This window comes from Schistocerca nitens, chromosome 3, assembly GCF_023898315.1.
Source record: "Schistocerca nitens isolate TAMUIC-IGC-003100 chromosome 3, iqSchNite1.1, whole genome shotgun sequence".
Classification (NCBI taxonomy): domain Eukaryota; kingdom Metazoa; phylum Arthropoda; class Insecta; order Orthoptera; family Acrididae; genus Schistocerca; species Schistocerca nitens.
The window spans coordinates 496,762,530-497,050,887 of record NC_064616.1 but is presented as its reverse complement, the minus strand read 5'-3'; positions in this window follow the sequence as shown (position 1 = coordinate 497,050,887).

The following is a 288,358-nucleotide window of genomic DNA, read 5'->3' as shown; positions in this document are numbered from 1 at the left end:
TTACAACTCAAAACTCTAAAAATCAAAACTGCGTTATGATTTGAAAAACATACGTTCTTTGCCCTATACGTACCCTTTGTATCAAAACTGAACTCAGCAACATAAAAATTATAATGAAAGTGAAAAGTATAATCCCAGTTTCTCTTAGCGTAATTTTAAGCAATATTTAAAAAAATAATTTACCCATGCTCTGGTATCGAAAGATGTGAGAAGAAATTCGCGGTTCCGAAATGGCAGAAAGAACTAAGAAGCCTAAAAACGTAACACCTAACCTCTTTGTTACATGCTTAACTTTATATAATTTTTCCGCCTGTCGTGTAATACGTCACAGCCGTACGACTAGACTCTGACTAGCTGTTTTCAGCGTTTTCTTCTGTTGAACTATTCTCGCACTGAAACTACAATAGATTCTGAAAAATGAACATATTACACTTCATACGTCCATCGGTACAATACGTGCTGGTTTAGTTTGGCGAGTAGATAACAAAAATTCGACAACGGTCCCTCTTTGCTTCAATGAGAGTCCGTGTATGACCAACGAGAGAAATGAGTTTTTTTACCACAATGGCTAGGCAGCCCTTAATTCTCCCCTTGTGTATGTCTTTTTTCATCTGAGGTCAGTTCAAGGAAACAGTTTATTTGTGGAAACAGGCGGTTAGGCAAGATTCTGTGAGCTACATTTTTTTTCTTTTAAATATTGCTTTCAGTCCCACCAACTTCGTTCTTGTAAGCAAATCTAACCTTTTGAAAATACAACAATTTTATATTGCTTGAAATAAATAAATACCTTTTAGGATTTTGAAGCTAATATAGATGTTAACGTCGTAACGGGCTCATTTAGGTACCATAAAATTAACGGTTTCGAATTTAATTAGTCATGAAACGCATAAGTTGCAGGAGGGGGGGGGGGGTAGTTTCGTGATTCGGGGGAGGGACCAAACAGCGAGGTCATCGGTCCCATCGGGTTAGTGAAGGGCGGGGAAGAAAGTCGGCTGTGCCCTTTCAAAGGAACTATCCCAGCCTTTACGTGAAGCGATTTAGAGAAATCACGGGAAACCTAAATCAGGTTGACCGGACGCAGGTTTAAACCGTCATCCTCCCGAATCCACTGTGCTAACCACTGCGCCACATCGCTCGGTAAGTGCAAGTTGACTCGCAACTAGGAACTCAGGAAAAGAACAGGTTTTAACCTAAAAGTCCGCGCTCTAATAATCAGGATACCTCATGCACTAATTTTTTATTTTTTTCCGCGTTTTCTTCGTTTCATATTCGCCAGTGTTGCGTTATCTCTGTTTAAGACAAGTCGACAACTTATTTTGTATCCGTCTGTAACAAAATCGCTTCAATCGTGCACCCACCTGTACATCAAGTGTTTTTGAGAACCTTTTATTATAATTCGACGAGATGGGCCCACATACTGAGTGTTTCCGTAAGAGTGCGCAAAAATGTAACAGGATATAGAGAATGCTCCACTGAACAATTTGGGGTAGGGAACCTGGGGTCGGAGAAGTCAGCTTAAAGAGATATGGAAGTAAACTTGTCTACCGCTTTGTCTAGCATTACTGCTTTCCAACTCATTTACAACTAACATGCGTACAAGTTTACACGTACTGTGCTGTTTATTTACATGTACATTCTTTATTTTCTGCAAGGAAACGAGGAGGGCAAACCTGATTATTAGGAAGTATTTCCTATGGGGATATCTAAAGTCACTTGTATATTAGACCCCACAGGATGCGGAGATTGAATTAGTTTCAGAATTGTCGCTACCTGTTGTGTGATTCGAAACACACCCGGGCTATTTGTCAGGGAGCGTTAAATCTTGCTCGTGAGGTTGATGGCCCTCAGTTTCAACACATTTTATAAGTTACAGTACAAATGGTACGTTCATTGTGCCAGTGATGATACTTGTAGTTAACTGTAACCAACGTAAATAAGAAAGTACACAGCACTGTGAATTTATTCCTATTTTCTCCTTCAACTGGTTTCTCTGACCCCAGGTTCCGTACCCCAAATCGTTCAGTGGAGCATCCTATATGCCCTGTCAAACTTTTGCCCGCTATATATATATATATATATATATATATATATATATATATATATATATATATGGATGAGACGTTGATGAGAGTATAGTAGGCATTCTTTAACACATTAACACATGCGCCACTAACTAATATAGTCCATTCGAAGGATCCACTTCATATATAGGCAACATACTTCCAGAACCTCTAACTGTTTGGATTTGCCTATGACTCTATGTAGTTACTTTCAGTCGTGGACTAGAGGAAAATTAAACCAGAAAAAAGTTGTCGACTTACTCGTTGAACATGTCTAGTAACGACATTTACAGATATATTCCGTAAGTCACTGTGCAGTGCATGGCGGAGAGCATATTAAGCCAGTCTTAAGGGATTTTGTCCTATTACGTTCGCGTGTCGAGCGAAGAAAAAATTTCCTTCTATGTATCTCTGTACACGACGTTATCTTACATCCCTGCTCACAGCACGAGTTGTACGGTGGTGACAGCACAGTTTCTGTACTGTCTTCTTCGAAAACCGGCTCTCTAAATATACCCGACTGGGTTATACGAGAGCGTCGACTTTCTTTCAAAGATTGTTGTTTACGTTCTTCTGATATCTGTTTCCCACTTTGTTAGTTACTATATATACCTGATCGTTTCATTTATGCTTTCACGTGTTCTCTATAAGGACTCCTAATTCAGAAATTGGTCACAATACCGTCTGGTGTGTGATTTCATTCGAAGATGCAACGCCACAAATATACGACTCTTCCGTTCTTCTTCTCTATTAGATATTTTGCCTGTTCTCCCGATTTCACACAATTTCTCACTAATACTTAAACGATGTGATATGATCCAGACGTTCACCAACATCAATCTTGTTATCTGTGAGTCCTGGGTCCTTCCTCTTTGTTATGGCTATTACAGTGCACTTGTCCACGTGTTATTCCGTAACACTAAATGAAAATTTTGTCCAAATGTTTCTGCACATCTTTACGATACATAAACGAGTTTCCAAAAGGCAATAGTATTGTTAGCGAAGAATCGAATGGTGTTGCTGAGTATCTGATGCATCATTCGTGAATACTAGTGGTCTTATCATTTGGGAACAATCGATACTCCTTTCGTTTCTGTCGACCATTCGCCGACCAGATTAACATAATAGGTTCTGGTACTCAAAACTTCACTAAACGAATAACATAGCTCAGAACAAAATTCAGTGTGGCCATATATTGATTATTAGTTGACAATGTGTCCGATACCTTCTGGACGGAACCAACCTTTTGACCTCCACATGCTGTATGCAGAATTTCGTGTGTAAATAATATCAGCTCACTGTCAAATTAATGGTGTTCCGTGAATCCGTGATGATTCACTGAGGGGACCTTCTCCTCTAAAAACGTCATAATTTTCAAGCTGAAAATTTTCTCTAGGACACTACAACAGACGATACTGGTCTGTCATTCTGTGTATCGGTTCTTTTACCCATTTTGTAAACGAGACTGACCTGTGCGCTTTTGCAGTCGCGCAGTATTACTTGCTGCGTAAGTGATTCTTCACAAATATGAACTGAGAGGAAGGCTAATTCCACTGCTTATTCAGCGTCAAATCTATTACGAATTCCGTCAGTTCCCGGTGCCATGTTCACTTTGATTAATCTTAATAGTTTTTCAATACCGGGACTTGTTAATTCAAAGTCTCATTTGTGAGTGTGTTCAGCTGTCAAACGTTGTTGCGATAGTATAAATGCAGCGTTTAATGTTTAGTATTTATTGCCGCTGTTTTCAATTTAAGGGTAACACCACTGTAACAGTCTTCAAGAAAGTTACCTTAACACTTCTATTTTGTACGCAGAAGGAAAGGTAATAGATAAATAATACTTGGGGGGTAATTATTGAGCGTACATTTAAATATATTACAAAAAATTTCGGAAAATATTACAAAATGGTGACAGTGCAGCAATTCTGCAAGGCATGTTGAATTTGAGGTAATCTGCGGCATGCACTATAACTGGTGCCAATTTCAATGTGGAAAAAGGAAAAAAATCTATGTAATCTACGTAAATGTAGCTAGTAAAGCACAGAGAGGATCTTAGAAATATTGATTTTTCTGTAATTGGCGAGCGTTTGAAAGAAGTCTTTCAATTTTCACCAAAAAAGGACAGTCGTTAGTCAACAAATATTGTTTAGTGAAACACTATTTCAAAGTTATGGTTAAGTTATCAAATAAACAGATTGAAAATTGTTGGCGTTCTACTGCGTGCCGTTTTGAAAAATCAAATTCTGAAAAAAGCTCATTGAAGTTTTGTAATGTTAAAGATATGAACGAATGAAAAAATTCTGCTTTTAGAAAACTCTCACCATTAATCTGCTACCCCGGACTGACCTATCGTAGTGTTGCGATTGAAATCATATCCACTTATTAATCTCAGAACGATTGAAATATCGGTCGTGGCAGTTCCATGAACGCACAATTCCGCTTAGCCCCACTCCAAGCAGGTGGATTGCTCGGACGATTCAACCGTTGATTTCATTTGCGTTCCGTATAAACTTCCTACTTGGTATAGCCGGCCGCGGTGGCCGAGTGGTTCTAGGCGCTACAATCTGAAATCGCGCGACCGCTACGGTCGCAGGTTCGAATCCTGCCTCGGGCATGGATGTGTGTGATGTCCTTAGGTTAGTTAGGTTCAAGTGGTTCAAATGGCTCTGAGCACTATACGACTTAAGATCTGAGGTCATCAGTCCCCTAGAACTCAGAACTACTTAAACCTAACTAACCTAAGGACATCACACACATCCATGCCCGAGACAAGATTCGAACCTCTGGCAGCAATACAGGCATGGCAACGACGGGGCATGCTGTGTATGATGTCATCAATCTAATGTTGACACAATAACGCCCGTTCATCCTGCAGAGTTGCTCGGAAGTCTAGGAGAGTGGTTGGTGGAAACTGACGTGATGCAACCGTCTACCCGTGCATCCCAGGCATGGTCTATGGGATTAAAATCGGGAGAGCGAGCAGGCCACGCCATGGGTGCAATATCCTCCGTTTCCAAGAAAACATCAACCACCCGTGCTCCATGAGGGCGACCATTATCGTCCATCAGTACAAAATCTGGGCCCACAGCATCTTGGAACAACCACACATGAGTTCCAAATATCTCGTCACGATGCCTAACAGCAGTTAAACATTGCCGATCCACCCGTACAATTTCGTGAAGTGGTGTTCGTGTGTTTAACGTAATGCCTGCCAACACTATTAGGGATCCTCCTCGATATCGGTCTCTTTCCACAGTGTTTGGGTCCCGAAATTGAGTTCCACGTTACCTCCAGATGCGACTCTGTCGAGAATCACTCTCCAGACCAAATCGGGACTCATCTGTGAAAGGAACATTGGCTCAGTATTCGACTGTCCAGGTGACATATTGACGATTCCACTCTAGGCGTTCCATTCTGTAAAGAGGTACACGTACAGTAGACCTCCGACAATAAAGGCCACTCTGCCGAAGCCTTCTGTATACCGTTTGCCTCGATACAACACGTCCAGTGGATTCTGCGGGGTCAGCTGCCAGTTGCCGTGCAGTGCTAAGACGAAACCGTCGTGCCCTTACATCCAAATAACGGTCCTCTCTTTATGATGTCGCAAATGGTCTGCCCCACCCTGGTTTTCGGGATACAGTTTAGGTTTTTATAAACTGTCGCCACATCCAAGAAACAACAGATAGATTCACATTAAGCCGTCGGAGCACATCAGTTTGGAGCTGTTCTGCTTCCATTCTTCCTGTGGCCCTCCACCGCAGGGGGTCTGGTAGGTGTCTTCTCTGTGCCATACTACACCGTCTGTGGCTGTGTTCCTTGCAATTGTGGATGAGGGACTACCCCGTTTGATAGGTGCCCTGATGTCATCGTTGGCGCGGTTGTCCGTTGACCGGACATCTGTTGACAGTTTGTATGATTGATTATATCGCGAATTAGACATAGAAAGGGGAGAGAACGGTTTGTTGCTTTACTTTTGGATACCATTGCACATGTCATGCTATTTACTCGGGCGATTTTCCTGCTTCGCTGACTCGAGTTCATACCACTCTGCCGTTAGAGGCCTCCAAACTGTAGCGTGTAACGCGGCAAATTATAACGTAACTATGTCGATGCCTGAGAAACAGCGTGCATTAATCGAATTTCTAACCACAGAAAACGTTCGTCCACACATGGACCACCCTCTCCTTCACTATGACAATGCTGGACCACACACGAACACTGCGACATCTGAAACAGTACGACGCCTTGGGTTCACTGTCATCGATCATCCTCCACTCAGCCCGTCTTTCCCCCCATCCGATTATTGTCTGTGTTCAAAACTCAAAGAACACTTCGCGGACTTCATTTTGATAGTGATGAAGCAGTGCACTCCAAGGTATCAACAAGCTGGTTTCTCGTTGGCACAAATGTGTTCGCCGCGAGGGGGGGAAATGTTAAGAAGTAAATATGTAGACGTAAAGAGTGAAGGGATAGAATGTTAATAAAGCTTTTTATATCAGAAGCTTTAAGACTTTTCACATTAAAAAGTAGGGCTCATTACCGTCCTGCACACCTTCGTAGATGGTTTCCCTAAATCGCTAAAGGAAAATGCCGAGGAATTTCCATTGACATTGCACTTGGCATATACATTTTCCTTGATGATCTTTGGAGACGTATACATCGGTGAGATCGGCAGGTCAATAGCAAAATGTATCCGGTCCCCATCAGTATCTGCGCGGTCAGCTTGGTGGATTGCCAAGCAAAGGAGACCGGGTTCGATTCCTGGCCGAGATGGAGATTTTCTCCACTCGGGGAGTGGATGTTGGGTTGTTCTTACGTTGTATCATCTTAATTGTCACTCCACTATTGAATGGCTGAATGCGCACGTCTCGAAAGCAAATAAATATTATAAAAAAGCGCGAACATGATCGCTACATTCGTCTAGGGCAGGTGTGGGCAAATAGCGGCCCGCTAAGGCAATCAGAATATTTATGACAATCTGTACCTTTTCTGAAATGCAAAGTTAACACATGAAATCATTTTAAAAGGTGCAACCCTCAAAGTGACCTCCTAGTCAAAACTATTGCCCACCCCTGGTCTAGGGCAACACAGTATCTGCAGTGGCCGAACACCGGCAAGACTGTGGCAAGGAAATAAAATTTAACGGAACCTTCTTGCCTGTCAAGCAGACAGGTTTGATAAAACGCAAGATCAGAGAAGCCATCGAAATACTAAAATACCCTAACAACATGAACAGAGAGGATGGATCCAGGCTTGCCCCGTCCTGGCTGCCAGCCCTCAGAGTCCAACAGGTCGCACCAACAACACTAGACGCGAGCGCCAGCGCTACTGGCGAGTATCCGCCCCCGCGCTGCCTGTGTCCAGCAGGAGGAAAACAGCAGCCCACTCCTCTTTCACCGATGATCACCAATCATAACACACAGCGCAAGAAGCAACAGGCAACAGCATATCTCCGTTCCCTCCACCTATTACAAGCAAGTTCCCGCTCCTTGCGCTTCAAGAAATCAATCGTAACAATGATATTTAAATACTGTGACGTAACGTCATACCCAATGAGCAGTATTGAAAAAATATAAGTCTCTCTGCACAGATAAAGCACACCAGTATACCCAGGAGGGGTGCACTACATCAGTGACCGAAACCTCGGTTTTTCCAGTACAGTTTTTACATTATGACGCGTTAGCATACTCAGAAAAGTTTTATGTCAAAGTCTGCTTTATTTAAATGGCTTTAAGAGTTTTCTCATTAAAAAATTCGGAGGTATGACCTTTCAGCACGCCCACGTAAATATAAAATGAGGTGTACGGTATTATTATATTGTTAGATGATGTGGTAATTGAATTTTCATATTCAAATTCCATTACGTAATAAACATTAATGGAATAATTTTTTCATCAGCAGCGCAAAAGAGGTACTTGGCGGTATAGCCTGTCATGTTTGCCTACGGGGAAGTGAGAGGATCTCCACAATTCCTTGTACACGCTATACTTATAACACAAGACTAGGGTAAAAATAAGAAAGCAGAGAGAAACGAGGCAGAAAGAAAACGTCGTGCATCAGCAACAATATTCTGCAATTATCGCGCTACAAAAACAGTTATTTGGAACCTATGTTCAGTAGCAAATTGTGAACTATATTTGTTTTATTCAGTATAGTAGTTTTATTTTTTATGTCTTCACATACTTAGAATATCTCTTAATTTTATTTTGTGATGAACTTAATTCCTCTGAAACAGCTCTGTGATTTTAAATTGTGTACAATGAATTTTCACATGCTAAACAAGTTGTCAGTGAGATCAATTGTTAGAAAAACTAATAGGCAATTGAATGAGGTGTTGATTAAAAAAATACTTCTGAGAACAGCGATTTAGAAGTCGAGGAAGAAATTGCGACGCAAAATAATGTAGTGCGAATAATCTCTACGTTTATATAACTGGAGTGGAAAATCACCTGCGCAAAACATGGTGGGCGGACACGTGCCGACCGTAGAGGTCAGAGGGGAAACGCGAAGCCACGAGAGTGGATTTTCGGGTGATCGATAAGTTCCTGCGCAGTTCGGTTGCTAAGCAACAGCGTCGGCCATGATGGTTGCCGTGGCAACGGGAGGCTGGGGAAGGGCGTGATGACGCACATCCCAAATACAATTGCGATTCTTGGAACTCTAGTCTGGAAATTTACCGCCGATCCCCAGTAAAACCCGCTGCTTCAAACAGTCGATATTTCATACTTACTTTTAAATAAATGTATCGCCACAATCTAATCTAAACTCTTAAAATTATTTTAGTCACTGCCAAATAAGTCGTGTCTTTGTTCGTCGTTCGAATTTTCTTTTGTGAGGAGATACCATAAGATTTAAATCGCTGATAACTACGAGACTAATAATGCGTAAATGCCCAATATACGTGTTCGTCACGCAATTTTTTATTTATTAATTTTTTTGACGTGACTTTGTCGTGGCAGTGTAGGCGCATGCGCGCAATTGTTATGAAATAGCTTTGAGTAAATGGGTGTAGAGTTAAAGGCGTATAATTAGGACGTTGATTGGACTGTTACTGTGAAGAGCTTGCGGAACACTACTTGACCCAAAGTGAGACAATAAAATTATTCGTCGGGACATAAATGAAAACCAGTATTAAATCGAAAATTACAAAATTATGAAAGAGTAAGTAAGTGCGGGCGGTGCTGCAGAAAGCTAAGACAGAGAAAAGCCTAAAAAATCTACTGCCGAGCGAATGCGTGAGCTATGGCAGCGTCGAAAAGAAAATGCAAATAATGTGGAAGCGATTTCGTAGCTAGCCTATCGGACATACAGCGGACAGCGACAGTCCAAACCTGGGATGTAATTATTCTGTAACTATTACATGTACTACTGTGTGTAACCACTGTATTAAAGAGATACATAACTAAATTACATACTAATACGGAATATTTGTTATGATTTTATTCCGAAATTTACACGAAAAACCCACGGCGCAGACCCGAACTGTGCACACAGAAATTTTTGTCTTTCAATTACTGTATGTTGCTGATCACTATTATTTATCAGAGTAGTAAATATTTCACTAATAACAGATCTGTCCGAGCTGCACACTCTTCATTTAGGTTTTAACGACTTCGTAATTTTATTAAGTTGGAGAATAGAATCTGTGATGAAACAGCTTGTATCGCATTAAATCTGAGCAAGAAAAAATAAAGAGTAGTCAATTTGTTATATATTCCGCTGTGAATGTAATAGGGTTGCTTTCTTCAGGTTACTGCAGAATTGTCAGATTATGTTTACACCAGTAATGTTTCCATTGCGTATGGTATCGCAACTAAGTTTATAAATCACGAAATATATTTATAACTTCGATGAATTCTAAAAGAAAAAGAGATGCGTGATATTTTTATTGCTGTAATCTGTCACTTCAGAATAAGAGATTTCTTGCGTAGTGGCAGATACAGATGAAAGGTTGGCAGAAACACTTTCCCAGAATTTGTTCAGTTTGGAGCCAATAAGCGAAGTCAGTAACTGTGGTAATTAATTCTTAATAAAACCTTGTAATCGCTGATTTGATTTCGGTATTATTCGTAAACGACTGCAATCGGATGCGAGGCGTCGCAGCTACACACTTCGGTAACAAAAACAACACGATTGAGTCTAAGCAGTCGGCGGGTAGACGTTACTGTAATGTTACAGCGAATAAGTGAGATATTTATCACTATAGAAGTACTGGATGATTTTTTCCTGTTGTTGAGCTAGATTTGTGTCTCTGAGTTGAAGAGCGGTGTTTTTCTGTTTAGTGTATTAAGTTTTCATCGCCAGTACAAAATCACCTCTGAAAGAAGCGTCAATAGTGTATTAGTTAAATGAACGTTTTAGGAAAAGAAGTTACATTTATAAAAACGAGTGGCAAGTGGTACTAATGTTTCACAGTAAGTACTTATCATAAACAATATCATTAGTAGCAGACGAAGACATTCAAAAATGTTAATTTCCAGAACAAAAGTGCCACTAAGAGTACAAAGACACAACAAAAATAACATATTATTTTAAACTGCGGCCAACTGCAGATAAATTTCCACATGTTGAATGAAATAATCCGCACTGGCTGTAAAATACTTTTTAATTAAAGATGATCTGTACAAATTAATACGGATTTTTTTACAGAGAAACCTTAACAATGGTCTGAAGAATAAAGGGATCCCGAAACGTAGTATTACATAGCAATACGTTTGTCTGTTTGTTTCGCTTTAGGGCGCAAAAAACCACTGGGGCCACACGCGCCCAAGTAAAAACTATAGAATACGAACACAGAGAGGAGTTGAACGACTATACGTCAGCCCCAATGGACAGAATAGAAGCCAGCTAAAGAAAAGCCCGTGGAAAAAGAGCTGAAAAAAACATACAGAAATGAAGGTTCGAAACTAAAAATTAAATGGCCTTCGCCATATCGCTTCGGCGGATAAAAAGTAATACGCGCTCGACAGCCCGCGCGTCATTCGCTAAAACTGCTGATAAATCAGGCGGCAAACCTAAGCTGGAAAGTAAATGGTTAAAAGTAGGGCAATCCAGGAGGAAGTGGCGGACAGTTAAAATTTGGACGCAATGTGTACAAAGTGATGGGGTAGCGCCACTTCGCAAATGACGATGGCTAAAACGGCAGTGCCCAATACGCAGCCGAGTTAAAATAATCTCCTCCGGCGGGAGGGCCGAGAAGTGGTCGTCCAAGGCGCTGGGAGCGGCTTAATAAGCCGAAGCTTATTTCCGTGAAGGGAGGACCATTGGCGATGCCAAAGGGACACCGCCTCCTAACAGACGGCAACGAAGAGGTCATCGGAGGGAATACAGATACTCGCGGGCTGAGGTACGAGGACTGCAGCCTTGGCAGCAGCACAGCAGCCTCGTTTCCTGGCAGACCGACGTGGCCAGGGACCCACAGAAACATGACACTGACTCCACCAAGAATGAGCAAGTGACAGTTTCCCTGGACCCGCTTCACTAATGGATGGGCGGTGTACAGCGCACGTAGACTTTGAAGGGCACTGAGTGTGTCTGAGCAGATGACACAATTGGAAAGGTTGTGTCGCCAGATGCACCAGATGCACTCCGTGGCCTGATACAAGGCGATGAGCTCGGCTGTAAATACTGAGCAGTGTGCCGGAAGCCCATATCGAAAGACACAGGTGCCAATGACGAAGGCACACTCGACCCCACAGTCAGTCCGAGAGCCATCAGTGTATACGAAGGTACTATCGCGAAGATCCATGCGAAGGTCTTGAAACTGGAGGCTGGAGAGTGTCCTTAGGAAGAGAATGAAGGCCAAGGTTAACATGGGCCGCTTCACGAAGCCAAGATGGTGAAGAGTTCACACCCACTGAGAGTATTGCAGGTAGTGTGAAGTGAAGCCGCCGCAGCAAGTGGCAAAAGCGGACTCCAGGAGGTAACATAGAAGAGGGACGAGCCTCATACTGACTATCAAAGGAATCATCAAGGAAGGAGGCATAGGAGGGGTGGCCACACATGGCAGACAAACGGCATGCATACCTGTTGAGGAGAAAGTTACGGCTGTACGACAGTGGTAGTTCAACGGCTTCAGCATTCAGACTTTCAAATGGGTGGTGGAAAAGGCGCCCGTATCTGAACAGATGCCATGATGGTAGCCGTGGACAAGCAAGGCAGCAAGCAGCTGTTGTGTTTGAGAATCAGAAACCATCTCCAAATGCAACATGCCCTTCCGTAAACGAGAGCAGGATTTCACAGGGCCAGCAATTGCATCAACACCTTTCTGAATAATAAATGGATTGACTGTGGTGATGGACTGACCGTCTTCAATACATGAGACCACAAGGAATCATGGTGCAGCAGGAAGGGTCTTTGAATCAATAGCCTAATTACGGTTACGTTTTGTAGACGTTGACTGGGAAGATGAGTGACTCACTGCGATGAAATCCCCCATGATTGCCAGCGTCTCAGATGACGTGCTCCTTCCAACTGGGGGCTCCCTTCACAAGGGGGCAAACCCGCCTTAGGCGATTGTTCACACCTCAGGTCACACCTCCAGAACATCTGACAGAGGGACCAATCGGCAATCTGGGAAGGCTGCAGCTCAGGCAGTCACCCCACCTTGGGCCTGGCCTGTACCAGGGGGTACGTGCGAACCATACCTGTCGGCCCTGGACTGGGTACTACGCGTTACCCAGTCACCTGTTACACGTCCGACGCGTGGGCCAGCCTTCAAGAGCGCACAGGGAGGAAGAAGAAGAAAAAAAAAGAGGATTCTCAAACGCCGAAGTGGGGGAACCAGAGGAGAAGGGAAACAAGGAAAGGAAAAGGGAGCCGAAATGAAAGGTGAGACTGTTCGTACGTCAGTGACAGATTGCAGAACATTCCCAATAATTCCACAGGTATGTTCCCCAAGGGAGGGGAAAAAGAATAGCAAGAGGATAGACAAGCAGCACGAAGGGAAAAATGCCGCAAAGGCTGGGGCCCGTGGTAGACAAGCACGAACCCGCCAAAGAGTGGCGAGCCACAGCAGTACCTGAAGAGTACACAGAGATTCTTTTTAACATGTCATCGCTGAGCCACTCCCCATCATTCACCTCAATTTGTAAACAAATTGCGCGCTAAAAGCGGTAGTCCGTAGTTAAAATAAAGAGGACAGAATGGAAGAATCTATAAAAAAAAAACCTGGATATGAACCAAACGAGCCAAACAAAGCTGTAGACTAGTAAAACACCTAATCGATTTCAGTGAATAAACCCAGTAAACGAGAAGAGCCTTACAGTGCCACGAGCAGGATGGTGGTTGAGCGTCAGCATTTAAGGCAGTATTGGTAGGGTTAGGAAAATCCTACCGCTTAAAACTAATACCGGTATTTTAGTTCCTAATAACCGGTGTTTTTGGTATTTGTTTGGCCTGGGTTATAACAGGCTTTTTTTTTTCAATTGTTACCGATAGCCGGGTAAAAATTACCATAGCAGCTGCGCTAAAATTATTTGTTTTTAAATAAAACCTTTTTAAAGAGCAAGTGAAGTTTATTCGTAAATTTTCCATTGCTTTGAAGTATTGGATTATTATAGATATTGGAAGAAACGATCAGCAGTGTTTTAGCAAAAATGCCTACGGTGAGAAACTAGCAATAAACAGATGACCTAAGACACGAGACAGCATCGCAGAGACAATAATGAACCTAGACAATGAAGAAAAGAACAGCAATAGATGGCGAAATATGTCGTTTTATTACAGTAAATCTAGATTTCAACTATTACATAGTCATATTAAGCGCTAAAAATTACCAAACTTGAGAATCAAAACGAGTATAAGATAGTTAACAAAGCTTCGTTAGTGCAGACATAAGCCCCACACAGATAATAGCATGTAGCAGGTGACATTAGTCGAAAGCGTCACGTACTAAACAAAATTGGTTGATGTAGGTCATGCAGGAGTCTAACGTGAACTGAAGCCATTTCTTAGATGGTTGAACAGGAAGAAAATGTGACGTCAGAGACGTGTGGTGCCGTCTATCGAGGCACTGATGAACAGCTAAATAATGGTGAAACTGTATGATCTTTTACAAAATTTTTAAAAATGTTCTGAACGAGAAAGCCACAACTAATGGTTGAACTATAGGAAACAGATTACATATTTGGAGCCACAAGTACACCCCATTCAAAAAAATGGTTCAAATGGCTCTGAGCACTATGGGACTCAACTGCTGTGGTCATCAGTCCCCTAGAACTTAGAACTACTTAGACCTAACTAACCTAAGGACATTACACACATCCATGCCCGAGGCAGGATTCGAACCTGCGACCGTAGCAGTCGCACGGACACCCCACTCACTAATAATAAGTACAGAGTAATATATAATGTATTTTTGCTTTATAAACTAATAGAAGAAGATCCATTTATAGTTCTGTATAACAGCGAAAAGTTCAATGTTAAAATAATCTACCAAAGTAACAAAAATATAAAGAAATGAAAATGGTACAATATAACACGTGTGCCCTCTCTGGGCATAAACTAAAATCATACAGATCGTAAAAACACTCTAGCGCCATCCCTGAGCTTAGAGGATAAACGTTATATTCAAACGCGTGCCCTCACTGGGCTAATGTAAGTCACCAAAAGCAAATAAAAATATGCAATTGATGTAGTAAATTAAAAGAGCATCCACAAAAGTTATAGTGTACCGGCTTTGAAACCCAAAAAACTCGCGTATACAATATATAATACCGATGGGCGCCATATTGCGGAAATAACCTATACGTCGGTACTGCATTGAGCAATGGGACAAATCTTGTTGGTGGTTATAAATCAACAATGCGACAATTTCAGTTAACGCTAGATATATTGCATAATGAGATATAGTAGTCCTTAAGTCAAGCCGGTACATCATACCTTTCATGGATGGTCTTTTACCTTACAATTCGACCTTCTATTTTTAATTGCTTCTGGGGACATAACGTTAAACGTGGTTATCTTAGTCCTTAGCTGGTATCGTGACTTACGTTAGCCCAATGAGGGCACACATTTGAATATAACTACGCCTTCACTTAATTCCAGTGGTTTGCAGTGGCTAGTTTCGTACCATTCGACACTGTAATGCTGATTTATTCCATATGTTTGTACTGTAAGCCCAGAGATGGCGCTACAGTATTTTTACGATCTGTACGACTTTAGTTTATGCCCAGAGAGGCACACTATGTTGTATTGTTTTATTTCCATTACTTTATATTTTAAGTACTTTGTTACATAATTTTAACACTGTACTTTTCATTGTCGTATGGAATTGTAAAAGCATCTTCTTCCATTTGTTATTCAAAAATACGTTACGTACTACACTGTGTTTACTGTTTTTGAGCTGGGTGTATGTATGGCTCCTCACATATGATTTGTTTCCTATGGTTTTATTGGTCAATAATTTTTTCTAAAACCTTAAAAATTATATAGGTTAACCATTACTGAACTATTCACCGGTGCCTCAATAGAGGGCACCACACGTCCATGACGTCTCATTTTCTTCCTGTTGAACCATGTAAGCAATGGGTTCAGTTCATATTAGACTCCTGTATGCTCTACATCTACCAATATTGATTATTATGTGACACATTGGACTAATGCCACCTGTTTATGTTTGCACTTACGATGTGTTGTTAAACATCTTATACTTATTCTTGATTCTCCTATTTTGTAATTTTTAGGTACTGAATATGACTATGTAATAGATGAAATCTAGATCTGCTGTAATAAAACGACAAATTTCGCCACAGATTGCTGTTCTTTTCTGCATTGTCTATATTCAACAATCGCTGCGCACAATGGGATCATATGGAATCCAATATAATTAATAATGTACCTGTTGTATGGCGTAGTCTGTAAGGTCTTGTACACACTGGTACACAAAGTCGGTCGAGTGTATCTAGACAATTTCTATAGACAATCGAGTGATTTTGTCTATAAACAACTGAGACACGCTTTTGTAACAAAATCACAGACCTTTTGAAACCCATTTGAAATGGGAGAAAAGACAAGAGACAGTTCTTACACAATGTTGCGCAACATTTCATAGTGTGGCCTCGATTTATCGTGATTGCGCCCATTTTTAGAGGATGGTAAATGTCGACTTCTTCTAAAATATTAAGGGTATTACATTTGCTTTCGAAGCATAGTACGTGCCCATTCTGTCAAATGTCGGTAATAAGGCGCCCAGTTTCGTGCAAATTCGCGCTTGGTGTAGATTTTGCGCTGGAATCGTTGATGTACTCTCTAAAGTGGGTTCCGAAGTTCCTTACCATTTGATCTACATATGTAGCATTATGGTCATCACAAGTGATACTTTATAACCCTGATGACTTAAGTCTTCTTGCACTCTCTCTGTGCCTAAATTTTTGATCATTATTCTCTGGGATGTAAAAAGCCGGAATTATATCTTTAGAAGTCTAATATTTGCCGATTATTCTGGAAATATTACCATAGAATGGTATCACATGGAATTTATTATCAGCAAATAACCTGCTACTTGCTAGGGTGAGGAGGGTCAAAGCTCCGGATGTCAGGGGGACATTAGCAGTAATACGCTTTGCATTCAACTCCTGTAATATATTTATGTTAATTTTACTAACAAAAGCCGGCGGGTGTGGCCGAGCGGTTCTAGGCGCTTCAGTCTGGAACCGCGCGACCGCTACGGTCGCAGGTTCGAATCCTGCCTCGGGCATGGATGTGTGTGATGTCCTTAGGTTAGTTCGGTTTGAGTTCTAAGTTCTAGGGGACTGATGACCTCAGATGTTAAGTCCCATAGTGCTCAGAGCCATTTGAACCATTTTTTACTAACAAAATTCTCTGATTCTGCTTTGAATGCGCAGACAGATCTGCGACACAAGGGTGTTTCAGCAAATTTGGATTATATAGAGTGTCTCCAAGATTAGCCTTTCATGTTTGTATTTGTGAAAGAGGGAAATTGTTACCAGTGGAGTTTTTTAATATTTTACGTTTTAGCCATGTACTTCCAATATTTTCATAAACTGTATTTGTGACAGATGGAATTTGTATTATCACCTAGGCTTTAATAATATTTTACATTTCAATTGTCCACTTTCAGTATTTTTATAAACTGGACTCAGTCTTTTCTATAATGTGTGACATCTTTTTAAGTAGTTTAGGACATATACAACCGCCTCCCACCCTTCACGCCTCCTATATCGATTGTTTTGTTTCCGTCAGCTCTGACGTCACCTGTAACCATATTTCGCATTGCAGAGCGGCCAGTACTACCTTGCCTGCTGCCGCTCAGCCACCATCCTCGTGGCTCCGTAAGGCTCTTCTCTTTTATTGGATTTATTCACTGAAATTGTTTAGGTGCATTACTAGCCTACAGCTTTGTTTGGCCCGTCTGGTTTTTATCCGTGTTTTATTTTTATAGGTTCTGCTTCATTTTAACTGCGGACTACCGCTTTTATCCCGCTATTTGTTTACAACTTGAGATGAATGATAGAAGTGGCTACAACAAGGTAAGTCTCTCGGCTCAAACAGGAATTCAGTGTTCCAATTGTACATTAGGATAGTGAAAGCATTCGATTGTGTTATTCTTATTTACCCCACTATTGGACTTTAAAAATGTACATGGGGTTCGTGAACAAAATACATGAAACCATATGCAGAATCAAAACAGGCATATTTGGAGCGAGCAATATCCGTAAAATCCTCAGAATCACATTCCTGAGCTGCAAAATCAAATGCCACTTGAAACACGTTCTTGAATTCAGCAACATGTGGGGAAGTATTGTACCCAGCCGCTTGCCAGGAATATTGAAGCATAGGCTTAAGCAAACAGTTGGTTATGAATGACAGACTGTAGTTGCATTATGAAAATTCTGTTTCCTAATATATTGTTGAGGTCATTGTAGAGTGTCCTTATAGTGTCTGTTATCCTTCTTACATACATTTTGTATTGACGGAAGTAATATACGTCCAAAGGCTGTACGTATTTTTTGTTTTTGGCGGAATGATAATGCATTCATTGTCCTTACTCGCGAATGACTGATTTACTGTTGTTGTAGCCGTGTGAGCACTCAGAGGATCCACGGTAGTAAACACGTCTGGTTAGTTGAGATATTGTCATTATCAATATTCGTGAAAAAGTTTTTTAATGTTATTTTGATATCTTCCCGCTTGCGCTATCCTCGAAATGTGTTTGATGGAATATTGCCTTTAATAGTCTTTTTACTGAAGACAGTTTTTCTGTCAGGCGCGCACACATTGACAGTCCAGCATCTATTGTATAACTGAGTTGTATTGTGTGCAGACTGCACGAAGACAACTGTTGATTTTTTTCCCTGTTTTAGATAGTGTCGCACCAGAAGTTAGTTCATAATTAAATCCATTTTGATTAGTCTTCCAAACTTTATCCCGAAACTTGAAGTTCTCTGGTTTACTTCTGCGACTGGCAAATACCTCTGGCGATTGTCTTGGTCTTCCTGTACATCTCTGTCATGACAGCAGTAATGTGTCTACGGCACATGCAGTGTTCTTTCTTGAGACTTGTTCTAAAATCCGCAAAACATTAAACTTTGTATGCCTAACTTCTCTTGCTTTTTGCATTGCTCAAAATTTCAGGTGCCAGTAATGGATATATTTTTCTTTAGTTCTTGTCATGTAAAATTGGAACAGAATGTGTTGTTTTATCTCCAGTTCTTTGATTGCCTTGTTTCCCGGAAATAGATGCTCATTACGTCTTTTTTTCACCACATAATCAAATATCTTTTTGTTGTTCTATGTGCTTTTTATAGATGGATGGATCTTCACTAACGAACTGTAGGTTGCAACTTTACGTGGATATGTATGATAATCATCATAAATACGTTCTTCCTAAAATCTTGTTAAAATACCAACAGTAGTTGATTCCTATTCTGGTGAAGGTTCGAAGTCACCAGAAATGTTAGGTTCTCTTTGATGAGTACGCTTTCCGCCACTACCAGCAACACTAAAATCTTGAACACTATTAATCGAGTTACCGTCTATAAAGTCGTTAACTTCATCCACAGTCCTACCCAATGGAACTTCACTGCGCAGTCAAGTGAATATTCATCTTTCTCAATAATCAGATTCACCAAAAACGTTTCGAAAATGCCATCATCTTGTCCTACAGTTTTCCGTTGATAACACCGTCTTAACTTGGATGCCACAATACTTAAACTGATCCAGGTATTAATGGTTTCTTCCATTTTTGCTCTATATATCTGACGATACTGGCAGACATATTCCAAACATGTCAACTCCTTGCTGAGATACACGATTGATTCTGTGTGTAAATATATTAATATAGTTTCCTGTTCGAGCCGGGAGTCTTCACTTGTAAGGCACTTATCTTTCGGCTATGACTTATTAAAAAGTATCTATGTGAGTACTTCTCAAAGTATATAATGTTATTTTTCTGTGTCCCTTTATTCTTCAGACCATTGCTACGGGTTCTTTGTAAAACAAATCCTTATTAATTTGTACAGAACACCTGAGGATTCGTCTTGAATCGACGTGAAACCAGTCGTGACTTTTAATGAAAGGTATTTTACAGTCAGTGTGGATCATTTAATTCAAAACGACAAAATGCTCTCTGTTATTAAACATTAATGTGAGTGATGTCAGAAAAAGTTGCTTTTAGAATACGATTATGCTTTTAATAGACTTTTTTTTTTTTTTTTTTTTTTTGCTTCACACAAAACTCTGAACTACAGAGAAGAAATACTTAACCTGTGAGAAGTTATTTAATAAGGTGAAATAACTCACAATGTATTTTGTTAGTTGATAAAATTTTTATATTCTTGTACTAGGTTTCAACAATGAAGCAGAAATTTAACGTCACATTTGCAACTAACATTTTATAAGAAAAGCGAAGAAGACGTTCAGTCAACAGGCAGAAAGTGAGCGTTAGGTTGCTTTACGGAGGTAAATTTGGCTGTCGCTAACACCAGCCACAACATGTAGCCCTAATCATGTCAACAAGAGTAAATAAAATGTTCTGGAGTTCCCGAAGGAACTGCTAAAGGTGTTTTGCTGTTACTTATCTAAATAAAAGATAGAGAAGACTATCTGGGGAGCCCTCTTAGATTGTTTCCAGATGATTCTATCGTTCACCGCTTAGTAACGTCATCTGATGATCAAAACCAATTGCAAAATTATTCAAACACAATTTCTGTATTGTAAGAAAAGTGGCAATTGATTCCAAATAATAAAAAGTGTGTGGTCATTCACATGAGCATTAAAATCAATCCGTTAAACTTGAGTTACACGATAAGTTTCACAAATCTAAAGGCTGTCAGTTCCACTAAGTACCTCGGGGTTACAGTTACGATGGCCACATAGATAATGTTGAGAGGAAGACGAACCACAGATTGCTTTTTACTGGTAGAACACTTAGAAGATTCATCAGATCTTCTAAAGAATCTACTTATACTACGCTTGTAAGTCCTCTTCTGGACTACTGCCTCGCGGTAAGGGATCCGTACTAGATGGGACTAACGGAGGACATCGAAAACGTTTTCATTATCGCGAAATATGGGAGAGAATATCATGGATCTGATCAGCGAGTTGGCGTGGCAATCATAAAAACAAGGCGTTTTTTCTTGCGGCTAGATTTTTTCACGCCTACATAGGAAGTAACTATGATCGTAATAAGAGAAATCAGAGCTCGCAAGAAAAGAGTTAAGTGTTAGTTTTTCCCACGCGCTGTTCGAAAGTGAAACGCTAGAGAAGTAGACTGAACGTGGTTTAATTATTTCTCTGCCAGACATTTGAAGATTAGTCATGTAGATGTATTGCACGGCAAGTCGAACTGATGATGCCGCAATAGCAGGAACTAAGTTGGTCACGTGATAAGGTACAGTCTCACTCCGATTAAAATAGTGAAGGCTGCTACATTGCAATGCAAGTATGGAAAGTGAGCGCAGGAAATGTATTCACGGGCAGGCGCGACGTCTTACCGTTACGTGATTTAGCTTGCCGACTATGAGAAAGGGAAAAGAATTATTGTGCCGGCGGAGAAGGCGACGGTATGTGCAGCCAAAACTATTAGTTGAGTAAGAGGATATTCTGCAAATTACGGAAGGAGGGGCAGGATGCCGAGCAGAGTACAATTCTAGTTTCTACGATAAAGAAGGAAAAAAACCATGCTACGTATACCAGTGACGATATGGATAAGTGTACGCGTATTATCGGACAGCAATTTCTACGCTATTACGAACAATATACAGAAATACAAACTTTGGGAAAACTACACAATTCTTGTCGCACAGAGCTGAATTTCAAGTCTAGCAAGGAAATTATTAGAAAAATGGTCCTGTCTGTGGAATTTAGTTTTAAAGTGCCAAAATAAACGCGTTATGTGCGAAAGACAGGAGGTGGTTACAAAAAGGGCATTCTACGTTAGGTTTTTTACAGAAGAATGAAGCATCATAATCAAAGGGGCCAGTGATGTAGGTAGATGAAACATAGATTCTCACACTTCACATCGCAAATAAATGCGGGGAAAGTAACAGTGTGCAAGGTGTATTTTGGAATGAAAGTGTCGGTCAGTTTTTGGTGCATGCGAGGAGGGGGGGGGGGGGGGTTACATGGGTTTATCAGTGAGTGTTCACTTCTCATATGACTCAAAAACCTAAACGTTGGACTATTATTCGGAAATGGACCAAGAAGTCTTTTTTCTTTATTTATTTGAGGAGAATCACATTTTGCTTTCCTTTAAAGAAAAATATATACAAATGCTGAAATATTTTCTATATTAACAAATCTCATTGGCGACAACTGTATTATCCTTTGTAGCAGGCTGGTATGTATATTATTATTCTATACAGTGGCGTAGTGTGGATCTCTGCCATTCGGTGGGAGCTTTAAAGTTGCCGGCCCCCTTTCTTCGCAATTACGAAACAAATAATGGAGACTTTTGACAACGCATGGCAATACTTGGTTAATACTTACAATCAGAAGATAGGGACGTCACAAATTATTTTAACTGTATAATATATTCAGGAGTAAATAATTTGCTACGTCTTGACCTATGGCGCATGGGCTTTCATAGAAATAAATTATGCTGTTCTGTTTAAGCTTTGGGAGTAGTTATACGTATACTAAGTCATCCAATAATTCCCTGTAAGTAGGACCTCAGTATGCATTTCCACTGTCCACTACACTTGGTGGTTCCAGCGTGTGTGCACAGGCATGGTCCCGCTCGTTGGCTTAGTGCTAGCTGATGGGATGAATTAAGATAACCTAGAATAGGGGTTCTCAAACTTTTTCCATCTTGCCTCCCTTCTGAAACATAATTTATTTTAACACCTCCAATCTTGCTTTCCTTCCTCAGCACTTATCATACTTGGTGCAAAAACGACCAAAAATTTCTATTTACTTGTAATTATTGCAACTAAGTTACAACATCAAGGGCAATATTAATACTACTACTACTACTACTACTACTACTACTACTAATAATAATAATAATAATAATAATAGTTATTGTTAGAACCAACAATTGTTATTATTATTAGAGGATGTCGTTCGAGTACGTCAGAGGTAAATTATTTTTTTTTTCAAATTATCATAGATTTGTGTTATTCAAAGGTGGTGCAAGATGATAAATACAGCTAGTTTATAAGTAACCACAGCTGTGAGCACAATTACTGGAACTGAACATACATCTGTTCTTCACTATTTTTATTTTTTTACAAATTGGTTCTCAAATTTGTCAGTTAAATATTGTTTCCATCTGCAACGCTTTTAATTCACTTACACAGGTTTAACATCTGAAAGATCACGACGTGCAAATAACAATATTCAAAATTTAAACACCAATTTAAAAATTGCTTTATTCAAACTGATCGTCCAGGAAAGGAAATAAGAGTAAATATGCATAGGTTCGATAGTCGGAACATTTTTGACATTTGCAAATTTAGTGTGCTGTGTGTGCAGCTTCATAAAAAGCAAGTAGTCCAGTCTTAGTTGGGTCTTTGAAACAGCAACTCGCAGATGCCCTTCCAGCTGCAGTCGAGAGCGATGTTTCGTCTTGATGAATGCCAGTGTGTGGTGTGAAGGGAAAAACACGTCTGCTGCCCTTCTTGTAATGATATTCGTTCTGAGTTTGCACCCAAAAGTTTTCAAGAGATTTCGCCTTGTATTCATTTGAAGTGTTCTATCGCTTGAGAGTTTTATTAATTCCTCCTGTTCTACTATTGTCAAATTTCTGTTGTGATCGTACCGAACGTTTTGTGAATGCTGTCATACTCAGGTGAAATTTTGGGAATTTACTCTCGAATTGTTGACGAAGGTTTTCTAAATGTATTACGTCAACCCTGTTACTTTTTTAATGATTTCGTGATACCTTCAGCTGCCATTCTCTTTATTTCATGTACGTTTGTACAATTTCGGCCTTAGGGCACTTTCAAATATCTAAAATAGGAGCATTATACATTGGATACATTAGTGACAGTTGTGATTTTGACATAGGAACAAGTCATATCTCTAGGTAAACTAGGAGCATTATAACGTACTTTATGGATGATTCTTTAGAAGTATATTATGCCTTGTACGTCCTTGCTCCAATGACTACACGTAGCAACCATAAAATAAATTAGAAAGGTTTTTCGCTATTTTAGGAGCACATTACTTTCGAGCAGTTGTTGCAAAGTTCTTATGTATAAAGTCCATGATTTCACCAAATTTGCAGCACTGTCTCCACCGTTCAGCACTTTATTGACTTCCAGTTGTAGCACTTTAGAAGTCAACGCCATCTTGTTCATCATGCAGTGTGTGAATTTTACAGAAGGAGAAACAGTACACACTCTTGTCCTGAATCCCTTTTTAGTTCCAGTGAATGCTGCCACACCATCGGTACAATTTGTTCGTAACAGATGGTTGTCAACAAAAAAGGAGTTCTCATGAAAGAAAATATCTTCACCTGCGGTGCTCTCTTCCAGAAATTTACAAAATAGAAATCCCTCGTGCATTTCATTGTCATAACAGTAGCGTACAAGAACAAGAAGCTGGAAACATTTCCGGTGTCAGTACTGTCATAAAGCTGTAGAGCTGAAGACGAGGTAGCAATTTATTTTTCATGGCAATGACTGCTGCATCAATACAACGAGCCACGATATCAAGTGATAGTCGTATAGATTTCACATTATCGCCAAACCTTTATCCTTGAATGATTTTGCACATTTTGACGGCTGCGGGAGGACATAACTTCTCACTAATAATGTATGGTGATTTTCTGAGGAATGTGTCATTTCCTTTTAGTTGCTGCTCATGACGCTTAAAAAATTCGAAGAGTTTACCTACAATCTCCAAACAAAGAACTTATTGTCATCGTTCTTCCATATTCAAAAGGATGCTGCTAAAGCCTAATGTCAGATAATCACCTTGATATTTACACACTTTGTTTTTCCTTTTACAACTAACATTGCTGATAAGAGCAGATGAAGGTGAGCAAGAAAAATGTACTTTGATTCGAATCTTCTTCCTTCGTTATAACTGCATAGTTTCGAAGGACAAGACACATTCGGCGAATCACTACCATGAGATATCTTGTTACCATTGCGAATCAGACGCTTATCTATTGGAAGGACGGAACTTTTATCACTTTGTTTTAAATCCGGTTAACTACTTCTACTGAACAACACTAAAATTAAACTTCTAGCTAATTCACAACCTTTGAGGTGACTCCCGAAGCCTGCCTAAAATCGTATGGACAAATTGCTGTGATTAATAACCAATTCTTAAAAGTCAGTGTTGCAAAGATGCGGCGGTCACAGTGTAAAGCAGCTTATTGTTATTATTAGTTGTTAAATGGTTGGATAAGTGGATAACCCAGTAGGTGATTTGCGGCAGAGGTGATTTTTGTCGCCTTTCCTGCTGACACGATCTGCTGGTCAGTTCTTGTGAAATAAGACAGAAAATTAACAATGAGCCAGCTTCCTAACTTAGTGTATGGATATAAGTATCTAACGTTAGCAGTATTTGTTCACTGGGTAGTTTTCTTATATTATATGAAATATAAATAGTTCATTGAAAGCTGGCAGCTCCCTCTGTTACTCTCGGCTCCCCCCAGTCTGAGGACGACTGCTATAGAGCACAAAAAGTGTGTGTGTGTGTGGGGGGGGGGGGGGGGGAGGGCGTTACGTTACTACTGTACAGGATGGCGGGTATGGGCAGGCGGTGGGCGTTATGGAATAATAGAGTAATTTTTAGAGAAAGGCCATTTATTGGCTAAAGCATGTTGAACGGGGCTACATAGGCCTAGGGAGGTGAGGGTGAGCCAGAGCTTATAATTTGGCGAACATTGTTCGCAAAGCTACCGAAATTGGTCGTCTGCCAAAACTAAGTCCACAGTGCCGTAGCACCGGGAGAAGCGGGAGATGTTCAGTGCTACAGGGCGCGCATCCGACTCGCGGGTGAGCAAGAATACAAGAGCGCGGGCCCGGCGACGGGCGGCCGGGTATATTCGACGCACCACGCGGCTTCCTCCACCCTGATTGGTCAGGGCCGAGCAAACCGTGCGGGCGGCATGGAACTTTCCAGAGCGTTGCCTGCTAAGCGACGCCTGGGGCGGCGTTACCTCGTAAGCACATGAGAGAGGCGCGTGATCAAGGTGCCCTTCCTCGGTGCTGACTTCCTGTTACTAGACCGTGGAACGAAAGAATTTACAGGCAGCTAACACTGCCGGCTGTGGCTTGGCCGTAATGGAAAAATGAAGTTACCGTTTGGAGGCTCATATAATAAAGTAAAATCCCTTATTGTCTGGCTCATCCTTTACACTACTAAACCAGTGTCACCAAACAATGTTTGCCATGATGGTACTCAAAAATGGTTCAAATGGCTCTGAGCACTATGGTACTTAAAATCTGAGGTCATCAGTCCCCTAGAACTTAGAACTACTTAAAACTAACTAACCTAAGGACATCATACACATCCATGCCCGAGGCAGGATTCGAACCTGCGACCATAGCGATCGCGCGGTTCCAGACGGGAGCGCCTAGAACCGCTTGACCACACCGGGCGGCTTGATAGTACTCAAGGGCAAGTGATGTTAAAGTGCCCAGCTGGTGGGAACCGCGAAGAGATACTAACTGCAATCATAAATTTTACGAGGATTTAGTAATGAGGTTAAACCAGGCTTTGTTCGATTCAGGAGAATTTCACCAATCACAAGAGCTTACTTTGACGTGTAAACTTTTAGAAACGTTAGAATGAAAATAATAGTAGCGGGTAGTCATGTCAGTAAGCAAAACAAAGGAGGAAAGTGTTAGTAACAGGGAGAAAAGTATTAGCAGCAGAGTAGAATGAGAATGCTTACACTGGAGCGGAAGGTAGTCAATGTGTTAACACAGCACTTGTTGGCTGAAGCATTTAATATAAAATGACTGTCCTCCAGACCAAAGATTTAGACGGCCTAACAAGAAACCTATTGCATAATCTAAAGCTCAGGCGGACATCCTGCGGGTTATGGGGAAGAAATGGTAGACTTTTTTTTATTTTGCAGTCCTGATTTTCGAGGGTGAATGATTACGTATTAACTTAAGCATGGCGTTATATTTTGGTGGCAGCCATGTTAGGCTATAGAGGTAATAATTAGTCGAAGAAGGCTTTGGATTGAGATTACCTTATCTATAGCTAGGGCTAAAATCAGTGTCATGGTAGTTATGACGGAATATCCTTCTCCAGCTATCTAAAGCGAATTTTTAAATAGTTTATTTCTCAAACCGTCGATAAAAATGAAATTCACGTTTCCTTTAGCGAGCGTGATGTAGTTAACAGTAGGATTATTTTGCGTAACGAAATAGTGCGATTCACCTCCCCTGAAGCACAGGAACGAAGGCGAGGCGAAAACAGAACGTCACAACTTAACTACCTTTCGGGTTCGTTCACCTCTATGTCCCAGATATCTTGTCAAACAGAGAACAATGAAATCAAATGAAGTTGTATTATTAACATAAAGATTGTGAATATTGTATGTATAAGTACCTAACCCAGTTGCTTTATTATTTGTAAAGTTCTTGAGCTTTCTAGAAACAATTTAATGTGATCGCAAACACCTCCAGCAATATTCCCACACGCGAGCAACTTAACAAGCAATTTCAACCAGTATTTCCAACGTCACTGTGTCTTTAAGTACTACCATGGAAATGAACTGTGTTTAGGAGCAGTGGCATTGATCTGTGTATGTGGGCTAGTACTTGGAAAAAAAATAATAAATGGAAAGAAATTTATTAAACTTGTTTTTGAACACTTTTACGGGGAACTTTAGGCTATCTTAAAAAATACATTACATTTTACATTGACACAAAGTGTGTTGTGAACATTTTTCCAGTGTATATTTCGCAAACACTTTTTAAAGTCTGGAAATTTGCTACTCCTTCTTGTAACAAAATTGAGTTCATAACTGATACGCTCTCAGTCAAAATTCCCTCAAAATATTTTGCTTTTTACACCAAATTTGGACCAAAGAATTAATATTGCGTCGCCTGACTTCGAGCTGATTGATGTATTCAGACGTACGAAGTGTTTCCAGAGATCAACAAAAAATATAACAGGAGCTTGAACATAGATTTAACAGACTGCAACATTATAATCACACCTTGTACTTTCCTGGCAAATGTAAGTGTATTTGTTTTCTCCCGTATAGAAAGGACACGTGACACTAGCATGTAAGAACTCACTTTGTAAATCTTAGGACGTATTCACAAATTAACCTTAAACACAGTAATCACTCAAAAAAATATTCAGAATCAGCAAGAAGTCTCGAAGTTCACGAAAGCACTAACTTACCTTATACTGACTGCAAAATGCATGCGAAGAATTATAAATCAAAAAATCTGTGATTCATTGTCGCTATTTCAAATTGGTTCCAAATGAAATGTCTTTCTTGAATTAAAATTTTATTCTGCACGTTTTTTGCAACGCAAACTCTCTAATACAATTGACTGTTTCAATTTGAACCTCTTATTCGATTGCCAAACTAGTTACATTTGTTAATCTCAACGTAGACGTAGTAGATCTTAAATAATTTTAATCAGTTTCAATTTAGAGAAGCGTCTCTCCCAGCTAGCATTACTTACGGCAACTATGAGGAATATCATTAGCCTTATAACTATACTACATAACCCTTCTTCAAATTTGGACTCAAAGTAAACTTTAGTAAACCAAAATTCTTTTTTACAATCTGTTGTAATAACGAAAGCGCGTAGAAACGCGTGGTCAAGCTTAAACTCTGCTGTCAGTCTGTTGAGAAGCTTGGTCGAGGTTTCATTTCTCATCATGAATGCCCATTATTATTGCAGGCCTTGAGGCTCCCAAATTCTGGAGGTGTTGGAACCTTTCTCCAATTTCAGCATTTTCTATGTCTAATGAAGGAAACATTTTTCGTTTCAAATTGTCTTCGTACTACAAGCTGCCATATCCAATTCCATCACCACAGGTGTGCCCCCTCCTAATTCGTCTTGGAGGTTCAGTATAAATGCCAAGTCCTTCACACAAATTTTTAGTATAACTTAAAGCCACATCTAAGAAATTCAATCGCTTCTCTTCCAACGCCTTCTGCAAGGCGCTTATTTTTCAGCACATTTATCTACGTGAATTGCTTCCATAATTATTCCCGTGTTGAAATCGGCCGGTCCTACACGGTGATAAAACGCCTAATACGTGTCTCTGAAGATGCGTTAGAGTAGTTTTACACACTTACTTCGGCAACGGGAGGCCGCGGTGAGGGGCACCCGTGACCCAATATTATTGTCATAGCAGGTATCCCAATGTGATGCAGTCGGAGATCTCACTACTCGACGCAGTTACCTCATCATTAGCAAAATTTATCTGTGGACGCGGATCAGATCAGATCTCAAGTTCTAAATTCATACTACTAAACTGAAAAGAGGCATCGCTTCTATTCTCCACGTAACTCTCAATAAGCACCCTAGAATTTTATGGGAAAGCTTAGCGTTGATTTAGCTTCAGGAATCTTGGGAACACAGTCAAAAAGGAAGAATAAAATAGTCCACAGATCACAGGAAATTTAACACCTCAGTTCCCACGTAATACTACTTTAACATGCCTAAAATTGTCATCGCAATCACACAGCACGCAAGACTTGTTGATTAATTTCGATAGTATAGTAGTTTCTCAAGATAGTCATTTGATGTCCGTAGGGATTGGTCGAGATATGCTTCTGGTACGGAAATACTGCAAGAACTCCATGAACATAGATAAGCTAAAAGTTAACTTCGCTAATAGTTAATTCGTTACTAAAAAAGCTAACTTCGTTAAATGTTAAAGATTTACTTCGCAGATTTATCGGAATTTAAAGTCAAACGTTAATCTTTAACTAGAAATAGTAAACTTTTTTGTGGATGTTGTGAAATGAGAAAGTGAATAAAAAATATCACCGTTGCTTAAATGAGAATGTTTTGGTAGGGAGAGTTTAGATAGGACGTCGAAGACAAATAAAAAACAGTTCAATCATTTAGTTCTATAACTATTTAGTTATCAATGTTAACTCATGGAGAGTCAAGGTATAGCAAAATCAGATAGTGCATAAATTAAGATGCGTATTTCCCTTCACGAACATCAACAAGTAAAAGTATTCATTCGAGAGCGAGGCTCGATTAGGAGACAAAATGTTTTTGCTCACAGGAAAAAGTCGTTCGGCTGCAGCACTCGAGGGCATAAACCTTAGTATTTACCAGCTTTTCAAACGACTTCGATTCGACGATATGTATAGGAATCACGTTCTTAACAAAAAAAAGTTTACTATGCAATGGTCCACACCAGCTTCAGCACACAAATACTGCATTGCCAAAAGACTCTCCACTGCTTCTCTGTTGTATTGTTGTAACTGGATTACTGCTGCTGACTCCGCTGTCGACATCTGAATGCCCAAGATTGATTTTTCTTTTTGACTTTCAGCGACCGGACCCTGTCTTCACTGTTTAATCAAACTGTACATACCGCTATCCATGTGCTGTTTCAAATTGTTAAGGCTCAAAGAGGGAACCCTACTTGTTGATATTTTAGGAAAGTGTAGTTTGACGTGGAAAAATATTTATTCTCTCGATCTGGATGCAAAATTAATATCATCATTTGAATGCGACCACGGATTTTCAGCAGTTGTGGAGCTAGACTCCGATATGACCCGAACTTGTCAGATCACGGTTTCTGCGGGCGGCATGAAATCATTTTTGTCATAAATAGCAGGCTCCTAACTAACGATTAACAGACTCAAAGGAAGTTAACAAAAGTTAAAAAGCCCGTCATTTTTTTTAATTGGCATAAAAGTTAATCCATTACTCGAAATGTTAACTTAGTGAGTGATCGATTAACGGATTAACGGTCTTGTGTCCAGCTATGTCGATGAAAAATGCTCGTGTCAGTAGTTACGCCAGCAGTTTCCTGAAATGATATGCTAGGGGAGAGTACAACACTTTCGACGTTCTCCTCTAACAGAAGTTTAATATATAACTCTTATGCTACTTTGGTATCATAGCATTCATTCTGTGTGCTGCAGTCTTTTTCCGAAATTACGAAAATTACTCCGGAAAAGTGAGGTTCTTTCAAATGGAATAATTACAAGGTGCGAGATGGTCATATACGTAGAAACAAAAATATTGTATTCAAATTTAACCCATCATCTAGGAAGAGAAGAGAAGAGAAGAGAAGAGAAGAGAAGAGAAGAGAAGAGAAGGATGACAGAGAATGAAAAAGCAAGACACAAAAAATTCAAATGTGTGTGAAATCTTAAGGGACTTAACTGCTAAGGTCATCAGTCCCTAAGCTTACACACAACTTAACCTGCCCGATGGAGGCCTCGAACCTCCACCGGGACCAGCGGCACAGTCCATGACTGCAGCGCCCTAGACCGCTCGGCTAATCCCGCGCGGCAGCAAGAGACAAATGAAAAAAACAGCACGCAGAGAAAAGACCGGTTCGTCGTACTCCAAAGATGGTGAAATGAAAGATGTATTCTGTGTGCCAATAATATCGAATTGAAGTCAAACTAACAAGTGTTGTCAAACAGTAACAAGCTAAAAACATTTCGAAGTAGCAGTTATTGGCAACTAACACAAATTTCCATTTTCCAGACAGAGAAAATTGTTGAGAAATTTTAAAAAGCCAATTCTGTTGCAAATATGAGTTTCAAGGTAGAAGACCTTGTTGCGTTGAGACGTAGAAAATGTTACATGACTGACGTGTTGCTTAACGGCGCACACGTTCTGAGTTTTGAAACTACACACAATTTTACTCGTCATAAAACTCTGTAATTGGAGCATTAGCAGTATCCTCCAAATAGCTCAAATATATTGCAAAGCACTTACATGTGTAGAACTCGTAATACTCGTATTTACAAAGGCTGCACTAAACAACCTCATGTCTCATACAACAAAAACAATAGAGAAGACCAGAAAATGTTTATGCTGGTCTCTAGTGCGCTTTCATTAATGTAATTCTAAAAGTGGCCACTAGATTGAAACACCGACCAAGAAACATTGTATGTTCCTAGAGACATTATCTTCCAGGTTCATCTCTCTCCCTTGGTACTAATGTTTAAGTTATCTAAAGATAGTCGGAAAACTACAGGATGACAATGGTATAGAACTGAGGCCTCGTTTATCTTTAGAAAATAAAAATCAGCTTAAGGTGCTAGTAATTTCTTAATTTATTCCACGACCGGTTTCAGAGCTTAAAGCTTTATCTTTAGGTGCCACCAAATAATTATAAGATAGTTATGGGATTATTTTGTAGCACCTGAATTGGTTCATTATGCTGCGAAACCTGTCTTGGAATAAGGTAAGAAATTACTGGCAATTGAAGCGGATTTTTATTCTATAAATATTTTTCTCAGCTGGGGATATTCACTTCCTCAAATATTTTGGACTTGATTTTCCTTGCCCAGTTGGTCAAGGCGAGAGGGGTGACACACACCTAAGCTATAACGTAGTACCAAAGCGAAGATAGTTGACTCGGGCCCTCCAATAATTTTTTCCTGTAATGACATAATTCCGTTGCATAGTGACTAGATCGGGAATACGAGTTACCAAAGGTCTATAACGAATGAAACAAATATTCGACGATACGTATTTGGCGTTGGTTCTCCGTACAATGCTGATTTCAACAAGGGAATAGTTATGTAGGTAATTATTTAGATATGATCTCGAAACGTTTAATTTTTCCCTGAACTCTATATCATAAAAATCCGTTACCTTACCAAACGAAGCGTGTGCACGAGTCACGCTGTAGGGCGCATTTTGATATTTTGTAGAATCGCTTGGAGTCAGGTATACGACAGTCTGCAGCGCCTGCTGTAATAGTTGGCCCGTTTACCGTCCGAGGGCAGCACTAAACAGCAAGGAGGCTCGCGCAGTTTTCGCGCCTCTGCACGAATAATGCTGTATGTTACGAGAATGGTGGAATGTAGTAACGTAACGCAAAAAATGCCATATAGCATTATTCGTGCACTCGCTTCAATTTTGGATTTTTTCATGTTATTCCAGGGTAATCTTAATTGTTGGGTCTCTAGTTTCAATGTTGTCATTCTGGTTTTCCCTATTCATTTGACCCCATATTTCTGCATTTAAGGTCACTTGCTAGTGTATCTGCTTGAAAAAATAGAATTTTTTCCATCTTAAATAAATATTTAGAGTTTTGTGAACAACATGGTGGTTAAATGAATCGATTCGGACATCGGGCACATCTTTAAAAATAAATTTATATATATGTCGGTATGCGGCAACGACCATGTTTCCGCTGCGGTCGGATGTCAAATGGCGTCATTATTATTTACGTTGACCTAGAAGCGTGAGACGCGGAAAGGAACAAGGTTTCACAGTACAATTGAAGGAAAGTAACGGAAAAGTGTTTAATTTGTAATTACATAAGACGAAAATACAGCTTTTCTCTGAGTTCCTTTAATCCGTATTTCGGTTTGTATTTCCGTCTCTGAGAGCGTTTTTCCCCGGCAAGGCAAGCGTGTATCAATTGAAATTGATATCACGTACTAAGGTCGGTGGTCGCTTCGCGGTGTCAAAGTTTGATGCTTGTAAGTGAAGGCAGCGAGGAGTTAGGGTATTTCATGCGTTCGCGATAAGTCTAATGTATGCGATTCTCTCACTGTCACTTGTTTGGACTTGTCTCGTTATAACGGGACAGCTAGCAAGCAGAGTCGCATGCAGAGTTGCTTACTAAGCAAACACGGAAGCCGTGAAACGAAAAATTCCTCACGTAAATGGGATCTTGGGGCAACTAAAGAGACCAGAATAGCACAGAGGAGCAAGAAAAGAGAGAGAGAAGATGCGGAGCACACAAACCAAGAATATAATGCAACTGGAGGGTTTTAAGAACAACAGAGGTGAGTAACAGATGAAGTGCACTTTTAAACTGAATTTCCCAAGAATCAAATTTTCTGACGTTTATTTGAATTATTTGACCTAGAGGTCTGAAATTTTTTGTGATATTTCAGGCTTTTGTGATATTTCAGGCTACATATATATAAATTTATTTTTAAAGATGTGCCCGATGTCCGAATCGATTCATTTAACCACCATGTTGTTCACCATGTTGGAGAAAAGTAGATACAGACACCAGCTTACTATCACCAGGAGGAAAAATATACCCTTATTAATTGTAAAAAATTACCTTAATTTTGATTGTCTAATTTAAGTATTTATAGTGTAAAAACTATTGATTGAAATCATTTGATTGTAGTCTGCTTTTTAGATAACAATGTCATAAATGTGTGCACAAAGTTTTAAGCATCTAGGAAAAGTTTGACTTCAAGACTGGCAGGAAAAATTTTAAAAATTACTGACCGACATAAATGTATATATAATAAAGTTTATATCGAAGCTATTCTGATTATTCTTATACCAAAATTTTCACCCTCAAAACACTTTGATTGTCCTTAAATATCTTTGCATTCAGTGTTCACATTATGTTGTTAGACCCTCATAAACCTTATGAAAATTATTTCTGTTTTTACAGCCGTTCAGTGGCAAGTTACCTTAAGCAAGAGCCGAAGAACAATAGTATTAGGGAAGCTATCTTGAGGGCGTAATTAAGCCTTTACAATAGCCTCGAAGATGAAATTGCTGTTATTTTTGTCCACCGAGTCCGTTTTGGGCGGAAGTAACGTAGTATTTAACGTAGCTCTCTGTTCTAAAAATTACACTCCAATAATTCGTACATGAGTATTCTAATAGCCTAGACTCTAAAGGCATCGTTAGTGTGAAACAACTATGAAATAAACAAAGGCAAAACGCGCTAACTGCAAAGAGCGGCATAGAAATTCCATCCCACGCTCATGAAGAAAAACCTACTCCTTTTAGCTTTTTTTTCTTTTCTTTTTTCTCTCGAAAGCTATCTTAAAATCGAACAACTTATTCATGAGACTCTTTTCGCTTTCACTGACGAAGTGTCAATAGCAGTTATACTGTAACAGTGTAACAGTTACGAGTAGGTGATACTTTTCATCCCTTTGGTTTTAAAGACTGAATAACGCTTTGCTTATGAAACACGTAGGCCCTGCTCGATACATTACTGTCAGCGGTTTTTGTTCCTTGCTCCACATTCTCATGACACCTGTTTCTCCTTTCACGTTATCAGAAGCTGGAACCGACCTTGGACTGGTCACTGGTTTCGTTTTCTTGAATGCTACTTGAGTCCCTTTTTTCGGTGGCTGTGTAAGATTTCCTAACACAGTTTCTTTTTGTGATCTGAAACAGTATGTTATTCGCAGCTTAAGAAATTTCTTTGTGAATGTTTGTATTTTGTATTCAGTGTTATGTTGGTTTTTCATTTGTGCCATGATGTGATGTCAGTGACAGCAGTGTTAAGGAAAACAACTTTTAAGTGTATAATATTGGAGGTAGTGTTATTTTCTCTTAATTTTAATTGCTCTGATGATCAAGTTGTAGTCGGTGAATGTGAATATTATTTCTAAAAATGATTTAGACCTGATGTCGCCAAAATTTTTTATCTTATAGACCACGTGACAATTTTTATCAAACTTCAAAATATTTTTGACAGTTAATACAGTGCTACTCACTTTGATAGCTTTAAATGTAGAAGTGTGGAGTAAAACACTTAAAAGTTATTGCTTTAAACGCCATGAAAAGCAAATCTAGTAAAATTAATATATAAATGCTTACAATGGGAGAGGCCTGGAGTTGTATTAGCAAATCCTCAATAATTAGCTTGAATTAAGTTAGTGTTGTAACACTTATTTTTGACGTATTTTGTATCTGTATCGATATTTCTATGTCAATTTGTAGTGTTGCTTACGTAGAATGTTGTATCTGTTATGGAAATTCTTTGACTTTGTATACATAATAGCTAACATTTGAACGATGTTGTTTAAGTTATGCTTGTGAATTTAAATAACTACTGAAATGATTGTTATATAATGTACGGTAAATGACTTGGTCCATAGTTAGGGAACGTAGTGTTGAATGTAAAAAATTTGGGGAAGCCCCGCAATTGCGCAAGTAGCCTGGCGGAGTGGAAAAGGTATGGTTGGCGTGCAAGTGGCAACTCGTCCTTTGTGCCGGGTAAGGAGTCTGGGCTAGCAGTAGCGGATCACTGTGGCTCATATTCCTGGAGTTGTGAGGCCAGAAGAGCCTAAGGGCAGTATTCATGGGCCTCGGACGCTACATTTGGTGATACCATTATCGTGGCATGGTTTGTGGCCCTGTAAACATAATTCTGACACCAAGACGATATGTAACATGACGAAACCAACAGTATTACTATGACTGCATCGCCACTAGGTTAATAACCACTGCAAATTACGCCACCAGTACCACCAGCCTTCCACTAAATTGTTTTTATTTGGCACTCTGTAAATGGCCCAGGTATTTGTGAAATTTGGTTGATTTTATTATCATAATTGAGGTGTTGCTAAAAACTCCATCTTAACCTATGATTATCACAAATCACAAAACTGGACAGGAATCCTATCCTAGTGAATTTAATTCCAAGTGTCCTAATTTATTATGAGAAAGTGGTCGAGCTTGAATTTAATTTTGTGTTGTCATTTGTACAGCCAATTATACTTCTGAGTGGGTCAAAAGACCTATCAAAGCACATTTATATTTAAAGAGTTATGGTTTGTTGTGCTTTACTTAATGATTAATGATAAAAATACTTACCATTTCTCGTACATACTGCTGTGGTTTTGTTAATGAGCATCGTTCTTCAAACCATGAAACTTTAAGGGTCCCCATGTACTAGACTAGTTAGTTAATGAAGCAATGCAAAGGCTCCTTCAGAGCCAGTGTAGTTAGATTTGCATTCTGTTTAGCTCCGTCAAACCGAATGTAAGAACGAACTATTTACTGTGTTATCTATTCTAATGCAAGCTGCTTAATGCACAGGCATAGAGACCCTGTACTAAGCAATGAAGTTATAGAGTATGATCATTAGCAGACCCCCCTGATTTGCATTGAGTCAAATGGCTCTAAGCACTATGGGACTTAACATCTGGGGTCATCAGTCCCCTAGACATAGAACTACGTAAACCTAACTAACCTAAGGACGTCACATACATCCATGCCCAATGCAGGATTCGAACCTGCGACCGTAGCAGCCGCGTGGTTCCGAACTAAAGCGCCTAGATTCGCTCGGCCACCGAGGCCGGCTACATTCAGAGTCATTTCAAGCTTTTCACTGTTCAGTTTTGCTACTAGTTTCATGTGTCGGTAATTGGTTTTATAAACTGTTACACCTAAGTCATTTAAGGTACGTGTTGTTGAGATGCATATGTTACAGTTTACTATCTCACTGGCCTTCTGTTTGTTAGAAGCAAGGTTAGGTTACTGTGTTGTAATATGAACAGATATAAGGAAAGAGTTTAGTGTGTGTGTGTGTGTGTGTGTGTGTGTGTGTGTGTCTCAAGGAAGGTTAGGTTAGCCTTAGCACTGCCTTCTGCTTTATCATTTTGCTTGACGCCAGAATGCCTAATTAGGCTGGCGACCGGTTTTAATATGTAATGTTACAACTTGTTTTTGTGCTGGGGGAACGTCTGTTACTACCCACCTGTTTACTGTTGTTTATACTCTGCTGGAGTGTTCCGAATCCTAGGTCGAGTGCCCTGTTTTCATTAGGTTATCTCACTGTCACAACTACTTAAAAATTCCTCGCAGAGATATAACGATAGCATCGATTGCCGTTTTAAGGTGGTCAGTGGTACCGTTAAAGGTTTAGCCTTAAATCTCCTCAGTCAGTGATTTCTAATACGATTCCTTTTTTATAAGAACGTTTGCAACCGTGCCAAAACACCCTTCCACGAAATACGAAGATGGATAAGCCATCAAAAACTTTCTCGCGGTAGTTAGTAATCCGGAATAAGGAACAGGTATAGCTATCTGAAGCCAGAATTGCTGACATCCCTCTCAAATCTGCTCCTTTGTTAATGCTTATTCCGATCATCTCCTCTTGTAATAAGACATCCGTTTCTTCCATATCACTGTATGAATTGATAATCCACTGTGGTATTTCCATAGCCAAGGAACTGGAAAACTTCGTGTCGTCCACTGTTTAATTCTGGCAAGAAAAGCTGAAATGATGGACTTTCTCTTTCCATATTTAGACCGTCACCTTAAAACTGTAAGTTAACATCATTAAATTTAGTAAACAAATAACCAATATCTGGTTTATTCTTGATTAATTGGATATTTAGCATCCAATAAATCTAATAAAATCACACAAAGTGAGAAAAACCTTGTCAGGTATAAGCCTTTTGACAGCCAACATACTTCTGTGTACCTGCAAAGGAGCAATCGATCGAAGTCCTCTTCATTTTCTTTACATAACTGTGTAAATGACCTACAATGCAATACATTGCTTCGAATTTTGTTTACCTCTTTAATGACAGACTGAAGAGTTTGAGCAATCTATCACTCATTTAGTAACTAAATGTTGACGAGTGACAGTGTATTGCAAACACCCCAGGAACATTTTGTTTTAAATAGCTTAAAAATCCACGGTAGCACACAAATATGGCAGATGCTCCATATTTAGTACAGAAGTCTCTTTTTCTGTGAAATAATCTTTGAAAACATAAAATATTGATTCACATCTAGTTTCCGATACCACCGTTTTTCGAGTAGAGCAGTTTTTCATGGATTTCTTAGTCCATTAAAAAACGAAAGGACGTAAAATCGGCTCATCCATTTTTGTGAAGTAACTGATCGTTTCCAGATAATTACACGGAATTCTTTGTTTCCTAACGAATTTCATCAATTTGTCTTGGAACAGTGTAGCAGGTCTGTATAGAAGTTTTAAATCTCTTCAGTACTTGGCAAAATTAAGTGGTCCACGACAGTAAGCGGTTTTCCAGATTTTGCTGTAAGTAGCGAGATATTGTAAGATCACCACAAACCACCATCATTTCTTTGTGACGTGGAAACAAACATACTGTCCACCGTGGATCTCTTTTGAAGTTATTCTTTAGGTATTTGAAAATATTTCATATATTTTATCAGGGTGACACCTTCTCAGATGATACTACAGCTTCGACAGTTTCAAGCACTCATTGCTTAACACTTTTTGTATAAAAGACACATAGATTATCATTTGCCCAACAATGATGGAATGTTGGCAAACTTCAAATGATCATCACTCTACTGTATACATTTCTTTATCTGTGGCCAAAAATTAAGCTATTTAGGTAAATATGATAAGACGTAACTATCATAATCAACCCTCTCAACTTCGTCATGATCGGTGAGTGTCTATGCAATCGAATGAACTACAAAAAAGATGTTGAGAAAATAATTTACTCACTTTTTCCAGGAACTCCCGAATATGATATTGATTCACTTTAACTTGAATGACACTTGACTAGAATCGTTTCACAAAGAGATGACCTAGCGTTGTCTAGTTTTGAATCGATCCTCTCAGGTTTTGTGTATGGTCGCAGCCAACCTCACCAATGTAACTCAGAACCTTGCATATCAAGCCGTTGCAAACTGGTTGTTCTGTCCCGTTGTGTTGTCGAAAATCAGTGTTTCTTCATAAATGTCGAAGCGTTCGTGGCCCTTAATAGAAGAGCCAGAGTTTCCAGTCCTTAGAAAAGGGCAATGGATACTTTATGAAGTAGAGCTAGACGAATAATTAATAATGGCGCTGAATGTAGCGATCAGGAGAGAAAATGATTTCTTACACCCTCTCTCTTAGTCGATGAGACGAACGGTGACGTGCACAGGACCAAACTACAGATCTGTGAGTATGATTCATAATTTTGGTTCAATCTTTCCTAAAGGAAATCAACTCTTGTGGATCCCCATTTACATCTGATCTACGCCTAACTTACTTTTTCGCTGTCATTGATCTCTTGCAGGGTGGAGTCGACCCCTTGCGGTCGATATATACCACTCTGGGAATCACTGGTTTAGACTCCAATCGTACTTACAGAAATTCGAATAAAGCTCATTGGCGTATACTTGTGTATTTTGGATCCCAGTCAACACGTTGGCAGACAGCACCACTACGTCTCTGAAGCACGAGCTTCCCAAATGCAAGACATCTCAAAACACACATCAACTGTGCAAAATTATTCTTCCTGTTCGTAGTCTAATGGAGAAATGACAACACTGTAAAAGAAGTTTGGCAACTACGTGACCATAAACTTATTTCCTGGAGTGGTTCAGAATTATCCTACTAAATTCTCTAGATATTTTGTCATTTCAAATAAATAATCTATGTGGTTCACACTTAAAGTGTAATATTTGGTTATCATAATTATAATTTGGTTCTAGGGAATGTGTTACACACAGAATCTACGACTAATCTCACCTTTTATATTGCATATTATCTGTTTAATCAATTGCTATGGCAGTGATTGTGTACTGACAGTAGCACTGGCTTGTGAGCTATTAGAAAAGTTGTCCACTTAGGGAAATGTAAGATGCATTACCTCTTGTTTCCAATCTTGCTGGAAACATCAGCAACAATGTGTCACATTTTTATCTTATACACAGATTCTTCCGTTACTTCTTGGTAGAAGAATTCCATATTTTTAGGAAGATTCTTGTTAGTTTCTTTCTTTGTTTCCAGTTATACGTGATTATCGTTCATCGTTGGAGTAAATGTGATGTACGATAATTAAATTTGAGAACAAAGACCTACATAGCTCAATTAACTATTTTTTGTAAAATAATTATAATCTTCCTAGTGTAAGAGCTTTATAAACATAGACCTTATATATAAGGTCTTTGCCCGAACTGCTCAAAAGTAACAACGCACATGACGTAATATGTCATTAAATAGTCGTCAACAAAGTAAATTATACTCATCCTACTATATCTTGTTCCTATGTTAAACTAATAATTGATATTAATGCATCCAATGTGAAATGTTTCCGTTTTAGATACTTGTACATCAAAGAAAGAGAATATCAGTTGAAGGTATCACGAAATCATTTTAAAAATTTATCGCAGCTGCAGAACACTATCACAATGAAGATTATAGAATAGCGGTAAAAAAAAGCCTTTTTTGCCATTATCAACATGCGAGTTTGCCCTACGTTCTTTGGGATATGTAGCACTTCCTTGTATTTGAGATGTTCTAAAAATTCTGCTGCTGAATAGAAGCAAGGATATGCTAAGAATGACCTACGATTTTAGTGAAAGTGAGAATGATGAATTAATTTTTATTTTATATGGAAGATTATTGTAAATTTGTATCGCGCTATTTGTAATGACTTTTTCTTAAGCTGATGTCCTTACTGCGTGGACTATGTACCTCTTTTTTAGCCTAACATCATGTTCATGGATATTTAAATTTTTATCCATGTATTCTACAGACAGAAAAATATGGTTAGCATATGGACGAGGGAGGAAATGTGCGTTTTAATAGTACTAAAGTAGTAATTTTATGCTCGTCCATTGTCGTAAAGAAACTTTGTCATTCGTGAGCCAGATACGGCTGACACCTGCCGATGGAGGGCGCTGCGGTATTAAATCTTGAGGAGGAAGACGATCCTCTTAATGTACCAGCTCATTTGTAAGCATGCACCAGCCTCGATGGAAACCGCGTTTGGCGAGCCTCACGGTGTGAATCTCATCTCGTGAAAGGACAGATTAAGCGCACCTCGTTGTTCAGTGTCATCTGCATAGCGTCATTTCGTCGAGGTAGCACTATAAAGAAACGACTACTACGGAAAAGAAGCCTATCGCTAAAGTAGTTCACGTCTCAGCAGTAGTTCTGATTCTTGGCGATTTCTGCCGACTGAAAACTGGAAAGAGACGCGATGTTGGAGGGAGCATCCAAAATGAGAGGGGGGCAATACGTGATTTACTTGCCCCTCCAGCCAGTAAATTTATAGCTACCAAGTTTCGGTTATTAAATTCTGCTATGTAAAGAAAAAATATTTTCAGAATAAGCCTTCTGAGGCTGATTAATCATATTAGGGCAATTGTTAGTATTTGTCTACAGACAGCTGTGCTCCATTTATCGAAACTGAAGTGTCGTGTATTCTGTGCCACTGTTCGACTGCACTGCTCAATCATCTGGTGTGGTAAGACCACTGATAATAGACCTTTCTTATGTACCAAGTATTTTGTTGTTATTCTAGCGCATATGAATCTCTGATGTACGCAAATGCATCAAAATTTAAAGGTTCTCTGTTAATCACTGTCCCAAAGGTTTAACACATTTAGTTCTTTTAAATCTCACTGCACAGCGGGTTTCACTGTACTGCCAGCCACGTCCATAAAAACCACTGAACAGTTGCTAACATAAACGATTAGATATACAGGGTGTTCGGAAATTCCCGTTACAGGCTTCGAGTACATGTAGACGGGAGTGAGTACATAACATTTTGAACAGGAACCCATGCCTGGAAACGTACAGTTTCCACTCTACGACGGTTTCAGTTCATATGTGTAACGCGTCCACGTCTGTTGGGGAAAGAGAAAAGTCTCGAAGTTGCTAGTCCTAGAATGCAATAGGGTAGACAGAATGACGTGTACTACGTCACACGGCCACCTGACGTCACTTAATGTCTGCCATGCAAAGCTTATTTACGAGACTCCTGTAGACAGATGAAGATCTGTTGGCACGAGTTCTGGCAGCTTCATTAGGAACTGGAGAGACAAGAGGAGGGATGGAGAATGTGTGCCAGAAGATGCTCTGTACGTACAATGTCTGTAACAGCGTTGGTGGTCGCCATATCGAGCTGCAGTTGTGATGCATCAGTACTGTTATGTACGTATAGATGCTAGGGTCTTCTTTCTTTGGAATAATGTGAACAAGTAGTGTTGAAGATTAAAAACAAACAAATGTGCTTAATTGACAAATGGATGCTTCGTTATGTTTTTTTTCGAATTGTTACCTAATAACTGTACTGCGTCACGCCTAATTCATTTCTTCAAGCAGAAGTGGAAGAGTTATGCAAACACCTGAACTGAAACGTCGTAGGAGGGACATCAGTTCCTATTCAAAATATTATATATCACTCCTCCCTACAAATCCTAAAAGTTTGTAGCGGGAATTTTTTAACACCCTGTAGTTTTTTTGGCAAGTTTATGTAATTAGTAGTTCATTTACATGAATGATACACTTAATATTTTGTTTTGAAGTTTTTCATCAATATAGTACCCTATTATTTTTACTTTACATTAAACCTGCTTACTAAGTTATAAAATTGCTAAAACTGCGTAGAAATAATCGTAGATAAGTAGATTTGTGGTAGAGGAAAGGTGGGCAGCTTTGGGAGTTCTGTCAGAGATGCAGGATCACCTTCGTATGTCTCTGGTGTCAACAAACGTACGCTTTTTCATTGGTTTCGCCACCGGCTGCATTACTCAATCACCTGGTATCTTAAGACCACTAACAGTAGGTTCTGCTTTTGTATTAGGTACAACGAAATCACACTGATTCGGATTTATTGGGGCGAGTCCGAGCTCGAGTTACTGAATCTTCGATTTATAGGAGTGTTTTCTATAATAGTTACCTGAAGGTTATAATAGTTATCTATAATAGTTCGTGTTAACATACAGTGTTTGTAGTGCATAAACAAAAACCAGTGAACTATAATATGTGAGATACGGTAGAGTATATTTAATTTAACTGAAAAGCCTGTGTTAGATCCATCACACTGGCCGCCTGTGGCTGAGGCGCGGGGGCAGGAGATGAAGGGGATGGAGTAGCCATGGTTTACACAAATACGTTATATTAAAAAAATCAAGCAAAGCTTCCGAAAATAGAAATCTGATTATTTCTACAGCTCCCCTCCTGGAATTCATGGAAGAACACCACAACAATTTATCAAACAGTTGAACACAATCATACCTGAAACCTAAAACACAAGAGATGTAAGCAAAACCATGGGCGAAGTTGATTATCTTCGATCGATACTGAATTATCCTCCTCGCCACTGTCGAGTCTTGTACCATAGGAAGCATAGGAGGGTTTTGTTTGGTGGCCGGTATCCTCTCTACAACACAACTCCACATATGGATTAACATGGTTCTTTATTTACATGAACAGGAAGCTGCTTACCGATAACAGAGTCCATGTCTTGTGGTACAAGGTGTTAAATAATAGTCCCCATTGGCCTCACTGCTGGTGAAGTAAATGTCCTGCTATGAGATGAATGACAGGCCCCAAACTGGAGTGCGAGTTGGTAAGTCAGTGACTGAGCGACTGCGCTACTGACTGAGATTGGGGCCCCTCTGGTCAATGGTGGCGATCTAAATACTTCCGATCGAGAGGACATTGGCCGCATGTTGCTTACGAGTCTGTATTTGGCCTCTCTCCTGATAGGAGCGCCTACGGTCGATCTTCTTGCTAAGCCTTTGTTGACCGGTGTGCTGGCGACAGCTTAAACCAGCACACACAAAACCGTCCAGATGACAGAGTTGCATTTCGCCTGATTTGTATGCAACTCGCATAACGTAGCTGTCTTGACGGTCCCCTGCTCTCTTCTCTGTACAGTCGTTTGACTATACAAAATGGTTACTACAAGAAGCAACAAGAGATAGCGGCTCTGTATGGCTATCAATCCAGATGGAATTTAATAATGGACCTATCAGAAAATATGCTTTTAAAACCAGATTTGTTACAAGAAATGACATTTCAAAAAGAAACTTGAAATTATGTGACAAAAATTTTTCTGCTGGGCTGGGAGCCAGAAATCCAATCCAGCAGTTACTGTTCCTGCTAACTAACAACGAAAGTTATGAAATATTATTTTAAGCACAAGTGTGCAGACGTTTAATGACGTGGTATTTCGTCTCATATAATTGCATAGGCAAGAGGCTAGTGATATTTTCTCGCCGCGCGGGATTAGCCGAGCGGTTTAAGGCGCTGCAGTCATGGACTGTGCGGCTGGTCCCGGCGGAGGTTCGAGTCCTCCCTCGGGCATGTGTGTGTGTGTGTGTGTGTGTGTGTGTTTGCCCTTAGGATAATTTAGGTTAAGTAGTGTGTAAGCTTAGGGACTGATGACCTTAGCAGTTAAGTCCCATAAGATTTCACACACATTTGAACATTTTTGATATTTTCTCGTGCAGCGTTTATATGAAGATTATTGATTTTTATAATAAACGAAGGCCAAATTCATCTGAAAAAACTACTTTTGTGCATAACTTCACGGAGATTTCGGTTAGCGTGTTGTTAATATTCTTATCAGTTGTCATTTTTTACTAAATTGTTCTTGCCATGACTTAATGAATGTTGCATATTTGAAGGTTACAAGGATTGTACTTTATGCTCTAGAAAACGGAGCGTGAAATGAGAAGTACTCCAATATTTGTGATATTTTCTCTTAGGATTGAATAGATGGTTGTAGGCAGCGGAGGCAGCTGAAAAGATTTATGCACAAAGGAAATCACGCCAAAAATTGTTACTCATTTAAAGTAGAATCTCTTCGACCTCAGTTATTCGCAACATTGAAGAAAAGTGACGGGCTTTATTGAACGATCCTAACAAATGTGAGGAATTGCGACAATTTAACCTCCGTATGACATTTGCATTCAGTAGGCAATGTTGAGTGAAAGTGAAAGAAAGGAAGCCTAAGGGTGACATTCCGACAGTTATGAGTTCATTAGAGAAAAAGCAGAAGCTATAAAACGAAAAGCCGGGAATGAAATCAACTTTGCCCGTTCAGCGTTAAGATCCGAAAACTTCCCTTAACCGATTTGAGGAAATAGACGTAAATCAGGATGGTCAAACGGCGTTTTGAATCACTGTGCATTAACTTTATAAACGGAATAGTGGTTGGCTGTAACAGAGGACAGTGTGGGTCCTCAGAATGTTACGTTATACAATTAAGAGTTAAGAAGTGCATCCCAGAGATGTGCCCAACACAGTTGTGATCTATTCTCAACAGCTGAGGCGCCTTGTGGTTGCAACATACGAAAGCGATCAGGTGAACTGAATTAGTGTAGCTACCGTAAGATAATGCCCGTCTACCCTCTGGTGATTTTACAAGAGAAACTGCGCAGGAGTTTGACAGAAAAGCAGGCCAAATCGCACTACTACTTCTGATTTAACGCACTCAGCCGTTTAATTTTATCGCTCCTTATCGAACAACCATCAGGTACATTTCTTTATGTACGAAAATGCTCTTTAAACTTCGATTATCGACTTTTTTATTTCCAAACCAGTACCTCTCTACAGGCACCCCGAAAAATAATCTAACCATCGTCACACTACCTTAGTTAATGGAGGAGAGGGGAAGATATTGTCGATGATTAATGTATCTCTTACGTTTTATTTTTACCTTCCATAAACCGGCAAGAAACGCTATTAAAATGTGTCCTATTCTAATACAATTTAATTACAACTTACCAGAATACCCTTACGACTAAAATTCCTGTAACACGAGCCTGCCCGTACATCACACATTAACAAGATATTACGCACTTTTGACTTTCAGACGGTCTGTGCCTACTTGAAGTCCTGTGTCCTACCCAAGAAGCATTTCACGATTACCACAAAAATATATAAACCTGTGCAACTTTCCAGTCTTTGGGTACGGACCTTTCTTCGAGCGAACGATTAAGTATGGAGCTAATGCATCAGCGTACTCTGAAAGTACCCTAATTGGTATACAGTCTGGACCAGAAGACTTGCTTTTATTAAGTGATTCAAGTTGCTTCAATACTCCGAGGATATTTTCTTCTGCGTTACTCATGTTGGCAGCTGTTCTCGATTCGAATTCTAGAGTATTTACATCATCTTCTTTTGTGAAGGTGTTTCGGAAGGCTGTGTTTAGTAACTCTGCTTTGGCAGCACTGTCTTCGATAGTATCTCCATTGCTATCGCGCAGAGAAGGCATTGATTGTTTCTTGCCGCTAACGTACATCACATACGACCAGAATCTCTTTGGATTTTCTGCCAGGTTTCGAGACAAAGTTTCGGTGTGGAAACTGTTATAAGCATCTCGCATTGAAGTCGGCGCTAAATTTCGAGGTTCTGTAAAAGATCACCAATCTTGGAGATTCTGCGTCTATTTAAATTTGGCATGTTTGTTTCTTTGTTTCTGAAACAGTGTTCTAACCCGTTTTGTGTACCAAGAAGGATCAGCTCCGTAGTTTAATTTATTTGGTATAAATCTCTCAATTGCTGTCGATACTATTATTTTGAATTCAAGCCTCATCTGGTCTACACGTATATTATGAATTTGGAATGAGTGGAGATTGTCTCTCAGGAAGGCGTCGAGTGAATTTTTATCTCCTTTTTTGAATAGGTATATTTTTCGCTTATTTTTGGAAGTTTGTGGATTACTATATTCAATCTCTCTACGACAACCCTGTGTTCACTAATCCCTGTATCGGTTTTGATGCTCGTTATTAACTCAGGATTATTTGTTGCTAAGAGGTCAGGTGTGTTTTCACAACCTTTTACTATTCGCGCGGCTCTTGAAATTACTGCTCGAAATAATTTTCAGAGAATGTGTTTAGCTCAATTTCGGATATTTTATGCGTACCTCCGGAATTAAAAATGTATTTTCGCCAACATATAGAGGGTAAATTAAAGTCACAACAAACTATTATCGTATGAGTCGGGTACGTGTTTGAAATCAAACTCAAGTTTTCTTTGAACCTTTCAGCAACTGTATCATCAGAATTGGGAGGTCGGTAAAAGGATCCACTTATTATTTTATTCCGGTTGCCAACAATGACCTCGGCCCATACTAACTCACAGAAAGTATCTACTTCAATTTCGCGACAAGTTAAACTACTTCTAACAGCAACAAACACGCCACCGCCAACCGTGTTTAGCCTATCCTTTCGGAACACCGTTAGGTTCTTCGCAAAAATTTCGGCTGAGCTTATATCCGGCTTTAGCCAGCTTTCAGTGCCTATATCGATTTGAGCATCAGCGCTCTCTATTAGCGCTTGGAGCTCAAGTACTTTCCCAACACAGCTGCAACAATTTACAACTGTTATACCAATGGTTCCTGTATCTACGTTCTTCCTGTGTTCAGCCTGCACTCTTTGTGACTGAAGCCCTTTTTGTGTTTTCCCGAGTCCCTCTAACCTAAAAAACCGCCCAGTCCACGCCACACAGCCCCTGCTACCCGTGTAGCCGCCTCCTGCGTTTAGTGGACACCTGACCTATTCAGCGGAACCAGAAACCCAACCACCCTTTGGCGCAAGTCGACGAAGCTGCAGCCTACACGGCCGCAGAACCGTCTGAACCTCTGATTCAGACCCTCCACTCGGCTCTGTACCAGAGGTCCGCAATCGCTCCTGTCGACTATGCTGCAAATGGTCAGCATTGCTTTCATCTTTCAACTAAGACTGGCAGCCTTTACCACTTTTGTTAGCCGCTCGAAAGCAGAGAGAATCTCTTTTGATCCAAAGTGACACAAATAATTGGTAGCGACGTGAGCAACGACCTGTGCTCTTCATGGCATGTGGGAGGACTCTTTCCACATCTGCAGTGACTGCACCTGGTATGCACACGAAGTGCACATTGGTTTCCTTTCCCTTCTTGTCAGCCAGGTCCCTAAGGGGCCCCATAACGCGCCTAACGTTGGAGCTACCAACTACCAATAATCTCACCCTCTGTGATTGCCCGGATCTTGCAGGCTGAGTGGTTTCCTCTGAAACAGGACAGGTGATAGCATCTGGCTCATCCACAGTGTCAGCCACATACAGCTCCTGGAACCTGTTTGTCGGACAAACCGGGGAGGCCTTACGTGCGGCAGCCTGGGAAGTCTTTCGCCGCCCGCTTCGCCCCGCGGCGACCTCCCACTCGACGCGGGTAAGGGGTCAGCCTCAGTGCGAGCAGTAACTGGGTTGGCCTCCGGTGAGGACAGATCGGAGGACGCGACGTGCTGGACGTCCGTTGCATTCCCACGGCCGGCCCGCAACAGTGGTGCCAATCCACTGCAGCCTCAAGCTGTGTAAGCGAAGCCATCACAGCTTGAAGCTGAGAGCGAAGTGTCACCAACTCGGCTCGCAACCGCACACAACAATCGCAGTCCCTGTCCATATTAAAGACCGTGGAAAACTAAACTATGCAGATAGACGGACTATCGGCACGTGCTGCGCAACTCTACTGTAGACACTGACGAAAACGCAGGAACTGTTTCTAATAATACGAAGATATTGAAAAACCTAACTACCGAAGCTCCAGGTGATACTAAATAATTCGCTCCTGATTAGGAACTTTTAATATGTCACAAAATCGATTTACTTTCCGACGCGAACGAAAACGTGAGAACTGTATCTATTAGATATTAAATTTACACGCAGAAACTCAAGAAACTAAACTGGTTAGGAACTCGTAAATGTCACAAAAGCGGTTTCATTTCTGTTGCTGCGTCTGTCTTGGTCGGCTACTACTGCCTGACTCAAATACGTTTTCACTAATCGAATCTGCCATTCAGTCTGCAATTATCAAAATAACGAATAGTATCATCTACTAGTAGTCATTACGATTTAATCGTAGGTATTGCTTTGAAATGCGTCTGACAAATGACTGTGTTACCATGCAGTACACTTCAGACAGAGGGAACCCCAAATTCCAGTATGAGGCCCATAAAGATGACGGTGGAATGAAGTTACTGCGGAGCGCTTCGCTGTTGGTGATGTTTGAACTACAATTAGTTCCTGATTATTTCACACTAGCGAAGCCTCAAGGCTATCCAGAACTTCATATGAGAATTAACACACAATTGTTAAAACAGGCTGCTACGTTAAATAGTACTCTAATTGTGGTTGAATAGGATTCAAGCGGTGAGCCTAATTTTAATTTTATTTCATCTGTTGGTGGCTTGCAGAAGGAGTCAGAACTGCTCTGAAAATAGTGTTGCATGCTTTTTGAAAGTCTGAAAGACAATGTTGGATCGGCGTACAACCAGAACTGGAGTCAGACATGCGCGAAACCGTTTGTTTTATGGTATTATTTCTTTTCGCAACTTGTTGCTCACTACTGTAATTCGTTGCTTCCAGAATATTTTTCGGCACAAGCGACTTACCAAATGGAGCTCGCCCTCTCCCCCTCTCCACCCCTTTCCCTCGTACCTTCTCACCCGTATAAATTTTCGCTGCTGAAGGCGATGTGCACACTATGCAAATCTTGCATCTAGGAGCGAGGGGCACCGCAAGCGGCCGCTTCTAATGACGACACACCCCGTATTGAAATCCTACAGCTGTGACGCCCCTGGCACCCCTCTCAGCTTGGCGGCCCAAGCTTATGTCGCTTTGATGTAAAACCAGCTCTGTTAATTCCGTAGATAATTTGCATCACAAATATTATCGTCGGGTACACAGGTGAAATGATGGTCACTGCACATGTTCTGTGTGTTACAATTTAGTCCCCAGCACACACCACCATCCATTACCAACTCACGATTGCGTGATGCCTCAGGACGTATCATATCAAACGACCCTGTTTTTAGTCAAGTTGTAAAATAAATTTTTTTCTTCGCCTCTTCATTATCTGATCAACCCTTTTAATCTTCAGCAGTCTTCTGATGCACCACATTTCAAAAGCTTCTATTTGTTTCTTGTCTGAACTGTCCATAGCCCATGTTTCAGTTCCGTTCCAAGTTACGCTCCAGGTAAATACGTTCCGAAAAGACTTTCCAACATTTAAATTTCTCAGAAATGCTTTTCTTGCTATTTGCCCCTTGCCTTTATATCCACTCTACATCGACCACATTCACTTATTTTTCTGCCTAAGTGACAAAACTCCTCTATTACTTTTAGTGTCCCATTTCCTAGCCTGATTCCTTCAGTATCACCTGTTTCAGTTCAACAGCGTTTCATTATCGTTGTTCTAGTTTTTTTATGTTGATACCACATCACCACTTTTCATGACACAGTCCATTCCGTTTAGCTGCTCCTCTAAGTCTTTTGCCGCTACCAACAGAAGTACAATGTCATAGGCAAAACTAGTAATTTTTATTTTTTCTCTCCTAACTTCAGTTTCCTTCCAAAATTTCCCCTTGGAATTCTTGTCTGGTTGCTCAATGTACAGACAGAATAACGTCGGGTATAGACAACTCTCTCTCACTGTCTTCTCAACAAATGCTACCCTTCATGATCTTTTATAGAATTAGTAAATGTTTCGCTCCCTGTATTTTATCTCTGTTATGTTCAGAATTTCAGCTTCTCTTTCTGCTACCGTTGTCAAATAGTTTCTCCAATCGATGATTTGTAGAAACGTAAGTTTGCCATTCTTCAACCTGTCTTCTAAGATAAGGTCAGCATTGCCTCACGTGTTCCTACGTTTCTTGGGAATCCAAACTGACCATCATTGAGTCTTGCTTCCACAAGTTTTTTTCGATACTTCTGTATAATTCGTGTAAGTATTTTGCACCCATGACTGATAAGAGCGATCGTTCGGTAATAGTTTCATATCTCAGAAACTGCCACGTCTGTCATTCTTGACGTCAGAGGGTATTTTTCCTATGTCATATATTTTGCATACATGATAGAATAGTTTGTTATAGTATTTTCTACCGAGGATGTCAATAAATGAACGTCTTCTATTCCAAATGCCTTGTTTCGCCTGAAGTGATTCAATACTATGTCAATTCAGTTCAGTATCTCGTGTGTTGTCTAAAGATTTTGTTTCGATCACTAAACCTTCTGTCAGTATTAAGCCTTGCAGCTACAATTCTTAACCAAAGATATTTAGTCCCAACAGGAAGTTCAGATGAACGAACAACAGTGTAAATGATTTATTTACCAAACGTGATGGGACGACTGTTTAGTATGTGGGATTATGGGCTGTCGATGCAACTAACACATAGTGGTCAACTTGTTCCCATCAGAGATTAAGTATATGTTATAACGACAAAACAAACAGATACTGTTGAACTGTGTCCAGCAAAGGAGCTTTCCAGTTTGCATCACGCATAAGACAGAATAAAGTCATTACAGCCGCTACTGAAGAGAAGGCACACCCAAATAATTCCCCGTAACCTTAATTTGTAGTGGTTAGGCTACCGTCGGTGAATCTGAAAACTATTCATAACCACAGTTTAGCTTCGACCTCTAGTTACAGAAAACCAAATAAAATTCATGCCTATTCTGTGTCTTTCAAAAGCAAGTAGGAGACGATCAAGATACAGCTAAGCTGAAGTAACATTTTGACTGCCACTATCTAGAGACGTGAAAAATATATTTGGTAACACTGTGACCTTCGACTTAGCTTCTGGAGTGACAGAGTTATCATGCTATATTCACTTGATATTTTTCTGTCGTTTTGATTAAATATTCTGACTGGTTCTTACTTACGAGGTGAAGCAGAGTTAGAAAATTTACTTTTGAGTCCAGGAAGCTTATCCTAAACTAAAATTAAAGCCACTCTCATTTTTCACATCGCAAAATATCCATCGTTGCCATCATTGGGGCAAAGAGAAGAAGCCCTGGGGGACAATTGTCTACTAGCTCATGGGTAGTGCTCACCCTTTGAAGAGACGACTGTCGCTTTAAATCTCACTAGAGACAAAATTTTTCCTTCTTCTGCCACAAAGTTAACCTCAGGCAGATCAACAATCAGTAACGACATCTTTAGAAAACTACTCCCTCATAAGTTTTCTTTCTACCTTGATTCAGTACACTTCATATCTAAAAGTGAAAAACCTACAGATTTGTATCTTATTATTGCTGCCTTTTCTGCGTCGGCAGAGATAAATTTTAGTTTTTTGTGAAGAAACAACTGGAGTGATTTGAATGGGCCACTGATTAATTCGTTAACTGGATTTCGTTACGTTTCTGCCCACACTACTACATTTCCGTAACTTCGTGGTAGTTGCATAACGCTATTTCAGTGTGACCATGGAGTGCACATAGTCACAAACAGTTTTTTATGCCAAAAGCGCATAATATCTTGCAAATTAATGACAATTTGGGGGCGTTCGTGTTATGGGTACTTTGTTATATTCTAGAAGACTTCTGTTGTAAAGTTATCGTGGTAAGTTGCAATCCATTTGTGTTAGTGCAGTATATACTTTATATCGTCTTTCTTTCGTTGTTTTATTGAACACATGAGATAAATATAAGAATTAATCTAATCAACAGCAGTATACTTTTCACACTATCTAACATTATCGAATTTGCACTACTCATTCGCCTGAGCCACTTCTTTCACAGCTTTTTAAGTTGTTTTCTGGTCATTGAAAAGATATCCTTGCACTGTTTGCTGGGTCTTTCCAATCGTCTCGTAAAGGGTGTCTAAGGGATGCTGCGTTCCCGGAATGCTATACAACAATTCAAGCAAATAACATTAGTAGTTTTATTTCTATAAAGCAGATTAACAATGCTGAACTTTGGAGTTAAATCGGTGCCCCAAGTAACATGCCAACAGTAAGATTGTTCGCTACAGACAAAGTTCCTGCAAGTTGACACACGTCACTGATACTGCTCTGCGAATGCCGGTCTACAACTGCATCTATACCGTCCACTAATGTCCGCATACAAAGCGGCCGAGGCTGGCAGGGCCACGCTTATATTCACTTCTTGCAGAGGTCGCTCTTGTCGTGGTGCGGTCCTTGTCAGCGGGCTATTGCCTGACGTCGCCGCACCACCTTCTCTGGTCCTCCGTTCTTCATCTTCGTTCTGACGCTTGTGGTTACGCCACAAAACTGTTGGCTTTTCTGATTGGAAACTGTATGCTGTTCGCAGTTTAATGACAATTTTTGTGGATGTTCCTGATTTATATTCAGTGCTATGCTGCCTTTTCATTTGAGTTATTATATGTTAGAGGCGGTGCCAATGAAAACATTGTTAAGGAAAACTGCTTTAAGGGAATACCATTAAAAATGTTATTTACTCATAATGTTAAGTGTCAGATTGTCCTAAAAATGCATGTTTGCAATACGCATAAGACATAAAGAACGGAAATAGCTACAACAGCTACTGCAGAGCCATCCAAATAATTCCATCTGCTCTTTATTTATGATGTTCGATTTACAGTTGGTGAGTCTGGATACTATTCCTAATTATGCATTAGATCAAAATCCTAGTTTCAGAAATACGAATAAAACTCATTGGATTATCTTTAAATGCGAACATTTTAGGTTAGTCTTTACCATGACTGTTATTGACATTAAATGAAACAACAAGTTTACTGTTACCAGTCACCGTTTTATTTATTTCCACGACGCGTTTCAAAGGTTTAAACTTCCATCATCGGGTGGATTTACATTAGTTAGTACGACATTTGTGTGTCTGTTGTGCTAAGATTTTTTGGAGGTATTTGTTTACAAATATGACAGTATACATGTGATGTGCTACGACAGCTAAAGGCACCTGTGACCACTAGAGACAGTGCCACAAGTTCCTCCAAAAAATCGTAACGCAAGACACACACAAATGTCATACTAACTAATGTAAATCCATCCGATGATGGAGGTTTAAATCTTTGAAACGGGTCGTGGAAATAAATAAAACGGTTACTGGCAACAGTAAACTTGTTTCAATTAAAATCATGGGATTATGTTTCAGATATTTCGACTGATTGTCGACGCGGTAGCAGATAGCTCCTACGCTCCTTCGAAAGGCGAGATTCCCTAGTGCTAGTCACATCAGCACATCAGCTGAGCCATTTTAGTCTTACTGTCGCTGGTCTAAAGAGAATTGGCAACATTATAGAATATGTTTGGCAGCTAAGTGATGGTCGATTTACTTCCCAGTGTGGTTCATAGTTGTCATGCTAAATTCCCATGATACTTCGTTATCATTTCCGAAAAATAATGTGACATTCTCACTTAAGGTGTAACAATGGGATGTCAAATTTATTATTTCACTCCAAAATGGCCGAGCGGTTGTAGGCGCTATAGTCTGGAACCGCGCGACTGCTACGGTCCCAGGTTCGAATCCTGCCTCGGGCATGGATGTGTGTGATGTCCTTAGGATTCCACACAGAATCTACAACGAATCTCATATTTAACTTTACTAATTGTCTGTGTTAACGAAGAACACCTCAGTGAGAACACACTACCAGCACCATGTAACACGACAGCCTGTTGTAAAGGGAAGAGAGACTTTATTCAGTCACAAACACGCGACCGCGGATGTACAAGCGGCAGGTAAGGTTGGGTCATATTCGTGTTGAGAAGAACACGTGGAGGGCCAGTTTCACACTATGCTCCACAGATGGGGTTGTCTATGGACTGCCACTGGCCGCGAAGGTGACCTCGTGACCGGGAAACCCCTTCTGTTGGGGAGCAGAATAGCTGCCCGTTTCTCATGTCCGCTTATCGCGTCCAGAGCAAAATTACAGCTTACCCCAAAATTAATAAATACTGAACCATATGTGTCACTGAAGAGCCAGTAGGCTCATTTGAAGCGGAAAAGGTGGACGATTACGCATGTGAAGACGCGCCTTCGATATCCGCATTAGTTTATATGTTATTATAAGTTAAATGTTATAAATAATTCGTGAACTGCAGAAGCGAATATCTCGGCAAGGCATTCTCCGATTGCAACAAACGAGGTGTCTATGGATACATCTCGTAGAGCTGTATGAACTGTATGGGACTGTGATAGTGGATTTACTGAAATTATTGACATATTTAAATGAGAGGCTGAAAAGTGGATTTCGCACAGTTAAAAATAGCTGTTCCTATTAAGTAAATAAGGAAACATTAAAAGCTGCAGCAGTATTGTAAACTTTAGACACATAGCAAAGCCGCGTTGAGTGGCCGCCCGGTTAGAGGCGTCATGTCACGGACTGCACGGCCTCTGCCGCCAGAGGTTCGAGTCCTCCCTCAGGCATGGGTGTGTGTGTTGTTCTTAGTATAAGTTAGGTCAAGTAGTGTGTAAGTCTAGGGACCGCTGACCTCAGCAGTTTGGTCCCTTAGGAATTCACACACCCACTTATAGCAAATTATTTAAGGTGTAATTTAGATTGTTTGTTAGTATTTACTCATAAATGGTTCAGAAGGCTCTAAGCACTATGGGACTTAGCATCTGAGGTAATCAGTCCCCTAAACTTAGAACTACTTAAATCTAACTAACCTAAGGACATTGCACACATCCATGCCCGAGGCAGTATTCGAACCTGCGACCGTAGCAGCAGCGCGGTTCCGTACTGAAGCGCCTAGAACCGCTCGACCACAGCTGCCGGCTACTCATAAATCCGAAAACGGCAGAAAACCATAGAAATTAGTATTTATAAATAAACTATGGTAGATAAAAAAAACTGATAACACTCAATGTTTCTCGGAAAATTTCCCTGTGATTTGATGTACCATACGTGTGTGATTTATTCAGAGTTCCCACTTTTTCGGCATTTAATGAACTTGTTATTTTTCAGGTTGCGTGTGATACAAGCCGCACTTACAAGATTTCAGTGTTTAGCCATTGTGGAATTTATAGTTTGATATACTCGTACTGTGGAACTATTTTAAGAAACTCAGTCAAGCACTGAAATCAATTTATTGTGAATTATAACTTTCGATTTTTCTATATTCTTATTGGAAATAAACTCAAATTTGTGAAACTTTAAAAAATCGTGAGTGTGTACGCGATTTTTGCACAGCAAATCCTGCCTGCATTTACATTAAATACTTCTGCGGAACTTCGAGTACATTGGGACGAATGTGAGTTGGCGCCTTATAGACGAAACGTAGCCAAACTTGTAAGCCCAACCATATTTACGGGGGCCCATTGAAGTGTTTGTGCTGTCTAATGAGTGAGTAAATCTTTTCGTGCAGTAGCACTTGGAGGGTCCGAGCTGATAAGAACTTGCGAACAGTTTAGAACTTTGATTTTCGGCGAATTCATGAGAGAGATCGTATCTTATTGCGTCATCCACACCTCATGCACATTCCCACACAACCCGCACGGTCGCAACCGGTTCGCTTGCTAAATGTTAACGTGGTTGCTTTGCGCGTGCAACGCTGCACTAGCTCTGTGTTCTAACCTATCTAGCAATCAAAACATTGCCTGCCCTTTATTTCTTCTATAACCGTGCTATAAACTTCCTGGTCGAAAACCATTAAAAAATCTTAACTTCACCATCTTAAGTCTAATCGCAGTTTCGGTTTAAAACCCCGAAGATTTAAAGGTGAATAATTTAAGAAATTGTGACCTTGCATCCTTGTTAAATCTTATGTGTTCCTGCAAATGCCGATACACATCTTAATTTTTTTATTTTTAATACACAATTCAACTGAGTATGTGTGGAATTGAATAATTCGATTAATAGGTTCTTTTTGTGTCTACTGTCACGGCAAGGCTTATTTCGTGGTAATCCGCAAATCCTTCTTGGGTAGGACACAGGACTTCACGTAGGCACTGACCATGTGGGAGCCAAAGTACGTAATGTCTTGCTAATGAGTTATGTTTGGACAGGCTCGTGTTACAGGAACTATTCATTAATTTAATTCGTAAGGGTGTTCTGGTAAGTTATAATTAATTTGTATTGAAACAGAGCCGAGTGGTTCTAGGCTCTTCAGTCTGGAACCGCGCTGGTGCTGCGGTCGCAGGTTCGAATCCTGCCTCGGGCATGGATGTGTGTGATGCCCTTAGGTTATTTAGCTGTAAGTAGTTCTAAGTTCTAGAGGACTGATGACCTCAGAAGTTAAGTCCCATAGTGCTCAGAGCCATTTGAACCAATATCGTTTCTTGTTGGTTTATGGACGATAAAAGTAAAACATAAGAGATAAATCAATCATCAAAAATATATTCCCCTCTCCGCAATTAGCTAAAATAGTGTGACGATGGTCAGGCAGCTTTTGGGTTTCCTGCCTGTAGAGATGTACTGGTTTGGAGATAAAGATGTCGATAATCCAAGTTCAAAGGACATTTTCGTCCACAAAGAAATGTTCCTGATGGTTGATCGAAGGAGTGATGAAGTTAAACACTTGAGGGCGCTAAATCTGAAGTAGTATTGCGGTAGGGCCTGCTTTCACGCCAAACTCCTGCACAGTTTCTTTTGTGGAATCAGGAGAGAGTAAACGGGCATTCTCGCACAGTAGCAACACTAATTGCACTTTCCTCGGTCATTTTTCGTATGTTGGCACCACAAAGGCACCACAGCTGTTCAGAACAGAGAACAGCTGCGATGGGCAAATCTCTGGGATGCAGTTCTAAACATGTAACATCATTCTTGTGCCACTAGATGCATAACCTCACATTTTGAGGACTCTCACTGGACTATGCCTCTCCTTTTTTGTTAGGGACAACCATTATTTTGAGTTTATGATGGTTTTCCGTTATTATTATTATTATTATTATTATTTTGCAGTTTGTCTTTCTTTCCCTGTGTTAAGACCTCTTTTTCTCAGGAAAGCATAGTGGTATAAAGTTGAAATTTATGTCAAATAGTAATGTCAACGATCTTTGACGGTGTAAAAAGTTTGACTAAGTCAATGCAATCAGAAGATATGTCCATATGTCACATATTTTGATAATCGCAAACTCGGACATGGAATCCAATAAATGAAGGTGCTGGCTCGGCTCTGAGCACTATGGGACTTAACATCTGTGGTCATCAGTCCCCTAGAACTTAGAACTACTTAAACCTAACTAACCTAAGGACATCACACACATCCACGCCCTAGGCAGGATTCGAACCTGCGACCGTAGCAGTTGCGCGGTTCCGGACTGAGCGCCTTAACCGCGAGACCACCGCAAGGTGCTGGTGGTCTTGCAGACAGATAAGACGCAGGCACGAGACTCGGACGGATCACACGTTTCTCAGTCTTCCTTTCAAACGTATCTTAACCACCAAACAATATGAGCAGTCGCCAGAAACACCATGTGGTTCGGGTTCCACGTTAAACTCTAGGTTCCCTTCCTCCGGTGGGATATCAGGTGGCTTTCGCACACGAAAGTCGCTGAAGTGGCGTCAAGCTGAAAGACAAACGAGGGCATTGAGTCACACGAAATTATTATCATCATCACCTATACATAGTAATTAAGTTTTGACGAAATCCTCAGGCCAGGGGTCTCACTCATACTTGTCCAGTATTTTAAGTAAACTTTACCCTTCACATAATATGCCGCATGATAAAAGTAACAACTCCCTTACCTAAGTAACAGTATCAAACGAAACGCAATTTAGAAGCGTAAAGATTAGTGTTCTCGATACCAGGCCTTTGCGTTTGCACTGCGCGATATTTATGAATAGACCATAAGTACATCAGCACAGCATTTCAAGTGGAAAGCAACACTTCCTGCAGGAATTTAGGCACCCTACCGTGTTGCCAGTTCGTGCAGCTGAGTGTTATGTCACTTTATTTCCGTGATTACAAAAAAGTCAAAAGCACGCATTCGGTAGCCTAGGCAGCTAGTGAACATCGATGTGAACGAACAAGGAAATGAATGTTTTGAACAGGTTGTGATCAACCTCAAGGGAATCAGAGAGCTCTTCCAGTGTGGAGCATCCTCGTTTACGAAACAATCGCAAATGGCTCTGAGTACTATGGGACTTAACTTCTGAGGTCATCAGTCCCCTAGAACTTAGAACCACTTAAACCAAACCAACCTAAGGACATCACACACATCCATGCCCGAGGCAGGATTCGAACCTGCGACCGTAGCGGTCGCGCGGTTCCAGACTGTAGTGCGTAGAACCGCTCGGCCACCGCGGCCGGCCAGTCAAGTGTTTATTAAACATTTGAGTTAGGTACTGCCGTACTAGGCGTAGAAAATGGGGTGGTGCCCCGTCTTGTGTAAATCAGATCGGTTGTCTTTGTGCAGTTCTGCAGTTTTCCAACTGTGCAAATAGTTTATTGCACAGGAATTGATATCACCAATTACTATCAGCTGCACCTATTAATTTGGGCGGTAAGTTGTATTGCCCTACACTGAAGAGACCTTGATGGTTTTCTTGCGTGCAGATTTTCATCTGCCCATTCATGATTACTGTTGTAATTTGTTACCCCAGTCTGTCTCTACCAAGCCTCATTCGTAAATAAAATTAAAGCGGTGAACTGCGGGTCTTTAGAGCTCCATCACAGAATCCATTGACGGAAGGGTAATGTGGATGGTGATCTTTTGGTCTTAGAGCTTGTAAACGCTAAAAGTTATAGAGACAAATGCAGATTTAACCACCAAAGAGCATGGTTTATGTCTTCAGCAGCATTAATTATTCGCACACTTGTTGGGAATCATAATCTTCTCATAGCAACATTCGTTCCTCTGTATCCCAAGTACAAACTGTGCGAGATCTACCACGGTCCAGTGGCCCTGTTGCGAATGTTCCTGTGTCTGTAAGCCGTAGGATCAGCGTGCTGAAATGATGGAATAAGGCGCTGCAGATGTCGGATCAATGTCAGAAGGCTAGTTACATAACCAATAAGAAATGAGAAACTATCGTCAGTTGACGCAGCCACTATGACTGCTTCCAGAGTATGTGGCTCACATCTGAACAAATGTTGTTTCAGGGCATAAGTTCAAAAGACTTTTTTCTAGTTTTGGCCACTACTATCTTCGTTAAGATTAAGGAGCACTTCTTTTTAAGCGCTTTGAATAATGTAATAATATCATTGAGAGGGAACAGCTTGTTCCGTCTCATTATAATTAGCTTGTTCCGTCGTATTACACTGAATAATATAGATGTCTGAGATACGTTCATCATTTTTCCAAATTTAAGAAATGTTAGAACTCGAGTGAAGAAATGCACTACCTTATTATGGCTCTGATCACTATGGGACTTAACATCTGTGGTCATCAGTCCCCTAGAACTTAGAACTACTTAAACCTAACTAACCTAAGAACAGCACACACATCCATGCCCAAGGCAGGATTCGAACCTGCGTCCGTAGCGGTTACGCGGTTCCAGACGCACTACCTGATTATTTAATTCATAATTACATAAATGTACTTCCTTTCATTAATCCCTCTGCGTTGCCTTGGGTTAATTAACTTTGAGTTTGTATTAAGAGTAGTGGAAAGGCAGAGATGTGGTCACTATGTAGGTTGGTTAGTGCCAATATAAATTTGGGGTAAAGGCAGCGAAGATGCACCTGTTTGCCAGGGGTAGTTTAGGGTTGGCAACAGGTTCCCCTCCCCTCCATGGAGGAGGAGAACGACCGGTGAGGGCCGCCATAACAGGGACACTCTGAGGGAAGCTGTTGAACCGAACGGACGGAATCGAGGGCGATCTCCGTCTTTGCCGCCGAATTCTTTGCGGGATGAGGTATAACTTATTATTTTGTTATTAACCCGCTCTTTTTCAGGATGGAAGTAGTTACCATGTCGTTACGACCATTCATTTTTTTGAGAAATTTTCCTGTAAAATTAAAATTTTCAATTAGGGCTTCTTTTCCGGAGGTAAGCATGGGGGCTCACGTTATCCACTTGTAGTAATGCAATCAGTTAGTGCCTTCAACACACGAGAGCAACAAAAGTATCAAACATCATATAGCTCCACTTTTAGCAGTAGCGTTTTGCAATTTTAAATTTCTTACTGGTCTTTCTAAAGTATCATGAGACCTCCCCCCCCCCCCCCCCCCTGTTAGCTTAACACGCGGTCTTAGCTGCTGAGAAATTTAGACGATGATTCCGTGTGAAACCTGCGAGGATATGTGTGTGTTCTGTGTGAGTTACTTAAGGCTCTAAGCGTATGATGTAATTTTTTAGAAAATTCATAAATTTTGTGCACGGATCTTTTGGTTCATGACTACCCCCATTTGCAAGCAGCAACCTAGACGAGGCTCCACGTCCTAACTAACTGGTAAATAATAGGTTGTGCTTGTGAATAACTGTATAATGACTGAAAAAAAGAATGAACAGTGGTGTGAGTACAAAAAAAAATTAGTCGTTGGTGTCGATCACCCACGTGGTGTCGAATTGCACCGCCACCAAGCTACCAGTTCCTTCTTGAAAATAGTTATGGTGAGGATGCTTGCGTATGCCGTAAATTTTTAATTTGCGTTTGCCAAATTTTATAGGATGTTTTATTTTTAAAGAAACTGTTTTTTTGTGTATTCGAGAGATGTTTGTGTCTGCTTTGTCCCCCCCCCCCCCCCCGTTTTCCCGCCAAGAGTCTGCTAAAATTTTCACTGGCGGAACGGTGCGCAGAAGTAATGGAGAGAGTGACCATTGAGGAACCGAAGCGCGGTTCATTAATTCATAGCGATTGGGTCCAAGTAACAACATGGGGTGTGAATTTCAATCACTGTCAAGCTGACGAACTACAGAGGCAGCAACGAAGGTCCCTCCACTTTTCATAACGCCCCCATCGTGTGTACAGAACAATGTCAGTACTAAATTGAAGTCATGATAATCTGATGGGAATTAAAATTAACAAAGATAGAGAATATAGATCATATTAGTTACTTGCCCATTTGGTTGTTTGACCCCTCCCCCGCATTACCCATTGCGAAATCTTAATGTGATAATCACCTAATTAATCAAATACTAACTTCGGGTCGGTCCCCTTTCAATGAATCCTTCCGAGCATTGAACCAAGCGGGTAAGCAGCGGCACGCTCTAACATAGATTGGGAGAGAGAGAAGAAAGATGAAGAGAATATATAATTTCTAATTTTTTCGTCATGATTGATAGACGACATGTGATCTGATTGTGAACACGCACATCTTCCTAGGGACGGAGTATTACGAAACATATCTTTTTTACGCCGATAACGATGATTACACAATATGGACGGAGGGTAAATCGAAGAATATAAAATTTGTGTGGGGTTGCAGAAACGAGATTGGCGATAAACTTAACATCAAAACTAGGGACTACGAAGTAGCCTCAGAGAAGGAATTCTTGTAACTCGGTAGCAAAATTACGCATGACGAACGAAACAATAAGAATATACGAAGCAGACTAGCACGGGCAAAGAGGTCATTCCTTCCTAAAAGAAGTTTCCTAGTATCAAACATAGGCAGTAATTTGAGCAAGAAATTTTTGAGGTAGTACCTTTGGAGTGCAGCATTGTATGGACGTGGATCATGGACTAACAGAAAACCAGAAAAGAGTAGAATCTAAGATTTGAGATGCGGTGCTACAGAATGATGTTCAAAATTAATTGGACTTGTAGAGATAACATATAAAGCGGCGCTCTGTAGACATGCAAAGGAAAGGAGGGTAAGAAGCTTAAGAATAGACAGCCGTGAAGCATTCAGCGATTTCGAAAGTAACATTCTCTCTACCGACTTGACAGGAAATCTAAGCAATTTTGGTCTTAAAATAAATCAGTAAACAGATCGAACCCGTCTGTCCATACATTCAGTGACCATACTGGCAGTGAAACGGAAGACGACACGGAAAACGTTGAAATACAGAACGCCTTTTTCCAAAAGTGTTTCACAGAGGAAAATCGCCCTATAGTGTCTCTTTGAATCGACGCACAAACAACAAAATAACTAATATCGAAATAAGTAACGATTGGATACAAAAGAAACTGAAACTGCTCAGCAGAGGGATGGCCACTGGACCTGACGGGATACTAGTTCGATTCTACATAGAGCATGCGAAAGAACTTCCCCCTATTCTGGCAGCAGTGTGTCGTAGGGATCCGGAGAAGCGAAGTGTTCCTAATTATTGGAGAAAAGCGAATGTCACTCCCATTTTAAAAAGGGTAGTCGTACAGACACACAAAACTATAGGTCTAAATCTCTTACGTCTGTCAGTTGTATAATTCTGGAACATGTTTTATGCTCGCGTATTATGGCATTTCTGGAGGCTGAAAATCTCCTCTGAGGGAACCAACAAGGGTTCCGAAAAAGACGATCGTATGAAACCCAGCTCGAACTGTTCGTCCACGAGACCCAGAAAGCAGTAGATATAGAGGCCTAAGTAGATATCGCATTCATTGACTTTCGGAAGGCGTTCGATTCAGTTCCCGACTGCTGCCTATTAAAAAAGTACGAGCGTACGGAATATCAGACCAACTGTTTGGTTGGTTCAAATGGCTCTGAGCACTATGGGACTCAACTGCTGAGGTCATTAGTCCCCTAGAACTTAGAACTAGTTAAACCTAACTAACCTAAGGACATCACAAACATCCATGCCCGAGGCAGGATTCGAACCTGCGACCGTAGCGGTCTTGCGGTTCCAGACTGCAGCGCCTTTAACCGCACGGCCACTTCGGCCGGCCCACCAACTGTTTGATTGGACTCAAGATTTTCTAGCAAACGGACCACAGAATGTCCTACTGAACGGAGAGAAACTAGATAGATTTCCTAGCAAACAGAACAAAGCATGTCATTCTAAACGGAAAGGTGTCTTCAGACTTTGGCGTGCCCTAAGGAGTGTTATAGGATCATTACTATTCCCAATATAGATAAACGACCTAGTAGATAACGTTGGAAATTCCATAAGGCCATGATGCAATTGCATATAGAGAAGTCACGTCGGTAGAAAATTGTAGCGAAATGCAGGAAAACCCGCAGAGTATCGACGCTTGGTCCAGGGAGTGGCAATTGCCGGCCGCGGTGGTCTCGCGGTTCTAGGCGCGCAGTCCGGAACCGTGCGACTGCTACGGTCGCAGGTTCGAATCCTGCCTCGGGCATGGATGTGTGTGATGTCCTTAGGTTAGTTAGGTTTAAGTAGTTCTAAGTTCTAGGGGACTAATGACCACAGCAGTTGAGTCCCATAGTGCTCAGAGCCATTTTTGAGTGGCAATTGACCCTCATTGTAAACGTATGTAGCGTATTGTGAATACATAGACAAAAAAACCACGTATTGTATGATTACACAATTGCAGGACAAGCACAGGAAGCAGTTGCTTCCATAAAGATCTAGAAGTATGCGTATGCAACGGTATGAAATGGCTACAACCACACAAAATAAATCACGACTGACGCGGATGCCAGAGGATTCATTGGAAGAATGATCATCACGATGTGGTTTATAGCTAAAGTTTCGAATCGTACGTTCCTAGAAGAGCCAACAAATATATTGCTTCCTCCTACGTGTATCTCGCGAAAAAATCATGAAGAGAGATTAGAGTCCACACCAAGATATACCAGCAATCGTTTTTCCAGCGAACTATTTGCGACTGGTACAGGAAAGGGGGAAAGTGACAGTGGTAAAGGTAGTACTTTTCGCCACACATTGCAAGTTGGCTTGTGGAGTGTAGATGTAGGAAGGAGTATGTGGAAACACTTAGGAGGACGGTGTGATAGGACTGTGTTAAGACAACAGGAAATTGGTTACATTGTACTAGAGTAAGCTGTAGAAGGTAAAGAGTGTAAAGGAAGAAAGGCATTGGACTATATTCTACAAATATTATAGATGATTGGGTGTAAGAGCAACTCCGAGATGAAAGTGTTGGTAGAGCAGAGGAAGTCATGGCGAGCTGTCTCAAACTAATCAGAAGACTATGGAACAAATATGAAGGATGAGTTTCAGAGGCGTAATTATTCAGTCTAGAGTATAATTTTATGCGCTTAACTATTGTTCTTCTAGTCGTGTAAGAGATATGTGGAAAGAGTTAAGATCTGCTCTCTTCATCAGCAGCCTGATTTTTCACACAGGCTAGTATTGCCTGGGATTGGACTTGCTTCCACGTCACGGGGATTTCAGAGCTTTTCCAATAACGCCACGATATCTTTCATATTGGCTGCTTTCCCCAATACGGTCACGACTGTGGTGTTATTAGCTGTAGCAGGGGCTGATTGTGTGAGAATGTCCGAGAGCCAGAAGAGGCCTAAAGGGATAACAAACTTAGGTAGTTGCTGTGAAGTTGCGGAAATGGAAGCCGGTCGTAATCACCCGTGGAGGGAAGAAGGCAGAACCATCGGGACGTGGACGCGGAGTGTTACCGGAAGTTGCGAGTTTCGTGGACGGACTTCATCATTTTAGCGCAGTCGCAGGTGATTTTACGGCAATAGCTCTGCTGTAGCAAAAGCGGATCAAAAATCATGTCTACGGTGATTTAGTCCAAGCTGGTATTGCCATTCGGCGATAGTTTTGTATTACGCTGGGAAACTAATAGTTAGCTGAAGGAGGTTCTAGTCGATGAAACGGTCTTTCCGATGTTTATGAAGCGAAAATTAACACTTGGGTTTATGTGGCACCAGAACGTTCCATTTTGGTGGGTCTTTCTGACCTTCCACTTACTTGAACTTTTATCCCGGAACTTCTCTTCGCTGGGAATGCTGGGGATGGTGCACAGAGTCAGATGGAGGTTCTTCAGATATCGTCAGTATGATATGTTTACAGTTTAGTGATGGGAGATTGGGATTTTTCTGAGGGTAATAGGATTACTACACGGCGGTGATTTGTTCTGTAAGAGTTAAGGCTTTTTAACTTTTTTCTTTGGTTAGTGAGATTGGCAACCCAACTGTTTCACCAATACTGCATCACAGTGAGTTGAATTGGGTGCCCCTGAACAACAGTTTCTTATCCTATAGTGGCACAATTACATCGTGTCGCAAACACATCGAAGGCAGGTATCGCAGATAAACGTGCTTCCACGATATCCAGATGTTACCAAGAGGAGGAGGGAGGAGAGCATGCTCCACACACACACACACACACACACACACACACACACACACACACACAAACAATACTACTGCATGCTACGAAATTTATGGAGTAGAGACGTTAACTCTCATTTGCGTTTAAAGTTAATTCCATTATGTTAAATTATATACATCACTGGGCAGGTGATCAAAGATTTTTATGGCTGAACGTCTCACTCCTTTTTGTGCCACACTAAGGCTTAGTGATGGATTGATTCAAATGGCTCTGAGCACTATGGGACTTAACATCTGAGGTCATCAGTCCCCTAAAACTTAGAACTACTTAAACCTAACTAACCTAAGGACATCACAAACATCCATACCCGTGGCAGGATTCAAACCTGCGACCGTAGCAGTCGCGTGGTTCCGGACTGAAGCGCCTAGAACAGCTTGGCCACCGTGGCCGACTTAGTGATGGATAGTGTAAGTAATTTAATTTTCTAGTATTATATTTCCAATTGTTACTCTTATTGTACTCCTGTGATTGATAGTTGATGTTTATAAGTTCTTGTCCACTTTGCAACAGTATACGCAAAAAAAGAAAAAAAACAGCTTGTGGGTGCAGTAACAAAAAACAGCTTGTGGGTGCAGTAACAAAAAGCAGATTTAGGTCTGACAAATATAGCATCTACACCGAGAAAAGTAATTAATTTTTAGCAACACTGATGTGGGACCTGCCCCCTTAAAGGCATTTCACCTGTATGATCTGAACGGTGAAGTTACGGAAATAAATCACTCCTCAGAAGCCAGTGATGAATAATAGAGCTACGCAACGGAATTTAATAAAAACGTGATTTGTTATGGGACCCTGAACACTGTATCCCGAATGGATCACACTGAGCTTTTTACTACTCCTGTCTATGGGCATAGGATTCACTGACTGTGAAAGTAAAATAATTGAGTAAAATAGATTCAGAATTTATTTCGCAAATGGCATATTAAATCTTGCAAGGATTAAGCATTCATGACTAACATTTTCAATACAAACACCACATAGATGATCACATTACTGATAGTAACTAGTTGTTGGCAATGATCTGAGACGGACAGGGATGGCAATTTCGTTATGACGATACAATATCATTGTTATTAAATCGCGAAGTTATACGATAAGTAAGCAGTGATTGGCTAACATTTTCAATACAAACAGCACATAGATGATCACATTACTGATAGTAACTAGTTGTTGGCAATGATCTGAGACGGACAGGGATGGCAATTTCGTTATGACGATACAGTATCATTGTTATTAAATCGCGAAGTTATACGATAAGTAAGCAGTGATTGCGAGAGATGAGGTTGACAGTGAATGAAGACCCTTAAGAGTTCACCGCTTGCAGCCAAATTAATTGGTTATTGCACCTACCTATCCGTGGTGGTGGTGGTGGTGGTGGTGGTTAGTGTTTAACGTCCCGTCGACATACCTATCCGTGTCATGCTGTAGTTACAATGTACGAGTAATCTTAACTTAAGGACCTGTGGTCGGCGTCGAATAGCTGTGACGTAACTGGAGTGGAAGCATGCATCTCTCCAGGTTAGGCGTGCGCTCTTTTGAGTCAAACAGTGTCAGTCTCCAGGTCTGAAATCTGACCCCGAACGTTCCACTTCAATCTACTTCCCCGAATCCTAAGACCCAAATGTTTTACTCCAGTGCTAAAATCCTGAATGTCTAAAGAGCCCTCTCCTTTGTGCCTAAAATTTTCTAGACAATTTCCCGATTTACCACCAACACTGGGCAACGACATAAGTTTGTAATGTCTCTCATCCTTCCTTCAGCGGCCCATAAAATCTTCTCTCCCAATCCACTTCTTTACCACCCTTCTTTGTCTAAAAACTGGAGCTCAGGTCCTGCGTCTAAGGCCGTCTCCCAGTGAGAGACTGCGCTTTTTCTGCCGGCGTGATTTCGCCAACGTGGAAAAAGAAAAAGAGAAGAAAACGTTCTGCTCTCTCGGCGTTGGCTATGCGGGCCATCAGCAACGCAATAGTCACTGTGTTTTCTGGTACACTTTCTAAAGATATTATCCTGCGGTCAGAGTCTACGCTGTTGTATGCCGAGAATAGCGTTCCTCTGAAATCCCTCATACCACCGGCAAGTTGTTCCCATCCACTTGAGGAAGCTATACCTCCCGCGGCTTGAAATGGAAGGGAACAGTGGGGGGCTTGTATTTTTATCACTGCACCTGCATCGTGCAGGCGCTGGTGGTCTGCGGCACAGTGGCGGCCTGGCGACTGTCTCTCCACCCGCACAAAGCCTGTTCTCCTGCTGTTCCTCTGCCGTAATTTTATTGTACAGCTTCTGAAAGGACACTGCCGCCTGCCGCCAGGGAATGTCCTCTGAGGTGGCCCCTCACACCCTAGAGCTCATCGGCCCCGGACGGCAGAGTATCCGCCACTATGCATCGCGATATTGCATGCATAAATCCCAACAGAAAATAAAACGTACAGAGTTTTGGTATAGCCCCTGCAGCCACTTTCATATGCCTTCTTACGATTTTAATAAGGGAAGGACCTCAGACACGACCAACCAATTCGGTCCATTTTTGATATTTCCCTTGTGTATGAACAAAAATTAAGAACTGTAAGATATTTTGGCTCACTACTTCCCAGATTTGGAGAAAACTGCCTTTCAAATCAACTCAGAATTAATTGGGTCGATAGATAACTGCAAACAGGAATTTTCATCATTACCTATGTTGCCCGAAAACGCGTACTTTTCAAGAGATCAAGAAAAGAAACTTTTAAGATTGTCTCTTATATACGCGTGAAAATAAAGATGCTTCGAGGATGTCAAATTAAACACCTTTCAGCCCTCAAGTTTCCAACACTATTTTATTGGCAACCAGTTACTGCGCCATCCTCAGGCCCCTGACCGACGAGTAGGAAGAATCTGCCTCGGTCGTGATCAAAACATGGGCCATAAATACTGGTATTAGATGTTTGCTATAGTGGTCAGTTCAACCATCACCTGCCGGCAGAGACTAAACATGCTTCAGCGAAAGCGTCGCTAGCCGAATGACCAGGCCACCACCTGATTCATGAGCGGAGATTCCTTTTTCGATTCTTGCACGAACGATTTTTTTCAATAGGTTATAACAGATAATATTGGAGTCAACTGAATAACTAAAATTTCCATCCTAACAGTTTTGCAAACGCTCTTGTGCTTACTGTTACATATCCTCACAATTCTTGGAGCAACTAGGTGGGTGGTACTTGTCAGGCAATCATTAAGAGCAAGTATATTCCTTACATAAAGCACATCTAGTGAATGCAGTTTCCAAGCAACTACAACGTTCCTTTATAAGATTCGGTGGAAAACAGACTTGGTTAACATTTTAAAATACTTCGTTATCGAGAATTAGTTTTGATGAGTGTCCCATGCATACGATAACATCGCCCTAAAAACAGTGCTGAAAGCTGATCGTGAATAGTGCTATGGACTGTGATTGCGTCTCCACGGTTGTGTAATTCCCGCTTGGTTTGCTGAAGCCGGTGGCAATTCTGAGGCCTTGAAATAAAGTTTTTAACTTGGCGATAAAAACAAATATCACACGGCTGCCATGTGGATGTACAGTTTGGCGGTATTACTTTTACCCTACAAGTCGGTCGATCCTCCTCGTAAGTATGGTATCCTACATAATAATACTAACTTGTCCACGCCAGGAATCTAATACGGGACAAAACCAGTTATCAGCAACGTAAGGTTCAAAACATTCACAAGATATGTTCTGTAAATTGCATTTGACAATTTCCTGGATTTGGAGCACGTAACGTAAGAATTTTTTGACAAATCGCTTCATGTATGACTTCAGGACACACTTGCGGACGCGGTAATGGAATATTGTGCCTTGTACGAATGCGTGGTGCAATGTAAACTTCCGAGTGCAACAAGGATTCGTTTTTTTCCTTTAGCGACAACATGCGTCGAATATTCTTCCGATGCTCTCACCATGTGTGGTCGGTGTTGATCACATAACCACGATTAAACCAGTAATAGGTAATGCAGTCTGTGTGCTGAAAAGTGCTGTCAGTTTCTGAAGAGTCCGACATTTTGTGTTGTTCAAATGTGTGTGAAATCTTATAAGACTTAACTGCTAAGGTCATCAGTCCCTAAGCTTACACACTACTTAACCTAAATTACCCTAAGGACAAACACACACACCCATGCCCGAGGGAGGATTCGAACCTCCAATATTTTGTACCTCTCTGTGCGAAACGTATTTCGTGACGTGCCTTTGAAGAATTTTATACCCTGATTTGAAATTCTTCGCGCAAGATAAAGATGCAGCCAATGTAAAATTCTTGATAGTCGTAAACTGAAGCGCTGCATCTAGAGCCCACTGTTGGAGCATTCTCGTTGTTACATTCTCGTAACGGCGACGAGATTCGACAAATCAATCGAATGTCCATTAATTTATCTACTGGTATTTGTGGTATCTTGTCTCTTCCCCACAATGTCGAATCATCCTTCCTCACCAGGGCCGTTGTTGCTTCTTTCTTTTGCGAAATTTGCAGATTCCAATTTTGATGTTCCTTGGCCAGCGTTACCAATTCCACTTTAACTGCAAACGATAATGTTCCGTAATTCGCCCTTTAATTTCCGGTTCATAATTCTCATCCAGAACTGATGAAGCAGAGCCCTACTGCGACTTAAACGTTCCTGAGTTGTCACGAACGACTGCACTCTCACAAGTTTCGGTACATTCCATTTCACCAATTTCAGCTTCTTGATACAGTTCAACATTAACGAAAGCCATTTCGATCTGCAGCTTCAAAAATCGCTCGACGACAGCCGCTCCAATCAATTTGGAGCGTCGAGAAACTGAACTGCCTGCTGCGGGTAATATAGTGATGATGCCTCTGTCTTGTAATTCTTGCACAAAGCAAAACATAGCGTCAGTCACTTCCCACTTGTCTTCTTCTGTGACAGGCTCACAAACGCTCATTTCAGTGCTGCTCTAAGGCAGCTTGTCATCCATTGTTACAATTGTGCAACTACAGAATTATGTAACATGGGATTTGCTACAAATTACTTACTGTGCAAGGTGCATGACGTATATTACTTACGAAACATCACTGTATTATTTCACAAAGTATTTTACTCCGTGAGATGCAACAACCGTTCACAGCAAGTACGCTCTCTCACTCTGCGAAAGTTAACGACCCACAGTCAATGAGAAACAGGAAACAACGGCAACATACATAGGTTCCTGAATCTGCCTGCACTCTGTGGCGTGCCGCCGCGCGGAGTGGCTGCGCTGTTTGAGGTGCCGTGTCACGGATTGCGCAGCCTCTCCTGCCGAAGGTTCGAGTCCTTCCTCGGGCATAGGTGTGTGTGTTACTCTTAGGATAAGTTAGTTTAAGTAGTGTGTAAGTCTAGGGACCGATGACCTCAGCAGTTTGGTCCCTTCGGAATTCACACACATTTGAACATTTTGTGGCGTGCCTCGGCATAAATAAAGCGTCCCGTGGTCAGCTGCTGTGGTTCCTCGTGAAGAATTCACAGCAGTCCTTTTCGGACCGGTTTCATACAACAAGGCTAAAAGGTTACTTCTCCACTATTGAAACTTCTTCAGATAATTTATCCATCTATCCTGTTATTGTACCCTATTGATTTATTTAACTTACGAACTCCAACCAATCCTGAAACGGAGAAATTTAATATGAAAACAAAAGCAGTATGCGTGTAGGAATTGAACATGGAATCTATGTTCACTAACCAGGTATTTGTTCACTCGACTAATAGCACTTTCGCTGAACCATATTTACCTTTATGCGTGTATAAGCGACAGTCGTAAATGTTTCTTTTGATTTATCGGAAATATGTGTTTTCGGACAACATACATAGTGATGAAACATGCTGTGTTTACAAATATATATCAATCCAGTGAACTATGAGTCGATAATGTCTCATGAACTTGAAGGGCGGTTTTCTCAAAATCTGAGCCAAAATATCTTAGTCCCTATTTTTTGTATGTACACAAGCGACCTGTCAGATGAAACGTACTGACTGGCTGTCTGAGGTTGTTCCCTTGTGAATGCAATTGTTCCATTGTAAATGTCATTGGCGTACTACTCCATTCGATCTGTATCTACATAGATATGTGGCTAACCCTTGCGTCTCACCATCTCTCGCTACCTATATTATAATGTTTCAGTCGTTGCTGATGTATAAGCGTTAATTCCTTTCACAATATAGTCATATTCGGCAAGCCTACCAACTTCAATGCTATGCTCTATTTGCTTCATATAACTGGAATCATTAGACTCTGCGCTGATATTACCTGCACTCAGTTCCGTAGCTTCATGAACGTTCTGATGCGCTTAAATATCTTTAATTTAAACTTTCTAGCTGTCATGTGTCTCAAGATTTTTCACACACAGAGATTCTGAACTCGCTAACTGTAGTGTCCTCGCGAATACCTTTTCTCTATACGCTTCACTCGATGGCAATGGCCAGACCGGGGTCTGAAGCCTGCTACTGCTGAAATCGAATATATTTCCCTAATAACAGCGCTGTCTCGCTCATCAAGTTGCACAGAAACGAGAGATGCGAGTGGATAGCCACAAAAATAAGATACTTAGTTTTGTAAAGTTATAGGGTAGTGGTGGGATGCTTTTTGAAAGAATGCCCCCTGAATTTGCCTTACGCAACTTTTCGGAACCAGCACATGTCTTACTCTGAGTGTTCGGGGGGGATTTGAACTTAGTCCAGTGTCGCAACGACATCTCCAAAACGCACGAAATACACGCAGGACAAACTGTGCTAAGGAAAAGAGGGGTCGTATCTCAGTGACTGTTATAAAAAAAGGTATCAAATCACGTCATAAAGCTGCTCTATTACTTTAGCACCTCTATTTCACTTCTACGTTGTCCCACAGCTTGTGCATGTTAATGCTTTACTGAGGTCCTGTTACAACGTAATAAATAACCCTGGATTATAATTAAAAGAAATTAAGTAATAAACAACAGGGTTACCATTAGGTGTTAGTAACTAGAAAAGGAAGAAGCAAGTTCTGCTGCTCTTCGTGTGTACATGAGAGCTGCAGCCCAATCTTCCGGAACATATGTTATCAACTGGCGGAACTTAAAAGTTGTGATGATACTTTCGTCCCATGAGGCACAGTAAACATTCATCGACGTTTTAAGTAAATTTATTACCACGAAATGACGCAGTATAAATATTTTAGATATAATACTGTAAGTGAAAACGCAAATAGCAAACTACACAACCAAATATAGACCTAAATCCTAAATTATAAATTTTGGTTTCTAAATCGTGCTGAATATATATGTATCTTATGCTCAGCCTATCCCATAGAGCACATGGGGGCCATCCTTTCTCTGTCAGATCGTAGCCAATAGTGAATTTCTCCCAGGAGCTTTATAGTGTGCTGGCGGCCGCCTCGAACTTATCTGCTCGATTTTTAAGCGAGCCAAATTGCAAAAAAATGGTTCAAATGACTCTGAGCACTATGGGACTTAACATCTTAGGCCATCAGTCCCCTAGAACTTCGAACTACTTAAACCTAACTAACCTAAGGACATCACACACATCCACGCCCGAGGCAGAATTCGAACCTGCGACCGTAGCAGTCCCGAGGTTCCGGACTGCAGCGCCTAGAACCGCACGGCCACCGCGGCCGGCAGCCAAATTGCATTCGCCACATTCACAGCTACAAGTCAAGCCACCTTTCCTTGCTGGAAACACTGACTTGTTATGTAGTATTTAGAAAACATGTCTTTTTACTTTTTGAACTATTTCTTTAGAACGCACTCTGCTCTGATAATTCGCAATTTAGTGTCCGTTACTTCGTGCCATAATACCTTCCCACGGTTTCTCTGTTCATTCAGAATTCAAAGTCTCCCTCCTCTCGTGGATGGCGGAGGTGGAGAGGCGAGGGTGATGTCGCCCATCTTGCAACGGCTCCTTCGTGGGGGAAAAAAAGCCCGAATGTGTTCGCCACGGGGTGCATCTTTCCCCGGGCGGAGGGGCGTCAAGCCGACGCGAGGCCCCAGGCCAGCTTTATCCACCCAAACAAAAGCCCGAGATGCCAGTTTTATTGCAATCTGCGGCCAGCGTTACCTTAAAACCAGAGTGGAGAAGTGCACACCTTCAGCATGAAGCTTGTACTCGTGCCATATAATCAAATCTGCAAAACAGTGCCTACCTCTTACTTAGCGTAGATATAGATGGTGATGTAGTTGCAACATTTGCGTTTTTGACAATGACAAAGTTTAACATTGCTTCGAAGAGTGTCCGCTAGTGCTGCTCGCTGTCGTATGCGACAGCTTCAGTCTTCTGGGTTCTGTAGACGGGGCTATTCTCTAACCTGAAATTATGGGCCGGTTTCCTCTTAACCTTTAAGTGACAAAATTATTTGTTCATTATAACACTGTTATACATGTCGTTATTTACTCTTTGGGAATAGTAAACAATAAAACTGCTAAATTTATTATACATTTTTAAGTCCACCGTGAATTATGAGGTGTTAAACATTCGTACCAATAACTCACGAGTACAAAATCTGTTGGAGCGCAAAATCAGGTTTGATAAAATCTACATGAAATTAGCAATGTCGACCTGACCTCTGTTATCAAACATACGACCTCAGGAAGAAGACATGTCCCGAATGACCGTGGTTCATAACCAACTTTAGACTATTCATGTAAATCTAGATTTGATGAAGCCACTTCAGTATGTCACTTTAATGATATGCTTCTCCAGATACAGGAAAACAGTCGACGCTACCAGCTGCATCTGTACTAGGCATTTCACCCACTGGTCCACCTGACACTACGTTACCCAGGCAACAGTAGTGCTTAAAACTGTAAAGTGGTAGCTACATAATTTGCATAAGTGTCTCTACAAATTCAGAATCTTGTGCGTGCTCTTCAGTGGGCTCTTCCCAGCAGTTAATTGCACGATCAGCAGAACTTCATCTGCCACGGACCAATGTCACCTCCATGAAACCTTTCTTATAAATCCAAAATAAATCTTCACTAATGTCAGCATCATTCCTGTAACTATAATAATCAACCAAATATTACTGCATTCCAGTTCGTGCGTAAATTGTTTTCGAAGTGTTGCATATATTCAATAACAATCCTACATTTGCACTGTTAGAGATAATCTGAGAAACAATATTATCTGCAGTGTTAATGCTTCATTAGAAGAAGCGTTTCACAGCATATGACCAGTAAAATTGGATTTAACTGGGAGCTGAATTCACAACAATCTGTTTGCTTACTTGTATGGCGCGGAAGAAACTAGCTGTACATATGATTACAAACGACAACCGAATAGGTTTTATTCTTCATAACACATGAATGTTACTATGAATTGAACTTACGGTCGTTTATATCAGTAGAAATTAGAAGAGTAAATCCACATGTGACAAATGCTAGCTGAACACGAAACCAGCTCCGAAGGCGAGTGCCTCAAAGGCCATCAGTAAATATTCATACCATTACTCACTTGTTCGATGATACCTTCCTATCATGTCTATACTACTACATAAAGACAATTCGTTGTTTAACGTTGTTACCAAAAACCTCTAAATGTTCTTGCCTGATTTACTGCAAACTTCGACACAATACTCTAATAAATGTTTAGACGGACACTGGCTATATATATCTTTAATGTGTATGGTATAAAAATTATACAATACAAAATAAAAGGGAAAGGTAGTAGCTAAAACTCGATAAATTTTTAACCGATTCACTGCAAATTTTCACACGATACTGTAATAAACGGTGGGAAGAACATAGGGTACATATATATCTAAATATGTGTGGAATATAAATGTACATCTACCATACAAAGGACAAATGTTTTCTAAAGAATCTCGAAAAGTTCTTGACAAATGTACTTCAAATTTTCAGGCAGTACTGAAGTAATCGTTCGAAAAGACATAAGCTACCTCTTTTGTACATACGTGGTATATAAATATACAGGGTGTCTCATGTAACTCTGCCACCTCAAATATCTCTGGAACAACAATAGATATTCAAAAATGGTTTTCATCAGCATGAACGTACGGCAGGGGCTTACGAAACCAATTACTAACCGAAATTTTAACACGTATACAAATACCATTTTCAACACAAACTTCTGTATTTTTAAATGGACATCCCCTAATATTTCGTATGCAATCAATAGCATGAAAAATCACAAAAATAATGGCGTTGGTTGGATCGCAATACGCCAATTAAATCCCGAGATTGCGAAGCGAAGTTGACGCTTGAAATAAATGAAAAGCACAGCTAGCGCACGTCCTGAGACTCAAGCGCGCACCTCACGCTGCCTGTGTCAGGGGCTCACACAATGGGAAGGTACACACAATCTACAAAAATAAACAAGTAACAAGTCCAACGCAAAGTTACGTTTCTCAAATTGTAAACGTATGTTTATTCTGGCGGAATGACAACTAGGGCTACAATTAGATATAACACACTTTAATTCACTCTGCTAAACACATTTACTAGTGCCCTGTCGTCCACAGAAACTGTATTGTTGTGCATTACATCCAGCATAGAAAATACACCCACATGTTTACCAATCAAACTGTGTCACGTCAACATATGTTCGAAGTGCCCTCCGTTTTCTTCAATACACGTTTGCAAGTGGGTAACGAGAGAGTGTTGCACAGATTGTAGAGTTTCTACAGATATTGCAGCACACGCTGCAGTAATACATGTCGCACATCCTCTGTCGTTTGGTGTTCTCGATACATTCTGTCTCTCACTGCGCCCCAGGGAAACAAATCTAATGGCGTCAAGTCGGAGGACGGTGCTGGCCATCACGCAGTACCTCCCCGCGCCATACATCTATTTGGAAATGTCACATCTAGAACGTCTCTGGCATCTTTTGCATTGCGTGCGGGACATCCATCATGTTGAAACCACATTGACAGACGAATTTCCAATCCTAAGTCCGCCATGAGGAGAGCTAGTGTGTGTTGAAGAAATGATGCATATCGCTGTCCATTCAATGGACCACGGTAAAAATACGGTCCTGCAGTACAGTTAGCAATGATACCGCACCAAAAATAGACACTAAACTGTCGTTGATGTTCAACTTGGCGAATCCAGTGGGGATTTTGCATCGACCGTTAGTGCATGTTCCGCAGATTCATATTACCATGATTTGTTAATGAAGCCTCGTCCATAAAGAACGTATTGCTTAGGAATACTGAATTACCTTGCAACTTCTGAAGTGCAAAACGACAAATTGGAATGCGGGATTCAAAGTCATTCCCGTACAGTTCTTGGTTCAGTGAGATATGGAACGGATGAAACTGATGCCAATGCAAGAATCTGCACAGACTACTGTGGCTTATTCCTACACCTCGTGCAATTTCTCATACGCCCACCTGAGGAATGTGCGCCACAGCAGACAGAACAGCAATTTAGTTTCCATTGCCAGTCACTGGCGTTGTACATCGACGTTTTGTGGAAGCCCAGGTTCCTGTTTCCGTGAGTGTGTTGCAGATGTTGCCAATGGTTCGACGTGACAGACACCGCCGATCTGGGTAGCGTTCAGCATACAGTGTCACAGCTGCTGTTGCATTTCTGTAACATTCGCCATAAATTAAAATAGTATCTAGTTTTTCTTCATTACTGAAGGCCGGCACAACGACTAGATGACGCCAAATCTAACAAGCCACAAGAAAACAAGTTTTAATGTGGCAACGTTTGTGAATTAGTTACAGTATGAGAGCAGTTCAGCAGACCAGATTAGGAGACACTTGTACACTGAAGCTAGAGCATGTCGTGGTGATAATGGTATGTTTATGGCAGGATACAGGCGACAGTGCAGGCAGCCGCTGCTCTGAGCACAGTACTACATGCGATTCATTACGTCAGTAACTGTGACGCCGTTGCTATCCTTTACAAGCCACATATGTCAGAACCTATGAGGTTTAAAAACGTGAAACCAAGTGTGTTACTACTAATTGTACCTCTAGCTGTCATTTCGCAACAATAATCATTATGCGCAGGACATACATCTTTCTGATACCGCATTGTTTCACACATTATAAGAGGTGGAACGGTTCAAGTAAGGTACAGCTCAAGAAGGGGCTGAACTATCCCCCTTTAGGAGTGTCATCAATGAAATATGGGCCAATGATGTGTTGTCATACAATACCACATCATACATTAACACTCCGCTGACGTAGTACGTCAATCACATCACGATTGCCGGCAGCATGAAGTGCACGCTTGAGTCTCAGGACGTGCAGTAGTCCGGCGCTTCATTTGTTTCAAGCGTCAAATTCCCTTCGCAATTTCTCGGGATGTAATTTACGTATTGCGATGCAACCAACGCCATTATTTTTGTGATTTTTAATTATATTCATTGCATACGAAATAATAGGGGCGTCCATTTAAAAATACACAAGTTTATGTAGAAAATAATATTTGTTTACGTTTCATAATTTCGCATAGAATTTGATTTCCTCAGCCCCTGACCTGGTGAAAACCGTTTTTGAATGTCTATTGTTGTTACAGAGATATTTTAGGTGGCAGATTTAGGTGAGACACCCTGTGTAAAGGAGACAAGCTCTTGACCAATGTGCTTGAAATTTTTCCACAATACTCCAATAAATTTTCAGATCGGCAGGCTGTATATGATTTTAAACAACAATATACAGATTTTCTTTTAAAACTGACTCCGAGAAAGAAAACGTTGTGATATACACTGAAGCGCCAGAGAAACTAGTATAACAAATGTCTGGTGCAGTTGTTAGGTTGATTACTGCTGCCACAATGGCACGTTATCGAGATAAAAGTGAGTTCGAACTTGGTGTTACGGTCGGCGCACGAGCGATGGGACGCAGCTTCTCTAAGGTAGAGAGGAAGTGGGGATTTACCCGTACGATCTTTTCACGAGTGTACTGTAAATATCAGGAATCCGATAAAACATAGAAATCACCGACATCGCTGTCGCGCAGTATAGCCGCGCGGTCTGAGGCGCTTTATCACGGTCCGCGCGGCTACCCCCGTCGGAGGTTCGAGTCCTCCCTCGGGCATGGGTGTGTGTGTTGTCCCTAGCGTAAGTTAGTTTACATTAGATAGAGTATTGCGTAAGCTTAGGGACCGATGACCTCAGCAGTTTGATCCCATAAGACCTTACCCCAAATTTCCAAATGTTTTTTCGACATCTCTGCGGCCGGAAAAAGATCCTGCAAGACCGGGACCAACGACGACTAAAGCGAGTCGTTCAATGTGGCAGAAGCGCAACCCTAGAGCAAATTGCTGCAGATATCAGTGCTAGGAAATTAACAAGTGTCAGCGTGCAAACCATTCAACGAAACATCATCGATTTATGGGCTTTCGGAGCCGAAGGCCCACTCGTGTACCCTTGATGACTGCATGACACAAAGCTTTACGCCTTGCCTGGGCCCGTCAACACCGACATTAGACTGATGATGACTGGAAACATGCTGCCTGGTCGGACGAGTCTCGTTTCAAATTGTGTCGAGCTTATAGAAGTGTACAGGTGTGGAGACAACCTCATGAATCCATGGAGCCTGCATGTCAGCAGGGGGCTGTTCAAGCTGGTGGAGGCTCTGTATTGGCGTGGCGCGTGTGCAAAAATAGTTCAAATGACTCTGAGCACTATGGGACTTAACTTCTGAGGTCATCAGTCCCCTAGAACTTAGAAATACTTAAACCTAACTAACCTAAGGACATTACACACACCCATGCCCGAGGCAGGATTCGAACATGCAACCGTAACGGTCGCGCGGTTCCTGACTGTAACGCCTAGAACCGCTCGGCCACCCCGGCCAGCCGGCGTGTGCAGTTGGAGTGATATGGGACCCCTGATATGTCTAGATACGACTCTGACAGGTGACATGTACGTGAGCATCGTGTCTGATCACCTGCAACCATTCATGTCCATTGTGCATTCCGACGGACTTGCGCAATTCCAGCAGGACAATGTGACATCCCACGCGTCCAGAACGCTCTTCTGAGTTTAAACACTTCCTCTGATCACCCAGACATGAACATTACTGAGCATATCTAAGATGTCTTGCAACGTATTCTTACGGGTTTATGAACTGCCCTGCAGGATGCATGTTGTCAATTCCCTCCAGCAATACTTCAGACATTAGTCGAGTCCATGCCACGCCATGGTGCGGCACTTCCGTGTGTTCGCGGCAGCCCTACACGATATTAGGCAGGTGTACCAGTTTGTTTGGTTCTTCGGTCTACTGTACAGCCATGCTGTGAAAATGTGCAGCTTCATTTTCTTTCCCGCAGTCAATTTAACAGCAGTGCCAGCACATTTAAACATTAGACAGCTTGCTTCTCCCTTACATATTCTCTCTACTAACGTATCATTTTAAATAAAAATTGCATACAAAGATATGTGCTACATTGTTTTCCTTTTCACACACTGTTTTAATAGAAACAGGAAACTTGTATTTATGGTTCATTGACTTATGATTAGAATACTACTACGGTATCTGATCCGTCTGAAACTCTGTTCGTTGGTGATGGACAAAGAGAAGGGGCGGGTGGCAGGAGACGAACATATTCAATCCCCTTACATATTTAGCGACTGCGAAGCACTGCTGGATCGCAAGACTAAGGGTGGGACAACACCATATTGAATTCCAGCATTACTGATGGAGGGCGCCACGAACTTACGTCATTTTCAGCCAGGTGTCCGGATACTTTTGATCACATAGTGTATGTAATTTAGAACTAGTTACTGAGTGGCAGCAATGCTTTCTTTTCTGTACTTTGCGCCTTCATAACGACTGCAGCAACAACAACTACATCCTCCCCAGGAAACATTTTGTTGTTGACTGGTTCTAGATACAACACGCCAACGGGAAGCAGTTCTTTTTAGGCGCCACGTGACAGCTGCAGTGGACGGGAGTTCGGGTTGAGAGCTGGAGACAGGCTGCAGTGAGCGGGACGCCGAAACCGGCGGCAAAAAGCGGTTCATTGCATCCAGATGCACGGCTTTCCGTGTGAAGCAGGCCTAAGCCGACATCCATACCAATGCACGGGAACGCACTTCTGGACGCTTGCTAAGCTTTCCGATATGAGAGAACAACGTTATTGCTCACTGACCGCTGAATTCCGTATTACACACCGCAACAAAACCTCAGTTCCACAGGGCTCACAGCTTGCCTGGACACCCCACAAGGTCTGCCCGCCGACCCTGGATTTCCTCGATGGTACGAGGGAAGGCTGACTAGTAATACCTCCGAATTTTTTATTCTATTCTCAATATTAAAGGTATTACATGTCATGCTTAATACTCGGTCGACTTCCCGTTTTGCTGGCGCAAGTAGCAACCCTCTGTCTCTAGGGGGCTCCTAATTGTAACGTGTAACATGGCGGTGCGTGACAAACGGCGTGCTAACTAGAGTTCCGAATTCGAAAGAGTTCGTGCACAAATGGTGCACCCTTTCCGTCAGCATGACAATACCATACTACACACGACCTCTGCGATATAGGCAACAATCCGACGCCAAGGGTTCACTGTCATCGATCATCCTCCATACAATCGAGATTTGGCCTCACCTGATTTTTATCCGTCTCCAAAACTTAAAGAACGCCTCGAGGACTTCACTTTGATAGTTATGAAGTGGTGCAAGATAAGGTGAGGCTGTGGCTCCGTCAACAAAGACAAACATCCTGCAGTGACGGTATCAACAAAGTAGTTCCTCGTTGGGAGAAATATTTTTGTTGCCAGGGTGACTATCTTGAGAAATAAATATGTAGACATGAAGAACAAAGACGTAGAACGTTAATAAAGTTTATTTTATTTAAAAAGCTTTAACAGTTTTCCCATAAGAAATTCGGAGGTGTTAATTTTCAGCACTCTCTCGTATTTTAACACGCAGACTTTTTCGCCAGTCTGTCCCAAGACCTTAATGTAGGCAGTTAGATTGTCCATTTCCTGTTAACGCTCATAGTACTGCGATAAGATTTTACTTCATGCTAAAACTTTGAGAAGTTTATTTCCGAAGGGTATTAGGAAGCTCCAGCCATCCTGTGGAAAACACTCGCCTTTGAAAATAGCGTTTTCGTCTTACCATCACCCTTTTAGCTGGATTAACACAGTAAGTGACGCTGGTTTTAGCCTTAAATCTTTCTTGATGCTTCGAAATTATACACATATAAAAATAAGTTTTACATCACCCCAGTTCCCAGAACTCCTGAAGATAGACGTTGACTGTGAATATTGTATCACAGACACAGTCCCTTTGACTGTTCAGAGATGTCACTAAATCCGCCCAAAGACGAAAACAACCATGCATGAGCAGCGCCTATTAGACGGAGTGGGTCCGACAGCCGATCAGTTCGTCATTCCACCAGTAAGGGGGTACACGGGTCGTGTTATCTGTAGTTCAACCATATCTAGACGGTAAATGTCGCGATTGGATCGCGTCCGCATTGTTACTTTGTGCCAGGAAGGGCTCTCAACAAGGGAACTGTCCAGGCGTCTCGGAGTGAACCAAAGCGATGTTGATCGGACATGGAGGAGATACAGAGAGGCAGGAACAGTCGATGACATGCCTCGCTCAGGCCGCTCAAGGGCTATTACTGCAGCGGATGACCGCTACCTACGGATTATGACTCGGAGGAACCCTGACAGCAACTCCACCATGTTGAATAATGTTTTTCGTGCAGCCACAGGACGTCGTGTTAAAACTCACACCGTGCGCAATAGTCTGCATGATGCGCGAATTCACTCCCGACGTCCATGGCGAGGTCCATCTTTGCAACCACGACACCATGCAGCGCGGTACAGATGGGCCCAACAACATGGCAAATGGACCGCTCAGGATTGGTATCCCTTTCTCTTCGCCGATGAGTGCCGCATATGCGTTCAACAAGACAATCGTCTGAGACGTGTTTGGAGGCAACCTGGTCAGGCTGAGACACACTGTCCAGCGAGTGCAGCTAGGTGGAGATTCCCTGCTGTTTTGGGGTGGCATTATGTGGGGCCGACGTACGCCGCTGGTGGCCATGGAAGGCGCCGCAACGGCTGTACGATACGTGAACGCCATCCTCCGACCGATAGTGCAACCATATCGGCAGCATATTGGCGAGGCATTCGTTTCATGGGCGACAATTCGCACTCCCATCGTGCACATCTTGTGAATGATTTCCTTCAGAATAACGACATTGCTTGACTAGAGTGGCCATCATGTTCTCCAAACACGAACCCTATCGAACATGCCTGGGATAGATTGAAAAGGGCTGTTTATGTACGACGTGACCCACCAACCACTCTGAGGGATCTAGGCCGAATCGCCGTTGAGGAGTGGGACAATCTGGACCAACAGAGCCTTGACGAACTTGTGGATAGCATGTCACGACGAATACAGGCATCCATCAATGCAAGAGGACGTGCTACAGTGCTACCGGGTATTAGAGGTACCGGTGTGTAGAGCAATCTGAACCACCACCTCTGAAGGTCTGGCTATATGGTGGTACAACATGCAATGTGTGGTTTTCATGAGCAATAAAAAGGGCGGAAATGTTTATGTTGATCTCTATTCCAATTTTCTGTACCGGTTCCGGAACTCTCGGAACCGATATGATGCAAAACTTTTTTTGATGTGTGTATCATAAAATTAATGAAGATAATTTGTGACGTGTTGTCACTTAGAACAGAACGAAATGCAACACTGCGTATCAGTTTCATATGTTTGTAAAGAAAGTATTTTAGTCAAGGTTAGTAAAAATATTTACATACCCTTACCTATGATTTTGTTCTCCTGTGTTGGCAAAGTGTCAACATCCTTGTTATACTTTCTACGTATCTCATTCCAAGCTTCGGTCTTTCTTACTTTGTTCGAGTAATCAGGTGTGGCACAGACCCACAGTACTTAAAAAAAATGGTTCAAATGGTTCTAAGCACTATGGGACTTAACAGCTGAGGTCATCAGTCCCCTAAACGTAGAACTACTTAAACCTAACTAACCTAAGTACATCACACACACCCATGCCCGAGGCAGGATTCGAACCTGCGACCGTAGCAGCAGCGCGGCTCCGGACTGGAGCGCCTAGAACCGCACGGCCACCACGGCCGGCCCCACAGTACTGACCAGCGCTATGGAACTATCTACTGCCGCGCGGGATTAGCCGAGCGGTCTTAGGCGCTGCAGTCATGGGCTGTGCGACTGGTCCCGGCGGTGGTTCGAGTCCTCCCTCGCGCATGGGTGTGTGTGCTTGTCCTTAGGATAATTTAGGTTACGTAGTGTGTAAGCTTAGGGACTGATGACCTTAGCAGTTAAGTCCCATAAGATTTGACACACCTTTGAACATTTTGAACTATCTACGTCGAACACGCTAGCAGTTTTCTCAATAATTTTAGACACAGACGACAAACCTTCACTAGTGATCTACACTGGTAACTGGATAGAAGTAACAGAGCCGTTGAGTCGACAACGTGTATCGAAACAGCACGGAGGGCGGCAAGCGGCTGACCGTATCCCGTGTGAAAGCTCCCATTAGGCTTTGTTTAAAGTGAGTTGCAGGCGATTCACTTGACGAGCTGCACTGCGGCTCAGTGACCCGAAGTAGAAGCTTGGAGTCTCTCATGTGAATGGACGCAGAAGGTCCAATTTAACGCGAATCGCTTCAGCTGTCTGTTGTTGAATGTACGGCCTCCCTTGTGAAAGGTCCCTCAGTCAATTATGCTTTTGAAGCGGATATAGCTATTTAATGAGCGTGTGCAAGCTCTGTAGAAGAGGCCGGTTAGCAGAGCTTGGAGCATCCTATTAACAGGAAGCGTTATTTGATAACGAGACGGACTTGACGAGGTTTATTAGAGAACAATAAATTCCGTGTTTCTCCAATGGAAATTTGAAGTGTAGAGTTGTTGACTGTGACCTTATCCTCCTTTTACTTCAGACTGTGATCCTGTGTTGTGTGTAGAGGATATTAGTGGTATAGTAGTGACTGTTTCAAGCCGGTGTCATGGTTTAATGCGAGGCTGGAGACTCTTATTTAACTTGAAAGTATACGCGCAGTTGTATATAGAATTAATCCGGAGCCGCCATCAAACGTTTCGGGGAAGGCAGGAAAAATACGTCGCGTGCTTTTTCTCACACATCGTACGTTGCTCGCTGGCCGCGGCCGGGAGTGGAGTCTCACCAGACACTATGGAAGGAACCTTTCATGTCTTTCGGCAGAACACTGTCAGAAGGTTGAACTTATTCGAGAATGCCATTGAAATGAAATGATCATGTGACATTATTGACCAGGAGGGCACATAGAGGGTTGTTCGGCTACCAGGCTAGTCTTTTTATTTGACGCCACTTCCCGGCGACTTCAAGGTCTATGATGATAGAAACAGCACAATACCATTCCTCGAGAGGATAAAATCTCCGGCGCGGCCAGTGATCGAACCCGGACCCCTTGTACGGCAGTAAGACACGTTGATCACTTTTTTCTCTTCATTTCGTTCATTATTGTCCGTAGCATTAGGAGTAGGCGGAAGTCACATAGCAGTCAGTTCATCGTTGATTTCTTCACTCAGTTTATTATTATTATTATTATTTATTACCGAAGGCAGACAGCTCTTTGACCGAGCAAACTGACCTACCGTGCCGGTTACCGCTCAATTATGGAGACGGACAGAATGCTATTACTGTGCTAGCATCTCATGGACAGGAATAAACGAGTAAAACAATTAAGCGTGGCTGTTTTTTTTTCAATAATTTCTCTTTTCAACAATTCCTCAGTGGCTATGTTCTATTCTTCTTCGTAAAATGAAACTTGTACAAGCTAACACAGTGTTTGCATTTTGAAGATATGTAAGAGATGACTTCAGCAGGCAGCAGTGAGTGTCTCAGTGTGCCTTGCAGCAACATAGCACTTCAGGGATCTGCAGTGCCAGGCTACTTAGCAGAAGTGTATACATCTGCTATACGTACCGAGGTAGAATGCAAGTCCCATTTTTTGATCTCCGTAAAGCGGCTGGACTGCCCACTACCGGGTAAGATTGGGTAGTAATTAAAGCAGTGCTGAGAAAGAATTCAAGTTCTCATTGTGATTCATGTCTTTTTCGCTTTCCCTGCATCACCTCCGTAATGCATTCTTCAACGATGTAACGGGAAATTTCCTTCCCCATTCTTGTCCAACTGATCGACAGATCTATTTCCTGCGGCCTCAATTTCTGTATCACACTAAACTCTGACATGGCTCATCCTCAACGTCATAAAACAGACAGTTACTACTCTTTGCAGAACAGCTTCCTGCCAAAAACCGTTGACATTTTTGTCCAAAAGTGAAATGATCTTGAAAAATCCTCCAGGTAGTGACCTAGCCATCAATAGTTATCTAAGCCACAGTAAAATAACAAAGCATTCAAAGGGAAAAGTGTTGGCTAAAATGGGAAAGCATAGGATGGATTTTACAGAAAAAAACAACGGAAAAGTTAGATTTTTACTTCGTGAGACAAAATGGTTCAAATGGCTCTGAGCACTATGGGACTCAACTGCTGAGGTCATTAGTCCCCTAGAACTTAGAACTAGTTAAACCTAACTAACCTAAGGACATCACAAACATCCATGCCCGAGGCAGGATTCGAACCTGCGACCGTAGCGGTCTTGCGGTTCCAGACTGCAGCGCCTTTAACCGCACGGCCTTCGTGAGACATTTACGCTTCTATTTCTACACTACCGATTGGAGCTGTATGAAATAGTCATCTTCAAATATGAAAACAAAAAAGAAACACTTGCATGCAATTTTAAATATGACAGGTAAAATAGTGAATATCACACCAATGTGCAGCACTGTGATCCTAGTCTCGTTGAAGATTAAGTTAAGAAAGTGTTCTTCTAGACTTTATGTTGCAGAATGGAGTGAATAAAAAGAAAAAAATTACTGGCGCAATTTGATAAACGAAAGTACAGTAGGAAACATACGTTAATATAAGCACTATATACCTTGTGGTACGTTATCGAAAACGGAAATTCGTCTTGAATGTGGCCTTACATGGAAGTGAAACGTGTACGACAAGCAGTAGAGGCCAGGAGAGAATAAAAGCTTGTGAATTGTGGTGTTTGAACACAATGCTGAAAATTCGATGGGTAGTTCGAGTACTTTCTGAAGAGGTACGAAATGAGTTAGGAAGAAAAGAACTTAATGGTACAACTTGAATAAAGCAAGAGAGCGGTTAATTAGACATATCCTGAGGCATCAAGGAGTAATTAATTTGCTAATGGAGTAAAAATTAGATGGTAAAAAAATAAATAATCCCTTGTTGAGTGCGATAGGATCATTCGCCTATTTGCCCCATTTCTCGCTGTGTGCGAGAATAGTGTCTTAATCGTACCTGTTCAGCGAAGTGTGCTGTTATGTTTTTGTTGTGTGATGTTAAGAAAGTGGAACCCAGTGCTGACACACAGCCTACTTCTCTCGCATAGCACCAATGGAGGCACGGAGCTAAATACCCCCACTGGATCATTATCAACAATGTCACATTCCCTCACGCCGGCGAGACACTGCAGAGAGATTTGGAATCTGATCCAGGACACTGAAGCGAGGTCTGGCGACAAGCTGTTTTACGCTACCATCTCTCATCCCCATGCCAGCCAAATACAGACTGCGAAAACTGAAAATTTATTTCGACACTCGGATTGGAACAGGCTACCTGTGAGGTGTAAGTTTGTGGCCTCACCTGAGAATGCAAGTCGATGAAAGGATGAGGGGTGAGTGGAGGGGAGAGAGAGAGAGAGAGAGAGAGAGAGATGGTGGTGGTTAGTGTTTAACGTCCCGTCGACAACGAGGTCATTAGAGACGGAGCGCAAGCTCGGGTTGTGGAAGGATTGGGAAGGAAATCGGCCGTGCCCTTTCAAAGGAACCATCCCGGCATTTGCCTGAAACGATTTAGGGAAATCACGGAAAACCTAAATCAGGATGGCCGGAGACGGGATTGAACCGTCGTCCTACCGAATGCGAGTCCAGTGTGCTAACCACTGCGCCACCTCGCTCGGAGAGAGAGAGACAGAGAGAGAGAGAGAGAGTAGAAATCCAGACTTCACTATAACAAACGTAGATTGCGTTAGATATTTATTTAGAGGTGAAGAGTCTTGCACAGGATAGGCTAGGGTGGCGAACTGCATCAAATCAGTCTTCGGAATGAAGATCACACCAAGGAAACTATGCCAGTGTCGTAAAAGCATGCACTAGACTGTTTCGGTAAAATAGCAGGTGGAAAACAAGAGGTCGAATTCTTCACTCAGATACTGAAGGGATTATTTTTGTAATAAACAATATTCGCTAAGGAAGTTCTAAATTCCGCATCTCCCAATTTTCTTACGTCTTACTCAGTAGAGTTTTGGACGCACCTTAGACCAGCAACAGGAACATACGGCAGGAATAGGCAGGAAATGCCATATATGAGCATGGCAGCTTCCTGACGCACGAGGTAATCTCGCACATTGAAGTATGCGCCCATAACAAACTTCTTCTGTCCAGTCACTAACCTATTATGACGCATTGCAAAGAGAATATTGAAGTTAACAATAAAACGGTATTAACATTGAAAAATCGTAAGATTACAAATATCAATGACTATTCATATTGAAGTTGAAGCAAATTATTGTGTGTTTGCCTATAAATACATTAATTTTCGCATAGGTTCCGCCTTGAGCAAACACCATTTTTGTCTTCTTTTTACCCAGACATGTTTCACTGAAGTTACATCATCAATAAGCAATAATAAAAATAATAATAATAAATGAAAAAGCCACTGGTGATGCTGTAACGTCAACGAAAGATGTCTGGGTAAAAAGAATAAAAAATTGTGTTTACTCAAGGCGGAACCTATGCAAAAACAAATTTATTAATGGAAATCTAAAAATGTTGCATTCCGGTGATAGGGGATGATGTTCGGACGCGTTGGAGGAACTGGAAGTCCACAGAGAAAACATGTGTATCGAGCTTTCACTAACAACTGGTGTATAACTGAGGAATACACACGGTAAAGAATACAGGTTTTCTCTGAAGTTTTCAGTTTGTTGAAAGAGCGGCGGGGAGTGAAAGGATCCAAATACAGATTTCTGCCTATGCTAGATAAAAAAAGGGTCAAAACGTTCTCAAACGAAATCTTAGCTGACACGATTATCCAAGTGTTGGAATCGATGGTTAAAGGAGGCCAACACGTTAATTTCGCTTGGGTAAAATCACCCTGTGGAATGACCAGTCACTGAAACTGTCGACCTCTTAGCCAATGAAGCTGCTGTGTTAAGGCATACAACCTGTACTGCAATCCCAGGTACGGATTACCGATATGTCCTAAACCGACGCGTGACAGAAGATTGACAACGGGAATGTGAGGAAACAAGACACAAAGGCAAGAAGTACGCAACAATACATCTGTCGGTCCCTTACTCCACAAAATTTCATGTATATTCAATGCCTAGAAACTTCATATCTCTAACAGCCAGACTCAAATTTCACCACGAATATTTCCGTATCTTCGCATCGTGACACACCTTTCTGCTCTTGTGGAGAAGAAGAGGATGCAGATCACCTTTTCCCTGGGTGCCCCAGATTACATTGAAGTTTTGCTGTTCTTTCATAAGAACGTGTGACGCTCGGTCATCCGTTGCCAACCCGCGTGACGGCTTTCTTGGCAACACAAGATCCAGTGTCGTACATTCAATGTGTGGCAGGCGTGAACCGCACGCCCTGTCAAGCTTTATGCATTTGATGAACACTTATAGTTTTGAAATCTTCGGAAAATAAATACCGTTCTGCTATTTTACTAGACACAGATACGAAACTATCTTTCGGCCTGTGGCAGGAAACGATCTCAGACATCCACTCTTCGTCCTGAGCTGCAGGACGACAGACCTCAGTGTAAGAGGAGAACGGAGGAAGCGTCGCCCGGCAGCAAGCTGATTCTCATTCTGTGGCGAGCCCCCCCGTCTCACACACCGTTAAGAAATCGTAAACCGTTGGCAGGAGGGAAAAGACGGAAGGGTGCGGGGTGCGAGCGCATTCGGTCTTCGCTCGCGTAGCGGGGAGGGGGGCGGAGGGGGGTGGAAAGGGATGGGAAGGGGGGGAAGGGGGGGAAGGGAGGCAGAGAGGGAGAAAGAATGTCTCCCGGGCCAGCAGTAAAACGCCTGGCTTCTCTGACGTTTCAGACCGGAAACCGGCATCACGTGACTAGCTGCTGTAGGCAAACATGGCTGCAACGACAGATGTACAGCTCATGCGGAACTTGGCTCTAGCGGAATACGATTGTACACTCGTAGCTATAAAATTTGTATTAATTTTCCTCGTCTAGCTCCCTCAGTTATCCATATGCGCCAAACAAATCAGTGAGTTTACTTAAATGGCCGATTGCTAGTAAGAGGTAACACCACTGTAACGGCCTTGAAAAGCGCTTCCTTGACAATTTTTTTTTTTTTTTTTTGGAAAAGAAAAGGTGATCTACAAATAATACTTGAGGTCCTTATTGAGCATACATTTAAGTACATTACAAACAGATTTTGTTGGAAAATATTACAAAATGGTGACACTGTAGCAATTTTTCCGAGGCATGCTGAAGTCGAGGCCATCTGTGCTAATTTGAATCAGGAAAAAGGAAAAAAAATCTATGTGATCTACATGAGTGTAGTTAGTGAACCACGTAGGGAATCTTAGCAATTTTTGTATACTTGGCGAATGTTCGAATGAAGTCGTTCATTCTTAACCGAAAAAGAAGTCATTGGTTAATATTGTTTAAATTGACTTATCGAAAATCACTTGCGAGGTTCACTTTGAAATGTTGTTTCCAAATTGTGCTTAATTTTAAATAAAAGGACTGCAAACAGTTGGAATTACACTGCGTGCCATTTTTGCAAATTATATGTCGATAAAACCGTGCATTAAGTTTGAAAATGTGTTTGAGACATGAACAAATAAAAAATTCTGCTTTTAGAGAACTCGAACCATTAATCCGCTATCACGGACTGGCCTGTCGTACTGTTGCCGTTGCGATCGAAATCATATCGACTACTTTATCAGAGAACGACTGAAATATTGGTCGTGACAATTGCATGAACGCACAAAAATTCTCAATTCCGTTCAGCCCTACTCCAAGCAGGCGCATTGCTAGGACGATTCGACGGTTGGTTCCATAGGCGTTCCGTGTAAACTTACCACCTGGTATAACTGCTTCTGGGCAGATTGTACAAGCAATAATTATTGTGAATCCTAAGCCTCGAGGACTTCGTTGTTGCAACGTTATATCTGCACTGCACATTTTATATTTCAAATGGTTCAAATGGCTCTGAGCACTATGGGACTTAACTTCTGAGGTCATCAGTCCCCTAGAACTTAGAACTACTTAAACCTAACTAACCTAAGGACATCGCACACATCCATGCCCGAGGCAGGATCCGAACCTGCGAACGTAGCGGTCGAGCTGTTCCAGACTGAAGCGCCTACAATCGCTCGGCCACACTGGCCGGCACATTTTATATTTCAAGTGTCGAGAAATAACAGAGAAAACGGCAATGAAATTTATAATCTGAGAGCTCAATTCGTAATTCAGTCAAAATCCTGGTGACTGTCTTTCAGTTTCTTATCAGAGGCGCTGACGCCTTCCGAACTGCTCTCAGCTTCATATCTATTCTTTCAACGCTTTGTTGACATACTGTTTCGACGTCGCGTTGGATAAGATGCTTTCGTACCTTTTTTGGCCAGATATACTTTCTTACTACTGATTCTTACTTGAAAGACAAAACTATATATTATAAGGTCACAAACAAACCACCAAAAGTCAATACTACACATAAAAATCAAGATTCATAGCGAAAGAATTGTTTTTTGCGTACACGTAGTGACGCTTACTGAGGCCAAGTTAACGTATTATTGTTTTGAAATGCATCAAACTATTCCCAGACACTACAAGGGGGTATCGAGGTGGTGCAGGTAGGCTGTTTCGGGTTGTCCGAGGCGCTAGAGGAGCAAAGCATATTTTAAACCAACTATTTTTTTTAATCTATAGTGGTATTACCGCTCAGTGGGAAAATATGGTGCCAATTACGTTTCAGATGTGATTCAGAACTTTCGCCTGACAAAAAGAAAGCATGTGATTGCTATTTTTATAACACATGTAAGTGACTCTGGTGCAGAAGTAAAATGAAGATTAAACAGTAGTCATTATTTGTTGTAACGTACTTGCTCAAGTTAAATATCATGGTGCATCAAATATTAGAAATGTATTACGGTACTGAAGCTTTCCCCGCAAAATTAATAAAACAAGATCATACGTGCGCTACTGGAACATTGGGGATTACTTTTAATGCATTTTTACAGATACTTTAAATTTAATTATTACTCTGTGCCCGTAAATTACTTTAATGTTGTATAATTGTTTGTCTAAATCAAGTAAAAATTTTCGGATTTCATAAACACTTCTCTGTTAGTTTTTGATATAGGACACCAATCCCTCATATTTTTCTAGGCGTCTGTATCACTGATAAAGATAGTTCCTTGACATCTTCATCCAAGCGAAGTTAAAACTATTAGGATTTATCCAGTCTAAAAGCGAAATTTATATGACTACCGTACGTAGGGTCATGTCTATGTGAATCATGTCCTTGTGATAATGACACAGACAACTTTGTGTACTTTCGTAATAAGGCATTTTTTGGTGCACAGTGATAATACAATTAATGCTGCAAATCAATGAGAAGAGCGGCGTATATGATTCAGTCACGTACGCTATTAAATACTCCTTTGGTTTTTATGCCACATGAATACTGTTAACGTACAGTATATTTTCTATAGAGACTAATACAAAGAAGAAGATGTTAATAGAATAAAGGGTTCCATGTAAGCAGTGGTTTTTCCCTTATAATGGTTACTAATTTGTAGCGGATGAAAGCACTTTTAATACCTTGCTATATACACCGAAGCACCAAAGAAACTGGTATAGGCATGCATATTCAAATACAGAGGCCTGCTGTAGTGGCCGAGCGGTTCTAGGCGCTACAGTCTGGAGCCGCGCGACCGCTACGGTGGCAGGTTCGAATCCTGCCTCGGGTATGGATGTGTCTGATGTCCTTAGGTTAGTTAGGTTTAAGTAGTTCTAAGTTCTAGGGGACTGATGATCTCAGAATTTAAGTCCCATAGTGATCAAAGCCATTTGAATCAAATACAGATATACTATGTAAATAGGAAGACTACGGTGCTGCAGACGGCAACGCCTATATAAGACAAGTGTCTGGCACAGTTTAAATCGGTAACTACTGCTACAATGGCAAGTTGTCAAGATTTAAGTGAGTCTGAATGTGGTGTTACAGCCAGCGCACGAGCGATGGGACATAGCATCTCCGAGGTAGCGATGAATTTGGGGTTTTCCCTTACGACCATTTCACGAGTGTACCGTGAATATCAGGAATCCGGTAAAACATCAAATCTCTGACATCGATGCGGCCGGAAAAAGATCCTACAAGACTGGGACCAACGACGACTGAGGAGAATCGTTCAGCGTGACAGAAGTGCTACCATTCCGCACATTGCTCTAGATTTCAGTGCTGTGCCATCAATAAGTGTCAGCGTGCAAACCATTCAACGAATCATCATTGATGTGGGCTTTGGGAGCCGAAGGCCAACTCGTTTACCCTTGATGACTGCACGACACAAAGCTTTAGGCCTCGCCTGGGCCCGTCAACACCGACATTGGACTGTTGATGATTGGAAACATGTTGCCTGATCGGACGAGTCTCTTTTCAAATTGTATTGAGCGGATGTACATGTACGGGTATGGAGAAAACCTCATGAATCCATGGACCCTGCATGTCAGTAGGGGACTGTTCAAGTTGGTGGAGACCCTATAATGGTGTGCGGAGTGTGCAGTTGGAATGATATGGGACCCCTGATACGCATACATACGACCCTGACAGGTGACACGTACATAAGCATCCTGCCTGATCATCTGCATCCATTCATGTCCATTGTGCATTCCAACGGACTTTGACAATTCCAGCAGGACAATGCGACATCCCACACGTCCATAATTGCAACACTCCCGCAACTGCTCAGACATGAACATTATTGAGCATATCTAGGATGCCTTATAACGATCTGTTCACAAGAGATCTCCACCTAATCGTACTCTTACGGATTTATGGACAGCCCTGGAGGATTCGTGGTGTCATTCCTTCCAGCACTACTTTAAATAGCATCAGCTTCGATGTTATTTAAAATATGGATGTTATGTGAGGAAAGAATGAAGAGTAACTATTATGTCTACATATTCTGGGGTAATGTGGCACCAGGTAAGCGAGTTACCAGAATAAAAAAAGGTCCATTAGAGCCATACAGGAAGATAACTTACAAACTGCAGTAAGCCACTGTTTAAGAGTTTAGGTGTTCTACCTTTACCGTGTAAGTACGTTATGGAGGCTTTCGTGTTTTAAAACCAACGTAATGGGCATTGAATACCAGGCTATTTAAACAGTGACAGTCGTCGCCATAACAGTGTTGTTGTTGTTATTCTCGTCTTTAGTCCGAAGGCTGATTTGATGCAGCTCCCCAAGATACACTGTCCCGTGCAAGCCTCTTTATCTCCGAATAAATGCTGTAACCTACATCCTTTGAGCCTCGTTGCTATATTCATCTCTTTGAGATCACAAAATATATGAGAAATAAGTAAAGTTCCAGCATAAAATATAAAACAACAGAAACAAAAACAAAAATAACAAAGAAAGCAAGCGAAATGACAATAAGAGAGTGAAATGAGAGTAGACTAGCGTAGCACACGTCTTAGCAGGTACTTCCAGAAAGCCAGAACACATACAGCCAGGTGTTCTCTGAAGTCGGGCGAGTGTGGTCACATGATTTTAGTTTCCAGTGAGAAGCGTCACCACATCAAGGCGTTTTGTGAAGACGCTATACCTGCAACACGCATCTGCTCCAAACGGAAGTGACATAAGAAGCACATAGTAACAGTATTTCGGGGCAGCGAGAGCCAATAGGATTGCAGTATTTTGTAACAGCTCCTAAATGATGATGTAAAACAGTCGTGTTGTCAGTCATATTGAATGTTTTGAAGTGATGAAGCCGTACGCCTTTGTAACAGATTCTGGGACGAGCAATGACGTTTGTATTTTTACTTATCACAAATATGTAGGCGTTTTTTCAGAACATGTCCCGATTTCCGCATTGCATATGCAGGAACCTAAGAGTACAGCTGAAATTGCTGCAAGTAAAATGAGCAGCAATGAGATTTATATTCTGCTTTGCTACATATATTTAGCTGTTTGAGAAGAGGAGAGAGCAGGCTTTGCTTATGCGCAAGGCGAGGTGCTTCTTATGTCTCTTTCGTTTGGAGCAGATGCACGTATTCGGTTTAACTTCTTGTGGCGTTTTTCTGGCGCGAGACGCAAACCGAGAGGGGGTGCTACTTGACGTTACTGAAGATGTGCGTTGAAAGCGCCACACCGCTCGTTTCGACTGGCAAGATCGCTTTCGCACGTGGGTGTTGCGTTATTTTAGACGCGTTCCCTAAGACACGTTTGGTTTTTGGTTTTGACTGCAGACATTTGCAATCATCTAAAATACAGCGAAGTGTTTTGCTTCAAAAACTACTGTACTTTTCAGTGTTATAGTTTGGTTTCAAAACTGCAGTGGAAGTAAATGTAACAGTGAAACATTTGCATTAAAAACCGTTTTCCACAGAACACTTCAAGAAAAATTGGAATTAGCTAATGTTAGGCCGAAACCACAACTACCTAACCTAATCTCAGAGCGAAAGGAGAAAAAAATACCATAGATATTTTTCTGTTTTGTAGTATCAGTGTTGACTGGTTAATGGGTTCTTCCGATTCAAATAAACGTTTCTGTTGACCACGTATGCTGTTTTACAGAGAAAAGTGGTTGTGGAATACACACGGCTTTCACGATTGAAATCACTTGTCAGTCGGACAACAAATGCATTCGAAAGCACATAATTACATTCAATCATTTTTGTAGTTAAAATGATCTGGAAGGACAGAGCTTACGTCTTACTAAAAGACCAATACTGATATAATACTAGCCAGCACAACGGACAGCTTAAAAGGAACAGGAAAGTTTTGAAAAGGCTGATTGATGCAGTGTGTTATTTAGCTGAGCAAGAGCTCCCATTTACGGGACCTTATGGATCAGATGCTTCTGTTAACAAAGGAAATTACCGGCAATTACTATATGTTTCGAAAAATTATGACGCCTATTTCTGAAGAAGCCAAGGGATCATTAAAACAGGAAATAAAATCGGCAGATTTTGTAGCCTTTATACTTGAAACTTTTGTCGTATTATCTAAATCGCAACGGCAACAGTTTTGCGCTATGTTTATAATGGCAATGTGAACGAGACGTTCGTTGGTTTTACTGATGTCAGTTTAGACACAACCGCTCGTGGTTTGTTTGCTCATGTTGAACGCCTAGTTAACGAATTTGCTATTGCAGAGAATTTGATTGGCCAGACTTATGATGGAGCATCAGTAATGAGTGGTCATATTAATGGGCCGCAAGGTAAGGTTTTTTCAAGTTACCCGACCGCTCTCTTCACTCACTGGTACGCCTAGGCATTAAATTTGGTTTTTCAACAAAGCATCTCTATTATAAAAGAACGCAAATTATTTTTCCAAACTCTGAGTGGTCTTTCTTCATATTTTCGAAGTCTTCTAAAAGGGCTCATGCAGTACAGGAATTTGTTCAGAGGAAGTTGCATCATTTGCCCCCAACTGCATGGAACTTCTCATCCAGATTACTCCATACAATTAAAGAACACAGAGCAGAATCGTTACAATTCTGTGTCGGTATTTGGAATAACAATGGTAATTAAGACAATAATCCACTGTTGAAGTCTGAGGTTTTTATTTATTTATTCATTTATTTTTCTGCATTTCTGAACAAGCTTCAATCAATTTTCTTATTGGAAATATTTTCTAAGATGTTCAGAAACATGTGTAATATACGGCAAACTAAAAACTATGTCGTGTATTGCTGCAAGATGATTCAGGACACTTAGGAACAGCTGCAATTTGACAGGAGACACGCTTTCGATATTTTTTTGGAAATTGTCTGCGACTCAAAACTGTGACACAATTTCAAACGTAGAGGGAAGAGACTGCGTTTATATGAAACAAATGGATATTTATCGTAGTCTGTATTTTGAAATAGTTCATCAAATTCTCTGTTAATCAGAACAAGGGTTCTCTCCTTCCAATAAGCTGGCATTTTTTCACCTGCTTCACTCTCGTAACTACGAAAATTACGAACTAAAATATCGTGACCCCCTGTTACGTAAACTGTCGTCACTTTATGGACCACTCTTATTGTTAGGCTCTGCAGCGTTCAAAAATGAACTCATTGTACTATACAGATCGAGTTCTCTTCTAAAAATATGTATGAGGTAATTTCATTAACGGAGCGCGGTCTGCCTGTTCCGTGAAGTGTTAGAATTACTAACTCTGATATTGTCAATTCCATGCACTAAATCTTCAGTGGAATGATCTTTCTTGGCTCTTAAAAGAATCATCACAAATTCAAGAAGTACACAGTTGCAAGGAAAGACTGGGTCACTTAAGTCTACTTTCCATATAGAACCAAACCCTTATCACTCTGAAGAGGAAACCCCTGTTTTACGACAACGTCCTAGAGAAATCATTGTGCCTGTCCCAGGAAAAAAGAATTGAACTAATTAATATGTTACTTTTTTGGTTCAAATCGTTCAAATGGCTCTGAGCACTATGGGACTTAACATCTGAGGTCATCAGTCCCCTAGAACGTAGAACTACTTAAACCTAACTAACCTAAGGACATCACACACATCCATGCCCGAGGCAGGATTCGAACCTGCGACCGTAGCGGTCGCGCGGTTCCAGACTGTAGCGCCTAGAACTGCTCGGCCACCCCGGCCGGCCGCAACCCTTTTTTTTCTAAGTAAATCTGCCCATTTATAATTTTTTCTCATATTTAATTCTGCAGGTGTAAACTGTTGCCAAAACGACACTGAAAAGTCATTCGTTGCTGCGGAGAGCACCTTAAAAACTGATAGTATTATTCACAACTTATGTACCATTCTGCATTATGTATGGCCTCCTCAGTAGTGGAATTATTTTAAATTTCAGTAGCTGGTTGCGTGGTATAGTGGTTATCCACTCAGGAGACCGCGCTCAATTCTCGGCACGTCTAACAGTTTTAAGAGCCGTACACATGGTTGCCCAAAAGGTGCCGATATTAGAAAGTCAGAAGATAGTAGATTTTTTAATATTCTTTCTTTACTTTCAACAAAAGACATATCGTTCACATGTCACACATTTTTGTCAAAACCTCAGACACTGCACAAACTACTACAATAATATTCAGAACCTTATAATTCCTTGTAAGCAACGTTAATTCTCTTAACATAAATCATTGATATGTTGGTACCTAATTTTTATTTCCTATTATGTTTTTTGCAGACATGGAAAACATTGTCAAATAATTACACTAATATTGTAAATTTTATTGCATTTAATTGCAAGTGTCGAAGTACGAATTAGTAATTTTAAAAGTACTGGGTGTTCCACTCAAAACTTCCTGATTTCAAGGACCCAGGAGAGAAAAACCAGAGTAGGTACGACAGTGAAAAATGCACCGCATTGTAGAGCATCTCAAAGAATTTATGTTCCCGCTCCAGAAGTGTCAAGTATCGTCGCCAGAGTACAGCATGGTCGCATGAAGTGAAAATGGCACTTCTGACGCGGGAATATAAATTGTTTGAGATGCTCTACAATGTCGGGCATTTTTCATTGTCGTATCTACCGTGATTTTTTTTCCTGTGTCTTTGAAATCAGGGAGGTTTGAGTGGGACACCCTATATATGCCAATTCTCAAAGTGTAAGTTTTGTAACTTTTTTTAAACAAGAATTTACCATTCGGTATTCTTTTTGACTAAATGAACTGAAAATATTTTCGCAATTCAATAAAACTTATTTAATAGCTATAAAAATGTGATTAATAATTTGAGTAATAAATTACGGAGGTAAGTGCTGTTGGCTCATACTAGATTTTCTTTTAAAACGTATTTTCGCACCAACTGCTTCAGTTCACATGTAAACACTAAGAATATAGGTTTATTGCGATTTATATTAACATTGTCAATAGAAAGTAATTTACCTCATTTCACTATGTACGGGGCTTCGCGCTTTTTCAATACTGCTATGTTCTTACAGTGAAAAGTCTCAGTTCTGACGATGACCTTACAAAGCAGTAGGCCATAGGAGGACGTATGACTCATTGTCCGTCCATAGTAGCTAAAGAGACCGATCTTGACGAGGTGGTGGTTTTTGACTGGTTGCTGAAACCTGAAAAAATACCAAACAGACTGGTCATCCGAGACATAGTTCGTTAAGCGAGTCAACTTTATAGAGGTTATTCTACTTGTCAAGGGATGGGGTCGTTGAGCGAAGTTTGACTGTATTTCGTGTGATGTTTTTTACCATAGCAGATGAAAATCGCAAAAAATAAATTCTCATAACCTCTGCTACTGCCTCCCCTCTCAGCGCCGCCCTTCCCCTGGAAGTCGATGTGTTTCCTCCGCTCGCCCCACGAAATCTACAGAGATGAGCTCAGAATCTGCCCAGGACGCCCAGGCACACCCCAGCTCTTAAATTTCTTGATCGATACAGCAGCACCCCACCAGATTCGTTCCCGAGACGGCACTGGCAGGATCATAAAGTTTTCCACACGATGTACACATTCACTGCCGCCGCGGGTATCGTCATCTAGGAAGGAGAACCCTCCACAAGTCGCTCTCTGGCACAGACGAAACTCTGCAGGGTGAAAGACAGAATGAAATAGAGACATCTGTGTTGGCATTGATGACAACACTCAATTGTGTCCGAGAAAATGACGGCTAAAATTTCGACACGAATTCATCACTTCCTAGTGGATACCGAAAGCACATATGTTGGTAGCATTCCGAAATTTTGCTAACCCCGTTCAAATCCAATCGTACGAGGCCATGCTGAAAGTGATGCCTCCAAAATTTTAATGTGTAAACTCTTATAGCTTTTTAAAATAAAACAAACGTTATTAACATTCTATATCTTTATTCTTCATGTCTACATACACTACTGGCCTTTAAAATTGCTACACCACGAAGATGACGTGCTACAGACACGAAATTCAACCGACAATAAGAACATGCTGTGATATGCAAATTATTAGCTTTTCAAAGCATTCACACAAGGTTGGCGCCGGTGGCCACACCTACAACGTGCTCACTCGAGCAAAGTTTCCAACCGATTTCTCATACACAAACATCAGTTGACCGGCGTTGCCTGGTGAAACGTTGTTATGATGCCTCTTGTAAGGAGGAGAAATGCGTACCATCACGTATCCGACTTTGATAAAGGTTGGATGGTAGCCTATCGCGATTGCGGTTTATCGTATCGCGACACTGCTGCTCGCGATGGTCGACATCCAATGACTGTTAGCAGAATATGGAATCGGTGGGTTCAGGAGGTTAATACGGAACGCCGTGCTCGATCCCAACGGCCTCGTATCACTAACAGTCGAGATGACAGGCATCTAATCCGCATGACTGTAACGGATCGTGCAGCCACGTCTCGATCCCTGAGTCAACAGATGAGGACGTTTGCAAGACAACAACCATCGGCACGAACAGTTCGACGACGTTTGCAGCAGCATCGACTATCAGCTCGGAGACCATGGCTGCGGTTACCCTTGACGCTACATCACAGACAGGAGCGCCTACGATGGTGTACTCAACGACGAACCTGGGTGCACAAATGGCAAAACGTCATTTTTTCGGATGAATCCAGGTTCTGTTTACAGCATCATGATGTTCGCATCAGAGTTTGGCGACATCGCGGTGAACGCACATTGGAAGCGTGTATTCGTCATCGCCATACTGGCATATCACCCGGCGTGATGGTATGGGGTGCCATTGGTTAAAAGTCTCGGTCACCTCTTGTTCGCATTGACGGCACTTTGAACAGTGGACGTTACATTTCAGATGTATTACCAGTGGCTCTACCCTTCATTCGATCCCTGCGATACCCTACATTTCAGCAGGATAATGCACGACCGTATGTTGCAGGTCCTGTACGGGCCTTTCTGGATACAGAAAATGTTCGACTGCTGCCCTGGCCACCACATTCTCCAGATCTCTCACCAATTGAAAACGTCTGGTCAATGGTGGCCGAGCAACTGGCTCGTCACAATACGCCAGTCACTACTCTTGATGAACTGTGGTATCGTGTTGAAGCTGCATGGGCAGCTGTACCTGTACACGCCATCCAAGCTCTGTTTGACTCAATGCCCAGGCGTATGAAGGCCGTTATTACGGCCAGACGTGGTTTTTCTGGGTACTGATTTCTCAGGATCTATGCACCCTAATTGCGTCAAAATGTAATCACATGTCAGTTCTAGCATAATATATTTGTCCAATGAATACCAGTTTATCATCTGCATTTCTTTTTGGTGTAGCAATTTTATTAGCCAGTAGTGTATTTGCAGTCTTCTGCCGCTAGAAGTCTACGAATTGTAGATTGTGACGAGGCGGTACGTAGCGTAAATATGCCGGTGCGTGGAAACAGCGTGCCGTTATCGAGTTTCGAATTCGAAGAGTTTGTCCACACAAGGAGCACCCTCTCCTTCAGCATGACAATGCCAGATCACACACGAGCGCTGCAACACCTGCTACAATTCGACGCCTGGGGTTCACTGTTATCGATCATCCTCCAAACAGGTCAGGTTGTGCAAGTAGAGGTGAGGTTGTGGCTCCGTCAAGCGTCCTACACAGATGGTATCAACAAACTGGTCGCTCGTTGGGAGAAATGAGTTTGTCGCCAGGGTGACAATGTTGTGAAACCAATGTGTGGACATGAAGAATAAAGACGTAGAATGTTAACTCACATAAAAAATTCGGAGACATTACTTTTTAGCATGCCCTCTATGTTTTTTTTCTTTATCTTTTTTTGTTGTGGAGGTATGTGAGACCTGTTTTATTGTGAAATCGTGAAATAGAATAGAATAACTTACAAGGGAAATAAGTATTTCAGACCTTACGAAAATAGATGTTTCCATCACAAAACTTAGATATCGTTGTCATTAACAGTAATTGAAAATGAAAGGTATACACATTCTAGTATTTTAATTTCCTTATCCGATGTGATGTTCGTCGATGAAATCAGGATACAGACGTGTTCATTAAAAATAATTCCACTAATGTGTACTCCGTTCTGTCAACCCTGCAACGTATATTTTCACCGACAGGTGAAGAATTACGTTCGGTGATTACAGAAGTGCCCTATTCATATTTAGCATTGTTAACGACGTTGCTTTCCATAATGATTTTCACACTAAAAGGTTTGAGAAACTTAGTACTTGGTCAATAATTTCATAGTATCTCACCATGTGAGAAAAAAATACTGATATCCCACACACCAGCAACAACAAAAGAAACAAAAAGAAAAGTCAGCAAACGATCGAATTTGAACACAGGGCGTAAAAAGGCGAACCCGTGCTCTCAACCACTACGCTACAGACCTACTTTGATATTGCCCAACCAGACTGATAAATTAGCTTCGAAACTTTAACCGTCATTTCTTCGGAAACTATTTAGTGTTTTCACCTAAGCTACAATAGGTATCCTTTTCTTCCAGCCTGCGAGGTTTCGTTTGTGTCAGAGAGTGACCTATGGCGGGTTCTCCTTGTAAAACAGACACGCATCATTGAAAAATGGAATGCACAAAAGTGACATATAACGTTTGCTTTCACACTTACTATACGGTATTGGTCTACGTGTAACTATCTCTGTGTGTGTGAGTGAGTGAGTGTGTGAGTGTGTGTGCATGCTTGCGTGCGTGCGTGCGCTCTAATACTCGAACACTTATTTTCTGTCATTTCCTGTATGTTTATGTATGAGTTAATCTAAGGCCAATAAACTCGATTACAAAGAAATATAACCACTATCCCGCTGAAATCATCCTTTGGGCCAGATGATGCCGGTTCTAATACACCACTTCAATAACATATATAAAGTGACTTATCTACCAAACAGACTTCCATCATTCTGAAAGAAGTATTATGAATGGCATGTTCACTTAAGTAACTACAAATTTCTTACATCATTGATTGTCTTGAAATTTGTCTCCTTGTCTTCTTTCCAGCGGTATGACTAGGCCTACAGGTTTTCCTCGTGTGAAGAAAGTAAACTGTTTCCAGGATTCTGAATGTTCGATGAATCAATAACTACGAAGTCTCCAGTCTTAAGTCGTTGAATTTTAAACTCTTCAAACATCTGATTGACAAAACTTAACATCTATTAGCTGACAAGAGATACAGATTCTCACTAAACAAGTCTTTTGCTTTCTACAGCATCACAAATAAGACTTAACGCCATTATACACCAACCACCAGCTAAGTGCCAACAAAAAGCACCATAAAGGTAGCATTTGAAGAAAAGAGGTTTAACTGAATGACGTTGTCAACGTTATTGTTTCACTTAACTGATAAATGTTCAGCAAAACTCAGTAGAAATAAATTTAGATGGTTTCATGTCAAATTCAAAAGTATCGTAATCACATACAATATAAATAGTTAGGCATGAAATAATGAACTTTAGTTAAGATAGTTTTATACGAATTTTTCTTATTGTAAATTAAGTTGGCATCGAAGGGTTCAAAACGTGTATCAGACTTGATTACATCACACAGAACTATAAATTTCGCACTAATCAAAAACCAGAAGTGTCTTAAAATGGTGAAAAATGACACAATGACAGGAGTTAGAAGGAAGAACACTGGTTTACGTTACCGAACACTACAAAAACAAGGCTCACACGCAACTTGATTCTTTCCAACTTGAGGTTGTTAGACCCATTCTCTTTACAGTGGCTTACGTTGTCCCTGCTTCTCCCGTATTCTCGGTAAACGTAACTGGAGAAACTTCCCATTTACAGAGCAGTTCTTGCAGCAGTACTGTTGTGGCAGCTTTTATGTTATATGATATGAGCATTTCTACATTTTAGCAGATAACATCATTCCACAATTTCTCGTCTCCCCCCCCCCCCTCTACCCTCCCTCAATCTCGATAGAGAGCGTATTTAACGTCTACACATTTACTATTACCACTCTCTTGTACTTCAGGGAAGTGAGAAACCTTCTCCATGTCTGCCAACTATGAAGTCCCGCAAGAAATTCACCGGATGTTTCCACGAAGTTTTCAACAGACATTTTTGTCACGCTCGACCACAGGCGTACACAGCAGTACTCCAACTCAATGTCCTGGTCGCTTCCATCGTTAATCGTCCCTAGATTTCATCTGCAGATAATTGTCGCTATTCTTTTAACTGAAACACCTTGAATGCTCAACGAAATAACTCTTTTTTTGGAAAGCATAATTATCTCACCCGTCTCTCTTTAATACTACTTACAAAATTGTTTAGCATACAGTTTAGATTATATTCCGACTCCAGCGGTTAACATAGTTGAAATTCACCGGTCAGGCAAAACATTAAGATCGTCCCTTTAACATGGCAACGACAATGTTACGCGTATAGGTTTTCCAGCTTCTCGCCACCAATTGCTTTTTGGGTTGCTGAATTCATTGTTGCTATATATACACTTAGTCGAAAAAGAGCCGAAACTGTGAACAAACTGTTTTTTTAGCTTTACCAACCAAAAAGATAAGTAAATTAACTTTGAGGTTTCCAAAGGATGTTTGTTCTGGAACAGGAGTTTTGACAGAGAAAATATCATTGAGTTGTAGCTTCATAGTTGCGGAGTTTAAACTGAATTTGTTGTTTTGTTATTGCGCTGGGTTTAACAGTTTTCGAAAGTTCACGCCACTTGCAAAGGCACATCGGGTCACTTGCTTGTGTAGCTTAAAGCCAAGCTGCGAGACAGATCGATGAGCCACACTCGTATCAAATCCGCGAGGCCCACAAACCAGCTTGTGTGGTTTTTAGGTGGGTTTTCCAAGCTGGTTCAAGCGATTACTGGGCTAGTCCCCGATCTCCGGCTCATAAAATACGATAAACAAACAGTTAAAACACGATTACACACAGAACTAAGTTTTCGCATACAGATGGCACACACAACTGCTTCACTAAGATTTACTGACGGCTGTGGTGACAGGCGGGGCAACAAGCGACAAAGTTAAAATAAATTTCTAAAATCATGGAAAGAGTGTTGCCCTCAACAACGAGACAAACGCTAAGAAAGAGAGAGCCAAGCCATTCTGGGTGGCCCATTTAAGAGAGTACTGCAATATTCATTCACAGAATGTTCTGCACAAGACTAATACCATGCTGGAGAACCCTTTAACGTTACTTCACACCAAGTTGAAAATCACTAACTAATACCCCTTTCCATAGTAAGGTGCAGAAGGCCAACATTTATGACAAAGAAGGTTACGCAAATATTTCTTTAACTGATACCAATCTCTGTTTACATTGCTGCATATGTTTAATTTGATTGTGCTACTGCGATGGAAGCATTCCTACGCCTGATACGTTTTCTTGGAGAAAGATTTCCAGTTAATGATAGCACTGACAGAGGTGGGAAGAGTTCGATGTCATCTGCCCGGAATTTATCCTGCATATACTGCTGTTTCTCCCCCATGAACCATGGACCTTGCCGTTGGTGGGGAGGCTTGCGTGCCTCAGCGATACAGATAGCCATACCGTAGGTGCCACCACAACGGAGGGGTATCTGTTGAGAGATCAAACATGTGGTTCCTAGAGAGGGGCAGCAGCCTTCTCAGCAGCTGCGAGGGGCAGCAGCCTTCTCAGCAGCTGCAAGGGCAACAGCCTGGATGATTGACCAATCTGGCTTTGTAACATCAACCAAAACATTCTTGCTGTGCTGGTACTGCGAACGGCTGAAAGCAAGGGGAAACTACAGCCGTAATTTTTCCCGAGGGCATGCAGCTTTCCTGTATGTTTAAATGATGATGGAGTCCCCTTGGGTAAAATATTCCGGAGGTAAAATGGTCCCCCATTCGGATCTCCGGGCGCGGACTAATCAGGAGGACGTCGTTATCAGAAGAAAGAAAACTGGAGTTCTACGGTTCGAAGCGTGGTATGTCAGATACCTTAATCGGGTAAGTAGGTTAGAAAATTTAAAAAGGGAAATGGATATTTTACAGTTACATATAGTGGGAATTAGTGAAGTTTTGTGGCAGGAGGAACAAGCCTTGTGGTCAGGTAAATACAGGATTATAAATACGAAATCAAATAGGTGTATTACAGGAGTTGGTTTAATAATGAATAAAAAATAGGAACCCGGGTAAGCTACTAAGAACAACGTAGCGAACAGATTATTGTAGCCAAGACAGACATGAAGCCCACGCCTTCCACAGTAGTACAAGTTTATATGCCAACTAGCTCCGCAGATGATGAAGAGATTGAAGAAATGTATGATGCGATAAAATAAATTATTCAGATAGTTGGGGGAGACGAAAATTTAATAGTCTTGGCGGACTGGATTCGATACTAGGGAAAGGAAGAGAGGAATAATAGTAGGTGAATATGAATTGGGGATAAGGAATGAAAGGGGAAGTCGCCTGGGACAATTCTGCACAGACCATAACCTAATCTTTGCAAACACTTGGTTTAAGGAACATGATAGAATTTTGTATACATTGAAGAGGCCTGGAGAAACTGGAAGGTTCCAGATAGATTGTATAATGGTGAGATAGAGATTTAGGAACCACGTCTTAAATTGTAAGACATATCCAGTAGCAGATCTAGGCTCTGACAACAATTTATTGGTTTCGAACTACAGATTAAAGCTGAAAAAACTGAAAAAAGGTTGGAATAAAAGGAGGTGGGACCTGGATAAACTGAAGGAACCAGAGATTGTAGACAGTTTCAGAGAGAGCATTAGGAAACGATTGACAAGAACAGGGGAGAGAAATAGGGTAGAAGAAGAATGGGTATCTTTGAGAGATGAAATAGTGAAGGCAGCAGAGGTTAAAGTAGGTAAAAAGACTAGGGTGAGTAGAAATCCTTGGGTAACAGAAGAGATATTGAATTTCATTGATGAAAGGAGAAAATATAAAAATGTAGTAAATAAAGGAGGCGAAAAGGAATATAAACGTCTCAAAAATGAGATCGACACGAAGTGCAAAATGGCCAAGCAGGGATGGCTCGAGGACAAATGTAAGGATTTAGAGGCATATATTACTAGGGGTAAGATAGATACTGCCTACACGAAAATTATAGAGACCTTTGGAGAAAAGAATACTAACACGAATTCTTCACAGACGAATGAAAAAACGTAGAAGCCGACCACGGGGAAGATCAGTTTGGATTCCGTAGAAATGTTGGAACACGCGAGGCAATACTAACCTTACTACTTATCTTAGAAGATAGATTAAGGAATGGCAAACTTACTTTTCTAGCATTTGTAGACTTAGAGAAGGCTTTTGACAATGTTGACTGGAATAATCTCTTTCAAATTCTGAAGGTGGCCGGAGTAAAATTACAGGGAGCGAAAGGCTATTTACAATTTGTACAGAAACCAGATGTAAGTTATAAGAGTCGAGGGGCACGAAAGGGAAGCAGTGGTTGATGTTATTCAATCTGTATAGTCAGCAACCAGTAAAGGAAACAAAAAGAGAAATTTGAAGTAGGAATTAAAATCCATGGAGAACAAATAAAAACTTTGACGTTTGTCGATGACATTTTAATTCTGTCAGAGACAGCAAAGGACCTGGAAGAGCAGTTGAACGGAACGGACAGTGTCTTTATAGGAGGATGTAAGATAATCAACAAGAGTAAAGCGAGGATAATGAAATGTAGTCGAATTAAATCATGTGATGCTGAGGGAATTAGATTAGGAAATGAGACACTTAAATTAGTAGATCTGTTTTGCTATTTGGGTGCAAAAATAACCGGCGACTGTCGAAATAGACAGGATATAAAATGTAGACTGGCAGTGGTAAGGAAAGCGTTTCTGAAGAAGAGAAATTTGTTAACATCGAGTATAGATTTAAGTGTCAGGAAGTCCTTTCTGAAAGTATTTTTGTCGAGTGTAGCCATGTATGGAAGTGAAACGTGGACGATAAATAGTTTAGACAAGAAGATAATAGGAGCTTTCGAAATGTGGTGCTACAGAAGAATGCTGAAGATTAGATGGGTAGATCACGTAACTAATGAGGAAGTACTGAACAGAAATGGGGAGAAGAGGAATTTGTGGCACAACTCGACTAGAAGAAGGGATCGGTTGATAGGACACGTTCTGAGGCATCAAGGGATCACCAATTTAGTACTGGAGGGAAGCGTGGAGGGTAAAAATCGTTGAGGGAGACCAAGAGATGAATACGGTTAGCAGATCCAGAAGGATGTAGGTGGCAGTAGTTACTCGGAGATGAAGAAGTTTGCAGAGGATAGAGTAGCATGGATAGCTGTATCAAACCAGTCTGCTGCTGTCCGTCATGTTTCTTGATGTGATCCTCCATAAATTAATAACACGGCACATGGTGAAAATAATTTTACAGCAAAACAGTTTAGAGGCTCTTAACGATTCTAGAACGTATGTGTGGAAAAGACATGGATACACAAAGATTTCTAGCAGGTTACATAATGGAAAGTCAGGAATTTCGGAACTAGATTTTAAAGTGCAAAACATTTCCAGGGGTAGATATGGACTCTGACCACAATTAACTGGTTATGAACTGCAGATTCAACTAAATAAATTGCAGATATGTAGTAAATAAGATGGGATCTGAATAAGCTGAAATGACCAGACGTTTGGGAGCGTTTCAAAGCATGCATTAGGCAACATTTGACTGAAACAGCTGCAAGAAACGCAATAGAGGACAAATGGGTAGCCTTAAGAAATCAAACATTGAAGAAAGCAGAAGATGAAATAAGCAGAAAGACAAGGTCCACTAGTAATCCATGAATAACGAACTAATCGACAAAGACAGAAAATATAAAAATACAGAAAATGAAGAAGTGAAAAGGGAATGCAGGCATCTAAAAATGAGACTGGAGCAAGGTGCAACTGGCAAAGCAGAAATGGCTAGACGAGAGATGCAAGGCTGTAGAACAATGCATGAGTATGGGAAAGATAGATGCAGTATGTATGAGACATTTGGAGAAACAGCAATCACCTGTATGAACATGATGACCTCAGTTGGCAAGCAAACCTATACTAAGCCAAGAAGGGAAGGCTGAAATACAGTCTTTATAAGGGAAACAAACTTGAAGACAATATTATAAACAGTGAAGAGGAAGTAAATGAAGATGAAGTGGCAGATATGATACTTAAATAAGAATTTCACAGAGCTCTAAAAGACCTACGTCGAAACAACTTCCCTGGAGTATACAACATTACCTCAGATTTATTGAGATCCTTCGGATAGCAAGCCATGATGGAACTGTTCCACCTTGAAGATAACATATTTAGGACAGGCGGAAAAAATTTAGAACTCAAGAACAAATATAATAACTCCTACTCCAAAGAAGGAAAGTGTTGACAGCTGTGAACATTGTCCAACGATGAGTTTAATAATTCATTGTTACGAAATACTAGCATGATTTATTTACTGAAAAATGAAGGAACTTGTAAAAACTGGCCTCGTTTCAGATCAGTTTCGATAAGGATAAATGTTGGAAAACGCTAGGTTATACTGACCGCACGACCTATCTTAGAAGATAAACTGAAGAAGGCAAACGTACGTTTATAGCATTTGTAGATTTAGAAAAAGCTTTTGGTAATGTTTACTGGAATACACTTTTTGAAACTGTGAAGGTGTCGGGAATAAAATACAGGGATTGAAAGGTTATCTACAACTTGCACAGAAACCAGACAGCAGTTACTAGAATCGACAGGTATGAGAAAGGAGAGAGTAAGACAGGATTGTAGCCTATCCGCAACGTTATTGAATCTGAAGATTGAGCAAGCAGTAAGGAGAACCAAGGAGACATTAGGAAAGAAGATAATAGTTCAGCGAGAAAAGTTACTATGTCTGCATTTGGCCGACGACATCGTAATTCTGTCAGGGACGGCGAAGGTCTTGGAAGAGCAATGTAGCCGTATTAATTCAGGCAGAGCTAAGGGAATTAGATTAGGAAATGATGCACTAAAAGCAGTTGATAAGTTTTACTATTTGGGCAGAAAAATAAGTGAGCACGGACGAAGTAGAGAGAATACAAAGCGCAGACAGGGTATACCAAGAAAAGCGTTTCTGAAAATCTGAAATTTATCTTCTACATATCTTTAATTCTTAGGATGTCTATTCTGAAGATATCTGTGTGAAATTTAATAGTGTACGGAAGTGAAACGTGGACGATAAGCAGATGAGACATATCTCTGGCACTCTGAGGCCCGTTTTGAATTTAAGCCAAAATCGATGTGCTCTGTTACATCATTCTCCTATCGGACGAATGCATCGAAGAAACTCGATCTAAAATTTCATCCATTTTCACCCCGTCGCTAACTGAATATATAAATGCACCTTAACTGTAATAGGTATATAACCTAACGCAACATAAGAAAATTTGTGCCGGATCGGGACTAGAACCCGGATATCCCGCTTAACGCAAGCGGACGTCTTACCACTTCGGCTGTCCAAGCACGCTCTCCCGACCTGCCCATGCTGCCATGTCACACATCTGTCTACTGTATTTCTTCTCATACATTATTAATTCATTTACCCACACTCTCACATCTCGTGATTCCCGTATAGGTTATAGAATCAAAAGACTGTGGGCAAATGAATTAATAATCATTGAGAAAAATTAGATAGGTGTGTGATACGTGGAAGTTCGAGCCAGTCTCGGGAGATTGCTCAGAGGGCGTAAGTTTTAAGGCGACGGCTCGTGGTAAGCTCAGAGGGCTTAAGTTTTAAGGCGACGGCTCGTGGTAAGCGAAAAACCAGGTTGGAGTCACGTTCTGGCACAAATTTTTGTACGAATATACCTACTACACTACTGGCCATTAAAATTGTTACACCACGAAGATGACGTGCTACAGACACGAAATTTAACCGACAGGAAGAAGATGCTATGATATGCAAATGAGCTTTTCTCAGCATTCTCACAAGGTTGGTGCCGATGGCGACACCTACAACGTACTCACACGAGGAAAGTTTCCAACCGATTTCTCATACACAAACAACAGTTGACCGGCGTTGCCTGGTGAAACGTTGTTGTGATGCCTCGTGTAAGGAGGAGAAATGTGTACCATCACGTTTCCGACTTTGATGAAGGTCGGATTGTAGCCTATCGCGATTGCGGTTTATCGTATCGCGACATTGCTGCTCGCGTTGGTCGAGATCCAATGACAGTTAGCAGAATATGGAATCGGTGGCTTCAGGAGTGTAATATGGAACGCCGTGCTGGATCCCAACGGCCTCGTATCACTAGCAGTCGAGATGACAGGCATCTAATCCGCATGACTGTAACGGATCGTGCAGCCACGTCTCGATCCCTGAGTCAACAGATGAGGACGTTTGCAAGACAACAACCATCGGCACGAACAGTTCGACGACGTTTGCAGCAGCATCGACTATCAGCTCGGAGACCATGGCTGCGGTTACCCTTGACGCTGCATCACAGACAGGAGCGCCTACGATGCTGTACTCAACGACGAACCTGGGTGCACAAATGGCAAAACGTCATTTTTTCGGATGAATCCAGGTTCTGTTTACAGCATCATGATGCTCGCATCAGAGTTTGGCGACATCGCGGTGAACGCACATTGGAAGCGTGTATTCGTCATCGCCATACTGGCATATCACCCGGCGTGATGGTATGGGGTGCCATTGGTTACAAGTCTCGGTCACCTCTTGTTCGCATTGGCGGCACTTTGAACAGTGAACGCTACATTTCAGATGTGTTACTAACCGTGGCTCTACCCTCCATTCGATCCCGGTGAAACCCTACATTTCAGCAGGATAATGCATGACCGCATGTTGCAGGTCCTGTACGGGCCTTTCTGGATACAGAAAATGTTCGACTGCTGCCCTGGCCACCACATTCTCCAGATCTCTCACCAATTGAAAACGTCTGGTCAATGGTGGCCGAGCAACTGGCTCGTCACAATACGCCAGTCACTACTCTTGATGAACTGTGGTATCGTGTTGAAGCTGCATGGGCAGCTGTACCTGTACACGCCATCTAAGCTCTGTTTGACTCAATGCCCAGGCGTATGAAGGCCGTTATTACGGCCAGAGGCGGTTTTTCTGGGTACCGATTTCTCAGGATCTATGCACCAAAATTGCGTGAAAATGTAATCACATGTCAGTTCTAGTATAATATATTTGTCCAATAAATACCCGTTCATCATCTGCATTTCTTCTTGGTGTAGCAATTTTAATGGCCAGTAGTGTACATTTAGGTCGAAATTCAGGAATAAATTTCAATACTTGAAACTGCAGTTGATCAAGTATATGAGAGTCAAGAGGAAAGGTACATGCTTTGAAAGATGATAGTATAATCGATCCTGAACAAAAATTTCATATGGACATCTGGTTTCCGAGATAATGTACTTATAGAACACATTATTGTACATCGATATTTATTTTCTGTATTATTCAAACACTGCCATTGTTTACAACGAAAGTAAAGTTCTATGTACTGACTTGGCAGAAATTCCTAAGAAATTTTGGTCTTATGTCAAAGCGGTAGGTGGATCAAAACAAAATGTCCAGACACTCTGTGACCAAAATGGTACTGAAACAGAGGATGACAGACTAAAGGCCTAAATACTAAATGTCTTTTTCCAAAGCTGTTTTACAGAGGAAGACTGCACTGTAGTTCCTTCTCTAGATTGTCGTACAGATGAAAAAATGGTAGATATCGAAATAGACGACAGAGGGATAGAGAAACAATTAAAATCGCTGAAAAGAGGAAAGGCCGCTGGACCTGATGGGATACCAGTTCGATTTTACGCAGAGTACGCGAAGGAACTTGCCCCCCCTTCTTGCAGCGGTGTACCGTAGGTCTCTAGAAGAGCGTAGCGTTCCAAAGGATTGGAAAAGGGCACAGGTCATCCCCGTTTTCAAGAACGGACGTCGAACAGATGTGCAGAACTATAGACCGATATCTCTAACGTCGATCAGTTGTAGAATTTTGGAACACGTATTATGTTCGAGTATAATGACTTTTCTGGAGACTAGAAATTTACTCTGTTGGAATCAGCATGGGTTTCGAAAAAGACGGTCGTGTGAAACTCAGCTCGCGCTATTCGTCCACGAGACTCAAAGGGCCATAGACACGGGTTCACAGGTAGATGCCGTGTTTCTTGACTTCCGCAAGGCGTTCGATACAGTTCCCCACAGTCGTTTAATGAACAAAGTAAGAGCATATGGACTATCAGACAAAGGGGGGAGGGGGGATTCACACGAAAAGCTAAGAGTACTGTTGCTGCACCTCAACGTTTCTTTTCATAGACCGTACTGACATGTGTCTTGCTTGACATGTGTCTTGCTCTTGCCATCTTAATGGCAAGCAGTGAATATTCACTTAGCGACAAGGTCAGAATGAATGAAACTTCCGAAGAGGTTTCCTTGTTGCTTTCGTCTGAGGGGAGAATGACGTAACACAACACACAAATTTTTGTCTAAATTCTGCTGCATGCCAGAGGTGTGCAAAGATACCCATGCTGCTGCAGAACAAATGGTCAGTCTTCAGGGATATAATAGTAACGATCATACGAAGCAAACCTGGCAAGTAAATATGGGTTCTACAATGGATACCTTAAGAGCTTTGAGCACTTCTTCATCTTCGCTACTATGAAGCATACATGTTCTACGGAACAAGTGCTCACAGCTTTTAAGGTATGCATTTCAGAGCCCATATTTACTGTAATTCTTTGCTTCGAATGATCATTCCTGCCTTATCACTTAATATTCACTATTCCTCCTGGGACAGCTTGTATAGATTCCCCTGTAAATGTCTTCGTGGATGACTCTACGAGCTGTGCAAATGAGGACCCAGTAGATTATGCAGGACTCCAGCTATGGCTGTTCGAAGTATATGGAGAATCTTGGTCGTTTATATAGTAGGCCACCAACGAAAGAATAGTCTCCTTGACATTGGTGGTAAAAAAACTGTAATTTGTATACTCAAAAACTTCAGTTGCATATTTTTGTTACTGAACTGAATGTTTCTTGTTTGAGACCATATTAACACTTATAACGAATTGTTAACCATTCTACATATTCTCGACATACTGTCCGCTGGAACAGCGACCAGTGCACTTCCGAAATAATGTTTTATTCTATAGTCCCATTTTTTTTTCGACTGGCTACCGGTTTCAGTACATGGGTTTACTACCCTCAAGTCATCCTCAAAACAAATTGCAGAGGCTGATGTTCGTGGGGTTATAAGAAATAGAACGCCTACATGAAACCATGGAAACTAAGGTCAATCAAAATTCAGGTGTTAAAAAAATTTTAAATACGTAATCATGACTTACATGGGAAGCCTTTCGAATAAAATCGCAAGTCTGTTTCGGAAGATTAAGTTCAAGATAAACTTAAGAACCAAATTTCATTGCTTGACACGCTTTCCCACAGTGTTGATTGCACAGAAAAAGTATCAACTTCAGGTGTTTACAAAATCTCTTGTAATGATTGTAATAGTTTTTATATTGGACAAACGGGGAGCAACTTTTTGAGGGCGGAGGGTACTTCTAGTACCGCCAAGTGATCCGTCTTTCTCTGTTCCACTCGCGTGGGCAGAAAGATTGTCGGTAAGCCTCTGTAATAGCTCTGCTTTCTCGAATACTTTCATCATGTCATTTCGCGAGATGTATTTGGGAGGAAGTAATATGTTGTCCTACTCTCCTCGGAAATTACTCTCTCGGAATTCCAGTAATATACCGCCCCATGATGAACAGTACTCGAGAATCGCTCAAACAAGAGCGTTGTAAGCCGCTTCTTTGGTGGTTCAATTATATTTCCTTAAGATTCTTCGTATGAATTTATGTGGCATCTGCTTTTCCTACTATTTCTATTATATGGTGGTTTTTTTGTATAAATGTTATTATTACGATGACACTTGCTTGGTTTAAAGATTCATGGTCAGAACGACGTTTTATAATAATATAAACCGTATGTAAACTTGGCTAAATAGATTTGCTACTTTGCTTCTCAGGACAGTGGGAACTATTTTATCACGTAATTTCTTAATTCCAGATTTTATGCTAGTTTTATTTCTTAGATATCTTTTACACTGTGACACTTTGTAAGAGACAAAAGTGGAGCTCTCTACATAGTGGTCATTCTTATCTCAGCTGATCGTAATTTACATCTATTTAAGAGTCAAAACTGACCGTTACTTTGAGTATTTGTCTCACCTACTCGGGAAGCGAGGGTGATCACTGAGAGCTAGGGGTAAGAGGCTAACTATACGTTTTAAGGCTACGCTGTATACCGTACGTTTGCTGTCAGCGGAAAAAATATTTTGTAAACTGCTTTGCATAGTTGATATAATTATGTATTGGAATATTTTGGTCATAGGATGGCTTGAAAGTAGTACTGTGTACCGGAACCGCTTGCCAGTATCCAAAATAAAAGACTGCGACTATAGACTTAAGTATACTATTATTGTTAACCATTCTACTAAATGAAAGTGAGATGTTTTTTGAAAGAGAAAATTTATTGTGAATTGATGTTTAGGATGAAAGATGCGCCTCTTGTAGGAGAGTTGACAAGGAAATTCGTAGAGAATGTTTTCAGATAAATATATATGAGCCTTTGTCCAAACACGTCTATCATTCAGTAAAGAATATGTAAATTAGAACAGTCTTCTGCGAAAAAGAGTGATGGGCCAGTAACAGATAAATAAACTGCCATACGAAGTAAGTTTTTTATTCTGAGTTTCCTATGCACAACACGTACGTCGATCAGCTCATTCGACAATCTCTCAACGGCATTTTTACACTAGTATTTAAAAGCTGGGATTTTATTAAAGATATTCCAATCAATCAACGTTATGGACCCTTTTAGTTACCGTGTATTTTTTTTCTTCCTTTAGCGTTTCAACAGTTTCTTCACCTGCTCCGCGTCGTACCTGAGCTACTGCATATATAAGTCAAGACTACTGAGCCTCTCTACATCCCGTACGCCTCTACGAAACAGCATCCACCGCAAGAATAAAATTTTCCGTTTGTACCTTTTTGCTTCAGCAGCTGAAACACGATTCCTTTTCAGAGTTAATGCACCACGTTTGACGTTCTCCGTGATACATTTAGAATGGACCGCAGACTGAATTCGGCTTTCTGGACTGCTGCTATATTTCACAATGCTAACGAGTTCCCCAAAACTCTTGTCCCATGTGCGATCCTGACAGCTTGATTTTGAATATAATTTACAAGCTTCCAGCCGACACGGTTCCATCACGCATCCACGCCGACCCCATCTGCCGCTGGGACAAGGCCTTCATATAACTTTCGCTTAATCGAAACTCGACTCACACGGACTCCTCTGTTATACGGCACCGTGTGGAAACCATTCGGCACAATATTCTTCTGGGAATGTAAGTGCTCCACTATTTCCAGGTCGTAGCGTGCCATGTTCCCCAAATGGAAGGCCTTGCCGCGACGTTCCTCGCAGTACTTTACGATCCAGCCTGTCCTCCGGTCCACGGAAACGTTGCCAAACCGACAGCGGCCGCTAGAGCAGTGTCCAACAAACAATACGATAAACTATTTGTCTTGTACTGCTACCAGTCACATTATTTATTATTAATACATACCGACGCATTTCGGACGGAGGAAAATGCAAGTTACTGAAATTACGTAAAAATAACTAGTCGCAATATATAAATAGTCGATTTAACTAAATCCATATTTCGCAGCTTCAAACGTGACTGTATTAAATACACTTGTGGTATGAATTAAAAAACTTTGTACTGAATAAAACACGAAAAGTTGTGACTGAAGGCGTTTTTTAATTCATACCCCGAGTGTATAAATAATCGAATAGTTAGTATTACATTATTTCTGTTACATTTCTTTTCATATGCATGCAATGGAAACATGCTGAAAACGCTTCTGTGTAGTAAAATAAATATGACGGGAAGCAACACAAAGCAAATAACTTATTCATGACGGTCACGGTGCTTACACTTAGCAACTACAGCCACAGTAAAGACAAAAAGATCCAGAACGCTGAGAAGATGATCACCGTCTATTTAACTCGAGAGCGGCTGAAACTGCTACAAAAATCAGATTACAACCTGCGTCTGTTACTAGAGAAGTAGTTTCTGTTTCGCAGACAAATGAAGGAAAAGCATATCTCTGGACGCGACCTTGTCTTACTTCTCATTTCCTTCGAACAGGAATGAAAGTTGCAAACAAAACGAACCGTCACTAAACATAAGGCTTTCCAGCAGTTGTCTGGGCACAACCAGCAGAACAAACCCATACCAGCCACTAGCAGCGCAGTAACAGGCTCTGCGCCCCACAGTGTTCATGACAGAGCTATACGAAAAAGTAGAAGGGAACTTAAGAATAGTCGTAAAAATAGGATTATAAAGGTTTTTAATGTCTCGAACCTATTAAAGGCCATTTAATTAAGTTACAAGTACTGAGTATAGTCTAATCCCAAAACTGATATGGGGAAGGAGAGCAACGAGAAATTATACAATAATCAGTTCATTAACTAAATTAAACATGTAACATAAATATCAAAAGAATAATAGAAGCCAATTAAAACTTCACAAATGTATTAGCATAATTACAAGAGAATCTTAAGGTTACATAAGAAGTACCGGAAGAAGATTCCAAAGAGTTCATTCAGACTTAAATGCAAAAGTAGGATAAGACCGATTAAAAAATCAAGAAATAATTATAAGTAGTACATAGAAAAAAGAGTAAAAACAAAGGCCAAAATTAAAACCAGCGAAAATTACCTTCAACAAAAGACACACAAAAAGAGGAAAAGATACCTTATAAACATTGCATTTGCCACAGCAGTGACATTCCGCCTGAAAGCTGCTTCTGCCGTTACCAATGCTTAGTATCGATAAAAATAAAGTCTGAGGCCCCGTCCAAACATGCCGCAAATACACACTTCCGCATTTCATGAATATCGTGCGATGAATGTAATGGCTCCAGTAGGATGTGGCCTCAGGTCGCAAAGTTCACTTGTGTTATTAGGTTTCGTAACTATGTATCAAGCAAATATCTATAAATCGAAACCTGTTTTCGAAACAACATTTATTTCGTAAAAATCCCACCAAACGTGTTCAGTCACAGCTGACATCGGATACGTTTATGCACTGTTGCAGACCTATTTTTGGAAGGTATTCAAATAAATTAAGTGTTGCAGGTGTATGTGACCTACCTTAAGATCATTTAACTTAGAAGTACCCCTTGGAATGTCTGTAAAATGTATTTATAGACATTCCTCTCGCTATCAGTTTAAGGGATGTGAGGTCACAATATGTAGTATAATGTGTTTAATGATATAATTACGCTGCTCGACGGCCAGCGCTATTTTGATTTATATCAGAATTAAGTTAAGAGTTTTTCTGTTTAATTTGATTCGATGTGTACTAATGTGGTAACAACCATATTTGAGCCCACTGTTTCCACTAATCTGTCTGTCATCTAAGCAAAATAAAATAAATAAATGTTGTATGGAATTCAAAATGACTGAGAATTGCTGTATAAAGTGTCTCACCCTAAAGGAATGTCTGTGGTGATTGCAAAAGTAGTCTCAGATTACGCGGGTCTGTAATATTTCCAAATTTATGAACAATTCAGTATTATGATTTATATTTTAATAATGTTAATTCAGCTCATACGTTTGGGTTACAGTTGCATGTGGAAAACGTGATACTTTCTCCTCTAGCATCTCTTGAATAAATGTTACTTTTCAAAGCTATAGTTTAAATGAATTCTAATACTGTACAACAGCTTCCTTTTATAAGACATGATACAGTTTTGGAGTTAGCCAAATGAGAAGGTCCCCCATAATACCTGTTATCCTGTTACGGTCTTTACTTGTTACAGATTCGCAGTAGATGGTAGCAAAATATGGACTGATGAATTAAACTAGTTACGTCATTCTAAATAAGGATTTACTACAGGAATCTTAAAATAAAATTTTATAAGGGTTGATGATATCTATGGAATCGGCAAGCAATCAGTAACTTTGTGCTGTTGACACGAATATGTCATATGTATATAAAAAATGCTGTTATTCAATTAAAGTTTTGTTTGGGTCAGAGACATTGTTGCCAGATGCCACGATAGACTTTCCTTCGGAAATCGACAATCGATTATGAAATTGTATCAAAAGGTCCTTGAGGTGTTAGAGCACAGAGGATCTTCCCTGCTACTCGTTCCATTTCGTATTTCCCCAATCATTTGTTATCGACAAGTTAACGCTCAGTATTGTTTGGAAAATTCCATTTTGTATTCCACCTCAAACAAAGTTTGGTACTAAGCATGTTATTCAGAATGATAGCTGCACGTACACAAAATTCCAATTTTTTGTCAGTACATATAAATATAAACAAGTCCTTCCATAACTGCGATTTCAGCCTAGTGGTTTCTGCGAATCTCTTCTTCAGTACATCTGCCTTCTTCAGTACATCTACAAACAATCCCATTCATTTATATTTTACATAATGTATAATTTACAATGGTTTCCTTAAGCTGTACCCACGTCCTGATGCTGTAAACACACGTATTTCAACATTTAGTAAATGTTGCTGCTCTCTGTAGTTGTTGGATGCAATATTTTTTCAGTAACGTTTTAAAGTTGTTCAGTGATTTGATGTTGCACGTATATTATGGTTTTTTATTATTTTGACAGTCGTAGATATTAAAGATTAACAACTAGTTTTTCACTCATAGATATTTGTGTTATTACGGTTCGTGTATCTATGGAACTGCTATTGATGTGATTGTAATCCTTGGCGTTTTGGTTATCAATTGTCCCTATGCAAAATTTCAATACAATTCTTAAAAAACAGTTTGTTCTTGAAATCGGTTTGTTAATTTAGTGTATCGTGTGGATAATCCTTGGTGTGAATGTATATTACAAATTCCTCCAAAATATTCATGACTGGACTTTTTGGGATTTTATGTAAGATTTGTAATGCGTTATCAATGATGTCAACTTCGCGGTTTTCATTTTTGAGTTGTATAAAGTAGATGGATTGATTGTTATTTGTTTCTGTCATGTATTCTCCGAATCTGACGATGAAATTTCTTCCTGTCTGTGGTGTATAAAATTTTGTGCAGTTATTGCAGTCAATCTTATAAGTTCCAGGCTGTTTTTAGAACATCTGTTATTGAATTCCTGGTATATTGTTTGATTGTCATGACCATTTCCTTGCAATAGTAGCAATGTGTCATAGACATAGCGGTAGTAGCATATTACGTGTTTTAAAAAGGGCTGCTGTGAGTTGAAGAATTTTGTTTCAAGTTTATTAAAGAATATGTAGCAAACATAAACTCCAAAAAAAATTCTTTAGCTCCCAACAACCCTTTCTACAAAAACACAGTATACTACTATCATTATGTCGGTGACACATTGCTACTAGCACAAGAAAGTGACCACGACATACAAACAACACACCAGGAATTCAGTAACTTACATCCTAAAATGAAATTCGTTACACAAATTCTAAATAATAAATCGATAAACTCTCTGGATCTCAAAATAACCAACAACAACAACAACTACTACTACTACTACACACACACACTTCTGCTATCCACAGATAACCAGTCACTACTACAGACAGAATAATTGGCCATACATCCTCACATCCAAAATTTCACAAATACGCACTCTTTCATTCCATGACTGACAGAATCCGAAATCTACCACTGCAAAAGGAGGCCATACATAAAAAAATAACTGCACTAAAATTCAACTCGTACAAGAGCAGTTATAACCGCAGTATGGTTCTACAGCTATACAACAAAGAAACACATCCTAAAAAGGCCCCATGAATCATAAAATTACACTAGCGCGAGAAACTACATGAAAAAAGAAAACCATCTACATACCAAAAAACTATACGGGAAAGCTATCAGATAAAATTAATGCCTTACTAAAAAATACAAACGTAAAATTAGCCTTCATAACAACAAATAATTTTAGCACAAAACTTCGTTCAGGAAAACCCACACTCGCGCAAAGCTTAAATACTGGAATTTTCAAAAGCGGCTGCTATAACTGCACAAAATTTTATATAGGACACAGGGGAAGAAATTTCGCCGTCCGATTCAGATAACACGCGACAGAAACAAATAAAAGCCATCCACCTACTTTACATACCTTAATAATGAGAAACACGAAGTCGACAACATTGATAACGCACTACAAATCCTATATAAAATCCCAAAAGTTCAATCATGAATATTTTGGAGGAATTTAAAATGTACATTCACACTACGAATTATCCACACGATATACTAAACGAACAAACCTATTTCAATCACAAACTGTTTTTCAAGAATTTTACTGAAATTTTATATAGGGATAACGTATAACCAAAACACCAGAGATTACTAACACATCAATAGCAGTTCCATAGATACACGGCCCGTAATTACATACAGGTAAATATCTTTGAGTAAACAACTAGCTGTCAAACTTGAATCTCTACGACTGTCAAAATAATAAAATACGTACTATAATATAAGTGCAACATCAAATAGCTGAAGGACTTTGAAATGATATTGAAAAAATATTACATCCGACAACTACAGACCGCAGCAATATTTACTCAATGTTGACTTATGTCTGTTTACAGCGCCTGGACGTCGGTATGTCATATAACGTAAAAAAAAAACATTGTATTGTAAGTTACATATACAAAATATAAATAAATGCGATTGTTTGCAGATCCACTGATGAAGGCAATAAAGCCGAAATACTTGTAAGCTTCATAGAAAAATAAAATATCAAGCATGTACTGTCTACTAATTCTCTTCTATATTTACTATGATTCCTACGCGTGATATACGTTCGTGGCATCATAATGACCGCAAAGTCTTTTTCGAATACAGGTTTTCTAAATTTACCCAACAGGGTTTCGCCAGAACTACGTTGTCTATCTTCCAAGAATTCTCAGTTACGTCACAACGATATTTCTGTTACTTTCGTATGGCCTGTACCGGCCTGTTACAATTTTAACAGCATATCACTGAATTCGTTGGATATCTCTTGTCCTGCTTACTTGACAGGGACTCCAAACTGTGAGACAAATTCTCGATTTGGTCACACTAGCGTCTCGTATGACATGTCCTTTACAAATGCCCTGTACTTTCCTACAACTCATCGAACAAATCAAAGTCTGCCATTCACCTTCCCTAATACTGATGTCACGTGATCGTCCCATGTCATATATCTCCTTAGTATTACACTCAAATACTCGCATGCAGTGACGTACTCAAATCACGTGCCAGACTGTTATTTCTCTTTGTTCCATGCATTATGCTACATTAAACCGCATTTAAAGGGAGCCGTCATACATTACAGCAAACATTGCCACAGGTGAAAGAAGCGCGATGTGATACAAAAAATCCGACGCCAGACAGGTAACGGCCAAGCTGAATATTGCTTTGGTATAAGAAAGATTGGTGGAGCAAAACGAAGTGTGTCTGCTTCGGGTATTAATCAGTAATTGCCGCTGCTGGCCGATGGACGTGAATACCTAGCTTGAGGAGAGAACTCTGGGCTCTTGCCTGGAGAAATGGAGGGTGTGCAGGGGCCGTCGTAATAGCTTGTCTATTATGCTTTGCGAACGCCGTGAGCTGTTTAACTCTGTCGTATGATGGGTAATTTTTATTCCTGATGTGCGTCTGTGCACAAATGTGTTTTTGTGAGCATTAAAGTGCTGCAGCGTCCTATGTTTGACCTGCGCCACCGAGCCGCTCGTGTCCGGCCCGACATGGCTGGACTAGGTCAAGTTCTCGCTCCTCGTCTGCTATCTGAACTCCGGACATGCAAATAACCGAGCATGACCGGTCTTGCCTGACGTCTCATCTCGCCTCGCACCTCCACACTGCACAAATGCAACACTTCTCTTTCTCTTACTTTTTTCTTGTTTTTACTGCCTCTCTTTTTAACACAAAAGTCATATTTTCAGTAACGCTTTCATGCCACAGTTAACATCATGTGACAATAATTTGATATTTCATTACAATCACAGGAAAGGATAAAACGCATTTCCAAACAGCAGATTTATTCTGCTTGTCTCTAATAGGAAACTACAGGGTGTTTCAAAAATGACCGGTATATTTGAAACGGCAATAAAAACTAAACGAGCAGCGATAGAAATACACCGTTTGTTGCAATATGCTTGGGACAACAGTACATTTTCAGGCGGACAAACTTTCGAAATTACAGTAGTTACAATTTTCAACAACAGATGGCGCTGCAAGTGATGCGAAAGATATAGAAGACAACGCAGTCTGTGGGTGCGCCATTCTGTACGTCGTCTTTCTGCTGTAAGCGTGTGCTGTTCACAACGTGCAAGTGTGCTGTAGACAACATGGTTTATTCCTTAGAACAGAGGATTTTTCTGGTGTTGGAATTCCACCACCTAGAACACAGTGTTGTTGCAACAAGACGAAGTTTTCAACGGAGGTTTAATGTAACCAAAGGACCGAAAAGCGATACAATAAAGGATCTGTTTGAAAAATTTCAACGGACTGGGAACGTGACGGATGAACGTGCTGGAAAGGTAGGGCGACCGCGTACGGCAACCACAGAGGGCAACGCGCAGCTAGTGCAGCAGGTGATCCAACAGCGGCCTCGGGTTTCCGTTCGCCGTGTTGCAGCTGTGGTCCAAATGACGCCAACGTCCACGTATCGTCTCATGCGCCAGAGGTTACACCTCTATCCATACAAAATGCAAACGCGGCAACCCCTCAGCGCCGCTACCATTGCTGCACGAGAGACATTCGCGAACGATATAGTGCACAGGATTGATGATGGCGATATGCATGTGGGCAGCATTTGGTTTACTGACGAAGCTTATTTTTACCTGGACGGCTTCGTCAATAAACAGAACTGGCGCATATGGGGAACCGAAAAGCCCCATGTTGCAGTCCCATCGTCCCTGCATCCTCAAAAAGTACTGGTCTGGGCCGCCATTTCTTCCAAAGGAATCATTGGCCCATTTTTCAGATCCGAAACGATTACTGCATCACGCTATCTGGACATTCTTCGTGAATTTGTGGCGGTACAAACTGCCTTAGACGACACTGCGAACACCTCGTGGTTTATGCATGATGGTGCCCGGCCACATCGCACGGCCGACGTCTTTAATTTCCTGAATGAATATTTCGATGATCGTGTGATTGCTTTGGGCTATCCGAAACATACAGGAGGCGGCGTGGATTGGCCTCCCTATTCGCCAGACATGAACCCCTGTGACTTCTTTCTGTGGGGACACTTGAAAGACCAGGTGTACCGCCAGAATCCAGAAACAATTGAACAGCTGAAGCAGTACATCTCATCTGCATGTGAAGCCATTCCGCCAGACACGTTGTCAAAGGTTTCGGGTAATTTAATTCAGAGACTACGCCATATTATTGCTACGCATGGTGGATATGTGGATAATATCGTACTATAGAGTTTCCCAGACCGCAGCGCCATCTGTTGTTGAAAATTGTAACTACTGTAATTTCGAAAGTTTTTCTGCCTGAAAATGTACTGTTGTCCCAAGCATATTGCAACAAACGGTGTATTTCTATCGCTGCTCGTTTAGTTTTTATTGCCGTTTCAAATATACCGGTCATTTTTGAAACACCCTGTACGTACACATTAAATAAATATTATCTCTGAAATATAGGAGATGGCTGTCTTCACAAAGAAAACATACGAAGAAAATTGTATATTTACAGTTGAAACTTCATACACTTGTCACTTGTTTGCAAGAGAAGAAAATTTACAGGTATTATTGATAAGTAGTAGATCACTAACACTTTCTGGACTTAACTGACTGCGGCTATTTGTTAAGAACATGCCAGCTTTACTAAAGCACCGCCTGTTACGTGCGCTTGTTGTTGAGATACACAAAATACTTCTTGTGACTGTAGCCAGGCTGGGAGGATTCTTTACATGTCTGGTATACCGTTTTAAGATGCCAACATCCCCGTGGTGGAGAGAAAGTCGTAATACAGAACTGATGTGGAAATCATGAAAGCACACCCGGAAAAAAAGTGTTTTACGTTGATGAATACTTCTGTTTCACTATAACACTATGCACTAACTATACTAAAACGACTACGTTAATGATTGCATGTTGCACCTGATTAGCTTGTACACATTTTTCGCACGCACTGTGGACTTTCCCGTTTTTCATTTATGTCAAAGTTACTGAGATATCGGAAAGACGGCCAAATGAAAGTAGCGCTTTTATGTTTGGAAGTAATTACAACCTCCTCACGTAGAAAAGCCAAGGCTCGTTTTTTAATCTTTGTACCTCCTGTTAAAAAACACGTATCTTCCAATATACGTCAATCGTTTTTTCGTATCGTATTGAACAGTACTTACAACTGCAGTAATTAAACTCACCTCACAGTCATTGTCTTCGACGCTGCAAATTTCTAGAAGTTAATGAAACCAAAGAAGAACTAACTGGACTGTACATTCTTTTTTGCCTTCTAATTCATCTGTGCCCTCTTTAAATGGTTTCTTATTGCTGTAAGTTCATTGTCATATCAACGTAATCTATGAGCAGAATTCTTTTCCCTCAGTAAAGGAGCAACTTCACTGTACTGAGTATGTAAGGAATCCAGCGTAGTGCACAAGTTGCTCCAGCGTGTGCTGACCACTGTTTTCAAAGATGAGCAGAGGCCACTTTTCTTCACGTACCGTGCAGTGCATCCCGCACTATTTATTGTTGCTGCGATGTTCACGACATCATTTAACCAGAAGCTACCATCATCGGAATTGTGGCTAAGTACTGTTATACGATGATCAGCACAAGGAAGCTTTTTGCGATTCTCTAAGGCTTTCGTTATATCGGCACCCTGGCCGGAGACAAACAAAATTATCCAGCATGTCCGGCGAAATGCTCCACTCAGTCATCCTCTCTTCTGTATCTTTCATGATATTTGTTTCCTTCATCTTAAAGTCCTGTAATTTAGTTGTAAATAAAACATTGTTCACAAGAGACCAAACTGTCTTTATGTATTGTGCTGCAAGCGTCAAATCAGACATCTTATTGTACGAATCAACTGCAGTACAACTTGTGCTATTAAAAGCTTCCTTAATAACCGGAAGTCTTATGCTGTTTCGAATTGCATCACCCTGTTCTTTGACATGTCTACTTACAGTAGAGGGGTGTGGCATGACATCTGAAATGCTACTTCTCAATAATGTGCCCCTCGATGAATTAATTCTTGTCCTAAGTCTTTGAAACCTTCAGCAGAAACAGCATTAAAAGATCTCATATCCTTAGCACATTTTCGAACAGACTTTGCTGTTATACTATTTTTACTACTGTAGGTATTCCTGAAGGAGCTGCACAATGCAAAATTTCTTGCAACTGTGTTTCAGTAAATGAGTCGTTCACAGCTTGAAACAATAGTGATAACCAGTTTGTCGACGATACGTACCCAGTAGACTTTCTGTTTTCGTCTAAAACAAGCAGAAATTTATGCAATACGTTTCTTTATACTCAGATTTGTGCACGTCATGTGATGGCACAGCTAAAAACTTTGTGCTCACGCTGTTTTCGAGCAGAGATTTAAACCTCTAACGAGTAGTCACCAGGTTAATATATATTTGAGGATGCTTGCTTCTGAAGAGAGAAACTAATTAAATAAATCAAATACCACGCGATATGTGGCGGTTTATCTCTACGTTAATTGCAACAGTCACTGTGCCACTGGTATTCGGTGCCTACGCATCTCAAATTCCGACTTTGATTTTCCCAGGCTCCCCTAAAATGCACGAGGCGAATGCCGGGAAGGTTCCCTTGAAAATAAAAGGTACACGTTCGTTTCTCCTCATTTCCCAATCAGAGCAGATCGTTAAATGCCTGTCTCACGTACTTCGTGTGATCGATTTTGATGTACCTAGCCACAGCGTAAGGACGTAATTAAAAGTGGAAATAAGTTGCGTATTAATACGCCACAACAAATAGCTCCCTATTAATGCAAATAATTACATTTCTTCTTTCTCGGATATGATACCCCACTTCTCCTAATCTGTTCCTCTCTCTAATACTATGTGAATCCTCACTTCATTTCGAATCTTCACTTCATTTCGAATCTTCACTAGCTGACATATAGTCTGTTTTCATAATTACATCAATTACAGTCATATCGTCTTCAACTTCTTTTTTCAATGAGTTACAGTAATTTTTGCTGTTACTATCATAGTTATAAAAAAGACAGATTCAATAGAGTTACGCTGTTCAAATTCTTGTTACGAGTTTTGGAGTAATTACAATATTTAAAATTAAGAATTAATCCCTTCTGAACATGAAACCGATTGCTGTTGTAGGCCGTAATTAGTGGCGTCGTACCAGAGTAACGAAATACGTCAGATAAAGTGGAAACATAGCGTTGCACTACCACGATACAGGTATAGAAGGGGCACGGAGGTAATGTAGTTTTAATTCTGTCTCTGTCATTCGTTTGCTGGTTAGTTGGAAAAAATAATTTTTTTTCACAAACCAAGAGAAACTAGATATGATACTTGCCTATGGAGAAGGTAGAAGGAATGCGAAGAGAACACTGGAATTGTCCGTACAAAGGTATCCCTAAGTACGCTGTTCAACAACAATGAGAATTCAGAGAATGTGCAAAAAATTGTAGTTTGAAGGCCACTGGAACACTACACAGACGGTAAGGAGCAAAGCTGTAACGAGCGAAGTGAGCGAAATAATTGTTGTGGCAGTTGTTCGTCATATTGCACACTTCCACATGTTAACTCCACAGAAATTGTGAGTACTCTCATGTAAGTCACGCCAGTGTAGTTCGCATTTTGCGAACAGAAGTTTCCATCCGTATCATGTCTTTCTTTGGATTAATCAGCGGAACTGCAGAAGACGTGTGAAATTCTGTCTCTCGGTTCTGATGCTACATCGTGACAGCAGGTTCTTTCTTCGACGAATTCCCTTTACCGATGAATCTGCTTTTCTAAATGATGGAAAGGTATATGTAAGATTGATATAATATAAATCATATCGCCAACCAACTGCACGTCAGAAGTTTATTCAAATCTTCACCTAAATTTCGACAGATATAAACCTGTGTTCTTCAGAAGAGGTAATAACTTCTAAAGATAGGATAAATTACAAACAGTACATGGAAGTTATATGTGCGCAAAAAGCAACACCAAAAATTACATACAGCAGAAATAAAAATAAACTTACGTGTTTTACGGTGTGAAAAGAGAAACGAAGTCATAAGACATGGTCAACAGTAAAAAGATCCATATAAATGCTATGGGATAGCCACAAAGCTTAGTCAACAGTAAAATGATCTATGTAAAATCTCAGACAGATGAACATCATTCACACAAACAGATTACTAACAGGACAGAAGAGACAAGCCAGCAAGAAACTTACGCCCAGGTGGCGCTCACAGTCGAAACGGTGCCAATCACAAGACACCTGACATGTTAGTAAAATTACATTAAAATATCATTACAGGAACAGTAAAATAACAAATTGAAAAAAAGCATGCAAACCTATACAAATTGTGAGCAGAACTAGAATAATGACAGATTGCGTCTTTGATAAAAATAATATCACGAAACAGAGTGGAAAACCCGATACAGCTTCTATGCCAGTTTATAAAGAGTCCGCAAGCCATCGAAAAAAGTTCGTTTTGAAGCTGCAATTGACCATTAAGGAAAGAGTCCTCACAACTGAAATTGTGCTTAAAAATTTCAAATTCCTCCCCAGGTCTGCTCTGAAACCTTTCTCTTCCCTATGCAAAATAACCGTGCCTTCCAGTTTAATAGGGGACTGTGCACCTTACATGAGATGCTCGGCATTAGTAGAGCCATGAACGTTACCACCTCCTATACTAAGTGAATCTAAAGTTTACTGTTCTTCTTGTCTGCCCTATATAGAAACATGGACAATCGTCATTACAGAATGAGAAAATGGTTCGTCATTTATGCTTCAAAGCGTGAATTAAATTGTTTTCAAGATTTGTTAGTTGAAAACGAAACTTTAGTCATGTTTATACAGCAGAGCATTTTTTGGCGGTTTTATGATGGAATATTCGGTCTACTAATGACGGTTCTTAGCCGTTATTACGGGCTATAGTTTTAATCAAATTTAGAGCAAGGGAATTTCTTTCCAGTTTCTATGAAGTATTTCATATACGGTAAGGCACCTTCATATTAACAAGGGAACCTCCCCATCGCACCCCCCTCAGATTTAGTTATAAGCTGGCACAGTGGATAGGCCTTGAAAAACTGAACACAGATCAATCGAGAAAACAGGAAGAAGTTGTGTGGAACTATGAAAAAAATAAGCAAAATATACAAACTGAGTAGCCCATGCGCAAGATAGGCAATATCAAGAATTGCCAAATCTCAGGAGTGCCGTGGTGTAGCGGTTAGCGTGAGCAGCTGCGGAACGAGAGGTCCTTGGTTCGAGTCTTCCCTCGGGAGAAAATTGTAGTTTTTTTTTTCAGACAATTATCAATGTTCAGGCACTCACACATAATCAACTTCGCTCTCCAAACTTCCAGGACATGTTCAGATTTGCTTGGACATATGCAGGGTTTGACGGTATACACACGGAAAAATTTGAAAACGTTGAAAACATATGTTTTGACAGAGCACAGGGCAAACTGTGCTACTGTGAAACTGTTGCATTCATTTGTTGCAGTTTATGTGACAAACTCTTATGTTTTCGCCACTTTTTAGGGAGTGATTGTCGCATCCACAAAAAAACCTAAATCGGGCAAGGTAGAATCTTTTTACCTATTCGCCAAGTGTACAAGTTAGGTGGGTCGACAACATATTCCTGTCATGTGACGCACATGCCGTCACCAGTGTCGTATAGAATATATCAGACGTGTTTTCGTGTGGGAGAATCGGTTGACCTATGACCTTGCGATCAAATGCTTTCGGTTCCCATTGGAGAGGCACGTCCTTTCGTCTACTAATCGCACGGTTTTGCGGTGCGGTCGCAAAACACAGACACTAAACTTATTACAGTGAACAGAGACGTGAATCAACGAACGGACAGATCATAACTTTGCGAAAATAAAGAAAGTAAAATAATCACTAGAGGGAAGACTTGAACGAAAGACCTCTCGATCTGTAGCTGCTCACGCTAACCACAGGACCACAGCGCTCTTGACTTCATATTATCCTTGATATTGCATATGTTGCGCATAGACTACTCAGTTTGTATATTTCGCTTATTTTTGCCATAGTTCCACACAACTTCTTCCTGTTTTCTCGATTGATATGTCTTCAGTTTTTGAAGGCCTATCCAATGTGCCAACTTATAATTAAATCTGAGGGGGGTGCGATGGGAAGGTTCCCTTGTAAGAAATATGGTTGTAATGTGCGTTTTCAACTAAGAACTGTCTTGAAAGAAATTAATTCACACCTTAAAGCGTAATGACCAACCATTTTTTCATCGTGGCTTCTATAGAATAAGCTATAATGGTTGTCCCTGTTCGTCTGAGACGAAATCTGTCGCTATCCTGCATTAAGGTTCGTCGTAGTTTTGTTCCTCATTTGTATACATTTATATTCTTTTTTAAAAAATTGTTATTTTACTATGTCTGTAATGTTATTTTAATGTAATCTTACTAACATTTCAAGGTGTCCTTTGTGGCTGGCACCCCTTAGTTAGTGAGCGCCACCTGGGTGCAAATTTCCTGCTGGCTTGTCCCTTCTGTCCTGTTAGTGGTTTTTCTGTGTGAATGATGCCCGTTTGCCACTGATTTTACATGGATCATTTTACTGTTGACTAACAAGGAACCCCTTGAGTGCGAGGTCGCAAAAGACCAATGTTGTTTACAGCATTCGACGTCCCGTATATTGTCTGCCGTTCAACCACAATATTGGATGCTAATGGCAACAGGGGGCGGGACTGGAGATAACCAATGGTGAGCACAGCACGAGGCTACGGAGCGTAGCTGAATTGGGAAGTCGACGAGTAATTCACAGCAGTGCTACCGTGCTAGTGATGGTGATATAAAGCAGAGCAATGGCAACGATAAATAAAGCAAACATTGCATTGTATCTAAAACAACAGTTGCCGAAATTGACATATCGTCAGGAAGGACCTCACGGAATTGCCCAGAGTGAGAAAGAAGTAGCATTACTTAAACATAGATAAACTATGGATTAATCGATAGTACCAGCCCTATCGCCATTATAGGTAGTATGGTTTAACTATCGATAGTCCTATCGCTTATAATGTAATTCTTTTTGAATTGGCGCCTGACAAATTGTGGATGGATATGGTGTTATGGGCGCTCAACAGTGTAGTCTTTAGCACCCGCCTGACAAATTGTCGGTTCCTATTACCTCCATGACGTTGGAGTGCAGAGGGAAAGTCGATAGTGTGGAGGTATTATAATCAACCACAAATATGGTGACGGCTTATCCAGTCTAATTTGTTTATAAACTATGTTGTTAATAAATTGGTCGCTGTTTGGGAGGGGTCGTGAAAGAGGGAATTTTCTTGTTTGTCATCCATTGATGACAACTCACGGTCGTGCGCGTCTTGTACCCATTATATGCTTCTGGTAAAAAATACACACGTAAATAACATGGATTTGTGAATTATACTGATTTTTATCTTCAAATGTGTGAGCTTGCATTTTTATCAAGGAATACACATGAAATAAGGCTGTTGAAATACAACGCAGTTAGTAGAGGAAAAAATGACATTCTAAAGATTTGTTAAGTGTAACTGACTGTACTGTTTAATGCATTTTAAAATAAATACAATTATTATCGTTATTAATTCAGCACACCTGCTACTGTCCTCTTCTGTTTCTGAGTCGTTATTGTACTTACAAGTGTTTTCAGCTGTACATGTTACTGTGTAAAGTGATTCCAAAACAGAAAACACTGACTCAGTTCTAATGCCCCTGCGTCACTTCTGCTTTTGCAGAAGCAAGATATCATTCATATGTTGGTTGTCCATGTTGTGGTCGATTAGCGGAGCATGTTCCTTCAAGGACCACCAGGTCCCGCAAAACTGAATATAGTAAAAGCACAACCTGTCGAGTATCAAGCTTTTTTATTTGTATGGTAGCTGGACATGATCATTAAAATATACAGCTGTATTTACATGCTATCTGCATTCACAGCATTGCAGTGCATATTAATAAGTAATTCGGGCGAAATGTGAATGGTTCAGTGGATGTGACACAAAGCTAATCTTTTCTTGCCAAGAGTTGACTGCGAATGTCCAGGAACGTTTTTGCAAAACTCTAAATCCTGTAGATATTTATTAAGCTCTCGCCCGTCAATGCTAAAACCCCTTACTTGAAACTTGTGCAGCGGGTTGGTTCAAATGGCTCTGAGCACTATGCGACTTAACTTCTGAGGTCATCAGTCACCTAGAACTTAAAACTAATTAAACCTAACTAACCCAAGGACAACACACTCATCCATGCCCGGGGCAGGATTCGAACCTGCGACCGTAGCGGTCGCTCGGTTCCAGACTGTAGCGCCTAGAACCGCACGGCCACTCCAGCCGGCCTGTGCAGCGGGTGAATAAGTTCACTACTATCATATTTTTTTCGTTTTTTCGTGTTTGTATCATTCTGCAACCTGATTAATAATTTTTCGACCGTCACGAGGAAGAATTCTGCCTCTAAGGCTTCTAGCTTCTAGGAGGTGACTTCAATGTGCGAACAATGGCTTCTTCGTCAACCATTTCGTTATTTAAACGCCACACAACAAGAGGGTTAATCTTCCTCACGCAGCTATCGTGCCAAAACTGTTGAATCGCTGTCGTTGGCAGCAGTGAGACAAAGAGCACAGTCGCGAAGAAGTGTTCCGAATGGCGCCGACATGAAAAGATAAGTATTTTTCGCACGCCACCGCTAGTCTCTGTTGTCTGAGGAAATTCCGCGCTCCCAAGATTATTTTGTTTATGTAAGAGGTGCGTAAACATAGTTTTTATGGTTATCGTTTTGAAAATGAACCGTAAAAATCAATCATCTGTGTGGCACATTTTGAAGAAAGTGGGGGGATAATAATTTCTTCCCGACGTGCTACCAGCTCTTCTAGAAGAGGCACGGCACCATTTGAAAGACATAGACGTGAGTACGTGGGTGACCAGCTCACTACTCGCATGCGGCTAAGAGAGCGCTCACCTACCTCTTCTCTGGTCGTTGTCAGTAGTTGGCCTTCACGTTCGTCTGATTTAACACCGCTGAACTTTTTTCTGTGTAGTGAACTCAAATATAAAGTCTTCGCAGAAGTTCCAATGACCCATGATGATTTAAAACATCGTGTTCTTGCAGAATGTACAATAGTTATTGCACCAGCGACTGCAGAGGTATATTTCAGTAGACACTGTGCAGTTCCAACACTTGATGACATAAATGGAATTTTACCAAATGGTTTATGACCAATTTTTTTGTGATTTCTTTTTTAGTGCCGTTCTTGATTTAATTTTGCAATGTAAGGGTGCATCTTGACATTCAACTCGTGACACGGAGTTACTATTTATCAATCTGTATACCTCAGTTCCCTGTTTTACAGATCTATTCCAGTTTTGACATATATATTTCTTTCAATGCTCTGTAAGAACCAAGAGCAGATTGTTACCGCAATTACCTAGTGAATCCTCCCCTGATGCCACGTCCTTTACCTTCGAGTTGGTGTCCTGGCCCAGTCACACGTAATCGCACTTGACTAGTATTAAATTAGAATTATATTAATACCGTCAGCTGCTAACGGGCGTTTATATATATCAACGTGGACAGGTGAAAACGTGTGCCCCTATCGGGACTCGAACCTGGGATCTCCTGCTTACATGGCAGACGCTCCATGCATCTGAGCCACCGAGGGCACGGCGGATAGCGCGATTACAGGGACTATCTCACGCACGCCTTCTGCGAGGCCCACATTCTCACCTTGTATGTCCATACACTACAGTCGTAGTGTCCCACCCCAACACACTCATTACTCGTGGAAGACATACTTACCAAGCCCCGTAAGAGTTCGGGGAATATGTGTGCATCCGCACAGGAGGAGGAGGAGGTCATGGGCGGTTTTGCTAGAACTATATACTTATATGGATATGGTGTCTGTTCTTTCGGACATGTCCGAAATAACAGACACCATATCCATATAGGTGACTAGTATTAGTTTCAAACTAAATTTTTTCCCAGTATTCCGCTTTTTCGCGTAGTCTCCCCCAGATGCGTCAAACTGAAGCGCCCCATTATCCTGAAGCTACAGTTCCATATTGGAAATTTGTGGTAAGGTCCTACGGGACCAAACTGCTAAGTTCATCGGTCCATAAGTTTACCCACTATTTAATCTAGCTTAAACTAACTTACGCTAAGGACAGCAGACACACCTCCCTCCCCCCCTGAGGGAAGACTCGAACCTCCAAGGGGGGATGAGCCGCGCGGACCATGACAAGACGCCACAGACCGAGCGGCTACCTCGCGCGGCAGTTCCATGTAACACGAACGTCCGCATAAGGCAGCAATCGATTTCATGTTTAAAACACACAGCATAGGTTTTAACCCTTCTAATACCAAGTATTTTTTGTTACACTGAATAACATTGGGGTATTTAGTGACCCCAACAGAATTTATTTTTTATTAAGGATAGTTTTAATAATGGTAGAATAAAATCGCATTCCTTATTTTTTCCACAATCTAAAATATGATGTCAGTGACATTACATTAAATTAAAAGGCATATTTTTTAAAATTATTTATTTCCGTAAAATTTACAAACGATTCTCATGAAACTGCAAATATTTTTGATTTAATTCCGAATTGACATTTATGACGCATTACACTTACAGCAATTAATTGCAGAGTGGTTTTTACACACAGAGCATCCGCATTTTGAACATTTATCGGTGAATTTTCTATCATCTTTTTTTCTTGTCTGTACTGTTGATGGGAGTACTGGGGAAATAATTTTGTCTTGCTTTCTTCTGACGAGCTGCTTTCCTAATTCTATGAGAAATGCCCGTCTCTTGTAGTTGGTCCTTTCTGCCCAGTCTGGTGGAAAGATATAGCCACATGATAAATGCATTCAGTGCACTGATATCAATCATGTTGTAATACCATTGGCCACCTTCTGCTCATTCTCTTTGTAGTATACGCTCTAACCAGCTTGTCCATGGTATCTACTCCTGATTTTGTTTTATTGTAATCCAGAATCATTACTGGCTTGCATTCTTCACGATCTTCCACTTCCTTCCTTGAATGCATTGTACTGAGCAAAGTTACAACTTTTCCCTTTTTCGGACAATATGAAACAATTGAAGCATGCTCTTGGAATCCTAAAATATATGAATATTTGACTCGATGTTTGGTCTGAGTGAAAGCTTGTGGTAGTTCTCGTTTATTTTTTCTAATTGTTCCTAAGAGTGTGAGATTGATTTTCCGAAGTTCTCTCGCCAAACTAGGGCTAGTGAAAAAATTGTCTGTTGTTACGTCTCTACCACTGTTTTCTAAGCCTTTCACCATACCTAAAGCAACTCTATTGCCTTGAACAACTTCACGAAATTCATTTTCTTGTCGACCAGTGTAAACTTGGAGATTGAGAACGTAAGATGTTGCACTATCACATACAGCCCATAATTTCAACCCATGTTTTCCTGGTTTTGAAGGAATATATTGCTGAAATGGACATCTACCACGAAATGCCACAAGTTGTTCATCAATTGTTACGTTCATGTGAGGAAAGTATGCCTTTTGAAGTGTGTATAGCCACATTTCAAATATTTCTCTAATAGGAGCCAGCTTGCCAGGAGCACGGTTGTGACGTCTCACATCTGCGTCATCAAATCGGATGCACCTTGAAATTTGCGTAAAGCGATTTCTAGCCATTGCTTCACTATAAATGGGTCTACCATCTTCTTTGTTCCAAAGATGTGTAAGTGCTTCATAATGGGCCTTGTAATTACCTGTTTGGATCAAGACACCGATAAAGCACTTCAGTTCAATGGCATCTACTGGTTTCCATTTACTACCGTAAACCTCTTTGTTAGTCCAATTACATCAACAATGTCTCTCCTAAAAAAAGTGAAAAGCTGATTCTATGGTGTCTACATTTTTTGTTGGACCTGGCTTTACTTGCATTATGTTCCATCTCTCTTCTCTTCCACAAGCTCTTCTCAACTCGTGTTTGTGCCACAATTCTTCTTTGTTTTTACACCTACACGAAATTAAAAAAAAAAAATACAAGGGGTGTATGTTGGCGCTAGACCCTAACGCACATTTACAAAAATGCAATGTGTACTTACATATAACAGTCATAAATATGTGTCACTTCCTGTTCAGGCTGGACATCAGAGCTGTCCAAATCTTCTTCTGAACTTCCGTCTGATTGAGGAATATTCTCTTCTAAGACGTCAGTTTTTCTATCGCTGCATGAGAATGAGAAACTATATCGCTGATATCACTATTTGATTCTCCAGATAGAGGATTAACCTGCAGCAATATTTCAAGCACTTCGTCTTCGGAAAGGTGACGATACATTTTCCACTAAATGCAACACACACAATAGTAGTCTCCACTTGTATGGAACAAATAACTGTCGGCTTATAAAATATTGGCAACAATCACATGTTACAACAATATTTACAAGAATAAAACAAAGGAAATACAGCAACAATTGCGGATTCAATGCAGCATTTATGGTAATAATACCACAAGAGAGAAATGGGTCGCATTTAACCCCAATGGTATTCAGTGGTTCTCTCTTGATTTTCTGCAAAACTAAATATTTTCGAAAAGTTATATTAATATATTACGAACCCATTACTTAATTCAGGAAAAGTCCGAATTTTTCATAATTTTTAGGAATAGGAAATAAGGTATATTTTACAGAAAATTACGGCCTGGGGTCATTATAGACCCCACGGTATTAGGAGGGTTAAATATTTTGATCTCTTCGAAACAATGATACTAGAATGAGAAATTGCTATAGTTTCACTTGAAGAAGCGAAGTTGATATTATTTCTGTAATTAATATATCTGTGAAAAGAGGCTATGCGTCACTTAGTGAGGACCTTTTCACAATTCATTTAGGTTAAAACTGAATAGCGGTTTCTTAAACGATTAGGAGAATATTTTAAGTTGCAATATCCCTGTTAGATAGCCACTTTCAACATTGTTTTATTATTTCTGTATTTCATTTACCCTCGTTAACCCAGTTGTTGCAGGAGTAATGTAAAGATGATCCTGTGCCTAGTATCGAACGCGAAAACTGACCTGCCTTTATTTCGGGGCCAACGAGATATATAGGAACGGCAACGACCTTGTGACGTCGCACTAGTAGGCTTGTCCGCCACACTTCGCGAACAGTCGTCTCCGTGCAGGGTCCACTGGAAACCACTATTTAATTGGATAGGTGCCCGATACAGGTTTTAATTTTTTCGTCTGCAGTCAAGAACTTACATTCATTTAAACGCGCTGTTAATAACCATTAAACTCATCTGAAACAGTTACTCGCTCCCCGCCGGAGATAGCTGCTGGCACTCGTAAGACCTTCAGTGTCACAAGCTCTGACGTACGCCCCACGGCCTGTCTCTCTCACGGGACTCTCTTTATTTGTATACAAGTCACGAGGGATACTTCACCTGCTCTCCTTTCATACGTATACTTTCGCTTTGTCGAACGCGTCGATACATGTCCCTGTTGTTAAGGTATCGCCGTGACTACGGAAGCCGTTCTAGCAGACGAATTAAAGCAGCTGCTCTTTATACATTCAGCTGGTTCATTCATTGCAGATTTGGAAGCGAGAACTTGCCCACTGCGTTTTTATTTACATAGTGGTATGTAGTACCAAAAATACTGAAGAAGCCCTTCCAGTGCTAAATAAATCTCCAGTTTGTGTGAAGTGTGTTCTAATTTGTGCTAAAGATTACAACTATTGCTGTATTTTCTTTCTCTAAAAGTGAGAACCTGTCAACTACGTACTTGTTATTTACATAGCGGTACGTATTACACATATTATTTAAGCACACCCTCCCCCACTGCAAATTAAAGTGGTATTCTTGTGGAGTATGTTCTACTTTGTGCGAAAAATTAGAGCTCACTGCCAGAAAAGTTAACATTTTCCTTTTCTCTTGCCGGCCGTGGTGGTCGAGCGGTTCTAGGCGCTACAGTCTGGAACCGGGCGACGGCTACGGTCGCAGGTTTGAATCCTGCCTCGGGTATGGATGTGTGTGATGTCCTTAGGTTAGTTAGGTTTAAGTAGTTCTAAGTTCTAGGGGACTGATGACCTCAGAAGTTAAGTCCCATAGTGCTCAGAGCCATTTGAACCATTTTTGAGCCTTTTCTCTTGAAAGTAACTGAAACAATGAGGAAAAAACACCAGCGGAAATATACCTGTACTAATACCGGAATATACACTCCTGGAAATGGAAAAAAGAACACATTGACACCGGTGTGTCAGACCCACCATACTTGCTCCGGACACTGCGAGAGGGCTGTACAAGCAATGATCACACGCACGGCACAGCGGACACACCAGGAACCGCGGTGTTGGCCGTCGAATGGCGCTAGCTGCGCAGCATTTGTGCACCGCCGCCGTCAGTGTCAGCCAGTTTGCCGTGGCATACGGAGCTCCATCGCAGTCTTTAACACTGGTAGCATGCCGCGACAGCGTGGACGTGAACCGTATGTGCAGTTGACGGACTTTGAGCGAGGGCGTATAGTGGGCATGCGGGAGGCCGGGTGGACGTACCGCCGAATTGCTCAACACGTGGGGCGTGAGGGCTCCACAGTACATCGATGTTGTCGCCAGTGGTCGGCGGAAGGTGCACGTGCCCGTCGACCTGGGACCGGACCGCAGCGACGCACGGATGCACGCCAAGACCGTAGGATCCTACGCAGTGCCGTAGGGGACCGCACCGCCACTTCCCAGCAAATTAGGGACACTGTTGCTCCTGGGGTATCGGCGAGGACCATTCGCAACCGTCTCCATGAAGCTGGGCTACGGTCCCGCACACCGTTAGGCCGTCTTCCGCTCACGCCCCAACATCGTGCAGCCCGCCTCCAGTGGTGTCGCGACAGGCGTGAATGGAGGGACGAATGGAGACGTGTCGTCTTCAGCGATGAGAGTCGCTTCTGCCTTGGTGCCAATGATGGTCGTATGCGTGTTTGGCGCCGTGCAGGTGAGCGCCACAATCAGGACTGCATACGACCGAGGCACACAGGGCCAACACCCGGCATCATGGTATGGGGAGCGATCTCCTACACTGGCCGTACACCACTGGTGATCGTCGAGGGGACACTGAATAGTGCACGGTACATCCAAACCGTCATCGAGCCCATCGTTCTACCATTCCTAGACCGGCAAGGCAACTTGCTGTTCCAACAGGACAATGCACGTCCGCATGTATCCCGTGCCACCCAACGTGCTCTCGAAGGTGTAAGTCAACTACCCTGGCCAGCAAGATCTCCGGATCTGTCCCCCATTGAGCATGTTTGGGACTGGATGAAGCGTCGTCTCACGCGGTCTGCACGTCCAGCACGAACGCTGGTCTAACTGAGGCGCCAGGTGGAAATTGCATGGCAAGCCGTTCCACAGGACTACATCCAGCATCTCTACGATCGTCTCCATGGGAGAATAGCAGCCTGCATTGCTGCGAAAGGTGGATATACACTGTACTAGTGCCGACATTGTGCATGCTCTGTTGCCTGTGTCTATGTGCCTGTGGTTCTGTCAGTGTGATCATGTGATGTATCTGACCCCAGGAATGTGTCAATAAAGTTTCCCCTTCCTGGGACAATGAATTCACGGTGTTCTTATTTCAATTTCCAGGAGTGTATTTCGTTAGTATATGGGCTTTATTTGAAGACGTTCTTGCTTGGAAAAGAAGTCTCCTGAAACATCAAGCTTGTAAATTTTCTTTTATACTTTATAAACTACGTCACCTATTAATTCTTTCTCACATGTAGTCTTTTTTATGTTTCTTACTCTGACTGGTAGTTTGCTTTTACCAGATAATCAACGTGTTCTGAATATTCGCCCGCATTTTCGCGTTTAGCGCTTTAGTTTGTGAGTTACTGACAATTACAAGTCCCTGAAGCTCTCAGAAATGTGAAACTGAATAATGAAATGTTTGCCGAAAGCAAAACACGGACCAGAATTATCATTTTCATAATTCCTCTCTTTTATGCACAACTAAAGACGTTATCCACTGCACCACAGTGAGGAGGTATGTTGTTTGACTTTGTCCTGTCTCTTACGGGCCGGCCGGTGTGGCCGAGCGGTTCTAGGCGCTTCAGTCTGGAGTCGCGAAACCGCTACGGTCGCAGGTCCGAATCCTGCCTCGGGCATGGATGTGTGTGGTGTCTTTAGGTTAGTTAGGTTTAAGTAGTTCTAAGTTCTAGGGGACTGATGACCTCAGATGTTAAGTCACATAGTGCTCAGAGCCTTTTGAACCATTTTGTCTCTAACGTCACCTAAAACTGTTAAATATCAAATGGTTCCAATGGCTCTAAGTACTATGGGACTTAACATCTGAGGGCATCAGTCCCCTAGACTTAGAACTTCTTAAACCTAATTAACCTAAGGACAGCACACACATCCATGCCCGAGGCAGGATTCGAACCTGCGACCGTAGCAGCAGCCGTTAAACGCCGATTACTCATTATCTGACATTTAATATCAATCAACTGTACCTTTTCGAGAGATCCACAGTGTGCTGCTGTTTTGGAACAGCATTTATTTATGTGACGTAAGTTACAATGTGGTTAACATACGAAATACGGGATTGACGATGTCCGTTATGTCCTCACCCAGGTGCTTCAGTCAAAGAATATCTTTGAAAGAAGCGCAGCCACAGTGGCTCTCGTAACATGTATGTCGATAAATACTCGTAAGAACACTGGTATCATTGAAGTTTTTCTGTGGGGACTGAAAAAAGCCTATTCTGGACGCTTCCGATAGTTCAGTCCGACGGGAGCGCTAACCGCTCACAGAGCGCTGTGGGTCTTGAATTCAAATATATTCTGTTCTGGTGCGTTTAGCGGCGTAGACAAGACGGGATTCATGCGGCGTGTAGTCGTGTTGCTGCTTGGTGTGCTGGTTTCATGTAACTGGGTTTTGCGTAGGCAGTGCAGATCTGCAAAATTATTCATGACGTACTTGTATTTCATGGTTAAACATTAGTTACTTCACGTTGCGAACTTATGGTAAGCGCGAGTGGATTTGAATTCCACGAGTTGTTATCAACTCTTTCTTCTTTGTGAGAGTAGTAACTTCGAGAATGAGTACAGAATCCGTTCATAGTCAATGAATCCGAAGAGTTTTACAGTCAATAATGTCACTCTTTCCTTCAGTTTAGGTTCCTAAATAATTCGTGATTTGTATGGAATTCCTGTTTATATGTCCGCGTTCTTAGCTAGGTGGTAACGTGCTCGCCTCCCATGCAAGCGGGTCCGGTATCGATTCCGAGCTTGGTTGGAGATTTTCTCCGCTCAGGGGCTAGGTGTTGTGTTGTCCTCATCATCATTTCATCCTCATCACCGGCGCACAAGCCGCCCAATGTGCCGTCGAATGAAATAAGACTTGCACTTGGCGGCCGAACTTCCCCGAATAGGTGCCTCCCGGCCAACGATGCCATGGCTCATTTCGTTTCTGTTTATATATTGTCCACGTGTATGAACTTTAACTGCCACGTGTGACTGCACTGAGAGGACGTGTATTATCTTGTCGATTTGATTTTCTAAAGTCAGTTATATGAAGTAATTTGTTAACATTCTCTCTCATTTTATTTAATTCCCCCTGGTCACGCATTAGTTATTTCAGTTCTTTGGTGTGCCTCCCATTCTGCAGTCATGACGCGATGACGTGTTGCGAAGCGCAACATTTTTCCCTATTAATTCATGCATCTCATGGTTCTCGTCATATATTTCACATCAAGGCTGGCATGAACTATTCTGAATAACCCGTTCTCCGCACGCATTTTTCAGCAGATAAGTTGTGACGCCGAAATAACTTGGAGAGACGCTCTGCTTTTTAACGATTACGGACTGCGGCTCATATTCCCATCGTAGAGCAGCTGGTTATAATCCATGTTGCTGGACACATTTATTATTGCTGAGATATTAGAGGTGATTTTGTATATTAAATTCACTTCCTCATTACTATGCCTGCTGTTAGCTGTTGCCCTCAAAAGTAAGTGTTAACTGCTCAAGTAACTTTATTTTATCGTGTTGTAGTCAGATTGAGTTCACGGATTAATTGCATGGGTCAAAACTTTGTATATGAAAGGGCATAGCTTTCCAAATCAGGGCATGTTAGGGTTTATTAAAGTCATTAATAAACTTTAAACCGAGAAGGATGCTTCTTCCGAGGCGAGGAGATTAGCTGGACCCCCCTGATAGACGCACATCACTGACACTGCTCCCCTGACGTCACTTGACACGCTTAAATTCACCCACACGGTTAATTAAAAGTAAACCAACGGTCAATTCGAATGTTAGATTACACACTATTGACCTAATGCAATTGGTATACTCACGGTCTCCTCAAACCAAAGAGCCAATTCAATCACACCTTTATTTGAGAATCTACACTTTAAAGCATGAACGTCCATTTTTTTCACATCAATACTTTTTAACTATGGAGGATTGTCAAATAATTCGACATGGGTTCTATTTCTGATATTAAAGTATGTGCTTCTAGACCATTTTACCGTGGAAAATTCAAATATGTAAACAAAATATCGTTGTCAGGGATACTTTTTATGTAATCTGTATATATATATATATATATATATATATATATATATATATATATATATATATATTCACAATTCATGGCAAACACAGAGACGTTATAGGGAGATACGGGTATGTTGCCGCATCCAGTAGTGATAGAACGTGATAATTTCTTGTGCAACAGCAGGTGGGAAGAATCAGACATCATTAGGTTATCCCCCGCCACACCTATGTCATTAAGACCACCTGAAACATCTCATTAACTCGAACGGCGATAGCCGGTCGCTGCCTCGGCAGTAAAGCTTCAAGCCTCCTAGGGGCAGGTGCATCGAGTTCACAACAGTGGTGTTAGCCGCAACTTGTGTCAGTCTTAACGAGTGGGTTTTTTTTTGGCTGACAAGTAACTGTCTGTCATATTTCCGAGCACGGTTGAATTTTTTAGTTCCTATGTGTAAACTGACTGAGCCTGGTGCTGAAGTTAAAACGACTGCTTGTTTTTACACATCAGCGTTCCTCTAGTTCCCTACTATTAATTTAATACAGGTGTATTACCAAAGTGGTATTTTTAAATGTGCAGAAATGCCACGTCGTCGTGGATGTCGATATAAGCCGGACAACTTCTGCTACATCTGTGGGAAGTTCACTTTTGCCAGAAATAGGAAGAAAATTTCTTCAGTCATAGAGAAAGCATACAAACATTACTTGTAGAGGTAGGAGACCAAGATAAAGAATGGGCACCACATTTCTGTTGTGCTACATGTTACTGCAAACTAATTCAGTGGTGGAAAGAATGTGGTGTTGTTTGCTGTTCCCATGGTGTGGAGGAAGCCTAAGGACCATGTTACTGATTGTTATTACTGTCTAACAAAAATTCAGGGTTTGACAAACAAAAAGTCGAAGAGGCACATTGTTTACCCAGATCTGCCTTCAGCGAGAATGCCAGTGCAGCATTCCGACAACCTTCCAGTACCTTCAAGAGCTTGAGGTCAAATTCCGAGTGACAGTGAAATAAGTAGTACTGAAGAAATCACAGATGATGATTCTTTATATCACTACACAAGTGAGTCATCGCCACATTTGTTAACACAGGCAGATTTAAAAGATTTAGTACGTGATCTAGGACTAAGTAAACAAAAGGCGCAGCTGCTTGGTTCAAGATTACAAGAGTATAATCTACTGCACCAAAGTACTAAAATCAGTGTTCAGGCACAGAGAACATGCCTTTATTTCTTATTTTTCAACTGACGAAGCACTGACATTTTGCAATGACGTTTCTGGCCTGATGAAAGTGCTGAACTTCACTTATATTTCACAGGAGTGGAGACTTTTCATAGATGCATCGAAAACAATTCTGAAGGGTGTTTTGCTCCATAACGGAAATAAAATACCCTCTGTTACAGTAGCTTACGCTAGTTTGACAAAAGAGAATTACGAATTCGTACAAAGGATGCTAAATTCATTAAAATACAATGAACACAAATGAAAAATATGTGCATATTTCAAGGTAATTGCTATGGTACTGGGAATGCAACAAGCCTACACAAAGTATGCCTGTTTTCTTTGCGAGTGGGATAGTCGAGACCGAAATTCTCACTACGTGAAAAAGAAATGACCTAGGCGAAGATGGAAAGTTGGCGAAAACAATGTACAACGTGAAAGTCTGGTAGCCCCTGAATATATACTACTTCCACCGCTTTACATCAAACTTGGCCTGATGAAACAATTCGTGAAGGCCATGGATCCAACAGGATGTGGGTTTGCATATCTAGCTACCAAATTCCCCTGTCTTTCAGCTGCAAAAATAAAGGAAGGTGTATTTGTGGGCTCACAAATCAGGGAGCTGCAGAAAGATGCAAATTTTGAAGCATGTTTAACTGATAAAGAAAAAACCGCATGGGACTGTTTCAAGATGGTGTCGGAAAACTTCCTCGGAAGAAGAAGAGCTACTAACTACAAAGCAATGGTGAAGGATATGATCAAAGAATATCAGGATTTGGGGTGCAATATGTCTTTGAAGGTACATATGATGGATTCTCATCTGGACTACTTCACAGAGAGTTGTAGTGACGTATCGGATGAACATGGGGAAAGATTCAAATGGCTCTGCGCACTATGGGACTCAACTGCTGAGGTCATTAGTCGCCTAGAACTTAGAACTAGTTAAACCTAACTAACCTAAGGACATGACAAACATCCATGCCCGAGGCAGGATTCGAACCTGCGACCGTAGCGGTCTTGCGGTTCCAGACTGCAGCGCCTTTAACCGCACGGCCACTTCGGCCGGCTGGGGAAAGATTCCATAAAGACATTTCTACCATAGAAAGGCGCTATGAAGGGAAGTGGGTACCTTCTATGTTAGCAGATTATTGCTGGAATATCATTCGAGAGAAGAAAGATTCACAATACAAGAGAAAAAAGTGATGTGCATTACAAGGCAGTGGCTCATTGTTTGTCAATTTTCTGTAATTTCTCATGTCAAATAAATGCTTCAAAGTGTATACACAAAGGTTACTGTGTTATATGTTTGATCCCACCCTCCATTAATGTGATGAACTTATAACATCATAAAGATGTGCATTTGTTTGTCGAATTTCACCTTACGTTTGCTGCACTATATCAGAAACTGAAAAGAGAAATAAAATTGCGATTACTCATAAACTATCCCTGACAGAAAAAAACCAAAAACAGTTTTCAATTCAGCACTCAAAATACAACTAGGATCACAATATTTTTTATCAGAAATAGAAAAAAAGGTTTTTTTTGTAGAACAGTGATAATTTGCTTAAAACTAAATTTGATTTGCCACATAAAGTCGGGTAGGAGGTCTTCGACCATTCTAAGAATACTACACACGCCATTATCACCGATTTTTGGCCGCTAATAAAAATAATCCATAAAACGTTGAAGCTTTATATTTACGCATAGCCAGTTAACAGAATATCTGCCAAAAAAATCACAATTGCCATGAAAGCACAACTTAGACATGAAATTTATGAGCAGACATATTGAAATGCATAGGAAAAAAGGTTTACACAACACAGAGAACAACTTAATGCAGAGTAAGGTGTCAAATGACAGCCTTTTGCATGTGCTAAGACTGTTTCACGCCCATCTCACCCTGTCTTTTCTGTCCTACCTTCCACTCCTTCCGATCATCCCTTGTTCATAACAGATGTATTAACGATGCACTTTAGTTTTCACACTTCTGTGATTCTTAATTTTCTTTGATAGCAATTTCTGTTATGTTTTTACACTAGTGTCTGGTACCGATTTTGTCACTAATTGTCCGTTAACTTTTAATACAAGATCCCAACGTAACTTCAACTATACCACTAGGTAAAATGCTTTGACAGCTAGTTTTGTAACGGTAGTACACGGTCAGTTGAGCATCATTCTTACGACGCATAGAGTTTCACATGATACTGTGCATAACGTTATTTTCTCTGGTATGCAAACTTGTTTGTTAGTGAATTCACAAGTTGTACTTTCAAGGCAGCTGTGATGACTCTGGCAGATATCCTTATTATGAACCATGCTCGAAACACGTAAATAAAACGTATTGACAACCAATGGACACTTGTTATCAGCGGCCATAACGCAGTGTTAAGGACATGCGCAGTATTCTTACCTGTAACTCACGACCAAGTCTCGAATCTCTACATATCTAATTTTAAACTCTTTAATCGCTTTGGAGGCTCTGTCACAGTATTTTACAGAAGAAAGCGTAATTAAACGAGATCCGATACTGCCACAGGAGACAGGGCGTCTTGTTTTATATCTGGCACAAGCAGCGGCAGGAAGTTTTTGCCGATGACAGGCACACGTCCGTGGGCGAGCTGTTGCCATGGTTACAGCGCTAATAGAAAGCCGATATCTGCCAGCGACGAAGCGCCAGCCCCACGCGCGAACCATTGGTGCGCGATATAGCCCCTGGCATGTTGCCGAACCAAGGAGACATATAAATATTGGTAGCTACACACAATTATTAATTCGATTACTTATATAGGCCTTATGAATTAATTATGTTATGTGACACCTTGTGGCCATAAACGTACAGCTAAAGGTGAGTTACAGCCAAGAATAATATGGCACGCAAAAGGACAACAAGATTAGGGTTTAACTTCCAATCGACAGCGCGGTCATTAGAGACAGAGCACGAAATTTGTTTACGTAAGGAAGGGAAGGGAAATCGGCCGCGCCTTTTTAAAGGAACCATCCCGATATTTATATGGAGCGATTTAGCAAAGTCGCAGAAAACCTAAATCACGATAGCTGGATGGGGATTTGAACCATCGTCCTCCCGAATGCGAGTCTAGTGCGTTAACTGCGTTACTTCAGTTAGGAACAGTCACCGAAATATCAATAGCTGAAGAAGTTATGCGTGGAATCTGACAAAATTTAGCCACAGTGTAAGAAACATGAATGACATAACCAAAACATGATGTAATCAGGGCTCGGGGTAAAGAATTTATATTCGCATTAGAGCATAATCGAAAAATATAAAATACGATTTTTAGTTCGTCGTAGCACAAGTAACATCAATGTGCAGAATGATTCTCTAACATTTTAATGAGTTGTGGTACTGTTGTGTATTCTCCTTGCAATGCTGCTCTCTGCACGGCACAGGTCTGGCTAGGCTAAGAGCAAATTCACGTCTCCAGAGAACTTCAAAATGATTGAGGAATGAGGCTAGATCTGGACACTCTCTGTGCTGATATATTGGATGCTGAAACTTTTTGTTCTCAGCCGAGAATATGTGGACGAGTGTCATTGGCTCGCAGTGTGAGATCATTACGCAATTCCTAAGTGTCAGAAGAAATTCTTACGCAGTGTCACTTAACCGCCGCTTACAACAAGAGATTCTTTGAAGTTCGGACCGAAGTGCACGCATTTCGCTCGATGGTGTCAAAACAATGTTCTAAATTGATACGGTGATACATTTCCTTTCCCCAGTTACAGGTTGTCTGCGGTCTGCTTAGGCAAACAAAGGAATACATGTGATTAGTCAATAGGTTCCTTTATTGTTTGCCAGTGAGAGACAGTAGCAGGCATATCGATGTCTACATCTCATCCCATGTACACATTTCCCTTACCACCACCACCTGAATGAGTGCTGATGTTTTAGCATGGGGGACCCATCATCTCATGTCATTTTCGATAAAGCTGTGCCATGCCCTAGCAGCCCTGTGAACAACACTAAACACGGACAACAACAATGAATGTGCACTTACTCTCTTATTTTCATGAACCCTGCGCGAGATACACGATGCTGGCAGTATAACGGTCGCACGGACTTCATTGAATGAAGGTTCTCTAAATTTACCCAACAGGGTTTGGCGAGGACTGCGTCGTCTTTCTTGTAAAGATTTCCATTCAAGTTCCTCGAGCATTTATCAATGCTGGCACTACCTTGTCGGTTATGCGAAGTGTCCAAGGTGAATTGAAAATTAAGTTCATCTATGTTAACACTATGAATGCGTTAAAATTACAGCGCCAGCGTTGCACGCAATCGAGCTGCCTTCTGTGAAATCGCAATGTGCACCTTTAAGTATGTGCTCATTTTTTTGCTTCTCAAATTCAGTAATGCTATTGCAAACCATTTCTGCATGTAACGCAGCAAGTTATTACGAGATGGCATTCGTTGCAGTAAGGCACGCAGCCGTTTGGTACGGTGGCAGTAGGATGGCTACGTTGTTTCTCGCTTTGCTCACAGCGCAGCTGACGCTGCCTGTCATGACAACTGCATAGAGTAACATTCAGTCGGCACGAAAATTCATAACCTCTTCGAATCTAAATCATCCATATTAGTTATTATTCGATTTTCTCCAAATTTGGTACACGGCCTTTTGTTATTAATGGAATGATACTGACAAAATTTCAGATTTTTATTTATTATGGTTCCGAAGATAACGAAAATTACCAAAAGGCTTAAAACCGACGCTAATGTTTTAAAACCCAGTTAGGAACAATAACAAATTGACTTTTATTATCATTTAAAGCCATTACAAAGTTATCAGTGCATAAAGTCGATTAATTAGAATTTTCTTTTCAAAACGTTAGTTACTTTACATTACGTAATACAAAAATCGCTCAAAATTATTATTTGATTATATTTTGCTGTGTGAGTGTGTGAGAATGATTGAGCGAGTGTATGTGGGACGTATGTTAAAACTTAATATGTCATTTTATGTAAGATCTTGTACAAACGAACCGTGGAAAAGTTATGGTGCAACCACGATTCAGATGACGTATGTCGGTGTGAGCTTGCTTTTGTATAAAAGCAACCAGAATGAAAGTTAGAGGCGGAATAAGTTTATTTACCAATTTGGAGATTTTTGAACTTCGCTTATTTTGATTAAACTATATACTAGAAATTGAAGTTTTAATGACGTTAATTACTATCAGATTAGTGACTGCATAAGTCAAGTTTCACCGTGAGAATGATCTGGAAGGAACATTCTGATTGGTCGTTTAGATCAACAGCCAATCACAATTAAGCTGTTCCCGCGCGAATATAGTGAGGTAGGCAGAGAGTAGAGGAGCTCGAGATAGTCGCTTGCTAACCGGCCTACGGATAACACCATGTTAGATAGCTCCGTAATAGATGAAGAGCTAGTGAGTTCATTTCGGTTAAAACGTGTCGTGACTGAAGCGACTGGAGTTGTGAACATTTTAATGAAAGTTTGGTGTTTCTAAATTAAATAGTTGGAGTTTTATGAGCGTGTGAACTTTCTGGTCGTAGTAACAATCCCGCGTGGCATATTTCGTACTGTGTACGGAATACTTTGGCGAGCACTCCTTACTAAGAAGACCAATGAAACGACCGAATGTTTAACTCGCGAAGAGTGGTGGGTCTATGACTGTTAGATCGTGAAAATTAGTCGGGTCGGACTTGCAAAAATTCTGGCTGCTTTTCGAGTGAAAATTTGGTGTACAGACAGTGAATTTTGAAGGATAAAGTTTACGATATTAAATACGGACTTGATAGCCATTTCATGTGTTTCCGTATGAATAAAAGGCAGATTCAATCTAATTTTAAATAGTTTCTGCAAATAGACTGCATCCTCCGAACGCCCGATTTTTTTAAAAATGAACTTTCAGGAACTAACTTCCAACTAGAGTTACGTGGCCTCTGTGTGGTAGGTATTAGGTAGTGGTTTCATCAACGCTGCTTTACACTGCCTAGCACGTATCTGCTACTACAGAGTGAAGGGACGTCCGAAGGAAGGACTATCGAGGTAGGTGGAATTTCGATAAGTGAGAGAGAGAACGAAGACGACCGATCCCACCGCGCCGCAGTTGGTGCATTTAGCGTCCAGGAATTGTGAAGTTCAAGTGAATGTGGACTTTAAAAGCAGTAGTGTAGCTAACCCGATAAAAGAAACACCCATATGTGCATAAACAAACTTTGATCAGAAAGGACAACAACAGCAAAGTGGAAAATTTAGCGGCTAGAACAACCGGTGGAGAAGGCGTCTGACGACGTTGGCAACAGCTAAACATCGTGCGACAACGAGCAACAGCAGCCGGGAGTCTGTGACAGTTGGCAGCAGTGGACCGAGTGTGGACCCGGAAACTACATCTGCAGGGGCAGAGCTTGGTGAATGGACCCGCTGTAACATCTCGCAGTGCTGACGACGATCGAGAAAAGCTAAGTTGTATTCTACTTTTTTTGGTGTGCGTGTGTGTGCAAAGAAACTTGTGAACATTTCGGAAAATAATAACCACGCTATAGTAGACAAGAATGTGGGGGTAAATTTGGGTAAAGTAATATATGCAGATGATGCAGTGGCTGGTAAATTTAGTTTTAATGCATCACAACCAAATGATAGTGGCTTGCCAGATTCAATGTATGCTAATTATGGGACAGACAATGAACAAAACACGGTGGAAACTGATGTAAAGTTACTGTTACTGTTACAGAAATAAAGCAGGAACCATTGTCAATTGCTTGTGAACAGAAAGATAGTGTTTCAGAAATGTTAGCAAATATTTTGAAACATATGAAGCAAATGGGTTCCGAAATGAACAATAAAGTGAATGGTTTGCAATCTGAAGTTAATCAGGGGTTTACTAACTTGGCAGTACAAATGGATTCCAGGATGGAAATCAAAATTTCTAAATTAAGAGATTCATGGAAAAGCAATATGACTTTCTTTAGTGACAGTGTAAAAAGTGAGATTAGTAAAGTAAAACAAGAATGTAATAAGGCTGTTGTAACAGTAAAAAATGAATTGACATCTCAGATTAAGCAAGTTGCTGATGACAGCAAACAGTTAAAGGAACAAGTAAATACAGATTTAAATAAAATCCAGGAACAAGTAAATAATGAGGGAACACAATGTGAGGATAGTCACATTATAATGGAAAATCAAATCAAGGAAGGAAAGAATATGTGTGCGAAATATGGTGTGCAAGTGGCTGCTAAATTTACTAACTTGGAAACTAACATAAATCATTTTAGTACACTGCGTGACCATGATGGTAGACTAAAAAGAGTACAGCAAAATGTTACTAACAATAGTGGATATGTAATATCTAATGGTGTGGTAGAATCTTCAGAAATTTCATATGTGACACATCGGCAGTTTTGGCGATTCGATATTCGATCCAAGTAAAAATGTACATCCTAAAGAATTTTGGGGTGATTTTGAGGACTTCTTGCCCAAAGCATGGGAGGATAAAAAAATTGGGTTCATTACATCAAATCTGATGGGGGAAGCTAGAGTTTGGGGAAGTTGGGCAGTAGTAAATATGACAAGATAGAAGGTTTTAAACAGGCATTTTTTTAGGAATATTGAGGCAAACGAAAACTGATGGAAGTTGTAAACAAATTCCGGTCAGGTGAAAAATATGATCGGAAGAAAGAGACTATTAAGAGATTTGTACAAAAATGGGTCACAGCTTTGTCATATTTGAGCTCTAAAGTGGAGACAGAACAGATCATTATGGGGACAGAGAATAAGTTGCCTTTGTACTGGCATAATAAAATAATCTCGGTACCTAAGGATGATATTGATAAATTTATTCATTATTTTGAGAGGGTATAAAATATTTTAAAAGCAGAGGAGAATGCTAGAAGGGATTATAGGCCTCTTGTTAGGCAAAATGAAAACAGAGTTGAGGTACATGTAAATAGAATAGGAGTGCAAAGATCTGGCAATTAGAGAGGCAGATACCGAGGGCGAGGGGGTCCTGTTGGATGTAGATATAATAACAGAGACCGAAATATTGAATATAGACAGCAGCAATCAGCTGACAGGATGGAGTGGCGCAGACTGCCAGCCGAATGGAATATCAGTGGCAATGGCCATGTAGGAGAGGGGGGAAAACTAATGTCAGTCTGTAATGGTTCTACGGCAGGCGACGGCAGCATAGTTTAAATCCGCTAGCAAAACATTTTGTATGGCAGCCACCAGCTGAACATCTTGGGGGTGATACCGTAGAAAAAATGTTGCAGAGGAGGGGGACACTGTTAAAAATTGTGTTTTTCGGGGAAGTTAAGTAGATTTTTGCGAAAAAAGGTCAAAACAGCGATTCCAGGAACTAGGTTAATGAGGAACAGTTATTAGAAAATAACGATTCTGAACAGGATATTAGTGTGAGTGAGCACTGCAATGCAGACGAGGAGCTTTTAGTGAACTGTGGAATTAGCACTATAATAGGGAAAACAGTACTAGAGGTACCTGAGGAAGAATATGGAAGAGCAGAGGAAGTTTTACATAGATTAGGGGGAGAAGCTTCTCATAGTGACGAAGAAGAAACAGAAGTGGAAGAAGTAGGGGGCTATTTTGATGATTCTGACAAAACAATAGGAAGGGTTGCAGAATCTGATGTTATTATTAAAGAAGGAGAGTGTTTGGAGAAGTGTTTTGATTTTTCAATAGTGGACAGACTAACTGAAGCTGCCACAGTTAAAGAGGGAGAAGACCCAGTGAATATGTGCGTAATTTCCACAGAAGATATAGGATTCAATAGATATGATGTAGTGCAAGATTTGTTAGACGAACCTGATCCTGAAGTCAGAGAAAAAACTACAGGACAACCTATAATAGAAGTTACTATTTTCAATGAGAAGGTTCCTTGTTTACTGGATAGTGGTTCCGATTTATGTGCAGTATCACAGGGTTATGTAAATACTCTCCCTGCTATAAGGATGTGGTTATAATGCCAGTGAGTATCATAAATATTATTGTAGGCACAGGGAAACGTAAGAAAGTAGTTAAACATGAAGTTATGATACCTGTCAGTATCGGTGAGGTAAAACTGGACCAGCATTTTTTTGATAATAAATGGATTAAGCGTGGAAATGCTGATGGGAGCAGATTTCTTACAAAAGTACCAAGGAAAAGTGCATTTTGGACGTATTGAAGTGGTCATTGTGGTACAGGGAAGAACAATAGCCATTCATTTTATTGGAAAAAGGCAATATGAATACGAGTAGTAAAGTGATGTGCCTATACACTACTGCAGAAAGAAGGAGGATGTTCTGAGGTATAATGATTATGGCAAAAGAAAGGAAGTAGATCCTTCTGCAGTATAGGGATTGCGCAATATCATCGATTTGAAGAAGTACATACAGAAGGATGATGGCGGCAGTGGTAACTAACTGGCCTCAGGGGACCGCATTCTTAGCGTCGTCAGGTGTTTGACGAACACCAGGCATCCCGAGTTGTTGGCAAAAGTATTTCCTTTTCGTTTTGTACTGTCAACCTAACTCTTCATCACTCAAAAGTTTTTTGATATTATCTTTCCTCCTTCCCTATCGTAGTAAATAAGGTATATAAAAAAAGTAGATAGAGAGTGAATGCCATTCAAAAGTAAGAGAATTGTTGAAAGAAAGATCTTTTTGGAGGTATATGATCACTAAAGACTAACACAAATGAATGTGGAATGAAAGTGATGTAATACGGTATACTGGAAAGAATAATGTAATGTGACTATGTAATAAGTAATTTCTAAACCAATTTCAGAACACGTAGAAGTGATATTGGAAGATTTTTGTAGTAAGAGGCATAAGGAATTTGCCTACTAGAGGTAAGTATCAGGATTATGTATCTGATGTGTTTTTGAGAGCCACATAAGTTGGCATAAATATTTTCAACATTTCCAGTAATTTTTCATTCTATGTGTATAATAGCTTATTTTATGTAAAGTCATGAGATTTTAATTGTAACTGTAAAGTAGATATGTTTTCTGAAAAGAAAAGTTAATGAAGTAAATGTCTGTAAATTTTTGACTTTCTTACATAGGAATAAGTATTGTTTTCAGCAGGAACTTGCTTACGAATTCTCTTACTATAAAATACTTATAATGATTTTTTGAAAAAAAAACATAAAGTAGTAGTGCCAATTTGGGTCCTGTTATTATTTCTGAATGGCGTTTAATGATGAATAATCAATGAATATTGAGTTTTCTTGGAAAAAAAGTTTCGTGAAAACAAGCAGTAATTTTTGAGTACACTAAAATTCTGGAATGTACCTCGCATAGTTTGTCCTTTTAAGTTGAGAAAAAAAAACGAACTATGATACGTGTATATGTGTAAAGTTAGGGTGCAGAAATTAAGAATGGTGGCTTAGACGTACTGTATTTTGCAGGTAGGAAATTTGGAAAAACCTGATACGAGACTGTAGGAACTCAGGTGAAGGACTGATGACTGGACGCTGTATCACAGTGAGGTGCCTCTAAAGAAACCCAAATGTAAGTTTAAAAAAGAAAATTGTTATACCCCAGTGATGCTACAGAAATCAGTTTTTTTTAATATATAAAAGGGACACATCCCAGAGCTGTTAAAATAATATATTAGGTTTGATGGATGCTAACGTAGCGAATGTAAAGTGTTTAATTCATTTCAAAACGATATAGGAATTTGTAAAGTAATTCTTCAAAGAAAAATTTAATTTCGAGGAAAACTTGAATATTTACTAATGTAAATGGTTTGATAAATAATTTCTTTTTGGAAAACGTTAAAATGCGGAATTTTGTAAGAAATATATTATTTCTGAAGAAAAAAAAGGAAATATTGAAAATCAATTTTGTTATTCGCTGTCAAGTCCGAGCCTTTGAAATCTGATGTAATATTGTAAAAAACTGTAATGTAATTTTGATATTTCATTCATTGGAAAAAAAATTGTAAATAGGAACAATTTTCATTAGAAATCCCATAGTTAAATTTGTCGGGTCAATTAAAGAATTCAGTATTAACATTACCATTATATGAACCTTAAATGCACTTAAAATTAATTTTAGGTTCGTAGGGAGAGTGTAACGCCAATGGCCTTGCCGCAGTGATAACACCGGTTCCCGTCAGATCACCAAAGTTAAGTACTGTCGAGCTGGGCTAGCACTTGTATGGGTGACCATCCAGTCTGCCGAGCGCTGTTGGCAAGCGGGGTGCACTCAGACCTTGTGATGCAACCTGAGGAGCAACGGCTCCGGTCTCGAAAACTGACATACGGCCGGGAGAGCGGTGTGATGACTACATGCCCCTCTATATCCGCACCCAGTGACGCCTGTGGGCTGAGGATGACACGGCGGCCGGTCGGTACCGTTGGGCCTTCCTGGCCTGTTCGGGAGGAGTTTAGTTTAGTTCAAATGTTCAAATGTGTGTGAAATCTTATGGGACTTAACTGCTAAAGTCATCACTCCCTAAGCTTACACACTACTTAACCTAAATTATCCTAAGGACAAACACACACACCCATGCCCGAGGGAGGACTCGAACCTCCGCCGGCACCAGCCGCACAGTCCATGACTACAGCGCCTTAGACCACTCGGCTAATCCTGCGCGGCTTTAGTTTAGTCTTAGGGAGTGTGTAACGTAGCAAGTTATTACGAGATAACATTCGTTGCAGTAAAGCATGCAGCCATGACAACTGCATAGAGTAACATTCAGTCGGTACGAAAATGCATACCCTCTACGAATCTAAATCATCCATATTAGTTATTATTCGATTTTCTTCAAATTTGGTACACAGTCTTTTGTTATTTATTGAATGATGCTGTCAAAATTTCAGATTTTTATTTATTATAGTTCCGAAGATAATGAAAATTACCTAAAAGTCCTAAAACCAACGTTTGTTTTAAAACCCAGTTAGGAACAACAACAAATTTACTGTTATTATAATTTGAAGGCATTAGAAAGTTATCACTGCGCAAAATCAATTAATTAGAATTTTCTTTTCAAAACTTAAGTTACTTTACATTACGTAATTCAAAAATCGCTCAAAATTATTATTTGATTATATTTTGCTGTGTGAATGCGTGCGAATGATTGAGAGAGTGTATGTGGTACATACGTTAAAACTTAATATGACATTTTATGTAAGACCTTGTAGAAACGAACCGTGGGAAAGTTATGGTGCAACCACGATTCTGATGACGTATGTCGGTGTGAGTTAGAGGCTTTTGCTTATAAGATGTTTTCATAGTGAAATAGGGCACCCCAGTGGCAGAAATGAAAACGTTTTTATCAATAACTAATTACTTTTACAACTGTAACTTTTCAGCATTTCTAGCTAAAGTATCCAACAATGAATGTATATTTGGAAACTCACAACATAGTTTCTTTGGAAACTGATTTTTGAGTCAGAGTCATGATACTGCAAGCGAAACTCATATATATATATATATATATATATATATATATATATATATATATATGCGTGTTAACGAGCAGCGTTCATGTGTTCTGTGTTTGCAGCGTGTCGCATACGTAGTTATTGATGGGTTGGTTTTGCTTAGGAGGGGTGTTTGATTTGCAGAATTTGTGATGTTTAATAGGATTACGATTTGAACGTTCCGTGTAATTGCGCTGTATGTGTAGAAATTAGCTGCGATAATCCAGTTACGGATATACAGTAACCCCTAATCAAAATACAGCAATCAGTTGTCAATTCACGAATATTTCATGCGACGTAAATGTTTTTTCGAAAGCGTCGCAGACATGTTGTCTGTCCGTGAAACTGACCGAGCGAGGTGGCGCAGTGACTAGCACACTGGACTCGCATTCGGGAGGACGACAGTTCAAACACGCCTCCGGCCATCCAGATTTAGGTTTTCTGTGATTTCCCTACATCGCTCGAAGCGAATGCCGCGATGGTTTCTTTGAAAGGGTACAACTGACTTCCTTCCCCATCCTTGACACTATCTGAGCTTGTGCTTCGTCTCTAATGACCTCTATGTTGACGGAACGCTAAACCCAATCTTCCTTCCTTCCGTGGAACCCTAGATTTGTTAGTAAAATGTTTGTATTATTGGTTTCCAGAACTATGAGGAAGGTGAAAACTGTAATTGTCTGACAGCAGTTCTAAAATATGCCGGATCAACGAAAAATGTAAAAATAGTTTTCTGGACATCCGAACAGAAGTGGTTCAGCTATAATGTGGTGTGTAGTAACAGCGTGCCACGCTGCCAGCTCAGTGCGGGAAAGGTGGTAAAAGTAGAAAAAATTTATACGAAAATTAAATAATTGGGCGCAAACTGCTGCTGTAAGAAGAAACAGTTATTCTCAGTGTTGTGATAATTAAAGTTATACTATAAGAAGTTCTGAACTAGTCAAATAAACACAAGTTCAAGTAAAGTAGCAAATGAGCGTAAAAGCACTAATAATTTTGTAATTGGTGACTGCATATTGACGAGGTGGTAACTAATGAAGTGCTTGTGAAACACTTACAAACCAATAAAATCGCATAAATTGCAAACATCAGCCTCCTCTGGGACTGTAACAAACAAAACAGGGACAATGTGATACAGAAGTTTACTTGGTACACTTGTTCAGTAATTTCACATATTACAAGTATTAAAGTTTAGGTTATTTTTAACGTAGATACCCTAACCCGCGATCTCTTTGGTACAAAGTGATAAAGAGCCTTTGGGAGAAGACGGACAGTTCAGATATTTTTCCGGAAAAATGGGATTTCCTTCTAACGTAAATTGATGAAATAGTACTATTAATAAATTTACCGGCATTTATAAATATTTAATTTATTTACTCTACAATATGGCCAATTACCTACTGTTCTACAATATACTGTACTAGTGAACCTTTTTAATGCTTCGCTGTTACTAAATATCTATGGGAATTCCATATACGTCCTAACATCCTTCTGATCCTCTCCCCCTCCCCTCCTCACCCCATCAGTCTCTCACCATCTCCCCCTTTCCCCTCACTCTGACCATTTTCTCCCCCTCCCCCTTCTGCCCATCTCCTCTTACCCCTCCTCTCTCTCTCTCTCTCTCTCTCTCTCTCTCTCACTGATCTTGAGCCTTGTTTATTTTTATTACAAACTAAACTTTAATTGGGAACTGAAGTAGTTTAAAATGAATAGGTAAATCGGCTGAGATCATTGGTATATTCCATGTTGTTGTGGTCTTCAGTCCTGAGACTGGTTTGCTGCAGCTCTCCATGCTACTCTATCCTGTAAAAGCCTCTTCATCTCCCAGTACCTACCGCAACCTACATATTTCTGAATCTGCTTAGTGTATTCATCTCTTGGTCTCCCTCTACGATTTTTACCCTCCACGCTGCCCTCCAATACTAAAGTGGTGATCCCTTGATGCCTCAGAACATGTCCTACCAACCGATCCCTTCTTCTAGTCAAGTTGTGCCACAAAATTCTCTTCTCCCCAATCCTATTCAATACTTCCTCATTAGTTATGTGATCTACCCATCTAATCTTCAGCATTCTTCTGTAGCACCACATTTCAAAAGCTTCTATTCTCTTCTTGTCCAAACTATTTATCGTCCATGTTTCACTTCCATACATGGCTACACTCCATACAAATACTTTCAGAAATGACTTCCTCACACTTAAATCTATACTCGATGTTAACAAATTTCTCTTCTTCAGAAACGCTTCCCTTGCCATTGCAAGTCTACATTTTGCATCCTCTCTACTTCGACCATCATCAGTTATTTTGCTCCCCAAATAGCAAAACTCCTTTACTACTTTAAGTGTCTCATTTCATAATCTAATTCCCTCAGCATCACCCGACTTAATTCGACTACATTCCATTATCCTCGTTTTGCTTTTGTTGATGTTCATCTTATATCCTCCTTTCAAGACACTGTCCATTCCGTTCAACTGCTCTTCCAAGTCCTTTGCTGTCTCTGACAGAATTAAAATGTCATCGGCAAACCTCAAAGTTTTTACTTCTTCTCCATGGATTTTAATACCTACTCCGAATTTTTCTTTTGTTTCCTTCACTGCTTGCTCAGTATACAGATTGAATAACATCGGGTAGAAGCTACAGCCCTGTCTCACTCCCTTCCCAACCACTGCTTCCCTTTCATGCCCCTCGACTCTTATAACTGCCATCTGGTTTCTGTACAAATTGTAAATAGTCTTTCGCTCCCTCTATTTTACCCCTGCCACCTTCAGAATTTGAAAGAGAGTATTCCAGTCAACATTGTCAAAAGCTTTCTCTAAGTCTAAAAATGCTAGAAACGTAGGTTTGCCCTTCCTTAATCTAGTTTCTAAGATGAGTCGTAGGGTCAGTATTGCCTCACGTGTTCCAACATTTCTACGGAATCCAAACTGATCTTCCCCGAGGTCGGCTTCTACTAGTTTTTCCATTCTTCTGTAAAGAATTCGCGTTAGTATTTTGCAGCTGTGACTTATTAAACTTATAGTTCGGTAATTTTCACATCTGTCAACACCTGCTTTCTTTGGGATTGGGTATATTCCATAGTACTGGTATATTCCATAGTACAGTAGTATTATAATCATAAGTTGATAAGTGATAAATACAATATTTCTCGTCCCTCTTAGAAATGCTATGTAAGTAAAAACTGTCTGCAAGAAAGAAAAGGAATTCACACATTTTCTCAGCGCAGCACTTTCTTTCTAGCGGACTGTTTTAACAGAAAATCTGTACACTGTTGTTTAACAAAATATACAGCCTATGTCTGTCTGAATGTTTATTAGAGCATAGTGCAAAAATTAAAATAAATTAATCAAGAACATACCGAGATTTTTGCTAACAGCGTTTCCCCTGTACATATTACATATATATTATCTACCATATATATTTAAAAACATGTATCCTATGACTGTCCGAAAGTTTATTAGAGTATCGTGCCAAAATAGGAAATAAATCGGTAAAGAACTTTTCGAGATTTTTACTAAAAATTTTTCCCTTTTACGTATTTCACATATATTTACGTACCATATATATTAAAAATAAATAGCTTACGTCGATCCGAACGTTTATTAGAGTATGTCGTAAGAGTTTGAACTAAATCGGTTAAGAACGTTCCGATATTAATGACTCTGCGGTTAGAAATGTAACACAGATTGAGATTTCCGTTACTACCACTATTGCAACTGCTAAAGCTACCATCACCACCACCACCATCGTCAATACTACTACTACTACTACTACTACTACTAGCACCTCCACCATTACCACTCCTGCTAGGGTTATGGAATGGCAGAGAACTCACCATCTACAGGGTGTCCCAGGCAGAATAGTCAACACTCAGGGATATAACAGGAACGATCATTCGAAAAAAAATTAAAGTAAACATGTGCACTAAAACACAATAGGGATGAAAAAAACTGATTGGTTAAAACCGATACCTGAATATTAGTTCTGAATAACCGGTATTTTTGGTATTGGTTTGCTCTTGGTTATAACAGATATTTTCAGAATTTTTTATTTTTACTGATAACTGAGTAAAAAAACGAAATGTCAAATAGCCATAGCGTCAGTGCTAGAATTTTTCGTTGTTAAAGAAACCTTTTTTGGAAAAGGAGTAATGTTTGTTCGTAACATTTGCCTTCATTTAAAATACTGAGTTGTTACAGAAAATGGCTATCAGTGCTACTGTATTTGAATAACAATGCCGACAGAAGAGAGCTACAAACAAAAGGCATAAGAAGTGGTACAGTATTGCTGAGGCAATAAGGTCTATGTGGCTGTGTGTCATGGCTTTGGCTACGCGTGTACGTGCAGTTTGCCCCCACCAGATCTATACAGTAGTTTCTCACCGCCGTCGCCGGGCATCCGTTGTATTGCAGAGCGACAGCAACTACAATCCGGATATAATTTTACGAAGTGAGGTGTTAACGAAATGCAATGTTTAATTTGCTTTAAAAGATTATAGATCAGTCTGCTATTTCTATAAAACAATAAGAGAAAGAAAATTATGGTAACAGTAATAAACTGCAAGCTGAACAATTCATTCATGGTATACAATTAAAACAGAAAGTAGCTCTGATGCTGCATTTGTCTACGTGATACGCCTTTATCTGCATGTCGCCCCTGAAAACGGACAAATTAACACGAAAAATAGTTCAACGTCTGTTTTCACCCATAAGCATTGACTATTCCTAAAGCTCCAAAAGTGGTATGATCCCCGAATACCGCATTACTTTTGAGCAGAGTTTAAAAAAATTGGAATCAACAGGAGAATACTGGTGATTTTTGTAGTATTCAGCCACTTACAACTTTTCGACAAAATTAACGAACGATGCACAGACTAAGTTTTCTTTTATTTGCCTGTTTAATTTAGTATTTTGATTCTATGTATCTTGAAACTGAGAGAATCTAACTCTTCAATCTTCGTTCGATTTCTACGTTTATCGCGAGAAGTAATCGGAATAAAAAACCGAAAACTGGTTATTTCAGAAACCGGTTATTTTGAGCGGTTTTAACAGTCGGGTCAAATTGGTGTGAAAAACAACGATGTTATCGAATACCGGTTGTTTCGGCGATAACCGCCATCCCTAATGCATACCGTAAGAGGTATGAGCACTTGTACATGTTCGCTACTGTGAAACACATCTCTTCCACTGAACATGTGCTCATAGCTCTTAAGGTATGCACTTTGGAGCCCATATTTACCAGACTTATTTGCTTCTAATGATAGTTCTTGTCATATCCCTACATATCGACCATTCTTCCTGGGATAATTTCTGCATCGTAGAATCCTCAGCCACTCAGTGGCACCCTACTTTTTAGGTTCACTGCCAATTCCGTGGGCATTTATACATTGCACAAATGGATATTTCATTTGTGTTGCGTATTGCCGTCAGTTACGTGGCACAAGGGATTTATTTCTATACATTGTATTCTGGGTCAAACCTCTAGCAGCCCAGTGTAGGGAAGGTCGTTGTGGGGGAGGTGGGGACTGACTTTGACAGTAATGTAGAGTCGGTTGGTAGGCTATCTGCCACGCTATTGATATCATCTAAACTTCCTCTCCACTCTCATATTTCCACCATCTGCTTCATTTAGCGTGGTGCTTGTATTCGTTATGATACAAATTTGAAAATTCTCATTAGGTTTTAAAGCCAACTTGACAAACACCAGAAAGCAGCGTCCATCAGCTGAAGTAAGAAATAGGCTTACAGAACGTAGAACGTTGTGAAATATTTGCGCTTTAAACAGCAACTTAATCCATTATATACTAAACAGAATAAATGTAAAGCAATACACGAACGGCTGGCACACACTCCTGTCCACATCATTAGAGATTAAGTTGCATCAGTCGACCGGCAAGAGAGGGAAGGTAAATTAATTGCAAACTGAAAGTGAGAAAGCTTACTCATTCAATGACAAGGCGCAAATCCTAGGAAAAGAGCTAATAATCTCTTATAGAGAGAGAAAGGTTAAGAGAGACAGAACATGATAGAAAGTGCAGGCTTTCACACTGTGTAATCTTGAAAGGATGCTTAACATCTTAACATCCTTCTTTTATGGATGTGTTGTAATCTTCATGTTGCATAGCCTTCTCCAAGCAGATGATCTGCAAACATGAACTTTCTCGAATTAATGGAAATTAATAAACATATGTTGATCTGCCCCATCTTAATACTGACCAGACACAGTTCCCCTTCTCGCCACTTCTAACAGCAGATACAAATCATAGTCCCATCCAGGGCATGTTATAAATTACCCCTTTTACTCACGTGCCCCATTTTTCCTTTATTTCAGTTACTACAATTTCTCTTATGTTGTCACAAAAATTTAACTTTGTAGAATCATAGCTGCTTCACTTACCTGTTTAATCTCACTAGCATATCTTACCTCTTTGTAATTTAAGACCTATTAAAGACAAGATTATTTTGTTCAGCCACACCCTTGGCACATCTCACCGAAGTTCATTGTTAAATTCGTTTTCTTCTATGAACAATTGTTGTAATTTGTATATAGTTCATTAGTTAAAGTGTTACATATTTTCTTAGTTAAATAATCTTACATCCCTTTTACTCTGAAATAATTCCTTTCGTTTTAGTTCTAAATCTAGCATTGATATTTTCGTGTCTGGAAATGGAGATTCTGTGTAGATAAGCTAGTTTAAAATCTTTGATCCAACAAAATTTCACTGCACCACATATTTGTCTTTGTATCTGATGGCGTAACAGCTGATAACCGGTTTGTGTAATAAACGATAAATGCTGTAGAATATTACACCAGTGTTGTATGTGTTTTCATCACAATCTTAAAAACACATTTATCGGGAAGTATGAAAACTATGGATCTCTCTGGGGATTATATTTTCACACAAAATAATCACCGGAAATATACAGATCTAGTAACAATGCTGAGGCTGTTGTATAACACTCACTGCCGGATGCCGACACAACCACAGTCCCAAGACATTAATACAACAGAGAATTTATGGAATTTACTCGAGAGTAATGTGAGTAATAATTATATATCCAACACAAATTATCTAAAGATTGCATTACTAGAGGAATGGCGTAAGATGACCAGCCGAATCTCTAGTGAAATACATGCCAAAGAACGTGCAAGAAATTGTAAAAAGAAATTGAAGGATCTAGTAAGTACTCACTATAACATTAAATGCGAACATTTTTAGGTTAGGCTTTACCGTGGCTGTTACTGACGTTAAATGAAACAACAAGTTTACTGTTACCAGTCACCATTTTATTTTTTCCACGACGCGTTTCGAAGGTTTAAACCTCCACCATCGGGTGGATTTACATTAGTTAATATTACATATGTGTGTATGTTGTGTTACGATTTTGGAGGAACTTGTGGCAGTGCGTAGTGGAGAAACAAGACACTATTTCAGAATATGTTTTTGGATAACTTTTGACAAAAAATTAAACTGATATCTAATGGTAAACTTTAATAAGTAAACTAGAGTACCTCCAGTGGTCACAGGTTCCTTTTTCTGTCGTAACACTTCACATGTATACTGCCACATTTGTAAACACATATGGCGTCTGGAATCAGCTGGGTGCAAGGTTCGTACAGCAGAAGAGAAGACATAATCGCAAAGTGCAAAGAATATACATCGTAACAACATTATTACAGAATAATCGTTTAAACCATTTGGAGGTGTTTGTTTTGAGGTGTCGAATATATGTGTGTGTACTTCAGGTGGTATATAAATCCAATTTGGAAAGGTTAAGACAGCTAAACATTCGTACTCGTTTATGCAGTCAGGTGAAATGTTAAAATGGCTTAAACTTCATACTTGCTAATAACAATTAGGTGAAATGTTACAGGCTTGAATTACAATGATCATATTGGCTACAGCAGTAAAATCATACATGGATGACACTCTTTGAAGAAAGAGAGAGAGAGAGAGAGAGAGAGAGAGAGGAAGGAGTGATTATATGAGAGCAAACATTTAGATGGCAAGGAGTCTTAAGATTACATGTTGCATATATTAGCTGCCTAAAGGTTGGGGTAATACACTGGTTAATGTTATAAAATATGCAGATAGATATACATTTGTGCCAGCAGTTGATGTACATACAGTTTTAAGCTGACAAGGGGTACAAGCTGTTGGTGTGATGAATTATCTGTGAATGAGGTCAATCTCTTGTACTCTTGTACATTCATCACACCAACAGCTTGTACCCCTTGTCAGCTTAAAACTGTATGTACATCAACTACTGGCACAAATGTATATCTATCTGCATATTTTATAACATTAACCAGTGTATTACCCCAACCTTTAGGCAGCTAATATATGCAACATGTAATCTTAAGACTCCTTGCCATCTAAATGTTTGCTCTCATATAATCACTCCTTCCTCTCTCTCTCTCTCTCTCTCTCTCTCTCTTTCTTCAAAGAGTGTCATCCATGTATGATTTTACTGCTGTAGCCAATATGATCATTGTAATTCAAGCCTGTAACATTTCACCTAATTGTTATTAGCAAGTATGAAGTTTAAGCCATTTTAACATTTCACCTGACTGCATAAACGAGTACGAATGTTTAGCTGTCTTAACCTTTCCAAATTGGATTTATTTACCACCTGAAGTACACACACATATATTCGACACCTCAAAACAAACACCTCCAAATGGTTTAAACGATTATTCTGTAATAATGTTGTTACGATGTATATTCTTTGCACTTTGCGATTATGTCTTCTCTTCTGCTGTACGAACCTTGCACCCAGCTGATTCCAGACGCCATATGTGTTTACAAATGTGGCAGTATACATGTGAAGTGTTACGACAGAAAAAGGAACCTGTGACCACTGGAGGTACTCTAGTTTACTTATTAAAGTTTACCATTAGATATCAGTTTAATTTTTTGTCAAAAGTTATCCAAAAACATATTCTGAAATAGTGTCTTGTTTCTCCACTACGCACTGCCACAAGTTCCTCCAAAATCGTAACACAACATACACACATATGTAATACTAACTAATGTAAATCCACCCGATGATGGAGGTTTAAACCTTCGAAACGCGTCGTGGAAAAAATAAAATGGTGACTGGTAACAGTAAACTTCTGTTTCATTTAACTAACTATAACATTTTATGCTTAGAGGATCATTTTCAGTATTGCAAACGAATACCTATTTTACATCCTAAATTAGCTATCTTTACTTTTGCATGTTTAACTATGTTTATGTAAACAGTAATTTCTGTTTCTTTATTGCATTCTCCTTTCCAATGATTACTAAAATAAGTCCATGTCCCTGGTGTACTTCATTCTGACATTTTTCCACTATCCATAAACCCTTCGAAAGATACTCGTGTATTAGACGAATACTGTTTGGAGTGTGTGTAAACCGACAGCGAAAGGTATGCTAAGAGAAGCTCCCGACTATGTCGTCGCCACAAAAAGCATTTCTTGTGCCTCGAGAGTGTTTTACACAAAAGGCTTAAACCTCCAACCTTATCTCATAGCAAAGAAGCCAATGATACTTTTTATTCTTGTACTTTGTCTTAAACCATGTTTTACGGAAGCAGAAAAATGAATGCTTTTAAGAAATGTTGATATATATGGATTGTCGCTCCCTATTATAAAGATATTTTATCGGAGGTCGAATTATGTGTGGTTCCAATGCTAATTAGTTCAAATGGCTCTGAGCACTATGGGACTTAACATCTATGGTCATCAGTCCCCTAGAACTTAGAACTACTTAAACCTAACTAAACTAAGGACATCACACAACACCCAGTCATCACGAGGCAGAGAAAATCCCTGACCCCGCCGGGAATCGAACCCGGGAACCCGGGCGCGGGAAGCGAGAACCCTACCGCACGAGTTCCAGTGCTAAGATAAGCACTAGCACTATCCTACAAAAGATGAATTGGAAACGTTACAAGACTATCAACACATAGGGAACTTCAATTGCTTTCCATCAGACGTACTCCGTCAATTTGCAGGCGCAGCACATTTTAAGCGGCAGGTCGTGTCATCGCGGGCGCACATTCACGTCTGTTCTATTTTTTCGCGACACGGCGTCACTGAGTTTTCTCAGAGGAATACTGATTCTTCCTAATGTCGCAGGCTGTCTGGCCATCTAATTCCACCCGCCAGTGAAGTGAGGGTACGTATGTTGTCATTTGAGGAGCGTGCACTTCCGGCGTAGAATTGTCGCGCCTTTGTTGTAATCTATCCTTTAGCAGCTGCACATCCGCCAGTTCGTGCAGCATCTGTCTGTTACCGCGGTGTGTGCGAAGAGCTTCTGTAAATGTTAGGTTCTGGATTGTCTGAGGCGACGGAACTGATGTCAGAAAAGACAACTGAAGAGTGGAAATTCACGTTTACATTACATTTGGTGTTGTTTTTCGTTAGTTATTGACTGTTTTTTCTCGACAACTAACATAAACAACCACAAAAAAATGGTTCAAATGGCTCTGAGCACTATGGGACTCAACTGCTGAGGTCATTAGTCCCCTAGAACTTAGAACTAGTTAAACCTAACTAACCTAAGGACATCACAAACATCCATGCCCGAGGCAGGATTCGAACCTGCGACCGTAGCGGTCTTGCGGTTCCAGACTGCAGCGCCTTTAACCGCACGGCCACTTCGGCTGGCTAAACAACCACAAATGTAATATAAAGCTGAACAGCCATCTGAAGATGAATCTCTCGGTTCGAAACAGTAAGTAAATAGTTTGATTAAAATTGGTTGATTGGGTGCTGTTTGCTACAAACCACGAATCATCTTGTACTTTGTGTATGGTCATGATCTGAAAAATGTCGGTTTTCGACAAAATAGCAGCAAAAAAGCACTTGTTCCAAGTGCCATTAATGCTGTGGCACCGAGCGAGGTGGCACAATGATTAGCATACTGGACTCGCGTCAGGTCATCCAGATTTAAGTTTTCTGTGTTTTCCCTAAATCACTGAAGGCAAATGCCAGGATCGTTTTTTTAAAAGGGCACGGCCTTCCCCAGCCTTGACATCAACCAAGCTTGTGCTCTTCTCTAACGACGTCGATGTCGACGGGACGTTAAATCCAATCTTCCTTTCCTCCAACAGTGTGGATATACATTTAATTTGTGATAATAAAAGCACAGAAATGCAGAATTAAGTTTGTAAGTGGTAGAACTGTAGTAATTAAAAGCCACTTCTCGTATATTTTAAATTTTGGAATTCCAGAAGAAAGCACAGCTTGGCAGAAAGACCGTGCGTCATCCACTAACGCGTGTTTGAACGACTTTCTCCATGGTTTGGCACGTGTATTGAACAAAGACACATGCAACAGACTACCGAAAATACAATAGCACTGAAAACGTGTATTGTTGAAACATGGCACTCACAGCCTGTTCAGTTCCACTTTTTTTATTGTTTTATGACACAGTGACGCATTTATATGACTGTTACAGACTGAAGTATGATATCCCTGGCCAATTATTGACTGTATGGAGGGTAGCGTAGTTTATCACTTGAAATGATTTTGATTCGTTTATGTATGTATTAAGGAGTATTACTAGGAAACAAAGAAATTAGGTAGATGATGCTTGTACTGTAATGTATCGAATGAGAGCCTTTCGGAAAACTGGCATACATGAAAAACGATGTCACGAAAATTCGAACCAGATCGCCGTAGTCTGGTTCGAATTTTCGTGACATTGATACATGGAAGAAATGGCCAGAGAGCGTCTGTGATGATTCCTGTTTCGGCAACACGTAATTAAGGAACTGTGTTTTCGCTAAGTTACCATTTGATACGTTGGCTGCAGTTAGGATGTCTGTGCTTGGAAAGTACTCTCACAGAAATGACTGGTGTGGTCTGTTTGTGAATGGTTTCCCCATTACGTTACGGAAAGATTTCCATACGTTAGGACAGGTGTACGAGTCTTCATGTCAGGAGGTCCATAAAGTATGCCAGTGAAACAGGATTGGTGGTGGAGGAAGGGGGGGAGGAGGAGGGAGGAAGGAGGAAGGAATGGGAATTCCTGTGACTGAAGCAAAATCCATTCAAGCCATGATAAAAAGCTGACTGGCTGACAGGGTGGAATGTTCAATAAAGATTTCTTGAAATTACTGCAACTAGTCGCAGTTTTGTTCCTTAATTTTCACTATCCCATTGCCAGTTTCTAACCATCCAGCGAGTCCTCATAAGATGGTACGTGTAGCTGTGACAAGATGTATAAACGAAAAATGTAAGCACTGAGTGTGGGGAGAATTATTCACGTTATGAGATCGATTTTGTTGCATTACTTATAGTTGTTAGTATCCGTTGATTGGTTGCTGGTGCACACAGTATTCTCGAAAACATAATGAATGTTTTGCAGTGACGTTAATTTTACTGCACTCCACACGCTTAGCGACAGGTAACTCGTTCCACATGCTTTACAAAACGTAAACAAACCAAGAAGTATGGCTAAAGTTATGTCAAAGAGTTTATGTTAGGGCAGAGTGTCTCTTTGTTCAGCTCTTGTAATACACACTGACGACAGTAAATATGTATCTATTTCTCTACTGCAAAAATAACGTGTAATTATACGGTAAAATTGACAATTGTTATTTATAAACCCTATTAAACAATGAGTTTGGAAGATATTACATGTACAATTTGAGCACTGAAATTTTCTGTGACGTTTCATCTATATTTCGTTTAACTAACACTTACCAGTACTTATGAATTAAACAATAACCGCCATAGCATTACCTTTTTGACAGAATTTTAGCTATATTCCATGCTTTATTTACGCTTTGTAAAGTATATGGAACAGGTTACCTGTGGTTAAGTGTGTCAAGTGCAGTAAAATTAGTGTCACTAAAAAAAATTCATTATGTTTTCCTGAATACTGTGTGCACCAACAACCAATTAACGTATACTAATCACTGTAAGCAATGCAACAAATTCGATCTCATATTGTGAATAATTCTCGCCACACCCAGTGCTTACATGTTTCGTTTATATGTCTTGCCACAGCTATACGACTACCACATTGCTGCAAACAATCTATAAACATGTACCATCTCATGATAAATTGCTAAGTGGTTCGAAATCGGTAATGGGATAGCAAAAATTGAAGAACAAAACTAAAGATGACTGTTTGCAGTAATTTCAAGAAACCTCCATTCATCACAGTCGCAGTGATCCTCATCCATAATGGATAAAATGAATGAATGTCAAATATTTTCAAGTACTGAAACTTGTACGTAGTAGAATGTAGATTTCGGCAGAATGGGGGTGTGACCTTACGCGCATCTATCAGGGCGCGGTGCATGGAAGACAGAGCTCCGGGAATTTGGCAATTTTTAAATGCCGCCCGCCCGCTGTAACAGCTGTTGAAATGACCATTTACAGCAAACAACAGTGTCACCTCACTTCGGCTACAACGCGAGTGGCTGATGTAACAGGTGACGCACTTACGCACCCTGTTTTGCTAAACAGGTGGCCAATAAACATCGCCGCCTCTCGTGGACGCGTCGTTGCACTGGTCCTGTACGACGAAGCGCTAATTAGGCTGGGGTAAACGAGTCACTGTACCGCCCCCCCCCCCCCCTTGCCACGCCCGCTCCACGGAGGCTGAGGAGCATCTAGCGTCGAAATTCGAAACCAAGGGAAAAAAGGAAAATTAAGATGGAAAAAATCAGTAAAATATATCATTCAAGTGAGGTCTTTCCCTATATTAACATAATCGAAGTTGGTTTTGAAACTCATTGTGACGTAACTTAATGCGACTCATTTAGTCAACTTTAATTAGCAGACGACGCTGTGCTCAGTGCGTACACAGTGTGTACTCGTAAACGAAAGCAGACGTAAGATGCGGAGTTGAATATCACAAAGTCTTATATTTAACTGAATATGAAATGGTTTAACTTTACTGACAGCTTGAGTAAAGATACTCTTTGTACACAATATTGAAAGTTAAGGTTAGTAACGACCAGAAACAAGTGGATATTAGTGCAAAAACATACATAATCTATCGACTTCTATCGAAATAGCTGCTCCGAGAGGCTTCCTAGAGCGAATGATGAATACTTGTCGGATTAGGAGGGACATAATGGCGTACGATTACATATACAAGTGATACTTACAGCTATAAATTACTTATCTCTGAAATGAAACACGGCATTAAACAATTATTAATATAGTTGATGCCTATTGTTCACGGTACCATTGGATCGCCAAATTTTGCAGCGAAAGGAATCATCATAATAGCATTTCAAAGTCCAGCGACCACTACCGATTCAGTAAGCCTTTCGCCTCTAGTCAGCCCTTTGATAGGAGTTAAACATATATTCTAATTCCATTTCCAGGCATTAGACAGCATGCACCCAAAAATAACTTTTACTACGAAAGAAGAAGAAGAAGAAGAAGATGTTAAAGCACTCCAAACTACCTTCACTTTCTTAATAATAAAGTTGACAATAAACATAAATTTTCGATTTTCAGGAACCATACATGTACAGATAGTATCATCAATGCCATTTCATGCCATCCTCCACGATATAAAAAAGCTTTCTTCATCTCAGTTATTCAGTGGCTCTTTCGTCTACCTTTGGTCGAAAGCGACGTATGTACAGAACACGGTATTTTACAGTAAATAGCAATAGCTAATGATTTTTCTGTAAATGATGTCACGCGCTTTTAAAATAGGTTAAAAGAAACAAATAATAAACAGCAGGGAAACGCAAATTCACACAGAAAACAGTCAATAAAGAACGAATGAAACCCATTCCAATGAAATTTCACAGCAAAATGTCCCAGAAAATAGAGAAATTTGTCAGAAAATCTAATGTTTGATGTCGCTTTCAAGCTAATAACACCCTAAAATTCCGAGTAAAACATAAACAGGAAAGGGCGCATGACAAATTTGATGGCTCTGGACTGTGCAGAATTGACTGGTTGTAATAACTGTGATAAATATTATATCGGCCAAACCGGCCGCTCGTTTAACGTAAGATTCACGGAGCATTGAAACTGATTTCGCGTTGTATTTACCAGAAACTGGTCATACTATAGGTAGCACTGAGTAAAAATGCCTTGCTCTCAAATTGTTAGAAATGCTTGAAATTTTTAAAGAGAAAATACAAGAGCCAGCAAAACTACTCAGTGAGCAGGAAGATTTTGTAAGTAGGTAATCTTATTGACTCGTACGGTGTTTTATCTATCTTTTCTTGGAACGGCGTTACGCAGTGTCCGAGAGGTCCGCTGGAAGTTTTAAGTCCCTCTGACCACTTCTCGCATATCCGGCATTCTGGCTGTCACGCCAACCGATAGGGCTGTTTATCCGTTTGGCTTCTTTTTCTCTTTATTTTATCATTTTTATATTATTCTTTTAGCTCCGTAAGCTTGTACTTATATGTTATTATATTTTTATCTAAAATTCGCCACAAGTGTGTATCAGAATTATCGTCTCTTAACGATTTCCTTTTCAACAATCTAACGTTTGTAGTATTTTTAATTTACTGCATTTTACTACTGTATTAACTTACATACACGATAAGCCCACTATTTACCTTACCTGTTGTATTCTTCCTTTTATTCAATATCGCACAATTATATAATAGATGAATATGTGTACATCCGTAGTTGCGACATATAACGAGCTTACGACGCAAACATTTTGTGGCTACTATACTGCAGTTTGTTATGGACAACAGCGCTGTTAACAATCTGACTCCACTGACACTGTGTGATAGTATATACCATATTTTAAATACACGCTAAGATGCCAGTATGGCTTCATTATATTAGGATATGTTTCAAAACAGGTATGCCTCATCATATTTAAAGCGCATGTTTTCCACATGTATGTAAGTAATACTTTTCATTACGGCCTATGTTATTATGATGTGGAAAACGCACTAGTTGTATTTGGTTTTTTTTTTCTTCTTGTTTGTTACAGACCTGAAAATGATCATTGTTGACCGAAGTCGGTAGTCTGAGAACCTAACAATTTTGTGATCATAGACGGAAATAAAGAAATGTATTCTGCTATCTGGAAGTAATGGCATTCACTTTCTATGTGATTCATGTGATACAGTCTTTCCTGAAATTATAGAAATTACTCCACAAAATTGAGTCTTTTTTCCATGCATGGAAATAATTTCGAAGTAACTTCAATATATTACTCAGCACTTAAATTTGTAGAACGCAAAATATTTACAAATGCTCTAAAAAATAGAACCTCACGTCTAACAACAACAGAAGCTGTAGAAAATGGCGAAAACTGCTTATGGAAGTCAGTAGTGCGCATTTCTCTGGGTGATTCTAAAGTCAGTCACTGGACTGAAGTCAAAAATTGAATAACTTTATTCATTTATACGTGAGCGGAAATAATAATTCCAAATCATACTTCATTCTGTTTATAAGACACCTATGATTTAAAAGACAAATTATTTTTCGGACAAAAATACAGGTTGTATTTATGTATGTTTTGAACAGGGGACCTAGAACGACGGAGAGGCTTCGTCCCCGCCGTATGCCTTAGTGATACAGAACCCCACAACATGCTACAGCAGTCCACCCACCCCACCGCCGCCTAACACCGAACCCAGGGTAAAGGGTAATTGTGCGGTTCAGCCGCCAGTTGACGCCCCCGCCCCCCCCCCCCCCCACACACACACACACCGGGTACGTCTCATACCAGACGAGTGTAGCCCCAGATGTTTGCGTGGTAGAGCAATTGTGGTGTACGCGTACGTGGAGACAGTGTCTGCGCAGCAATCGCCGACATAGTGTAGTTGAAAGAGAATAAGGGGAACCAGCCCGCATTCGCCGAGGCAGATGGAAAACCGCCTTAAAAACCATCCACAGGCTGGCCGGCACACCAAGCCTCGACATTAATCCGCCGAGCGGATTCGTGCCGGGGACCGGCACGGCTTCCCGCTCGGGAAGACATGTTTGAAATTTATGCATAACAATTAGTTTTTTTTCTTATGATCTTGGAAAACATGCGTTTCAAGACAATGTGGTGAAACACTATAATAGGTATACGAGCGAGCACAGGGATCACTTGGCATGGAAGCTGCACAAGTGAATGTATAACTTGTTGTTCAAATGCTTCAAATGGCTCTGAGTACTATAGGACTTAACTTCTGAGGTCATCAGTCCCCTAGAACTTAGAACTACTTAAGCCTAAATAACCCTAAGGAGATCACGCACATCCATGCCCGAGGCAGGATTCGAACCTGCGACCGTCGCGGTCGCGCAGTTCCAGACTGTAGCGCCTAGAACCGCTCGGCCACTCTGGCCGGCTAACTTGTTGTATTCAGGTTTCCTGTAATTACAAGATTCATGGCATCGATGCTCTTCCAAGTAGTTATAGATGCTTAGTTGGCAATACAACATTTTTTTAATATCTCTACCTGTGAAAAAAATCTTAAAAATGAAGAACTTAAGTTTTTTAGTTATCTCCTGCGTTTTTCTTCTGTTTCCGGAACAGGTAATGTTGATAAAAACTTTATTTAAAATCTTTGTGATACATCTAACAGAACTCAAGGCTGTTGAACAGCCGAGCGTTGTTTCTCGAAGGTAAAAATATGAGTCACGAATGGTTATAAGTTTTGAAAATTCTATTAATAGTAGAAATGTGGTGCGAATTCTCTCAAGAACGTGCTTTGAAAACTCAAATTCTCATTTTTTACATATAAATTAGTAATTAACTTCACTCCCTCCTCCCTACGTGTCTGTCGCGTAGAGATCGTCGTGATACAATTATGGAAGTAGCAGCTCGCGCAGAGGCGCAGAATCATACATTCAACCCACGATCCATCCGCGAGTGGAAGAGATACGGTATGTTTGAGTAAAAAGTGTCCAGTGCTACGCCGCTTAGTCATTCACAGAGGATAAACGAAGATGCAGATGCTCAAGTTACGTAGAAAATGAAATTTTCTAAAATAATGGACCATTTTTGCACAATAAAGAACAAGAAAAAGCTTATTTAACTCGCACAAGAATTATTTTAACTATGCGCAAATTCATTTTATTAGCCGTATGTGTTTTTGCATGGGTCTTCATTCTTATGTACTTCTTTGAGATTGTCTTTTCGTTTGCGTTTTGTCTTGAAATAATGTATGAGATATCATTTCAGTTCTTGTGAGATTATTCAGTTTTTATATTTAATTACTTTTTATGTTTTTTTCTAAGCCTAAAAAGATGGTCTAGTAAGTTAAAGATTCTCCCAAGGAACAGTTTATTTTTGTATGTGTATCAAGATGTGTGCAGTATTTGGTATGTACAATGACGCAGGGTTGAATAACTGTATCGTGTATGGATGAATCGTGGAAAATATGTTGTGATTGTATTCCGCTTCACCAAATTATGTGAAATCAAATTGTCTGTTTCTTTAAGCTTACGTTACTTATTTTACTTTTTGACTCAAGTGTGAGGAGAGCGTTGGGGAATGATTTAACGCAATGTGTATGTATATGGGTGGTGAGGGGTGGCTGGCTGTGTTAAACGATGTGTCGGCGACGTTTCTTTGAGTTGAGTGAGGTTAGTGGTAGGCACGCAGAAGAGGGGGGCAAGGTCCTCACTTTGTGTACTTGCCCTGGGGTCCCTGTGATTGTACTAACGCCCCTGGGATGAACGGTTCACACATTCGCCATCTACTCACCGTAACGGGGTCTTATAGAGCGCGCCGGCCGGAGTGGCCGTGCGGTTCTAGGCGCTACAGTCTGGAACCAAGCTACCGCTACGGTCGCGGGTTCGAATCCTGCCTCGGGCATGGATGTGTGTGATGTCCTTAAGTTAGTTAGGTTTAATTAGTTCTAAGTTCTAGGCGACTGATGACCTCAGAAGTTAAGTCGCATAGTGCTCAGAGCCCTCTTATAGAGAGCACTATCGCCTGGCGCATGTATCAATAGGGGCTTGCTTGTACACGATATGATTTACTGGAAAATATGACAAATTTTCTGTTAGTGAAATCAGTATCAGCAGATAAATGAGCCTGTTAGTGTGCTGTTTAGCCATAAGATTTCACGGGCGAGATGTCAGAGGTTTCTTTCACATACATTGACGATGTAATGACTTGTACATTGTTAAGCTTAAGGCTGTTGGAAGCGATCAAGGACATTCCATGATAGCAAATCAGAGACACAATGCAGAGAGCAGGCAAAACCGGTAGCGTTTAGGTTACCGGAGGTCGACAGTAACGCTAGAGCTCTGACAATTGCAGACGCTCTGCGCAGCTGTCCCAGTGGAGAAGTTTCACTTCAGAGAATTAACTGGTAACTCCATCCACCGCCTAGACGCAGTTGTAAGGCGTTACAGTAGAGGATGGTCACCAAAAGGCACGTTTTAGGAGACGCAGCAAGCTTGATACTTGCTCCTGAGAACCTCAACGTCAGTGCGTTTACACAGGTTATAGTGCTACTGCAGCGGTCTCCACTCATGATAGGTATCTGGGCAGGGCCAAGTGACGTGCAATATTGGTGTTGCTGGTTATAAGACGAAAGGCAGTGACGTTTAGCTTTCAGCTGAACTTCGTTGCTATCAAACATGGAGTTTGTTAGTGTAAAGTCCAGATACATTATTACTTACCGAGTAGTAGAAGAGGAAGAACCTGAATGCGGTTAGGCACCCTGAAGATGCAGAACCACTCGGCAGATTGGCCGAAGCCTGTAAAGTGCCGGTGGACTGATGGGCAGACTATAGGAAGGGAGAAATAGTGCGCCGCCACCATCCTTAAAAAATCCATGTTTTTGTATTCAGACAGAGTTTTCAGTCAGATCAGTGGGACGCCAGCTCTGTGCCACTCGTTGCCATCCTCGGTAAACTCCGACAAGTCTGTTTCTCTCACTTGGAATGCGGTTCCAATAGTTTGTACTTAAAATGCTGCTTATGCCAGCGCTCACTCGTTGAGCTCAGACATTGACTTTTTTGTGCATCAAGTTGCACCTTTTGCTTTTTCTAATGTTAAGCATTAGACTTTAGTTCAGTAGTTAGTTTGAATGCAAATAAACGTTGTTTATCAGACCCCCGAGTATCCTTAAGTCTTCTGCTGCGAGCTTCCTGTCTCGTCTTAAGATCAGCGCTTCTCGTAGGTGCCTTGTGACGATGCTGGCGCTGCTGCAAACAAACAGCCTGCCTTCATTGGAAGTTTGTCTTTCTGCATTTGCTCATAACCGCTCGGAAACTACAGACTGACCTGTAACCCTCTGTCTTTCCTTTATCCTGTGTTAGGACACGACAATTCGCAATAATGAGAAAACATGCCAGATTTATCTATAGTTGCCCGAATAACAGGACCTCGAGTATCAGCGAGAAATATGTCCTTTTTATAAGAAGTTCGAATAAAACACCTTTAGTCTAATTTTTTCGTGTTTTATTAAACCACACAATGCATTTCGTCTCGCAAATTGTCTAATACATAATTTATACTTGGTCTTGAATGAAGTGAAACGCGTTTTCTTACTATGAGAAAGTTAGATTTTATGTTTTCGTAACAGGAAAACGCATGTTACCTCTCAAAAGAAAATATAAATTATGTTTTAGACGATTTTCAATCTCAGATAGACCGACAGGGTCCGAAATGCACGTTAGTATGTGGTTTAGTGAGGTAGAACAGTTGAAATTTATACAAAGGCTAACAACCAGTTGCCCAGACTTTAACGCTCCCAGAGGTGGGGCCGCACTAGGTGCCGCCTCCCCCATCACCGTGCACGATAGACTTGTCCGATCCCGGGCACCACTTCCAGGAAATGGCTACGCCCGGACCCAAGCAGAAAATCAATACCAGGCGGGGGCGAGCTGACGGATATTTTGACACGCCCTCCTGCTCTTACCGCCTCCCCCATCGCCGCGCATAATAGACTTGTCCGGTCCCGGGCACCACTTCCAGGAAGTGGCTGCGCCCGGATCCAAGCAGAAAATCAATACCAGGCGAGGGCGAGCTGACGGATATTTTGGTGCGCCTTCCCACTGCGAAACTGAGTTTGTCGCTTGAAATTATAGGTAACAGAATTTCGAAAGCAGGTGGTCTAATATGCTTTCAGCATCAATTGAGTTATCCGGTTGCCGTTGATAGAACACAAAAAAGCAAAAGAAACTTTTCCGGTCTTTTGAAACAACTTCTTGCAGAGCGTCGAAAAGGTTTTCTTCTCAGGATGTGGGCAGATCTGCAGCTCCAGTAAATGACCGTCAAGTGGTCTCTGAATAATTGCTGGATGTTACCGTTTTTATTTATTTACTTTGCATAAGCATGCTAGACAAAAAATTAATCATCCCCTGGAGACATCACTGTAATACCGTGTAATTCCACGTCTTCCCTGGAAAATATCCTCAATTCGGTGAGGAAGAGTGCCCATATGTTTCTTCATATGTGCTATATGCAGCTGAAGCCATTCATTGATAAATATTTTGTTGAAGTCTTATATTTTTACATACGAGATGTGTTAAAAAAAGAAGGGAATATTTTGTTTTTTGAAAAGTATTACATCTATTCACCTAGATCAATGTTATCCCCTGTAAATAGGCACCATTGGATGTTATACACTTACGCCAGCGCTTTTTTCAATCGCCAAGGTACTTCGGCAACACCATCATTGGGATAGCTTTTAGCTGTCTCACCGACTCGTTTTTAATCTCATGTATTTTTCGTAAAACGACGGAGCTTTAAGGATTTCTTCATTTTCTGGGAACAGAAAAAATTCACAAGGGCTATACCTGTCGAATTTGGAGACTGGGACGTCATTATACTATTGTTTTTGGCGGAACAGCTGGCTTCTTCGTTAATTTGAGGTGCTCTTTTCGAACTGATTCACGTAAACAGCGTTGAACTTGTAAGTAGTACTCCTCATTGATCGTTCGACATTTTGGCAACAACTCATAGTACGCAAATGCCGTTAACGTCGAAGAACGCGGTGAAACAAGTGCGTGTGGAATTTTTGGCCGGGATCCCCATTCCGGTGAGTTCTGCCGTCTGGTGCAAGACTTTTTATCTTAAATTAAGTCGCGCGAATTGCTAGTCGATCGTGATGTAATGATGAATATCACATACACCCAGTCCCGAGCGGGAAGAAATCCCCGACGCAGCCGCGAATAGAACCCGGAGTCTCTTAATCGTGAGTCAGCGACTCTAATAGAAAAAACCACGAGTTGCTGGTGAAGAACACCTTCGTATTTGACCGCACTTGTTGAGCTTCTCCCGGTTTTGGCGCTCCTAACGCTTCCATTGGGGCGATCAAGCCTTAGCTTCGACCTCATATCTGTAAATTTATGTTGCACTACCTACTCTGACACGTTTCAGAAACTGTGCACCGGTGCTGACTTCACATAGCGATGCCTGAGAAACTGGCATTCGGCGCTGATGAAGACGGACCTGCGAAATAAAAAGTTGCTAAGGGCACTCAAGAAAACAAAATACAGTGGAGAAATGTATGCAAGATGAGCGAAGAAAATCCTCTAACACTGCAGTTCAAGTACTCACTAAAGCGTGATCTTGAGTATATCTTTGAAGGCACAATGAAAGAACTACATCCTTCAAATTTATCAGGAGTTCTATTATAATATATCCCATTTCCAGACAGTAGTTACTGTGGGTATAAGAAGAGGGAGTAGAGAAACAAGAGGACGAGGTCAAAGAAAGGCACAAGGAAGGCTGAAAAATGCGCAATACGGTGGTACAGCATGATGTGTGTTGCCCGAGCAAGGACATTCTTCAAGAGATACGATAGAAGAAAATTATTTTATTTCTATATTAAGACCCTGACTATGAGAGAATTATTGAAAGTTACAATGAATAACCTCTCGTTTGTGCTGGGACCACACCAATTTCCGTTACGGTATTTTTATTTTATCTACTATTTACCTTTGTTTTTCTGACTGTTGTAGTAATTTTGCTTTGATTACGCACGTACTCTTATTTTATAACGAACGAGTATTGTGCTATGCTTCTCATGTGTGTTGTACCAAGAAACCTTGAAAATAAAGCACAGCAAAGAATATGTTTTTGTACTTGTACTTGTTACATTCCAAAAAGTTTTTAAGATGCAAGGAGTATAAGTATTTTTAATATATTAATTAATCTCTAACCATATCGACATCTCTGCACGGACTAACTGACCATTAGAAAAAAGTTCTGATGTTTTAAGAGTAATTCACACAGTCATGCGCTCAGTTTGCTTCAGCAAGCTCCTGTCACACTTGTACTCTCAGCCCCTCAATCATACTATACTTCACATTGCACACTACCAAATCGGTTAGAGGAAGAGATACAAAGGTTACAGTTATGTAGAGAAAGAACAATAACACAATAGTTTAAATTGAAAAAATCTCTAAGCTTATGACTTACTAACGCTATGTTTACAAGGAACATGAAATAGCATTAAAACCATGTTCGACGAAGAAAAGGTTTGCATAAAAACGTTGCAGAAAGAATAGTCTGTCATTTTGAGCATACTACTGGGTCTATAAACACCGTATGCCCCCAGGACGGAACTGATAGGCACAATTCATGCCACTGAATTTCGACGGGAGTGCAAGAGGTTTTCAGGAATAGCTACATATGAATTGTTGCCGGCGATATAAAAAAAAGGGATATATTAGTCTTGCTGATCGTAGACGGCAATGGTATACCGATCACAGCCTCGACTACGGCACCAAATTAATAACCTTGCTAATTCCACTAGGGCCGTGTTACGTGCATCTATCCAGACTGCAGCTAGGAGCTTGCACAACAAACATTTAAATTAAAAACGACTTTGTTTTCATACTATGCTCCTCTTACAAACGTGAAAGATGTGGACGTTATTATTTTATATAGGTTACTCGATAAAATGTTTCAGTGGACAACTGACGTGAACTGAATCAGCGTTACCTCTCAAATCCTGCTCTTCCTTACGTTAAGTTCGCAGGGTGCCCAGTCAAATGCGTTGTGCTTCAGTTGGCTAAATGTCTAAGACTTTTAAAAGAATGATTAACGGAATTTTGACAGTTTTGTATTGATTTAGATTTCGCAGAAACTCGAGTTCTTCCATAAAGTAAGATCTACTAAAATTGAGGCAGCAAAAACTTTCCAAAAAAGTATACACTCAGTCTATCCATAGAAAAACCATATCTATGACAAATGTTCCTGCTCTTAGCTATGCTGTCATTGTTTAGGAATGATTACCTATAAGTTGTTTCCCCATTAGAAACTATAATTTGGAGTTAAATAAATAATTTTGAGAAACAGCACATTTAGATTGAAAATAAAGGCGCACGCAGCCCTAGACCATTTGCCACACTTACGTATTTACTGTGCACCCATCAACTTTGTGTTACATACACAGAAAGTTGTGCTCTATCTGAGAAAATATTCCTTACTGCCACATTTATTATATGGAGGTGATTTCTAAGCAATCGATATAATCCTTAAATATGACACGCTGAATTTCAAAACGTGGTAGATTCCCACAAGTGATACACTGTCGCCTATAACTCGGCTTCCAGCTACACAGCGGTGTAACGCGGGTTGCCGCACTACCCATAGTTCAGCGCCACAAATGCCGTGGACCACACCTTCAACAGTAAATTCATTGCTGAAAAAGAAAAGCCTCCTAACTAAAAAGGGTAGGCCAAAAGCAGGAGAGCCAGAAAGCTATTCCCGTAATCAAAGCTATGGGAAGTACATGAAAGAGAAAGGAAACCCATGAGACTAATTCTGACTTTTTTTAAGAGTGACGACACCACGGATGATGTCTATCCCGTTGGAGAATCCACACTCGACGCTATTGCAATGACAGTTCCTACACATGTAGGTGGAGGAGTTTATATCTTGGCTAAATTTCGAGGAGGGAAGAGAAACTCATACAAGCTGCAGATATGTCTGCACCAACCAAAAAATACTGGAAAATGGCCTAGAAGTTATGCCTCTAAAGTCTGCGCACATTGATAAAACATTTCTTCAGTTAAATTAAGATATTTCTTTTATTAATAAGAGTGATGTAATAGGGAAATTGCCAGTTACTCATGTTTGAGTGGGAAATATCAAACGACGAAGCTGCTTCGTGTTTAACGGTCCCGCCGATGTTCATGAAAAAAGACAAGATAGTGATTCTGTTTTGTGCATCTTTTCCTTTTGTATTAGTATCAATACATTAAATATAACTATGTTTCTTCCCATTGCTGACTGACTTTATAGTATTGAACATATGGAACCGAGCGACCGCTGCGGTCGCAGGTTCGAATCCTGCCTCGGGCATGGATGTATGTGACGTCCTTAGGTTAGTTAGGTTTAATTAGTTCTAAGTTCTAGGCGACTGATGACCTCATACGTTAAGTCGCATAGTGCTCAGAGTCATTTGAACCATATTGAACATAGGAGCAAGAAAATAAAGAAATTTTTGCAGTTCTCTCTGACTTACGTTTCATGCGATAAATATCTAAGAAATATTCCCACAGAAAAATCCCAGTTATGTATATACAGGGTGTTACAAAAAGGTACTGCCAAACTTTCAGGAAACATTCCTCACACACAAAGAAAGAAAATATGTTATGTGGACATGTGTCCGGAAATGCTTACTTTCCATGTTAGAGCTCATTTTATTTCTTCTCTTCAAATCACATTAATCATGGAATGGAAGCACACAGCAACAGAACGTACCAGCGTGACTTCAAACACTTTGTTACAGGAAATGTTCAAAATGTCCTCCGTTAGCGAGGATACATGCATCCACCCTCCGTCGCATGGAATCCCTGATGCGCTGATGCAGCCCTGGAGAATGGCGTATTGTATCACAGCCGTCCACAATACGAGCACGAAGAGACTCTACATTTGGTACCGGGATTGCGTAGACAAGAGCTTTCAAATTCCCCCATAAATGAAAGTCAAGAGGGTTGAGGTCAGGACACCATGAAGGCCATGGAATTGGTCCGCCTCTACCAATCCATCGGTCACCAAATCTGTTGTTGAGAAGCGTACGAACACTTCGACTGAAATGTGCAGGAGTTCCATCGTGCATGACACACATGTTGTGTCGTACTTGTAAAGGCACATGTTCTAGCAGCACAGGTAGAGTACCCCGTATGAAATCATATAACGTGCTCCATTGAGCGTAGGTGGAAGAACATGGGGCCCAATCAAGACATCACCAACAATGCCTGCACAAACGTAGACCAATGAGTCGCATGTCAACACAGGCACCGAAGTCAACATCACCTTTCTTCAATTGGGCCAACTGGTGGTGAATCGAGGAAGTACAGTACATACTGACGAAACTAAAATGAGCTCTAACATGGAAATTAAGCGTTTGCGGACACATGTCCACATAACATCTTTTCTTTATTTGTGTGTGAGGAATGTTTCCTGAAGGTTTGTCCGTACCTTTTTGTAACACCCTGTATATGTATCGTCTTGTGTGTTCTGTACATAATTTTCAAGATATGAGCCTTCTGTCTTCAGTTTTCACAATAGTAACACATTTGTGTCATTTTTTGGACGGGCAACATCATATTTAAGAATTTCAGCCTAAAAAATGACACACTGTTTCTATTTTTTCTAGTCTACATCTGTAACTTAAAAGAATTAAATAAAGTTTCATTTTAAAGCAGCTAACCTCTCTATTATTTACAATTTTTTCATGACAGTTGCTCTTTTTATTTAAAAAATGCACATTAATTTTGTATCATATATAGGTCACCTTATCTTCCTTATTTCATCCAAGCCAGAACACATTAATGTTTTTCCTTCTGGTCATCAGATCCAGATTCCTGAGCTTCTGAAATCTGGGAACACCATTTTCACATAAGTTTATTTGTTAACCAGATTTTTTTTCTTCTTCTTTTTCCCCTGCCCTTTCACGTTTGTCTACAGAGTCGGCATTGTTGTATGGGATGCAGCAATTTTAGTGACGGATGCCCTTCCTTCAGCCACCATTCTTCCCGGGATGGGACCCTGTGCACCTTCCATTTTGCGACTAGAGTAAATCTCATGTCCAACTGTTAGAGCGTCTTCTACATTTTGAGTGTACCAGCGTAGTATTCACATAGTTGGCTCTGGGAATACATCTAAAAACCATATCCAGCCCGACCGGCTCACCAGTCCTCGGAGGATTCGATTTATGGCTGGCCTGCCTCCCGGAATCAGCCCGTTAACGCTCTCGGCTGTGTGGCTGGGTATTAAATAACCAGATATTGCGGAAAAACACTGTATTTCAATTGTACATTTTTAAAAATTGCTTTTTGTTCCTTTCCGTTAGTTAACTGGCACTGGACCACCAAATATGCTCGCCTATTGCTTCAAATTGTTATTTTCAAAATTTAAATACTGTTTCTCGCATGGATATGATTTTGAACATTTTTGTTCTTTTCCTTAATGTTATTGTTGGTAGCGGTGTTAATAAATCGTGTTCATTACCTTAATGATTTCAATTCTTTCCGTTTGAACAATAAATTGTATAGCAATATTTTACACAATAATAGAATTATAATTTTCCGAAATTCCTTCACGAAAGAATACGAAGTAAATACTCCAAAATTCGAATCAAGAACAACTGCTGACATGACTAATGTAGAAGTAGATATCCTTAGTGCAGCGAAGCAGCTTCAAACAATAAAGTCAAGGTTTCCGGTCCAGATTGTATACCAGTCAGGTTCCTTTCAGAGTATGCTGATAGGGTAGCTCCATACTTAGCAATCATATACAACCGCTCGCTCGCAGAAAGATCCGTACTCAAAGACTGAAAAGTTGCACAAGTCACACCAATACCCAAGAAAGAAAATAGGAGTAATCCGCTGAACTACAGACCCATATCACTAACGTCGAATTGCAGAGGGATTTTGGAACATATGCTGTGCTCGAACGTTATTCATAACATCGAAGAAAACGATATATAGACAAATAGCAAAACCAGAGTCAGAAAATATTGTTCTTGTGAAACTCATCTAGCTCTTTATTCTCACAAAGTAATGAGTGCTACTGACAGGGAATGTCAAATTGACTCCATATTCTTAGATTTCCAGATGACGTTTGACACTTTTCCTCATAAATGACTTCTAATTAAATTATGTACATAGTCTCTGTTGTGTGACTGAATTCGTTGTTTCCTGTCAGAAAGGTCACAGTTCGTTATAAGTGACGGAAGGTCATCGAGTGAAAGAGAAATAATATCTGGCGCTCCCCAAGGAAATGCTATGGGCCGTCTGTTGTTCCTGATTTACATAAACGATTCAGGAGACCACATGAGTAGCCCTCTTACATTGTTTGCAGACGATGCTGTCATTTTCCGTCATGTAAAGTCACCAGATGATAAAATGAATAGCGAAATTGTTGTGACAGAGTATCTGTAGAGTGCAAAAAGTGACAGTAGACTGTAAATCGTGAAAAGTGTGAAGTCATCCACACGAGCGCTAAAAAGAATCCGCTAAATTTCCGTTACACAATAAACCAAACAAATCTAAAGGCTGTAAACTCAACTAAATACTTAGGGATTACAATTAAGAATAACTTAAACTGAAAAGATCACATAGATAATATTGTGAGGAAAGCGAATCAAAGACTGCGATTCATTGGCAGAACTATTAGAAAATGTAACAGGTTTAATAAAGAGACGGCTTACACTACGCTTGCCCGCCATCTTCTGGAATACTGGTGTGCTGTGTGGGATGCGCATCAGATAGAATTGACGGCGGACATCGAAAAAGTTCAAAGAAGGGCAGCTCGTTTTGTATTATCCCGAAATAGCAGAGAGAGTGCCAGGAATATGATACATGAATTGCGTTGGCAGTCATTAAAACAAAAGCGGTTCTCGCTGCTGCAGGACCTTCTCATGAAATTTAAATTACCAACTTTCTCCTCCGACTGTGAAAATATTTTGTTGGCGCCCACCTACATAGGGAGAAATGATAATCATAATCATGAGAGAAATCAGAGCTCTCACGAAAAGATTTAAGAGTTAGTTTATCCCGCGTACTGTTCGAGAGTAGAGCGATAGGAAGCAGCTTAAAGGTGGTCCGATGAACAGTCTGCCAGGTATTTATTTGTGAATTGTAGAGTAATTATGCAGATCTAGATGTATACATCTCCGATATAGGCCTTTTAATTCGAAAATTTCTCCAGTACATTATGTGTCAGTCACGTGTTAGGGCCGGCACCACAGGTTTAGCCTAGGGGTCGGTAGATCCTAAATACGGCAGTGGGTTACACGGCGACTGCAGTTCTAGAAGGAAGCAATGGTTTACCCAAGGTATTAGCTAAGAACATCAACAACTCTTTGCTAGATTGTGGGCCGCTGGACAATCTCCTCTGTGCGCTTTTAGAGAAGATATGAAAAAGAAACTGATGAAATTAATAGCACAGAGTCTGCTGTGGCGTCACAGCGGCGAGACGAGAATACGACGTCGACCGAGAAAGAGGCAACAGCTGGAGTGTAACATGCAGTAACGTACAGAAACAAATTCTGATACCGTGATATGGGCAACCATAGCCTACAAAAACTATGTGCCTATTAGATCTGTTAAAAGAACTTTGGAAAGGAAGACTGTGGATTAATGTCCCGCTGACGAAGAAGCTATTAGAGACTGAGTTCGAGTTATATGTACATAGGGAGAGAGAAAGGAAGTGAAAGGAATCATTCCGGCAAATCCCACTCCATCCCAAAGTGAATCTAGTTGCTTTATCATTTCTCCATATTGCTCAATGACAGAATACTGAGCAGTGCAGGATGCAACTATTCTGTCACCCACCATGATACATCTGGAACACCGTTCAGCCAATCCTATCCCCTTGCAGGATACATCTACAATACTGATCATCCAGCTCTATCTGCTTGTAGGACACTTGTAGATAATCATTCTGTCTCCGTGCAAAATAAATGTAGAACAGCATTCAACCCATTCTGTCTCCATTCGTCAAATGTTAGGGAAGCGTGCTTTTCCAGAGGAACTACACTCATGCTCGTCTCCCCTTGTTACACATCACGCTCTCCAAGGCGTTCGTCGGCTCACCGACTTGTTGACGACTGAGCGTGTGTAGAACCTGATGTAGGGGTTTCGTTCAACCTGCATTACTGGCAACATATCTTTCTCACTTTCAAAAACAGGTGGAAGTATCATGGAACACTATAGTCTGTCTGCAAATTGAAGAGTGAGCATCGCTTGTGGCGAATGAAATGTCCTTTCCTGGAAGAATGCCATAATTCTCGTGCAGAATGATTAAGAGGGACTTCCTGTCTTGCAGTGCAGCGCCATGTGCTGTGAGTTATGTAGATTCCGTTTTTGTGTGTTTCTTGAGTTAGTTATATCAGTTACTAATATCTGTATGCCGTATAGTGTCAATGGACATTCTCCGGCGGGCCTGCCCACTTCGTCGTCACTGTTCCAAAGGCGCGCCGCGGAAGGGCCGGTTTACTTTTATGAAACAGTCTGTAGGTGCTTCTTTTAACGTATCTAGGTACAGAAAGTAAGGATCCGTGAGCTCGCTCTTCGGTTTACGGGCAGACAATACCTCTCAAGGCAATCTCATAAACTTTTATGATCGCTTTCATGCAAAATTTCAGGATTGTATTATAGCTACAGGAGACACTTAGATTCTACATTTGTCCAAGAGAATGCTCCAATAGGTCCGTTGTTATAAATAATACAGTCTACAACCTGTATAACATATGGAAAAAAATCAACATTGAGTGAGTTCTCTGTCGTGGGTTACGTTAGTTCAGAGTTTCAGCATTTTATTTTCCACTTGTGTAACAGTAATAAAAATTCTCTCTACCCAACATCTTACGATTCTCGATTTCTGTGTGCAATTTGTAATCACTATAACAATGTCAAACTAGAATAAAAATACGGGGTGTTTAACTTAGCTGATACTGCACGCACAGCGCAGCAGATGGCAGGCTGCGAACGCTCCGTTGCCAGGCGAATCAGATGCCGTGTCGCCAGTCAACTACCTGCCATTCTTTTCCACGGAACCGCGCGGAGTGGCCGCGCGGGTACAGGCGCCTTGTCACGGATTGCGCGTCCTACCTCTGGCATATGTGTGTTGTTCATAGCATAAGTTAGCTTAAGTAGTGTGTAAGTCTAGGCACCGATGACCTCAGCAGTTTGATTCCTTAGGAATTCACACGCATTTGAACATTTTTACTGGTATTTCTGACATCTACTCAAGAAATTATTCATCACTCGATGTAATTCTTTTTGAAACATCGAATTAATTGACTCGATGACATTATCCTTGAGTTCCTGCAACCCGAATGGATTTGTTATGCACACTTTATCCTTTAGTACTCCCGACAGCTAGAAATCGCACGGGGTACAATTGGGACTTCGAGCGGGCCAGATATTGTGGCGAATGAAGTGTCCTTTCCTGGAAGAATGCCATAACTCTCGTGCAGAATGATTAAGAGAGACAAATCGCAAACTGTGTACTAGGGAACATTGGCCGTATGAGCCCTTGACGAATTCTGTTGAAAAAATGCAAAGCTTCATTGTCTTTCACTCAATACATTAAAAGACGGTTTAAAATGTGTTGCACGTACCTTTCACTGTTAACTGTTTCATTAAAAACAATTGGGCCTGTTATTCTCTCACAACTAGCTGCGCACCACGCTGCTATTTTTTCTCTGCCCGGGGATTGGGTGTTTGTGTTGTCCTCCTTATTTCATTATCATCATTCGTGACAGTTTCTCGATTCGAATGTATAAAAAAATTGGACTGTGTAAAAATTAGGACTTTGTACGGGCGCTGATGACCGAGCGCTCCACAAACCAAACATTATCATCATCGCACTACTATTTTCTGACTGGGAAGGGGTTCCTAATGAACCAGAACAAATCTATCAGGACTCTAATGTCGACAGTTTTGAGAATTAAGAGACACGTGTAAATGGAACCAAACCTTCTCTGAAAACAGAATGAGGCAAGGATCCATTTCACCGTCATGCATTTGTTTCAAAACCAATCTGCAAAACTTGTGAGGTATGAATATAATCTTAGTCATTACAGAACTGTTGAATTCTTACGTTCATACATTGATATGCACACATCTGAGAGCAAGACGTGTTGATCCGCGATCTGTGATTGTGTTGCTACATCGTCTCTGACTGAGGGCACTCACAAAAAGAGCTTTTTCATTAGTCGACACGTGTTGGGAAGCAGACGTGGAACTGAGCTGCTAAATACTGATACAGATTGGTTGAAAAAGTCAATGATGAGAGTGTTTATGGATTTTGCAAAGAACTGATTTAAGGTAAATTTGCAGCTTTGCATGCTAGCACGTAGCTATCACTGTGTTCCAAAATTAACTGTCGAACCGAAATTTGGTTGAAACATAGCTCGTGGATCGCTCGCAGCTAGGGCAGTCAGTTCTCCTTTTGTGTAAAGTAAAATTTTGAATACTCAATCTGTTAGAACCGTTTCTAACACAAATAATTTTTATGTAAAGTAACTATTGATTACGATCTTGAAACTGAAGTTATAAAATAATTCTTTTCTACAAAACAGTTTTAAAAAAATCATTTGTGGAACACTCTAACAAAATTATTCCCATGCAAAAAATGCTATGTTGCTTGTGTCCGCTATGCACCTGGCGGTATACACGTTTCTGAATGTCATTTCTAGTTTACAATTTTAATTTAGCTTTCCTGCGGCACTGCTTGCTGTGCTCCACTATCGAGAGAAAATTTTGCTGTATACTATACCGAGTAAACTGTAAGAACTGTCCAGGGCTATAAAGTCATACAGCTGCACTATACATACAGAACTGTATGATTTATACCGTTAATCAGTGATGAGGCCAGATAGGTTACATACAGTTTGGAAGTTATTTTCATGTTGTACAAAGCATAGTTCAGTGAATAGTGCGGTATATCTGTGTGTGTGAAACATTTTACGTATTCTGAGCATGGTTTCGCAAGTTAAATACGTAAATTAACAGTTTACTTTAAAGAAATTTGGATAATTTATTCAGGTAAAATTTTGTTCATTTGATGTGTAATTCTTATTCGATTTACGTTGTCGTATGTTTGAAATGTTGAAAGCTGTCCAGACTTCACCCTGTGCACGGGATCACCAATACGTTCTTGTACTAGCGTTATTTCATAGGACCTTAATCCAAGTAATGTAGCAGATATCTGTACAGACGTGCAAGAAATACACGTTTGCTGTAAAAGACGTCCAAGAGACTTTTTACGGGAATTTTTCCAAGTGGCATGCCATGTCATCGAGATGAGCTTCTGCGAGCCTGCACGTCGCCGTTTACGCTTCTTGTCATGAACAGTACTCGTTTCACGAAATTTATTCACTATATAGCTGACAAACCCAGCATTGTCCAGGTATTCATTTTGACAGTGTTCTGTTAGAAACGAAAACAAACAAAAAATGAACTGCGTTTGCAGCGAAGTATCGAAAAAATTTCATTTTCATGTATTTGTGAAAACGCCTTTGAAATTATGAAACAGTCGTATAAAGAAATATCCATAATATACATATGTGTAAGTACAGTATGTAACTGAAGAAACATGATCCTGGACAGTTTCTGTACACTGGGCGCAGCTGCTTCGCGTGACTGCAACGCATGTTTTTAAACCTCTCTATGGCAACGCCTATTCATAATTCTATAGACGGCTACCATTAACGCGTTCAACCGTTTGCGCTTCGCAGTTGAAAGCTGGTCATAAGCGCTACCAGGTGTTAGAGATTTCTTTAATTTGACTCATCTGTAAGAGTGTTTTAACAGTAAAAAATAAATACAGTAAAACTTAATGCATGGTGCGGCAATTTTTCGCGCGCCTCATTTTTTATGACGCCATATCTCTTGAACAATGTTTCGCACAATAAAGTATTTCTATAGGTACATATGTGGATACTGTATGCGAAGTATGTTGCGAATGTTTAATAACAGTGGAGTAATAAATTTAAACGTCAAGCATGATGCGGAAGTTTTTCACGCATCTCAGTGTTTATGACGTTACATCTCCTGAAATCTGTTGGGTAGGTGGTCCTTATCCTTACAGCGATTGTTGCCTGACAGTAAAGGATTTGTGCACAAAGTCTGGCTGAAATCGCTGCAGTGGTTTTAGGAGGAGATGTGGAAATCTCTCTCTCTCTCTCTCTCTCTCTCTCTCTCACACACACACACACACACACACACACACACACGCACACGGAACTGTGAACTGCATCATTACTCGGAATTTGAAAACCTAGAAACTTCTGTTCAAAAGTTCTCCGGACAATACGAGCAGATTTTGCATGCACATACGAATCGCAAATAAACACGCTTTGTGGAATGGAATAATTTGGTCTTGCCATTATTCGTGAATTTTGCTTCACTGTTGGAATTACAAGGCCATAAAAGGCTAGTAGTGCTGCATTAGCAGGAAGACGCGGGAGCGGTGGCCACCAAACAAAACCCTGCGCGTGCGGTCGTCAGGAAATTGGAACATTCTTTATTATTAAGATTAGATTAGATTAGTACTTGTTCCATAAATCATGAATACGACACTACGTAATGATGTGGAGCGTGTCAGGTTAATAAAAGGTGTCCATACAAGATATTACATTACACAAAACATTACATGTCACTTAATATATATATATATATATATATATATATATATATATATATATATATATTTGTGGGGGATAGGGAAATGACCCTCTTACTATATCCAAAAATTCATCTAATGAGTAGAAGGAGTTGCCATTCAGAAATTATTTTAATTTCCTTTGAAATGCTATATGGTTATCTGTCAGACTTTTGATGCTATTAGGTAAGTGACAAAAGACTTTTGTGGCAGCATAATTTACCCCCTTCTGAGCCAAAGTTAGATTTAACCTTGAGTAGTGAAGATCATCCTTTCTCCTAGTGTTATAGCCATGTACACTGCTATTACTTTTGAATTCGTTCGGATTGTTAATAACAAATTTCATAAGTGAATGCATATATTGGGAGGCTACAGTGAAGATCCCTAGCTCTTTAAATAAGTGTCTGCAGGATGATCTTGGACGAGCTCCAGCAATTATTCTGATTACACGCTTTTGTGCAATGAACACTCTTTTACTCAATGATGAGTTACCCCAGAATATGATGCCACACGAAAGCAGAGAATTAAAATAGGCTTGGTAAGTTAATTTATTCAGATGTATATTGCCAAAATTTGCAATGCCCCTAATAGCATAAGTAGCTGAACTCAAACGTTTCAGCAGATCTTCAGTTTGTTTTTTCCAGTTGAATCCATCATCAATGCATACACCTAGAAATTTTGAATATTCTACCTTAGCTACCAATTTCTGATCGAAACCTATATCTATTAATGGTGTCATTCCATTTATTGTGTGGAACTGTATATAGTGTGTTTTGTCAAAGTTTAATGAGAGCCCATTTGCAAAGAACCACTTAATGATTTTCTGAAAACCATCGTTTACAATTTCATGAGTTAATTCTTGTCTGTTGGGTGTGATAGCTATCCTTGTATCACCGGCAAAAAGTACCAGCTTTGCATCTTCGTGAATATAGAATGGCAAGTCATTAATATATATTAAGAACAGCAGAGAACCCAAGGCCGAACCTTGCGGCACCCCATTCTTGATTGTTCACCAGTTTGAGAAATCACCAGTTTTTTGCATATTATGTGAACTGCTTATTACAAGTTTCTACACTCTTCCAGTTAGGTATGATTTAAACTATTTGAACGCTGTCCAATTCATACCATAGTACTTGAGCTTATCTAGAAGTATTCCATGATTTACACAATCAAAAGCCTTTGAGATATCACAAAAAATCCCAACGGGTGACTTCCGGTTACTCAGAGCATTTAATATTTCATTATTGGAAGTATATATAGCATTTTCCGTCGAAAAACTTTTCTGGAAACCAAACTGACGTTTTGTGAAAACGTTATTTTTACAATGGTGTGTAGCTACTGTACAATACATTACTTTTTCAAGAATTTTGGATAAGGCAGTCAGAAGAGAGATTGGGCGGTAGTTGTTGACATCAGAGACGTATCTCCTTTTTTATGCAGCGGTTTAACGATGGCATACTTCAGTCTATCTGGGAAAATACCTTGCTTCAGAGAGCTATTACATATGTAGCTAAGAATCCCACTTATCTCTTGGGAACAAGCTTTTATTATACTGCTGGGAATGCCATCAATTCCATGTGAGCTTTTATTCTTGAGAGAATTTATCTTCTTCCTAACTTCAGAAGGAGACGTAGGTGGAATTTCAATTGTATCAAATTGTGCGGGTAAGGCCTCTTCCATCAACTGTCTTGCTTCTTCAAATGAACATTTACATCCTATTTTCTCTACAACATTTAAAAAATGATTTTTCAAAATGTTTTCGACTTCCGGCTTGTTATTTGTCAAGTTTCCATTCGCTGTGATTGTAATGCTGTCATCCTGTACTCTTGGTTACCCTGTCTCCCTTGTAATAATATTCCAAATTGTTCGATTTTGTTATCAGAGGTATTAATCTCAGACATGATGCACATGCTTCTGGACTTTTTAATAACCTTTCTTAATGTAGCACAGTAATTTTTATATTTGGCTGTTTCTGGGCCATTAATCGTTCTTGTTGTTGGATACAGTTCCCTTTTGTGGTTACAAGATATTTTTATTCCTTTAGTAAGCCAAGGTTTTTTACATGGTTTCTTATAATTAGATTGAACTACTTTCTTGGGGAAACAGTTTTCACATTCTCCTACAAGTGTATCATGAAATAAGTTATATTAAGTTATATTTTAAATTAGCATCGGGTTCCTTGTTCTCCTAATTCCAGTCTAACTGCTGAAGATTTTCCCTGAAATTTCTAATTGTTGAGTCATTAATTGAACGCACAACTTTGGAGGTTCGTTTTGAATTGCTGACTGGAGCAATGTCATATACTGTAACTTGCTGAGCACCATGATCAGAAAGGCCATTCTCAACTGCTTAAGTCTGTACTTTTAGATGATTATGAAGAAATATAGAAGCAAAAAAGGGAGAAAAAATGGAAATGTATCTCCGCGTTCAAGTTAAGTGTATCAAAACTGGTTTAAATGGCTCTAAGCACTATGGGACTTAACATCTGAGGTCATCAGTCCCCCTAGACATAGAACTACTTAAACCTAACTAACCTAAGGACATCACACACATCCATTTCCGAGGCAGGATTGGATCCTGCGACCGTAGCAGCAGCGCGGTTCCGGACTGAAGCGTCTAGAACCGCTCGGCCACAGCGGCCGACTAGTTAAGGGTATCACGCAAATGTGCTGTCTGACAACTGCTATACCCTCTAGCTGTGGAGAAAATATGGGAAAAGTCTTAATTTCCAGAGATTTTATCAGAACCATTTTCTCACTGGATTGTGCAAAATGTTGTTCATTACTCATAATTCTCAGAAATGGATTATACTTTGTTTGATTTTTTCTTCATCATTCCCGTAGAAACAATTTTCGTGAATTAACCATAATATTATCTCCATTTTACAATAAAAGGTAAATAAGGTGCATGTTAACTTTACAATAAAAACTGTTGTAATTTAGAGAAATGCCTCACATGAAAAGCAATCGTCCGAAAATTTGAGAAGTATGCATCTCACGAAATTGATTTAAATTCAACAGCAGCACACTCTCACAAATTTGACAACGTCGTAATTTACTCGATATACAATTTAAATCGAAGGATACAGTCACCATTATAAGATTTTCATATTTCTCTTCAGCTGTAAACAACGCCTGCGAGATGTGTTGGGAATAGAGTTAGTAGCAAAAGAGTAATAAATTTAAACGTCAAGCATGATGCGGAAGTTCTTCAAGCACCTCATTTTAATGACGTCATATCTACTGAACTATTTTAGGTGGATTTTTCTTACCTCCACAGCGATTGTGTCGTCGTTTTACTGTGTGGCATAGTCCATTGGAATGCGTAATGCACTGTGGCTATGGGAGCATTAAAATGAGTGGAATGTCATTATCTTCAGTCGCTTACACTTGTGTTCGGGAAAATTAAGGCTCTTTTTTTTCAGATTCTTTCTGTTTTTGTCCACCCGTAAAGTCAGCCGCCCCTACCCTGTGGCTCTAGGGTAGAAACACTCCCTACGGCGTTCACGTTTGCCTGGCTGGAATATTTCCCGCAGGCCACTGTAGGTCCATAGGCTTGGGCTCACCCTCAGCGAAGCAGCTAAAACTTATCTGGCGTTCAAGATCGCTTATACATTTCTAGAATTCCTTCGCATATGAGTGAACTTTAGTTTTTATGCAATTTTTTCTACGAAAGTTGGTTGAACACATCGGATTATTCTGCATGTACAATGTAAGTTTTAAATACCCCTGACAAACAGATTCGATATACGACTCACAACTCACTATATTGTAAATTCATCATTTACTACTGACAACTACGTAAATGAATATGTGTGGCGATACATCATAGCTGATAATGATCTTTAAAATTTAAATCCTTTCCATTCATAAGACGTTTCATAGGCGAAACATGATGGATCTTGTTACATTTGATGAAAGCAGTAATGGATTTATGCAGTTACGGTATAATTTAGTCCTCGTAAATTATTTTTTGCTAACGCTAGGTGCTTTAATTCTTTCACCTCGTTTAATATCATTTTATTATTACAATGACAGTTCGTTCACCAGTTAGTAAAGCGCTCGTTATGTATACACAATATATTCTCTGTGATATACAGTCATATAATGCACTAACATATAAATAAACAATAACGTAACCTACATACCCTCATTCTTATAACAAATAATATTTATAACGAGCCGAACTTGAAAGGTAAAAAGAACCAAACAGAACAGTGAAATCAGTGACTCAGAAAAAGAGCCAACAGTGCAAAGAGCAAGTAACACAGTGACTCTTAACGACATTCATTACAGAATAAGCGCGAACAAGAATTAGTGTCTGCTGAGAGGATATTGCTCTCAGGTGACAGCTAACTCTCGTCGGTATTGTTCGGTTCGGAACTCAAGACCTATTCCCCTTCCTTTGCTCCGATATATCAGCTAGCTCTGTGGAAAAGTTCAGGAGTGGACAGTCAATACCACCTGTGAAACAATATATGCACTGTGGTGAGATCAAGTTTTGTAATTAGGTTGCTTGTTTACAGCTAAATTGGTGCTTCAGTCCCCCAATGACATTCCGCCTGAACACCGCTTAACACAAACGGTCTTCTCCAAACATATTAGCTGCTCTAAAAACATCATCGGGGGCGATTTATCCACACAGCACGTAGCACATGCTACGGACCTCGCACTGGTAAGTGTTCCTTATCGGAACCGTACAGTTTTTCTAGGAACAAATGAGGACCGTTTTAACAAAACCCAAGAAACGCCATGTATTGAATGTTGCAGGATATGTATTTTTTAGTTGCACTCAATGTCGTTGATTCAAAAGCATTGGAAAATGTATATCTGGTCATCCATGTACATATGAATTGATGAAGGCATAATTGAAGTTCATTAATAATCTTCCTTCCTGAGAAAAAAGGAAACTAGAAATTTTAACAGAACTCAACATATTCATGTTTCCATCCGTGTTACTTCATTAGCGATACGAATACTTCCACATTCTCATTAGTAACTTTCCAAAGAGGTGAGGGAATTTAAAAATTTACGTGTTCTTTTTGCGGAGAAATTGATACTCAACAACTTTCATGTATGACACTTTTCCTTTGGAACAACAGTTTCTGTGTTATAGACGCTGGAATATGAGCAAAATCCATTTCCTACCAAACTGGCAAAAACTGCCAATTTTTCACGATCGAATGTGAGTAAACTTCTGAACCGATTTTAACTCTTAAGTAGATCATCCTACGCGAAATCTTATGCTCTCTCATTCTGATGTTTTGTAAGTTTTCCTTAGGACGTATCTTTGCGAGTTACAAGCGAAGAAATGAAAAAGTCAAATTTAGTGGTTTTCGCCTTCAGAAGTTTAACACAAGCCAGAAATTATGGCGAACTCATTTAACTCTTATTTGAGATGTCTAACGTAGGTTAAAATTATTTTCACGTTGCGCAAGCTTATTGGCCAGCAAAAGTCTAATTTGCCTACACGAATCGTAGTAAGAAGTTATCCTGTTGAACTTTTGTTTTATTCAAATACAGGCTATCTCTGGAACGAATAAGATCACTGAAACATAAATATTCTCCTTTGCATGTTGCTTCCTTTGTAATTTCAACAAGGTTACAATGCATACTCAGATCATCTTCTGAGGTTGCAGTCGTGCACTTCTTATCTGTTGACGTTGAACACCCGTGCTTTATCTTGTACCTTTCATCTTGTGAACTGTTTCAGAATATTCTCAATCTTCCAACATCTTAATAACTATGTTTCAACAATAGCGTAAGACAACTGCAACAAATTTTTTAGTGAAACATGAAAGAGAATTAAGCGGGACAATATGCATCGTTGTCCAACAAACGCTTAGCAGACAGCTGGTTTATCTTGTAAAATGTTGTGAGATTGCCCGATAATAAACTCAAGGCAGCGTAATGGCTACTAAATTTAAGCTTTATTTTTGTGTTCTGAGTTTCAACTACGCTGTATAAACAAGGATTAGTTGAGTTTTGTGGAATCTTGAAAAATGGAGATGTCGGGGTTTGTGAAAATTTGCTGTATTCAGGCACCTTTTACAACGGCAAATATTCAGTTTTTTTATTCTTTTAGCCATTTCGTGAGGCTCTCATTAACGTACCAGCATTAGTTAAGCAACACATTTTGAAAAATATGGCGTTTGTAGGGTTTTGTTTAAACGGTCCTCAATTAAGAGTTAGTTGTTTTGAATAGAAAATAATTACAGCGTTTAAGATTATACAGGCCTGATTGTGCAGCACTGGGAATTAAATATCAGCGATTTTTCGAGCGTTTGAAGAATAATTTCATCATAATTTTGCTTCATGAAACCATAATTACATCATTACAGGTTGGTAAAAGAGTTTCATTTATGTTACATTCCACACTAGTCTGAGGAGGTAAATTCAGACAGTGTATCTTTATAGTCGGTATATATGTTTTGATGAATTTCTGTAATGTTTCCATTAATGGCTAGAAGGCTACACTCCACGAAATATGTACCACATTTTAAGGTAACCATCTTTATAATGCGCATTCACGAATCGATCTTACTTCCATTTGAAATTTATGCCATAGATCTGGTCGGTATAAGGCACACAAGTTCATCTGTTGTGAGCACGGGAAGACAAAAAAGCAAATATCCCCCTCCCCCCCCCCCCCCCAATCACGTCCTCCCACCCGACAACAACAAATCTATCCCAGCACACAGCTTCGCCCCTGTGTTAACCAGCCAACGTTTCTCACTCATATTAGAGTTCCTCCAATACATTTTTGATTCGACGGAGGTACTGCCAACACTTGAAAAAGTAAGTTTTTACTCTTTAGGAGTTCGGATATGCATAAGTTACGATCCTTCAGGAAGTATTAAATGTTTACACCAATTACAAATGAAAATGCATATTCGAAACCAATACGAAATAAATACTTACTATTCGCAACTGTGGTTGTACCTGACTCCTTCATCGAATTAAATTGTTGTGCAGCTGCTGACAATGATCAGCCATCTTTATGATATCTAAATCTTGAGCATAAGAAGCTCAAATTGCCGCGCGTCGTATTGACCACAGTCGGAGTTCGAGGGTTGTATTGACGGGAGTCGAGTATTGCGAGTGCCGTTTTGGGAACAATTACAATTTTAGAAGTGTAGTCATAGGAGTCGGGTGTTGGCGATGACAGGAATAACTGATGTGGTAGCTTGGGCCACTACCAGAATTTCACAGAATGTCTGCCACCATGTTTGCTAGAGTAGAAAGTAACAAAAGGGGCTGCTGATCAGTTTTCAGTAAACTAACAGAAAGAATTCAGTGCGGCTGTTTAACTGAGTCCAGTATACCATATCCCTGTGGAAATACAGTTCATCATTCGCGTATGTTCACGTCGCTTGACAGGTGCATGTGAAGAGTGCATGAAAGGAAGGGAATTATTAAAAATTTGATCATAGAGTCACTATGAAAAAAGAGTTTGAAGTGAGTTTATTTTGTCCCTGAAGTTGCTGTGAAGTATCTTTCAGCAAGATCAACCAGTCGCCTCGTCAAAAAAATTTTACGTTACTCAAACGGCCACAAAAACTTTAATATAATGCCACTAATCTCAAATTTTGAAAATGACAAAAAGCTGATGAGCAGCTTTATTTCCGATGCCCTTCACATGCCAAAGGCCTTATAAAAAAGCGACAGGTTTGTTCTGGAATCTCGACTTTTATTCATTCTAATTTCAAAGCAAACTTAACTACAGAAACAGAACAGCTAGTTAATGTGATTTGACAGGTCGTACTTATTTGGCTATCTCGTCTATACTTGCTTGTCTGTGAACTCCATGTAATCCTCAATGCATCTTATAAATGACTATATATCCGATTAAAGTAATGATTTTTCAAGTAGTTCATTTTGCAAACGCAGCACAACGAAGATAAGTTGAAAGATGTAGTGTTAAAATAAACTGTGTACTGTCCTGTAAATTTTTATGCTGTCTTGCTATATACGCAACTCCAAAATTCATGTAGTCTTGCTTTCAACGATGTTCTGTAAACTGACCTTTAAGCTGCGTGTCACGTTGAAGTTCGGTTATTTCATGTAACAAAGTAGTTTTATGAAGCCCAAATTGGCAAAATAATTTGAGATCATCATGCTTAATATGTCAAATCTCTACGAGAATGTAAGAGCCTCCAAGATTTCTAAGGTCAAGAAATAAGTTTTTTTTATTTCTTCCAAATATTCTTCAAATTAGGAGGCCATAGCTTGGTACACACTTTCGGCGATCGTCATGTGTGATCAGAGGATAGCAACTGTTGGGAAATTAGACTAGCTAATCTTCAAATTCGTAAATCTTTTCCTCAAGTTCAGTGACATACAAATAAGGCTTGGCTTCAGGTGTAAATATTTTATTAATCCTTTACCCAGGTGTCTTGTTTGGTCCTTGCAGTTCCAGGTTTAGTTTCTTGAATGTTTGTGTAATACAGGGCAAAAAACTTGTAATCTTCCACCATTCATCATTATCAAATTCAGCATAATTTTTACCGAATTGTTGTAACAATAAAATAATTTTGAAATTAAAATTGAAAACCATTCAAACACTTCTGTTTTACTTAGCCAACGGAGAGCAGTATGTTGGACAACATCACAGTAACAATTTTGCAATCCCTCCACTAATAAATTAAGTTTCCGGTGATTATGTTCATCTGCGCGATTGAAATTAATGGCACTTACGACAGTTTTTATAACATCCTTCAATTTGTTATTTGAAATTAGACGTGCCAAACTTCCTTGATGATGTAAGCAGTGAATGGAAAGTAAATCTGGTAAATTTCATTCTCTCTTCATCAATGCTATCAAACGATTATTTACACACATCATTCACGGACAGCTATCTGTATACACTGATATTAAATTGCTCATTGGTAAACCGTTCTTTTCTACAGATTCTTTAATTTCATACATAAAATCACTGCAATTTGTGCAACCACTCATCGTTGTAATTGATAAGGAGTCTTCTACTATCTCTTAATTTGTGCGATAATGCACAGAAAACGAAAATTGAGCATCGAATCTATAACTGTCCTGGAATCTCATCCAAGTCTCAGCTATCTGCAAATTTGGTATTAATTACTCCCTCGAATATTTATTTTGAAATACCTTCCATGCGCCAGTGTCACGTAGACTGTGAAAGTGTAAGCTTATTTATTTTAGCCAACATGTCTACTGTTTGAGATGTGTTAAAAACAAAGAATGAGAAAGAGCTATTTATTGTGCTTCAGTAATTCAGCATCAGTGAAAGGTTTCAAATTTTTTTAAAATTTGCTACGTACTTCATATGAAGCTTGCGTGACAGCCTCATTTTACCCAACTGATACTAATATTCTGCTGATGACGAATTGTTGATTTTTTGGTGAATAATTTTTGCCATTCTTTCGTCCGTTTCTACAGAAAAAGCTACTGTAAATGAACTTAGCTTAGTTGTGTAGTTTCGAAATAAAAAGTATCTCTTCATTATCGCAACCGTTTCCCTGTGTATCAAGCAAATAGCGGTACCTAGTCTGTGTCCACTTATAAAACAAAATAATACTTCCCATTTTTCTTGGGAATTTCTGTTCTTTTCACTTATCTTCCTCCTATAAACTATTTTTTACGGTACAACAGAATTTATTTATTTAAATAAATGCGAAGAACACTCAGGAGCACTGAAATGCGCGACTAACACTGACTAACGAGACAAAGCTGAGGGGCGGCTGGTGGTTCTTGGTGTTCTCCGCCCGCACTTCTCCTTATTTACGGCTGTAATGTTAACGAGTTTTTGTGCTGGAGATTCGAACTCAGGCCTTGTCAGTGAGAGCGCTCATATAACTTTAACAGCCCACCTTTCGAATGAAATATCGGAGAACATGCATTGCAACCTATTTAGTATTTTGTACAAATGACACTAGTGCCTGAGTAACAATTATGGAATGGATAAAGCTAGGATTCGGAATTTACGACTCGGATTAGATATTTCAGGTGAACAGTTAACGAAAGAAATGAGAAAATGTAAGAATAAAGGAAAGTAACAATTCACATATATATTACCATACACATATAAAAAAATGGCTACGATACGTTTCCTAACAGTTGTAAGAATAAATTGAATAAAAACAGAAAAAGACGAAGTAAAAACATAAAACGAGAAAGACTGACTATAAATTTGGCTGTGCGGAAGCAATCAGTAATGGATGGAGCTCAACTTAAAATAGTGACGTGCCCTTACTTCCCACCACGAAACGGCCCAATCAGTAATAAGTGCAAATGACGAAAAGGGTAGGAGCCTCATCTTTTTCTGTACCCTTCATATGTGAAGGGCCATTTAAAAACCATTACGTGTTTGCTCTTGAATATGGATCCTTGTTTTCTAAAATTACAGAGTAAATTTCAGTATAAATAGTTTTAATGTTCATTGCGATATACTTTTTTGGCTGTCTCGGACATATTTGCAACTATTCGATTGCATACAATCGTCATTGCATGTTCTAAATGCAGAATCTCTCACTATCACGTGAGACAGTACTGTCATTACAGTGCGAATAAAATTACTTCGCACCTGACGACCGACGAAAGTACGCGCTGCATTGCCACCTGTTACGGGGTATCAACAGGTGCAACAGAGCGCATGTCGACCAGATTGCAACTATGCATAATTCATCTGCTAGATTGCGAGATACGATTGGCCCAGTCAGATACTAGACAGTACATGCGCTTAACTGTCAAATGCAAAGTAACTCTAAATACACTACAGCTGGAATACGCATCTGCAAAACGATGGGTAAACTTCTCTGTGCAAGCCATTAACGCATCAGTAATACACACCGAAAATTTGAAATAAAACCTCGACCTCACAGCTCCTTGGTTCTATAATTTAAAGAACGCTCAAATCCCGCTCCTTTAATTATCGGTCACTTTTGTTGTTAATAGTATTATTCTGCTGTACACACACGAAAAGTTGGCAGGCTGTCCCAAAGTCCTGATCATTATATGTCGTCACCATTCGTCACTCTCCGTACTGACTGGTCTGTTTCAGATTGCTGCCAACAGTTGCGACACTGTACATGCGTGGTGAAGTGTTGCTGCTTTTAGTAAGTGTGTGAATGACTTTGGTTGATAATAGTGTTTTTACTTACATTTAAATACTTTTCGAATATGAGAGAGCATCACAACAGTTTGATAAGTGATTTAAATGTCAATTTCCTTCCACGTAGTGCATTGTATTACAACAGCCTTCATTAATTTAATGTACCTTGCTACAAATAAGTACCCCATTCCAAGATGACAGCTTCTCTAATTCGCAGTCACAAATACATGCTACTTCCGGGTCAAAATTTATATCGTAGTATGTGATAGGTGCGAGTCGGGGACGCCCGTGAGTTGTCGGTGTAAGTACTTGAAGACAAACACTAATACATTCCCCCTCTCACATCCTCCAACCCTACAGTGGCCATGCTACTTACTGCTCTGTTCTTGACTAAGCGGCCAACTTTACTTAGCTCACTGCCGAATTCACCAATGCCAGTTAAAATGAAGCCCATCTTAAAATATTACTGTCTCTGTAATAACTGTTGTTTGTTGTTAAGCAAGAAAAGTACACTCTAAAAACACTCTTAACGTCAGTTGATGTTCCTGTATTCGGCTGTTAGTTGCTAGAGGCATATTATTATAAAATATGGTTGAGAACCGCGTGCCGTACTAATACCTGATTCGGGCCGCAGGTAAACAAACACTGCTGTAGATAGTTGAAACACTCGAGTAAGGATGGCATATAACCAAGTGAAAGCAAATGATCGATATTTAACTTCGTTTCGTAGTTAATGTCAAGTTCTTGAAGACTGCTGTGCGCTTTTCTCTTCGTTTACTTGCGTTTTGTGTATATTTAGAGCAAACAAATAAGTAACGGAAAGATATCTAATTCGAACGGTACAGTTCTTTTTCAATCATCGGTATTTAGCAGCTTTCTACGCTAAGCTAAGGATTTTCAAATCCAGATGTTGGTACAACAAGTATAAAAAACAATGTTTTTTGGAAATTTTTGCAGATAGTTCAGTACCTAAAAACAATTATGTGTACATGCCTTGTATAACAATTACACTTCTGTCAAGGTATACATGGGTCGGATGCAGCTATCAAGTAGGGATATTATGAATGCTTCACGTTTGTGTGATTCATTTGACCGGACGATACTGTTCAATGCTTGCCCATCATCCATAATGATTTATGTTTCGCGCAATTCTTTGCTCCAGTAAAAATTCGTTGATGTAAGTGGAAAAATATTTTTTCATATATAGTATATAATAGACTGATTTTCTCTCTGTAATAAATGAGAGTTTGCGAAAGGGTTTCAATAAGAAATCTCACAGGAAAAAAGAACTTCAACCTGATGTCTTAAACACAGCTTGCTGTCGATGAAGCATTGTTTCTGCAGCAGTAAATGTTTAGTTTTAGCAAATTTCTTCTAAATTTTGCTAACGAAAACTGATCGAAAATACTGGTTTTTCTCTTTCAATTTCGATGTTTCCTGACCTCATACTGGTTTTTGGTACCCTTTTCTGCTGCTGAGAATTGAAGATGATCATTTTAAAGCTAATTATGATAACACTGAAATCCCGAAATCTATCTCTGCTGTTCATGTTCACATCATGTGTATTCAAGACGTTCAGTTCGAAGCTATTGCTGTGCCTTTGAAGCTCTGTCTGATCAATACATGAGATAGCTGCGGCCAAATATACTGTACTGTTATTTTATGAGCAACAGCCTGATGGACCCGAAGTGGCTGATCGATTGCTTCACAATCCACAGCCGTTGCGCGCTGCCACCTGTCGACAGCTCTGCTCCAGAGAGAGAGAGAGAGAGAGAGAGAGAGAGAGAGAAGGGAGAGAAGAGGGTGGGGTGAGAGAGAGGGGGAAGGGAGAGAGGGCAGGGAAAGAAGGGGGTGAGAGAGAAGGGGGTGGGAGAGAGGGGGGAGAGAAGGAGGTGGAATAGATGGGGTTGGGAGAGAGGGGAGAAGGAGAGAGAGAAAGAACAAACTTTCGGCTTCTGTGTAGGCGAGGTGGGGATGTGTCAGAGAGGGGAGAAGGCAGCAGGTAGCTCATTCTCTGATTGGTGCTCAGGTGGAGCCATAAACTGCCCAATCCGTGCTTGCGTACTAATGTTACTTATTGATTTCTGAACCATGTTCTACAATGTTGCCGATTCGTCGAGTTGCAGAGAACCTGTTGCCTCTTGAATCCGCATTAAGTGGACGTAAAATAAAGCAGATTTTCAAGTGCCTCACAGCGTGCTTTTCAACAATATTCCTGCACCGTATTTATAAATATACGAATGTAATACCACCATCACGAAAGTATTTCTGCCTGGGGTACACTGATAATGCGAGTAGGCTGCACTCTGTTCATGTTTCGTGAGGACTCGGGATAAATTCACAAGCTTCCGCAAAGGTTTTGGTACGGAGTTAAAAAGCTAGTCCCATTACCTCTACGTTCTTCAAAAGCCAGACTTAAAGCACTGAGTAGGACTGTAGAATATTTGACTGTAATACAAGATATGGAATTTCGTATGGTTGTTGCAGAGGCTCTTTCAACACAGAACCGAACTATTTAAATTAATAAATGCGCCAGATATTGTAAAGGTCTACTAAGGGGTGTGTTAATAACTTTTATTTTTCAGAAAAGTAATATTGCTTTATCCACAGACTTATTTAGTTTTGCAGCATCATTCTCAGATGTTTTTAAGCCTCGCCAGTCATGACTATCTTTGACAGCTGTTCAAGTTGCGAGGACAACTGTGTGTAAACAGTCTCCTGATTAAATGTATTTTGTTATTATCGTGAAGAAAGACGAAAAAGGGGGCAAAAAATAGTTACAAATTACGGAATATGTGTTCTTCGACCAAATGTCGGACTGATCAGCTGCGGCCCTACTTACTGTTTCCAGCTGTAATTAGTTGGAGGCTGATGTCTGCTTATGACACATGCCTGAAAGTAATTCCCACACTCACTTTCTGTCCTTTTTGTGTCACCGGAGAAGGTTTGTCTCTGCAGCTACCTACAAAACGGAGGGGCACACTCGGAGATCCAGTGACCAACCAGCTTCTTGTGTTAAAAACTTGGATTGCCGTGCACTCCGTCGTTTTTTGACAATGAGATTCCGAGTGATAGTAGACTAACAAAATGAAAGAACAGGAATATTTTCCACTGCGAAATACATAATATTGTCAACTGCTGAAAGTGGCAAACAGCGCAAAAGCGATTAGAAGTTATCTCTCGTAATTAATATGAAACTAGTTCAATTTACTTACTACAGCGAGTGGTGACTGTGATACCCTGACTCCCTGTTTGGGGTAGTCAGACGCCACGATTTAATTTTAGTAAACCCCACCTGTTTTATTTTGCGTACCGTGCGCCCAGAGCTTCAAGCTCCTCTTTTGGTTACATCGTATGACGACCATTGGTGTGTTGCACCTCGCCAAGGTGATGAAAATGTCAACTTTGTTATGTACACGAATATTATATTTTGGCTGAAAACTGAGCGATAAACGCCAAAATGTTTATGAAGAAGCGAGCAATTATTTTGACACAGAAGCCAGAGCGTACTTCCGTGAACAGTCTCCTGCGAACAGTTTAAAGAAACACACCTCTGCTATTTATTGATTGCTTTCCATTGCTTTATAGTTAAACGTTTCATCACAATAATTTCATATGCTAACGTTGCGACTGGACTTACCGTCGTAGCTGTTGTCGGTTGCTGATACTGAATTTTCATCAGTTACAGTGCATATCATTACTAACAAATAATGTTCATGTTCATGAGTCAAGAGTTGATAAAGTAGGATGACAAGATTTCCAAAATCAAGATATCAGACCAAATTAGAAGTTGAACTGAATCGACACAAAATCAACAAACTGCAGGGACGGATCCCTCACTGGAAATGGAGGAAAATAGGTCCTATGGACCTGTGTCGAGAAATGGAAGGTGTGCGTGCAACGACAGCAAATCGTCCGGGAACACAGTACAGAGCTGCATCGCATCCACGTCATAACAGAAGTTCAAAGTGGCCTCCATGGGATTGCAGGTGATACGGATAGTAGCGGTTTTCATGCAGGATACACATAATCGTACTTTGAATTACATCATGTTGGCGGGCGACTTGCTTGGAGCTGTACTTTGGTTCGTCTCAGTATCCTGTAGAACCCGGTCCTCAAAATCTGGTGTATACGCAATCCGCCGCTTTCCTGCACGTTCGTCTGTCCGAAAGGATCCACGATCACACTAAGGCCCAAAAATGGCTTGAAATGTTCTGTGATGTGGTTCTTGTCTCCCACCATCTCGCCTTCTTACCGTTATCAATACCGGGCCATTCTGATACTTACAGTACGCTACGTCAATCACACATCCTACAAGACACAAGCAACACACGGCACGTGGTGACAAGAACTTTCATTCGTCAGCGCCATCCAACGTGGTGACGATGTATTTCCGGACAAATGTTCATAGGACCTTTTTTCCTCCATTTCCAGTCAATAATCGGTCCCTGCAGTTTGTCGATTTTATTAATGTTCGCCCTGCATATCTATGTAGATAATATATTTTAAAATACTTGGTTTAGAATTGAGAAGAAGAGGAGTTTGTGGCACAACTTGACAAGAAGAAGGGACCGGTTGGTAGGACATGTTCTGAGGCATCAAGGGATCACAAATTTAGCATTGGAGGGCAGCGTGGAAGGTAAAAATCGTAAAGGGAGACCAAGAGATGAATACACTAAGCAGATTCAGACGGATGTAGGTTGCAGTAAGTACTGGGAGATGAAGAAGCTTGCACAGGATAGAGTAGCATGGAGAGCTGCATCAAACCAGTCTCAGGACTGAAGACAACAACAACAACTACTACTACTACAACTACACAAATTGTTGCTAAAACTCGCATTAAAAACATCAAAATACCGTGCACTACTAATAGAGTAAATATTTTATTGTTTTATTGTTGTCACGTGCAAACACAATACACCACTTCAACGTAATGAGGCCTTGAACTAGGGTAAACAATGACTATTACCTGCATTATTTCTCACTCGCAAATGGCCTAGAAGTTTCAACATGCATGTTTTCTGAAACAAAACTTTTTAATTATATTTTGCAGGAGAGTGTATATCACCCAGGGGTCTGATATTTTCAAACAGAATGTTATAAAAATCTACACATGGAGTATTCTGAAAATGAGTGTCTTGTAGTTATTTCCTTTACAGTATCCACGCTAAACCTATCTTTTCATCACACCATAAAGCATTTGTAGCAGAAGACGCTCTTTCTGCAGAAACATTACTGAAATATATTTCGCATTTTTGAGCATCTCACAATTTTTATGCAATTCGTATGGGGGCCAACAAGTTTACTATTATGGATTCACACTATGTTCTGGAACAGGTAAATTTCGTCTCGAAAAGTTTTCTGACCACATCAGTGCAATCCATCGAGCTGAAGGAATTGTTATGTTGCTTACACTGATAATCAGCAAACGTTCCTCATGAACAAGACGCTTTTCATCATCATTTATAGTGGCGCTGTTTTGTAACAAAACACATCAAACTTTTTGACGAGGTTTTATTTGAAACAGCAAGCTTGTGTTTCTTCATGTTAATCTGTTGCACAGCAGCAGATCGTCCTCCATGGTCGATTGAAAAATTTCTTTTACACAAGTACAAATAGTTCAAACAGAATGACTAGTTGTAAAACAACGGAAACCTGGTTATACAGGGTTCATTATTACCAATAGCGAAAACTGACACGTGTAAACACGCACCGACAGAATAAGCAAAACCGTTCCAGAGAACATAGATCTGCAGAAGTCATTTACGAGAAGGTTGTAAATGTATGGCTACGATCCGATACCAGGCTGACCAGATTTCAAAGATAAAAAACCGCGACGCTCGTGCTACTTCATTACCACACTAACGCTTACCTTTCTTGTCGTCTGTAATATTTTGAAATCGATAATAGACCTATGACGATACAGCGGCTAAAAGAACCCATAGCAAGAATGTATCATCATTTTGCGAATTGTGAGGGAACGTGTAGCCACATTACGCAAAAATAAAATCTTTTTCTTCAAAAATAAAAAAGACTGATACACTTTTTCATTGTAATGGCCTGGATAAATTTTCTGCAATGTTTAGCCAGATATTAGGTTCTTAGATGTAATTTAATAACCCTAAAAACCGTGTATTATTACTAATGAATAATCAGATACAAATTACACATGAAATGTTACAATTTAAGATTTATTTTGACTGCAGACTTTTAGGGCAAGCGTGCATACACTCCTAACAGTATTCAATAAGCACTGCTAACAAACGCCGCATCGCTAAAATTCTTCACAAAATTAACTTCTGTTTGGCTGCAATCCCATTAGGAGAAATTCTTTGAAATGCTCCTTTGTATCTCCTTTGTTTTTCGTTTTACTAGTCTCGAGAGCCATAAAGTGGAAGGTCGGCAAGTTAGACACGAGGGTAGGTAATACCTGCTTTTCTTTTCAACATGTTTCTTACTGTTTCTTTAGGCGTAAGAGGAGTTAAACCAGATACGGTAGGTCTGTAGGGGGTATTGTGAAAGTATATATTTCTATGACGTTCTACTCTTGGGAAACTTGTTTTTCACAAATACATAATTAGATGATAAATATTATTTCACGCATTTTGTTTCCTGATTAAAAACAGCGACAAATATGAGTCATTCATGTGAAAACTGGGGCTGTCCCTGCAAAATCGGGTTGTCTGGTCAGCCTAGCATCTAATGACTTCAGTATGATATATTGGCTTAGTTATCAGAAATGTATTTAAAATGTGAACTTGTCCTGAACACGGGTAGAATGGTGGAGCATAATAAGTAATACAAGTTTCAGATGCACATGATGAACGTATGTTACCGACGACGATGATGATGGTGATGAAGTCCCATACTCTTTGACGCGGCGTAGGGGAACGATGCGGGAGACCCGCACCGCCGTACTAGGCAAGGTCCTAGTGGAGGTCGTTTGCCATTGCCTTCCTCCGACCGTAATGTGGATGAATGATGATGATGAAGACGACACAACAACACCCAGTCATCACGAGACAGGTGAAAATCCCTGACCCCACCGGGAATCGAACCTGAGACCCCGTGCTCGGCAAGCGAGAACGCTACCGCGAGACCACGACCTGTGGACATGTTACCGATATGCGACATAATAAGCAAGTACACTGGTCCACAGAAGATGCAGAGAAAAAATCACTGGCGATGACTGCTTCCCGAAACGCCAATTGTATTAACATACATTCGGAATGAAAAATGAGTAAGTGCGGTATCACTTGTGAAATTAATAATTCAGTAGTACTCGCCGCTTTTTATCGATCAGGGTATCGTTCGATACGTGGTGCTCAAAAGTTTACTTGTCAGAATTGCAATACGATGTACTAGACTGGTCCTAAGACACAGAGTGTCGTAATCGAGAAATTAATTAGTCTGTAACAAAGTAACAGTAAGAAACATACCGACATGGTCAAACAGGTAGAGAAAACAAATTTAGAAACGTAACAGGGCGTTACCCAGCCCACAAAAGAACCAACACAAGTGATATGAGTCTGGTCAGTCTATGTCAAAATTCTTACTTTCGGCCTTCTTCAAGAAACTACCAAGAGAAGCTAAACTATGAATTTCTCCAAGCCCAATGTTGGGAGAAATTCAGTTATATCATGTGGGTATTCTTCAAAAAAAAAAATACTAAAGAAACTATACATGTGAAAGTAATGCGGAACGGTGAGTTTTGTTCTGATCATTACGTCTCTGATATTAAGGTTAAACTCCTATCTACCACAATAAAACAAATATCACAAAAACTAATAAGATTTAATACAGACAGACTAAGTACAACAAAAGAATCTATTCAAAATTATAAAAACGAAATTAAAACAGCTAGACATGGCAATTGGCCAGAATTACCGTAAGAAATCAATAATGGTGCACAGAAAATATTTAGATAAATAAATAACGAAAAGAAAATATGGTGGAATGAAGTATGTGAAGAAGATGCAACAGAGAAGACCAAAAAAAAAAAAAAATGAAAACAGTGGAAATGCTGTAGAAATATTGAATGCTGTGATCGATTAAAGCAGCAAAGAAAGGAAGCAAAAAGAATAATTAGATGAACTAAAAGAGATTTGGAAAAGAGGAAACATGCAGTAATTTCAAAAAGTAATACGCGTGATTTTTATCAGACGTTTAAGGTCAGACTGAAAGGATAGCAAACACAAAGTGTGTGTTTCAAACTTGTCCTTTGCGACAGTAAAAATTGCAAAATACTTGAAAAATATTTTGATTAACCTCTTAATTGCCCAGAACCAACCCATAAGCTGAAATTCTCAAACGCTCTGGAAAATCTAGGAGAAGATTTACTTCCGAGTGTAAAGGAAGTTAAAGAAATAATTAAAACCTCAAACATCAATAAAGCTAACTGAGAAGACCGTATTACAGTGGAACTATTGAAATGGTCTCCACCAAAAACGAAAATAAGTTAAAATTAATCTTTGAGGAAAACTGGAGAAAATAAAAAATCCCAGGACGGTGGAAGGTAGCCTTCGTACATCTACTACGTAATAAAGGCATAAACAAGATATTAACAACTGCAGAGAAATTTCTTTGCTACCAGTTGCATACAAAAAGTTTTCTAAGATTTACGAAACAGTTTGGAAACAACACTGGATAGTTATTTAGGTGAATATCAAGGGGGTTTTAGGAAAGGCAGATCATATTCTGAACAAATATATAATCTGAACTCAGTCATTAGCCACAAATTACTGCGTTCAAAAAATACTGTAGAAAATGTTGATAAAGGCCTTTGATTCCGTTTACAGACAAACTGCACGTAAAATAACCAGAAAATTTGGCGTAATTCCTAAATAAGCAAATATAATTCATGAAGCACAGACACATTACCTAAAGTGAAATTTATGGAAGAAATATCTCAGTCCTTAGAAATAAACAGTGGGCTATGGGAAAGTAATGACCTATCACCAGTTTACTTTTATAATGAGAATTTGGAATGAAAAACTGAAAACAAGATTTCCCAATAAGGTTAGGAAGATGAAACAAAAATATTCTAGTAAATTGTCTCGCATGTGTAGATGACTTTCCTATACTCTCTGAAAACGTTACATATGCTGTAAAAGAAATTAATCTTTTATAAGAAATAGCCGGTAGGACTGACCTAAGAATTTCTGAAGAGGAAACGAGATTTTATACAAACAATAAAAATGCACAGAAATTCCTATAAAGGATATTGCCCAAATTGGAATGGTTCAAAAATTTAAATATTTTGTAGAGATAATCCAAGAAAATGGTTTGGAAAAAGCTTCTCTAGAGGAAAAATTAATGAAGTGGGAAAGGCATGTCGTAAAACCAAACACTTTTACAACAAAAGTACCTGTCTATAAATTATAGGTATCTTCAATACATCAGGGAAGCCAGAACGTCTATATGCAAGAGAATATCTAGCATTAAATTATAGCTTAGATAAATTAGACATACTAAAAAGGCGAATCATTAGGAAAATATTAAGGCTACGAAAAACTGTGGAAGTTTGAAAATTACGTAGTAATGATGAAATTTATCGAAACATGTAAAGCACATCAGAAGTAATGAGAAAAATAAGCCTGGCATTTTTTTTTGACATTTACATCGAATGCAAGACAGTAGATTAACCAAAAAGATCTTCAAATATTTGTGGGATAAGAAGGCAACAACAAGTTGGATTCACGACGTAAAAAAAGGATTTAGGAAACAAAAAACAGTGGAGCTGAAGAAAAAAGTGACAGAGAAATGTTAAGCTACAAAGTATTGAATAAGGAAGGATTCGAAAGTAGAAGAGTACAAAAAACTGGTATGAAGTGGTCAGAATACAGGAAGAAAAAGCACAGCGAACAGACGAAAGAGTACTGGAAGAAGAGTACAACGAATAAGAAACTGAAGTTGGCACGTAGCCCTTCTCCCATCGAAGAAGAAAAAAAAAAATTACATATGTAAATTACACGAATACTATGAGAGAAATCGCCAACCTGAATGCCCGAGTAGAAAGAGGAGATAATTTCCTATAAAGAAGAAACTACACACACACACTCTTATCAAAAAATTTAGATAGTGTTATGGCTTTTTATACTATAAATTTGTACAGTTATGAATAACACTAAAAGCATCGACTCCAATGTAGCAATTAACAGAGAATCTACCACATAGTTTTGCTTCTCTCGTTCTGACAGCGCGCGTGCAACGTCTCCTATAGCTTTTATGAAAGATATTTCATTAAATAATTTGTATTGTACTGGTAATATGCGTTCTGGCGCAGAATTTGTAAGGAGGAAGCTACAAGAGAAAAGGGCACTGGATTTTGCGGAGGTCAGGGAGTGCTGTGTGCAGCGGCGTAGCTAGGTATTTTTCCACACGGTATGGCGTTTTAACTTACCCATCCCCCCGTCCCCCTAACTCAACTCGCATCACCCCTACAAAAACAATGATTAATTTTTTGGGGGTGAACATTTTTTGGTATGATTGGTTAAGTAAGTAGAATATAATGTTAACTAATTTTTACCCGTAAATTGTTTAAATTGTTTCTATGAATGGAAACAAGTAAATAAATTTTTTTATAGATAACACTGATTAACTGATTGTTATCAGTCAAGCAGCACAAATAACCAAATATCTTTTTATTAACATGTGATTTTGTTATGTAGGTCTTCTTTCCAACTTTTTGTGAACTTTTTTAAAAGTGCGTTATGAAAATGGATACATTTAGCTACACTTTTTTCGATTGACAAAACTGCCGAACTAGAGAGACGCGCTTGACTCAAAGTGAACCTCAGATAATTCTTAATTATTACGAGTTTTGAAAAACTGCCCTCACATGACGCTACCGAAATACACAAAGTTAGGAAAAGTCTTGTCACGAAAATGAGGTGGGTAACAGATGCGGAAAATTCATAGTCAAATACGAACTTGACTCTTAAAGATGTCCAATCAACTACTTTCTTATGAACTTCGGTAGCTTGCAGAATTCTTTTCAGGCATGGAATTTCTGAAAGTATACCATCTTCAGAAGTCTCGTCATAGTTCTCAACTAAACTTTGTACAGTCTTGGGAAGTTTCGTTTTTGATATTTTAATCAGATTGCTGTGACCTGAAACTGAAAAACGATCTGATATACGTATCATGGTTTTGCAACGTGTACAGATTTCCTGTAGAAACCTGTCGACGTACCCTAACATTGGCCTTCACTGTTCCTGGTGCAGAGTCAGTGTCTCGTCTGCAGCTTGATATTTGTACTTTTTCCACAAGAATTTCCATCGGCTGACATGTGTCGTTCGCTAATAGATATACATTGTCACAAAGGTAATTTCACTTGTCTTTCAAAAAGAGCTTTAGGCTTCTCATCATAGTAACACACAAACCGAAACTGACTACAAGAATCTGTAAATGCTTTGAGCATAGTTGCCTTCTTGTAACACAGTGGCTTGCACAGGGTACAACCAATGCCGTAAGATTAAGCTTACAAATTCTTAACAATAATGTATCCGTTTTACGGCTGCTGAGTTCCGCGACTGTCGATTATGTTACTTTAATAAATACTGCAACCAGTGGCTGATTGCTGTATGTATTAAAATTATTACAAATTCCTTGTTTGCACTCCTGACGGTATTCCAACCGTTGTAGAAGCATTGTCGTAACCCCCTCCTCGGCACATTGTTATATCCAGACCACTCTGTTGTGTACTTTGTAAAATATCTTCCCTGTTTGCTAAATGTAACCTGTAGTTGACTCCTACTATTTTGTTTTCTATCTGTGAATGTAACTAACGATTTCACTGATTTGATCTATGTGCAAGATATCCGAAGCGTTGTGATAGATGATACAGAAAATACTTAATTTTTTATATTATTTTAAATTTTTCCCTTAACAATTCCAACCAGAAGTGAGAGAAATTCAGTTTGTGTACTGAGGGATAAATAACGTCAAAATATTTTGCCCGGGTGTGACTGAGCTGAGTCTTTTAGTTTGATCAAGTTTTCCCTTAGTACTGCGTCGTATTTAAATAAGAACGTACTCAGTTGCAGAAAATTTCCTTTGTTTTCTGGTAGCATATGCTCTCTGTGGCCACGGAATGGAAGATTTTGTTCAGCCGAGAACAGTGACATCTAGCAGTCCTATAAAAATGCCTCTCAATTTTCTGTTTTAGATGCTGTCTGCGTAATATGATCAGCTGTTTTATTGGCATTTAAACTTGTTCTTCAAGAGTTTCCATTTTTCAAAACATGTTTGATGTTTCTCTGGTATTTCGTTGTTGTAAACTTTCGGACTAAGTTTCCACCAAGCTGGAAAACAAGCAACAAATATAGATACACTATTCAAACTTGCATCTGTGCTAAAGAGTCTACAGAAAAAACTTTGGCTTTTAGTTTAGAATGCTACCCAGGATATCGGAATTTTCTTACAGTTTGGCCGGACGTAAACTGTCGGTTAGCGCCTTTCATCTTATAATTATCACGTTGGCTGTTAACAGAAACAAACAGCTCACAATTGTTTTAGAGTACTTCACTCTTTGTTTTAATTAAGTCAATCCTTAGATGTTCTGGAACAGGGTAAGGCCACTGACAGATGCACAAAGCAATATGTTACTACTACTTTCAGTGCTTTCTTCTTCAATCGCACCCTCTTCATCTGTTGCACTGTCTTCCAGTCTGTTTTCATTGACGTTACAATTATCTGCATGATTTTCTACAGTTTGTTTGAACTCTTCATTTTCTTCGTGAGTGTTCTATCTGACTGCTCCTTCACCTTTGGTACTTCTGTCAGTTTTTTCGTTACCTGCAAATGCAGTCTCGGACAGACAATCTTACATCCTCTTCTGTGTTATTTTGGTCTGGTACTTTTTGAATACTTGATGCTGACAAAGAAGGTCTAACAATTTTCAACACTGAGCTAACCTGCGACTGGTCTTCCAAAACTTTGGCCATCTGTTTTCTTGTTCTTGTTTCTTTTTTTTTTTTGCCGTGTTCCACTCGGACGATGTTGTTTCCGTGTTCCACTCGGACGATGTTGTTTCATGTTTGTGTACATGTTTTTAATTATATATCTGCCGAAAGAAATAATTTTTACCTAAGAAAATTATTTGTTTTAATCAATAAGAAAAACTACTCATTGATAGAAACGAAATAATTATAATAACTCTTCCTTCCTTAAGCACAAACAGCATTTACTTAGGAGCACATAATGACAATAAAATTATTATGTCAAAAATAAAGGAATTCTAACTTAGTACGCAGTGTTTAAGCATAGCACAAAACGTTTTGTAACATTAAAATACTTCAGCTTGCTAAACATTATATGCATACAGTGTTGGAAAGTTTTGTATACCTTGCAGGTAGCAGACTGTGGTGAACGTTAGTTAACGTTTGTAGTGGGACAGTTGTGACGTCTCTTCACTTTCTGCAATGTAGGACAGGTTCTCCTCGTGCTTCCCCTACTGCTGTTGAGTTCGTGTTCTATTCCTCTACTCATCAGAAACGACTTAATTCTCTTTAAAATGGGATCTACAGCTATTACCAATTTCCTGACAACGTTTTCCATAGTATCTTAATTTTCAGGTCGTTGAGAAATAGTCTTGTTTCTTTTTATTGTTGCTCGTTTTGAAAAATGACGCAAGAATTCAACACGTAAGCGTTTAAAAATTAGAATACAGCAAGAGGCCATGTGCTTGTTTTGCGCCTAACACTATACTTGTCGCACAGATGTTCGCACATGTCCAATCCTTGTTTAGCGCAGATGTAGAAAGTCACATGTTTTTACAGGCACCTGTATCTTCATGTATGTTGTCATCACTTTGCTTTGCTTGTATTAAAGCTAAACAGTGAGACTTCCTCGGAACGTAAAACCAACACACATTGGTCTCTTCGAACGAAACAAATTTGAACTCAGCATGTCTGTGTTTAGTGGGTGTTTATTGGGCACGATCTCAGCAGGAATTTATTGTTAGTTTTTGCGTAATGTTCCCATGTTGCTTCACGTCGATCAAGGCTATGTCAAGTGGAACGCTACTATGACAGTTTTCTACGGTTATGTTTCACCCGAGACTTGTATATGAATAATGAGTTGTTTAGGAACACCTGAAATACTATTAGACTGCTTGAACGAACCATCAGGCTGCATTCCTACCTACTGCAGCTCAAATGCGTGCAAGCAGATATTTCTATGTTCCTATTGCAATCAGTTTTTATTCCAAATTTCTGTGGATTTTTGAAAAATACTGCATAAACGAGCATCCTACCCAAAATGAAATGAGTTAATCACCAGTTGTCAGATATTCTGTAGTAGAATATACTTTCATGATTTCTTTTTTGTTATAAGTGTTAGAAATTCACGATTGACAAACAATGGGCAGATTCCTTCATCTCACAATCCCGTACTTAATATGCAAATACCGAGTGACTCCACCATTTGGCGTCACAATTGCATTAAATAATCCACCCACTTTGTATTTTTTGTAGTTTTTAGTGTGTTATTGTTACACTATAGAGTGTAACGTACCGTCCAAGTAGCTACAGCGGTAAACAGCTCAAGTTTCATTCTAAACTAGTTTTACGGTAGGGTCCTGCTTTTGCAGTAGGGTCCTGCTTTTGCACGTCTGAGCACTTGGTCACCCTAGCTTTAGGTAAATGTGTGATAACAGTATTGTGTTTCTTAGCAGGGCATCTTTGGCTAAATGTCTGCTTGTTTCATTTTGTTTTACAGTTCAGATCAGAAAAAAAGGAACCATTAATCACAGTGACCGTTTCGACACCAGAAGCGGCAGTAATATCTGAATAAGTATCGTAAGAGTTTTTAAAATATTACAATGTGTAAGCTCAGTGGAACATCCCGCATGTTCGTAATAGTCTACATCTACATCTACATCTATACTCCGCGAGCCACCTTACGGTGTGTGGCGGAGGGTACTTATTGTACCACTATCTGATCCCCCCTTCCCTGTTCCATTCACGAATTGTGCGTGGGAAGAACGACTGCTTGTAAGTCTCCGTATTTGCTCTAATTTCTCGGATCTTTTCGTTGTGATCATTACGCGAGATATATGTGGGCGGTAGTAATATGTTGCCCATCTCTTCCCGGAATGTGCTCTCTCGTAATTTCGATAATAAACCTCTCCGTATTGCGTAACGCCTTTCTTGAAGTGTCCGCCATTGGAGCTTGTTCAGCATCTCCGTAACGCTCTCGCGCTGACTAAATGTCCCCATGACGAATCGCGCTGCTTTTCGCTGGATCATGTCTATCTCTTCTATTAATCCAACCTGGTAAGGGTCCCATACTGATGAGCAATACTCAAGAATCGGACGAACAAGCGTTTTGTAAGCTACTTCTTTCGTCGATGAGTCACATTTTCTTAGAATTCTTCCTATGAATCTCAACCTGGCGCCTGCTTTTCCCACTATTTGTTTTATGTGATCATTCCACTTCAGATCGCTCCGGATAGTAACTCCTAAGTATTTTACGGTCGTTACCGCTTCCAATGATTTACCACCTATGGCATAATCGTACTGGAATGGATTTCTGCCCCTATGTATGCGCATTATATTACATTTATCTACGTTTAGGGAAAGCTGCCAGCTGTCGCACCATGCATTAATCCTCTGCAGGTCCTCCTGGAGTACGTACGAGTCTTCTGATGTTGCTACTTTCTTGTAGACAACCGTGTCATCTGCAAATAGCCTCACGGAGCTACCGATGTTGTCAACTAAGTCATTTATGTAAATTGTAAACAATAAAGGTCCTATCACGCTTCCCTGCGGTACTCCCGAAATTACCTCTACATCTGCAGATTTTGAACCGTTAAGAATGACATGTTGTGTTCTTTCTTCTAGGAAATCCTGAATCCAATCACAAACCTGGTCCGATATTCCGTAAGCTCGTATTTTTTTCACTAAACGTAAGTGCGGAACCGTATCAAATGCCTTCCTGAAGTCCAGGAATACGGCATCAATCTGCTCGCCAGTGTCTACGGCACTGTGAATTTCTTGGGCAAATAGGGCGAGCTGAGTTTCACATGATCTCTGTTTGCGGAATTGTCGTCGCAAAATAACACTGCAAGAATTTTCAGGCATTTTGCATCAAGAAAAAAAGAAACCCTGGTCAGTTTATCACTACCAAGAGAAGAAAAAATGAGATAGAAAAATATTCATAGATAATTCCATTTAGTTACTTACAGATGAATCAATGTTTTATTCGATTGTCTGGAAGCTGTATTTTGAGTCACAAAACACTCACTCATGTCAGGTTACTCACAATATTAGAATAATGCAAACACTAGCGTCAGGTCAGTCGCTTGATAATGTCAGTCTAACGTGAAACAGTAGTAACAACAATGATACCGATTGTACTGTTTCAGATGTGTGGACATACAAAATAAACTGATTAGCTGACTAGCTATTTTAGCGGTAAAATGCGTGCATGCACAGGGTTCAGGCCACGTCCTTAAGTTCTCTAGTTGGCCGCCCACTCCTATAAGTGTCAGGAGTGGGACGACGGAGAAACATTATTTTTACAGCTCGTGCCACAGAACTTAAGTCGCTGCTATTTCAAGATCAGAATATTACGGCTGTGCACGCGTACCCTTAGACAACGCAGAATAATTCATCCGCTCACTCGTCTGTTTCGCCGGACAGTGGCAAAGTGGTAACTTAGGGAGCAGTAGTCATTCAGTATTTACGATCTTTATTTCTCTGTTCGGTTTGTGAAGTCGTAGGGATAATACGAACAAGCGTTATGAAACGGGAAGATCACGTAAAATCAGCATTTGGGAAGGTGAATGGAATATTTGTGTCTTGTAAGGGTTTTAGCAAAATGCAATGCATCTGTAAAAGAAACAGCGTACAAGATGCTCGTGTGGTTGATTCTAGGGTATTGTTCCTGTGTTTGGAGTCCATGACAACAAACGAACGAATTCAGAAGAGCGCTGTTAGAATCGTAAAAGATCGACATAGGCCATACGAAAGAATAACAAAGATGCTCAGGGAACTTAGAAGGGACTCCTGAGATGAAAGACAACGTCGTATTCGCGAAACCCTGTTGCGCAAATTCAAAGAACCTATGTAGGAAGAAGACTTTGCGACCATCATGTTCCTATCACTGCATATGTCGCGTAGGAAACAAGAGAATAAGATAGATTAGCGCACGAAAAGTAGGTATCCGTTTGTTTTCTGACTAATCAAGTTCTTTAGCGGGTGAAAAGATTATTTTGATTCCTTTCCAACTGGGAAACGAAGCTCTGCATAACCATATGGTTCAAAACCGGTTTGGAACGGTGACCGTTTACAATAATTGCCTCAACGTACCTGAAGAATATCGTGTTATACTACATTCTGCCGCGCAGTACTAGCCGAGCGGTCTTAGGCGCTGCAGTCATGAACTGTGCGGCTGGTCCCGGCGGAGGTTCGAGTCCTCCCTCGGGCATGGGTGTGTGTTTTTGGCCTTAGGCTAATTTAGGTTAAGTAGTGTGTAAGCTTAGGGACTGATGACCTTAGCAGTTAAGTCCCATAAGATTTGACACACATTTGAACATTTGAACTACATTCTGCGGTTTTGTGGATTTTAGTTTTGTGTATAACCTTGCGTAATTTATAACTGATTCACCTCTGAGTCGGAAACTCAGATGGGAATATTAAATTAAAGTTAGGCATGTCACGTAAAACATAACAAAATGAAATGGTGAAATACTATTGATGGTAACTATCGAACTTGCTGCCGTAACTATAACTTTCTCCCACTGTCTTCAGATAATTAATGACTTACCTAAAAGATCTTCCTGTCTGCTTGACCGTGGCAGCATCGGAGAACGGAACATACAGATGATGTTTCAACATGAAAGTATTGCAGAATGTGGGACAGGGGAAGGTCCACAAACAAATAACAGGGAGGCGGGAAATCAATTTTTGTGAGTATTGAACCATAAACACAAATGTAATGCGAGGCAGCCATTTCAAAGTGGGGTAATACCAATCCACAATGCTGGATTATCCGTGGTAACCAACCGTCATGTATTCCACGGAATTGTGAAATTACAAAAGAAGAGTACAAAAAGTTCGTAAAGCCCGTAGGAAGTTCTAATTGCTAAAAAGTGCGGGAAATATCTCTGAAGAAAGGAGGGTAGACATTGTCTGACCGCGGCTCACAGATATCGGCAATCGCGGTAGTCGTGTGCGTACTCTTGCGACGCCACTGGGTCTCTAGCGTCATTACTCTACGCATATCTCACTCCAACGTGATGGAGGCCCAACGTGCTGCTAGCTAAGATGACAGCGGACTTCCGTGCCAGTTTTCACGAAGGAACCCAAAACCAAACGGCATCGACGAGAGCCAGCGTCAGATTGTACTGTAGAGCATGTCTCCGTTAGTTTTATATCCGAGGTAGAACATCTCCACTAGTAAGACGTAGTCCAATTTATAGGAGACACTTCTGCGAGGTAACACTTGTAGGGAGATGGAAAGTTTTGATATTTCTACTGAGCCCATTTCACTTCAGGTAGTGGACCTCGAAACAGGATTTTTCAGAAGTAGGATACAGCAGGATAATCGTCGCCGCCTGCGACGTATTACTTAGAAAATTTCACTTCCTGCGTAAGAACCTCGTCAACACACCAGTTCACCGACAGATGGCTGTGGTGTGTAGGTTTCTCCAAGAGTTCACTATTGCAGTTGATCTCTGGAAAGTAGCGTTCCGTGCTCTAATTGTGATGAAGATGGAGTTTGGTAAAGACGGAGTTAACCGAGACTACCAAAAGGAAGCATTTATTGATTGACAACGGGAATCCGTATATAGTGGACTTTATCAGAAAAGAAAATGTAACTTACTAGCGTTGTGTAAACGTTATAAAGTACAAATGTAAAGGAAGACCATCCGTTAAAAATTAGTTTTAGGAGGAGGTAGCCTCGTTTCTATTCCAGATGAAGCAGTAAATGAAGTGCGAAAACATTTTGTAAGTCCATGAAAACGTGCAAAAGAAACAGACGCTACAATTTAATCACTTGGGTTGAGGAAGTAGGGCTTCAGTTGAGGCCACGACTTAGTAACGTCGTTAGCATCTCATAGAAGTCCGGAACACTAACTGCATTACATTAGGAGAAAATACGAGGTATCTGTGCAAGAGCAGACCGATTATGGAGGAATATTCTTTCGAGAAAATAATTTACTATTGAATGACGGCAGCTGCAGCTTTTTATTTGCAGATAACAGGGGACCGAATGAGAGAATATTAGTGTCTGCCAGCGAAAAGGGAAAACCATGTTTATCAAGCTGTGAATGATTATTTCTGGATAGAACGTTCAAAAGTTCGAACAAATAGTTTGGAGAGTTATTTAGACTTCACACCTATCGTAGGTGTTCGATGGAAACTTGCTTCTCTCATGATAGACACAGAAATTTCTGTTATCCAATCAGCTAGAAGTTAGTGTCCTGAAACAGAGCTTATGTGTTGCAATTTTCGTTTTAAACAACTTTTTCGAGACAAGTTCAGTACTGCGGTCTTGTTTCTGCCTATAAGGAACACGAAGAAATACAGTGTTACATAAGAATGCGTTCAGCTCTTCCCCTGTAAATTTTGGAAGATAATTGGGTGTCTATTCAGGAGAACACGTCTGAAAACCAGAAGCCTTCGGAGTTATACACTATTTCTTTACCAGTGGTTCGATAACGATAATGTGCCAAGAGACACGTGGAACTACAGTGCAAGGCGCCATCGCACCAACGACGTCTCTGAAGGATGAAACCGAAGGATAAACACATTAATATCAAAAGTCCATCCCCATGTTTACTCATGAGTAAAAAATCTTTGAGCTGACGCAGAGCATGACGGTCCTCAGTTTGACCGATTAATTTGAAATTTCGAGGGGAAAAGCAGGAAGAAGTCATCAACTAAGACTGAGACGACTACCGCAAAAGCTTTAAAAGACTACAAATTGACGGTAACTTAAAATAATTTCTGAGTTATGTGACCTAAGCGGAAAAATCACAATGAAGAAGAAAACGTCACAACCATTGAAAATTATGCAAATATTGAAAAGTAATTTAATGGACCTCGTACTCATTGGTTGTCTTGTAAATAAGTTTAACGAAAGACGAAATGAGACTATCTACTCGTAGTTTTCCTTGGAAAAATATCTCTTCCAATTTGTAAAATATTCATTAATGAAGACCGAGAAGACTATCACAAAGACAATGCCTCTTCTAGGGAATCATCGCAGCATTCTCATTTAAGTATTTTATGAATAAAAATCTGTATGGGTGGACACCGAACCTAAAATCGTTGTAGCGGAAACGCAAGGAAATGACAAGTAACTACATCCATTCATTCTTCCTCCGTCTAAAGACGTCTCGTAACTATACCACGTTTGCTACACTGCTAGACTTCTTATCGTTCCTGTACCTTTGGAAACTAATTTATTCCATGTTCAGTACAAGTGTCACTTCGTACAAGTGTTCCAACTCCGCGCTAACCTCCTTTCTGATTTTTGTGCAGTGAGGTGGGGAGAATTTGTCCGTTCTGAAGTGGTTGCCACTCGAACACACTGAGAAAAGAAGTTTTTTTTGTGCCAGCGTGGCCACGAAGCCAATTTTAACTAAACGTCTCTTTTTTTCCTTCAAAGGTCTACGCCATCTTGGGACTTTGTCTTTAATAATTTGCTTAGCGGATCTCAAAATTAATCTGACCTTGTCATCGGATGATAATATACTTGCCGGCCGGAGTGGCCAGGCGGTTCTAGGCGCTACAGTCTGGAGCCGGGCGACCGCTACGGTCGCAGGTTCGAATCCTGCCTCGGGCATGGATGTGTGTGATGTCCTTAGGTTAGTTCGGTTTAATTAGTTCTAAGTTCTAGGCGACTGATGACTTCAGCAGTTAAGTCGCATAGTGCTCAGAGCCATTTGAACCATTTTTTTGATAATATACTTCAACACATCGGTGGGTGCAGAATCCAGAGCAAAATTGATTTTTTAGAGGAATTTTGGATATTAAGTATTCCAACTCATTTAATACGTGTTCAATCGACTCGTAATTGCAGTCAGTAGTTCCGTAATTTCCTCTTCAAATCTGTTACTGGATTTTATATCAGCTCAGTAATTCGACATTCTTTCTTTGTAATTACTGGACGAAACGGTCACTAAGGCCTCTCCATTTGTGCGTGAAACATCTAAGAAAAGTCTCAGGTATAGAACTCTTACTCCTCTGTTAAAGATCTGTTATTTATTCATTTTATTTACTTATTGCTTGTTTAGCCTAACCAGATTAGGGCCTTAAAGCACTCTCCTGCATCTTACCAGGTACAACACATACCAAAGACATTACAAAAACATTGATAGGAATAATAATAATAATAATCATAATAACGATAATAATAGGCACTAATAACGATAATAACTCACACTAATAATAATGATGATGATGATGATTGTGGTAAAGAACATTAAGAATGATAAGGATTAGTTTAGGACATTTCAATCAACGTTTAGCATTGTAGAAGCGGAAAGGATAAAGAAAGAGGAGAAGACAGAAAGGACAGTAACAGTGGCTAATAGGAGGTCAAGAATTTAAATTAAGAACTCTGCCGACATCGGGTAGGGAAAGGTTGTGACGAGAATGAGATGCACACTGGTATATGGGAGAGATGTCTGTTGTTATAGAAGGTGGACCATTACCTGTCTTTTGAAGTTTGGTAGCAATTTAATTTCTCTGGCACTTTCAGGAGGATTGTTGCACAGTCACGTTTCTTATACAGAAAGTGATCTAGAGAACACGACAGTGTTATTTGATTGTACAGAGAGGATAACACTTTGTAGAGAAAGAGTATTTCTTGTGCGCTGTTCAGATAGTAGTGTAAGAGCTTAAGATAAATAAGAGGTAGTGCATGACAATTGTTAGTAGGCAGGAGAGGTTCGTCGGAACATTGCACGTCTCGGATGTATAGCACACAAGCATTCATAGCCAGTTGTAGCCTGCGTGAGCTCTCATGTGAAAGTCCTTGGAAAACGGCATCAGCATTGTCAAGTATGGGGAGTATTAGTGACTCTACGAGCTTCTTTTTAAGCTTCTTGAACTTCTTTTATATTCTGCAACTTTGGAGAGACCATTGTTGGTATCCACTAATATAATTCATGTGAGTGGTTCCATTTCTTATTTACAGATTAGTTAACACTATCCTGGGCAAAATTTGCTTGGTTTAGGGAAACATTTACTCACGATACGATCAACATTAGAAGCGTTTGTTTGATCCGCAACACATCTTGCGGTGGCTTGCGGAGTATCTATGAATATGTAGACGACAAAAGTGACGTTCTAGTATTGGCTTACAAGTTCAGATATTCTGGGATCGGAATGCTGCTCCTTTCGGGTACGACTCCAGTGTTTTAAGCGCTGCGTCACCTCCATTGGTATCCGGTGTCTGTTTATTTTTATATGTGGGAGGGAGTCACAATTAGATTGAGGGCGTCTCACCGAGGATACGCTGCGGCACTGCAGGGACGGAAGAAAAACACTGATGAGGGCTTTGCTTTTCATTAGGCTGATGCTGCCAGCCACAGCGCCAGTGCTAAACAAAAGCTACGATTCTGCTGTTGTCTTTTTCCATGCACCAAGCTACCCGTCTCTCCCCGAGGGAGCAAAACGAGCCAACTCGGCTGATGTAGGTCAGTGGACCCTGGGTAAATCGATTCACATAGGGATATCAGCGACTCCCACAACTCTGACTAACCTGTTGCGTACAGCAACAGGGCAGAGACAACGCACTGCTACGGCTAATGTTTGCTGCATTGCGCGACCCCGCAAAGGCAGACATGAAACGACTCCGTCTTCAGCACTGCCATTTCAGAGGGGAGCAGATCCTAGTTTGAATGATATTACGCCTGACAGAGAAGCATGTGCTGTTCTGACCAGACCACGTCACATATTTCAAGTAGAGAGCTATTTAGATATCTTGATCTTCACAGAGTAAGAGAACATGAAGCCTGATAATGGCTAACAGCGCTGTATCGCCATAGACTCAGCACTAGAGGAAATAATGCAAAGAAACGACGACTCACGTCAGCACTTGACACTGAGCTTATGATGCTCGCAGCGGGTACCAGGAACCTGGACTACAGAGTTCCAGATGAGTACTACCGTTTGCAGCTTGGTGCGTGCTTCACTAGAAGAAAGGAACACAGCACATCAGCAGGATCTGCGGTGCTAGACAGTGGAAAGTACGACAGTCACCTCCGATGGATGACAACCTGCTTGTCAGACACGCTGACAATTGTGAACATCTGCAAGAAGTAAATAAACCACATTTTACGAGTCTGATGTCGAGTGCAGAGAGTGCTGAAAAGTTCCAGGTACGAAGTCTCGGATTTCGCTCAGCGCATTGGCCTTCAAAACGTGGAGATAAAACAATAGCATAATTTTAAACAGTTGATACTTACGCCTACCCTTATCTTATTAATTTCTCTTCCTTCTGTTTATTATTACTTGTAGTCTATTTACACTGAGTAAAACTTCTTTGCCGCGCGGGATTAGCCGAGCGGACTAAGGCGCTGCAGTCATGGACTGTGTGGCTGGTCCCGGCGGAGGTTCGAGTCCTCACTCGGGCATGGGTGTGTGTGTTCGTCCTTAGGATAATTTAGGTTAAGTAGTGTGTCAGCTTAGGGACTGATGACCTTAGCAGTTAAGTCCCATAAGATTTCACACACATTTGAACATAAAACTTCTTTCTTTTGTTACATAGTCCCTTGCTTCTGTCTCTAACCCATACTCTACCCTCATTCTTCTTCTCTCTTTCCCATTGCTCTTTCTCCCTTCTCTAGATTACATTGTTTAATTCTTTTACGTAGTTAAATAGCGTAATGTAGTATTTTATTTCGTCGTGTACTGATAAGTAATTATAAAAGAAGACAGTTCATTAATGAACTGTGAGTCTTAATAATGATTAAAATAACTGCGAAACGCGAGCTGCAGTAGCTTATAGGATGAGGATCACACAATGATGAGCCAAACGTTATAGCCTCCTGCTTAATAATATGTTGGCCCACATCTGGAACGCAATACAGTAGTGATTCTGTGTGGCATGAATTTGATAAATCCTCGGTACGTTTCCGCAGATATATGGCACCGGATGTTAGCTATCCCACCCGCTAAATTCCGTATTTTGGCTTTTTTGTCAGATCCCGTGTCCCATATTATTTCGAATTTATCTCGTATTTTTCTAACTTTTGAAATGGTACTTAAAAAAATTTATTTCGCCTGACACGCCACGGCTTTCCTTACAACCCCTGGTCCTTTGGTAAACAAGTAAACCGGCAACAGCGCTTACATTACGAGTCTGCTCTGTAGACTGCATTACGCTAAGCTAGATGACGAGGGCATTATTCTGGACAGATCGGACTTCGTGACTTCTTGTTTCAATATGTAACGATGAGCATATTGTGAAATCACCCCAAGGAAAAAACTAAAAACATGCGTCTTTACCGTTTATGTTGGGAAGAAACATATTCCTGGATTTGTCCTGTGAAAGCTAATTGTTTCCAAGCCTTCTGTTCTATTTGCAAATGAGAACACCGACTGTTCTCAGCATGTAAAAATTACAGGGAGGCCGTAAATTACGAGGGTTGCCCAGAAAGTAATGCACGGAATGTTTTCTCAGCCGAAAATAATGCTATGAATGCGAAAAGTTACACGTGTATTAACTGAAGTCTCCTGGATGAGAGCGCCAAGTTTCCGTCATTTCCGACAGATAGAGTAGCTGCAGGACAGTTTCAAAATGGCGTCTATAGGTGATGTACGTTACCATCAACGTGCTGTCATTGACTTTCTCACTGCAGAGAAATAAACTGCAGGGAATATTCACAAACGCTTGTGCAAAGTCTATGGAGCATCTGCTGTTGACAGAAATACAGCTAGGTGCTGGGCACGAAGGGTAAGGTAATCAGAAGGCGGTTCGGTGGAGCTCCACGATTTGTAGCGGTCGGGAAGACCATGCACGGCTGTCACACCTGACATGTCGCAGCGAGCTGATGTCATTCGCGAAGACAGACGCGTTACGGCTCGGCCATTGGGGCTGTATCTGTCAATCAGCAAAGGAAGTGTGGATGCAATTATCCACACTCTTGGATATTCAAAAGTGTGCGCAAGATGGGTCCCGCAGTGTCTGACGGTGGATTAGAAATAGCACAGAAGAAACATTTGTCCTGATTTGTTGCAACGTTTTAAAGCTGAAGGGGAGACCTTCTTGTACTGGATTGTGACAGGTGCTGAAACCTGAGTCAACCGTTTTGAGCCCGAAACAAAACGACAGTCGATGGAATGGCGCCATTCCCACTCCCCACAGAAGAAAAAATTCAAAGCAACTACTTCCGCGGTAAGGCCATGATCACCGTGTCCTTGGACTGTGAAGGTGTGAGTCTCATTGATGTGATGCAAGAGGCGGTACCATTAATTCAGAAGCATATGTGAACACATTAACAAAACTCAAGACCCGCTTCCGGCGATTTCGGTGCCACAGAAATCCAGGAGATGTTTTGCTGGAACGCGATAACGTTTGGCCACACCCAAGTCTGAGGACTGCTGAACACATCACAAAAAAAAAGGGATGGACAGCATTATCCTATCCACACTACAACCCTGACCTAGCCCCCTTGGACTTCCATTTGTTTGGGCCATTAAAGGATGCCGTTCGTGGGAGACATTTTGAAGACGATGAGGAGGTGATTGCCACAATGAAGCACTGGCTCCGCCAGCAGGACAAGGATTGGTTCCGACAGGGCATACACGTCCTTGTCTCGCGCTGGAGGAACGCCATAGAACGGGATGGAGATTACGTGTAAAAATATGGTATCTAGACAAAACGCCAAGCTTTAGAGTGGGTAATTCTCATTATGTTCAATAAAGAATTGTTGAAGAAAAAAATGTGGTGCATTACTTTCTGGGCAACCCTCATGATTTCTTAGTACCATTATTTCATTTTGTTTGGTCCGATTTAAAATTACATAAACCCGAATGAAATTAATGATAAATATTTTTAATATCATTAGGTCATACAGATTAGGAGAAAGGCATAAAGGAGTCTTCCAAAATTTCCAACTTCTTTTCTACTAGAGGTAGCTCAACCACTAGTGGATTAAGTACAGTTATTGCAGCAAAATTGACATTTGTGTATCACACAAGGATAACCTCAGCTACAATAGCTTGGACTGCAAGTCGCGAAGGATGAAGTCAGTGATTCTAGTGTTACTGAAAGAATGCAGTGTGAGCTGAATCAATAGTGAAAGAATTTCTAACCACCAAAAGTGTGTCAGATTTTGTTAAAATTTTAAGCGATCCCAATAAGTGCAGTAAATTCTTCTCCATGGCAAGGTACGCCTCAAACCATAAAAGTAGAAGAAGGTTTCCGATTGTTTTGATATATTTTGATCCCGAAATCGTAATTCTTGGATTTTATAGAAGGAAACTGTGGAACAGCAATCTCTACCCACAATTTGTTAAAAAGTTCTTTGGAATCCCACAAACTTAGCGTATACAGTTGTAGAGGTTTTTGCCCTTATAATATCAACGTTAATTTTGGAAAGCATAATTCGGCATTCAGAATTTTAAATGATGATATCAAACAAATCTTCAAGCCAAACTGTTCAAAGCATCTTTTGCACAATACGATGAAACATGCCTGTGATACGCTTGATATTGATCTCGAAAATTTGGTCCTAAAATTGTATGGTCACTTCTCCATTTCTGCAAAGTGAAGGAAATTTATAAAATCGTTTTTTGTCTTTTTAGACTTTGAATGGAGTGAAATTCTCAGACATGTACTAACTATATGTTGTAAGTTTCTAGAACGCTCTGATATTAGTACAACGGAAACTTTTGAGGCGAGCGAGACTTTGATTAGTAAAATTGACCAAAGAATCAGAGGTAGTATTTTGGTAGTGGCAAGTTAATTTGTTCCAGAACCAGAAAAAGCATTGAAGATAATCTTACGGAAATTTGTTGGACACTGAAAATATATTTACTAGAGAATTTCAAATCTGGCGACCAGTTGCCAATGCCAGTCGAGTCTTGGATGCCTCTTTTTCTAAATTCTGGGCTAAAATTTAAGCATCTACGAGAAATAATTGACTCAGTTCAGATGGATGATGTAGATGAATATTGATGGTATGATGAATTTTCCAATACTAAGGATATTTTGAAGCAAACGTGTATCCATGGAGCGCAATGCAAACAGAAGGTGGGTTAATGTTTTCTGTGTCGAGAGAGCCCAAAATGCGCAATTTGCTGAAAGTAGTTCGGTTTGTATTAAGCATTCCTGGGTCATATGCTGAGGCAGAAAGAATTTTGTCCCCTGATGAACCATAAATGGACAGAGGTGCGCAGCAAATGTACCACCGAGCTTATAGACGCAGAACTGCAAGTAGCAGTGAATTTCAATTTTAATTTCAGAAAATTCTTTATATATGTAAAATTTAATGAATCTCTGCAAAAAGAAGCAAAGTCTGTAGATAAATATAGGCAATAATGTAAAATAAAATATGCATGCAATTTTTAAATATATTCCTATTGTGTTTGTAATAAACATTATTTGAAATATTTATTTTTTAGACTTCCTATTCGATCCCTTATTTTCTCTGTCAAAAGTTGGCAGCTCTCATGTTAATGCACGGGTCGCACAACTCCCGGTGGTTTGTGGGAGCGGAGCTGGCGTCGGATAGCGTCCCATATGCGTTCCATCGTGTTCAGATCAGGCGACTTTGGTAGCCAAGATATCAACGTTAGTTCACTAAGATGCTTCTCAAACCACTGTAGCATGATTCTGGCCTTATGACACTGACAGGTATGCTGCATCACTGTCAAGGAAGATATTAAGTATGATGGGAAGCAGGTGACGCACAATAATGTTCACGTAGCCTACAGCTATCATGGTGGCTTCAAGCCGCGCGAGATTAGCCGAGCGGTCTTAGGCGCTGCAGTCATGGACCGTGCGGCTGGTCCCGGCGGAGGTTCGAATCCTCCCTCGGGTATTGGTGTGTGTGTTTGTCCTTAGGATAATTTAGGTTAAGTAGTGTGTAAGCTTAGGGACTGATGACCTTAGCAGTTAAGTCCCATAAGATTTCACACACATTTGAACATTTTTTTGGTGACTTCGATTATTTCCACAGGTATGGAAGCCCAGGCGAATGTCCCTCGCGGCCTCATAGTTCTTGCTGCAGTCGGTAATGTTTACAACGGGCGTCACATTTCTGACGTGTGAAGGTCGGTAGCTATGTCCTATCTTCTCCGTGATGTTACAATAAGAAAACACTAGACCGCAAGCTGCTCGTGCTGTCTTCACCTACCTGAATACAGACGATGATCGACTGGCCAACGCGTTCTCCAGAGAGACTCGCATGCCAATATTCGCTAGTCAGTAAGAATGCTGAAAACTGGCATCAGTATGGAATGATATACCCATATTTGTCATCCAAGCTCATTTAGACTCAATGCCCTGTCGGTGTAGGGACTTGGTTGCTGCTAGAGATGGCAGCTCTGAGTACTAAATTTCGTACCCTGTGCACCAAAATCTCATAGCCAAGTTTACTCATGTTTTCTTCCTACTACATTGCCAACGCACAAGTAAATTTTATGTTTTCCTATCCTTCATGGATCTGCGGTTTTAACTGCCAGCTGTGTATAAGCACTTGACACTGATCATGTAAGAAGGCAGCCTCACTCGGCACAAACGCGGCATTGAATCCTCATGAACGAGAGAGTCGGCGCAGTTGTAAGAAACTGGTCTCGCATTTGATGGAGAGAGATTCGAATCGCCGTCCTGTCATCCACGTCTAAGTTGCAAGTTGTTTCCCTAAATCACGTACGGCAAATGCCTCAACGGGTCATTGAAAGAGACACGGGCGATTTTCCTCCTTTTCCATGTCCAGTCCGGCAATTACGGTTTCAGGACATTAGGTACGGCATGCAAGCTAGTACTGGAGGAAGGATGGGAAAAGAAATCGGACGTGTCTATCTGCAATGAACCAGTCCGCCATTACCTTAAACAATTTATGGAAAACACAGAAAATTAGAATTTGGATGGATTTGAACCACCGACCATCCGAATGCGAGTCCAGTGTGCTGATCTCTGGACCATCTCTCTCTGTTTAGCGTCTCTAATTAACTTGCCGTTGCCGAGTCGTTCTTCTTTCCCTTTACTGCCTCTTGGCTCACTAAATGTTCCAGGTTGCTACGAACATTTTGTATACTAGTAGGCAAAATGTTGCTACAACCTGCACTTTATGTAAAAAATCCATTCTGTATTATATCTTTTCTTATAAACAGTTTTATAGTAATTTATTATTCTTGTCATTAGAATTGTTCTTCTGTAAATTGTAGAACTGCATTGTTCTGCTGTATTGGCTAAGAGAATGCAGCAACTTTGAACACAACTGGACTGGATTACAGTGGCTGAAAAAGGCGCTGGTGAAAGCGAGAAAATCTACGTTAAGTGACCTAAAATAAGCCCTAGTTGGGAATCTGGAAGTATTCTGCACCTGTGAAATTGTAAAGTAAGTGCAACTAGCGGAGGGGTGAAGTGGACTGCGGTAGTCGTCGTGGGGTTGTGGATCACTGTGGCTGCCATGGGGACGGAGCCTCTCCGTCATTTCTAGGCCCCCGGTTAACATACAACACAATACAATACAAGTGCAACTAAAAGAATATGCAATAACTTTCACTAGTCAACCAACGTTGCTTCCTTCCCTTTCAAATTACTTTTACTACAGATTTACGGTTCAAATAAAATTAAGGGAAGTAGTCGTAGTCTGTCACCAAAAAAAATTGTTCGCGTTGATCTTTATATAAGAAACAATACTAAATTCGAATTTTTTAATGATGCACCGCATATCCTCTTTATGATTTATTGTGGATCGCTCGAAACATCATATCTGTATGTAGTTTATTTCAAACTTTATTCAAGCAACTATTTTTCGTTTACATGGGGACTATTTTGCCTAGCTTTAGTGCGTTCTGTAAATGCTGTTGCAATAAAAATTTACGAGTCTAGGACTCCTAATTGTCATCGTATGAATGTAAAGTCGGGGACACACAATACTTCTTCTTATGAGTGTAAACTCAGCAGACAGCAATTAAAGCGCACCTCCTATCATACCCTGCCGGCTATAGTCTCCGAAGAATACAGCGCGTATTTAGTACGCTTCTTTCTGATGCGTCTGGAGAAAATTGTAGGCTGGATTAAACGGTCTTCTGTTTTCACTTTCCCTTGTATTACACCAATATTGATGAGATGTGGCGAGATAGTTTGCATGTGTTATTAGTCTAGGGAATTTGTGGAGCTGTATGGTGCAGAAGACGAAATCAAAAAGTGCACATACAAGTTATTTGTATAGTGCTAATTTCCAATAAATACACGAAATGACGGAGGGTTAATCCACTAACCGTTAAATGAAAAATTGTGTTTTTTAGTATAAAAGAATTACTTTATCTCTTCCATCGTAGGTATTAAGGAAATCACAATCCGCGGGTCATTCAGAGCCGCACAGAGATTCTTTTAAGTATTGACGAAATCCGCGAAGGCGACCATCGGCTGGCCCAGCTGCTGGATATACACAGAAACGTGTCATTTTTGCAGTAATCGTGCTGGTACTATTAGTAATGTCTATGACGCGGAACTACTTGGGAAACGCAGTAGAAGCCGAGGAAAATACTGAGGCGGGTTCTACCTTCTGATTTTAACTGGTTGTATCCGATGTTTTGAAGTCCAAAGTTGCAGCGTTTTCGTGCAAGCAGTATCTACAGCAGCCGCCACAGCGCTCCGCTCTCCGCAACGATAGAAAATCCGTTTAAAGATTCTAAGAATCGCATAAAAATTCAGAAATTTACGCAAAGTGTAGAATTATGTAGTTTCTTCCCTATGCTCTTCTTTCGACTGCTTTCATCGCACATCGCAAGCCACGCGAATCTGAACGTTACACGAATCTCCTGCTGCAGTGCGTCAGCCCTGTTTGCTAAACAAATGTTAACCACTTTTATTGTGTAGCTGACAACATCTTAGTATTATGGACTAGACGACACCGATATGAATAGTATTCGGAAACAAAATTCACTTTTCTCTCACCTAATCTTGGAAAACAGCTGTGTGACATTACTAATGCCACAAAAACCTTTCAGAGCCAACGAGTAAACATAATTTAAGCCACAGTGAAGGTTGTGGGTGGTTTAAAAGGTTAAATATCAACAGAAGCGAAAAATAGTAATTACTCTTGTCTATACGAGCATAGTTTTGGATGGTACGTTGTTCGATATGGTGGAGATAGTCTTATGATATTTAAATTATTGCACATACCCCACACAATACCAGGATAAACCGGAAGGTGCCAAGTCGGGAGTGTACGGAGGATGATCGTTGCCAGTGAAGCCAAGGAGTCAGACTCTTGCCGATATCGGAACACTCGTGTGTGGTCTGGCATTTTCGAGCTGCAGGAGTGGGTGCTCCATTCTTCGAAATGGTGCTTTCGATTACAGCACGCTGTTATCACGCACCGACATAGTTCTTTGATTTGAACCCAGAGTAGGCACCATTTTAAGTAGCCTAAAACATTAGCATACTACAGTTTACGAGTGTTTCTTGTTCATTATTTCTGTCGTGTGCGAGCAATAAGTGTTTTAAATACTGAAAATTATAACGCTTACATGAATAAAAGAGTGTCAAGAAGGAAATTTTGAACGGTTTTTCTGTTTTTGAATGTGTATTTGCTCTGTCAAAACGACACTGTCAGAGTGACGTCACGGGGACGTGTCACCGCTGTGAACTATGGGGGTATCAATGCGGTGAACCTAATGTTTTGGGCTAGTTAAGATTTCAGACTTCGGCTTCAAGTTTGTGACGTAATGCCACCCCCACTCTTTTCTTACCTCCATTGTTACGTCACACACCGCCATGTTACACGGCACAATTCGGAGCCCTCCAGTGGCAGAGGGTTACAACTTGCGTCTGCGAGCCAGAAGTCGTCCGAGTAGTACGCATGACATTTAATACATTAACCAATACGAGAATAGACTAAAAAATTTGCAGCATGCCCTCGTATTTTTCGTGGATTTATATACTAATCTGTAAAGAAGCAGCATTTACTCACACATAAAAAATGAATTACTTCAGTAGCTTGTAACCTGATACTTTTCACATTTTTTTGTTGTGCAAACGATCGGTAAAATATGTGACTAGCTAACCGTCAAAACCAAGATAAAGTAAGTTCTCGTCTGTAAAAGTGTTCTCGTGCTACAAGGGGATAAGCTGCAGCATGAGAAGGTCGAGCGCCGCACGAATCTTACGGTATTGTGAAGACGGACGTTGATGAATTTGTAGTTAGAGGCAGAGTAGTAGACAAAAAAATTAACGGTTTCAGGTGCGTTGATGATAGTGTGTATGTGTTTAAGCTCTGTAAATGTGGTCTGCGATTGACCTGCTGAAGTAGGCTGGCCACCTGTGGCTGCCGGCCGCCCCCTGCTTTGGAACGTCCCAGATTATCGACAAACCCAGAAACTGCGCAGCAGCCGGCGACTACTTCTCCACCCCCACTGGCTCCTTCCTGTTGCTTCCCTGCCTCTGCCATTCCTATCCGACGCATTGACACTCATTTAGATGCTGTCCACATACTTATCTTTTTAATCCGCTGTTGTTTAAATTATGGAATACATGTAACTCAGTTTGTTACAGGGCTAAATTATAATGTGATGATATACTGATGATAATCGAGATCAAAACATTAGTAACAATATCAAATAACGAAATGTTATTTATTCTGCGTATACAGTACAGTACGAAGAATAAATTATTCAACTTGCAGCTGATTTGGTGGCATACACGGTACGAAATGTAGTATAGAGCTGACACGTCTCACGGCAACAATGGCTCTAACTCGAACCGAGCTTAGCTGACAGATTCTGGTACATCATTCCATGCTGGTTCAACATTAAGCCAGAATTTGTCAATCCTAACGGCTGGTGTGTAGTGGTGTGCCAATCTTTTGGCAACCCATGACTGGTCGTCTTCAGTAGGTGACAGATGTGAAGAATGTGCTAGCCAGGGCAAGAGTTGAACACCCTCTGTATCAAAGGAGACTACTAAAGCACAGGCAACACGCGGTATTGTGTTATCTTGTTCAAAGACAAAATGACGGAGACCTCGAAGGCAGGATATATCTACCGGTGTTAACGCATAACAAATATAGCGCCTCCTGTCCACATTACAGTCTATGCGAACAAGTAGTGATCACATTGTGTATCCAGTGACATTCTGTACCACTACGCTGGGTGTTAGGCGTGTGTGACGGTAACGAATGCAATAACACAACGTTCTTTCGCGTCGGAGCTTCCCACACTTATACGTGTACCGCTATAATGTACGCAGAACTGATACTCTTCTAAAAAGATGAGATGGTGCCACGCCTGCGCGCCGTCTTGCCTTTGGGTGCGCCACTGTCAACGCTCTTCTGTCTGCTGGCACATCAGGAGAAGCTGCAACAATGATGCCCGTGCTGACAGTCGGTGCTGCTCCAGACGTTGTCGGCTGATACTTTTGTTGTTGCTAACACGCCCATTTTCTAATTCAAGACGCGTAACTTGGAGGTAAGGTACTGCACGGCGGAGAGAAAAATCTTTTTTCCTCTCTAGTTACTGGGGGCCGCTGAGATCCTGCATGGCACTATTTAAAAAAGGAGTTAAAATTCGTTTGGTGCCTTCCTAAGGGACAAAATGGTTCAAATGGCTCTGAGCACTATGGGACTTAACTGCTAAGATCATCAGTCCCCTAGAACTTAGAACTACTTAAACCTAACTAACCTAAGGACATCACACACATCCATGCCCGAGGCAGGATTCGAACCTGCGACCGTAGCGGTCGTGCGGTTCCAGACTGTTGCGCCTAAGGGACAGTCTCCACTCCAAACTAACTAGCTATGTAAGTACAGACTTGATGTCGTTTACATTCAAAGAAATAATATCGAAGGCCATTGCGAAATTTATATCAAATAAATCAACAAGAGGAGGAACTGATCCCCAGTGGTGTACAAAACAGTTAAAACAGGTCAGAAGACTGTTCAACAAGCAACGAAAAGAAACTTGGCAGATTTAAAGAATGCTAAATCTCCAAGGTAAGCGATATTTTACAGAAGCTCACAATTTAGTGCGAACTTCAATACGATATGCTTTTAACAGTTTCCTCAACGAAACTGTCCCCAAATTTGGCAGAAAATCTAAAGAGATTCTGGTCATATGTTAAGTGCACTAGCGGCAAGACACAATCAATACCATCACTGCGCGTTAGCAATGGTAATGGAACCAATGACAGTACCACTAAGAAGGCGTTGCTGAACACGGTTTTCTGAAATTCCTTCGTCGAAGAAAGCAGAGTAATATTTCAGCATTCTAATAAAGAACAGCTGCAAACACGAGAAAATTAGAAGTGGTAGTGAAACAGTTAAAATCACTTAACACAGGCAAGTCTTCCGGCCAATACTGTATACCAATTAGGTTCCTTTCAGAGTATGCTGATATAATAGTTTCATACCTAGCAATCACATACAACCGCTCGCTCGACGATAGGTCCGTACCTAAATTTTCGATACTTGCACGGGTCACACAAATACTCAAGAAAGGAAATATGAATAATTAACTGAATTACAGACTCATATCACTGACGTCGATTTTCAGTAGGAGTTTGGAACATATACTGTGTTCGAACATTATGAATTACCTTGAAGAAGACTACTGAATTATAGCACGCATTCAGAAAATACCGTTCTTGTGATACAGAACTGGGTCTTTATTCACACGAAATAACAAATGAGTGCTATCGACAGGGTGTCTCAAATTGATTATATGTTATTTGGTTTCCAGAAGGCTTTTGACACCATCCCTCACATAAACTGCATGCCAATGGAGTATCGTCTCAGTTGTTCGTATGGATTCGTGATTTCCTGTCAGAAACGTCAGCGTTCGCATTAACTGACGGTAAGCCATCGAGTAAAATAGAAATAGTATCTGGCGTTCCGAAATGCCTATAGGCAGTCTGCTGTTAATGTCACAGATTGCACACAGCACAGTCAGTTATTTTCATACAGAGCGCTACGTGGCGTTACCAACATAAAAACCTAAACAGCCTACTTACAATACGTTTTAGGGGACAGTCTGTGCAGTCCACTTGGATTGTTTGCAGATGATGGCCGTCGTTGAACATGTAGTAAAGTCATCAGAAATCAATTGCAAAATGATTTAGACGAGATATATGCACGGTAAGAAAGTTGGCAATTGACTAAAAATAATGAAAACTATGAATGATCCACGTTAGTACTGAAATTAATCCTTTAATTTCGATTACACGGTAAATCACACAAATCTGAACGCTGTCAGTTCAACTAAACACCTAGGGATTACTGTTACGAACAACTTAAACTGGAGCGATCACACAGGAAATGTTCTGGGAAAGCCGAACCAAAGATTGAGTTTTGCTGGCAGAACACTTATAAGCTGGAACTGATCTATTAAAGAGACTGTATATTCCTCTTCTGGAGTATTGTTGGGCGGTAAGAGACCCTTACCAAATATGATCGATGAGGACATCGAGAAGGTTCAAATAAGGACAGCTCGTTTTGTATTATAGCAAAATAGGGGAGAGAGTGTGTCAACGGGCTTGCCGCATTGCTAACATCGGTTCCCGTTATTTGAACGAAGTGAACGCTGTCGGCCTGGGCCAGCAGTTGGATGGGTGACCATCCGGTCTGCCGAGAGCTGTTGGCAGCGGAGTGCACTCAGTCCTTGTCAGGCAAACTGAGGGGCTTCTTGGTTGAGAAGTAGCAGCTCGGGTCTCGTAAACCGACATACGGTCGGGAGAGCGGTGTGCTGACCACACGCACCTCTATTTCCGCATCGAGTGACGCCTGTGGACTGAGAATGACACGGCGGCCGTCGGTACCGTTGGGCCTTCATGGCCTGTTCGGACGGAGTTTTTAGGGGAGAGAGTGTCACGGATAAGACAAGCGATTTGGGGTGGCCATAATTAAAATAAAAGCGTTTTTCGTTGAGGCGAGATCTTTTCACTATCTCCTCCTAGTCCGAAAATATTTTGTTGCCCGCTACCTATTTCGAGATAAATGACCAGAGTAATAAAATAAGAGAAATCAGAGCTCGCACAGTAAGGTTTAAGTGTTCGTTTTCCCGGCGCGGTGTTCGGTAGTGAAACGGTAGAGGAATAATTCGATTTGGATTCGACGAAGCTTCTGCCAGGCACTTAAGTGCGAATTGAAGAGTAGCCATGTAGATGTAGACAGAAGTAGAGTATGGACCTCCTGAAACTATCGAACGCATATTCGCATGACACCAATGTAAACAGCAATTTGACGGAACGATGAACTACAGTCTTGATGGGACATGATCCTCTTGCTTCCAATACCAACGCAATCTGATAGTAGTTTCCCCTTCATACATAAAGTATTGCACTATCTTCTCACAAGCAATCGGCATTCAAACGCTATACATAAATGAGAACGCCGCCACTTAATCTCTTCTAATATAAAGAATGTTGATGGTGTTACACCTATATACCGTGTACGGTGTCGCTGAAAATACTAATAATCTGCGTATCCAAGCATGTAGTATAAGCCATACCAATTTGATGTTTGATCTGCCGCCTTCATGTTGTTGCAGTTTTAATGACCAGAAGTGTAAATAAGTGTGGAAAGAAGTTAAATGAAGAGTGACACTTATGTGGTGGTGTGCTACGTAACACGACAAAACAATGTGATCTATCAATTTTTCCCAGCCTTACGCAAACCCTTCATTAAGTCACACTGCCAATCATAAATAAATAAATAAATAAATACATGTAACAGGAAGTACACGCCGGCCGAAGTGGCCGTGCGGTTCTAGGCGCTGCAGTCTGGAACCGCGTGACCGCCACGGTCGCAGGTTCGAATCCTGCCTCGGGCATGGGTGTGTGTGATGTCCTTAGGTTAGTTAGGTTTAACTAGTTCTAAGTTCTAGGGGACTAATGACCTCAGAAGTTGAGTCCCATAGTGCTCAGAGGAGGAAGTACACAGCTTAATCAACAACTCCCCTAACATTGTTTGCTGGTAGTTGAATGAGTATATATACTCACTATACTGATGAGAATAACGTAATGAAACAACATATTATTCCACACCGTAAGTACGGCTGGCATTTGTTACATAAGTCGTTATTGTGACATCTAAAGCCGTGCATATTTCGATGCTATTGCACTTCGAGGTAGAGGTATACTTAAGTGAATGAAAGTGTGATATTTTGTTTGTTATTAATTAATTAGTGCTAAAATTTGAACAAACATTATTCGTTGCGTACAAAAGTATTGTGGGCTCCTATTCCTCTAAATTCGTAATAATTAACTGTCGCCAAGATGGTGTTTATCGTTAGGAAGGTTCTTTTTGTGAATGAGAAAACCACGAGCGCAAGGATACGTCTACTGGGAGTTAGTAGGCGATTAGAACCACTCAGGTAATGGCAGCCTAGCGGATCTGCTGAGTTCCATCAGAACTCAGCTGTAAAAGTGAACGAATTTTTTTAGTAACGTGCAGTTACGGTTGCAAATTAAAATAATACCAACAACGACAGTATTTTCTTTCTTGGAAGAGTTTTTAAATAGGATCCTGCAGGATCGGAGGATTGGTGAGAGCCTCTCATTTTGATCACGGAACATCAACTGCCTTCGCGATTTAATCCAGAAATGAATCATCAACCCGCAGGCAGCAGCTACCTAAATACTTCGCATTTCTCGTGTCATTGAAAATACAAAAAGGTATAAATTTGTAGCCTTGCTTTTAAAATCTATAATTTGCCATTCAGAGATACCTAATGACATGTAAAAATGGCGCACAATGTATTTCAGTTATCGTGTGAAATGTAGACTCTTCCCAGTGCTATAATTATAGTATGGCCGGCCTAGTTTGTTCATCTACATTCCCACGGTTAACCTTGATTAATTCAGACAGATATTTCCAGTCAGCACGAAACGGAATCTCTTTCTTCGGGTTCCAGTTGTTAAAGGAACTGGTGCGCAATTCAGTGTATCACCACAAGTGATGTCATGTATTACAGGCAATCTTACTGCCACGGTTTAATACTGCCGGTACCACTCTCAGTGATGGAGAAGATTGATATTAAAATGAATCATTCACTTAGGAGTTGAGTGTTCGCAGTTACGTAGATTTTTGGCAGAATGCTGAACTGGCAAGGTATACAGCAAAGCTTTTATGTGGTTTGGAATGTAAGAGGCAGGTATTGGCTAAATAACAAGTTACTAGACTTTAACATGACATACAAACTGTTGATATACTCCGCCCGCATTTAGGAGTTGCTTGGTTGCTGACGGTTTCAGTTCCGTCGGGGACTTGGCTGTCTCTTGAGGCCACTGTAGCTCACCCGTAAACTGCATGATAAAAAGTATCCGGGCACCTATTAGTGAACATTAATATGGGGTGTGTACATCCTTCGCCTTTACGCAGGCTTGAACTCTGCCGGGGACGCCACAATGTAATGAAGAGCTGACCACTAGTTGAGGGGGAACTGGAAATATAAAAGGAGGCAGGTAAAATTGTGTTGGCAGAATAGAGGCAGTAACAGCCGGGGCGAAGTCGACGTTCTGATTCATCCCAAAAGTGTTCCATTGGGTTCAGCTCAGGACTCTGGGCACACCAGTCCATTTCAGGAATTTTGTTGTCCACAAACATTGCCTCACAGATGCTGCTTTACTCGTATGACATACTGATACAAACAATCAGCATCAGCAATGCGCGGAAACGGTTTAAAGTGCATTAAATAAATAATAAAATGCTTTCTTACGGTAAGACAAATACATGTAAATAATGGCCTTCATGTTGTTTCGTGAATGCTTTATCCGTTGCCACGATACAGTGGTCTAAATTTGCACATAAAACGCACGTAAAATCCGGTTTTACGAGACTCGCACGTGCTGAGATGGTCTAAAGTGATACAGATGATAATAAAAAATATATGCTTGCTCTAAGTATACAAGTGTTTGCAAAAATCTTTCATCGTTCGAATTTTACGTGCGAAAAATCAGGAGCTTGCGCATGAAACTGTGCTTCGTAGAAATGCGTTGCATTTAAGCGCTGCATTTGGATCTGATAAAAATGTATTACAGTTGATTATCGTTTCATCGTTTGTACATTAAAGATTTTATTTACCAGTGGCTTAAAACCACCGAAAAATCTTAGCTCGTGCAAGACAATGCATGTACCTAACGAGAACTAGGTTTAGCCCTGTACAAAATGGTACACTGTTTGACCGAGCACTTAAAGCTTTATCGATGACCCCACAATAAGTTAAACTAGCCCGCAAAATGCTATAAAAATGTTTGTCAGAAGAAAAGGTCACCTTATTTCGAACTAACAGAACATGTCTTACCACTTTTTTTTCAAAAATTTCTATGCTGTCTTGTGGAATATTTATTTTCGGAAAAACCAAGCTTAAGTTCGTCAGTATTCATACAGGATAGAAAAGCTGATAGAATTTTGTCGTTCATACATCGTTTCGTAGTTATTTTGCTTGTTTCAGCCAGTCATACTTATACTTAATTCAGGCTGGTTGCGCAACATTCTGTGCCAAAATTATTGACGTGAGTTTTTCTAGTGGCGGTTTCTTAAGTTACAGTTTTTATTATGATAAATATTTTAAGATAATAGAAAACAAAAAGATGTATGCTTTGCAATAGCTTACTATTTGTTGCACGGATAGTTCAGCGTTCATGTAGTACGTGATTCATTACAGCTACCTTTTTTGTTGTTTTGTTTCAGATGCAACATCACTGGGGAAATTTTCAAATATTTTGAAACGATATGTTCGCTCAGCTGCTAGGTAAGTTAGATTTAATCACAGATTGTTAGGGTTCCCAATAAGTTGGACATATTTTGATCTTTCATTTAATTGGTCAACGGGTTGAATCATCAATTAATTAAATGGTAAGATGAACTGTCAGTCAAATTAATTAAATTTGTCAGTTGGTTCTCTTTATGTCTTATGCCGCTTCTTCCTAGTGGTCGTCATATCACTGGCTGTCGAAGAGCTAGCCTATCCTAGCGCATTGCACCTACACTTCGTGATTCATTATAAAGATACTTTCACATTTTGTAATGCCCGATTGTAACTTCGTCTGTGTATTATTTCGTACAATTTCATCTCGTAGTTGGTCACATTGTTCTAATGGGTTAACTTTGCAACTACTTTTAAGAAACATAATAAACAGTCCCATGCTTCTGCTAAATTGTACCAAAACTCTTGGCGTGCAGATACCAATTGATAAATAACCTTTCTTAACAGCAGTAAGTGGACACGGAAAGAGTTGCACAGTTGCCTAAGTTTCGAAACTGCCACTTCACAGGAACCATGTGAGCACGCCCTTTTTTGTAGATCTATCCCACATTTTTGTTCGCATCGTCTACGTTTACCTAGGTAATATGGTCGTATCGTAAGTGTATCTACGTAACATAAACTATTTACATACAATATTGTCATAATCTCCGCACAGTATTTAATATGTCGCCCGGTATCGTAGTTATGTTTGCTTTTATCTCGTGAACTGTCCTAAGTATATATGGCTACTTTTCGTATGTTTGCATGTACAGTCTTATGCGTATATGAATAAAATGTAACTATAAAACAAAAAAATTAAAAGAAAAGCAATAAAGAATTAAACTCAATTTAAGGAAATTTAAAACTATAAAACAAAAACAACACAATAATAAAAAATAAAAATATGAAAATTAATTATGTATAAAATGAAACTAAAAACCTTCTGAAGGAATGTGACCGTGACGTGACGGTGAGTCTTATAGTGCGCTCAGGACACAGCAGACTATATTGGACAGGTTGAACCTTAACCAGGCAGCTAGCGATAGAGGAGACAGACTAGCGATGCCCAGCACAAGCAGCCTAGTTCGAAAGACAATGAAATAACCTACAGAGGCCGCCAGAAAAATGTATACACTCTTCGTCAGGATATTGTCGTTCGATTAGAGTAACGAGTGTGTTGGCTCAACAGATGTTAGTACTTTCATTTCGGTATTGAGAAAACAAGATGGCTAGAGCACGCTTGGCATTCGAGCAACGAAAATGTATTGTGAAGTGATTTTTCAAGTTTGATAATGCCTTTCAAGTGCAACGTCAGTGGAGGCGGGAGTTTGAAACAGAACTGCCAACCCGCCTAACTATTAAACGCATTATTGGCACGTTTTAATTGCAAGGAACGATTTGTGATATTCACAAAGGAAAATCAGAAAGACAGCATACAGCTACAAGTCCTGCTTCGCCGGCTCTCGTGTTGGAAACGTTTGTTAATTCTTCACAGAATTCTGCTACGCAATGTGCACGTGAAGTGGGAGTTAGTAGTACAAGTGCACGAAGAATTTTGAAAGCTGCAAAGAGGAAAGTTCACATTCCACGATTACTGAACGCGATAAATGATGACGATCCTGATCGCCGAATGCAATTTTGCGAATGGTATCAGCAAATGGTAACTGATGACGAACAATTTGTGACGAAAGTAGTGTGGAGTGACGAGGCACAATTTAAACTCAATGGAACAGTGAGTCGGCATAACAGTGTGTACTGGGCACCGGAAAATCCGCATGTTTATGTGGATAAAGCGGTCACCCTACCACGGATTCATGTGTGGTGTGGACTATCATCTAGGGGCTTAGTAAGACTGTTTTTCTTTGAAGCTACGGTCACTGGAGAAGTGTACCTGGAAATGTCACGCACATCAATTTTGCCTGGTAGACGTGCGCTTTATGTAGCTCATGAAGAGATTTTCTACCGACAGGACGGGGCGCCACCACACTACCACCTAACCGTACGAGCTTTCCTGGATGACAATTTTTCGGGGCATTGGATAGGACGAAGAGGGGGCATTGAGATTTATTCATGGTCGCCAGATCTAACACCTATGAATTTTTACTTGTGGAGAACTGTGAAAGATAACGTCTATCGACGTAAGCCACGCACACTGGATGAACTTCGCCTGGAGATTACAGAGACATGTGCATCGATCTCCACTGTAACACTGACTGACGTAGTTGCGGCGACCGTTCGTCGTTCTGTTATGTGTGTAGCCACCAACGGTGAACATTTTGAAAATTTGAAGTAACCATGTGCTAAACTGAAGGTTGTACAATATGTGTGATCAATTATTATATGTAAAATAAAGACATAAGTAATACTTTTCGTTCCTTAAAGTGTGTATACATTTTTCTGGCGTACTCTGTATAATGTTTCAGTCATCGCCCGAGTCAACAAAAATCTACATCGCTTACCAAGCTATAGCCGTCTAATGCCCATATTATGGTAGAGTAAAAGTTGGGAACCAAAATGAAAAATTCTTGTATCATAGCACAAAAAAGCCGAATATGCCCTAGGCAGAGTTAAGAATGTAAAAGAAGGGACCTAGCTTTTCGTCTTATCTGGCAGCTTCAAAGATATTTAAATCAAAACACCTTGACATATTCTCGCATTTTTACTAGTTAACTCTACTTCCTCGCGCAGTGAGTTCTCGCAGCTGCAAGATGTTGGCACACCTACGTCTTGTAATTTTTAGGCTGAACTCCCTAATGCTGCGCCCAAAGTCAAGAGGATTCGCCAGCCATAGTAAACAGCATGGAATTATCATATGGATGAAGATCATACACGTAATAGGTAAAAACGTTTTTCTGGGGATAAATTTCTAGGGGTGCATTTGTTCCTGGGGGACGCAAAAACAATTTTTTAATTTCTGTGTTTGGGGGGGGGGGGGGGAGGGGGTGTTAATTTTTTTTCCCTGAGGAGACCATTTCTTCCCTAAACCGACCCCGTGTTGCATGTGTGGCGAGGCGTATAAGGGCAAATAGACATAAATTTATGTGATTCTAGAGAGTGGGGTGCATATCTACAGTAGGAAGTATCTGAGAGTGAGAGTGCATCTATAGTAGGAAGTATCCCTGAGTGGAGATGAATCTATCGTAAACTTTAATGACACGTTGTGTCATATTGCACGAATGACAGTGATTTAAATGCCTTTGAAGCTTCCAGATAAGTCGGAATGCTAGTTCGCTTCTTTAACATCCGTAAATCTGCCCAGGACATATTCACCTTTTTTTAATCAGTTGAAGACAAAGTCTGTTAAGGAGTCCGCGATCATATTGTGGCACTTTATTGGTAAAGATCCGTCTTGATAACACAATTATTTTACAATTCACTATTATCGGTTTCGACTACTGGCACCTTCAGATCATAAAATTTTCTGACGTAGGTACCAAAGTCAAAATCTGTACATGTGGATACATTGTAAGTGCACTTACTATGAACCTATGTGTTTAGATTTTGACGTTGATACCTGTATCAGAATATTTTATGATCTGAAGACGGCAGTAACCGAAACCGGCAATAGTGAATTGTAAACAATTTGTGTGATCAAGACGGGGCTTTACAAATAAATCGCCTTTTTTTGTTCTATCATAGGAAAATTTTTCATTCTGGCAGTGTGATGTTCGTTTTTTTATGATGACGATGATTATGATGAGACAAGAAGAGGGTGAACCCCGTGCCGGCAAATAGCCTTTTGCTCTGGAATAACACAAAGGCGGTCACTGAGCTTTACGTCCCCATCCGACGGACAGATCACCATCAACATTATCAAATGCCTTCATTTGATGAGATGCTGCAGAGAACACTGGAGTTTAATCGAGGACCGATGATCAAGAACTTCACACCACCACCTCTCCTCCCCTTGCCTGTCAGATACTGTATCGAATATTTCATCCACCACCAGTATTCGAACCTACTTTCCTCCGAGTCGAGTTCCACCGCAGGGACGTGCATTGTCAGTCTCGGCTAAGGAGATGGGTAACTGTCATATCCAACGCTGAGAGTGTACTTGCACTCGATGTTCTGTGATATTTTCCCATCCTGAGAACACATGAGCGATCAAATAAAATCTTTTGTAACACGTTAACAGTCATGAATGTTTACGAACACTGGTACGTTTGTTCAAAATGGCTCTGAGCAATATGGGACTTGACTGCTGTGGTCATCAGTCCCCTAGAACTTAGAACTACTCAAACCTAACTAACCTACGGACATCACACACATCCATGCCCGAGGCAGGATTCGAACCTGCGACCGTAGCGGTCGCTCGGTTCCAGACTGTAGCGCTAGAACCGCTCGGTCACTCCGGCCGGCGGTACGTTTGTAACAGACTTTTGCCTCTCCCAGTAAATGCTCTGTTCTCTTCAGCAAGAGCTATCTCGGCACGCCCCGCTTCTGGACGGAACCAAACACGCATTCAGGTGGCCAGAGAGAGAGTTGCTCACAAGGGAACCTCCCCATCGCACCCCCCTCAGATTTAGTTATAAGTTGGCACAGTGGATAAGCCATGAAAAACTGAACACAAATCAATCGAAAAAACAGGAAGAAGTTGTGTGGAACTATGAAAAAAATAAGCAAAAGATACAAACTGAGTAGTCCTTGGTAAGATAGGCAACATCAAGGAGGGTGTGAGCTCAGGAGCGCCGTGGTCCCGTGTTTAGCGTGAGCAGCTGCTGAACGAGGGGTCCTTGGTTCAAGTCTTCCCTCGGGTGAAAAGTTTACTTTTCTTATTTCTGCTAAGTTATGATCTGTCCGTTCGTTCATTGACGTCTCTGTTCACTGTAATAAGTTTAGTGTCTGTGTTTTGCGACCGCAACGCAAAACCGTGCGATTAGTAGACGAAAGGAGTGCCTCTCCAATGGGAACCGAAAACATTTGATCGCAAGGTCATAGGTCAACCGATTCCTCCACAGATAAACACGTCTGATATATTCTATACGACACTGGTGACGATATGTGCGTCACATGACAGGAATATGTTGTCGACCCACCTAACTTTTACACTCGGCGAATGGGTAAAAAGATTCTTCTACTTTGCCCGTTTTAGGTTTACTTGTGGATGTGATAATCACTCCCAAAAAGTGATGAAAACGTAAGATTTTGTCAGATAATAACTACCTGAAAATAAAAAATTAAACTTTTCACTCGAGGGAAGACTTGAACCAAGGACCTCTCGTTCCGCAGCTGCTCACGCTAACCACGGGACCACGGCGCTTCTGAGCTCACAGGATTCTTGATATTACCTCTCTTGCCATGGACTGCTCAGTTTGTATCTTTTGCTTACTTTTTTCATAGTCCCACACAACTTCTTCCTGTTTTCTCGATTGATCTGTGTTCAGTTTTTCAAGGCCTATCCTCCGTGCCAACGTATAACTAAATCTGAGGGGGGTGCGATGGGGAGGTTCCCTTGTCAGAATAGAGGGCTTTGAGGGGAGAACGGAACGGAGAGGGTACGAGTCTCGGTGGAAGAAGTCAAGTAAAGTTGTCATTAATGTTCACTATGCATGAATCTTAGCGAAACCAACACGCAAGATCACTGTAGCCGTGTATGTTCCTCCCCGCCCCTTCCCCCCCACCCCCCCAGAGAGACTGAGAAGGAGAGCAGGGGGGGGGGGGGCGGGGCAGGGGATGGAAAGTCATAGTTTCTTCACTTCTTCACGCCTTCTCTGTCTTCTCTGCGTTTACAACACCACTCAGAAAAAACTTCGTACGGATGGGCTTTTATAAACAAAATATCGTTTTAGATGTTGTTTCGGAAGTCCAGGAGAGCGACACAGTTAATTAGTGTCAACCTCCAGAGAAAAATATTTGATATTCATTTGCCTTATCAGATATTGAAAATACGGATTCGTTAAATTAAGAAAGTAGGTGTGGCAGCAGTTGCGCTGGGGGAGGATCAGGTATCGAGTGACCCGGCAGAAGTATCTAGAACGTGCCCGGAAACGGACGAGTCCAAATGTGTGATGGCAGCGACCTGAAGGACAGAATGTTGAAGCGTGTCTTTTTGTCCTCTTTTATCGCTGCTCTGCTATTGGGTGGTTACAGCCCAATGGCCGCTCGGTTTCCTAGAATTTGTTACGGGCATGGCGGGGGCATGGGGAGGGGGTGTCGGAGAGACGCGCAACTAGGATCAATACTTCCAATATGGCTGGCTCGTAGCACGTCACCTGGCCTCGGCTGGAGGGGTGGGCCTGTGTGGAACAGGTGGCTGTCTCCATGGTTTCGGCGGAAGCGGACGGCTATTTAAGCGAGCTGCAGCGCCGGCGGGGGCGGAGTCTGCAGCGAGCGGCCGCCGCGGTTGCTCGCTCCGCGATCAGGTAAGCCACATTCGCAGATCACAAGTCTGTCCTACAGGACGCACTTCTGCCATTCAATACTAATTCATTTTTACGTCGCTTCAGGTCGTTTCCTTCGTAGAAATGTAGATGCTAAAGGTCTTAGATGGAGTTTCTAATGATGCATGAAATTAGGCTGATTTTAGCTTGCAGTAGCTAAACCGTGATACGGTCTTCGTTTACCGACGAAGCTCGAAGCAAATCCGACTGAAAATGAGATGACTTTACAGACACTTTAAAAAATTGACGTTGTAGTACAACCTCTTTAACACTATAAGAAAATAGTCAGCAAAGGAATCATATTGATGGTTTCATGCTTTCACGTTTTTATGTAAAAAGCATCTCAAAACAATTTTTTGTGTAGTTTTTCACTTCTAAGTTTTATTCCGAGTGTCATGAAAAATTTACCAGTTTGTTAATTTATCAGGATCAAGAAATAACTGTTTGTCTACGCGGTTACGTGATTTTTTGTAAATAAGGGGTATTTCGCTTGACTGATGATTTCGTACTTGAGAGAAACGCTCTCTTTCATATAATGAATAGCATAATTTTAGCAAACTGTGCTGCCTTCTAACTTGTATGTCGTAGATTAGAGTCCCTCCTTGACCATAAATGTGAGTTTTAAAGTTGCCACTACTGTGCGAATCCTTCAAACTGACAAAAGTGATCACCGAAATGATTTCAGATGTATTTAATAAGAGTATAATATTATACGAATATAGAATTAAGACTATAAGGTAGTGAATACAGTTTATGATGAGTGTATCATAAGATATGCTGTCTGCATGGCTGAGTATCGAAAAGTCAAATTAAGATAAAAATAATTTTAGAAGCTACTATATGCAAACAAGAGGGGAGCCAAGGGCTTCTGACACGATATTGGAATTTTATGAAGAGACAACATACATTGCTACTTGCTGATAATAATTCAAAGATCAAAATGTGTCATTCTAGAAAAAAATCTCGGTTCACAATGTGAAAACTTTCAGATTAGAATTATGTTGAACTTCTTCCTCTTGTTTGTTCTCTGAAGTCATTCATGCAAAATGAGTTGCAAATTTTCCAAATTAATCGTTACCATTCGTGAGGTAATCTGCTACACAACATATATACGGCGCCAGAAGCTTTGTTGACTCTTGGCAGCAATACTACCACGGTATAAAGAAAAAAAAATGATGCAGTGAGAGATATTTTTTTCTTTCCTTGTAGACACCACTTTATCTGAAGTCATGCAAACAGCAAACACTTAATATAAAATTCTTGTTTTCAGCAAAAAGAAATACATACAGCAAACAAGCCACATATTAACATCTTGGTAAGAGTAAAAAAATTATTTGTTACTTACGGGACTCACTGTTGAAGACAAGGAAAATGAAAACAATTTCGTAAATTAAAACTCAAAAATCGTAATATGACACAGTGCTGAAAGAGTCCTGGAAATGATAAAATGTTATTGTTAAGTTGTCACTAAAAACAAAACTGATTTTCGATTGCATAATATGCAGATATTGATTCACATAATTGATTTCAGTCGATAAGGTGTAAGATGAGCCCCTAAATAAACACACAGGATGCAAGATAGACTGAAACTTAAGGAGAATAATTTGTAAAAACTATTGTTTGGCCAACACTTTGAAGATACTTGTGTAGAAGTAACGAGGAATTTAGGTGCATATATTATAACTGACCTTGGAATGACGGAGAAATATAAAACAGACGTGGTGAAACGACTCAGGAAGACGGAAAAATCCAACAACCAACGCTATTTTAAAATTAAATTGATAGCAATTGAACAGCTAAATCAATCTGGACTGCCGAAGGAGGAGAGAATAGAGTTTAGAATCTCGTTAAAAATTACCTGTCGAATCAGTCTCGTCGACTTCTTCGTCAAAAGGTAAGGAGTAATAAATATTGTCACAGAAAAAAACAATTACAATATGGAAGAAAACTGTGACTTCCACGAAAGTGTGTGTGTGAGTGGAAGATACAATTATTTTCCTCTGTGTGTGGGCTTGTGAATGTTTGTGTGTGTGTGTGTGTGTGTGAGAGAGAGAGAGAGAGAGAGAGAGAGAGAGAGAAGAGTTTGGAGAGGAAAGGAGCATGGGGTTGGGGGAAACGAAGTGGTAGGGAGGTGGAAGGAGGGAACTAGAATCACATTCAAAATTAAGTGTCGAGTCAAAATGTCAAATGATTTCCTGTTGAAGAATATATGGATAAAGCCTAAATGATGGGCAGTGAGGGCGCTGTGAGTAACTATCACTCCACCATAGGCCTAGGGGAGAGGAGGAGGGATGTTGGCACATAAGTTCTTGTTGGGTACAGTAACTATTCATTAAATTGTGATTTCATCAGCTGCATTAGCAGACTCTATTGTCAGTATTGAGAGGTCTCTATTCTGATCGGTAGGATAAGACATCGTCGGTGTCTTGGTTAATTTCGCCCCCACCCCCCTCCCTCTATTTTCTAGGCCAACCTATATTAGTCTTTTATAGTTCCTAATAAATTAAGATACTAAAATTGCCGAAACTACTTTTAAATAGCTTCAGGATGTGCACATGCTTTTACCCAATCTCAGTTGCTTATTTTATTCGACATAATTTCAGGCGAACCAAATTTTTCGACTTAAGTCTTGCAGATATTTGTTGCTGATATACACTATCTGATCGAAAGTATTGCTAGTGGACATTGTGGGTTATGCCCACCCTTCACCTTCATAACGGCTTGAACTCTGCTGGGGACACACTCAATGCAGTGTCTCGATGTCAGTGAAAGAATGGCAGCCCTTTCTTCCTCAGGCTCGTAAACCATGTTCGGCGCAGGGACCTGGAGCGAAATCGACTTTCTAATTCATTCTAGTAGTGCTCCATTGGGTTCAAGTCGGGACTCTCGGCAGACGATCCGATTTCATGAATGTTACTGTCCACAAACCATTGCCTCACAGCTGCTGCTTTATGACAGGGCGCTTTATCATGCTGATGAACTCATCGTCTACGAACTTCCGAACTGTTCCTCTACTTTACCCAGTACACAATGCTATTATATGTGTTCATATCCTTCCTCATTTACCATTTTCCAAGGCGAAATCAGGAGATCACTCCCTCTTTGAGTCCTCAACCTCCTGACTAGTTTTATGCTGTCCGCCACGAATTGCTCTTTGTGCCAACTTTTTCATCTCAGAGTAGTACTTACAACATACGTCTTCAATTATTTGCTGGATGTATTCCAATCTCTCTCTTCCTTTGGAGTTTCTACCCTCTAAAACAGGAATACAGGCCATTTAGAAATGAAATAAATAGGAAGTGCGGGAAAGCTAAGCCGAAACGGCTGCATGAAAAATGTGAAGAAATCAAAAAAGAAAAAATTGGTCTGAAGGACTGACGCAGTATACAGAAAACCCAAAATAACCTTCGGTGAAATTAAAAGCAAGGATGGTAGGATTAAGAGCAAGATGGAAATTCCACTTTTAAATGCAGAGGAGAGAGGTGAAAAGAATACATTGAGAGCCTCTGTGAGAGGGAATACTTTTCTGATGACGTGACAGAAGAAGAAACAGGAATCAGAATTTAAAAGAGCTTTGGAAGACCTAAGATCGAATACGGCAAAAGGGATGGATAACATCCCATTAGAATTTCTAAAATTATTGGGAGAAATGGCAACAAAACTACTATTCATGTTGGTGTGCACTGGCGATATACCATCCGACTTTCGGAAAAAGATCATCCACAGAATTACGAAGATTGCAAGAGCCGACAAATGAGAAAATTATTGCACAATCAGCTTAACAGGTAATGCATCCAAGTTCCTGACAAGAATAACATACAGAAGAATGGAAAAGATAATTGTAGATTAAGATCTATTTGGCTTTACAAAAGGTAAAGGCATCAGAGAGGCAGTTCTGACGTTACGGTTGATGATGGAAGAAAGAATAAGGAAAAATCAAGACACGTTCATAGAATTTGTCGACCTGGAGAAAGCTTTCCACAATGTCAAATGGTGCAAAATGTTCGAAAGGGGCAAGTTATATCGTAAGACGAGTAATATACGATAAGTACAAGAACCAGGAGGGATCAATTAAAGTGGAAGACCAAAAACGAAGTGCTAGGATTACAAAGATGTAAGACAAGGATGTAGTCTTTCGCCCCTACTGTTCAATCTATACAACGAAGAAACAATGTCTGAAATAAAAGAAAGGTTCAAGAATGGAATTAAAAGTCAGGGTGAAAGGAGAACAATGATAAGATTCGCTGATGGCATTGCTATCCTCAGCGAAAGTGAACAGGAATAACAGTGTAATGAGTAAAGAATATGGACTGAGTGTAAATGAAAGAAAGACGAAAATAAGAAGTTGCAGAAATGAGAAAAGCGATAAACTTACCATCAAGAGTGGTGATCACGAAGTAGATGAAGTTCATGAATTCTGCTTCCCTGGCCCAGATTCGCTGATGACATTGCTATCCTCAGCGAAAGTGAACAGGAATAACAGTGTAATGAGTAAAGAATATGGATTGAGTGTAAATGAAAGAAAGACGAAAATAATAAGAAGTTGCAGAAATGAGAAAAGCGATAAACTTACCACCAGGATTGGTGATCACGAAGTAGATGAAGTTCAGGAATTCTGCTTCCCTGGCAGCATAATAACATATGACGGACGGAACAAGGAGGACTTGAAAAGCAGACTAGCAATGGCAAAAAGAACATTCATGGCCATGAGAAGTCTACTAGTATGAGACATGCGCCTTAATTTGAGGCCGGGCGTTGTGGCCGAGCGGTTCTAGGCGCTTCAGTCCGGAACCGCGCTGCTGCTACTATCGCAGGTTCGAATCCTGCCTCGGGCATGTAAGACAAGGATGTAGTCTTTCGCCCCTACTGTTCAATCTATGCATCGAAGAAACAATGTCGGAAATAAAGGAAAGGTTCAAGAATGGAATTAAAAGTCATGTTAGGTTTAAGTTGTTCTAAGTCTAGGGGACTGATGACCTCAGATGTTAAGTCCCATAGTGCTTAGAGCCATTTGAGCCATTTGAACCTTAATTTGAGCAGGATATTTCTGATAATATACGTCTGGAACACAGAATCGTATTGTAGAGAAACACGGACAGTAGGAAAGGTGGAAAAGAAGAGAATCGTAGTATTCGAGAGCTGCTGCTACAGAAGAACGTGGAAAATTAAGTGGGCTGACAAGGTATGGAATGAGGAGGTTCTTCGCAGAAATGACAAGGAAGGAATATGTGGAAAACAAGAACAAGGAGAGGCTGGATAGTAGGACACCTGTTAAGACATTACCGAGTAACTTCAATGGCACTAGAGGGAGTCGTAGAGAGTAAAATCTGTAGAGGAAGACAGAGATTGGAATACATCCAGCAAATAATTGAGGACTTAGGTTGCAAGTGCTACTCTGAGACGCAGAGACTGGCATAGGAGAGGAATTCGTGGCGGGCCACATCGAACTCATGACTAAAAAAAAAAAAAAAAAATAAAAATAAAAAAAAAAAAAAAAAAAAAGCTTGTCACGGAGGCAAAGGTAAGTGATCGTTCTCTGTAGCGGGTGCTGTCTCCAGTCGTACGCGGGACAATGCGGCTTGCGATGAACACTGTTCAATTTGTCAACATGCCGCGAAAGGCCATTTCACACTTAGTCCAGGCACACATTGTCACTTCACGTAAGGCAGATAGTCAGCAAAATGGTGGACATCACAGATACGTCATTCGATAATTAAATCACTATCCTCAGACACAAAACATTTAAATTCTGCCTGTTAGTGGTCGCTGACGGCCACGACCTACAATTGCAGCTCAAACAGCACACAGCTGTCTCCACACAATCGGTTTTACCCCCAAAGGTCTCTTACCAGTACAAACACCCAACGCCGAGCTGCACGAAGAATTTGGACAAGAAAACATCTTGAATGGAACCTGGAATAATGGCATCTAGTTCTCTTCACCGACGAGTACAGGATCTGTCTGACGCATGATGATCGACACGGAAGACTGTGGAGACGGAAAGGTATCAATGCACGTTCCACAGATTCAGCATGGAGGTGGGTCAGTCGTGTTCTGGGCAGTAAGATGTACGGATGTCGGAAGACACTCATCGCTATCGGGGGTAATTTGAATGCTGTGCAGTATAGGGACAGGATCCTGCACTACAGTCAACATTTTGGCGATGCGGTGGTCCTTCAGAACGACAATGCAAAAGCGTACTGCGCCCCTCTTAGCCTAGAAGGCATGAGGCAGCCAAATGGAATGGCATGCGATATCTTCAGACATAAATGCTATTGACCATACTTGGGATTAGTTGAAACTTGCAGCGCGTCTTCGCAGGAACCCTGATGTCACACTGAATGACCACAGAAGGGCTGTCTAAGAATGGGACGTGCTTGAGCAGTAACATCTCGACCACATTGTGGACAACCAGAAGCCCAGGCAGGCCATTCGAGCATCTACATGTTTTTCGAGGCGTTTATGAAATGAATTGGCATGTGGAGTATTCCATGATCCTGCTGGAATTTGACATTTGGTATCCCAGTCTTACTGGGTTTACCAGTCTTGTCACAGACTGGCAAGCATGTAGCCTCCCTCCAATTATTAAAATCAGTGCTATTGTCATTTGAATAGACCCCATACCATGAATTTAGAAGACTGCGAGGTGTGGGTCTCGAAAATCGCCATTTCCTGTGGTATTTCACCAGATCATCTACGGACAAATTTGCATCTTACTGACTGCCACATGCAGTGTATTGTATTGTATATTAAACCAGGGACCTAAAAACGACAGAGAGGCTACGTCCCGCCATAGCCCTCAGTGGTTCACAACCCGACTAGTTGCCACAGCAGTCCACCCACCCCATCGCCGCCCCACGCCGAACCCCAGGGTTCCTGTGCGGTTTGGCCCCCAGTGGAACAACCCCCCCCCCCCCCCCCCCCCCTTGGTAACGTCTCAAACCAGACGAGTGTATCCCCAGGTGTTTGCGTGGTAGAGTAATTATGGTGTACGCGTACGTGGAGACAGTGTTTGCGCAATCGCTGACATAGTGTAACTGAGGCGGAATAAAGGGAACCAGCCCGCATTCGCCGAGGTAGATGGAAAACCGCCTTGAAAACGCATCCACAGGCTGGTTGGCGCACCGCACCTCGATACTAATCCGCCGAGCGGCTTCGTGCTGGGGACCGGCACACCTTCCCGCTCAGGAAGCAGCTCGTTCAGACCGCGCGGCTAGCCGGGCGGGCTTGCCACAAACAGTAGTGAGACTGAAAAATGGCCTATTGGCTTCTGTCTCGAGTTCTTCGGCTGACGTTGGTTTGACGATAGCTCGGTGGCGCACCTGGTAAATATAATCTGCAGCCATGAGCTCGACTCCAGTCTACCACCAGTAGTGGAGCGTGAAGCTTTAGCAATGCCAGTCACTCATGTGGCGAAACGTCAGAAAAATTATCAAACAAAAGTCGGTCGTAGAACCAGAGACAAAAGTCAACAGGCAATTTGTCAACAAGTACTCACAACAGCCTTAACAATTTTATATTACGCCTCTACTGGGAGGGCCAAAGGCCTTGCCGCAATGTTAACACTGGTTCCCGTCAGATCAGCGAAGTTAAGCGCTGTCGGGCTGGGCTAGAACTTGGATGGGTGACCATCAGGTCTGCCGAGCGCTGTTGGCAAGCGGTGTGCACTCAGCCCTTGTGAGGCAAACTGAGGAGCTACGTGATAGAGAAGTAGTGACTTCGGTCTCGGAAACTGACTTACGGCCGGGAGAGCGGTGCGCCGACCACATGCCCCTCCATATTCGCCTCCAGTGACGCCTGTCGGCTGAGGATGACACGGAGGCCGGTCGGTACCGTTGTGCCTTCATGGCCTGTTCCGGAGGAGTTTTTAGTTTCTACTGGAAGGAGACTTCCAAATTGTACCCACGCCTTGACCAACAACGGAAGAAGAAAGCGCTATTGATATCCTCTCTCGCTTTTCTGTCGTGGTGGCAGGACGAAAGGGTCGCACCAAAGTTCTTGAAATGTAAGCACCTAATCACCACATCGTATCTACGATAGAATGGAACGAGTTTTTCTTCGTGAATTCATGCACACGGAGATACTTGGCAAGAACGGATGAGAAACTTTTGGACATTTTTCATCGATTAAACAGAAACCTGCATCGAGACGACTGGGACAAGACCGACAGAATCACTCACGTGAGCACGAAGAACGAACTCGACCGTTGCACCGAGCGACAGAAGAAAAAGTTTGCAAGATTTAGGAAGCAGATTGATAAGACGATTCCCGACATGTCACACACAGTGGTCAAACTCAGGGAACGACAACTCACCACAGAGGAACAGTCTATCCTTGAAAAAGGAGGGAATTTCGCTATCCTCCCGAGAACTGCACCTATGCAGCTGCTAATACCGAAGCAGCCATTCGGTTCCCTCCTTGTGAAAGACCAGGGGAAATTAGCACTGAAACCACCAAGGTGCAGCGCAGAGCAAAACCACCAGCTTGCAACCTGAAGAAAGAAGAGTTACAAGTTATCAAGAGTCTTAAGGCCGACAATATCATATTGGAACTGCCTGCGATAAGGGAAATGCAACCGTCGTAATGAAGGCCGATAATTATGGGCAGACGATCCGGGACCTATTAGATCCGACGACGTACCGAAAAGTAAACACTGATCCGACGCAGCGGATCACACGGCATTAGTTATTCAAGGCGTTTTCTCTTTCGGCGGACAAAAGAGGTACCTGCGCAACAAAGAACCCCTACCACTCCGGCTGTATGGATTATCAAAGATCCATAAGAATAATGTTCCATTAAGGCCGATTCTTAACGCTACAGGCTCACCGATGTATAAACTGGCGAAACCCTTGGCATCTCTGATCCAGCAGGAAAGACTGGCACACACATAAAGGACTCAGGACATTTCACTGGGAAGTTGAAGAAACTAAACCTTGAACCAGACGACATTCTGGTCAGCTTTGATATTGTTTATTTGTTTACCAAAGTGCCACTCAGTGACTCTCTGGAGTATATCGTTTCCATTTTCCCGCAAGATATCACCAAGTTCTTTCATGTACGTCTCACTACGAGTTGTTTCCTGTGGATTCCAACTTCTACGAACAACTGGAAGGCGATGCCGTAGTTAATCCACTTAGTCCAGTGGCGGCTACTTATTCATGGAACATTTCGCAGCACAGGCGTTGGACTTGGCACATTGTAAACTTAAGGTGTGGTACAGACACGTCACGATACCTTCGTTGTGTGGAGCCAACGTGAGGAGCAGCTCGGTGTCTTCCTAAGGCACCTGAACAATCTCCATGCCAATACAAAATTTACTATCGGCGTAGAAAAGGACCAACACATGCCCTTTCTAGATGTGCTGGTCACGAAGGATGGTGAAAACCTGGGACAGAGAGTGTATCGAAAACCGACACATATGGATCGATACCCGCACAAACTCTCAAATCATCAAAAGAGTAAGAAAAGAGGCATGATAACATGCTCGTAACGCGAGAAAGACGAATACGTGAGCTGCAGCACCTCAGACAAGAGATGCAACACCTGGAAAGAGTTCTGAGGAGCTGTGGGTACTCAACCAGTTGTATAAGGTGTCACAGAATCGAATACTCGGCTAAGTGACACATGGGAAAAAGAAATGTCGGGAACGGCTTTTCTGCCTCACATTCCAAGAGTGACGGACAGAATCGGTCTCATATTATGCAAGCACGGCGTAAACACTGTTTATAAACCGATAAAGATCAAATAGTGTCTCAGATTGGCAAGGGGGGAAAGGGACCAGTTTGCTACGTCGAGAATATACTGTATATTATGTGTAGAAAAGTCACTATTGGAGTGACTGCACTATCAATCAACACTAGGATCACCGAACATAAGCGGCAATTCAGATTGGAGCAGGTAGAGAAATCGGCCATTGTGCAGCGCGCGCTGTGCGAGACCGACCAGATAGTGAAATTCTCCTATACGGAAGCTCTTGCTGTAGAGAAGAGCTATTACATTCGCTTATTCAGGGAAGCTATAGAAATACACAACTCAACATAAAAGAAGAAGGCATCAAGTTCAACGGATCCTGGATTCCCGTACTGCAGAGAACGACCGTTGCAGGTAGCAAGGGGTGAACTGCAACTGTAATGACCACGGAAAAGCCCGTGGACGTTGGCGCGCCAGGTACATACAATCTGTGGCCGCGAGCTGGACTCCAGTTTATCACCAGCAGTGGAGGGTGAAGTCTGGACAGTGCTAGACACTTGTGCTGTCGAAGCGTCAGAAAAATCATCAAACAAACGTCAGCCGAAGAACCCGAAAAAGAAACCAAGAGGCAGTTCGTCAATAGCTGGACACAAAAGCCTTAAAATTTTTAGAAGTGAGTGAGACTCATTGCTGAACACCTCAGAATACCACTCAGTGTCTCATTTGACTCTCGCTCTAGACTATGTAAGTCTCTATTGCCTGTGATTTGGTGTCAGCGGTTAGAGACGCATAACATCTAGAGATCTCAACCCAGCTTTTAGTGATCTGTTCCAGACTGTTCGTTGTGGTATTTTGTCTACGTTCTGACTTCAGTTGTTATCATCCGTCTGTTCTTTAGAGGGAGAGGTACAATCCCACGAGCTTTTCGTGATGCAGTCCGAAAGTCTTCAGTAAGCTGACGGTGTCGTCCTCTGGGCGTACTGTGTTGCGGTTTCTACCTGAAAAGTTTCAGTAACGTTAGACACACCATATAACTTTCTTGTATTCACAATATTCGGCACCAGCAGAAAAAGTTTTTTCTGTACTGAAATTAAGAAAATTGTTCTCTCATGAGAATGAACTTTTAATCAGTACGTCTCATAGGCATGTAAATAGTTGAGAACCAATTCGGTAGCGTTCGTTCAATATGATCATGGTTCAACACTTTCCATTTTTCTTCGGTGTAAATACACAGAACTCTAAAGAATGAAGATGTAACAAATCTCAGTTTGAGGTACATCTGACAAAAGGAGCTCACGTTCTTTTATCGGTTATGGTGAGTAAACATGAAATGACTTCTCTGTATGTCCACTGACCACACCGATGGTGAAACAAGGAAGGATGGCCGCTGCTGGAGGTGTAGAATGTGCCGGCTAGGAACCCAACGGCCGAGCGTCCTCTGTGGCGATGTCCGGTGCTTTGACGCCACTGCAGGCGTCGTGCGGTGACAGCCGGTAAAGCACCATCGGAACTCCAAGTGGTCCCGGGAGTCCGGCGATGTGCATGGTCGTGTGCGTGGGCAACGGACGAGGGTTAACGGCGCTCGAATGGTGCAGAGAACCAGAGCGTGGTGTTAATGGTGAGATGCGGTAGCTTCGGGCTGTATAGCGACGAGACAGAAAGCTGGATATCCGATGAACTGGTCGAACGCAAGAGCAGCAGCCTGATATTCCTGCAGCCTCAGTGGATAGCTGTGTTCCCTCTAGTCCAGTTCCCGTCAATGTGACCCTCCATTTGGAAACAAGAAAAAAATCTCCGTAAGGAAGTCGGAATCGGTTTGGTGGCACAGAAAATATACTGTTGCACGTTTATGACTGTGTGAAACTAAGTAGTAGTACATCTGCGCGTAATAAGATAGCACGTTGGTGGTAATGAGCATGAAGAGACTAATAAGGTAAGTAACTCGATGTCAAAGCGCGTCGACTCATCTAGCGTTAACTTCGCACTGGAAAGTCCACTAAACGGAATCTCTGAGGCTGGACCCAAACCCAGATCTCTGCACTGTGACGGCAGTACCTCACACTGAGCTACCTACACATTCGCTAGGAACGTAATACCAGCTTAAGTCTGGTGCGACTTCTCAAACGAGGTTTTTAACTCAACAACGATTTCTACGAAGGTTCTTGTCTAGCGTAGCGGCACTGAGAGGGGACGTCATCATCTTCATCTTAATCTTCTTCATATTAATCTTCTTCATATTAATCTTCTTCATCTTAATCTTCTTCATCTTAATCTTCTTCTTCTTCATCTTCATCATCTTCATCTTCTTTTCCTTCTTCTTCTTCTCCTCCTCCTCCTCCTCAAGGCTAGGCCTTGTCGCAGCAACCTTAATGTCCCTCCTCTGCTGAGCGCTTCAAGTCAGGCTAGATTTGAATTTAAGTCCAGCACTGGATCTAAATGATTCTTCCATGGTCCTCCTCTTTCTTTCTCCCCTAAGACCGCTCTTTTGAATATGGTGGTCAAGAATTCTTTTCTTTGGTAGTGATCAATTCTCCTGTTTCGTTTATTTCCTTGAGGGCCCACTCGTTTAATTGTTTCTCTCTCCAGCTTGTTTTCAGCATCTGTATTTCCATTGCTTCCAGACGTTGTATATCCTGATTCATTAAGACCTATTTTTCACAGCCATATAACAAAACACTCCGGCCAAATGTTTTGATGAATTCTTTCCTACTTTTAATACATGTATGCCTGTTTGTCAGAAGCGGTTTCTTGGTACAGAAGGCCTGTTTAGTAAGAGCAATTCTCCTTATGATTTCCGTGGCATACCTCTTGCCTTGAGTGACAATGCATCCTAATTGTCAGGACTGACTGCATTGATGCACGCTTTCATAATCTATCTTGATGTTTATTCATGTCTCTTCTTTGGATTTTTTTAACTATAATTACTTTGGTTTTTCAAGTGTCCGTTTCAGTTTCGCTTCTCTTGGTGCTAATGATAAAACTCGCAATACTTTACTTAGTTCCTTCTATTTATATGGAATTAATGCAATGTCATCTGAACATCTTATAAAATGGATTCCTTGTTCGTTGGTTTTGCTGCCTTTCGTCCTTTGCTTGAATTTGGATATGGCTTCCTCAACGAAAGTGTTGAACGAGTACGGGTGTAGTACGCAACCACACCTCACTCCCCTTGCAATGGATGAAGTTTTACATTTCCATTCACGTTTGTCCCTACGTTTTTGGTTTTCATATAGCAGAAGAATGAGTGTTCTGACCCTCGTATGTTTTTCATGGTCTTAACTAGTTGCTTCTATTTCATACAAACGAAAGTTTTTTTTCATATTAACAAAGGCTTTCTCTATATCCACTAACACAATGTATGTCTTTCTGTAAACACCTAGTCTTCTTTCTAGGTTAGTTCTTACTGCTAGGCGAATTTCTCTAGTTTCCATTCCTGATGTGAAACGAAATTGATCCTGAGATGTAGTTTGTTCAGTTTTCTTTTTGATGCTGTTCTTAAACACACTGAGCAATATTTCGATGCATGTGAAAACATTGTCAGTGTTCTACAATTAGAATACTCACTGACATTTCTTTCTCCGGTGAGGTGACTGTCATATTTTTAGTAAAAGTCTTCCGGAATTTCTTTTTACAATGATTTGCAGTTCTTCTTTCAATTTTCCTCCTATCCTTTTCATACGTCATGCTGGGATATCGTCTGTTCCTGTTGCTTTCTTGTCCTGCAACTGCTGAATTGCTGGATCAAATTCTGCTCGTTTGATTATTGGGCTTTTATTGTCTTTTTCTACCATTTGTTCTAGTTCAAGATAGTCTGTAATTTCTAGTTCTTCTTCATTGTACTACGAGTCTTCAAGATATAGCTCCCAGCGTTCTGTAGTATCTTCTCTATCAATAGATAGTTCTCCATTCTTACCTTTTATCACAGTATTCTTGTTTTAAGTTCGTGTTGCGATATTTCTTCTTCCTCCTACTATACATTCTCTATACTGCGCCTAGCTTCCTTCATCCATTCTTCTTTGGTCATTTACATTTTGTCGCAATGACATTCAGTATTGTTCTGCAATATGTGTTTATCTTCTAATACTGGATACTTTGATATAATAGGTCTAGTATTTCTTCAGTTATCCGAGGTTTTCTTGGTTCTAGTGGCCTATTCCCCAAAATTCGTTTTGCTGTCTTGATGATGCCTTGTGTCAACATATTCCAGTCTCTCTCACTGTTATTAGTTTCCATGAAATTATTAGTCTCCTGTTCATATTTACGTTATATTTGTTCATTTCGCAATTTATATTCAAATCCTTTCTTACTTTGTTCCTTCTTTCTCCCCAAACTACGTTTTGCTATAAAAGTCTGCGGTCACTGTCTACTTCAGCGCCAGGACAGCTGTGGCTCAATTTATTTTGAGTTCTGTACCAATATGTAGTCAATTTGGTAGCTTCGTGTGCCTCCGAGATTTTTTATGTATATCTTTTTCTCAAAGGTACTTCAAACATGGTGTCTATTGTTACCACATCCTCCTGTTCACAAAGATGTAATAGCTATTCACCTACGTTTATAGCGTTTGTAGACTTAGATAAAGATTTAACAATGTTGACTCTCTTTCAAATTCTAAAGGTGACATTGGTAAAATACAGGGAGCGAAAGGCTATTTACAATTTATACAGAAACCATATTGCAGTTATGAGAGTCGAGGGTCACGAAAGGGAAGCAGTGGTTGAGAAGGAAGTGAGAGAGTGTTGTAGCTTATCCCCAATGTTGTTCAATCTGTGTGCTAAGCAAGCAGTAAAGGAAACAAAAGAAATATTTAGAGTAGGAATTAAGGTCCGTCCACAGGTCGTGGTCGTGCGGTAGCGATCTCGCCTCCCGCGCCCGGGTTCCCGGGTTCGATTCCCGGCGGGGTCAGGAATTTTCTCTGCCTCGTGATGACTGGGTGTTGTGTGATGTTCTTAGGTTAGTTAGGTTTAAGTAGTTCTAAGTTCTAGGGAACTGATGACCATAGATGTTAGGTCCCATAGTGCTCAGAGCCATTTTAACCATTTTTGAATTAAAGTCCAGAGAGAATAAATAAAATCTTTGAGGTTTGCCGATGACATTGTGATTCTTTCAGAGACAACATAGGACATGGAATAGCAGTTGAACAGAATGGACAGTGTTTTGAAAAGAGGATATAAGATGAACATCAACAAAAGCAAGACGAGACTAATGGAATGTAGTCGAATTAAACCAATTCATGTTGAAGGAATTAAATTGGGAAATGAACACTTACGATGGTAGATGAGTTTTGTTATTTGGGAAGCAAAATAACTGATAATAGTCGAAGTAGAGAGGATATAAAATGTAGACTGGCAATGGTAAGAAAAGCGTTTCTGAAGAAGAGAAACATGTTAAACGCGAGTATAGATTTAGGTATCAGGAAGTCCTTCCTGAAAGTATTTGTATGGAGTGTAGCCTTGTATGGAAGTGAAACATTGGCGATAAACCGTTTAGACAAGAAGAGAACAGAAGCTTTTGAAATGTGGTACTATAGAACAATACTGAAGATCACGTAACTAATGAGAAGAATAGGGAAGAAGAGAAATTTGTGGTACAACCTGACTAAAAGAAGGAATCGGTTGGTAGAACACGTTCTGAGACATCAAGGGATCACCAATTTAGTACTGGAGGAAAGTGTGGGGGGTTAAAATCGTAGAGGGAGACCAAGAGATGAATACAGAAACAGATCCAGAAGGATGGAGGTTGCAGTAGTTACTCGGAAATGAAGAGGCTTGCACAGGATAGAACAGCATGGAGAGCTGCAGCAAACCAGTCTTTGGATTGAAGACCACGACAACAACAATAAACATTTATCATGCGGGGACGGGAAGGCAATAAGTGGATGATTCACAAACAATCACTCATTCGGCGATTATGCTATAGACAATCCCACCAGTTAACATTTCATGCTGATTTTGAGACCTTTAATACCGGAGTAATTGCATCTTCGTTCTACATGTGGTGCTGTATTTAATGTATGTTTCTGCTCATTATCTCTGCTTCTACCGACATTAAGATTTTCAAAATTTGTAAAATAAAATTAACGCATATAGTATTGATGATAATGGCGCATCTTATCCAAAGTACAAGAAGTGCACTGCTCACTTCGTTACAGGTACGCGATGTAAAGTGTAATCGCTCGTCCGTTTCGGGAGTGCCATTTTTTTGGATACCCACATTTAGGAGTAAGTATTTTCCAGTGGAGGGAGATTGCTTAAAATAACTGTTGCAAGAGGTGAGTGATGAAAGCATTTATGAAAATGTATTAACAGATCCGGCGGTTACGTAATAGAGTAATAGGGCCTACATTCCAAAATTTATAATTGAAATTAATCTAAGAAAAATATTATAACTGTCGTATGCATAGTACTTCAGCAACCAGATTATGGCAGAAATTGTAAATTAGAGAACTAAATAATGTAGGGGAAAGGACCCACATCCCGAAACAAGAAGTTACACTTTTGGCAGGCACAAGGCCAGAATTTTACCGCTTTGTGATGTCGGAGTACGAAAAACGATATGATTTCCGCCAGCTGAAGATCATCACTCATTGCGATTCATTTAGGCCTACTTAAAAGGCTAAGAGTAAATGGGAGAAGCTAAATTTGAGACTCACAAGAAAGAAGAATATCCATCGTATTCGCCGTAATGCAAATCAACCTACGGCAAAAATGTAAAAGATGTAAACTGCAACTATAAAAGTCTAAGGCAACGTAACAACTCAGGTTAACCAATAAAGAGGATACATTTATAACGAATAATTCTCCAAACTATTCCGCTGGCTTACAAACTGAGCCTTCGACATCAAGAAAAAATAGCTGCATGGACCGAAAGGTTCCATTTAACAACAAAATTACCGGATGTAACTAAATTGTATTGAATCTTGCAACGATAACAATAAATGTTAACGCATTTCGTCTTGAGCGGGTCTCGCACTTTCATAAGGCAGAAGACGTCTGAATACGAAAGCTAAAGAAGATGGAAACCTGCTACAAAACATAAAAACATAAGTAGTTGTGAAAATGGGACACGCAGTTTCTCATCCACAGAGCATCAAATTAACTGAAGGCTGCACAATTATATGTGAAAAGAATTTACTCTCATGGGCAGTGAAGTAGACCGTAACATGAGAACTGCGACGATAGAAACTCCATATCCTATAGAAGCATAACTGTGAAACGTTTCGGTACTTGGGTGAAAGACACGTATTTTGATAAAATCCATCTTGTGACGGAGAGAAACAATGTACTATATCCATTCAACTGCCATATCTCTTAGGAATTTTTCATACAAATCACAGTCTTTGAAAATAGTTAATAAAAATAATTACATATTAACAGAAAAAAAGTTCAGACATTTTAATATCATGCTCCATGATGAAAAATATTTTAATCATGTTTCAAATATATAGCTGTCTGCGAAGAGAAATTGGTATCACAGAGTTAATTGAAATCAGACGTGGACATGGGCTTTCGGGCGAAACAGGACCTTCAAAATTATAAAATCGCCATTCATTTTATTAAATAACGGTGCAACACCTTTCGACTATGGGAAATAAATCATAAATGCTAGGGAAATTCAGTGCTAGACAGAAAGTTTGCAGTAAAACACATTTAAGAAAATGCAAGCGTGGAATAAATTGACAGCGAAAGTAAAAATGTTGCGCTAGAAGAATTAATTCATTCAAATCGTAATACAGTGATTGGAAAAAAATGGCAACACCAAAAAGAAGTTGTGCGACATAAACGAAACTTGGTTAGGCTTGACTCTACATCTTAATGGTGTAGTCGCATTACAGTGGCGCTGGCAGAGCCACTTTCAGGGCGCAAGAGTACCGGGCCCGGGACAGCCATGTGACACTACCGAGAGGACGGCCGCTGTGCGCGAGCGGTTCTAGGCGCTTCAGTCCGGAACCGCGCTGCTGCTACGGTCCGTTGAGGCCGAGTGGTTCTGGTACCGCGCGACCGTTACGGTCGCCGGGTGGAATCCCGCCTCGGGCATGGATGTGTGTGATGGCTTATCTCGCCTGTGATCTTGCAATGTTAATCACTTAAACAATTTATAAATGTATTGCCGAAATGTCAGTACAGCACATTAATTATTTTTTGGTTTTGCGATTTTTTCCGTCATTGTATGGTGGGCAGAAGAGAAAAAAGGCAATGCAAGAACTGAACTACGAAAAAGCTTTATTACTTCAAAAGTAACGAATCTGAGAAATGAAGAGAAACTGAAAGAAAACAGATATTTTTAGACGAATGAGTTGACTCGAAATATGGATTTAGTGCAGAATAGGTTTTGCATTCAAGTTAATTTACTGTCATAACACATATTTCATCAAATTGTGGTAAATGGTACTTGTAGACAACATGAAGCATTTTCTTTTAATATTAGCAATCGGAAACGATAAATAAAAATATATGAATGAGAAGAGTACAGTATAGTTGTTAGCTCACATTAATTCCGAGCAAGTAAAGCTGTATGAAACTACCAAATGTCTGACACCAATGAAGGAGAGGCCAATGACGAGAGAAACTTCAAATGCACAAGACATGAAACGGTACAATACAAAAGAAGGATAATTTCGCTAAAGAAGAAGAGAATTCATTATAGATTATCAAAGCGTTAAAGAAAAGGATCGCAGTACTTATTTTTCAAGCTTAGATATACGGCCGAAATTATATATGTTTTACCAAGGAAAAACAATCTTCGATCCTACATTTACAAACTTAAGGCATCGTTTTAAGCCACCAGAAAACATTGATATAACACCTAAAAGTTTTACAAGCTCTACAAAACAACTGAAACATATGAGGAAGCTGGAAAATTGAGAAGACAATGATAATTTTTTACTACTTACAGTTTCTATTCAACTCTAAACTGATCCAGAACATTCGGAAGCAGGATTAATTATAACCTCCACGTTTCACAGACTTTATTAGAGAAATTCTCTTTCTTGTTGTTATTTCTGTTGCTAGTAATTTTGCCAGATTGTCTTCCGTGTTTAAGAAATTAGGATTTCATGTATCTTCTCTATCTCGAGACCATAAAAATTATAGTAGAGGCTTATAGCGGCTGCTACGGTGGCTTAGGTTTTCAGAAACAAGTAGTGCCATAAAGTGGACGAGCGTTTTGCGATGTTGCTTCATCTTAGATTTTATAGATCTGTTTTACAAAGAAAACTATTCTTATATCACAGCCAGTGGCATACGAGACTGCTTTGTAAGAATAACTGAAGAAAGATAGACTAATGAGCAGGTAGAAGAATGGAGGCATGAAGAAAAGAAGTCAATAAGAAAAACCTGGAAGACACAGCAGAAGAAATAAAAGTTTTCCCCCGTTTAGGCTACGACTAGCAAAGAATATTTCCGCAGGAAGCCAGTTTAAGAATGCAACAGAAAGAGTTTTTTATATAAATTCCAAATCGGAATAAAAGATGATTTTGATTCATCGTAATATGCTGGATGAACTTATTACCTGACCGCCGAATCCCCAGAGACATTGACATAAATGACAGTATATTTGTAAGAAATGCATGCCACTTTAGCTGCTATGCTGAGTGTGATAATTTCCTGTTGCAGAGCCCAAGAGTCTTGTGTGAAAACAAGTCATTCAAAAAATAGATTCATTAATAAGAACAAAAATTTTAAATAATTTTAAATATGTTTAAATCATGAAAAACAAATGACTCTTGGATAATGGAAAAAATGAAGACCAGTAAATATGGCGGCAGAACAAAAATTTAGACCGCTGCCCTTTAAGAACAGAAAGAGCACGAATATTTTCTAGGCTCGTGCATTAAAGAAAAAAGAAAGAACAGAAGTGCTATTTAAAAGAACATTACTTTCAAAAGAAAAAAAGAACAGATAACTGAATTTTACTGCTTTAATGCACTTTGCCTCAAATAAAATATTTCTTTTTTCCAGAGAGCTGGAAAGCGCCTTTCCCCCAGATGTTCTTCCCCGATGGCTGGACATGGTCGTCTATTGTCGATGTAGATGATCTTCCTTCCGATCAGCATAACCCAGGTCACTGTGACTTTCGTTGCATTGTTGGCACCATTTCTCTACGGCTGGACGCGCCATTGCATTTGATCTACATATCTCCAGAAGTTCATGGCGAATCTGTGCAATTCAGACATTCTGCTCACATTAATCGTACTATCCGGCGTACTTCAGCTTGCCCCGCCATTCCATACACCACCCCCCGCCCTCTCTCCCCCGTTCTACGGCTGTTATCCGTACCGCAACAGAACTGTCTCTGCAGTAAATCCGGAACATGTATTCTCTTCAGACAATTTGCCAGTCTCGTTGCGCAATGGACCTAGCTTAGGGTGACGCATGTGACTTACTTTCTCATTTCGTGGGTTCTGGCCACCAGTGTCATATCACCTAACCTTTCTTATAGGCGGTGGCATTCGCAGCCCACTAGTTTTTACGCGTTGACAAAATCATATTTCGGCTACCATATCCAGCAATGTCTTACCATAAAACTTCTTTATCATCTAAATCTTAGCAATCTATCCTTCGGGGCATCGACGACATCCGCGTCTCAAAAGCGTTCATGTGTTGACAAAATTATCTTTCATGGGCACTAATCACCATCTTTTCTCACCTAAAGTCGGGCCTGATTATCTACTGATAAATTCTGTGACTGGAAACCGAAAGTTAGCTGAGTCGAATCCCCGTCGAATGTTCCCATCCGCCTTTAACGCAGCCTTCGTCTCTCAATGATCTGAAGATTCGTCAAGAGAAACACGTGGTTCGGATCCACTTCAACCTTTGGGTTCCATTTCCCGGTGGGACTGCTGGGGTATATGTTAGGGACGTGCATGTCGATTGAAAGACTTTCACTAGGGCGTTGAGCCACATGGAATTATTATTACTGTCATCTAAATCTTAGTAATCTATCCATTGATGTGTTCATGACATTCGCCCCCATAAGCTTCCGTGTGTCCATGAAATTTTCTTTCGTGGACTTTAGCCACGAATTTCTTACCACCTAACTTTTTGAATAGCTATGGCTTCGTAATATGTTTGTTGTGGCGTCGCCATTCACAACCTTTCCTGCGTTGACAAAATTACGTTTCATGGGCTGCAAACAAAAATTTAATAGCATTTAACATTTTTAGAAGATGCTTCTTAGTAACCCTCATTTAGAGTCCCGACTCTGAACCATTTCTTCAAGAGAAAATTTTATACATGAGCATGAAAACAAAAGACCAAATGCCTAATGACTTCCTCATTTTAGGTGCTGTAGTTCCATTTTGCTCTTCACATCGTGATATTGTTTTCATTTGTGATTCATCGGCCTCAGAGAACAATTCCCTTCTAGTATAAATACTGTATTGTAGATGTCTTCTTGCTTGACCGTTTTTCTATTATCAGACTGAGAGGCACGGAAAGACACACACTGCGGCCCAAATATACGAAACACCTATTCTTGACCCAGTTTCTGTTTGCAGATTCTGTTGTTTGGTAACCAGTGAATTGCTGGTGTCTTCAATATGTATTTATAAACAATGCTTATAGTTTGGCATTTGGTCGCCAGTAAACTGCTAACAGTCCAAAGAGCAAACGTCTCTACACATGCCTTGAGCATAAGGTAGGGGCGTGGGCACTAGGAATCTAGGCGGCTTACTGGTCCCCCCCTATGAACCCCAGACCTTGCCGAGGTGGGGGGGCTTAACTGTTCCGTCCTCAATAAACCTTACAGTCACTTAAGGGCTGTACGGGCCTGGGGACGGACCAGGACCAACGAGGGGTTCACTGGATAATCTGTATAGGGAAAGACTGGCCAGCTTTCTGGCTGCTGCGATTTCGGGACCATCACACTGCTGGTCGTACATTGACTACTACAGTATATTTAGCGGTTTCTACGGAAGAAATGTAATCCACTACCGCACATGTTGCTAAGATAGAGCAATGACTTCAAATTGGACGTTTTGAATCTTCAGCAAGAAAAATGTAAGTAAAATGTGTCGAAAAGTATCTTTTGTGACGAGGATAAACTCAGTTTTCACCCTACCGTTATCTGAACTGTGGAAATGGAAAAAGTTCCAAGTGCCAAATCTAACATTTTTCAGGAAAATGGAGAAACAATGTATCTCCGTTTGTGTATAGCTAATTTGTATCCAAAATTGAGAAGATATTCTGATTCCACATAATTATGCTATTCACCTCATCGTTGCAAAAAAAATGAGAGAAATTAGAAAATAAGTACTTTGTTAAAAACGTTACAAATGCCATACCAGGAAACTAACTGGTTGAAAGTGCCAACAAGTTGATTCTTGCGAAGAAGCAAACAGCAAGCAGTCTGTTTACACAAATAGCGTTTCTACCGGTTTCGAACCGACAGGTTCACCTTTAGACGTCTGTTCACATGTGTACTAAATTCTTTGTTGTTTGCATTAGTTGTTTGCTGTTTTTTTTTTTTCAACGACTAATGTAGACAACAACCAAAGTAATATAAACGTGAACAGCCGTCTGAAGAACCACATGTCGGTTCGAAAACGATAACGGCTCTATTTCTGTGAAACAGTGGCTGGCTGCTATTTTGTTCTCTTCATGAATGAACTCGCATTCTGTACAGAACGACTGTCTGAAAAATGTAATTTTTCTCCAAAATAGCTGGGAGACAGTATTTGTTCCAATTTCCGTTAGTAGAGGAGCACTACATTTTATTTGTGATAACACAAGTGCAGAAACACACCGTTAAGTTTTTAACTGGTGCAACTGTAGTCAATAAAAACCACTTCTCATACATTTTTGATTTTGGATCTCCAGAGGTAAGACCAGCTTGTCACAAAGAGCATGTGCCACCTATTAAGGCATATTTGAAAGATTATCTCCACGGTTTGGCACCTGACTCAAGTTTAGGGACATGAAACAAAGTGCCGTGAACAGGATATCACTCAAAACGCGTTTTGTGAAAAAAAAAAAAAAACGGCAGTAGAAATTTTTCCATCTCCACTCCTCATATTTTAACAACAATGCGGATTAATTTCACAGTTCCTGTTAAAGTATCTAGCTCAAATAACTACGACTACCGTAAGCAGCTTAACACTGACCATCTCGAATCTTCAGTTACAGCAGCTGAAAAAGGAAAGTAACCAGTATTAGGCTCAAAACATTAATTAAAATAGCTAAAACTAATCATTTTCTAGAACAAAAAAAAAACATGCTTTTCGGCAGCAAGATTTGTCTAAGAGATGAGAGTTCAAGTTTAATCCTGCAAGGTTTTATATTACACTATTTTTCATAAGCTCTCATTTATAGCCAGACTGAATCAGAGTGTATTATTTATGTGCATGTAGTAATACTGTTGTATTTTAGTAGAAGAATTCTTAATGAAGCAAAACTTAAATGCAGTAGGGATAATCGACAAATAGTATCCTCCATATAGATTTAATATTCCAAGTATACTTGCTTGGATGCTCGCAGGCCACACATGCACATCTCTACCGCAATGTGGCTGATACATGCCCAGGCCCGCACGCAAAGGGAGAGGGGGGCGGGGCGGGAGGGGGCAGAGGAGCCCCCCCCCCCCCCCCGAAATTTTTGAGCTTATACTACATATAATGGAAATTTTCTGGTATCAGAATGCTTTCTTAATATTATTTAGCCTTGATTATCAGGAGAAAGAAAACTGGCGTTCTACGTATCGGAGCGTGGAATGTCAGATCCCTTAATCGGGCAGGTAGGTTAGAAAATTTAAAAAGGGAAATGGATAGGTTAAAGTTAGATATAGTGGGAATTAGTGAAGTTCGGTGGCAGGAGGATCAAGACTTTTGGTCAGGCGAATACAGGGTTATAAATACAAAATCAAATAGGGGTAATGCAGGAGTAGGTTTCATAATGAATAAAAAAATAGGAGTGCGGGTAAGCTACTACAAACAGCATAGTGAACGCATTATTGTGGCCAAGATAGACACTATGCCCACGCCTACTACAGTAGTACAAATTTATATGCCAACTAGCTCTGCAGATGACGAAGAAATTGAAGAAATGTATGATGAAATAAAAGAAATTATTCAGGTAGTGAAGGGAGGCGAAAATTTAATAGTCATGGGTGACTGGAATTCGGTAGTAGGAAAAGGGAGAGCAGGAAACGGAGTAGGTGAATATGGATTGGGGGGAAGAAATGAAAGAGGAAGCCACCTGATAGAATTTTGCACTGAGCACAACTTAATCGTAGCTAACACTTGGTTCAAGAATCATAAAAGGAGATTGTATACATGGAAGAAGCCTGGAGATACTGACAGGTTTCAGATAGATTATATAATGGTAATACAGAGATTTAGGAACCAAGTTTTAAATTGTAAGACATTTCCAGGGGCAGATGTGGACTCTGACCACGATGTATTGGTTATGAACTGTAGATTAAAACTGAAGAAACTTAAAAAAGGTGGGAATTTAAGGAGATAGGACGTGGATAAACTGAGTAAACCAGAGGTTGTATAGAGTTTCAGGGAGAGCATGAGGGAACAACTGACACGGATGGGGGAAAGAAATACAGTAGAAGAAGAATGGGTAGCTCTGAGGGATGAAGTAGTGAAGGAAGCAGACGATCAAGTAGGTAAAAACACGAGGGCTACTAGAAACCCTTGATAGCAGAAGAAATATTGAACATAATTGATGAAATGAAAAAATATAAAAATGTAGTAAATGAAGCAGGCAAAAATAAATACAGACGTCTCAAAAATGAGATCGACAGGAAGTGCAAAATGGCTAAGCAGGGATGGCTAGAGGACAAATGTAAGGATGTAGAGGCTTATCTCACTAGGGGTAAGATAGATACTGCCTACATGAACATTAAAGAGACCTTCGGAGAAAAGAGAACCACTTGTATGAATATCAAGAGCTCAGATGGAAACCCAGTTCTAATCAAAGAAGGGAAAGCAGAAAGGTGGTAGGAGTATATAGAGGGTATATATAAGGCCGATGTTCTTGAGAACAATATTATGGAAATGGATGAGGATGTAGATGAAGATGAAATGGGAGATATGAAACTGCGTGAAGAGTTTGACAGAGCACTGAAAGACCTGAGTCGAAACAAGGCCCCAGGAATAGACAACATTCCATTAGAACTACTGACAGCCTTGGGAGAGCCAGTCCTGACAAAACTCTACCATCTGGTGAGCAAGATACATGAGACAGGCGAAATATCCCCATACTTCAAGAAGAATATAATAATTCCAATCCCAAAGAAAGCAGGTGTTGACAGATGCGTAAATTACTGAACTATCAGTTTAATAAGTCATAGCTGCAAAATACTAACACGAATTCTTTACCGACGAATGGAAAAACTGGTAGAATCCGGCCTCGGGGAAGATCAGTTTGGATTCCGTAGAAATGTTGGAACACGTGAGGCAATACTGACCCTACGACTTATCTTAGAAAATAGATTAAGGAAAGGCAAACCTACAATTCTAGCATTTGTAGACTTAGAGAAAGCTTTTGACAATGTTGATTGGAAAACTCACTTTCAAATTCTAAAGGTGGCAGGGGTAAAATACGGGGAGCGAAAGGCTATTTACAATTTGTACAGAAACCAGATGGCAGTTATAAGAGTCGAGGGACACGAAAGGGAAGCAGTGGTTGGGAAGGGAGTGACACAGGGTTGTAGCCTCTCCCCGATGTTATTCAAACTGTATATTGAGCAAGCAGTGAAGGAAACAAAAGAAAAATTCGGAGTAGATATTAAAATCCATGGAGAAGAAATAAAAACTTTGAGGCTCGCCGACGACATTGTAATTCTGTCAGAGACAGCAAAGGACTCGGAAGAGCAGTTGAACGGAATGGATAGTGTCTTGAAAGGAGGATATAAGATGAACATCAACAAAAGCAAAACGAGGATAATGGAATGTAGTCGAATTAAGTCGGGTGATGCTGAGGGAATTAGATTAGGAAATGAGACACTTAAAGTAGTAAAGGAGTTTTGCTATTTGGGGAGCAAAATAACTGATGATGGTCGAACTAGAGAGGATGTAAAATGTAGACTGGCAATGCCAAGGAAATCGTTTCTGAAGAAGAGAAATTTGTTAACATCAGGTATAGATTTAAGTGTCAGGAAGTCGTTTCTGAAAGTATTTGTATGGAGTGTAGTCAAGTATGGAAGTGAAACATGGACGATAAATAGTTTGGACAAGAATAGAATAGAATCTTTCGAAACGTGGTGCTACAGAAGAATGCTGAAGATTAGATGGGTAGATCACGTAACTAATGAGGAGGTATTGAATAGGATTGGGGAGAAGAGAAGTTTGTGGAACAACTTGACTAGAAGAAGGATTCGGTTGGTAGGACATGTTCGGAGGCATCAAGGGATCACCAATTTAGTATTGGAGGGCAGCGTGGAGGATGAAAATCGTAGAGGGAGACCAAGAGATGAATACACTAAGCAGATTCAGAAGGATGTAGGTTGCGGTAGTTACTGGGAGATGAAGAAGCTTGGACAGGATAGGGTAGCATAGAGAGCTGCATCAAACCAGTCTCAGGACTGAAGACCACAACAACAACATGACTGAAACTCAAGTGAAAGGAGATTCATGTGCAAAGAAGTAGATGGAGTTATATGAGGCTTCAACTCTCGTGAAGCAGAGTAAATGGTTAGCAGTCGCTGCTGGCACAAGGCGTTGCCGAGGCTCGGCAGAGGAACGGAGATTCTGCATGTCAGTGCATACTGACCTCAGCGGAGATACGGCACAGCTCTTGGCTGCCGACCATAGCGTGGTGTGGACTGCAGAAGGGGATGGGATTAGAGGTAACGGCAAACGGGTCCCAAGGGTCCTGATCTGTACTTCAGCTGAGTGCAGTGTGCTGTCCCTCAATTATTATCGTTAGGCCCGATCTTGGCAATGATGCGGCACCCACAGGCGCTAAGGAGACAAGTCGGTATCCTACGGTCGTTTACGCTGGTCACAGACTCTACCAGGCACGGACTACGTGGGTGGAGAACCACACGCGCTCCCCACTGTCGCGGATGTGAATGGAACAGGCGCGGCTCATTCGCTCTGTTCTGTCACGTCCGCGAATTAGACGGCGTCCCGCAAGACGAAAGGTAATTTGCGCGTTCGACCGTACAAGCATCTGGACACGAGACCGTACTGCAAGCTCAATCACGGAAGAATGTACACGTTCCAGGATCAGTGGTCCAACCACTTAACCGCGGTCACGCGCCATGTTGCCCGCTTAAAAATCATAATAGTAGTGCAGCGCTAACAATGCTACAAAGTACGTTACAGGCATGTCGTTTGACTGTGCAGAGTAGTTCCAATAACCCAGAATCTCTCTATCAGCTATTAAAGTAAAGGCGGTAATTACATAAGTACATGCAATTTTCAGTATGGGTGAAAAGGAGAAAGGGAAGAAAAGACAGTTCTCTTTGACTGAGCTGTTTGCTAAAAAACAAAGGGACAGCCTTTGTTGTGATAGACGTGTCTGAAGGTCCACACGTAGGGATTAATATAGCATTACAGTCTTCAAATACTAGTACAGAAATATAAAATAAACACCTGAACACCAGTGACCCAGATGAAGAAGTACAAATGCAAGGAGACATAGGCCGCTACACTGAAAACGAAATATCCCTGACAGAGTAAAGTTTGATCTCCTGATAAACTGCTGGAAACCTAACGAGACATATAATTTTCCAGCTGTAACAAAATCAGGAAAGAAAGGCTGGAAGTCAAAAAATTTTATATCAGTTGTATTTTTATTAAAGATCACTCATTTAGAAATCAGAAGACGTATTACTAATGTTTAACGTAAATGTCGTCTGCCTGCAGATATTTCGAACTTTCGTGGTTGGATTTGTTACCGTGACCCACGTACAGCGCCGTTAAAGAGGGTACCTTTTGTGTGAAGTGTGTTCTGTTTGCAAAAGAAACTGATGGTGAAGGTGCACATCAAAAATTACAGACATTTGTCAGAACACCATTGCGCAAATATAAGATCGCCACGGTACTATTGAGAGCTCATCAATCTGAGAACGGCTTTCTTAAGAAGCGGGTACTGATTACAAAGTTCTGACAACTTTCTGTAAAAACTGCTTAAGGAAATTTCTTATAACGATTCCCAGTACATCTATTTTTCATATAAAACAATTGTACCGTATTTAATTTAACGATTAAACCCAGACGAAATTTTTATATCATTTGAATAACGCCATCACCTTTCTCTACATTAACACGAAGCTCCAATTTGAATACATTAACAACCCCATACTTTTAATATTGAATTGAACTGTTATTTAAATTAGTTGCGAGTGAATTTTAAGTTTCAGGGTTGAGGTTTATGCCAATGTCGTCAACAAACTCAACACTGGGTATAAATAACTGGTTGAGGAGAATCGCAACAGATGTGTTGAAAATCATTTTTATCATAGTTCTTTTTCTACTTTGATTAACTTTTCAAATATGAATCAATAAATCGTAATGTACTGTCAATAAATAGTATTCAGGTAGATGAATCGCAAACTATAATTTATTTCATGAAATACGTTTGAATGTATGCAACGAAAATGTTAAATAAACAGATAATAATAACTTATTATATACTTCATTTGTACTAAGTTTATTCCTATCATTAAAACTCTTTTCTGCGGAAGGTAGAATATTGCTTTACGTGGTACAAGCGACTTCCGAAAATCGCGAGATGAATCATCCGAAAATGATGGAAACTTTCGATTTTTCATCAGGTAACTATGCTAATTTCTTGGCGCACGTAGGGTATGTTTACTCAGTCCCTACTGTTAATTTTGGTATTTTCATGGTAAAAAAGTTGATCAAACTAATGTACAGCGTAAAGCCTATAGCGTTACCTCCGCTTAGTTTATACCTCCATGGGCACTCGCCATTGTTATTCAAAAACCTCTTGTGACTGAACAAAGCAGTATAAGTTGGAACTTAAAGCATAGTTGAGTTAGGTATTTCGAAAAGCACCCTAGTGAAGGAATTCGGACAAAATTACAAATCTGTGACAATTTTTTTAGAAATATAGAGAATTTTTTAGAGAAATTATTTTCTCCAGGACAACTAAAACTGCACTAAATTACGTATTTTCAATAAAAATAACTGCATTTGCAACTGAGATACCCATTTCGTGTACTTATCATTGTAACTGCTTCTTTCACAGGTTCGGAATTGAGGCTGGTGATACAATCTGCGATCTCACCTGGATACAGCTTCCAAAAATGCAAGTTATTTGAGCTGGCGAAAACAGAACGAAACCATTGCCGCTTGTGAGGAACATACTTAATGGAATAAGTAGCTGCTGAAGTTAGAGCAGCAATGTTCTTCTCTGTCTTAGCAGATGAAACTCAAGACATTACAAAAAAAGATCAGTTCTCTGTTGTTTTGTGCTTCATGAAGGATAACGTTCTTTGTGAAAGTTGACTCTTTATTGCAGAGCAAGCAATTTTAGTATTAAAAAAAATCTCATGTATCAGGTGTTATGCAGTTTGTAATGGGTGTTACATACTATATCATTCTTATGAAGTCTTGACTCTTTTTCATTGTACATTGAAACTGAGGATTTTTAACATTAATGTTATTAATTCAATGTTCTAGAAGAACATTTTCAAGCTTCTGAGAGCAAAACAGTTTTATAAAAGCTATTTTTATGGAAAATCCATGTTTTTGCCATATTCATAACAAAATTCTTCCTCCTTTCATTTCAATATTTGGCACAGGCAATTCACTCAATATATTACTAATTTTACTTAAGAAACATCATTTTACTTAGGTTTAACTAATGTTTTACCACTTTCACAAGATTGCAAAAACATTATTTTCACATTATTTTCTTCGTCCACGGTTTGGCAAACACCAATATATTAAACTGTTTTAGATTCTTTGAATTCTTTTTGTTACTTTCAGCAGCAACTGGCAACCCTGCATTCACTTCCTCCTTCTTTACTTTGCCAAACTCTTCTTCACAGCCAGAGTAGATTCAACTGCAGTGAACCCTTGTACTTGCACTTAGTTGCCCAACTTCCAGAGCACAAATACCACCTGTCTTTACTTCTGACTGAGATACTTTTGATATAAAAAAATGCTTCTGATCATCTGGCCTGATGATATGGTATACCTGTATTTGTGGTATGGAGTACACATGATTATTGAAGATATTTCTCTTTGTCAACATATATACTTTCGATGCTGTACCCTTAACATGATTATTAACATAAATATGAAAATCTTCTGCTAATGAAACAATAAAACTTCTAGATTTCACAGCCATCCATACACTGCACTATACATTGCCACTAATTCCATATGCAGATCCTACGCCATAGCTGCAGGCAAAATAATTCCACTCCACTTCCACACCATAATCGCACTTCAAGTGGCAAATATTTGACAGAATAAATTTATTTTTGAACTGTCCCACACAGTTATCACTAAAAATTATAAGGTGATTGATTGTAGGCACTACCCTCATTACTGCTATGATGGTTTCATCAAGAAAAGCACACACAGAATACTTATTGTAAGACAGGTCTTACTAACAGTAACATAAGGTTTGAAAATACTTTTATGTAACCCTAAATCACAAATGAAGACGGAAATTTTATTATGACTCAAATCAGTAGGTTAAATTACGCCTTGTGACAGTACTGAATAATTTTCTGCAAAGCCAACCTGAAACACTGCACTTCTTTTTCTGAAAATATGACTCTTGGTTTTTTTAAAAAGTAAACTACCTAAATTATTATTTTTATGTAGTTCAGTGTAATATATTTAGGTTATGTAATATTTCACCTGGAATGCACACTAGATGATATGTAATTATCAGTACAAAACCATGTAACACAAAGTACAAAAAAGAATATTAGAGCAAATTACCAGGTAATTATTAAATATTTTCATGATTGTGGATTAGCTTCTTAAATACCACATGTTTAGTCCCACTTTCCTAAAAATACAATATCCTGTCATTTTAAAATAGAAATTTATAGAACCTTTTGTCATCTTTTTGTAATGAGTGTTACTGTCACATCATACTTGTAAAAAGATCATAATTAATCCTTTGTTTTCTTATTTTCACAGTAACAGTAGTAATGTTCTCAACTTTCTGTTGCAATAAAATAAGCATTGTTACAGCTGATTTGAGTACAGGGCAGACAAAATTATGATGATAAATTTGCTGTTATATATTTTGTTGAAGCCTGACTATAAGAAATTTTTGTAGAACTTAAGCCACTACATATTTATTAAAACAAAGCTTATTTGGAAGAAATCTGAATCTTAAGCTATTTATGCACAGCATTTGTAATAATGTAAGCCAGTTTTAAGAAATCACTCATTAGGTCCACTTTAAGTTGGAATGCCTAACATTGAATTTTTCAAGGTATCTGTTTTTCTGCTGTGTACTATGTGAGATTGATACTTCTGTAATACTCATGCAAATTAAATAAATAGTTATCTTGTAGTTTTGCCGAAATTGCATCTATTAACACATTTATGAATCATTTAAGGCGAATGAAAACAGCAAATCAATTCTTCTCCGTTTGTTTGATCGATTAAGACCTCTGCTTCTATTATTTATAAAAAGTCACTATAGGTAAAATTAGCTTTCTGATTTGAGCTCCCCCCCCCCCACCCCCCCCCCACCCCCCGCTGAAAAATAATCCTGCGTGTGGGCCTGTATATGTCACTCAAAGATAACTGTATTTATTTTATTTTCTGAACTTCTCATAGAAAATGATGTGTGATAATTAAAAACCAGGATAGGAATTAAAGTAATGACGAAAGTGTACATATTGCGTGCTAACAAGGGATGACGTTACTGTTCCTTGCCTGTAGGGCATAAACAGGGTTGGCCAAGATTTCGGTTCGCGGGCCATACCTGGCCCGATTGCCAATACCCTCCACCTCGCTTCAGTGGGGTCGCACTGCATACGACTTGGTTTTGTATTTCACACTTCTCAACTACACATATCAAAAATGGTTCAAATGGCTCTGAGCACTATGGGACTCAACATCTGAGGTCATTAGTCCCCTAGACTTTGAACTACTTAAACCTAAGGACATCACACACATCCATGCCCGAGGCAGGATTCGAACCTGCGACCGTAGCAGCAGTGCGGTTCCGAACTGGAGCGCCTAGAACCGCACGACCACCATGGCCGGCAACACATATCACAGACAAAAAGTTTTCAGTATTAACTATTTTTGGCGCGCTGAAGACATAGTATAAATTTTACCTGGTACAAACTGACTGTGTACGGACAGACGCAGACAATTCCACAGAGTTTCACACTCATGTTGCCATGTAACTGTGACCTATTTAGTTTCATAATCGAAAAAAGTCTTTCACACAAATATGTCGGTCGAAATATCGCAGCACTTTCGCAACATCTTTATGGTGACTTGGAAAACCAACCCGAGGAAAGCAATGAAGACATCCTGGAAAGTTTTAATATAAAAATATTTGTAATTAAATCTGGAATTAATTACATCTGCACACGCACAAGGGCACTTTGAACTGAAACGGCAAATGGTCTCGAAAACAGCTCGAAAACAGTGTCCTCAAAATTTTTATAAACTATTCTTGTAATTATTCCAAGGTCACAATGAATTCTTCAAAGCCGGCCGGGGTGGCTGAGCGGTTCTAGGCGCTCCAGTCTGGAACCGCGCGCCCGCTACGGTCGCAGGTTCGAATCCTGCCTCGAGCATGGATGTGTGTGATGTGAAACGTCCCCTTAGAAAAATGTGACTTTTAATAATCCCTACAAAGAATGGCCCTGACTAACATTAACCTATACCTTTCACAAATCACTTACCTCACAAAAATCTTCGTTACTCGAACTACTGCAGTACACCGAGCGTCACTACTGCCAGCTAAATAAAAGATGCAAACTACTGAAGGCTCTAACTACTGATAGGCATAGTTAGCAAATGAAAGATTTTGATAGAGAACAAACAATGTATTTACCTTAATAGTGTTCAAAAGTAATAATATATATAGCAGTTCATGACATCCAGTCTTACAAATTTACTGTCTCTGATGGACACACGTCCAGATCATCCGCTGTCAAAACTCCGCCATTTGTCTCCCCACATCCGCCACTGCTGGCGGCTCACCTCCAACTGGGCAACGCTACTCGCTGTTAACAGCCAACTGCCGAACACTACAATAGCGAACAACAAGGCAAACCAGCCACAGACTGCACACAGCACAGCCAGTGATTTTCATACAGAGCGCTACGTGGCGTTACCAATATAAAAACCTAAACAGCCTACTTACATAGCCCCCATGCTCCCCACAAAATAATTTTACAAATTGTTTTGGACAGTGGCCAATACAGATTTGAAAAAAATTTCATAATTACAGTAACAAAGAAATCAAATGCACACACTTGTTGATACAATGTTGGTGAAAAGCTAAAATTTTCTCACAGTCCATAAAGACAGTCCTGATCATTCATCACAGTAAAATTGCAGTGTTTTTCTCAAAGTCTGAGCAGTAAAAGAAAATGCACACGGAAATAGTGGATTTTCATGCAGTCTTGAAGAAGTAGTGTTGTCCTTCCAACGGAAAGACAGTGCTGACTCTTGACATGCAGAGAGGTAATGGGCCACAACAGAGCAAACCCACAGCAGAGTCAATCGAAGTTTCGAAGAATACTGGTAGGTAGGTCATCACAGAGCAGACCCACTGTAGTCCTGGTAGAGAGTATGGTATTGGTGGGCCACCAGAGGTGCAGACCCACTGCAGTCCTTGTATAGATGGCTAGCAGCCATTTGTTGCGACTGTGCAGGTGCCCAATCACCATCGAAAAGTCTTGCGGACAATATAGCAAGTCCATAACCACCACTTGTGCACTCACTAAGTTTTTGGAACTGTCCTTAGAACCAGCAATGCTGTTAACCAGTCTCTTGCTGAATTATTAACACACGTGCAAACACTAACAGTCCCTACTTGTCACATATTGTGCATATACTATGACCAACAGAAATGTGTGCACTGAAATGAATGCTTACAAGTTACTTAATTTGATGAACTGGTGTCCATTACAATTTTATTTTAACGACATGAGAATACAATTACCAAGGTACAAAATACATCATTAAAGAACATAACAATACAGATAACATTTGTGCTAATACAGGCTTTACAAAAGAATCGAAATAACATATACATCAGTGTTACAGGAATTATGACATAAGTAAATACATAAAAGGTCAGAATAACTTTCGAAACATCACCTTCACACGTGAGCATTACAACAAAACAGAATAAATAATGTCTAAACATCTTTACAAAGTAAATAACATACTATAAATGCAAATTGTATTTGAGGATAACAGTATTCCTCATCATAGTGAATGTAGATGAGTATTAGAAAAATTCTACCACATAAGTCTTATCAGATAAACACATAAATACAGGAAGAACACAAATACACAAGGTACACAGACACATAGTGGAATAACACAAAAGGACAGGACAGGATTTGTTTTCAGTGTGATGTTTGGTACTGCAGTCCAACCCAAAAGTTCATTACATAGGTGTTTCCTCTTATTTCACTTTTTTTTTATAACTTATCAATGCATTTCCTCCAATTCATCACAATTCATTCTCTTATATAGCCTACCCCCTCTTAAGCTAACTTTAATCTGCTGAGCTCAGATGCTAAACTAAGGGACGAGGCATTGCAGCAGCACAAAACAATTAACACAAACAGCAATGACAAAAAATGCAAATTGGCAAAGCAAGCAGCAATAAATATAAATTAGAAAGACAAAGGCAACGTTATCACTAATATGAGCCAATGTTCAGCAAAAAGAAAAATAGATCAGTAGTAAAACTGGCTTAACACAATGTAAACCTCAGTAGAACTATACCTGGCAAACAAAATGCTACAACTTATACCTAAACATGACAAAGCTCAAGCAGAAAAAATGTTACAGTAAAAATGGCCATGTTTAAAACCTAAGTCACATCTTAATACTAGAGTGATGTATCACCTTGACTTACTCTAGCAGACAAGTTACCAAATCGTAGAAAATTATATATGCAATTCCTGTGAAGGGAAATTTCTTTTGTGCTCCCCCGTTTTTTATTTATTTTTTTTTGGAGTAGATCATAAAATTATTATTTACTGGATCTGTAGGCATAAAATATCTATATTAGTACATCTATTAAATTTTATTTTAACCAATGCTGCAGTGCAGCTAGAAACTAGATATTAAACAAAACGAGTAAATAAATACAAAGCATGAAACATCATTCACTAGGCAAATGGCGTCTCCAAAGGCAGTAAAAATATCTCTCAACTAGAAAGACAATAGATGTAAAATGTTTCTCATCATTTCATTAGCCATTTTAGTAAATATCATAAATTAAGAGCTCCACAGTGTAATCATATGTTTTCAAGTATGAGTGTGTCGTATTTGCGATGCTAATGGCTTTTTCTCGAGGCAGGTGGCACAGCTGTGTGCCCACAACGCATTACGTCAAGGTCACTTAGCTTTCTTACCGAAATATTTACGACAGCAGTTTACGCTACAGTGGCAGTCTCATACAAAAAAATTTCACAGGTCGAGTATTTGCATTACAAATGTGTAGAAACGAAATCCTATAAATATAAGTGTTCAAAAATTTTCGCCTGCATTGTGATACATTCACGCATTTACACACATTTCATAACTCTTAAAGTACGATTCTTGGTTTCCAACATCCTCTTTCACAAATCAGACTCCCTAACCACTACTCATTATTCCTTACCTTATTACACATACACATATTCGTCGACACGTCAATCTTGCGTCGACACTTCAATATTTCATCATAATAAATACGTAGCATAATCAGATTCCTCATATAGCATCAGCTTATTGATCATAAACATACCTTAACAGCATAATACACATCGTCGTCGTAATAATAACATCATAACACCTCAGTCAAATCTCAAAATCGTCGTAGCTTCCTCCAATAATAACCTAAAAAAAAGTTCTCTACTGATTTCAATAGTGTCATCCACCTCAAACGTACTTTAAAAATCATGACCCCATACCCAATACGACATTCAAAGCTCTCATAGTATCACAATGGTTCCGAAAAAGTATGAACAGTTCACAAAGTACAGACAAAATACAATTTCATAAGTGTGAAATTATCCAACTGTGTAATTGCGTAAACATGTGTCACTGACATAGTAAAAAAAAGTTTGTTTCTCTGTTAAATAATCAGATAGCTGTGTAATTCTGTGTTAGAGAAACATGGTACCGATGTGTAAAGTTGTATAAGTAAATACCATATTAGTTAGGGCTCCTTGTGCTTTCCAAACACATGGTACACAAAGTAAACGTGTACCCCCCTGAGGATTAATGTAATTATACCCTCAGGTGTTACCGATTACAGCAATCGAATGAAATGTATCACCGAAAACTTTCTTTGTATCTTTGTGATTCAAAAATCTTTAAAAATAAATGTTTTAAGTACAAAATTAATCACTCAAATACGTGTACTGCAGCGCTAAACTGTGAGTCTTGTTGTAAGATAATCTCTGTCATTACTTAACGGTAAAAATGTGCCAAGTGTCATAATTATCGTCGTCCATATGCGAAGTCCTGTGGAAGTCAATGTACTTACCACGTAATAAACAAAAGTGAAATGCTCTGAGTATAGATATCGTAGTTATTACGTATAGTACCGTGATCAAGAAAGTACTATACTGTAATGTATTGTTGTGCTACAAAAAAGGCTGTCTCATTGTAGCTATACGACAAAAGTTACTACTAAAACATGTTTTCCTTTCCAGAAGAATTCAGAAAAACTGTGCAGAGATAAAAGAGATACACCGCAAAAGCAACAATGTAAATTGTGTCACACATTAGTAGCGTCGTGATCTAATCGTCTAGCTGTCAAATAAACTAACCACTATGTCATCTGGTATCTCTCAGAAAGTACTTTAAATCCAGAATGTATTTTCAAGTAAATCAAAATGTTGCACTAAAATCTCATTAGCAGTACCGGTATATGTTCTAAGTATGTGAGCCTTATAGTCGTTACGTAATCGTGCAACTAACAAGCAAGACTGTACACACACAATAACGCTGTGTCGTCTGTTCACTATAACAATGCACTCGTAAATACTGTCTAAATATGTTCCCTAGGTTCTAGACTGGATAGTTAACTTCAAAACATTGTTGCATGTTAACAGTTTCTAAGTGTGACAAATTGTACTAGTAACGTGAAGTGAAAAATTTTATGGCAAAGACAAAGTTAAAAAGCAGATTATCTTTCAATAAACGGTTTTACATGTGAAATATGGTGTAAACCTTTACTCTTATTAGTACGCAGAGTTTCAACTTCAACGCAATTATTATGTGGCCTACGTCAGATTCTGTAAGGTCCATTGTAAACCAGAAAGAATTTGTGACTCAGGTGTTTCTTCTTATGTGACAATGAATGAGCTTTAACGAGAACTTTCTGACCAATATATAGTTTCTTTGCATTTGCTTTACCGTGTAGTTTTCTCCTTTTGTCTGCAGCAGACTTTATATTAGTAATAGCCAAATCAATTATGTCTTTGTGTCGAAGTTTACGTGTATTCGGAAAAGGTACAAGCTCTCTGATTCTGTTCGGTGGTTCTTCATTCTTCAGTACAAGAATAGGTGGTAAAGCAGTGGAGTCATGAGGCATTTCATTCAGCACGTTTTGAAATAAGTGTAAATATCTGTCCCAATACTGATGCTTTCTGTGACAATAAAGTCTGCAAAGCTTATTGATTTCTTTCATAATCCGTTCAGACGGGTTACAATGTGGTGAGTACAATGAAATAAAAACAAGTTTGACTTTATGATTCCGAAGCATGCGTGACCAAACAGCAGATCTGAATTGCGGTCCGTTATCTGAAATGACTGTAGCAACGTGGCCAACTTCACGTAAGAAATTTTTAACAAACGCGTTGGATACAGACCGCCCAGTGTTTTTGCGGAACCGAACTGAAAAAACAAATTTTGAAGTAAGTTCAACAGCTACTAGAACGTACCGAAATCCATTCGATGTTCTGACAAAGGGTCCCAAGAGATCAACAGCAGCAAATTCTTTTAATTTAGAAGGAATGATAGGAAAAAACGGAGCACGATGTGACATAGTAGATGGTTTAGCCTTTTGACAAAGATTATTAATAGACAAGACTCTTCGAATGCTCTTTTCCATATTGTTAAAATAACAAGTCGTGCGAAGAATATGATAACATTTTCGTGGACCAAAATGTGCGTAGCTGAAATGAATGTACCAAATGAGTTTATTAACAAAATCATCAGGAATGCAAAGTACCCATAGCTTGTCATCAACAGTGCAACGTTTGAAGAGTATGTTGTTTCTAACCAGATAATAATGCCGAATCTGTGTGTGTGTCTTTTCATGCCCTTTACTTTTGATGTCTTTCCAAATCGGATCTTTATCTTGTTCATGAGCAATGTCCTCTAAAGATGTGGTGATGAAGTTTTCAAAGGCGACTTTCTGAATGCAAAGAATACTGAAATTTTTCTCGAGGTTACCTTCTGTGTTACTTTTCTCAAGCCCAGCCGTGATAGTGCGTCCACAACAATGTTCTGCTTGCCGGGAATGTAGACTAATGTGAGGTGGAATTCTAGCAGAAACAATGCCCAACGTTTTAACCTGTCATTATTTAATTTTGAAGATATAAGAAATTGTAATGCACGATGATCACTATATACTTTTACGTGCTTACCAGAAAGAAAGAAACGGAATTTGTTAAATGCCCAAACGATAGCTAAAGCTTCTAATTCAGTAACGGAATAATTTTTTTCAGATTTTGTTAACACTCGGCTAGCAAAAGCAATGGTTTTCTGAACAGTAGCGTCATTTTCTATGGCTTCTTGAAATAAATGGGCACCAAGACCGACTTTAGATGAATCCGTGCTAAGGCAGAAATCTCGTGACAGATCTGGATGAGCTAATATTGGCGCGTTAAGTAGCGATTCTTTCAAATAATTGAATTCCAACTGTGCCTGTTTGTCCCTCTTCCAAATAGTATTTTTTCCAGTGAGACAATAAAGTTTTGGTGTAACTAGAATTTGCATATTCAGAAAACGACGGTAAAAATTTACAAGACCTAGAAAACTGCGGACTTGTTTTTTTGTGGATGGAACTGGAATGGCTCTGATTGCTTCTAACTTTTCAGGATCCGGCTGAATGCCTTCAGAAGAAATAATATGTCCCAAAAGCTTCACCTTTGTCCTACCGAATTCAGACTTTTCCAAGTAAACTGTAATTCCAGATTCTGCAAAAATATGTAACACGCTGTTGAGGATGCGATTATGTTGTTCCCACGAGGTTTCTGCTATCAGAATATCGTCCACATATAAGGTGATGTGACGTTTTAAGAATTCAGGTAATATGGAATTTAGCCCACGAATGAATGCTGCCGAAGAAATGTCCAAACCAAAAGGAAGTTTCCGAAATTTATAACAAACGCCGAAACAAAGAAAAGCTGTGTATTTTCTACATTCTGGATGAAGTTCGATCTGATAAAAGCTGGATCTGAGATCAATGGAATACAACACTTTTACACCATTAAAATTTTGAAGAAGTTCTTCCAACGTTTGCGGCCTGTCTGTTTAGGGAATGATGATAGTATTGATTTGTCTCGAATCTAAGACAAGCCTGATCGATCCATTTTTCTTCTCAACCACATGTAATGGATTGTTGTATGAGCTTACTGCAGGCTCAATAAAGCCCTCGTCAAGCATAGATTGTATTTCTGTTCTCACACGGTCCCTATAATGTGCCGGAATTACATATGGTCTAACACAAAATTTAGTATGCTCACGAACACGAAATTGGCATTGAAATCCCTTGATTGTTCCTGTTATGTGAGTAAAAACTGTGGAATGTGCTTGTAAAATCTCAAAAAGGTCCAGCCTAACATTGTCATTACAATTCTCAATTGTTTGAATCTTATTCTGAATTAACTCATTAGTATCATATACGCCGTCGATATCATCCCTGCCAGTACTTGCAGAGTGATTGTTAGTGTCTATTTCCGTCGAAAATTCCGAAATGTTGTCTAACAGAAGGTAAAGCTGATTAATTTCCTCGTCATGGTTTGAGAGCCAATCTTCAAATTTCAAAGCTATTGACTTACCTTTTTTTTTAAACTTATTTCAGCATTGTGAAAGTTTAAGATTGCTTTGTATTCAATCAAAAAGTCTACTCCCAATATAATTTCCGTCGACAATAATGGAACAATAAGAAAATTCATAGAGAAGCTGTGGCTTTGACGAAAGAATTCCAAGTTGGTTTGTTTGCGTAGATTTACACTTTTTCCAACGATTGCACCTTGTAATTTAATATTACGTAACGGAAGTGTGGGGCAATCGTTCGATTTTTTGCATTTGCTAAAGGCTGTTTCACTAATTAGTGAAATGGGACTGCCAGAGTCAAGTACTG